This window comes from Aethalodelphis obliquidens, unplaced genomic scaffold (assembly GCF_003676395.1).
Source record: "Aethalodelphis obliquidens isolate GAN/ISIS:26980383/991018 unplaced genomic scaffold, ASM367639v1 scaffold17, whole genome shotgun sequence".
Taxonomy (NCBI): domain Eukaryota; kingdom Metazoa; phylum Chordata; class Mammalia; order Artiodactyla; family Delphinidae; genus Aethalodelphis; species Aethalodelphis obliquidens.
The window spans coordinates 30,968,849-31,242,481 of NW_020837961.1; the positions used below are offsets into that span (position 1 = coordinate 30,968,849).

Sequence of the window (273,633 nt, forward strand, 5' to 3'; positions counted from 1 at the left end):
CTAGAGCGCAGGCTCAGTAGTTGTGGCGCACGGACTTAGTTGCTCCGCAGCATGTGGGATCTTCCCGGATCAGGGCTCAAACCCATGTCCCCTGCATTAGCAGGCAGATTCTTTACCACTACACCAGCAGGGAAGTCCCTATTGTGGAACAATTTTAAATGCATATAAGCAAAACAAATGTATTTCATGTTTAAATCCTTTAGCTCTTTTTCTATAGATATTAGCTACCAGTATCACTTCTACTTCCACTTGCAGCACTAGCCATTCATGTCGTTATCCTGCCAACAGACTGTAGGTACAAACTCGGGTATGGAAAAATGGTAATTTGCTCTATTTTTCTATTATAGCATCAATTTCAAATTTCAGTTCTGGTCGTGGTAAACTGAATACAGTCACAGATACAACCCGTCATCTCTCTCCCTCCATCCTCCAGCTTTCTCTGAGATTGCCTTGGGAATGCCAGAGCTGGTAGGGAGGGCTGTCTCCTTCCTTGGGCCTTTAGAAGATCACAAGTGATTGACTCTTTATCTTTGCATTTTAGCTGAGTTCTCCTTTTCCTAGACCAAATAGTAGCCTAATTTGCTAGTTATGGGGTCCTTAGGCAGGTGTGTAAATGGAGTCCAGAGCCCCCCCCCGGTCCACATATTTTTTTAATTTAATCTAGTATCCTGCCACCATGTTCATGATAATTTCAATAACAGTGAAACTAACTCCCCTGGAGGAAGGATGGATGTGGTGGGACACTGGCTCCACTGGACTGAGAATCCCAAGTTCAAGGCCCCAGTCTTAGTTCTTTCATGAACTAGATTCTCTGGCCTCATTTGCTTTGTCTGTGAAAAGTGGGGTTGACTAGATGATTGCTAAAGCCCATATTCTATGAGTCTATGAGGTTCTTTTGAGAGCATGCTCATTTAAAAGTTCTTAGTGGAGGGCTTCCCTGGTGGCGCAGTGGTTGAGAGTCCGCCTGCCGATTCAGGAGACACAGGTCCGTGCCCCAGTCCGGGAAGATCCCACATGCCGCGGAGCGGATGGGCCCGTGAGCCATGGCCGCTGAGCCTGCGCGTCCGGAGCCTGTGCTCCCCAAAGGGAGAGGCCAAAAAAGAAAGAGGCCCCCGTACAAAAAAAAAAAAAAAAAAAAAAAAGGCTCCACCCTCATGACCTAATTACCTCCCAAAAGGTCCCATCTCCAAATAAAAATAAATAAATAAATAAATAAATAAATAAAAGTTCTTAGTGGAGAAGTAGACCTCAACTTCTAAAGACAGGACCTGCAACAAACAACCCAGCCCATTCTCAAGCCTGGCCTTCATCAGTGAGCTCCAGAAATGTAGGCAGGTATTTACAGCAACGTTGCAGCCCTGGGCTGAATGAGAGAGGAGGGCGGAGGACCTCCAGAATTGCCAGACAGCTGAGTAAGATGAAGTTGAAATGGAGCAGCTATTAACGTGGGGGTTGGAGCAGCATGACAACTGTGGATCTGGGGCAGGAGGAAGGAAATAAACAGGCAAGTAACACCGAAAAGAAAGATGATGTGTTTCCTTCACTGTTTGTGAAGCAGCAGGCGCAAAACTTATCTGAAAGCAGGGACAAACGTCTTCAAGTCTCTACAGTGATGATCATTTCAGCTACAACCACGCAGGGGCACTGGCACTGGTGTCTCAGCACCCACGGGTCCGCAACAACTCCACTACATGGAAAGAGGTCACTTCCTTCTAGATCTCACACTCGAGGAGAATGGCAATCCCTTATAGCTGATTAGATAGGAATGACAGGAATTTCATCCATGCCCTGTAACTCGGCAGTTTCTCCCACTCATGTAGGCAACATTTACTACCCCGCCTTCTCGATCTTGACCCAGGCCACGTATGACTTGCTCTGACCAAAAAAATACGGGTGGAAGAGACAGTGTGGGCTAAATTCTTTGAGAGCCATCACACAGTCTGGCTCGCCGTCTCGTGTTCCCGGGATCTTGCATTTCTGTGATCTGAGATCCTGAGCCCCGTAATGCAAAACAGACCTCAACAGGATCAGCAATGTGGAATCCGGTCCAGCTCAGCCCGGATCAGCCAGATCTCAACTGACTGACAGATCCATGAACATAAATGTTTACGGTTGTGAGCTATGGAGAGATTTAGGGTTGTTTTCACATAGCATCAGTGCAGCAATAACTGACTAATATAGCTCGTAAGATTCTTCATTCACAAGTTGCAGACCTGAATAGAAAATGTCAGAGAGGAAAATAAGAGCTGCTTTTGGAGAAGTCGTGAAAGCACTGAGAAATGTGGCTGTCACATCCTGTAAACAGTAAAGATAAGGCTTGTGGAGATACAGCTGTTTACACTTAACTCGCCACTGTCATCTTCCTGCCCGCCACCTGTGGGGGCCAGTGTTCAGTCCAGAGCCAGCAAATGTACATGGCTGAGTCCTGCTGTGCAATATACATGGCTGAGTCATGCTGTGCAATATACATGACTGAGTCACGCTGAGCTATCACCCATGGCCTTCCTGGATCTCTGGGTCCCTGGACAATTGTGCTGGAAACACTGTTCATGGCAGTATTTATTGGAGAGGAAGTATACTGATAGCATCCCCAGCATGTTAGCTGTACTCGTGACCTTTATCACATTATATTTGGATTATATAATTTTTTTTTTTTTTTTTTTTTCGGTACGTGGGCCTCTCACTGTTGTAGCCTCTCCCGTTGCGGAGCACAGGCTCCGGACGCGCAGGCTCAGCGGCCATGGCTCACGGGCCCATCCGCTCCGCGGCATGTGGGACCTTCCCGGACCGGGGCACGAACCCGAGTCCCCTGCATCGGCAGGCGGACTCTCAACCACTGCGCCACCAGGGAGGCCCTGGATTATATAATTTAGACAATCTCTTTCTGCCCTGATGGACCATGTGCTTCTGGAGAGCAGGATCCACGTCTGAATCAACTTGATGACTTCCGTCTCCTCAAAACTCTGCCCCACAAGACAGCCTAAAACTACTGCATACATGTTGAATGAACAGAGGAATTAGAGGAAGAATCTAAAAATGGCCCTTATTCAAATGGGATTTTTAAAACTCTCTTCTTTGCCCTTGGACACCTGCATTTGTAAACAGTCATGAGTTACTGAATCAGAAACATCTCCCAGCCAGGAATTTAATCCGAGAGGCTTTTCAAAGGAGCACAGTCCCTGGAATGAGCCCCAATAACACCCTGCCTAATTCTCCTCCTCTGGTGTAGCTATTTTTTGCCATTGCATAAACCTGTCTGTCCTCTCTCTTCAGGCTCCTTTGCAAAACGTGTTGCTTCTTTAAAAAAAAAAAAAAGAATCAAAGAGAATGGAATGGAGGTCTTCATGTGTGGGTTAGGGTGTGAATACCTGAAGGGGTTCGCCAGGCCTTGTTGGGCTACCCAGTGGTTCCGGCGCATGTGGCTGCTCCCGTGGGGCTTTGGCAGGAGTGGACTCTATTGTCGATACCTGCAGAGCACTAGTAAAAACCTCCTCTTTGACCATCTTTAGGGATGGAGAATTATTCTGGCCAGACACAGAATGAGAGAAAACTCATCGTCATCGTATACAAACATTAGCATGTTGAAAAAGCAGTGAGAAAAAAATATGTTTGCATCTGGATAGAAAACTGGAGGATAAGATCCGCCAGGAATTAACAGTTATCTCTGGAGAGGGACAGTGAAATCCGGGCGGGAGGGGGCAGGAGGAGGGGGAGGGGAAATCAAGGGGACAGATCTCCTTTAATACACTTTGGTACTATTGGAAACAATGTAATACATGTATTACCTTCTTAACATTAACAAACAGAGCAAAACAGATGTGTGAGGAGAAAAAGAGACCCACAATGATGGAATGACTTTTAGGCCTGCAGGTAGGTTGGAAAAAACTTGGATTTTTAAGAGAAATTGTGTGTCAAAAGTAGAATTGTCTAGTAAACAAAGATGGAAGGATGAGTTAGAAAAGAGGAAGTGTTTTTGAGTTCAGTGTCCAGAAAATGCAGTTTTCTTCTGGGAGATTCTGTGGACAGAATCCAGAGAAGCTACTAAGTCTGCACATGGATAACTGCAAAAACATCTTTATAAAAGGTTGGCAGAGAGTGGGAGAAGGCGTCGGACATGGAATTTTTAAAAGCCTTGTTTATCTGATGATGAGAAAAGACTGCGAATGGGGCTAGAGGGAACAGTTTAGGGGGAGACATGGAAGGGTGACCAGAATACAACTCTAAGGACTTCCCTGGTGGTCCAGTGGTTAAGATTCCATGCTTCCAATGCCGGGGGCATGGGTTCAATCCCTGGTCAGGGACGTTCCACATGCCATGTGGTATGGTAAAAACAAAAACAAAAACAAAACAAAACAAAAGAACACAACTCTAAAAATTCATACTATACCAGGGGTTCTCACCAGGGGCACTTTCTCCCCAGGGACAGTTGGAAATGTCTACAAACATTTTTTGGGATGCTACTGGCATCTAGTAAGGAGACATCCTGTAACACACAGGCCAGCACCACCACCAAAGGGACTGTCCAGCCACCCAAGATGTCAATAGCACTGAGGCTGAGAACCCCTGTACTAGACTAAAGTGAACATTGAGATTGAGACGTGAACACCTCACCCTGGGTGTGCTCTACAGCTTACAAGGTGTTTTCACACCCATTTACTCCTCATCTCAAACCCCGAGGGAAGCAGGACAGGCATTCTTATTTCCCTGAGGCAGCTGAGGAACGGAAAGTCTGGGACCGACCCAAGGTCACGGAGCTTGGAATCCAGGTACTGGGCCTGGGCTCCATACTCGTCCGACTTTCTCGTGGAACCCACATGACACACTGAAGTCCTCTTGGAACCAAATGGTTGAGTGAATATGTGCTATACTCCAGGAAAGGGGCTGCCATTGAAGCACAAAGTAGGAATGTCCCAATTCCAGGGTGTAGTGGTCAGAAGAAACTGATGGAAAATTATTCAAGTGTCAGTGAAACAGCTACAGAGTTTTCTCCTTAGTAGTATCTCTTAGTCACGTTTGTTGTACACCCGCAAAAGGAATTTTTGATATACAGAGATCTGAAAGTGCTCGGCTAGCTCAGGGAAGCGCAATCTCACATGGTCAGAAAGTGGGGTGTATCAGGAGGCGTGGTGGGCAATAAGGTTAGAGAGGAAGCTAGGATGAGGGCTGGAGACGGAGTGAGGAATGGAATTGGATTCTGTCGGTGACAAGTAACCCTGGACGTTGTTAAGGGCAGTGGTGACGCGACTTGACTGGTATTTAGTAAGCCTGCTCCATGAAGAACATTGTCTTTTAAAGAACATTTATTGTTCCTGCCCATATTACAAAACAGGTTGCTTTTGAAATCATTGCATTTGTTGTTGGTGGGTTTTCATTGAGGACTGGGTGCTTTGCTGCAATTTGGATGAAGCCACTTTCTGAGAGATTGGAGGCAGATGAAAATAGCATCTTGCACAGCTGTCCGTCTGGGTGCCTTTTTAAGTACATAGTAAGTGAAGTCATAGCACAAATACTCACATGACTAACCATCATCTGAACTAACCCAAATGGGTTTATTACTCCAATTCTAAATTCAAATGCACCAAAATAGGCTCCAGTGTGTTCCCAGGGTATGTAGTGTCATTTACACGTGCTAACTCTGGAATGGAGATCATCATACTCAAAGGCATTAGAAAAGAGAGCCCTTATTTACTAACTTATGGCACTATGCTGGCTACTACACCAAATAAATTGCTGTCTTTGCCTTTTAATTGCTTCCAATTCATATGTTAATACAACATTTATATATTTCTCAGGTGATACATTCTCACTGTAGAAACATTAGAAAATGCAGATAAGTAGATGGCAGAAAATGCATCACCCACTATTTCTTTCTAGAGTTTTTTTCAAATTAATAAAGATAAGTTATCATTTTTTTCAAAGAATAATTCTGAAATCACACTTGTGTTTTCCTGTTTAAAAATTAAATCTTGGGACTTCCCTGGTGTCCAGTGGTTAAGAATCCGCCTGCCAGTGCAGGGGACATGAGTTCGAGCCCTGGTCTGGGAAGATCCCACATGCCGCGGAGCAACTAAGCCCGTGTGCCACAACTACTGAGCCTGCGTGCCACAACTACTGGAGCCCGTGCGCCTAGAGCCCGTGCTCTGAAATAAGAAAAGCCACGGCAATGAGAAGCCTGCACACTGCAATGAAGACCCAGCAGCCATCAATAAATAAATAAACAAATTTATTTTTTTAAAAATTAAAATCTTCCATTTAAGTAAGTACATAAACCTAATCTATCCTCCAGGTAACTCTTTTTCTTCTTGGTGAGGTTTATGCCAATGTGATAACCTCTCTGGGAGTATAATTTCATGTACAAAAGTATTTGCCCTTAAAAAAACTACAACATTGCCTCATGAATTGTTTTTATTTTTAACTAGTTAATTTAACATTTCTAAATATTCTTAGTCTTTCAGAAATTATGACATTGTGGATTATTTGTTCCTATAGAGCACACTTTTGTTTCAGCCCTGATAATTCAATTTTCATTTCTTTTCCCCAAAACAGGTTAAAAATCATTGCTGATTCTAAAAGAGAGACTTTGATTCAATATTACTTCGTTCTTTAAACCTGCGGTGGGGGAATCAGTGTGTGTCACTCATTCACAGCTCTCCAAGACACGGAGGCACAGTTAGTACCGTGAGGGTATCACAGCAGTGACTGAAGATTCTAGTTCTAGAGTTGTTTTCTAAGTCATCCTTTTAAACATGCAAGGCATGGTGCCTTTCACTCCTAACTTCCTCTTACAGTTTCAGGGAAGATATTTTATTGTCTTGAGGTTGTCACTGTCATTGTCACTCTAGGGGGCCCTTGATCCAACGCTGTCCAGTGACCCATAAGGTAGTGGGCCTGAGGGCTTTTGCCCTGTAAAGGTGATCACAAGCTAATCAAACTTTGCTCCTCTGAAATGAGGACTAAATGATTTGTGGCCCTTTGGCCAGTAGGTAGTGAAAGGAGAAGGCAGAATTCACAAGCAGAGAAAGAGAGGCCTATGCAGGAGACCACGTGGGTCAGAGAAGCTGGAGGCAAGGAGAGGATGGAGGAGCTGTGAGTGGTCCATCCACAGGCATCCTTATAATAAACCACCTTTCTCTTTAAGGGGATCACATGCCTTGTTTTTGTTTTGAACAATCAAAAGTGCTCCATGCTTATTTTCATTCTAGAGTTCATGGTGATTAGCATAAGCTTTACACAAAGTGAGTCTTAATGTTTATGGAAATAAATAATTCATTTGTTCTCTCCAACAACATTGTATTCAAGACCTTAGAAAAACTCCACATAAAATGTCATGATTCTGAAAGACAATATGAAAAGAATTGGCAGACAAGACCCAGACTGGGAGAAAATACTTGCAAAAGACATCTCTGATAAAGGACTGTTATCCAAAATATACAAAGAACTCATGAAACTCAACAATAAGAAAACAAACAATTAAAAAGGACCAAAGACCTTAACAGACACCTTACCAAAGAAGATATACAAATGGCAAATATGCATATGGAATGATGCTCCACATGTGTCATCAGGGAAATGCAAATTAAAACAAAGAGATACCACTACACACCTATTAGAATGGTCCAAATCCAGAACACTGACAACCAAATACTGACAAGTATGTGCAACAACTGGAATTTTCATTTATTGCTGGTAGGAAAGCAAAATGGTCTAGCCACTTTGGAAGACAGTTTGCCAGTTTCTTACAAAATGAAACAAATTCTTGCCACATGATTCAGCAATCATGCTTCTTGGTATTTACCCAGAGGAGCTGAAAATTTTATGTCCACAAAACAACCTGCACATGGATGTTTCTAGCAGCTTTATTCATCATTGCCAAAACTTGAAAGCAACCAAGATGTCCTTCAGTCGGTGAATGGATAAACTGTGGTCCATCCAGACAATGGAATATTATTCAGCACTAAAAAGAAATGAGGTCTCAAGCCATGAAAAGACATGGAAGAATCTTAAATGCATATTACTAAGTAAAGGAAGCCAATCTGCAAAGGTATACATACTTTGTGATTCTAACTATATGCCATTCTGGAAAAGGCAAAACTATGGCGACAGTAAAAAGACTGGTAGTTGCCAACGTTTGGGTTGTGGGGGGATGAATAGGTAGAGCAGAGAGGAGTTTTTGGTTTTTTTGTTTGTTTGTTTTGTTTTTTTTTGCGGTACGCAGGCCTCTCACTGTTGTGGCCTCTCTCGTTGCGGAGCACAGGCTCCAGATGCGCAGGCTCAGCAGCCATGGCTCACGGGCCCAGCCGCTCCGCGGCACGTGGGATCTTCCCGGACCGGGGCACGAACCCGCGTGCCCTGCATCGGCAGGCGGACTCTCAACCACTGCGCCACCAGGGAAGCCCCAAAGAGGAGTTTTAAGTCAGTGAAACTACTCTGTATGATACTATCATTGTGGACTTATGTAATTTACATTTGTCTAAACCCATAAAATGTACAGCATCAAGAGTGAACCCTAATGTAAACTATGGTCTTTGGGTGATAATGATGTGTCAATGTGTGCTCCTCAACTGTAACAAATGTACCGCTCTGATGGGAGATCTTTTAACAGGGGTTGGGTGTGTTATACATGTGTGGGGCAGGGAGTATATGGGAAATCTCTGTACCTTCTTAATTTTGCTGTGAACCTAAAACTACTCTAAAAATATGAAGTATTTTCTAAAAATACAAAAAAAATCATCATTCCTGATCTCAAGGAATTTTTGAGATATACACACAAATATCTGCAGACAAATAAAAATATAGTAATTTTAAGATGGCTAAAATAACATATAACATTTAGGATGCTTTTGACCTCAGCAAACAGAAGACCTAACTTAAATAGCTTAAACAAAGAGAATCTCACATAACCAGAAGTCTGGAGACAAGGCACCTCCAGAGCTTGTTGGTTCAGTGGCCCAAGGACATCATCAAGGAAGGACGTGGGTTCCTCCCATCTTTGTGCTCTGCCATCTTCAAGGTGTTGACTTTGGTCCTGAGGCTTGTTCCCTCATAGATGTCAGATGGCTATTCCTCCTCCAAGTATCAAACCTCACATAACAGTCTGAAGACTGGCACAGAGAATGTTCCTGAGTCCTGTTCCAAGGGAAATTTTCCCAGAGACCTACCAGCTGACTTCCCTTCACATTTATTGCCATTTTTTTATACCAGTCACTGGCAGGGGAAATGGAATTACCCTTATTGGTTTAACCTAATCAAGAGTCCTACCTGATTATACTGTATTACAATAATTGAAATTTGCCAAGCAAAATGTTCTTCCTTTTTCCCTCTCTCCCTCTCCTTCTCTCTCTCTCTCTCTCTCTCTCTCTCTCTCTCACACACACACACACACACACACACACACACACACACACACAAGATAAGTATATAAGATGACGGATATGTTAATTAACTAGATGGGAATTCTTTCATAATGTATACATATATCAAATCATCACAATATACACGTTAAGTATCTTACAATTTTATTTGTCAATTACACCTCAATAAAGCTGAAAAAAAGACTTTAGAGGCGCTCAGGAAGTATATGACTATCCAATCCCTCAACCTAATAGGGGTCTAGTAAACAGGAGGTAGGCGGTATAAAATGACTCTTGAGTGGGCGAGAGCGTCTGTCACGTGGGTCAAAAAGGCAAGTTAAAAATACTGATAGAATAAAATAGAGGATAAATTAAAGGTAGTAAGGAAAATCTAGATAAAATATAAATTAAGAAAAAAGATTAAATACAGCATAGTTTAATGAGAAGAGGAAAATAAAAGCTGAGGAAAATTAAGATCTAACTGAAACAGTAAATCCAGAAAACTAAAAGACTGAAAGGATGATATGGTAAAACAGGTTAAGACCAGCAGTTCTCAAAGTATGGTTCTTGAACAGGCAGCAGCAGCGTTACCTGGGAACTTGTTAGAGGTGCAGATGATTGGAACCCACCCCAGGGTTACTGAATCAGAAACTCTGGGGGTAGCACCCAGCATCTGTTTTAACAGGTTCTCCTGGTGATTCTGATGCAGCCAAAATCTGAGGATCCAAAAGGGAAACAGACATTTTCCAACATTAAGAATGATAAAACCGAAAAGATCAATAGGCAAAAGGGCAAAATAAACACCAGCACCGGGACCAATTCCAGGGTTAACGGTCCTCTGATTCCCTCTAGCACAGCCGCCCTTTACCATCCCTTCCGGACCGACCACCCATTTGGTTGCCCAGCCAAATCAGAGGTTCTCCCCCACTACCCTTTAGAATCACCTGGAGAATATTTAAATGATGTTGTATCTCAGATTCCACCTCAAACCAACTAGCTTGGAATCCCTAGGGGTGGGGACCTGTCATCAGTATTCTTAAGAAATCCTTAGGTGATTCTATTGTACACCCATAGCTTTGAACCACTGGCTGAGAGCCTCCGGGCTGAGAGCTGAGGGTCAGAGAGGCTTCCTGCTCTCCGTGGCTCCCTTGGCCTCACGTTTGCTGCTCATATCCCCAACAACCTGACTAAGAACATTTGGGAAAAGATGAAGCAAGCATGCGTGCAGCTCATTTCTCCAGCAGGTCTACACATCCTGCCCTACCAAATAACTCCATTTGGATTCTGGGTTGCTCAGTGTGGGAAAGCACAGGCCGATGCTGGAGTCCTTTATGTCTCTTGTGTTTTCTAAACACCTGCTGTGAACACAGTGTCCTCCAGCTAGGCAGCATCCCATCAGTGCAGCTGCTTTGGATGGGCAGAGCTTGGCCCCCACGGAGGCTGGGCGTGGCAGTTAAAAGCAAACCACACTGGCCAACAACTCATCCAAGCACTCCCTCAAAGGGCGCCCCTCCCCAGGCTGATCTGGTGCTCTGCTCTCTCACCGAGAATGCGGCAACACTTTTATCTCAATCTTGGGCAGGGGTATTAGCCAGTTTTCCTTCCTGGCTCATTTTCGTCCCCTCTCTGACATGGATCGCTTGATCCTTCAGCCTAATGCAGTGGACTCTAGGGGCCCATGGCCCACACCACTGACCCCTCATTGAATCAGCAATGCCTACAAGGTAAGACACTTCCTGTTCACTTGGAGAAAGATTTCTGGAGTCCTGAACATTAAAGGACCACAGTGCAGGCCTCTGGTCCATTCTTGAATCATCTCCCTGAACTTCACATCTCTACAGACAGATCCCTTCTCCTCTGCACACCTTAGTGCCTGTCTGCCCTTATCCACTCTGCCGATAGGACCTGTTGACTTGTTTCCCCTATGTGTCCTTCAATCAGCAACATTGACCCCCACGGTCCCCTCATCATACATCTTAAATATCTGAATCAGTGATTCTCAGTCATGGCCAGACTCCCCTGAGAAGATCATATACATACATGGGACTTCCCTGGTGGTCCAGTGGTAAAGAATCCGCCTTCCAATGCAGGGGACATGGGTTCGATCCCTGGTCAGGGAACTAAGATCCCACATGCAACGGGGCAACTAAGCCCGCACACCACAACTACTGAGCTCACGTGCCTCAAAAAGAGAGACTGCATGCAGCAAAAACTACAGAGTCCACGCGCCCTGGAGCCCACGCGCCACAACTAGAGAGAGAAAAGCTGCATGCCACAACTAGAGAGAAGCCCGCGAGCTGCAACTAGAGAGAAGCCTGCACGCCACAATGAAAACCTGACACAGATAAAAAAAAAAAAAAAGAAAAGAAATAAATAAGATTATATATATACATATGGATAGTGCTTTGTGGGGGTGATGCTTCTCAAGAGGGTGAGTGCAGAGAGGAATCAAAGAAGGGTCTAAGGAAGGAGCCTAAGGGAACCTAAGGAATTTGTGTGTGTGTGTGTGTGTGTGTGTGTATATATATATATATATATATATATATATATATATATATAATTATAATATATAACATACATAATGTATAAAAGAATTAATACAATACGTATGTAATGTATGTATAAAGGAATTTATATATGTTATTATAACATATAATATGTAAGTTCATATATATAAAGGAATTTACATATATAATATAATCAAATACAATATATAATCATATATAATTAATATAGTATATATTATATTGATTACAATATTATATAAAAATTCCTTTATATTTATATACTGTATGTAATTATAGTACATATGTAATTATATATACATATATATGAATTTCTACAAAATTTTATTATATATATTTACATACAATATAATATCCTATTATATTATAATTAATATAATACATTATATATTATTTATATATATTAAATTACATGTTCCATGTAATTATATTATATTAAACCCCTTTATATATTATATGTAATTATTATGCATATACCTATATATAAATTCCTTAGGAATTCATATATATGTAAACTATTATAATTAATATGATATATAATATTGAAAGGAATTTATATATAATTAGTTAATATATTATATATTAATTACATATGATTACATATTATATGCAATTATATATAAATTCTTTATATAAGTTCATATATATAATAATATATATACATTCCTTTAGTTATATGTAATTATTTTATATTATATAGATATATAAATTCCCTATGTTCCCTTCTTAGAGATTCTGATTTATGTGGTCTAGGTCGGGGTCTGAGCATTTTAGAAGCTTGTCAGGTGATCTTCCTGCACAGCCAGGGTTGAGAACCACCAATTTAGAATGAAACCTTTGTAAACTCAGATTTCTAGGTAAGGTAAATATAACACATTTAAAGCAAAAGGGAGAAATACAGCTAACAAAAGTCCCCAAGCAATTCATGTCCAGGGGAAGAAGGCCTGACTGGTCACCTCCTCTGCCCTCAACCGCTTGAGAAGCATCACCACAAAGCACTATCAGTGGCCCCTGAAGCCACACGGACTCCTCCACTGAACCTTCATCTTCCATCCTGGCCCAAAGTCTTCGCTTGCACTCCCCCCACGCCCCGCCCACCGACCTCCACACCAGTAGGGAGCTCAGTTCAATCGCCTCTTCACACCTGCCTCTACTGCTAAGTCTCCTTGGAACCAACCACACAGGTGATGCTCTTGAGGCTTCTCCTCGTCTTCAAGACCGTCTTTGCTGAAACTCCCAGCAGTGGCAAAGCAAGACACATGAGAGGAATACCCCACAAGGGCCAGCAAGCGGCAGTTCAGCAGAAAAGAGGACTGCGAGGTAAGTGACCAGCTGTCCTGGCTTGCTTGTTTCAGTGCTAAAACTGGAACAGTATTAGACAAACCAGGTCAGTTGGTCACCCTACGGCTTTGTATCCTTCTGGAATGGAAACTCAGGTGGGGCAGTGAAGGTGGGGCACCTTCCTTAACACAAGCATCTTCTGTCTTCTTTGTTGCCCTGTACTCATGCAGGGAGTTATTTTTCCAATTTTATTTTTTGCTTTTTCAAAAAATTAAGCAATTGATGTGTCAATCATAGAAAAATTTAAATATCCAGAGAAGCAAGAAGAAAACAAATGAAATCGCTTGTAATCTCATTCCCCAAAGTAAACGACTTTTGAGATTTTAGCGTTTCTCCTCCCAATCTTTTCATGCATATATATTCTAAGTTTCTATGCATATATAAATATGTTAAATTTATTTTTCTATTAGAGAAATCAAAGATGTCGAGAGAGTAGAAAAGATCATTCAGCGCAAATGAAAGATGGCGCACCAAGGGAAATGAAGATGAAAACACGAATGACTCGGTAAGTTTAAGTGGAGAGCATTTGAGCTTTGCCAGAGCCATGGTTTTGTTCTGAGGCATCGGGATTGTGCTTTGTCTGTGAGGGAGGTGGTTAGAGCCATGAGGTCATGCTCCTGGCATCCCCTCTGATGGTGACCAAGGCTCTGTGTACATCCTAGGCTCCAGAACTCAAGGGGACTGTATAGCACTTTCACAAGAGGCAGTTGCTATAGCACATGGAAAGGGCTCAGAGAAGAGAAACAGGGATGGCTAAAGGGAGCACAATGAAGCCTGCGAACAGAGGTGAAAAAGCAGAGCTCTTCAGCCTGAAAAGAAAGAAAGTGAGGTGCAACTTAATAGCACCCTTCATGTAGATGAAGGGTTTGCCCCACAGGCTGACCTGTTGTTCTCCATCTTCACTAAGGACCAAAAAAGGAGAACAAATAACAAATGTTCCTCTCCTGTGTAAGGGCTTTTACTTTGACCAACGCCTTTCATTCCCATTGGTTGATATCATCCTCAGAACATCTCTGAGATGCTGAAAGAGCTCACACAAGGGATTTAGTTTACACAAGAGAAAATTATGTGAGGGTTGTTAGAGCACTCAATGAGATTTTCCATGGAGGTCACAGATTCTTCTTTTAAAGATCAATGAAAACAGAATCATTTTTCATCAAGTAGGGATGCTTTATACATCACCCTGCCTAAGGATAGGGAATAATAAGTATGCCTTCCATTTATATAATACATTTAAAAAATATCTTTCACCTTCCTAAACTCATTCTTTCTATGAAAGAATCATTTGAGGTCACAAGGAGATATTACTTTCCCATTTTCCAGATGAGAAAATGGAGGTTTAAAGAAATGAAGTGGCTTGCCCGAGGTCCCATAGTGAATTGGGGAGGTAGAGTATATTCTAGACCTAGTGGTTCTTGGTTTCCAGGTCTCTTGCCACACTAGTGGTCCTCAGCCTTTAACACACATCAGAATCTCCAGAAGGGCTTGTTAAAGCACAGGTCTCTGAGCCCCCACCTCCAAGTTTCTGATTCAGTAAGTCTGAGAATTTGCATTTCTAAGTTCCTGCTGGCCAATTAGATTAGTGATAGAAAAAAAATGTCAGTAAGGCCTTAGACCCATAGAAGCTGTGTTTAACTTCAGAAATTGTCTCCATGGAAACCATTACCTTCTGACTGCCTTTACAGCTGGCCCCTATGTCATCAGAGCAAAATAGCACATATGTCTGCTTACAGTGTAGGGGTCCAGCTCTCCTTCCCAAACAGTGTCTCAGAAGAATACAACCCAAAGGGTAGAAGTGGAGCAAGAAACTAAGACATTTTGGGCACCTATTCTTTTTTTTTTAATTATTTTTTATTTATTTTTAAATTAAAAAAAAATTTTTTTTTTTAATTTACACCTATTCTATTCTGTGACAAGCCCTCTTCAGGTCTTTTATAATAACTTACTTTACGTTTGCAGTTACTCTTTGATATAGAAACAATTATTCCCATTTTATAGATTAAGAAAGTAAGGCTCTGAAAAGCTATGCAACTTGCCTAAGAAAAGAATTAGAATTTTCAGCTTCGAAACTATATTTTTCTTTGACATCATAGATTTAATTATTTTAGATCCATTACCTGATTTCCATTACACTCAGCCTAATTTTTTTAGGTCCTCAGCATATTACACAATGGTTCTTTCCCCTACTCCACATGATTAGTTATTTTCCCCAGCCTATGGCATTATACTTAATTTCTTTTTAGTTCATAAAGTTCTTTCCTGGACCTTGGAGCCAGAATCATTTAGGATTTGTTAGTTGGCTGATTAGTTTGATGCAAAAGACATGCCTAGGAGGGAATTAGTTGGGATATTGTGGTACATCCATACGATGATGTTTTATTTAGTACATATGGACGTGAAGATTGTCATGATATTTTTTGATTTTTTCAAAAGCAAGTTATAAAACGTGCACAGAATGCTGTTTTTGTAAAAAAAAAATTGTATGTAAACACACACATGTGCATATGCAAATGCACATACTCACATTCCAACATATACACTCAGAGTGAACATCCAAACATTAACAGTGATTAACTCAGAATAAGGGGATGGGTGACTTTTTAACTTTCTCCAATTTGCTTTTCTGAATTTTATAATTTCTCTTCCATGCGTATATATTATTTTGTGTAAGAAAGTCCTCTTTGCCCATCCTTAAAATTTCCCTCTTCTCTCCCCACACTAAGTTCTTTATGTGTTCCGGGTGTTTATTCTCCTAATTAAATACTTAGCTCTATGTTATTCTCTATACCAGGAAATAATAGTTCTTTGGGAGCAGAAAGAAAAAAACCTAGCCTCCCACCCATGTCCCATTCAATGAGACGGAAGGCAGCTACTAAGTCTCCCCTTGGACTCCCCTTTTGTACGTGCAGTGAGAGTGCTACTCAAAGGCATCTAAGAAGAGAACGTGTGTAATAATGATTTCTTCAGGATTCCAGGGCTCTGGAGGGTATGCCTAAGAATTTATTAATTATTTATACTTACCAACTTGTAAATCTAAATGATTAATATCAACAGCAAATACACCATAATAAATACTTATAGGACTCAATGAACAAAACTTGCATGTTGCAGCAGTGCCTAAACAATTAATAGCTGATGTTTGAAGCCCTCTGTAAAGTAGTAAATTCTCTGGCATTTCTCTGCCCAAGTGACTCTGTTTGAGACCCTCGTACAATGGGGACCAAAGCTGTGCACGTTTGAAGAAGGAAGATTCTGCAGTGTGAAGCCACTTGAGGAACAAGCCTCGGGTCCAGGCCTCTTCCAGTGAAGGTCTTTCTCCAGTGAAACAGGGACCACAGGTGATGCCCTGGGTTGGGGAGTACTCACTCTGTCATACCCGATGCCCTGGGTCAATCCACCCACCCAGTTAAAGGGATCCTTAAGGACACAATCACCTTTGACCTCTAATGTCTCTGGAGCCGGAAAGGGAAGGAATGTGTCTTCTTTCATGTGAGCTTCTAGAAAGGACAGGATCAGCAAGTGGGGAGTGAGGGGACAGGAAATCATTCACTGCACAAAGACAAATATTTGAAACTAGGACATCTCTAAGCCTGCAAGTTAAAAAGAAATCTATAAATCTTCGGAATAGGATCATGAGAGTGAAAACATCCTCTGGTCCAGGTCCCAAACCACTCAGTGCTGCGTTGGGACAACCCTCCTAAGGAAAACAAAGGAGTGACCCATCAGGCCTGCTGGGCCCAGCTGGGGGGGCTGGTTACTTAAACAATGACCGTCTTCTAACGAACTCTCAGGGAGAGCAAAAGTCTCGCAAGCATCTCAAGTATTCTATCTGGGAGAGCCAGCCTCTGGCATGCTCCACACTCACCCTGCACCTTATCTGTCTTGTCACCATTAAACAGGTGATGTGGGCAAGGGGTATACAAAAACCAGAATGACTCACAGGCCCTGCCCTGCGGGTTAGGGATCCAGGCAACTCTTTGCACCTGGGTACCTGGTGGCCGAGAACGAGGTGCCCCGTCGCTGCATTTCCACTGGGCGCTGGCTGAACGATTCCTTCTGCCTTCTCTCCTGGCCCTGTTCCTGAACAAAAGTACCCCAGACTTGCTTCCTCTCCGGGGTGATCTTTGGGAACAGATGTGCACGGAAGGCGTCTGTTCCCGGCCTAGCCTGCCTGCCTACAGTGAATTAAATCTACGTTTCAGTCCACCCTCAGCGATGTCAGGGGCTATCCACAGCTTATTCCTTCCCCACCTCCCAGCACTCAGAGGGTCTGTGCAGACTGAGGCCCCAGAAAGGAGGGCCGAGCAGGACAGCAGGGAAACGGCCCAGCTGGCGGCCCCTCACACCCTGAGCCCTCTGCCCAAACAGCGCTGAGTATGTTTCTTGAGCAGCCTAAGTTAAGAGGTAAATACACAGTGGTCCTGGGAATGCCTCTGCTCCAGCAGAGAAGCAAAACCACCACCTTGTACGTGCAAAGGGGGAGAGAGCTCTTAGAAAGGTTCTTCAGGAACCTTGACAAGAAGCCATGAGGCACAGTCGTTTTCTAGCCGCAGTTTTTGCAGTTCTGTGCTGTGTGTTTATAACTCCCGGCCACGCGCTTTAACACTCTGCCTCCTTCCTCTCCTCCAGAAAGGCTCAGGGAAGCAGCATCTCTCCAAGTGCCTTCCAGAATAGCAGAATGTTTCTTGTCTCCCACAGGCTGACAGTACCTTTGCTCCTGTAACCGAACCAGGGCCCCTTCTCCCTTCCTGTCCTCCTCCGACTGGTAGAGTCACTGAGAACACATTCCCTCTGCCTTTCTACATTATAACTAAACACTATGACACTGATCTTTCCGATCTGCTTCCCCCTCCCCACCAATTTCTCAGGCACACTGTTTCACTTTGAGTTTCTAAAACAGCTTGTGTCGGCAGGTACAAGAACCCTATTGTGTAGACAGCCTCAAGCTCAGCTACTAAGAATGACGCTAGAGCAAGACATCTGAATGAGCCCCTGAAAAGCTAGGTGGATGGCAAACAAGCACATGAAAAGATGCTCAGTGTCACTTGTCCTTAGAGAAATGCAAATTACAACCACACTGAGATACCACCACCTATTTGAAGAGCTAAAACTAAACTAAACTAACCACACCAGGTGCTGGTGATTATGTGAAGCAACAAGAAGGTTCATACACTGCTGATGGGAATGTAAAATGGACAACCACTTTGGAAAACTTCAGAAGTTTTCCAGCTTCTTATAAGATGAAACACATACCTTACCATATGACCCAACAATCCCACTCCTAACAGAAATAAAAACCTATGTTTGGGCTTCCCTGGTGGTGCAGTGGTTAAGAGTCTGCCTGCCGATGCAGGGGACGCGGGTTCGTGCCCCGGTCCGGGAAGATCCCACATGCCGCAGAGTGGCTGGGCCCATGAGCCATGGCCGTTGAGCCTGTGCGTCCGGAGCCTGTGCTCCGCAACGGGAGAGGCCACAACAGTGAGAGGCCTGCGTACCACAAAAAACAAACAAACAAACAAACAAACAAACAAAACCTATGTTCACATAACAAACTTTATTCGAATGTCTACAGTAGCCTTATTAAAAATTGCCCAAAGCTGGAAACAACCTAATTGTCCTTCCACTGGGAACAGATAAACTATGCTTCATCCGTACAGTGAAATATTACTCTGCAATGAAAAGAAAGGAACTGCTAATATACATGCCGCAACATTGACGAACCTCAAAAACATTATGCTGAATGAAAGAAGCCAGGCCCAAAAATCCACATAATGGGGCTTCCCTGGTGGCGCAGTGGTTGAGAGTCCGCCTGCCGATGCAGGGGACGTGGGTTTGTGCCCCGGTCCGGGAGGATCCCACATGCTGCAGAGCGGCTGGGCCCGTGAGCCATGGCCGCTGAGCCTGTGTGTCCGGAGCCTGTGCTCCACAACGGGAGAGGCCACAACAGTGAGAGGCCCACGTACCGCAAAAAAAAAAAAAAAAAAAAAATCCACACAATGTATGTTTTCTCCATTATCATGATATGTTTGTGAGATTCTTGCAAAGGCAAAATTTTAGGGGCAGAAAACAGACCAGTGGTGGCCAGGGACTGGGGGTGTGGAGGGGTTAACTACAAAGGGGCGTGGGGGAATTCTGGGAGTGATGGAGTGTTCGAGATCTTAATTAGGGTGGTGGTTACACTACTGCACGCATTCATCAAAGCTCACAGAACTATACACTGAGGGTGAATTTTACCCTACATAAACTATACCTTAGCTTTTAAAATACAAAGCCAGAGTCTCCAGGAAGCCTGTGTAAATGCTTACGATGTCACCTTTCCAGTCAGCCTCCCATGAAGGGCCACGCCACTGCTTCTCTCCTCTCCGTCTGTATGAGAAATGTCACCTCAGAGCCGCTGAAAAGGAATGTAGCTTTGCCACAGGCTTTTCCATCTCTGGAGGAAATTGCTGTTGCTGCTTCGTTGACAGAGGTGATGCTGGTAATGAAAGTCAGCTTGTGGAGCTGGTTAAATCCTGCTGGGAGGGGCGCTGTCAGGTCTGCCCTTTATACACGTCAAGTCATCAGGGGTCATGTAGGACACGGCCACCACGAGCCACTGAGCACCCAGGATGACCTCTAGGGTGAACGTGACAGGAAGCAGCCCTGCCTACCCTGTGGTCAGCACACGACAATCTCAAGAAGGTCCCCAACCCAGGTTACCCCCCATGCCTCCCCTCCCCGACACAGTGCCCAGTGCCCGAGGTAGGTGCAGGGGCAGCTGTATTGGTGAGCAATGCCTCACTCTGCAAGCAGAAAGCTGCCTGGCTCTGGCTTAGAAAACCAGGTCCCCTGGTCGCTGGTTACCCTGATGAGCGAGGTCTAGCTCTGAGCCAGTTGGAGGCTGTGGGTTCCCTCCACACGGAAAGCACGTGTTCCTGGGAGCCAGCCAGCTGCTGCTCCTGGAAAGAATCCTTTGGGCCCGAGTTGAACTGGACCCTGGATGTTTCTCCCAGGTGAGTTCCTCTCCAGACTGCTGAGCCCGGGCGGGTCCCTAGAGAGGCAGGCCAGCCACGAAGCACGTGGAGGGCAGGATGAGGACTCACCTCGCCCCTGGTTTCTGCCTCGCCCTGGCCCCAGGCCTCTCTCCACTGGTCTTTCTCCTCAAGTTCTTTCCTGGCTCTCGGTTATTCTGGCCATCAGCTTCTCTCTCTCTAGCAGCTTCTTCGAGGTATAACTGATACACGATAAGCTGTACACTTTAAAGCTCACAGTTGGATACATTTTGCCATGTGCCTACATCCGGGAAACCCTCACCAGAATCAGGATAGAGAACCTACATACCACCCTCCAAAGCTTCCTTGTGCCCCTTGGTGATCCCTCCTCCTGCCGTTACTTGCCCCTCATTCCCAAGAACCACTAACCTGCTGTCACTATAGGTTAGTTGCATTTCTAGAGTTTTACATAAATGCAATCATACAGAATTCCTCTTTTTTGGAGGGTGGGGCTGGGGAGGGTCTGGCTACTTTCAGAAAAATTATTTTAAGATTTATCCATGTTGCCGCATGCATCAATAATTCATTCCTTTTTGTTGCTGAGTAGCATTCCACCATGTGGCTACACCACAATCCACTTATCCATCCGTCTCTTGATGAACGTTTCAATTGTTTCAAGGTTTGGGGCAGCCTTTTTCTTAAGCCAGTCAGGCTGGCAGTTCTCTAGGAAAAACCCAGAGCTCCTCACTCTGGCTTCTTGCTCTGACTCCTCCTGACCTGCCCAGTGGGAGTGGCAGGAAGTCATTCTGAGGTAGGAGGTAGATAGGCCTTGGGAAAACCTGCTGAAGCCAGTTTCATGCTGACCCTTTAAGATAAACTACCAACGGGAACAATGAGCCCCGACTGGCGGAAAGACAAAGCAGCCCACCGCAGCCTCCCCATTTTTGTGGTTGAGAGGATTTCCCAGTCCAACACATGCACAGAAGGGGTCTCAAGTCATCCTCTAGTAACCTTGGCTGCATTGTAATATCATTATAATATCATTAGCATTGTGGTTTTGACAGCCCCCCTCCCTGTGGGTTTTTCTTAGGTGCTCACTGGAAAGATTCAAAATGGCGCCTGGTGGAAGCCCAAATAAGGAATTATAGATGACATGATCATAGGGGAGGGAAAAAGGGAGTCATCCTCATCTAAACCCCTGAAGACTCACCCCATATTAACAAATTAAGCTACCCCTAAAGGGTGCAACTCACTCTGCAAGTTCTTGTGTGTGTTCTCCCACACTTACTGTGCTTCTAATAAACTCTGTGCCTGCTATGCAATCTTGGTCTCTTTGCTGAATTCTTTCTTCAAAGAAGACAAGGACCGGTCTTTCCTGGTGGCGCGGTGGTTGAGAGTCTGCCTGCTGATGCAGGGGACACAGGTTCGTGCCCCGGTCCAGGAAGATCCCACATGCCGTGGAGCGGCTGGGCCCGTGAGCCATGGCCACTGAGCCTGTGCGTCCGGAGCCTGTGCTCCGCAATGGGAGAGGCCACAACAGTGAGAGGCCCGTGAACCGCAAAATAAATAAATAAATAAATAAAAATAAATTAAAAAAAAAAAGAAGACAAGGAACTTCACTTGCTGAAAACAATTCCACAGAGCATGGGAATTATGGTGCAGAGCACTGACATCTCCTTATGGCCCTCCTCCTTCCCACCGCCCCATTCCAGTGGCCTCTCAAATCTCAACTGCCCCTTGATTTGAGCCAGAAAGAGAGGCGAGAACTGTGAGGAATGGGGCAGTTCAATACTGACACCTTCTCTCCGTTTGCCTTTGAGAAGAAGGCAAGTCTCCGCAGAGTAGTTGGTTGCTGACAGTTTTTATAATACTGGCTCTTGGAACATGTTTTGTTTTCTGTTTTTTGTTTTTTGCGGTACACGGGCCTCTCACTGTTGCGGGGCACAGGCTCCGGACGCGCAGGCTCAGCAGCCATGGCTCACGGGCCCAGCCGCTCCGCGGCATGTGGGATCTTCCCGGACCGGGGAACGAACCCGCGTCCCCTGCATCGGCAGGCAGACTCTCAACCACTGCGCCACCAGGGAAGCCCGGAACATGTTTTTAAGAGCCCAATATAGATATAGAATGTCAATGGCAGTGCTTCTTAAACTTCGATGTGGACACAAATCATTATAGGATCATGCTAAAAATACAGATTCTGGTTCAGTAGGCCTGGGATAGAGACCTCAGATTCTAGATTTCTAGCAAGGTCCTAGACAATTCGATACTGGTGGGCTTCAGACCACACTCTTGGGAGGGTCAGTCACAGGTGTTTAATTATTTAGTAATTGCTTTTAACAAGCATTTAATCACTACCTATAAAACTCCACTAACTACAGGCTGATTGCAGTCTGCCTCTCTCCTGGAGATCCTACAGCTCTTGTGATCCGGCCAGGGCCTACTGAACACCTCCATTGCTCCCTGAAGCCAGGAGGAAGAAGGACTAGATGGTGTCAGATTCTAGAGGGTCAAGAACAACATCTCTTATTAGCAAAATATCTACTGCTTCTCTTGTGTTCTGCCTTGTACATTAGTTCCTGGGAAATACTAAGTTCAGGAACTAAGACTGCAGAAATGGGTTATGGGACAGGCTGAAAGACTGGAAAAAAGGGGAAAGGAAACAAGGGTATTCAGAGGAATGCAAGGAGGAACTCCTAATTATGTTCCCCAGGCAGATCCAGCTTAAGGCCCAGGACCAAATGGGGAATCTGAGATGTGCTGTTAGTTTAAAACCTCGATCCCCAGGAAAACTTTCCAAAAGGGCTCAGCTGCTCCACTATCCCCATGAAATGCCCCTCCCCTTCCTTTCACTGGCCCTGAATAACCCCCATGTTTGAGAAACCGTTGCATTCATTTAGCTCATTCTTTAGTCTGTATACACTTGGCCCAGAGCCTAAACCTAATGGAATCTTTTTTCCGTAGGGACCAACTATCGCAGACCTATCTCGAGTGGAAATGAGCTGGTAATGGTAACTGTGGAGATCACAGATCTCTGGGTGAAAAGTTTCAATCAAGTGATTCACTCAATCATGCAAATGAATATCCATCTCCTATAATGTGCCAGACACTGTGGACACAGCCCCTTCCCTCAAGGGAGGACGAGATATATACTGATATATCTACACTCCTTCATGGGGGGAAGTACAAACAAGCTTCTTGGGAGATCAGAGAAGGTCACTTCTAACCATGGTATACAGGGAAGGCGGCCCCGGGCAGGTGGCACTTACCTGAATGATCACTAGGAGCTGGTCAGGGGAAAGCTGGGGAGAGGGTTTTCCAAGACAAAGTCACAAAGGTGAGAATGCCCGCTGTCTGTGGAGAAAGCAAGTCACCTGGTCTTTGTGTCGAGAGGAATGGAACGTGGAGATGTGCAGGGACGCCAGAGGCTCACCTGCCGTACTTGGTGGCTAACTGAAGATACAGAAGTGACAGAACAAAAACTGTTCTTTAATGTTGATTGGCCCCAACGTGCTTGGATCAGAGCGTGGGTGAGTCGGGAAGTGAGGAGAACCGTTAGGAGGCCACCTTGTCAGTCTAGGTGGGAGGGCCTCGGCCAGGATGGGGTTCTGGGAACAGAAATGTGGTTCAGACAAGCGGGTAGGGAAGGAGGACACCCCAGGATCAGGTGGCTGCATGTCAGAAGTGATGGAGAGCAGGTGCAATTCTGAGTCTTTCTGGGAGAATGACAGTTCCAAACCGTGGGTTTGGTTTTAGTTCAATTAAGACATGTATGTGAAAATGTCCAGCAATCTGCAGCTTTGAAAGCCAGGGCCTCCCAGAGACACGGGCTTAGGTTACTCACACTGAGGTCCTTTAACAGTCAAGCAAACAAAATCTCATGTTTGTAAAGGAAACAGGCCCTCCTGCAATCACAGAACCCAGGGCTGAGGGCCATCCGCAGCGGAGGTATGTGCAGAGCTGCGGGAACACAGCTGGCCAAGGGGTGTGAGGGAAGGACAGGCTCTTTTCTCTCAGGCCTACATTTTCCCAGTGTTTACAACGAGCCAGGCACTGGGCTGAGCACGGCAACGTGCAGACTCGTGCCCGCTGCACTATATTGTCCCACTAACTAACGTCTGCCTAGGCAGAGGAGAGAAACTAGTCAGAGAAGGAAATGGAAGGGAACAGTCCCAGGGGTAGGAAATCAAGATACTGAGATGCCCGGAAGCCAAAAAGGAAACAATTCCAAGTGATAGCCGTGCTCATCCGTGTCAAATACTACCAAAAAGTCAGGAAGGAGAAGAAGAACTGAACAGAGGTGACTGAATTGGGGACGTAGAGGTCACGGTGACCTTTGGTAGCAATTTCAGTTAAGACGCATCAGAGAAAGTCATATTCTAAGGGATTAAGGAAGGTGGAGGAAGACTGAGTGTAGATGCCTTTTTAGAAAATTTTGGTAATAAAAGGGAAAATGACTGCTCCTGGTTCAAGGTGAGAGCAATGTAGGATTCTTTTTTTTAAGATAAGAGAGCCTGGGGCAGGACTTCCCTGGTGGCGCAGTGGTTAAGAATCTGCCTGCCAATGCAGGGCACACGAGTTCGAGCCCTGGGCTGGGAAGATCCCACATGCCACGGAGCGGCTAAGCCCACACGCCACAACTACTGAGCCTGTGCTCTAGAGCCCATGAGCCACAACTACTGAGCCTGTGTGCCACACCTGCTAAGCCTGTGCTCTAGAGCCTGTGTGCCACAACCACTGAAGCCCGCACACCTGGAGCCCGTGATCCGCAACAAGAGAAGCCACCGCAATGAGAGGCCCGCGCGCGGCAGCAAAGAGTAGCCCCCGCTCACCGCAACTAGAGAAAGCCCACGTGCAGCAACGAAGACCCAATGCAGCCAAAAATAAATAAATAAAAATAAATAAATTTTAAAAAAAGATAAAGTACTTTCCCTTTAAAAAAAGAAAGAGAGAGCCTGGGCCAGGTTGGTATTCAGAGGAAGAAGGAACCAATGGGGTGGTAATGTTCAAAGATGAAGGAGATAATTAACGCAGTAGATTTGAGAGTGTAAAGGTCTGGGCTGCCCACATCTAGGGGCCCTGTCCTCCCCTCGGCAGCCACCAGGCCCTCACCTGTACCTGCAGCTCTCAGCAGGGAAACGGGGCCCCCGTCATCAGCATTCTGGTTGGACCCTGAGTCCTTCTGGAGCCGCCCTGCTCTGATCTGTGGTTTCTCTCTTCTGCTCCATTTCCCTGACAGTGAATCATTGGCCTAAAGCCCAGTTTCCTAGTGGCATTATTTCTCCGTGTTCTCACCTGTAAAAATAAAGTTCTGTCCAGACCCAAAGACCTCAAGAAACTGGTTTTCCTAGTCCTGGACACCAGAATCCCCTGATACCCAATGACAGCTCTGTTAAGTGCTGACCATTTGTCCACCTAGATTTCTATGAAGTCCAGCTATGTGAACTTTGACACTCAGGATTTAGGACTCGATTTGGAAATTTTGGTAGCTGTCCTTCTCCCAAGAGATGTCATGTGGGAAAATGCCTTTCTTAACCCATAGCTATCAAATTACTTGTTTTATTTGCACCAGATAACCAGTGTTCAGCTTTCTCCAGTTTAGGCAGCCTGCTGTTGCTTCAGCTTCAGGGTTGAGAACAGGAGAAACTGTGCTAACAGGCGTAGGTGTGGGGCATGGGGTGGGGGGCACGTCCTTCCCTCCAGGAAGTTTAAAATTAGAGGAGAAAGCTTGGGGAGTTCCAACAGGTCAGCCTGGAGCTCCCCAGTCTCCAGCCACAAAGCCATCCTCCTGTCCGTTCTTTTTTTTTTTTCTTTTTTTAACATCTTTATTGGGATATAATTGCTTTACAATGGTGTGTTAGCTTCTGCCTTATAACAAAGTGAATCAGCTATACATATACATGTGTTCCCATATCTCTTCCCTCTTGTGTCTTATTCCACCCCTCAGTCATCCACTTCCCTGTCTGCCGGTCAACAATGCTAGTGAAACACCCACAGCATGCCGGGCTCCAGAAACAAGAGACCGAGAAAGCCTCAGGAAAGACTGCAACTAGCCCATCAGTGACTCAGAGGCCTAGACACGCCCAAACCGCTCTGCTTTCTGCCAAGGAGAAAGGGGAAAACCTGTTTTATTTGCAGTCTCAGTGCCGGAGCTTCCCTTAACCAATTAGGACAGCAGGCCTCACACCCCACAGTCCTGCCTAGGAGGTGGAAGCAGACCCATCCTTTGGCAATGCTGGGTAGTGTGGCCCGCACGGGGTGCCAGGCATTTAAAGACCTCGCCCCATTGCCCAATCCGGAGGTGAGGATGAACGCTACCTGCCTGATAATTCTTGCTATTAATCATAGCGACAGGAACATGAGTATTTTTAGCATTTGAAACTCAAATCGAATACCAGGCCCTGCTCCAGCAGAAGCCCCATTACCAGCGGCTTCTCCTGTTCAGCAGTTAGGGACCAGCAGCGGCTCCCACAGCCCGGTCCTACCTGGAGACGCCTGCTTCTGCCTCCACTGCCTTCCCTAACAAGACGCATGGGACCCACAGTCCTTCCAGCTCCATCTGCTCCTCCAGGACCAGAGCAGAGCCCAGCCTAAGTCCAGGGAAAGGAAGATGCAGGGACATCAACTCAAGGGAGGAGTGAAAGAAAAGACTTTAACAAACCAGCAGGAAGCGTGGCCTACCTCACCCAGCCTCTGTCAGACGTGGGAATCAACAGACCTCTAGCTACGTGATGTTCGTTTCAAAATAGATTCGTATTTTTTACTTTTCTGATTAAAAGCAAAAATACTGTTATGGTGGAAATTTATCAAACATTAAAAAGGATTAAGAAGAAATCAGAGTCATCCAGAAATAAACACTGTTCACGTTCGGTCTGTTGCCAGCCTTGCTTTGTCTACGTATATGTTATATGTTCCCAAAGTTGTCTCCTTTGTAATCGGCTCTTTTTTTCACTTCATACATCATGTCCACTTCCTCACATTTTCAGATATTCTTCGACACCATATTTAATGGCCATGTTGAATCCATGGAAAGAATAATAATAATGAAAGCAGCTAACACTTAGAATAGAGCAGGCACTTTCCACAGAGTAACTCGTTTCATTCTCACAATAACTTAACGGGGCAGATGCTATAAAATTATCCTCATTTTACATATGAGGACACTGAAGCACAGAGAAGCCACACAGCTAGTAAGTGGAGAGGCAGAATTTGAACCCAGGCCATCTCAGTGTCCATGCTCTTAACCACTTAATCATACTGCAGCGAAATTTACTGAACCTAAATTCCCTCTTGATGGAGATCACTCCAGCTCAGGGGCTTTTTTACTGTCATGAACAATACTGAATTGAACATCCTTGAATACACAATTTTGTACACAATTATTTCTTTATGACAATTCCTAGGCCAAAGGGAAAAATCACTTTTAAGACTTTTGATACATATTGCTGAATTTCAGAAACATACCAAATTATATTCTGCATTTATGAAAGTATGACTTTTTAAAGAATGCTTACCAACGCTGGGTATTTTTTTTTCTTAGCAATTTATTTGGAGGAAATGGTTCCTTATGACTGTTTTAATGTGCATTTCCTTGTTTACTAGTTTTATAGAAATTTTTTTCATAAAAGTATTGGCTAGTTGCATTTTTTTCTTATAAATAACCATTTTGTTTGTTAACATATTTTTTCTATTAGGGTATTCTCTTTTATTTTAATTATAAGTGTTCTGAGTATATTAAGATTTTAAGTCTTATGTCAGGTACGTGTGTTGGAAACATCATTCAAGGTTGTCATTTGCCTTTTAATGTTGTTTACAGTAGTTTTTCAAAATATACAGACATTTTTAATTTTTAGTTTTTACTGTGTCCAATTCACTGATCTTTTCCCTTATGTTCTATTTTTAATGTTCTATTTTTAATGCCATGTTTAGAAAGGATTTCCCTACCTCAAGAGATTAATATTCACTTATATTTTCTTGCAGTTCTTTCCAAACAATATCATTTAATGGCTTTATGATCCAGTGAGGAAAACTGCAGAAAATCAGAACAACTTGTCCAATGACATGATTGTTTGCCCAGCTCAATACCTACTTTGCTGCCATTTAAAAAAATGTCCCTCTTGGGAAAGGACAGGACTCGGTGCCATTTTGTGGGTCTCCTGGAAGCTGCCTATCATTCCAACTCAGGGACTTTAGTTCCCCACGTACCCCAAGGCTTCACTTCCTATCTCAGAGGTTGCCTGCTTGAGTCAAGATGATTTCTTAGCTGCTGTTGATGGGAGCCGTGGGTTTACCATCTGTGTGCACTTGGACGACTTTCTTTCTTCTCCAGGCTTCTCCAAAGAATATGTTTAGGAAAAATAAACACCTAGAGCTCCCAAAGACATTGAGAAGTTGGTCCAAGGACTCCAACATTTCCTTTCTTAAAAAAAAAAAAAGATCATTGCCTTTGTAGATGCTCGCTAAACCTTCTCCCGGCAGGAATACCCCACCCAGGGGACCACTTCTATCTGGCTGTGACCCTTACTCAGTAAAGTTGTTTTTCAAGCTCCACTGAGCATTCTTGCTGAGTGACAAGAAGGCTTGGGGTATTCAGCTGCACTGCCTCAGCAGCCACCGGAAGTAAGAAAAAGATAATTTAAGCGCCCGAGAGTCACACACTGCTGGCACAGAGTGTCTTTCTAGACAAACTTTACCAGGTGGGGAATGACCAAGCTATATTCTAAATGCCTGAGCAAGAAGCTGACAGTCAAGGTGACAGTCATGCGAATAGACCCACTTGTGGACGAAGAGCCGCTGAATTCCCGATTCTTATAATATTTCTCCCCCGCATTGTAAGAAAAAGTAAAGAAAAATATTTTCTCTGCATAAGTTGTCTTCATCCCCTCATTTCGCCATCTTTTTTTTCCCCTTGTATTACAATTACTAAAGAAAAAATACTTTCTCTGCATAACTTACCTTTATCCCCTCATTTCACCATCTTTTTCTTCCCTGTATTACAATTAATACCAGGGTCTTTTAAGAGTTCTCACAGAGAAGTGTTTTGTCCCTACAGGGACAAAGGTAGAAATGAAAGGCACCTCAGCTGAGGCAGGGATGGAGGGACTTGGCCCAATCTGACCAGATTCTTAGAAAACAGCATCGTTGTGCTAATCACACAGTTCTCTCCCCACCGTCCCTGCACCAGAAGATACAGGTTTCCTGCAACCCTGAAGCAGAGACTAGCAGTGAGTCTGAAGTTAGCAGCAACCTGTTCCTTCTCTTGAAACAGTGGAGAGAAAAAAGTACCTATGAAATACCAAATTTCAGTCACTTTCAATTTCTTCTCTCAGAAACACTTAAACAGTCTTTACTGAGAAGTTCAGGCCTGCTGGGGGCAAAAGAACGTTACAAGTAGAAATGAGAAATTCTAAGAAACTCAGTTCAGCATACTATCACACTAAACCCAAAAACCAATAGTTTTGTTTTTCTAAATACACTTTCCTTCTTAGATTTACAGAATTTACAGTTTTAGATCTACAGAATTATTGTGAAGAGAGAGTTCCTATATACCTAGATTCTCCTATTATTAACTATTAACATCTTACATTAGTATGGTACATTTTTTACAGTTAAAGAACCGATATTGATACGTTATTATCAAAATCCATATATTATTCACGTTTTTTAGTTTTTACCTAATATCCTTTTTCTGTTCCAGGATCCCATCCAGGACCCCACGTTACATGAATTTGTCATGTCTCCTTAGGCTCCTCTTGACTGTGACAGTTTCTCAGACTTTCCTTGCTTTGTTACGAGGACTGGTCAGGTATTTCGTAGAACGGCCCTTCGTTTGGGTTTGTCTGCTATTTTTCTCAGGATTAGACTGGGTTACTACATTTTTAGGAGGCAGATGACAGAGGCAAAGGGTCATTCTCATCACATCAGGCCAGGGACACATACCATCAATATACTTCAGCACTGCTGACATTAACCTTGATCACTGGGCTTGAGGTGGTGTAGGGCAGGTTTCTTCACTGCACAATTGCTCTTTTTCACGCCCTTTCCATCATGCTCTCAGGAAGAAAGTTGTCATGCTGAGGCCACACTTCAGGATGGGGAGCTATGATCTGCTTCGTTGAGGGCAGGGTGTCCACATTAATGATTTGGAGTTCTTCTTCCACACTTATGTATTTATTTTATGTATATCACTATTGATTCATGGACATTTATATTATCGTATTATAATATGTAAGTTCTAGTTATATACATTATATATGTTATAATTATAGTATAACTTTAGGTTATAATTCCATATGACTTTAGCCAATAGTTCTTTTTTTCTTTTACTTTTTATTACAAAATATTTTGAATATATATAAAAGCAAACAAAATAGTGTAATGAGCCCTCATGTATCAGTCATCCAGCCCTAATACCCATTAAACCATGGGCAATTCTGCCCCCCAAACACCCTCAGGTATTTCTATATGTATCCCTAAAAGACAAGGATTTAAAAAAAATAACTATGATACAATGAGCACAGCTAAAACAATTAACAATAAATCCTGAAAAGCAAATCGTCAAGATTTAAATTTTGCATTGTTTCATAATTGTATATTTTACAGTTTTTCTTGTAAATCAAGATCCAAATCAGATCCACACATTGTGATTCATGTGTCCTTTAAGTCTTGTTTAATCTGTAAACTCCCTTTTTATCTCTCTCCTTTTTTTTTTTTTGTAAGCTTTGCAATTTATTTGATGAAGTGATCAATCGTACATCCTGAGAGTTTTCCAGGCTGGATTTTGCTGATGGTATTGCTGGGGAGAAGTTCGAGATTCCTCCGGCCTCTGTAGTTCTTTCACATTCTAGCACCACTGCTGGTTTTCAAAGCTTACATCAATCGTCAGTGAATAAGGAGACAGAAGTCATCTGTCCCTGCTAGTGTAACCAAGAACATGGAAGCTGGTCTGAGCGGGGCCACGTTCGAGCCTTGGATCAGTGTTACCTTGAGGTGGCTGCATGCTGTGCGCCTCCAGAACCCCGTCTTCACCTGAAGCTGCCTGAAGGATGCCCGCTGGCCGGCTGTGAAAATGACTGCATGCTAACTTGGCATGATCTGCAATGGAATCCCCACAGAATTCAGGTCCAAAGTGGCCTGTGCAGATCTCAATCTCCTGTTTCTATTAATTTTTAAAGGTTTTTGAGGTTCTTTATCAGCAGCTGCTGAGGCACTAAGTTTCTTATCTATTAAAATTCCTGAGCCCCGTGATCAGAAACAGCTACATAATAGGTAAGAAGCTGAGGTATGAAGAGGTGGAGTCCCTTGTTCCAAAGTGTTTAGAGGGACTTCCCTGGCGGCCCAGAGGTTAGGGCTCTGAGCTTCCACTGCAGGGGGCACAGGTTTCATCCCTGGTTGGGGACCTAGGATCCCGCATGCCCTGCAGCGCTCCCCCCCCACCAGAAAAAAAGACCAAAGTATTAAGAATTTCAAGACAGCAATAGCAGAGCATTAAACCAAGCACTGGGCCCTTCTAAGTGTAGGATCCTGTGTGACTGCAGGGCCTGGGAAGCCCGTCCTGGCTGTAACACTCATTAGGAGTTAAACGGGAAGATGGATACTTTTATCATCTCTGCCCCTTACACAGGCCGAAGGAAAGGCACCTCTACGGAACAGAGCACTTCCAACTAGAGCTCTCCAAGTGCTTTTTGTAATACCCTAGGACACCGACACACACATCCCTCCATGACAAATCCCTCCTCATCTAACTCAGGGACACCAGCAGCAAAGGCCTTGGCTCGACATCCAGGGCACGATGGGACAGTTTCATGGCAGGTTACACTGCCTGGCATCAGGGGAGTTCAGATTCCAAGAGCCCGATCTCCAGTATTGTGGTTATGTGGGAAATGTCTCTTATTCTTAAGAGATACATGCTTAAGTATTTTGGACCGAAGCATCAAAATGCCTGCAACTAATTTTCAGATGGTTCAGGATATACGTACACTACATATACACGTAGTGGTAAGGGAAGGCCACTCTAAGAGTGCGTCAAGTGGAAATCTAGGGAAAGAACGTTCCAGAACAGAGAAGCACAGGAGCAAAGGCTTGAACCAAGGTGCCCTTGAACCAGGCAACCAGCCTGGCAGAGCTAAAAGCTGAAATTTGGGGTTCCGAAAAGAAACACTATTCCATCTATCACTGTAGGAACTCATCCTGCTCTGTCATTTGTTTGTTTCTCTCTCCTCTCCCTGACCCATTAGAATGTGAGGCCGTGAAAGAAGGAAGCCTGTGCTCCTTATTCACCCTGTCCCACTGGACCCCAGCACCCAGAACAGGGCTGCAGCCCGAAAACTCGGGATTTGTTCACTGGGTGACAATGGATGAATAAGTGGTCGGAAGGCGCGTTTAACTCAAGACCGTCCCCGGGGGGCTTCCCTGGTGGCGCAGTGGTTGAGTCCGCCTGCCGATGCAGGGGACACAGGTTCGTGCCCCGGTCCGGGAAGATCCCACATGCCGCGGAGTGGCTGGGCCCATGAGCCATGGCCGCTGAGCCTGTGCGTCCGGAGCCTGTGCTCCACAACTGGAGAGGCCGCAACAGTGAGAGTCCCGCGTACCGCAAAAAAAAAAAAAAAAAAGACCGTCCCCGGGGCCCGTTTCTCCTTGTTCTCCCGCGCACTGTTGGCCCGACGGGAGGAAAGGATTCGTTGATGTCAATCACACTGATCCATCAGAGCTGCTGCAGCTTCTCGGGAGTATGAGACGTTTCACAGAAAGCCAAGGAGAGGAGAGTGCTTTTGCTAGAACGGCAAACATGTGTGGAAGAGATGGTGGGGTGGGCGGAAGAGGAGGATGAAAGGGGGAGCTTTCCTGTTGTTCAGATCATTCCACACAGAGTCTGGGCTCCACCCTCCCTTTCCCTTTGTGGACCCTCCTAAAATGTGTGTGCCTGGAGTTGCTGCCGGTGTATTTCATCTTTGCTCAGCAGCCCTCTCTTGTCAGAAACAGGATTTCAAAGGTCCAAGGGTTAAAATACCAGGAAGTCCCCTCACCAGGCTCCCCAGGGGGCTTCACAACCTCTTGGAATTAATCTCCTGAGGTTTAAGGCATAACCCACGGAGCGATGTGGTTATTATAATTTTTCAATCTGGCAAGACACAGGAGCAGACTGATTTAAAGGGAGATTTACATTCACCTGCCTAGAATGTTGATGATCTGGAAGAATTACAGTGGAATCCAGGGCCACATTTTCAAAATAATTTTTAGCAGACAGGCCTAGTCTGGTGCCAAGAAAAGACAAAAAAGAAAACAACTGTCTGGGAGATCAAATAAAATGATAATTCCGGACCTTGAGAACCAGAGTTGTTACATGCCACGGTGCTCAGCACTCTTGTCTAACATGTTTTAAGAACAGCAGTTTTCTTCAAAACAGCCCCATATGCGGTATTGAGCAACCTGTGAGGTTGCATCCTCACCTTGTGAAAATGTGTGCAGTTATTCATCCTAAAACTTCCTGAGATTGTGAAATACTGAAAAGTAAAAATAGGACTTGTTATGTCAGACAGACAGGATTTACGAACCAAATATGACTTGTATGTCAGAGAGTAAAAATTAGAAGCCTCTGAAGAGTTAGAAGTTTGAAAATATAAAGGTTTTTTTTTTTTCCTATCATTCCCCAAAGCCAAGAAAACAAAATACAAATGATGCCAAATGATTCCACTGTTTCTCTCTGTCAGTGAGTTTAAAATATTTTAGGGAACAGGCCATCTGTTTAGAGAAAAGAGCAACAGTCCCTTAGCCTTGACACAGGTCAAACTTCTTAAGAGACTTGGCCCTTTGCCTCGGATAAAAGCTAGACACGCCAAGTCCACAGACGTATCAGAAATGAAGGTGATTCCCTTCCAGGAACACTTATTTGTTCAGCCATTTGGCAAATGAATAGGTAAGCGCCTTGTTGGCAGATGGATAAAACTGAAGCAAACAGCGGCTTGAAAGTTTCTGTAGCTTCTCTCACAATCAAAGAAATATAAAGTCGGTGATATTACCCAGCCCATTATGGACTAGAAAAACTGGCATTAAGTATTCCATTGCAGCAGGGCTTGTATCATACAAATAACCAATCTAACGAATCAATGCTTCTAACAATAATTAGACAGCTCCTTTAGAAGAATTGTCATCTACGTCTTCGTCTTAGCCATCGTAAGTTTTAAGAACAAACTTAAAACTACTAGCAAAATCAAGCAAATCCCTTCAGATGGTAAGCAAGGGTCTGAAGACGACCTAGGAAATAAATGTAAGGAAAGGCCAAGTTCATTGTCTATTTTTCTTTGGGTCTTTACTTCTGCTTCTTTTGCTTTCAGGCTGGGGCAAGTCCTTTCTTAACAGTATCCAGCTAATGTCTGAGAAACTAAACCGGTAAGAACTGATACGGGGACATATGCTGTTGAGATAGCCTCTGAAACACACATTTTAAATGATAACAGTGTTTTTAAAAACAGTTTGGAACTTGAAACTATTTTCTAAGATCTATGTCTAAATATTAGTCAGAAAACTTTTTAAAAGCCCAGGCTTTCACGAATTCATTTGGAAAAAAATGTTTGTTATACATGTATGTTGGAACCAAAACAACACCTTTAATTTTTATTTCTTTTTCCTGCGGTACGCGGGCCTCTCACTGCTGTGGCCTCTCCCATTGCGGAGCACAGGCTCCGGACGCGCAGGCTCAGCGGCCATGGCTCATGGGCCCAGCCGCTCTGCAGCATGTGGGATCTTCCCGGCCCAGGGCACGAACCCGTGTCCCCTGCATCAGCAGGCGGACTCTCAACCACTGCGCCACCAGGGAAGCCCCACCTTTAATTTTTAAATCTCATTTTCTTTATTCATATAAATGAAGTAATCATTTCTATCTTATGATTGCTGCTAGATAGAAAAATGCCCTCACACTAAGATTCTCAGCAAAGAGGGCTGATCATGTGTTCAGCTTGGGTCTCTCTTGCCTATGATGATACACGCCACTCATCCTCTATTTACTGAGACCCACTAGGTGCAAAGAAATGCACTAAATGCTTTGGTGCATACAGAGATGGCTCAGGTGTAGCTCATTTTGCATTTTGCATGTTAGATAAGGGACACACAGGGTTAGAAATTGGGGGATTGAGTTCTAGTCCTGGGTCTGCCACTGACAGTGTGACTCTTGGCAAATCACTTAACCTCTGGAGGCCGCACTCTCTTCACCTATAAAAATAGGAAGAAACCAGATCAGTAGTTCTTAACCTGGGGTCTACGACCCCCAAGGTGTTCGAGGATGATATTCGGGTCAATAAACTTGTATGGGGAAAAACCGCATTGTATTTCCACTCGCCTCTAACTGAAAAAGTACATTTCCTCCCATTGTGAATGTAGGCAACAAACCACAGTTGTATTAGCTATGCATTAGCTGTGCTTTGCCACCAACAGAAACCAAAGATATCTTCATTTGGCAATTGCTGCAAATATGTTGAAATATTGTTTAGGCTCATTATTACTTTGAAGTTATGGTAATTATTAGACCAGCTGCTAGATTTTTTTTTAAATAACATGTTAATAAAAAGCATATATATCTATTACTACAAATTTGTTTTTAAAAATATGTTGAAAACTCCACCTTATACCCATTAGGATGGTTACTATTTAAAAACAAACAAAAATAACAAATGCTGGAGAGGGTGTGGAGAAAAAGGAACCCTCACACTGTTGGTGGGAATGTAAAATGATGCAGCCACTATGAAACACAGTGTGATAGGTCCTCAAAAAATTAAAGATAGAATTACCATATGATCCAGAAATTCCACTTCTGGGTATATACCCAAAAGAATTGAAAGAAAGAGCTCAAACAGGTATTTGTATACCCATATTCATGGAAGCATTATTTATAATAGCCAAGAAGTGGAACAACTCAAATGTCCATGAAGGGATGAATGAAATAAATAAAGTGTGGCTTACACTTACAATGAAATATTATTCGGCTGTGAAAAGCTACATCCATGCTACAACATGGATGAAGCTTGAGGACATGATGCTAAATGAAATAAGCCAGATACAAAAGGACAATACCATATGTTTCCCCTGTTTTCTGAGGTATTTAGAGTAGACAGATTTATAGAGACAGAAAGTAGAAGGGTGGTTGCCTGGGGCAGTGTTGGGATGGGGAGAGAACAGAGGGTGTTTGTTCAATCAGCACAGAGTTTCAGTTTTGAAGATGAAAAGAATTCTGGAGGTAGACGGTGGTGACAGCAGCACAGCAATGTGAATGTACCTAATGATACCGAACAGTACATTTTAAAATGGTTAAGATGGCAAATTTTATGTTATGTGTATTTTATCACAATTTTAAAATAATAATAATATATATTGATAACTATATTTCAACATGGTTGACATTTCTGGAATCTTATGCATTTTATTTTATGCATTTAAAAATATTATTCTGAAAGGGGACAGTGGGCTTCACAAGAATGCCAAAGGGGTCCATGACACAAAAAATAAAGAACTCCTTAAAACCTCCAAAGCGGTTGTCAGTTTGGAAACTCTAGAATTCTCTGAAATGGAAAAGGAAGCAAGAGAAAAAAAAATAGCTGTTTTATAAGATGGAAGAATGCAGCTCTACAGAGGAATATTGAAACCTTCACTATAAAGTATTTTTTGATAATAAAAATTTTAAACTAGATTCAGAAATATTTAAAATGTTCTTCAAATCCCAAGAAATAGCAACCATTCAACAAGCTTCCCTTTCTTCATAATGCTCACCTTGGGCATCTGATCAGGTGCTCTATGAATAATTTTAATTATTGATTACAACTAATCAAGCCATTTTTTTCTTCCAGCATTTACCAAGATACTGTAGCAGGCTAAGGCTTTTATATCATTTTGCATGTAGGAAGAAAACAGAAAAGACATCCTTTCACTTTTTTTTATATATTGACTTCAAACGGGAAGAGGGAAGTATCTCCAATCTTTAAGGCAGTTTATTTGCTCTGACGCTGCTGTACCAGCCTCCCCTTGTCTGCCCCAACTGGCCCCACTGCAGAAAGCAGGCCAGTCTGGGCAAAGGTCAAAAGGAAATTCCTTCCTCAAGGGGAAGCAAGGTCTATTTCCCTTACCTGATCCCCAAGGTTTTGTCTAATTACCTAAGTTGCAAGTATGTCATTTTCAGTTGTAAATGATTTTTGTATAAACTGCTAACTAAGGTGTCATTTGTACAAACTCCCTGCCCTGCAGAAGGTCTTCATGTTGCTTATATCACACGTTCCCGATTTTGTCCTCCAGGGACGTGTGGCCAGGTCTGGAGGCATCATTGGTCATCCGGACTGAGGGGTGGGATGGGCGGGGGCGTGTATTGGCATTTAGTGGAGAGGTCGGGGCCAGGGGTGCTGCTACACGTACTGCAATGCACAGGACAGACCCCTACCCCCCCAAAAAAAAAATTATCCCGCTCAAAATGCCCATAATGTTCAAGTTGAGAAACCCTGCTTTATCTGATTTTGTTTCAAAGAAAATGATTCTCAGATGTCTCTTGAGAGCCATCTTGGGGGGAGGGGCGGTGGGCAAGGGAGAAGAGCAGAAAGTCCTACTGAGCAGTTTAGGCTTTACTAACACCTGTCAAGCTCACTGCAACCGTGTATTTTAGTATTTTCTCCATTTGTACAAATGAAGAAGTAGGCTCTGTAAACAAGCCACTTGGGGTTGTAATGTGACAGGTCTAGAATGAACCTGAGACAGTCTGGCCCTAAAGCCTATGAGCTCTCTATTACTTGTGATCTAGGTACTAAAAATTCATCTGGAGTGTAATAGAATGAGCCTCAAAAACCCGGGTTCCTAGTCTTTATTAAGCCCTTACCATGCCACGGACAGAGACCTAGGATCTCATACGAGACCCTGTCTAGCCTAACCCTCTGTTGCTAAAGCGGCGTACCAAAGAAGTACTGGATTGGGCTTCCCTGATGGCGCAGTGGTTGAGAGTCCGCCTGCCGATGCAGGGGACATGGGTTCATGCCCCGGTCCAGGAAGATCCCACATGCCGCGGAGCAGCTGAGCCCATGAGCCACGGCCGCTGAGCCTGTGTGTCCGGAGCCTGTGCTCCGCAACGGGAGAGACCACAAGAGTGAGAGGCCCGCATACCACAAAAAAAAAAAGAAGTACTGGATTGTTCGAGGCGAGCAGAAACGAATTGAGAAGAAAAAATGAATCTGTATGAAGCTACTAAATAATAGCACAACCTATTGTAGCACAGTGTATTGAATTGAAATAATAGCACACATATGCAACAAGAGTTGAATTACTTGGCATCAGTAGTGAGTGCGATGGGAGTTGAGAAGGGGCCCCTCTCACGTGTGTTGGTGTAGACAGGACCGCTTCATAAAGGAAGTCGGAACTGCGCTTTCAGAGAGCATAGGCTTTGAAGACAGAGTTAAATTCAGGAGGTTAAGGCAACATGCTATTGTGGGGAGCATGAGGTGCTCAGACATCAGAGTCTCTAGGTTGAACTCCTTCCTCTAGCACTTAATAAGTGGTGTGGCCTTGGGCAAAGCATTAAACCTTTTGGTGTTTGTTTTTTTTCATGTGTAGAATCCAGTTACTACATTTGGGTTGTTATGAGAATTAAATAAGATAATGCATGGAAAGTCTCAGCCTAGCGCTCGCCCCATGGTAAATGCTCACTGACTGTTAGCTTAAAAAAAAAGTCAGGGTGTGTGTGTGTGTGTTTGTGTGTGCATGTGTGAGCACACAATGTCAGCAGGGGTTCTTATTTGGAAGCAACAGAAATCTAGTTAACTTAAGTAGGAAATAATTTTGCTGGAAGGCTACAGGTAGCTCCAAGAATTGACAGAAGACAGGAAACCTGGATCAAGAAGCCAAGGGCAGCTGGGTCACTGAAATTACAGCCCAAATCACGTGGTGACAGGCATGGTCCTGTCTCCCACCAACACTCACACGAGGAGGAGTTCCCCCAAGGAGGAAGGGGACGAAGAATTTGGGTAGCTTCTCAATTATGAAATATCTACTAATGTGGGTGTTATGTCTGGGGGGGAGTCAGAATGGATTTTAAGGATTCAATGGTGAGGGATAACAAGAGGAAAGCCTCTAATATTGAATGGACACAGGGTCGGAGGTGCAATGGAAACTTCCGACGGTGCCTATAAGAGCAAGTAAAATGAAGGGAGTGAGTGGAAGGGAAAGCGGCTTCACCAGCAGGCAGAGGAGAATGAGCTCTAACCTCTGACGGACCAGGAGGCACAGCTCAGAGGGACCCGCCACAAACTCAAAACTTCTTTTAAGTGTCCTGTTTAGAATTTAAAGTTGCTGTGAATTTAATATTCTTGGTCCTAATAGGTTCGTTTTACTATATAATATGATTTAGATGCCATACTAGTTAAAACTTTTTAATATTTTTCCCTCAAATCTTCCAGTAAAATGGGTATTACAGGAAAATATATTTTATCCATGTGACTTCACACATCCCTACCCAAACTGGCCTTGTACTCTCCAGGGGGATATGCATGGTTTCAAACATTCATTCATCAAACCTTGATTAAGCCCCTCCTATGAGCCAGATGCTAGGTATGCGAAGTGAGTAGTAACCAGTAAGGCCCCTTCCCACGTGGAGTGATGGTCTAGGTCATACTCCAATCTAAGAAGCGTGAATTCTAGACGGTTGTGAACAAATACAGATGGAGAAATATGGATGGGGCAGACCATGGAGTTGATCTCAGTTCAAGAAACACTGGGCCCTAAAGAGAAAAAAGAGTTTACAACAAGTAGGAGAGGTAGACAGGAAGAGGAGAAAATTAGACTCAGAAAGTGGGCAGAAAATATATAAAGACTTTCAATATGAATGATGTAATTCCTCATAGAAATACATATAAGAAAGATAGACAGCACAAATGAGGCAGAAATGAATGTTGCAGAGGAGGGGACATTGGCCTGAAGAGGGTTTTAAAAGATGACTACAAGCTGACCAGGCAGGCAAGGAGGGAAGGGCCTTCCAGGCAGGGAAGACACAGCCTTGTGACACAGTATGGGGTGTTGGGGAGTTTTAAGTGTAAGAGAGCGAGTGGAGGAGACTGGAGAGATGATCAGGGGCCAGACAGTTGTCCCTTTGTCTGTCTGTCACATAAGTGCTGGGACTTTATCTGAAAGCAGTGAAGAGTCACCAAAAATGTTGTAACATTTCTCAGGAATGAAAGGATCAAATTTGTTTTCAAGAAACATAACTATGGAAGCATTGTGTGGGTCTAAAGGAGACAAAACCATGGACTGGTTTGAGACTAGTGAGATAGTCTAGGCAATAGATAGTAAGAACCTGAAATGGGAAAACCACTGTTATGTACAAACTGGGAAGGAGAGGAGGGAATAAATCCAGTAGTGATGAAGAAGATGATAATTATAGCAATAAAAAATTCCAGTTAAGATTAATAAAACTGGGATTCCCTGGTGGCGCAGTGGTTGAGAGCCCGCCTGCCAATGCAGGGGACACGGGTTCGTGTCCCGGTCTGGGAAGATCCCATATGCCGCGGAGCGGCTGGGCCCGTGAGCCATAGCCGCTGAGCCTGCGCGTCCAGAGCCTGTGCTCCACAACGAGAGAGGCCACAACAGTGAGAGGCCCGCATACTGCAAAAAAAAAAATAAATAAATAAAGATTAATAAAACCATTACTATATGCTAGGCACTGTTCTATGGCCATTAAGTGAATTATTTCATTTTATGAATTCACTCAATAAATATTTATTGAGCACCTACTATATGCCAGATACAGAACCAGGCAATAGGATACAGCAGTGAATAAACTCAACAAAAAATCATTGCCTTCATAGGGCTTACATTCTCCTGGGGGAGACAGACAATAAACAAACAATAAATACAATTTAGTAGCATGTTAGATAGTGCTAAGAGCTAAGGAGAAAAAACTGATGCAGGAAAGGAGAAATAAAGTATTGTGGAGGGTGTAAAGATTTTAGAGAGCAGAGCCACGCAAGGCCTCGATATAAGGTGAGATGTGAATAGAAGATGTGAAGAAATGAGGGAACCAGCCACAGAGATATCTGGGGGAAGGGCGCTGCAGGCAGAGTGTGTGACACAGAGGCCGGAGCATCCCTGGTAAGTTCCAGTAACAGCAGGAAGGTCATTTGGTCTTAGCTAATGAGAGGAAGAGGAACTGGAGACATCCTAGGAGCAGTGATGGGGTCGTGATCTTGTTGGACCTTGAAAGTCACAATAAGGGCTTTGGCTTTTACTCTGAGTGATTCGGGAACTGGAGCACCTGGAGCAGAAGAGTGACGTGATGGGACTTGAATCTTAACAGGGTCACTCCTGGCGGATTTTTGAGAATGGATTGCAGAGACCAGGGCAGACTCGGAGAAACCGATATGGTACCGTCATCCAGGAGAGAAATGGTGGTGGCTCAGAACAAAATGGTCACAACAGGGATGTTGAAAAGTGATCCGTCTCTGATTAGAATTTGAAGGTTGAGTCAATAAAATTTGCTGATGGATCAGATATTGTGTGTGTGTGTGTGTGTGTGTGTGTGTGTGTGTGTGTGTGGCCGAGCAGATGGAAAAAATCGAATGACGCTTACGGGGTGGACTGCAGGGTGGTGGATTTAGCGGCTCAGCTTGGGACCTGACAAATTAGCGATGTCAAGTTAACAGCTGGATATATTGGTCTGGGCTTCAGGGGAGCGGTCTGTGCTGGAGATAAAAATGCTAGAATGATCAGCATATAGGTGACATTTAAAGCTAGGTGAGATCAACGAGGGAGTGAATAACTAGTAAAAAGGAGAGGTCCAAGGAGTAAGTCGCCACGCATTCTGACGGTCAGAGGTTGAGGAGTTGAGGAAGAAGAAGTTATTATAGGAGATGTAGACGGAGCAGTCAGAAGGGTGGGGGGAAAACCAGTAAGTATGCTGTCCTGGAAGCCAAGTGAAGAAAGCGTTTCAAGGAGGAAGGTGTCGGAAACATCATCTGTGTGTAACTTGAGACTGTGAAGACTTAAGCCAGGGGTAACACTGGAAGGAAGGTGAGACAGCTATTAAAATAAACAAAAAGTGATACGAATGACTGGAGACTAGGTGTTCCGGTCTGAGGACAAAATCATCAGAGTTGACGCGACAAGGAAGAGCCCCACCCCACCTCCAAGCTCTGTGAGTGGGGATCCGGCCCCCAGCAGAGGGCGCAGGGGAGGGAGTGTCCCTGAGGGACAGAGCCAAGTTTCAGTTTGGGAGGACAAGAGACTGCTCAGGAGAGGGAAGGGAAGGAGGATTTATGCTGATGACTGACCCGAGTTCCAGAGGGCAGGTGAAAGGGTTTCAGAGATGGGGAGAGGGGCCCAATGAGGTCAGAAAATAACGTGGTGGTTAGACTCCCAGGGACGAAAGATGACCCGTGAATGCTGAGTCTTGTGGGGATGGGCATCGGTGCGGATAAGGGACACGAGGGGTTAGTCTTGATGGTCACAAGGCAGGTAGCAAGGGATCTGGGGGACTTGATAGGAGTTGGACAGGTTCGGGGGCTGCCCCCTGATGGCTGTTGGGAGAGGTGTGGGGTCTGGCACAGGGGTGGTCTACCCTGAGCTGGTCCCTCTCTAGGGCCCTATTTAATCCACACAACACTGTGAAGTGAGTACTGTTATTATTCCAATTTTACAAAAGAAGATATATTCAAAAAGCAAGGAGGATGAAAAGCAACAGGACTTGGTGAACAAAGGCCTTAAATTGCAGGTTGAATCTGGTCTTAATCACCAGAAGGGAGTTGAGAAGGGAGGCTACTTGGGTGTGAAAGTGGAGGGCAGAATAGACTGGGAAGTTGATTCCTGTTTAACAGGTTTTGAGTTGAAGGTGCAGGCAGAGGGAATTGGAAATGAGTTGAAGATGACTGGAAACATAGAAGCAGGCTTGACTGATGTGTCAGAGCAGGCGAGGTTGATCTGGAAGTCAGCAGTCCAAGCCAGAGCACACCTTTCCATCCCAGATCTTCCCTGGGTAGGGGTCTTACGACCACAGGGGAAACATTTGTTTTCTAGGGGCGAGAAACAGGAGGAGATCAGAAGTGGATTTCGATTTAGGAACTTGATAAAATCCCAGCTGTTGCCCTCAAACTACCCTTGGTAGTTTGCTCTCAACTTCTTGCCCTCAACTTCTCATGCCAGCTTCTCACTTGGCGTGATCTGAAGGATCTTCTCTCAATTTTATTGCTGGTGTAAAGCCGATGCTTTTGAAATATTGCTTGAACAGTGACCTCTAGTGTTATAAAGAGATCTCTGCTAACCGATGAGGCAGTCTAAAAGTGAAAATTCCCTTAAGAGTCATTGCATAGATTCATATTGCCAGGATGTACCTTAATAAATTATTCAGTCCATCTCTCTCCCTTTAGGGAGGACATCACTTGAACAATTCCAGGTCACTTCCCTTCAAGGCAGATGTAATGGAGCTTGAGAAAGTTCAGAGAATGGCAACTAGAGTAAACAAGGAGAGAAATGTACTTTTCTGTGAGAATGGATTTTTTTTTAGAGATGAAGAAGAATATACTACAGACTAGAAAGTTGACACGTATGAAACACTGAACTAACAGAACAGATCTCCAAGTGTGAGATCTCTTTGAAACCATGAAGAGAGGACTTTAGTATAATACTGGCTACCACTTTTGAGTATTTGCTCTGTGCCAGGTATGCTTTCAACCACCCTTGAGGTAAGAACCATTATGATCTCCATTTTACAGGTAAGAAAACCAAGGTATAGAAAAATTGATTGCTATTGTAATGAACCAAGGTGACACAGCTGAAAGGGGGCAAAATCAGGATTGGAACCTAACCTGTAGACACAACAACCCTGGAATAAACAAGAACGCTAATTTAGATATAGGATGCACATGAATCAGTAAATTAGCAAAGGATAAAAATGTAAATTTGGGCTTCTCTGGTGGAGCAGTGGTTGAGAGTCCGCCTGCCAATGCAGGGGACAAGAGTTCGTTCCCCGGTCCGGGAGGATCCCACTTGCCGCGGAGCGGCTGGGCCCGTGAGCCATGGCCGCTGAGCCTGCGCGTCCGGAGCCTGTGCTCCGCAACGGGAGAGGCCGCAACAGTGAGAGGCCCGCGTACCGCAAAAAAAAAAAAAAATGTAAATTTGTTCAAGAAAAGTGTGGTTGTGGACATGGCAGTTTGGGAACGACTAGGATATTCTAAGCATGGGTGGTTCTCTTCCATTTCTCACCCAGCGCTCCTCAGTCCTAGCAAACCGTGGATCTGTGGCCCTTCAGAGAAGAAACCCCATGCAGACTGAGCCATGCATTTCAATTTTTTAAAACCCTCATTAGCAGAAAAATTCTTCGTGTCTGGTCTAAATCCCTCCTGTTGATGCCCATTTTCTTTTATTCTTTTTTTTTTTTAAAAGAATCAATTTATTTATTTAGTTTTGGCTGCGTTGGGTCTTCATTGCTGCACACATGCTTTCTCTAGTTGCGGCAAGCGGGGGCTACTCTTCATTGCAGTGTGTGGACTTCTCATTGCGGTGACCTCTCCTGTTGCAGAGCACGGGCTCCAGGCACACAGGCTTCAGTTGTGGCACACAGGCCCAGTAGTTGTGGCTCACGGGCTTAGTTGCTCCGTGGTATGTGGGAATCTTCCTGGACCAGGGCTCAAACCCATGTCCCCTGCATTGGCAAGCGGATTCTTAACCACTGTGCCACCAGGGAAGTCCTCATTTTCTTTTATTCTGTCATCAGTGAAGATGGAAAACAGGTGGACAGAATCCTCGCTGTTTTTCTGTATCTGAATACCATCCGTAAGTCCCTCTTCAGTCTTCTGGTCTACCCGCCTTCAAGCTATACCATCATCCCCCATCCTTTCCAGTATCTCCATAGGTCTTTTGTCTACCTTAAGGCTTTAATGCATCTTATGGGAACATTTTCAACCCTAAAAAGAAGTTTGTGCTTACAAAATAAATCATAAAAATGTCTTCCTTCATAATATTTACACAATGTTTCTCATTTTCAAAGGACTTCCATATACCTTATCTTGCTTGATTCCCATGTGCTTGTCCCTGTTTAACAGAAGAGAAAATGAGGCTCTGGGAAGTGAAATGATTTGCCTAAGGTCCCATAGGGAGTAGTAGAAAAATAATGAAGTTGATAAGAAAAGAGGCTGCATGGTATTTTATGACAGATTTTTTTAGAAGGCATGTAAGGGTTAGAAAATAATCCTTTTTATCTTTTCTGTTTGTTTTGGTAGCTATCAGCATCTGATGATAGAAATATCTAGCAAACAAAACAAAAGTACAGCTTCCCTTTTCAGTCATCCTTGGGGGTTTCATTTTCATAATTAGAGCCCAGAACCTCTCCTTCAATTTATGGGACTTAGGTAACTGCCAACTCAGTGCTACCTAATTATTGGGCTAGGCACTGTTCCAACCACCCGCCACGTACCAACTCATGTAATCTTCACAACAACCTTGTGTGGTGGGGACTATTTTCACCTCTCATTTTACAGATGAGGAAAGAAGCACAGACAGGGTAAATAATTTGCTCAAGATTTTGCAGGTAGTCCTGGCCAATATAAAGGTAAAGTTAAAGTAAAATCCGCCTAAATCCTGCTGTCAAACAGTAAGCATCCGTCACAGACTATGACCCATTATAATGCTGTGTAGGCCGACGAATATGCTTCCTTTGACACATGAGGAATTTGGGTTTTAGTGAGATTAAGTCACTTAGTGTTGGTCACACAGTGAGGCAGGGCTGGTACCCGCTGGCACCCTCCAACGGTCATACCAGTTGTTAAAACGGTAAATTTTTCTGTACGGGTTGACCGTGCTGTTGCCTCAGGCTCCCCAAGAATCCCCATCACCCCTGCTGCCCAGGCTTCTCCCCTACGAGCCCTCCAGATCTCCCTACAGCCCGGCGACTCCACGGGTCCCTGCTCCCATGATGCTTTCACCCGGCTCTGGCAGGCTCCCTTTGGGAACTGGCATCAGGGAGACAGGAGGGGGGTTTCAGGGAGAGGGGGTGTCCACAGGAGAGAGGGCAGCCCAGGACAGGAGGATCTGAGGGGTGTCTGCTGCATAGGTGGTTTCATTTCCCCTCTGCGTTATTACCTAACAGACAAAATAGGACTCAGGAACGGCAGAGGAGGTATTTCTCCTTTGTTTTCACATTTCCTGGAGAAACTCTAGGTGTCTGAGCAAGGAAACAAGCCTGTCTGTGCTGCTGGCGGACTTAGAGGAGAGAGGACCCCAGCATCTGGGGAGGGCCAGAGGGCTGGAAATGAAGACTAAGGGATCTCTCTCCTTCCTGATAGATGGATCCACGATGATACATACACGTGAAGCCCTCCTATACCGGGCCAGGCCCTTACCTGGGCCTCCGTAAGTACGTGTGTACTTTCTTAAATTACGATGTGAGTTGTTTAAAAAAGAGCCGTGAGTCTGCTTTCAGCCTTGCATTTAGTAGGGGATTACTGTAGCTCCAGAGCAGACAGGCGGCAGCCGGGAAGGGATTACCAAATAGGGAGACATTGTTTTGGTAAAAGAGAGAGTCTCTGAAATGGGCCAGTAGTTATAAATATCAGTGGGAAATGCCTGTATGCTGATGTCAGAAGATGAATAGTAAAAGCAAAAAAGTCTTAGAAAAGGCCTGTGAGCATAACTGATTCTTCCAAGTATAAATCCTCTCAGTTAGTTCCCAGTCTCCTCAGGCATTACATGGAAAAAGGAATAGCAGATGAGGCATCCATCTGTCTGTACAAGTACACTCTCAGAGCACAAGGAAGCAAACAGAAGCAAAAACAGGATAAATGGCACAGGGTGAGAAGTCAAGACAGAGGACCAAGAAATGGAGCCTGAAAACTGGCAAGGGTGTGTGAAGAAGTGTTCCTTAGTCAACAAAGAGATTCCACAAAGATTCACTTGTTGAGTTTAATAACCACATTCTTGCAAAGGGAATAGCAGAAAGAGAACTGAGTCATAAAAAGCAAAAGATGTTTGTATTACTTTCCTAGGGCCGCTAACTCGGTGACTTACAACAAAAATTTATTCTCTCACAGTTCCAGGGGCCGGAGTCCAAAATGGAGGTTGTGGGCAGGGTCATGCTCCGTCTGAAGGCTCCGAGAGACAAAACTTTTCTTGTGTCTTCCAACTTCTGGTGGCTCCTGGCATTCCGTGGCTTGTGGCAGCATCACCTCAATCTCTGCCTCTGTCTTGTGACCTCTCCTCTTTTCATTTTTATTATTTTAGGGGTGAATTTTTTTCTTCCAGTTTTGCTGAGATATAATTGACACTGTGTAAGTTACAGCACCCTGATTTGACTTACATGCATCGTGGAATGCTGACCACAATAAAGTCAGTGAACATGCATCATCTCGTACGGATACAAAATTAAGAAAAAGAAAAAAAAAACCTTTTTTCCTTGTGATAAGAACTCTTAAGGATTTATTCTTTTAACTTTCACATATAACATATAGCAGTGTTAGTTATATTTATCATGTTGCATTACATCCTTAGTATTTATTTACCTTATAACTGGAGGTTCACACCTTCTGACTGACTTCATCCAACTCTCCCTCCCCCTACTCCCCACCTCTGGTAAACACACATTTGATCTCTTTTTCTATGACTTTTTGTCTGTTTGTTTGTTGAGGTGTAATTGACCTACAGCACTGTGTCAGTTCCTGGCACAGTCTTTCCTCTTCTTATAAGAACACTGGTCACTGAATTCAGGGCCTGCCCTAAATCCAGCCTGATTTCATTTCAAGATCCTTAACTAATTACGTCTGCAAAGACCCTCTTTCCAAATAAGTCCACATTCTGAAGTTCTGGGTGGATATGAATTTTGGGGGGGGTCATTATTCGACCCACTACAATGTGTGACCTATTGCAGGAAATGGACAAAAGGGGGAGACTATGCATTTATAAGACAGGAAATTCTTTTACTCTTTGTGATTAACTTGTTATTCTTACTATAGCAAATTATCTCACGATTGTTGACAATTAAAAGCAAACTTGACCTTTACCTATATCGTGTAGGACAGTGGTTCCCAGATGCTGGATGATAGCACAGCTCTGGTCCAAGGGAAGTTTTCACAGGTCAAGGCATCTTTCCCTATAAACCCTGCAGGCCCTGAGTTGAGGCCCCGGGGCCTCCAGCTGCCCAGAATCACTGAGTAGGAGTTTCTTATAGGCACCTGGGTTCTTCAGGGCCCAGCAGAGAATGAGTGTGGCATCAGCGCCGTCAGTGAACTTGCTTCAGTTTGCACAGAATATTCCAAATTAAGGGAAATGCCATGAAGAGTGTCACTTCCGTTTTTGTTAACAAATCTATGAGAAACAAAGTTTAATAGTGAAAGATAAAGGCAAAATATGAGAATAAATTGAATATTTACGCTCTACTTCATGATATCTCATTGAATGTATAACCACAAGCTGATAAATGTGTATCAGACTAACAATTATGTAAATGTAACATTGTAAAACAAAATTTCATATTGCAATTCTTCTCAACTCAAACACTATGTGTATATTTGTAAAATTGTATTTCATCTGTGTTTGTTGTCAGGCTATACCAACTGACCTTTATGCTATGTCCTTTTTACTTTCTGTATGTCAAATTAGTATTTTTTTAATGAAATAATAGCAAAAATAGATTTCTACCTCACAAAATTTAAAGAGGGCAACTTTTTTTTTTTTTTTTTTTTGCGGTACGCGGGCCTCTCACTGTTGTGGCCTCTCCCGTCGTGGAGCACAGGCTCTGGACGCGCAGGCTCAGCGGCCAGGGCTCACGGGCCCAGCCGCTCCGCGGCATGTGGGATCTTCCTGGACCGGGACACGAACCCGTGTCCCCTGCATCGGCAGGCGGACTCTCAACCACTGCGCCACCAGGGAAGCCCGAAGTGCTCCTTTTTAAGAACTCAGCTTCTGAAGTGTAGATAAGCTTGAGAAAGACTGGAAGGGAATCCAAGCAGTGTTGTATTATTGGACTTGTAGGGGGCATACAAGTATCCTTGTCAGCTTCAGAAGGGTCAGTGAGTACACTGTTCACTGAAAAATTTCATACATTGCATGGAGATGAAATGGTATGGAGAATGAAATGAAATGTCACCCACAGTGAAATTAAATGTCTGGGGGAAGGAAAAGGAGGCTGACAAGGATGACATAGTTGACAGTCATGGGCAGACAGCGTTTAGCATAAGTTAATTTACCGGCCAGCTCAATCCAAAAGGATGCTTATATCTGCCTCACACTATGACTTATTAGACTCTAACATGATGGGAGGAGGGGGAGAAAATAAGGGCCATTTCCAAGGGCATAATGTATTTTATGTCTGAATTGCAGAAGCACAAGAGAGACCAAGAAGAAATTGTTTTTCATCTTTTTTAGACTCCTGCCATCCTCCTGTCTATGCCAGCTCCTTCTCTGGAATGCAAAGCCCAAGCAGTTTGAGGCATTAAGTTAAACTATGTATCTCCATGGAGGTGAATAAGAGATTTCACTGGGAATCAGCCAGAGATACGCACGTACCACGAGTTAGAATTTGAAAGCAAGTCAGCCATGTGACAGACATGTCTCTTAGAATATGACTTTGTACTGGAGATTGGTAAATAAACCTCTGGTTGTAATTCAAACTGGAGGTTCAAAGCTGGGATTTGAGCACAGGTGGGAGAAGTGCTCCTTTTAAAATGAATAAGACCTTGGTTTCTAAAAGCTTGAAATATTTGGAAAGACTAGATGACAACTTGATTTAGTGCTTTTCTAATTATCAATAGCTGACAAAAACAATTCCTAGTAAAGCATCTGAAAGTTTTGACTTTGCTCCCTAAGGGTACAGGGAAAGAAGCACAGAAGCAGTTACACAGACAAACACCAAAGAGGTAATGACAATAAAACACGATTAGGCGTGAGCCGCTCCCCTTGGAACACCTTGGACAGAGTAGGTGTTCAACTTCCTTTAGACGAGGCTGGGGTGAGGGTTTCCTTCTGAAGGAGGACTGAGGTCTTCTGCATTTGAAAGTGACTGGAGTGACGATCCGGGGACCCTGCCATCACTGTCAGTTGTTACGTGCTGGTCAATTACAGTAAAGGCCCAGGGAAAAGAAGAGCCAATGTCCTGGCCGGGATGACTATGCCCAGTCTGGGTGTGGCTCCCACCTCTGCAGCCCTTCTTCCTGCCTGATCTCAAGGTGCCAGGGGAGCGCTCAGGTGGGTGGGACAGGTGGGAGCTGCAACTAGAACACCGTGCCTACCGCTGGCTGTAATTTGATTTGCAAAGAGTCTATACTCTTTAAATTTTGGATTTAAATATAAAATGGAATCATATTATAAATGCACTTCAGAAGCTGATTGTGTAAAGGACCTCCATGGTGTACCTTCCCTCAAGTGCAAACTCTCTTACTGTAAAGCAAAACAGTACATATAGTAATATTTTAACCAATATAGCCTTTAAATCTGACTTTTAAATGGCAGGTTTTCTTTTCTTATGGTGAAATACTTTTATATTCTGAAATCTATTTCTGTAATCATTCTGTGTTCCAAAGCAATAGGTTAATAAGTCATTGAAATGTAAAACATATTCAGTAAATTTTTTTTAAGGTACAGAACAACAAAAAGTTGCCCTCTTGGGCTTTGCCCACTAGCCTATTAAAGACCTTCATGGGATAGATTATCCTTGATGGTGTGTGTCTGTAATGAAGGCTTAAGTCCAGTTTTGGGATTTGAGCACAGGTGGGAGAAGTGCTCCTTTTTAACTCTTTTTTTTTTTTTGCGGTACGCCGGCCTCTCACTGTTGTGGCCTGTAGGAATCAGAAATCAAGATATTTTCTAAGCACTTAAACAGTGCGACCTTGGATGTTGGCCTGGTCTCAGCGTCACATTAGGAGCACGTGATCCTCATGTGCTTTATGATAATAAGAGATTCCTAGCAGAGCAACTTTCTGGACGTCTCCTATAAATACACTGGGGACCTAAGTTCCCTGCACCTCTTCAGTCCAGATACAGAATCACTTTTTCACACAACTATTTACTGAGGTCCCACTATGTGCCAGGATTAGATATTGTTAAATGCTGAGAATGCAAGGCTGAAAAATATGTGTGTGGCTTAGTTCCTCACCAAGCTTACGGTCTGGCTGAGGAACTAGACAAGAAAACTATGAAGAAAAGAAGCTGGGAAGTATAGAACACTGTGGGAGCACACAGGAAAAAGTCCCTAACACAGGTCTTGGGAATCAGGAGGGCTTCCAAGAGGAAGCAATATTAAGCTGAGAATTGAAAGGTGAGTGGAAATTAGATAAGAGAATAGTGAGGGGACCAATCTCCTGTGGATTAAACACTGGCTAGGTTTATTATAGTAATCACTCACACACATGCACACACACCATTCTAGATTAACTTTAATGACCTCTTACTATTTCATGCTCTTCTGAAACCTGAGATGCAGTTTCTGGTTCTACTGCCCAGTCTCTACAGCTTGGGTTTGGCCAAGTCCTGGCTCAGGGTGGGTGTTCAATAAATGAATGAAATGAAATGACCACTATGAACCCAGCATCTGACTCATTGAAGATGCATTCTTTTTTTCCTGGGAAGATGAATCAACTGAATGGAGACAGAACGTTTTTGGAGAGGAAGTAGAATGAAATAGTAATTATAGATAACCCTTACATACTCCGTGCACCTGATACTATTCTACATGTTCACACATATTAATGCTTGTGCTCTTAGGACAGTTACTTAACCTCTCTCTGCCTTAATTTTCCCATCTGTAAAGTGGAAATAATAATAGCACTGACCTCATAGCCTTGTCGTGAGAGTTAAGTCGGTTAATCCATACATAATTCTTAGAACAATTCCTCATACATGGTAAGTCCTCAATACGTTTTAACTCTGATTAGGTTATGAAATCACCACCCCTCCACGTTTTACCAACGTGCTGTTCTGAGTTCAGTAAATAAGTGCTTTACAAGTTCTGAAAGGCCAATGTAGGCAGTAGGAGCATTTACCAGAGGACATAGGATTTAAGCTGGGCCTTCACTCAATTTGGGTGGGCAGAGTGGAGTGGGAAGGGCATTCCAGGAGGAGGGAGGGTGTAGGGGGGTGAGGTTACAGTCATCCTCTAACGTGCTTGGATTCCAGCTTGACCATTTACTTGTTTCCCCGTGTGTAAGATCAGGACAATATCTGCCTCACAGTGTTATTGCTATTTGGATGTTCTATGAAATAGCGAACATAAAATTCTTAGCACAGTGCCAAGCACATTGTAAGCATCCAATGTAGGTAGCTAGTGTTACTATCGTCATAGAATAGAAGGGCAGAAATAGAAGTTTGTGAGACTATGAGGAAACTAACCACTTCCATCTAGAACTGGCTCCCCTATTCTATCATTAACTTAGTGACGTTTTCACCTACATAAGACCTTATTAATAGCACAAACCTGGTTTAAGTGGAGCCTTAAGTTTTAATGGTTTGGAATTGGGGAATGGGGAGTGGGACCTGATTTTGAATAGACTACTTAGAATATCTTTCATTCTTAAACTGGTTAAGGTTAAAGTTACTGAGAAACTGAATCACTGGAAAGTAAACCAAATAGCAAGGTAGTGGGGAGGTGATTTGTTCTTTCTTCACACCCTTGCAAGCAGGCAGACTCGTGCTCCTTGTAAGTCACCTTGCTGCTGCTGGGGCAGGAAGAAGAAGTAACATGAGCCAGATGCCTTTCCAGCCACTCCTTCACATACTTGATATGAACTTCGAGCTCCCAGAATAATTTCCCTGACCTCAGCGGTCTTTTGGACTCGGGTTTTCCCTACTTGATCTTTCAGCCAACTCTACCCCAGATGTCCTACAGAAGCCCAAGCTTAGGCCCCTCTAACGTTTTCTTGCATATCTAGGGCAGGAATTGATTTAGTCAATTTTGGGTTTCCTGTGAAGATTCCGTGCACGTGTGGAACGCAAGGGCCTTTTCTCTCCAGAGCTTTATGTACTCAAGGGTGGCGCTGTGTAGATTTATCTGCAACATGTATGAAGCCCCAAGTGACTTCATGGACTTTTCTACAATCTACATTTGGAGATACTATAGATGTACACTCTTTCTTCCTTATATACAGCGCAGAAAATATCAAATGAAAAACCTCTGAATTCTTCCAACCTGGTTTTATTGTCCTGCACTTCACCTGTCCAGGCCTGGGACCCCCTGCAGGAAAGCTTCCTGAGCAGCTCATGCCAAGCTTTTCTCTATACTCTAGGAATTCCTTTACCACACTGATTTGAAACTTAGCATACGATGGCTTTTATTACCCCGTGTGTTTATTCTGTCTTCCCAACCAGATGGCAAAATCCAAGGTAGGGATGAGGTCTTTATCCCCTCTCACTACCTAACGCGATGCACTGGCAGAGAAAACTCTCGAAATAATATCTTACCCCTATGCGACAGTCCTCTTCCCATTTCAGAAATAGCTCAACTGATAGTGATCCTATGATTGAATCTTTATTTTCTTTGCTCTGAAAACAGAAAATACGTCATTCTGAAGAGGTTAGCTTGGGGTCTGTAGGGTTCACTTTTTAAACATTGTGTTTCAGATGCTTCACCAGATGATAATATCTCTGAATGTCAAAATGACCAAGTCCTGGTGGTGGAGATTCAGCTGGGGGCTAATTTCGGACTCTGTGTTCAGATTTTAGAGAGCCAAGCCCTCACACGGTTCCATTTATTAATTGGATTTGGCAAGGGGAGTTAATTCCTTGTGAAAGTACACAAGCAAGCTTTTAAAAGTAACAAAGAAGAAAGTTAAAAATAATGTGCAAAAGACCAAACTGCTTAACTCAAATACAAGTTTAGAAAAATAATTCTCTTACAATTTCTTTAAGTATTTATTGGTAACATTGAAGAGTTTGAAAAAGAAGAGGGAGAGGTGGGATGTTAGCTTAATATCCTCAGAGAGTGAGAGTTCTTTTTTAACAGTTTGTATAACTTTTAATACTGAATACTTTATATACGGTGGAAAGATGAAGTAGGGTTTCCTAATAGTGAAATCTTAAACAAATTTTATGTGCACGTCCTTTTTCTGGAGAAAAAAATCCAAAGCTTTATTTGAATTCTCAGAAGAGGCTGTTAATCAGAAGAGATTTAAAAACATAGGTAACCTTCCTCCATACTACTCTGAGTTTAGTAGGAGAGATGTAGACACTTCTAAATTACCTTTATTCCAAGTACATCTCAGATTTCAACGCGTTTTTCAGTTCTTTTAAAGTAAACAACAACCCAAAAAATCTTGTACCCTTAACAAATCTTAAAATTAAAAAGAAAAAAAAAAAACCGTACAGGTAGTATTTATTCAAAGGCTAAGCTTATACAATGATCCCATGGGCCCATGGAACTTGACAAGGATTTCTAGAGTTGCTCTCCAGAGCTTTGAACATCTGGAGTCCTCATAGCAGTGGGCTGCTAAGTCATTAAAAAGTGTTAGCTTTTTAGTTTGCCTGATTAAAAACATGTATCATCTCCCTCAGGCCCCACAAAAAGCACTATAAGTACTTAACGGATTTCCACACAGTGAAACCATTCTCTGGGCAGTTAATTAGGAACCAGGTCTTCCCTAGACTCGGATGTTTTTTGAACTGATCAGTACGATGTATCTATTCCACACATTATTGAAAGTAAAAAAAAAAAAAAAAAAATTGCCGAATTTGTGGAGAAGGTTTTTACAGAAACTAAAAATCCAAAGAAACTTCTTCTAACCAGGGGCATTATGTAAGATAGTTTTTTAGAAGTCTGGCTTCTCATTTTGAAATAGGGGGAGGTGGAGTAGTGTGAGAAGAAAAACGGATTGTCAGTGAATAATTTTAAAGACACCGTCTCCTGTTCATGTGCTCATCACAAAGCAGTGAATGATACTGGAGCTGAGCACGGTGGTCATTCAAGTGACAACAGAATTTGGAGAGGACAGCGAAGAGTTCTAAAAATATATATTCTATCTTTTATGCTAAGGATAGCTGCAGAACATGATTGACACACCAAAGAGCCAGAATTAAAAATTAGAGAACGAACCTTATCTGTTGTGCTTTCCGTCTCCTAAAATATACTTCTATTATTCCTTCTTGAGCTCCAGCCTGTTACACAGACCAACACATCTTGTTACTATACTAGATAAGAAAAAAAATAAAGGAGGGGGAAATCATTTATTAGAGAATCATTTGTTTTTAAACATTAATTTTGCCTTTTGTCGTGTTGTATTTTTCCCTCCTCAGGTGTTTTCAGATCCTCCTTTTGAGGCTTGAATCTTAAAAGACATAGCTTTCAGATGGATTATTTACTTTTTTTCCCAGTAGTATTGAGGATGTTTTATTCCAAGGAGGATGTTCATTCCCAATGAGACCACTTGAGCGCACTGGCCTAACATAATGCAAGCTGCCCCCGATAAACAGAGAATTAGGAGAACCCTGGTTATTATTTAACCTGTGGTTCCTAATTACACACAATAGTCATAATATTTATAGAGAAGTGGCAGAAAGGGAATCAAGAACGTTAATATGTGGGGTGGGGGAGGGACGGACTGGGAGTTTGGGGTGAGCAGATGCAAACTATTACATATAGGATGGATAAACAACAAGGCCCTACTGTACAGCTCAGGGAACTATATTCAATATCCTGTGATAAACCATCATGGAAAAGAATATTTTGAAATTGTATCTATATGTATAACTGAATCACTTTGCTGTACAGCAGAAATTGTAAATCACTACTTCAATTTTTAAAAAATGTTAATATGAGACTGTTCAAATCTATTTTATTGTCTTGTAAAGATGTATGTCTTACAGCATGACCTTATCTATTTGTTCCATAGACACATTCTTTCCTTCCAGGTTATAATTTATCTTAACATAAAGGAAATGGTTTCAGCACTGGGAGAGTATGTCAGGAGGAGGGGGGGACAGTTTACAGGGATCTTAAATGAGCTCCGTTTAGGTCTTATTTCAGGAATGGGAAGATTTCTCTTCCTCGTCCCCGCTGCCATCTCAGAGGCATCCAAAGTCCACCTGCCCTTCTCTTGGGCAGTTGAAAGGCAGGCTGCTCACATGGGGAAGTGGACAAGATCTGCCAAGGTCTTGGGGCTAAGATTGGAACCACCTCTGCAAGGTGGTCACCAAACAAAGTACTGGCTGCTGTGGAAGGAGGATTCCCCTGGATGCCATGAGGAGGGAGGGGCAACGGACACTGCCCATCCCAGGGGGCACTGGGCCATCTGCAGAGTCAACTCAGCTCCAGTAGTTATTTGACCTCCGAACAATGTCCATCTCAGTGACCCTGGCTATAATCTTCCTCATTCCTGTGTGGCTCCCACGGCCTTTCTTTTCTCCCCACACCTGGAGGAAATTTTTTTTCTTCTTGAGAGGAGCCTCCACTTTTCTCAAACTCTCCTTTCTAATGCTTTGCTTATGTTCCAAGTCAGGCTTTGGAAAACAAAGATGGGAGGACTTCTCCTTTTCCTCCTCCATTTTATTTTTGTTTTGGAAATAAGAGAGCGAATGCTTACCCCATCCTGACTATAGGCCAGTCCCTGCAGGCCTGGCTTCTACCTCCTCATCCCACTTTTCATCACTTGAGATGCTTTCTTCCAGTTCTTTAACCCATTCAGTCTCCTTCCCTCCGAGAAACTTTGCCTAGAACGTCTTCTCTTTTCATCTCCTTTGACTCGTTGACCCTTATTTATCAGTCAAATCTCAGATCTCAGCTCCCGACACTTCCTTCCTGACCTTGAGATTAGGTCAGGTTCCCATATCATATGGTTTTATAGAAGCAGGTACTATTCCTTCAGATATTTCAGCATGGTCGTAATTTTTTATTTCTTCATGTCATTATTGAGTACCGTCTGCCTCCGCCACTAGCCTGTCAATTCCATCACAGCGGGGACTTTTTTTTTCACTCTCACGTTCAACCCGCAGTCCCTCGCATAATGAGTGTGATAGGCTCTTATGGAATAACCAGCCATTTTTTTTCCTCACTATAATCTTCTGGAGTCACTAGGCTTGAATCAAGTCTATCTGGAAAATTCTCTGAGCAACAAAATCAATTAGGCAATATCAATCTGGACTTCCTAGGATTTTGTATTATTTCTCTAACAGAATAACTGAATATGGCAGATAATGATCAAATGTAGGGAAAGAAAAAAGATAAAGTTGAAATTCCACAGCCTAAGTGGATGTTGTAATAGGTTATTAGCCTTGTTGTAGACTTTAACTGTACAACTACAATTCAGGAATGCAAAAATATACTTTTTTTTTTTTTTTAAATTAAACTTTACGGGACTTCCCTGCTGGCGCAGTGGTTAAGAATCCACCTGTCAATGCAGGGGACACAGGTTCAAGCCCTGGTCCGGGAAGATCCCACATGCTGCAGAGCAAATAAGCCCGTGCGCCACAACTACTGAGCCTGTGCTCTAGAGCCTGTGACAAGAGAAGCCAACGCGATGAGAAGCCCACACACTGCAATGAAGAGTAGCCCCCGATTGCCACAACTAGAGAAAGCCTGTGTGCTGCAATGAAGACCCAACGCAGACAAAAATTAAAAAAATTAAACTTTACTTGTCCACAAGCCCCCATTTCCATTTAGCAGCAGAAAAACAACAATCTTTCCACTTAAATATCAATTGTCTTCTGGTTTAAAATTTAATTTCACTTTAGAAATTACTCAGACATTGTGGGATTTAAACTCTTCAGCATGACCTCTCAGTGCAGGTGCAGGAACTTGTTATAAATAGAAAAGACATTACAAAAGAGTAAACTAGTCAGATAGGGTGATAACTTTCCCTTTAGGAGAACAGGATTAGATCCTTGCCTCTACCACACAAAGGATAAATCCAAATATGAAAACAAAGCTTGTAAGCTACTAGAAGAAAATCCAGAGGACTATTTCACGGCCTTGAAGTAGCGACAAGAAAAATAAAATAATTAGTATAAATTAAAAAAACACAGAGATTAAGTGATCCCAATTTTAAATAATGAAATGATCTGACTAAAAACCATACTTGAATTAGTAAGAAACTTTGATGATGTGACTAGATATAAAATAGTCAAAAATCATTCACTATTCTCTATACTAGTAATAATCAGAAAATTAAAAATTAAAAAACTATTCCATTCACAGTTGCAACCGAACTATAAAATATTTAGGAATAAATTAATAAAATAAAGGATATATATGGTAACCTGAAGCAAACATCATATTATGTAAATTGGTAGATATTTTTATTGTATATACTTCCCCATATTTTTAAATTAAAAATTAGAGTATGTCAAATTAATGATTATTCTCTTGTGATATTGTATATCAGTCTTCTTTTACCGAGTTTATTGTTGGGTGACTTTACAACAATTAAAATGGTTGCAGTGCATAGGTGTGAGTTTTTTGGTGTTATTTGCTTTATTTTCTTTCTTACTTTTTTGGTAACTAATTTGTTTGGTTTAATTTTACTTGGGAATTAACTGTTCATTGCAATAAACAGTATGAAATTCTCGTAGATATTTAGAGTGTCGGGGTGGGGCAAATATCTCTCTGCAAACCACTCCAAGTGTTGAGAGATGCAATTCTGGATCTTTCTATGGGAGCAGTTGTGCTCAGTGGGGCAGGTAATAACATGAAAATGACTCTTATCTCCGTGCTGAGTTATCTATTTTGCGATATAGAAAATAACGCGTGGCACCAGCCAGCAATGCTGTTATGACTTTGCATTAACAACAGGAGAGTTTAGTGGCATACAAAGAGGAAGTTAGGGGAAAACAAAACAAAAAAAACGTGGTCTTTATTCCTAATACAGGAAACAAGACTATCTGTAACGTCATTGAGTTCCCCAATTGAGCAAATGTTTAATCATATCAACAAGCTGCCTATATTTAATAGGTACTATTGGAAGGATATAAAGGGATTATATGAGTCCACCTTTAAAAAGCAAAACATGATGTTGTTGGGATTTGATGACTCAGAAAAAAATAAGTAAAAGTGGAGTGAAATGGGGCTCCTATTCTTCTGACTTTTCTCCCTGACACATTGGCTAAGAGTTTTCCTATCAAAGAAGTCAGGAAGCTGACTTCTTTGGACTTGTATTGGACTAAGGAGCGAAGATGAACGTGTAATTTATAGTACCTTAAACCAGCAAGTCTAGTTTTTCACCAGTTCGATACTATGTATAGTTTCTGTTTCACTTGGCAAGGAGTTTCCTAGCCTTGTGGTAACAGTAAGATGTTCAAAAAGGAGAATCAGAGGAGATTTTAGTTCCAGAATTTGCAAGTTGAATTTAGAAAATATCCACTTCAGTTCAAGCAAGGAAATTTGCATATACACACAAGTAAAAGAAATTTTAAAGAAGTTTAGACCTTGATGTTTCATCAACGTAAACATATACGTAATCAATTTTCTTAAAAACCTTCAAATAGTTTTTGTTTTTTTGTTTTTGCTTTAAGCTATTACAGGACTGCAATCTGCTATCTGCATCCTGAAACATGAAAAGCTCTGAAAATCTTTTTGTAACCTGTGTGGTGGTAAAAGCTGGCCTGACGTGAACTTATTTGGCAGTAAAAACTAGGAAGCTACTAAGCTATTTATAATCTTTACATATCTGACTATGTGATATGTGACTATGATTCACCGCAAAATTATTGTTTGGGGATGCTGCCATAGTATTCCCAGGGGGTGTTATATAATATGAAGTATATGCATTATTATCTTTTTCAAATCTGAGAAATTCTTAATTCTGAAACATATATACCCCCAAGGCTTTGGATAAGGAACTATGGTCCTGTATACACTGCAACAAATATTCTTAATATCTTTGTTTTGTTAGGATGAATTTATATCATGTACAACATATTTCCAAGTCAGGTTTTCTGGGTTTAAATCCTTGTTTTGTTATTTATTAGCTGTAGCTGTACTTAAATTTTCTCAGTGGTAAAATGGAAATGATAATAATTGGAGGTATTCTGAGGATTAAGTGAGACAACATATGCAAAACACTTCGAACAGTTGGGTAATTAGTAAGCATTTAATACATGTCAGCTATAATTTTAACACAGTGTACCAAATTATATTCCCAACAACAGTGCACCCATTTTTCTGTGCTCTTGTCTACATTTGGTATTATCCTTCTTTATAACATTTTCTAATGTGCTATGCCCTCCCCCAAAAGATACCCCATTTTTTCTTGCATTTCTTTGATTTCTAGTTACGTTGAAAATATTTTCATACTTTATTAGTATTTTAATACTCAACTACTTTTCTTGAGTGTCATACTTTTTAAAAGATCTCTGTTGAAGTAATATTAAAATATATACATTTACCTATATTTTTCTTGGCGTTTGCAAGTTTCTTTCCTCTCTTCCTTTCTCTTTTTCTTTTTCCTTTCCTCTCCTCCTTCCTTTCTTCCTTTTTTGCTTTCTTTCCTTCCTTTTAAGAGTTTAATCCTTCTAGGATTCATTTTGAATATGACTTTAAAAAATCCTATATTGTTAACCAGTTGCCCCAGTGCCAGTTACTTAATAATCCATCTTTTTCACCACTGATTAAAAACTATTTTTATCATATGCAAATTCTTTGTCTTTTTCTAGACAGCATACATTATTCCTTTGATTGACCTATTAATTCCCTTGCCAACACTATACCGTTTAAACTTCTGCTATAGGTCAAATACTACCTATTTTTATTTTTCAAGAATTCCTTAGATATTGATACATTTTTATTCTTCCAGATAAAAATCAGAATTATTTTGCAAACTTTTCAGCAAACCTGCATTGGGATTTTGTTTTAAAATTAACTTGGAGAAAACGGACATATTTCAAAGTTGAGTCCATTTGTTCAAGGACATGAAATATGTTCCCATTTCTTTTTAAGGTTTCATAAACTTTAAAGTCTTTGCTAATAGCTACAGCTAATTAACAAGTTCTGAAATATGCATGCCTTTTTAGTTTATAGCAGATCGAAAACTAAATTAATATGTGAGAACAGTTAACCCTTGAACAACTTGTGGGTTAGGGGCACCGACCCTCCAGGAAGTTGAAAATATGCGTATAACTTTACAGTCTCCTCTCTGTATCCATGCATTCAACCAACTGGGGGCCAGTGTAGTCCTGTAGTATGTATTTAGTGAAAGAAATGCACATCTAAGTGGACCCTTGCAATTCAAAGCTGTGTTTTTCAAGGGTCAACTGTACCTTCTTCGGTACGAGGTAGTTGTTATGGACAGAACGAATGACTCAGAATTCATATGTTGAAGCCCTAACTCCCCAGGGTGATGGTACTTGGAGATGGAGCTTTAAGAAAGTAATTAGGGTTAGATGAGGTCATGAAGATGGGGTCCTCGCGACAGGATAGTGCTCTTATAAGGGACACCAGAGAGCTAGCACTTGCTCTCTCTCCCTGTGCTGGCACAAAGAAGAGGTCACATGAGTATCAGTAAGAAGACAACGGTCTGCAACCCAAGGCGAGAGCCCTCACCATAAACTGACCAGCTGGCACCCTGATTTCAAGACTTCCATCCTCTAGAATGGTAAGAAAATAAGTTTCTGTTGTTTAAGCCACCCAGTCAATGGTATTTTGTTATGGCAACCCAAGCAGATTACACTAGCAGTGTGTATATTAGTATTCCGCCCGACTCGGGGTTACCCTCAGCTACACAAGTTAATCACAGGCCAAGGAAATAGTACAATCAAATCAGCTAGCGTGGTGATGGAAGGGGCTACTTAGAAAGGGCTACTTCACAATGAGTACTTATTTTATTGAATTGCTTTCCGTGAGGATCCGTTTTTTTAAAAGTGAAGGTTTCAAAGTCTCCTTATTCCCTCATTCAAAAAGGAAATAATTTTTTTTATTTCTACAGATGAATTCTGTATTTCTAGAAGTGTTGGCTTTTCTGTTTTACTGCACAGAAGAATCTCAATGAGAAAACTGTCAATGGTGTTTAGCGACTACAATATTAATACTTGGGCATATCTGGGAGTAGCAACATAGAGGCACCTTTCTGGTCATTCTCTATCGTTCTGGAACACTTCAGAGTTTGCTAAAGGCATTCACATGCAAATTTTTCTTTCATCTTCAAAATAAATTCAAATGAAGTGTCAGTCTCATTTTATGGATGGAGGAAACTGAGATTCAGAGAAATGAAATGTCTTTCGCAAGGTAGCATAGAACTAGGGCCAGATTTAATATATTCCAGCGAATGAAATGTTTTCTGAGAACTTAATTGTATGCATATTGTGGCCCCTAACCTAGGCCTTTCTCTCATGGGATCTTCTCTCAGCAGCTAGGGTAGCTGTCTGGCTGCCTTATACCACTCTGTCCTTGGCCCAAGTAGCTTTTAGTGCCCCCAAAGATCCAGCCCACCACTGGACTCTGAACCTCTGGGCAGATGTGTGGTGTTGTCTTTCCTAGAGGCAAACCTCTATCTGCCTGTCTCTACCATGCCCCTGCTGGGCCAGTGATCGAGAGGGCTTCTCTTGACATCTGACATGTCTGCATGGCAAGCTCTCCTTCGACTCTTCCTCTCCTACTTTACTCCCCCTTCCAATTATACTGCTTTGTATACACTAAGAGGGAGGTTTAACATTTGATATTAGGTCCAAATAAGAAGCCAGGCAAGTAACATGAAACCCACAGGCCTTGATTTACTCATTGTCCTGCTTTATCCTCTTACTAGTGGAGTGAAACCATGTCCCAAATTCAACACAAGATTTGTTGCTTGATGAAGTAGAAACAGGCAAAAACACTGTTGAAACAGTAGGAATTTATAAGGAAGAATAATGAAAATAATGCCACATTTAATTGAAAAATGAGTGAATTGTAAATCCAGTTCTTTGAAAAGGCAAGTGACATTTAGTCCCAACTTTGTACTGACTGTGTATAGAGAAGATAAATCAGGAGTGAGGCAAGCAGTAGTGACTGTCTTAGGAAAAGTGACTTTTTAAAACTTTTGTTCTGAGAATGATTTAAATCTATATATCTTGTAAACTACACAGAAGCATGCACGTCATCAACAACTTACAAGTTATCTTTGAATTTAAATCTGCAGGCATCTTTTGCTTATTCTTTATAGGAGCCTTGTCTTATTTTATCACCTTTAGATTTATTATGCCCCAGAAGTAGAAAATGGATGATGTCATACAGAGGAAAAAAGAGTAGGTACTTTCAACACTTTGGGAATATTAAAGTTGTTCTAAATATTTTCATTAGAACTCCACTGGAACCTCTGTGTTAAAGTGGTACAGAATTACCAAATCAAAAGGTCCTGGTACTTCATTAGCAACAATGTTCTCAGGAGAGATGTTAATGAATACAGCTATCAGCAAAGATCCAGGCAGGGTATTTTCTGAAATACTTTGACCTCGGGGCCCTAAACTCAAGGGAAAAAAACAACAGAATTTTCTTTTATAGAGTATAGAAAATTAGTATTGTGGTATATAGTTAGAAGAACACAGGACGAGGTGATGGGGAACTACTGCATTTTAGTTTTGGTCCTGAGATTTTAACCAAGTCATCTTTCCAGGTTTTAATTTCCTCATCTGTAAAGATGGAGATAATAATTCTTATGTCATAAAATATCTGGAATGATTAAATAAAATATTTGATATCAAAATGGTATGAAGTAAAGAAAGAAAGAGAAAAAATTTATTGAGGGCTCAGTATACACCAAGTACTTTGGTTACAGGTGGGGCTCTTAAGAGAGATCAACGTCCATGATTTAAGTCCATGATTCCACCACTTTAAAATTTTAAATCAAATCATTAATAAAAGTGCTTTTAATTAAATTTAAATAATCCGTATTTCACTCTAAAAGAAACTTTCTTAACATTGATATATTTTTAAGGCCTACTGTAACTAAATCTCAAAAGCAAAGTAAATCAACAGTGGAAAATAAAAATACTTTCTATAAATATTTCCTTCTAAATGTGTCTTGTGTTGGCAGATTAATGATAATTCAGAATAAAAATCATCTGTATAATGTTTTATACTTTTTCAAAATACTTTTCAAAGGGAACACTAAATTAGATGTAATAAGTTAAATAAACGTAGTATTTAAAATTTAACAACAGAAAAGTCTGACACATTGTTATATTTTTCTGTTGGTTAAAGACTATTTTATGGATGGAATATAAATAATTTCATACAACATTTTAAAACATTCTGAAGACAAAACTTCCCCAAACAGAAAGCTAATCCAAAATGTTACCCACTGGATTTGAAAAAAAAAAACAAACATCAAAATATGCTGAAAGAACAGTTTTTTTCTGAAAATAAAATTAAGTAAAATCCAAAAAATTCAACATTACAGATTAAAAGTTTCAGCTCTTAAAATCGGAAAACTATCTAAGAACTACGTAAGACATTTTCTTTTTTAGTAACTGCATATGTATATTCATATTTACTTTTTAAGAGTAATCTTATTAAAATATAAATATTGTAAGAGTTTAATACATGTTTCAATAATGTACTTTTCTATTTAAACACACACATATACATACAAATATTTAGGAAGAACCCATATCACCTTCTGGTTAGAGATGATTAAAAAAAATCTGATAAGGTCATAGTCTTTTATTTGATCTTATATAGAAATAACTTGAAAGTTAGACACATTTTTAATCATATCGGTATATAATTGGGTCAGATTTTATTTTCAGTAATTTTTCATAGTTTTTATTAGGACGATTAGCTAGTTATGAGAAAAATAATTTAAAATTAACACTCAATATTTAAGTCTAGTTAGAATATATATGTTCATAAAACTAAATATCTAACCGATAGATATTTTGTTTCTTAGATGAGGTAGATAAATTAAAATATCCTAGAACATGACCTGAACTTAAAAAAACCCAGAAAATAGCAATCACCAGTTCAACCTGTATGAATCAAACAGCTGGAGAATTCTTTTTATTTTTGACATATATGCTGTATGTTTCAAGTACAAGGCCTCTGAAATTCATTTTCTGCTCCCCCAAACCTCACTAAATTGAAATTCATATTTTTCATTTACTTACTCATTATTTAATCTACCTAGGGAACTTTGCTCTTCAGACTAAAGACATTTGCAATTAAACCAAAGATTACTAGTTTTTCATTTTTTAGGTTTAAGTAGTATTTTCCCTTTACATACCTTAAATAGTAAAATGTATTACAAAAAGCTATTATCTTCAGATGGTGTACAATAAATAATCACTTACATGATAAAGAGTTAATAAAAATTTCAAGGTCTGCTAAAGAATTATGAAGCTCATCATTCATATCTTGACTTCTAAGAAAACTTTTCAGAGTATCTAAAGCGGTTATTGCCACATTTTTTGATGGTAAAGGGAGTTCGGTTCCCAGAGATCCACCATCATCCTCTTCATCAGAAGTATAAAATCCAGTTTCATCTGCTTTACTTTCTTTGGTCCATACAGCATCGTCACTTGGTGCTGCTTCACATGTCTCTAAATCATCATCCAGGGCAGCATACTCTTCTATGGATAAGCCTTCAGGAAATTCCACTCCTGCCGCCTGGGCATGGACAACCAAATCAAGACCAGTGTCCGTCTCTGCATTTGTCTTGTCACTTTCTCCCTTTTGAGATTTGAATCCTGCCTCTTCATAGCTCTTAACAATAGTCTCTGGGGTGACAGCCCTCCAACAGAGATGCAAGGTATCAACTGCATCTAGCAGGGAAAACATAAATTCTTTGCTGCCTTCAACAGAGCTTAAAAATTTCTTAATGAGACAATGTCGATATTTGATTTTAAGGCTTTTAATAACACCTTGTTTCATGGCTATAAGTTTGGAAGATAAACAAGACGGAAAGAACGCTAACTCAATGGATTTTAGGTTTTTTACCTCTGGATGTGCAGGAAACGATTCAACAAAAATCACCACTCTTCTTTGCTGGGCTTGAAATTTCTCATCAAGCTTCCGCATCCATTGTTCAAATACAACTGAGGTCATCCGTGCCATTTTGTTAGCTTCATAATACACAGGCAATGATTTTACGCCTTTGAAACAATGTGGATTTCTGTTCTTTCCAATGATAAGCAAAGGAAGCTTCTCAGAGCCGTCCATGTTTGTCCCAACCACCAGAGTTATTCTGTCTTTGCATAACTTGCCAATTGAGCATGTTTCTCCTTTAAATGCAAATGTATTTGTAGGCAACATTCGATAAAGCAGCCCAGTCTCTTTTACATTAAAAACATTTTTAGGATGATAATCATTTAAATAATAAGGAAGTATGTTTTGGTGCCAGACATCTGAAGGGTCTACTGATACACCTGTAGCTTCTACAGGTTGAGCTCTGAATACTAAACCATACCTGGATTTAAAGCGATCCAGCCAACCATTGCTGCACTTAAAATCATTATGTCCCAGTTTCTGGGCAAAATCATTAGCTTTTAGACGCAACATTGGACCATTAACTGGTACATTCAGACACTGGGCGATTCGATACCACCTCATTAGTGCCTCTTCCAGATCTGTGTAAAAAGCAGTTCTCAGTCTTTTTCTCTTTGGATCAAATCTCAGAGATTCAAAGGCTTCTAGAACCTTGTCTTTATTCTTCATAATAGAAGACAATGAATTTTTCTTTATTCCATATTCAGCTGCAATCTCTGCTTTTTTCTTACCACTTTCTACTGCATTTATGATGTCGATCTTTTCTTCAATGGATAGACTTTTCTTTTTCTTCACAGTTACGGGCAGAGTTGAGGCATCCACAGGAGCCTCTGCCATCTCACCCCGTGCTTATGTAGAGGTGTCTTCTCTTTCTGGGTCTGTTTCTTGATGAAAATTTATTTTCCAGTATGATACAAGTTGCTGCTTTCTATTCCACTTCATGTATTAAAAGTCGGTAAGTGTCTATTAGTCGTATTCCTCAGAAAATGGATGAGTAAATAATTTCCTCAAAGGATCTGAATAAGAAAAATGTTATCTGCAGCTAGAATATTTTAGAAGAGAAACTTCCTCCCCAGGACCTTGTGTAGCTCAGTTTATAGTTCATTCGGAGTTCCAGAAGTCAAGCTAAAATAGAAATCTCATTATGTCAAACCTGTCCAGTCCTGCTGATGTATTTTTGGAACGTCAATCCTTTAAGATGATCCATTTTATCCATGCGTGCATTCAACCTCCTCTTAATTCTCCACAGAAGGCCTCAGAGATAAGAAGAAAAGCATCCAGTAATTTCATGCAAAATGTTACCCATTAATTTCCAAGTCTCTTTAGGATGGAGAAGAAAATGGTAGAACCCTTCTAGGACTTGACGATATCCTCCATGTCTTGAAATATTAAAAAAAAAAAAACAATTTTAACAATGATATGTCAACTGAATATCAAAAGATATTTATACTAATTAGTTATGCTTTTGATAATAATGAAAAGAATGGGAACATATTTCTAAAAATACAATAACTAAAGCTTCCAGGAGAAATGCTTACCTCCTAAATGGTGTCTCTGTGAAAAGCTCTCTAGCTCTGCTCTGAGACTTTGAATTCTCACTTGCCGTTGAATGCTTTGTAATATATACTTCTGAAATAAATCGGACAAATTTAATCTGTTTTGAAAGTGTGAGCTTACCAAAATTAAAGAACTAAAAATGCTGCTGGATAGATCTTTGGTGGCTATTTTTTCCATGAAGTCACACACTGCCCCCTCTGACTTCTCTAAAAGAAAAAACACAGTCAGACAGTGGTCACAAGGTCCAACTTTTAATAGCACATGGGAGACAGTGTCTCTTTTATAGGAGTCTGGTACAAAATGCTTCACTAAAAATCAAACCAAGGGATTCCATTACAAATTTTAAAAATCGAAATCTTATTCTATCTAAATGCTTAAAAATCTAGTAACTTTAAATCAATTGGACACATTAGCTGGATGCACAAAGGCCAAAAATACTTGACAAAATGCATAGGAATAAACAAATTACTGAGAAGATATAATGCAGAAAAAGACCTAAACGAAGAGTTAGAATGAGAGTGACCATGGTCTTAACCTCTCAGGACTTCCACTTCTTTATCTGTAAAATAAAGGGCTTATCATAGTGTAAGGAGATGGGCTTTGGTGCCAGACACACCCGAATTGACAAGTGACTCTGCCATTTAGTACCGAATGTGATCCTGGGTAGTTTATTTAACCATCTGAAGCCTTGGCACCCTTATTTGTAAAATAAGGGTAACTACAGCACGTACCTCGTGGGGTAATTGAACATTCAGTGAGATGGTGTAAAGCACTTAGCACAGTATTTTGCACCTTACAGAGTGTTCAATAAATGTTTGATGATCTCAGCATCATTGTCTTCTCTCTAATGTTCCTTTCATCTGTGTCAATCTATAAAATTCAGAGATTTAATGAAATCGTACTTCGAATAGAAGCAAGAATCCCACCTAAAACATATACTGAAAGCAGAGCTCTTCTTAAGCCAAATAGTACTGTGAGAACAGTCACAGGGCCCCAGGTGGGCTCGCCTCTACCTTCCCAGGTAGCATCTCCCCTACCGGAAACCACAGTCTTTGGGCCTCCTGCAGGCCAAGGAAACAAGCTAATTTGATGAACCCGTGTTACTTCCCTGTGAGAGTGTGGGCACTCCATTCCTTTAATTTTTCTCTGTCCTCCGAGGTTTCAAGATGACACATGCATTTTTTTTTTTTTTTTGCACAAAACTTTGTTAAAATTCCTCTGCCTTTGTCATCAAAATCAAAGACGTAATTTTTATTATAGGAAACACAACCAGTAAAGGAGTTTTCGTTGTTGCTGTTATTGCAAAAAAAAAAGGTCTTAAAAATAATTATGAGAGCCTAGAGTGTTAGTTTCTAAACTGCTTTATTTCCTGTATTCCAAACAATGCGGGAGGGAGGTAAAAGTGGATTCAAAGCTCATACAGTTATAATGTGGTTGAATGCAGTCCAGAATCCAGGCTTTCTAATGTCAAGTCTACATTCTTTTCACTATATTACAGTGTCCTTGAATTACATGGTGTGGCTCCTCTAACAGGGGCACATTCTGTGCTCCCAGCACCAAGCCAACTCAGCATTTCCAATGCCTATCCAAACCTACCCCCCACCCCAAGAAGCAATATCAGGCCTCCATAGGAGAATAGCCATTATGAATTCTGTGGACACAAATAGCAACCACATTCCATATCCAACTGTTAGGGTGGTCTGACCTTTCTAAGTAAATAAGATTTGACCATTCAACTAAAAAAAAAAAATCTTACTCATATATGGGACCTCCCTGTATATTTTTCTGCAATTTCCTATAAATCTACCATTATTTCAAAATAAAAAATTAAAAATATCTTGCTCTCATTAGGAAGACACCAATCTTCAGAAATGTAGGTAGCAAGAACGAATTTCTTAAGAAAAATCAAGCAAAACTACTCTCCAAAAGAAAGAGGGAATCTCTTTCTTCTTTCTGTTCTTTCCTTTCTTCCTCTTTTCTTCTTTCCTTCCTTTTTTCCCTTCTGCCTTATTTCATTTGTCAGAAATAAACCCTATCATCTCAAATAACAAGGATTACAGAAAAGTGACTTGAATTTTCTCCCTTACCCCATCCCAAATAAAGCAATGTAATATACACATCAGAGATTACTGATTATCTTGATCAAATTGAAAATAGTGATATGTTTGTTTAGGAAGATAGTTTTTTTCTGAAGTTAACAGTATATTTTTCCTTCTTGAACAGTAGTCAGATCTACAATTTTCCATGGTAAGATGCAATATATCTTTATTCCTGAAACAACCACACTTCTAATGACAAACCAGACATGCTAAACTTTTTCCCCAGCAAAGAATAAGGCACCAATACTGCCTGATTAACGAAGCTGACATTTTCCATTCTCCCACAGTACAATGGCTGGGATATTTTTTTGCAGAGAGTGATGGCAGCAGCTAATATGTCTTAGAATATTCATTCTATCAATTAATTAATCATTCTCTCAATTAATCATTCTACCCCTTGAAAATATTACAAGAGAAATGCTGTACTACATGTTAGGAACAACCTTCTCTATGTCAACAGTAAAGCTAACTAATGACTAAGAACAGGCAATTCACTAAAAAAGACTTACCAACTGAATTCCAAATGAAGAAAACAATGTTCAGTAATAAGAGAAATGTAAATCTTCCTTCAAAACAGGAGATACCTTTTTGTTTTTGCTTTTATTTACCAGAACAGCAGTATCTAGTGTTTGCCAGGATGCAGTAACATAGGTTGCTAGGAACCTATGTTAAATAAATTGGTACAAAGCTTATGGAGGGCAAATTAGCAATACAGTACAAAAACCTTAAAAAAGGGGCTTCCCTGGGGGCGCAGTGGTTAAGAATCTGCCTGCCAATGCAGGAGACACGGGTTCAAGCCCCGGTCTGGGAAGATCCCACATTCTGCGGAGCAACTAAGTCCGTGCGCCACAACTACTGAGCCTGCACTCTAGAGCCTGTGAGCCACAACTACTGAAGTCTGCGTGCCTAGAGCCCGTGCTCCACAACAAGAGAAGCCACTGCAACGAGAAGCCCCTACACTGCAACGAGGAGTAGCCCCTGCTCGCCACAACTAGAGAAAGCCCACGCACAGCAACGAAGACCCAATGCAGCCAAAAATAAATAAATAAATAAAAAACAACCTTAAAAATGTGCATAGGTTTTATCCAGCAAGTCCATACTGAGGATTTTATCTCCTCCCCCAAAAATTGTAGATGTAAAAATAATCTAGCTTACAAAATATATTTATTTTCTATTGCTGTGTAACAAATTAACACATATTTAATGGCTTAAAACAACACCCATTTATTATCTTACAGTCTGTAGCCAGAAGTCCGGGTGGGCTTAACTAAGTCCGCTGCTTCAGGTCTTACAGGGCAGAAATCAAGATGTCAGTCAGACTGGGCTCTTATCTAGAGGCTGGAGGAGAATCTGTTTCCAAATTCATTCAGGTTATTTGCAGAATTCAACTTCTGTGGTTGTAGGGCTGAAGTCCCTGGGTTTTTTGTTGCCTGTGAGCAGAGACTGCTCTCACCTCTTGGAAGCCTCCCTCAGGTACTTGCCTGTGGACCTCTTTATTTCAGCAACAGAGAACCTTCCTCATGTCAAATCTCTTTCATGCTTCAAACCTCTCTAATTTCCTCTGCTGCCACCAGCAGGAGAAAACGCTCTGCTTTTAAGTTTCATGTAACCTAATTAAACTTAAAAGCTTTTGGACAGCAAAGGAAACCATACACAGAATGAAAAGACAACTTATTGAATGGGAGGAAATATTTGCAAATGATGTGACCAAGAAGAGGTTAACATCCAAAATACATAAACAGCCCATTAACTCAATATCAAAAAACAAACAACCCAATTAGAAATAGGCAGAAGACCTAATTAGACATTTTTCCAAAGAAGATACACAGATGGCCAACAGGCACATGAAAAGATGCTCAACATCACTAATATTCAGGGAAATGCAAATTAAAACCACAATGAGATACCACATCACACCTGTCAGAATGGCTATCATCAAAAATAATAAAAAATGTTGGCGAGGATATGGATAAAAGGGAAACTTTGTACACTGTTGGTGGGAATGTAAATTGATGCAACCAACGTGGAAAACAGTATTGAGGTTCCTCAGAAAACTAGAAACAGAGCTATCATATGACCCAGCAATTCCAGTGCTGGATATATATCTGAAGAAAACAAAAACATTCATATGAAAAGATACACACACCCCAATGTTGATAGCAGCATTATTTACAATAGCCAGGATACGGAAGCAACCTAAGTGTCCATCAACAGGTGAATGGATAAAGATGTGGTATAAATATACAATGGAATATTACTCAGCCCTAAAAAAGAATGAAACCCTGCCATTTGCAATAATGTGGATGGACCTAGAGGGTATTATGCTTTGTGAAATAAGTCAGACAGAGAAAGATAAATAATCTATGATATCACTTTTATGTGGAATCCAAAAAATAAAACAAAGGAATGTATATACAAAACAGAAACAGACTCACAGATATAGAGAACAAACTAGTAACTACCACTGAGAAGAGGGAAAGGAGGAGGGGCAAGATAGGGGTATGGGATTAAGAGATACAAACTACTATTTATAAAATAAATAATCAACAAGGATATATTGTACAGCACAGGGAAATGTAGCTATTATTTTGTAATAACTTTAAATGGAGTATAATCCATAGAAATATTGAATCACTATGTTGTACATATGAAACTAATATAATATTGTAAATCAACTATACTTCAATAAAATAAAATAAAATATAAGGCTCATGTAGTCAGTTTAGGACCACCCAGATTATCTTCCTTTTGAGTAACTCAAAGTCAACTGATTAGTAACCTAAATTACATCTGCAAGATTCGTTTTGTATGTAATATAATATAATCATAGGAATGATATCCTATCATGTGCACAGAGGAGGGAATTATACAAGGTGAACGTCATTGGAAGTCATCTAAGAATTCACACAAGACTGTTCCTCATGTTGTTGTTTTATAATTACAGACAAAACTAAAAATAATCCAAATGTGTAACAAAAAGGATTAGATAAATAAATTAAGGAATATCTATATGCTAAAATACTATTGTACACTGTTGATGGGAATGTAAATTGATGCAACCAATGTGGAAAACAGTATTGAGGTTCCTCAGAAAACTAGAAACAGAGCTATCATATGACCCAGCAATTCCAGTGCTGGATATATATCTGAAGAAAACAAAAACATTCATATGAAAAGATACACACACCCCAATGTTGATAGCAGCATTATTTACAATAGCCAGGATATGGAAGTCACTGAAGGAGAATATTTAATGGAATGGAATTTCCATTGGAAATTGGAATTTCCAAATGGAAATTCCATGATATATTAAGTGGAAAAAGCAACCACTGTATGCCAACAAATACAACATACACTGAAAGTTACATGAGGGCAAAGGCTCATGGCTATTCCTACAGTGCTTAGTGCCCAGGAAACAGTAAGTTCTTAAAAACGATCTGTTAAATAAATGAAGAAAAAAATACTCACAGAAATAAAAGATACTGACCAAAATGTTGAATGTTAACTCCAGAAAATGGAATTATGAATAGTTTCTTTTCTTTTAGTTAAAACAATTTCTACTCTGATGTTCTACTCATTCTACTATACATGGGTTTGTTTAAATGTTCCATTAATCAGTACCCCCTAATAAAGGGTTTATTTCCAGAGAATTACACTGTGCAATCAGTAACTAAATATCTCTTCATGAAAAGGAAGCTGTCAATAAACAGTGACAAAACTACTGTGACACTACCAGAATTCCCCTAGAAAAGAAAACTAGCACCTTCTTCTTCCAAGGAGATATTGATAAGCAGAATACAATATTCAACATCTAAAGCAAAGAGAAAAGGTTGCATGCACATTTAATTCACTCAGAAAGGAAAAGTAACAATATCCTTTAACCCGTTGCCTCCTTTCCTTCCCGATCAATAAATAAAAGATAGGCTGCCACAGTTTCCCACAGGCCAAGTGAATAAATGGTACCTGATTTTTCTAAAGCTGAATAATAGCCAATAGCAGTGCAAAGGTAAATGAGTAGATAAGCCCCATGTCATAAGCATATGTGACAGGCAGCTATTCCCTTTTTGTCTTACTTCTCCAAACACAATGGCAATTAAAAGAAAAGTAGTAATCTTCTGTTCTTCCTAAGGAGAATGGGCAGGCAGAATTCCCCAAGCTGTAGGGAGAGGGGGAGATAGAGATAGAGATAGAGAGAGAGAGAGAGAGAGAGAGATGAAAAAAGTCTCCATCTAAGCAAGGTTAGGTTTAAAATAGTCTTTGAGTTAGTATGAAAAATTTTCCCCAAACCCAAGAATAATGGCTACTACTTCCTTTTTCCCAAAGAAAGTGCATAGACTTTCACTGTTTTCCATCTACTACTAAGTTCCATTCTGTTCCTATATAATAAGAGCAGTAATTATCCTAGATTGGAATCCTTTTCTTATAATTGAGAAGCCTAACAGGATGGCTTTGAACAGGAAAATCCACAGTAAACTGTAGAACTTAAGTTAAATGAATCGGCATATATATTCACCCATTTAAGATAAGGGCCCTTTAACCACAGATTTATGTTTTGGGATTTCATTACGGTTTTTGTCAGAGAAGGTGTCCTGGAGATTTCAGACAATAAATATTGTTATTTACTTTTGAAATATTGGTGGTGTCACGGGTATCTACTCTTCACAGATATGGGAAAGATTATCTGTACAGGGATGTACAGTTCACTACGCTGAAACTCCCTACAAATTTGGAGAAGCAGAGTTCTGCCTTCGGGCACTTAGTCATTAAAAATGTCTTGTCAACTAATGTGACAAGGCAGGTGAGAATTATGGTCTAAAGAGGGGTAGGTCCCACGGAGTGCACTGTTGCCTTTGGCATTCCTGCAAGTGAAATGGTGGTGAAAATGAGCACCCAAGGCTGTCAAAGTAAAAGCGGAGTCCGAAACCTTGAAGGGAGATGCGCTCGGCTGGATCACCGGTAGGTACTGTATGCAACTGAGCTTCAGGTTTGTCTAGCACCACTGCAGAGCCATACGGTGCTGGGGACAGCGAGAATATCCGAAGTACAGATTGGGGCCTCCACTTAGGAAACTACAAAGGGATCTTAGAGAAGGACTGTTCGTCGGTTTCTGTAGACAGGGCAGTGATCTACTTAAGTAACGGGGCGAGCAAAGAAAGCAGAAATCAGTCCTCTGGATAAACAGTAACAGGAAAGAACAGTATCATGGACCCACTGTCTGCGAGCGAGCAGAGCAGAAGGTGATCATAAAGATAGAGCAAATCATAAGAACTCAGGGGTGCCGGGCGAGGAGGTCTGGTCTTCCTGAAGCGGGTGGGCGTGAGTGACGTGGCCAGAGGGTGGCTTTCCAGGCACTGGGGAAAGAGAGTGAGGCGCCCGCATCCCGTCTGCTCCCTAAACCCCGCATTCCCTCTACCCTCCCACCTCCCACGGGGCTTAAATAACCTTCTACGTGCTCTCTGGCAGCTGAGAAAGAAGCTTGGCTCTCCTGTGATTGCGAGGCGGTGAGCTACGTCCACCTCCACCCTCCCGCCACCGGCTCACCGTCTGTTGGGGGGACGCCTAATACGTGAGGCTGGGGTGTGTGGGTGAGAAAAGGATGCCGAGGGCTCCTGGACCTCCGACCACTCAAGACCAGGCCAGCGCGCCCTTCGGCAAGCCCCCAGCTCTGGCAGGTGCATCTGGACCCGCGCTCACAGCCCCCCCAGCAATCTAGCCGCAGCCAGAAAATTACCCGGGCAAAGGCGCCGGCTGAGTCCCGGATGTGGTTGCTAAGGGCCGCAGCGGGAGGGGCGGAGCCCGCCTCCTGGAGTGGGGCGGAGGGGGCCTCGGGGGAAGCGCGCTGGCACCATCGAGACGTGGCTGGGCCGGCCAGACTGAGGGAGAGAGAGGCCGTCCAGGGCTACGGACAACGCTACTTCCGGTCCCCTCACTTCCGGCTCCGCTGCTCTCGGTGTTGGAGCTGTAGGCCTGGTGGAGCTGCTGCCGGTCTGAGTGTCCTCGGCGGTTGGTCAGTGTGAGGCTGTGACAGCCGCTGTTGTTCCCCGCCCCCGAGGAGCCTAGGTGCGTGGGAGAAGGGGAAGAAGGAAAAGGCCCGGGTCGCGTTTCCGCTCACTTCTTGCCAGGGCTGAGGCGACTCCGGAGAGCAGAGGCAGGGATAATCCTCGACGTGCGAGCTGCCGGCTTCCCTGCAGACAGGTGAGGGCGGAGCTGGCCGGCTGGGAAAGAGGCGGGGGAATGCTTCTCGGAGGTGGTTGGCGGGGCTGGACACGTTGCCTCTGGAGCTCGCAGTTCCGGACTTCCACAGGGCACTTATGTCCTTAGTCTGTGTGTGCCATCTCTCTCTGTCCAGGCATTCGGCCTTGGGTTTCTGTCCCTTCGTTCCTCCTGTCCCCCCTGAGTGTACCCCCGAAACATCCGGGTGAAGAGGTAAGACTGGCCCTCCCAGGGCGGCACCCTCCCGGTTTTGCATGTATTGAGCGGAGAAAGGGGTTGAAGGATCCAGGTCTTTCTCGACTAAGCCTCGGAGCGGGCCACCTTCAGGTTTGGTGTCCAGCCTTCATTGCTCTCCTTTCCCTGCATCCCCTATTTCTCCTCTCCCGCAGTGAGAGGAAGGGAGATAGCGATAGTCCCTGCGAGAGGTTCCTCGGGCAGTGGTGCAGGGAGGAGCCTTGCCTGTGACATGTCCCAAGCCTGACTGCTTGCGAGGACGTCCAAGGAATGCTGGAGTTTGGGAAGGAAGTTGTGCCGTCGTCTCATCCGTTCCTCTTTGCCAAGTTACTACTGTTTACGTGTCTAGGAAACAGGAAAGAGGTTTTTGTTTTGTTTTAAGAACAGTTTCTAGACGCTTTTCCCTTTTACTTTATTTTATTATTACTTCCCTTGTTTTATTCTCATGTCCCTCTTGAGCCCTTTGATCTCAAAAGGTTTGTAGTTAACACTTCCTGCAGATCCTTTAGCCATCACGTTTGAGGATTTCTGGCCCCCTCCCTTCCTTTTTTCTCCTAGATTAAAGCATATAATTTCTCTCAGTCGGTTCTTAAGGAAAAAATGGAAGATTTGCAGGACTTTGGTTAAACTTGTGCTTTCACCTGCAAGTGTGGCAGGTGTGTGTTCACATTTGCCATTTAATTAACTTCACTGGCGTGGGAATGTGCACCAGAATTGGTCACCTTAAATCGTTCCTTGTTAAGGCAGCAGGAATTGGCCATTTTATTGCTGCTGTCTCAGAGTGAATGCAACAGACTACATGTCACTGTTTTAATTCCACTTTTCTTTTGTTAGTCCTGTGTTTTTTTGTTTTCCCCACTCAACATGGCCAACACCCTCTCCCAGCCACCACGTCTAACACTCATTAGCTGAGAAAACAAAATATTTCTAATCTTGTTTTATTTTCTGGATTAAAACCTCGGTCTCAGTTACTTTCATTCCGTTTCAAATTGATAAATTAGTTTGCCTTAATCCTGGGTCATGCCTTTGGGGACTGTGGTCTAGTGGTCAGTGACTTTCAGGGGACTTCCTCATCCCCACCCCTGAAATTAAGTGCACAGTTTTGTTTTCAGTGCATTTTCTCCTTTCTGGGGAGAATGTCCATTCTTTTTATCAGATTCTCAAAGGAGATATATAACCTCCAGGTAGATTAAAAGCTGCTCCTTAGACAGTGTCTTGAAGTTAATGAAAACTTTTTTTGTGGAGCTACTACTTTTTCAAACTGTACATAGCTAGTTTGGGCACCAAGGAGAGTAGAATGCAGAGATTCCAGCTTTATAGTGATGAAATCTCTAGCTACTTCAAAACTTCAGTGTTTCTAAATTTCTTCCTAGACCTAGAGAAGGAAGTAAGACCGCCTCTTTATTTAGTTCCTGATTTGTGGTTTCGAGGTTTCTCTTTAGGGATAAGTATTTGTGGCCAATGTTGTGGCGATCCAGTGGATTTATAAATTGATACATTTATTATTATTTTATACATATTTAATATCACCAACCTACTGGGTACAGTTCAGAGTAAAAGTTTAAATTTCTAGTGTACTTTGTTTTCATTTTCTTGTTTTTCACTTGAGGCATCTACTTTGGGCTTCGGCTTTGTTCAGAAGGGCAAATGATGCTTCAGTGGTGTGATCTGTAAGCCTTTGGCATGTTGCTGCTCATCTCGACATCTCCTTTCCCTCCATATTACCTCTATATTAGGAATTTAATGATCGTTCTCTTTTGTGACTAAGTTAGTATCCTTCCAAACTTAATGTAAGTTTAGAGCGCATATTTGAACTTACGGATTTGATGGTAAAGTGTTTGTTGATCAAGGGTTGACGTTCTAAAATGTTTGACACCTGTTTCATAGAATGTTAGAACTTGAAGAGACCTATACAGCTCATCATAGTCTATATGGAGTAACCAGTGTATTCTGCGCACAAAATAATTTTCCCTCTGTCTAGCATCCTCACTTTGGGGGGCAGAAAACATAAGTTTATAAAGAGTCAATTATGCTAAATTAGTTTCCTTCTAAGGTAATGACAAAGTCAGAAGATTGATTATATCTGACACCATAACAACAATTAACACTTGTTTGCTTACTGTGTGCCAGGCATTATGCTAAGTGCTTAATATGATTATGTCATCCAACCCTCACAGCAACCTTATAAAGTGGCTAAATTTTTCATTTTTGTAGATGAAGAAATTGAAACTAAATGATTAACTGAAGCTGAAGTAATCTGCTCAGAATTCACTGGTCAGGCCAAGATCGAACCTAGGTTATCTGAATCCAGACTGTGAGCTCTTAACTACTACTCTAGGCTGCTTCTACCATATTTTCTTTACATCTTTTATTGGCATGTGTTGGGGTATCTCACCTGATTTTCTATCAGACATTAAGTAAAGAAGGTCTTTTCCTTTATTAATCTTCAGTAGTTGAACACCTGGTTGAATATCACACCAAAAAGTATGACAAAAAGAAATGAATTCGGAGGAGGCCTATGGAGTGTTATTTGATAGTTTTCCCACAGAGCGGATATAAATCTGTGTATGTGTTTGTCGGGTGTGTGTGTGTGTGTGTGTGTGAGTGAGTGTGTGTGTGTGTGTGTGTTTGTGTGTATGTATGATGACATATGAGGAGTGGAAAATGTGAAAATAAAGGTTTTAAGTAATAGACTTGGCATTGTAAGAGTCTGGAGGTATAAATACATTCCAGAATGATAACCTTGGGATGGGGTAAGGAATAAATTCAGGATGGAGGAAGGAGTAAATTTAATAGGGAATTTAAGATAATATGGCTGTGGATGAGAAACTAACAATATATGTGCAGATTGGAAACAGCAGTCCCACAAAATATGGATGATGATGACGTAGGGACCATAACAGTCTAAAAGTCAGATATACACCAGCATTAGTTCTAGGATGTATGAAAAAGACTATAAAACAAAGGAACCTGAAAATAATCTTATTCTCTTTAGTCTCTAGATTAGCTTTAGGCAGTCATGGAAGCCAGTGATTAGCTCTTACGGATTCTCAGCTATTTTCTACAAGACAAAAGTCTACATTTTCTTTTTCTCTTTGTTTATTTTCTCTTTCATCTTCCCTCCATCCCTATTTCCCTCTCTTCCATTACTTCTAAACTTTTGTCTTAAGATGGTTCTAGGCAGATATTGCTGGAAGTTGCTCAAATCTTTTGTGAAAGTATGGTAACATCTTTGCCATATTGTCACCTGAGAGTTTTTATTTTGTTTCATTTTTTGTATATGCATGATGGCATTGGACTAGCAGCTCCTTGATGTTCGGGCTTGATCCTTTGGAGAACTGTGACATCACTGTCTTTGAAGCAGGATCATAAGAATAACAGAGTTGGTGGTGAGACCTAAATTATCCAGAGGAGGGAGTCATTTGGCCATCTCCAGTGTCTGCCGACATGAGATAGTGTGTTAGAGCAAAGTTTCCAAACTTCTGCATCATGGCACACATAAAAATGATTATTTGTATGGCAGATTCCCCAGCTCCCTGTAGGCCGAGGGGGCCAGGGAGAGGGGGTGTCAATATTTTCAGCACATCTGTAATCCATTCTTTTTTTAAAAATTTATTTATTTTTGGCTGCACTGGGTCTTTCATTGCTGCGCATGGACTTTCTCTAGTTTCAGTGAATGGGGACTACGCTTCATTGTGGTGCGCGGGCTTCTCATTGCGGTGTCTTCTCTTGTTGTAGAGCATGGGCTCTAGGCGCACAGGCTTCAGTAGTTGTGGCACATGAGCTCAGTAGTTGTGGCTAACGGTCTCTAGAGCGCAGGCTCAGTAGTTGTGGTGCATGGGCTTAGTTGCTGTGTGGCAACTAAGAGATCTTAGTTGCCACGGAGCAACAACTAAGATTGGGATTTTCCCGGACCAGGGCTCGAACCTGTGTCCCCTGCCTTCCCACCAGGGAAGTCCCTGTAATCCATTCTTGGCATATTGATTGGAAAGCTTTGTCCAAGAGAGGAGGAATATGTTACTCTTTAATACCTTCTTTTTATTTAGCATATAATAATTTACAAGGCATTTTCCCATATATTCTCATTTTATTTTTACTCCAGCCATCTCAAGTAGGTAAGAGCAGATAACATTACTGTGTTAGAAATGAAGAAATTTAGATTTTAGATGAAGTACTTTGCATAAGGTCACACATCTAATAAGGGATGGATCAGGAATTCACATCCCAGATGGAAAGAGTCCCTGGGGTTAAGCTAGTGTAACATAACCTCTAGGATGGCTGGGATTCTGTTTTGTTTCAGAGCTCTCCCCTTCAATATCTAGGGCAGCGCCAGGCACATAGAAGTCCGTAATAGTTGTCATTTATCGAGTGCTACTCTGGCTAGGCATTATGCTTTATAGATGCTATCTGTGTATTAGGTACTGTTATTTTCTATAAACAAATGAAGAAACAGGTATAGAAACCAGCAGAAGTAATTAGTCCAAGGTCATCCAAATAGTAAAAGGAGAACCACAGACTCATAAAGTTGCTTGACTCCAAAGCTTGTACTCTTTTTCACTATAGTGACTAATGATTCCATGATATTGTGGGGTAGAGATTGGGTTCCACTTAAAGTATATGACACTGGTGGCAGAGGGTGGTCGTGATGGTGGTGAAAGGGAGATAAGCAAGAGGACTATTGTTTATTTTTGGCAGCCTTGAGGTAGAGTTCTAGAGATGATAGCTTTCTAATAGGATTCTCAAGGTGTTTGGGATGGGGATGGGGTAGAAGAGAAATATGATAAAACTCATAGAGAGTAACTTGGGCCATTGGTGCGCCTTTTAACAAAAGGGTTAAAAATGTAGATCCTCTTCATATATGGCTAAATGTTAATTATAGATTATTTCTTAAAGGAGGTTTACAGATTATTTTCATTTTCCTCTTTCTGTATTTCCTAATTTTTCTGTGCAGCATTTAATTAATTTTAAAATTAAAAATATTTTAAATTTTACAAGTAAGATATATTCTTGAAATAAAAATTCAAATAATACAATAAGCAGGTTGAATGAAAGCTTCTACTTCTTTATTCCCTCTATCCCCCACACTGGCTCTCAATTAATTCATAAGGTGGTTGTTTGGGATTAGATGAAATATACAAGGAAGCTCTAAACTGCACCTGTCCAATAGAGTAGCCACTAGCCACATGTGACTATTTAAATTAGTTGAGATAAAATAGGATAAAAATTCAGTTCCTCAGTCAAACCAGTCACATATCAAGTGCTCAGTAGCCACATGTGGCTAGTGGCTACTTTACTGACTAGTGCAGGTATTGAATATTTCCAAGGACATTGGCCAGCCCTGCTAAAACTTAAAAATACTGTATGATTAGTGACATAATAAATATACTGTTGAAACAAGATTTTTAAAACTCTGTGTTCCGCATGGTGCCTAGCCGTTTTTGTTGTAGTTGATGAAATATTACTGCCATGTTTTGTCTCAGCTTTTTGTTTTAACTACATACAGATGGTCAAAGTCTAACGTTTTTCTTGGATATTTGGCAATTATAGTTAGCTGTTTTACTAGGATAAAGATGTCAGCTTTTCTAAGGACGTGAGTGTTTTCTATCTCGTCTGAGCTCTAGATCTATATATTTTGCTTTCCAGTTGGCACCTCTCTTGCATATATTAGAGATATCGCAAATACAAGGTCTAAAACTAAACTGATTTTTCCCTCACTCCCAAAACCCCCCAAAATGTTGGTCCTCTTTCTTTGCTTTTTATTTCAGTGAATGACTCCATTATTTTTCCAGTTGGAAAATACAGGACAGTAGGAGTGATCCTTAATATCTCCCTCTCCCTTATACGTCTAGTCTGTCAACAAGTTTTATTAATCTTACTTTCTAAATACCTCTTAAATCTGTCAACTAGTTCCCATTTCCACTACCACCACTTTAGTTTGTTACCATCATCTTGCCTGAAATTTCTACAGCAGCCTTCATTCTTGTCTACCCACTTCTGTTTCAACCCGTCTCTAATCCAGTATCCATCCTGAAGGCACAGTGATTTATTTTGAAACACACGTTTGATTGTCACTCTTCCCTCCTCTTCACCAGTCTTTTTATGGCTTCTCATTGCTTTTAGGATAAAAACAAAAATCCTTCACAATGGTCCAGCCTTATTTTTTATCATGTTCTGCTTAACTCTCCATTTCACCCATGCTGGCTTTCGTTTCTCCCTTTGTACTTGTCTTGCTCCTTGCATTACATGGCTTTTGCACATGCTTTTCTCCCTGTCTTTACCACTCTTTCTTTTCTTCCATTTCACTCGTTGGCTCTTAGCTATCCTTCACACCTCAACTGAAGTTTTGCTTCTTGAGGAAATATCCTGACCTCCCAGATGAGGTAGTGATGTCATACGTTTTCCACAGTTGCCGTTTACATTTATATGTGTGACTGTATGATTGTCTTTCTCTTCCGCTACCGTCATATCCATGCAGATAGGGACCACATCTTATTTTCTTTTTTGGCTCATTATTGACTCCCAAGGACCTAGGCCAGTGCCTGATACCTAAATATTGATTGAATTTCCAGGTTGATAGTATTAAAGATTTCAGTTCATGGAGTTTTGCCATATAGGATTTTAAATATAAATATTTATAAATATATTAGTTAAACTTCCAGTTACGCTGTTTTTTCCAAGTGCATGAAAATAAATTTTTTTCTTTTTTATTGGGGTATAGTTGCTTCACAATGTTGTGTCAGTTCCTGCTGTACAACAAAGTGAATCAGCTATATGTATACATATATCCCCTCCCTCTTGGACCTCCCTCCCCCCTCCATCCCGCCCATCTAAGTCACCACAGAGCACTGAACTGAGCTCCCTGCGCTATACAGCAGGTTCCCACTAGCCATCCGTTTTACACATGATAGTGTATATATATCAATCCCAATCTCCCAGTTCATCCCACACACCCCTTCCCCACCTCCATGTACACACATCCCTTCTCTACGTCTGCATCTCTATTCTTGCCATGCAGATAGGTTCATCTGTACCATTTTTCTAGACTCCACATACATGTGTTAATATACGATATTTGTTTTTCACTTTCTGACTTACTTCACTCTGTATGATAGACTCTAGGTCCATCCATGTCTCTACAAATGACCCGATTTCATTCCTTTTTATGGCTGAGTAATATTCCATTGTATATATGTACCACATCTTCTTTATCCATTCATCTGTTGATGGGCATTTAGGTTGCTTCCATGTCCTGGCTATTGTAAATAGTGCTGCAATGAACATTGGGATGCATACATGTAAAAGAATGAAATATTTTAATAATATAAATTTATATTATTAATATTAATTATTAAAAACAATAATTATAAAATAATATAGCAAAGTATTCTTAGATTATTTTATAATAAACTCTTATTTTAGAATCATTTTAGATTTACAGAATTACTGTAGAGATAGTATACAGATTCCTATATACACCATGTCCAGTTTCCCACATTATTAACATATTACATTAGTATGGTACATTTGTCACAGTTCATGAACCAGTATTTATACATTATTAGATAACATATGTTCAGATTGCCTCAGTTTTCTCCTAATGACCTTTTTCTATACCAGGATTCTATGCAGGAATAAATCCTGGTTATCATGTGTCCTCTTAGCTTTAACAGTTTCTCGGACTCCTCATTTTTAATGACAAGTTGATAGTTTTGAGGATTGCTGGTCAGGTGTTTGTAGAATGTCCCTCAGTTGGGATTTGGCTGATTCTTTTCTCATGGTTAGGCTGGGTAATGTGTTTTGGGGAGAAAGGAACAGAGGTAAAGTGCCATTCTTAATCGTATATCAAGAGTAAATGCTATCAATATGCCTTACCACTGTTGATGTTAACCTTGATCACCTGGCTTAAGACAGTGTTTGTCAAGTTTGTACCTTGTAAAGTTACTTTTCCTCTCCTCCCTTTTCATATTGTACTTTTTAGAAGAAAGTCATTATGTGAAGTGCACACTTAATGTGTGGGGAATTATGTTCTACCTCCGTAACAGTGGAGTGTGTACATAAATTTTTTGGAATTCTTCTGCAAGGGAGATTTGCCTCTTCTCTCCCATTTATTAATTTATTCAGTCATTTATTTATATCAGCATTGACTCATGGTTATTTATTTTATACTTTGCATTATAATCCAGTATTTATTTTATTGCTCAAATTGTTCCAGCTTTGGAAGCTCTTTCAGTTGGTTCCTATATTCTTTTGAGCTTTTGTTGTTCTGTTATGGTGGGTTTTTTTTACAGCATGTTCTTACTTTCCAGCACTACAAGATACTCCAGGCTCATCTTGTATGTAATCCTGCCTCAGTCCTAGAATCAGCCATTTCTCCAAGGAGCACTGGTTCCCTTTATTGGAGAATGGTATTAGAAACCAAGATCTGGGCACTATGTGTGCTCATTGTTGCTGGAGTTGCTTCTAGGAAACATACACTAACTCATGTATGTACACATATCTATAAATATTTCTGTGTGTAACTATCTATATTATTAAGCTGTCTTCTTAGATTATTTCCTCTGAGCTTTTTCCCATTGAAAAAATTACCTGAGAATATTGAGGGGTTTATTTTATATGGTTTTGGGAATTAATACAGAATTTTAAAGTAACTCTCCAGTTCTCTTGGTTGGCTTCATTGCTGATGTTCTGGACCTTAGCTAGCCGTTTGTGAAGAACGAGGCCACAGTACCCTGAATAATTTAGAGTTTATTTACAGCTAGTTTTCTTTTCAGGGAGTAATTTAGTTTTGAGAGTCTTATCATTTTACTTCTCATTAGTTTCTCTGTAACACAATCTGAATGGGGAAAATAAAAAGACTTCTCCAAACTGTTAATTTTGTCACTTGGTTAGAAGGTGGTATAATGGTGAGGATGAGAATAGTTGAATATCTCTTGATTTTTAAATTGTTTCTCATTACTGCATATAATTGAGAATTAACCTTTTTTTGTCAGAGCTTTCTACTTTTGAATTATCTAGGCTGATGTGTTTATCTTAATGAGCAACGTGAACTTAATTTATCACTGTCTAAAAGGATTTAGGAGTATCTAACAAAATAGCTTTTACAGATACCAGATAGTTGTTGACATAAAGACAGCAGTATAATGTGGATGATTCTTTATCTTACTCTTGATTATTCTACTTATGAAAGAAAATGTAATATACTTTGAACATATTGTGTGGTAAACCATTTTCAGTTTAGTATCATTTGCATTGACAATAGGGAAAAGGATCTTTCCTCCATGTTAAGGAAACTACCATCATAAAAAAACCCCACTATTTTAAATTGTTTTGACCAAAACAGAAAACTAATGTATTTTGGATACTACTTTTCACTCAGCATATATAGTTATTTAATGTAGTCACTATGTATTTTAACTCTAAATTTTTTACTGTAAACAAGTCAGTTCAACTTGAAAATTAATATTGAATTATGAAATTAAAACAAATCTTACCATTCTCTTCCTGTTTATCTATGAGCAAGAAAAGATAGACATATTTGAGTGAAAGAAATAGAGCCATTTTCTTTAATCTCTAACCAGTCTCTGAAATCAGTAATATACCCAGTCTAGAGAAGCTAAACAAGTTCAGACCAAAGCAAGCCCAAGTTTTGCTACTTTTTGCCCTCAGTTTTCTGTATTTACCTCCCTAGCATTGTCCTTGAGTTCCAGTCAGAGCTCCTTACTCCCATACATCAAAGTTATTTATAGTACTTCTCCAGCTTTTTTACTGAAGTACCCCTAGAAAGAATAACTCTTCAGATATTCCTGTGGAGATTCATATTTCATCATAAAAATTCAAGAAATTTCTTAGACGGCTTATGTGTCTTCTATTCAAGTGAATTTTGTTTTAGATTCCATAACAGCATACTTATTTTCATTTAGAAGTGTAAATTCTCATTCCACTATGATGTGCTCTGTTTATCCTGTTTGTATCTGCTCTCCTGTGCCTTGAGCATACCATTTCAGATCCCCTGTGATATGTGAGTACCTTAATTTGAAATGTGCTCATGTTATAATTTCTATTCAACGTTCATCCTTTAGTATTATAATTCTGAATCTTTAACTCATGGAGATTGTAAATGCAGTTTTTTCTTTTCTGGTATCCATGGAGTATTTTGTTTCTTCTTATCTTCTAGGATCCTGGCAAGTCTCTTACCTCCTGCCCTCTCTTTCCTGGGTCCTTGGAAAGACGTTAAATGCACTTAACAGTTGTAGGATATAAAATTCTCCCTCATTAAATTCTGGTTAAAGTTCTTATATAGTTTCCCTCTATAAACTGAATAGATCTAGTCTATTCAGTTTATAGAAAACAAAATGTGATTTTGATAATAAATCAAAAACAACTCCAAAAAGTTGGATAAATTATAAACCTCAGGTAATATTAGTTATACTTTTTTTTTTTACAAATGTTAATTAGTAATTCACTTTATTGGTCATTGGTTCTTACACTCATTAGTTAATGAATACCCCTGGCTGATTTATGGAAGTAGAGCCCCAGAGATGACTTGAGGCATATTTGGCCTCAAGTATAAACCAGTCTGTGAAGCCTCAACATTGATGGCAGTTTTGTAATAATGATTTATCATTTTATTTTGAAGACAAATTTAAAGATAACTTTAAATTCGTGTAAAGATCAGAACACATGTATCTTAAACAGCACATTCTGCAAGTCATTAACTTTTTTTTTTGGTTTCCCATAATTATAAGTTTTTCTTTTCTTCCAGTTTTATTGAGATATGATTGACATATAGCACATACAAATTTAAGGTGTACAGCATAATGATTTGATTTACATACGTCATGAAGTGATTATCACAGTAAGTTCAGTGAGTAAGTCATTAACTTTAAATCTTGTTGTCATTCCCTATGTGTGTCCATTATTAAAGTTATGAACAAATAAACTTTTAAAAAATGTGAAGGTAAGAGCATTTAAATAATATGAATAAAACACAGACTTAGTACCTGACTCCGTAATTCTCAGAAATTCGATTCCCTGTTTCCCAATCTGCTTGGAGTTATTTGGTCTTTTTTTTTTTTTTTAATACTTATCGGTTTATTATATAGTAAAGGATATGATAAAGGATACAGGATAGATAGCCAGATGGAAAAGACATTGGGCAAGATCTGGAAGCATTCTGAGTACAGGAGCTTCTGTCCCTGTGAGTTGGGGTGTTCCATGATCCCAGGACATGGATGTGTTCACCACAGAATTTCTCCAAACCCCATAGTTCGGGGATTTTTGTGAAGGCTTCCTCACTGACGCATTATCAGTTATTAACTCCTCTAGCCCCTTTCACCTCTGAAAGTTCCAAACTTCTAATCATGGCTTGGTCTTCCTGGTGACCAGCCCCATTCTAAAGCTATCATTTGGTCTTTTCTTGAGCTGGATGATAATGATATATTTTGCTAATTGGCGCTACTGATGAATACAGGGGAGCAGATGATAACTATTTCACAAGAAAGTAGAAGACAGCAAAAATGAACTGCCTTAACATTCTTCTGTTTTCCATTCCGTTCCTCACTATTTCCATGGGTTCCTTCCTTCTTTCACTCTTCCTTCTATCTAAGGAAGAGATTTCCTCCTTCTATCTAAGGGTAATTCCTCTACCTTTGCTCAGCATTCCTTACTGTTCTTTAAAAACTTTTATTTTGATCTAATTTTAGACTTGCAGAAATGGTACAGAGAGTTGCTTTATATTCCTTACCCTACTTCCCATAATGCTAACGTCCTACATAACCATAATATAATTATAAGAATAAGAAATTAGGGGCTTCCCTGGTGGTGCAGTGATTAAGAATCCGCCTGCCAACGCAGGGGATACGGGTTTGAGCCCTGGTCTGGGAAGGTCCCACATACAGAGCAATGAAGCCCGTGCGCCACAACTACTGAGCCTGCACACCACAACTACTAAAGCCCGCGCGCCTGAAGCCCATGATGCACAACAAGAGAAGCCACCACAGTGAAGAGTAGCCCCTGCTCACTGCAACTAGAGAAAGCCTGTGTGCACCAACAAAGACCCAACGCAGCCAAAAGTAAAAAAAAAAAAAAAAATTTATATTAAAAAAAAAGAATAGAAAATTAACATTGGTATAATATTATTAACTGAACTACAGACCTTATTGGAATTTCACCAAATTTTCAACTAACTGTCCTTTTTCTGCTGCAGGATTCTGACTAGGAACCCATATTGAGTTTGGTTATTTCTCCATAGTCTCTTTCAATCTGTACGTTTCTCACACTTTCCTGGTCTTCATGACCATGACACTTTGAAGAGAACTGGTCAGTTATTTTGTAGAATGTTCCTCAGTTTGGGTTTGTCCAGTGTTTTCTCATGATTGGACTGAGTTAATGCATTTGGGGGAAGAATACCACAAAAAACAATGTTGTCCTTTTCAGTGCAATGTATCAGGGATTATGCTCTTGATATGTCTTACTACTGGTGATTAATTAATCACTTAGTTAAGTTAGATCTGCTGAGTCTCTTCACTGTGAACTGTGAGTTTCTCCACTTAACTGTCTTTCTTTTTTCAGTTAAGTACCTTGTGGGAGATATTGGAGATTATGTAAATGCTGTTTCTCGTCAAACTTTTGCTCTCTAATTTTAGCATCCATCAGTGAATCTTTCTGCAACACTTTATTACTGTGATGTTTGCCTGGTGGAGAGTTCTGGTTTTCTCTTTCTTTTCTGTGTTTATTAATTGAGATTCTGTTGTGAGGAATTGTTACTTTACCCCCATTTACCTATTTATTTGATTATTTATTTCTATCAGTATGGATTCATTAATATTTGTTTTATTCTAGGAGTTTCAATTCAGTATTGTCATTATTTGTTGCTCAAGATGTCTCAGGATTGGCCATTAGGGGCCTTCAGGTTGGGTCCTTTTTTCTTTCGACAATCCCCTGTCCTCTTTTGAATTTTTTCTTGTTTTCTGACACCAGAAAAATGTCCCAGGCTCCTCTTGTATTTTCCTTGCCCCAGTATTAGAATCAACCACTTTTCCTTAAGAGTTGTGGTTCCTTTTATTGGAGAATGGTGTTTAGAGACCAAGATTTGAGCACCAAGTGTACTCATAGTTACTGGGTATCACTGCTTCTAGGTCCTCTCAGTGGACAAAGCTAGGAAACCTATACATACATGCATATGTATGTGTATAACAAATATATATACATGAATACGGACACACACATATTAAAAACCATGTGTTTATACTGATAACTCTGATTCCAGTCCAGTACCACAGGGTTTATTTAGCATTTCTCCTTTCTTTATTACTTTTTTCTCTAGCAGTGAGAAACCAAATTCTCAATATCTACATTCTATTTACGTATTTGTTCTGTTCTGTTACATACATAAAGTACTTTAAGAATTACTAACCTATACCCCGTGAGAAATACTTTTACTAACTATATTAACAGAATTTGTGTATAATTCTTTTTGTCTTTAGCCTCATGGTGTCCAGTCAAGATACTCTTTTCTCCTGCTCTTCCTTTCCCTCCCCTTCCCCTCTACTCCCCCTCCCCTTCTTCTCTCTCTCCGCCCCCATCTCCCTTTGCCCCACTTTCCCCTTTCCCCCTTCCCTGCTTCCCCCTTCCCTTTCCTGGGTTATTCATTTCTAATACAGTTGGTTTCATGTGTTAGTGATTTTTTACTGTTTGAATTCCTCTCAAATCCTGGTTGGTTTTATTTTTTTTTTATGAAGGGTATGTGAAAATTTCTATGGTTCTAAGAGTCAGAATTATTTAAAACTATATATTCAGAGAAGTGTCACTCCTTCCATATTCCTGCTACTTTGTTCCCATTTCCTACTTTTTTTTACACTCTTTTCCCACCTCTCCCTGTAGGTAACCTATCTCTTTAGTTCCTGGTTTATTCTTCTTGTATTTCTTTTGTTCCAATGAGCAGAAACATGTATTTTCATGTATCCTCTTTGTTTTTATATGGAGACAGCATACCCATAGGTATTTTTGGGCTTTGCTTTTTTCACTTATCACTATGTCCTGGAAATTACAGTATATCATAGAGATCTTCATTTTTTTCAACAGTTGCACAGTACTTCATTGTCTGGATGTGTCATAGTTTATTCAGCCATTTTCCTATGTAAAGACATTTAGGCTCTTCCCAAAATTTTACAATTATGCAGAATGCTGCAATGTGTAAGTATTTTTGTATTAATTGGAGATGTATTCCTGGGATGGATTCTAGACATGGGATTGCTGGTTTCAAAGGTGAGTACATGTGTGATTTTGTTAGGCATTACCAAAGTTCCTTCCAGAATGGATGTACAAATTTGTGTTCCTATCAGCAATGTATATGAGTGCCTGTTTCCTTACATCCTCAGTAACAGAATGTTTTGTTACATTAAAAAATTTTTTGCTAGTCTAATAGATGAGAAATGGTATCTCAGTGTTGTTTTAACTTGCATTTCTCTAATTATGAGTGAATTTGATCATTTTTTATATTTTGGAGACCATTTTAATCTTTTTTAGTCAATCGTCTGTTCATGTCTTTTTCCTGCTTTCTATCTGGTTTTGGTTTTTTCCCCTTTGTTTTTAAGACTTCTTTATATATTAGGGATATTAACCTATTGTGGCATATGTTGTAAATTTTTTTTTTTTTTTTGGCTGCACTGGGTCTTCATTGCTGAGCACCAGCTTTTTCTAGTTGCGGTGAGCGGGGGCTACTCTTCGTTGCGGTGCACAGGCTTCTCGTTGCGGTGCCTTCTCTTGTTGCAGGGCATGGGCTTCAGTAGTTGTGGCTCACAGGCTCTAGAGCGCAGGCTCAGTAGTTGTGGCACACGGATTAGTTGCTCTGCGCATGTGGGATCTTCCCGGACCAGAGCTCGAACCCGTGTCCCCTGCTTTGGCAGATGGATTCTTAACCACTGTGCCACCAGGGAAGCCCCTGTTGTAAATATTTTATCCTAGTTTTTCAGTTGTCTTTTTTCTTTGTTTATAGTGCTTATGTTATACAATTTTTAAAATATCTTTATTTAGTCAAATTAATCAATTTTTAAAATTATCTCTAGATTCTTAGAATTAGAAAGTTTAAAGAACAATTCATCTATGTTTTCTTTTAACAGTTCATCTATGGTTTCATTTTTTTACATCTAGATTCCTAATCTATTTGGAGTTTATTCTTGTGTGTGGTGGTCTAATTTTTTATTTTTCCAAATGGCTACCTAGTTTTCCTGGCATTATTTACTGAGAAGCCCATCTTTAATTAAGCAATTTGAAATGTCACCTTTGTTATATATTAAATGTTTGTATATATTTGGTCTAACTTTAGACTTTTTATTCTGGTCTCTTTGTTTATTCATGTGCTAGTACCATAGTGCTTTAAGTATAGATACTTTATGGTATGTTTTAACATCTGACAAAGTTAGTCCCCTTGTGAGTTTCCTTTTTCAGTGTTTTCCTGACTACTCTTGCATGTTTGATTTTTCCATATCAACTTTAGTATAACTTATCTAACTGTATAATTTAGCTTGTTATATTTTTCTCTATTGCACTGAATTTGTAAATTAACTAAGGGAGAAATGACTTCTTTATAATGTCATCATAGCCGATAACAGGATGTCTTTTCATTTGCTCAGTCTTTAGTGTCTCTCAGTTGTGTTTAAACATTTTTCTCATATAGGTTTTATACATTGTTTAATTTATTCCTAAGTGTTTAATCTTCTTTGTTGTAATTGTAAACGGGATTTTTCTCTGCCTTTATGTCCGCTGATTATTGTTTTTCAATAACAGTTCAAAAATTGTTGAGTTTTTTTTAATTGAAATATAGTTGATTTACAATGTTCTGTTAGTTTCAGGTGTACAGCAAAGTGATTCATATATATATTATATTATATATATTCTTTTTCAGATTCGTTCCCCTTATAGGTTATTACAAAATATTGAGTATAGTTACCTGTGCTATACAGTGGGTCCTTGTTGGTTATCTATTTTGTGTATAGTAGTGTGTATATGTTAATCCCAAACTCCTTTTGTATGTTAATTTTTTATCCTACTTTTTCACTGAATTCTTTTAATTTTTAGTTAGTTTTACCGTTGAGTCTTTGGAGTTTTTCAGGTGTACCATCATATCATCTGCAAAAAGAAATAGTTTTACTTCTTTACCTATTATTCTTCTAATTGGTTTGTCTACTTGGATTGGCTAATACCTCTAGTTCAGTGTTGAATAGTAGCAGAAATGGTGGGTTCCTTTGCATTGTTCCTGTTGTAGTGGAAATGCCTCTGTTATTTCTTTATTAAATAAAATAATGGTTGTAGGATTAAAGCGTGTATCATGTTGAAGACATCTCCCTTAATTCCTTTTTCCTTGAGTATTGAATTATGAATGGGTATTGAATTCTGTCAATAGATTTCTCAACATCTACATAGAAAACCATGTTTTTTCCCCTTATATTTATGAATATATTATATATTAATAGCTTTCCTAATTGAACAGCCTTGTATTCCTGGAATAAATCCCACTTGTTCATGTTGTATTATTTTCTTAATGGGGTATTGGATTTGATTTGTGAACAATAAAATTGTTCCCTCCATTGTATTTCATGAGTAAAACTTTGCTTCTGTACATTATAGTACCTAATATGGTGTTTTGTACTTATTTATCTGTCTCCTTGATTAGATTCAGAGTACAGTCGCCCTCTCTATATATGGGGTATGGGTTCTAGTACACCCACAGATAACAAAATCTGCAGATGCTCAAGTCCCTTATAAAATGGTATAGTACTTGCATATAACCTATGCACATCCTCCCATATACTTTAAATCCTCTCTACATTACTTATAATATAATGTAAGTGTTATATAAATAGTTACTGGTGCATGGCAAATTCAAGTTTTGCTCTTTGGGACTTTCTGGAATTCTTTTTTCAAATATTTTTGATCTTTATTGGAACCTGCAGATATGGAGGGCATTATGCTCTTATAACCTGAATTAGATTTTACTTTTCTTTCTCCTTAGTGCCTAGCAGAATTCTTCACATGTAGTTGGCATTCTCTAAATGTTGTTGAATAAGTTAGAAGCAGAAATAGCACATTAAAGTTTTATTGAATGAAATCTGAGTATAGTGTTTGACTTTAACAATGAGCAGTCACATCTGTTATCGGTACTAAAGAGCACTGGTCAGAGAGTTGGAAGATGTCTGAGTTCTGTTCTGAAACTTTGATTTTATATAGGCCATGAATAACTAATATTTTGGCTTTATCTTTGGATATTTTGACATTTTTGACCTCAGTTTTTTCATCTAGCAAATCAAGTTGACACTCTGATCTTTTAAATTGTTTCATATCTAAAATGATTTTATGAAATTATTTTTTAGTCACTGAGGTATGTGTTTTTACATTTTGCATAAAAATTTTTCCTGAATTTTTGTCTGTTCTTAGAATTGTTTATCTGTTATAATCAATAGATACTCATGTGGTTATAGATAGTTTTGCAAAACAAATTCTGACTGCAAATAAATGATTTATGTTGTGGAATATTTGTAAGAATATCGGTAAGGTGATATAGCTCTTTTAACTAAATTATTTAATGTGTGCTTAACACATTTTACTTTTAGGTATGTCTGACTGCAGCAATGATACTACAACTCTTGGTACATCTAAACCAGCCACAGAAGAAGTCAAGTCTAATTCTGAGGTGAATGGGTGGTATTTATATTGTTTTTTTTAAAGTCAACCCATATCAATCAAATTTAGACTATCCAAATTAACTTAGTCTGTCTAAATATGTGCCATTCTAAATAAACTCTTCTACACACATAGACACAGGAAAGGGGTGGGAGGAGAGAGAGCTATTTCTTCATAATTGGAAGTAAGTTAACATTTGCCTTTGGGCATATGAAATTTTAGAGTATACCTGTCCCATAAAAATCAACGTAAAAGTCTGGTCGAACTATAGTTTTAAGTTTAAATATGAAATGAAGTTTCTGTTGAAATAACAGTGGTAATTGGTTCACATTTGCGCTCACCTACTCCCATATTCTCTCTCTAGTTAATTATGCATCAGAATCCAAATGTAGTGTTTAAAAAAAATACTGAGTTCTGGACTTTACTTCAGACTCACTAAATCTGAGTCTGTAGTGATAGACACCAAGGTGTGTGTGTGTGTGTGTGTGTGTGTGTGTGTGTGTGTGTGTTCTTTTTGGAAATTCTACAGGTGATTCTAATATATACCACCTAAGAACCACTGTTCTAGCTCATTAGAGTAGAAAGATGTTAAGAAGTTAATTTTATATTGAATTCAAGTCATCAGATGCTTTTTTGAACACCTAATCCTAGTAACATCTCTCAAATTTATAGTGCTTAAAGATTTACAGAGTAGCACTTTCATAATTGTCCCGCCTTGATCCTTAGACTGATTTGATACAATTCAGTTAGGCAAGTAGAACAACCATTATCTCCCCCATTTATTTGTTGATCATATTTAACTTTCACAGAGGTAGTGCCTGAGTTAGAGTAGCCGGCAAGGCTGGAACACAACATGGGTTCTTCCAGCTCCAGTTGCAGTGTTTCTGAACCAGTTTGCCGACTGTGTATGTGGGCATAGTGCTAGCCACAGTGTTTCATCATCACTCCAAGATGCTGAGTCTGTGTGACAGACTTTAATGTAGGGTTTAGAGCTGGATAATTTATTTTTCGCCCAAAAGTCAAAGATGAGTTCTGGTTGGCAAAATATGTATTATCTGTGAAGGATTCAGGATTCTTTGTGATTTAAAATAGTTTAGCTGGGACTTCCCTGGTGGTGCAGTGGTTAAGAATCTGCCTGCCAGTATAGGGGACACGGGTTTGATCCCTGGTCCGGGAAGATCCCACATACCACAGAGCAACTAAGCCCGTGTGCCACAACTACTGAGCCTGTGCTCTAGAGCCCGCGAGCTGCAACTACTGAGCCCGCATGCCACAACCACTGAAGCCTGCGTGCCTAGAGCCCGTGCTCTGCAACAAGAGAAGCCACCGCAATGATAAGCCCACGCACCGCAAGAAAGAGTAGGCCCCGCTCACCGCAACTAGAGAAAGCCCGTGCACAGCAACAAAGACCCAACGCAGCCAAAAATAAATAAATAAATAAATAAATAAATAAATAAAATAAAAATAAAATAGTTTGGCTGTTTACCATTTGTCAAAGCAGTGTTGTAGTTATATTTAGTTCTGAGAACCTAGGGAATTATGTATACCGTATTTGTCTTAACTCATGGATTTGATTTTTTATGATCAGATCTCTGAATCTATACTGTTGAGAGATGGTCAGAGGAAGTTTAATGCTTGTGAACTACAGGAAGGATTGGCAGCCCTGTCAGTGATGGACTCATCATAATAAATGAAAGTATTCCCTTTGTGGTTTACCACTGTGAGTTTCTTCTATGTGAATGTCACACCAATAGATGCTAAACTAGAAATCTGCTCAGGAGAGTTAAGGCTGATGACAGTGATCTGAAGGAATCCACTGCCAAATAATTGTTCAAATTTGTCTGTAAATTAACCTTATAATTCATATTAGGCATTCCCTGTGTTTTTAGCCATGCCCAAATGTGCAGCATCCACAGGGAATATTGTAATAATAAAAAAAAAGGGCCAGGTGTATGAGTATAATCTGAATTTATACCCAAATTTAAAAGCATTGTATGAGTTTGCAGTTAACCAAAGTAGGATTTAGGAATATTCTGTAACTTAAAAATTCCCCATTTATCAGTATTATTATTCTACTAACTTAAATCTTCGTTTTTCAGTATCCTTGATGAAAACATTTTGGGGTCAGATTTGCTTATAAGAGTTCTTCTCTTAATATATGTGTATATATATTTATATTTTTAAATTTTTTATCTGCGTTGGGTCTTCATTGCTGCGTGCAGGCTTTCTCTAGTTGCTGCAAGCGGGGACTACTCTTCGTTGTGGTGCGTGGGCTTCTCTCATTTGCGGTGGCTTCTCTCGTTGCGGAGCACGGGCTCCAGGTGTGCGGGCTTCAGTAGTTGTGGCACGTGGGCTCAGTAGTTGTGGCTCCCAGGCTCTAGAGCGCAGGCTCAGTAGTTGTGGCATGTGGGCTTAGTTGCCCCGCGGCATGTGAGATATTCCTGGACCAGGGATCAAACCTGTGTCCCATGTATTGGCAGGCAGATTCTTAACCACTGTGCCACCAGGGAAGTCCCTTCTTTTAATCTATTATAACTCTCTATATATTATGGTCATTAACTCTTAATTAAATGTTCTATACATTGGACTTTTCAGTAATTCAGGCTAATCCTAGCAGAGGTTGGCACATCACTGATGGTCAGTTTGAAGAATGAATTAATCCTCACACCACTAGTATAAATGATATATGGATACTGGTTTCTTAGGAATAGAATATGATGACCTGGATGATAATTTTCATTTCTTTAAGAGCAAAACAAAACAACAACAACAAAAACTCCAGCATTTTGAACTGAGCCAAAAACAGTATCAACCCTGAACAAGAAGGGACTTAAGGTTCATTTTAGGTTCTGTCAGGTGAATTGCCTTTGTGCAGGATCACTCAGCTAGTTAATTGCAGAATCCAGGCGATTTCCTCTCAATCAAATGATGTTTTCATTAGGATATCCATCCTATCAGTGACTATAAAAACGCTTTCTTCTTCTCATTTTTTTTTATGACATCAGTTGTTTGGGTTTTGTTTTCTTTTTGAATTAAAAAGAAGAAAACGTGAGCTTGGCTTGCTTTGTACTCTATTCCAGTCTTGATTAGAGCAGAAAAAGGTGGATTTTGTTTTTTTAAATTTCAAACTTTACACCCTGAAATGTGTTTAAAATCTGCAGCTTCTATATCTGTAGAAGAAACAATAGCCAAATAGGCACCATTCACTGAGAGCCTGTTAGGTGCCAGGCACTATACTGGGTTTTATGAGATATATTATCTCATTTAATACTATAATAACCTGCTTGCAGCTGAGGTTTTCTCCCTCATTCTATAGATTAGGCAACAGAGACCTGGAAGGGTTAACATGGCTGATGAGGAAAAGAGCTATGATTTGAACCCAAAGAAAAGTGGGAAAGATGAGTAAATGTAAGAAACTTAATAAGAAAAAATTATGTAAAGATGGAAGCAAGGAAGTTGGGAAAACAAGTGTATTTTTAACAACAATAAAAAAGGAAAGAAAGCAAAGTAGTTGTGTTAGGTATTTATTAGTGTATCTTAGGATTATTGCATGAATTCTCCTTTTCTGTCTGCCCTTTGATACAGTAACACTAATACATATACTTACTTCTAATATCCAAGAAAAAAAATACAAATATTTCCATTCCTCTTTTATGTAAGTAACCCAGAGGTCTAAAAGTGAATTCATTTAGATCCTGCACTCAAGCTGCATGTTGATTATTAGAGGAAATTTTAAAGTAAATAAAATGTAGAATAATAATGCCTTTAGAGTGGTACCGATGAAGAACTGTGGCAGTTCAGAGGAGTATCAGCCAGGACTATCAGTAAAGGTGGTGTTTAAACTGTTTCTTACAGTGTGGGTAGAATTTGAGTATGTGGATGATGATGGTCACAGCTTGGGCTGAGTCGTAGAGAAAGGAAATTGAGAGACGTGTATGGGGAAGTGTGAGTAATTAAGTTTGATTTAATAGGGTATCTGAAGAAGCATAATAAGTGGGAAGAACATAGTTCAGGTCATGGAAGGATTGTGAGTGTCCGGAGGAGTTGGCTTTTATGTTGTAAACATATTGGGGAGGGGGACAGACATGTTAAATATATACATAACATATGCATAAATTATTTTATAATATAATGTAAAGTAGTCTTTACTGCCGTAAAGCAGGATAAGGGGCTAAAGAGTGATGAAGTGTGCTAATTTACATCAGTTGGTCAGGGAAGGCCCTTTCTGTTTGAGCAGAAACCTAAATGAAATGAGGAAGGGTCATGTGAAAATCTGGGAGTAAGAACCTTCCAGAGAGAGCAAAGGCAAGGGCAAAAATAAGATTGGTATGTTTGAGGAATAGCAGTGAGAACTCTGGCTGGAACTGAGGGTCAGTGAGGGAAGAGTGGGAGGAAATGCGGTTCAAGTGGTAGCTAGTGGCTAAGATTGGCTTGACCCAGAAATGAGAATGACAGGCAGAAGGTGAGAAACTTGGGAGACCTGAAATGCAGTATTCGAGTAGCAAGCGGTTGAAAATCTAAGACAAATAGGTGTTGATACTAGTAGATTAAAACATCAGTTAAGAAAAATTTGCAACGTATGAAATAAAGGTGAAGTGGTAAATGAATTACCATATATTAATCATCCAGATTCAGTAATTATTTGGACTTGACCACATTGCTTTATCCATCCTTATGTAGGATCATCTTCCTTTTAACATCATGAAATTGCCAAGAAGGGAAAAAAAAGAACTTGGCCAAAGATGATAACATTTGTAACCATATTTCAGCTCTGTCTTGATATTGTTCTGTTTTAGAGAAATGTATTTAGGGTACCCATAGTGACAGTTAGGAGGAGTAGCTATGCTGGTAAATGCTAGTGTTGATGGGACCACTCCAATATTTGTCCTTAGCCGAAATCAGTGTGCTATAATTATAACATCTTTATAACGTTTTCAGTTTGCCAAGCAGTTTCATATTTGATTCTTATAATAGCTGTATGATATATAGGTGAAGTTAAGAATCTCATTTTATAAATGAGGACATTGAAACTTAGGGAAGTACAGTGACTTCTGTAAACTTATAAAAAAGTGGCAGAGCTGGCCCTTAAATCTGTGTCTCCTGACACCTTGGTTAGTTATCTTGAGACCTCACGGGTAGGCTTATTCACCTAATACTTTTGAACCATGTTAAATTAACTTTGCTATAAATACATTAACCAGTTTTTAAAGGTCATATTTTTACTAATATAGGGGGAAATTTCAAAGACTGAATTATGAGTTTAATGGAATCGCTTTCTTTTTTTGTAGGCAAGCAAAAATCTAAATAATTTCATCTGACACAGAAGGCATTTGTGCTTTTTGGTTTTAGAACAAAATATGGTCTCTGTTGACATACATAATTAGTTCACTAAGCACTGCGACCTTCATTGTCTGAAACCATAACTAGAACAATTAGAGTTGAATATTTGTAGCTTCCCTTCTTTTCTTTTTTTTTCCCCACACTGTTTATTCACTGCTCTTTTGTCTAGATTTGACTGAAATTAAGAATTCAGTCCTTTAAATTAGAAGAACTACCTGATAGCAGAACAAAATACTTACTGAGCATTAGAAATATTTCATAGTGCTTTTCAATGAATTTTCAAATAACTTTTTTAAAAAAATGGTAGATGTAAGAAACAATTGGAAAAACTTTAAGCTTATTATTATACTACTTTATTTTTACCAGCTCAGTGGTAAATTGGATTAACGAACAATGTTAAATATGTGTGTTTTAGAAGATGTGATGCCTTGTATTGTTTCAGAAGTCTGATTAAGGCTAAGACAAGTTCTTTTACATCCTTTCTAGAAAGTTTTTATCTTTTTCTAATAAGCATTTTAGAAATTAGGTTTTACCATTCATAATGTAATATATTGATAACATCAAGAAACTTATTTCCAGTATCCTTCTCTTGCATTATTAAGATAGATTCTTAGTCTTTGGGCGAATTTTTGTTAATGTTGAATCTTTTATTTTCCATTAAGTGTTCACCCATAGACGCTGATTGTCAAATGTAAAGCCTTTTATAATGTTAATGTCAAGGTATATTTTCAGGATTTGAAAAACATAAGTAGTGCCAGGAAAAATTACGTGAGCTTTTTTCTTTTAGCTTTGGTCTTGGGCAGCTACAGAAAAGACCATAGACTAGGAGTTGAATTTACAGGGAGAAGGGTTACTGTGCACCATGAAGTGAGCAGACGTTTAGTTGGCCAGTACGGAGAAAGTTAGGGAAGAATATGGTGTGAGAAGTGGCTGGAGAAGTGGGTAGGGGTCAGACTATCAGCAGTGTTATGAGCCATGTTATAGCTATTGCAGTGTTGAGAAAGTTCTCTGGAGTGATGGATAGTGTTAAGTGGTGCACCCAAGGAGGGCATGGGGGAGTTATCCTCCCCCAGTGCAGTTGGTCTTGCTTTGAAATGGGTTACATTTATGACATTAAAGTAAGTTTTGTTTTTAATTGAAGTATAGTTGATTTACAATGTTATGTTAGTTTCTGGTGTACAGCAGAGTGACTCAGTTATACATATAGATACATATTCTTTTTCATATTCTTTTCCATTATGGTTTATTACAGGATATTATATGTAGTTCCCTGTGCTATACTGAGGACCTTGTTGTTTATTTTATATATAGTAGTTTGTATCTGTCAATCTCAAACTCCTAATTTATCCCTCCCCCACCCCCTTTCCCCTTTGGTAACCATAAGTTTGTTTTCTATGTCTCTGAGTTTGTTTCTTTTTCATAAATATGTTCATTTGTGTCATATTTTAGGTTCTGCTTATAAGTGATATCTTATGGTATTTGTGTTTCTCTTTCTGAGTTACATCAGTATGATAATCTCTAGGTCCATCCATGTTGCTGCAAATGGCATTATTTCATTCTTTTTTACGGCTAGTATTCCACTGTGTATATATACACCACATCTTCTTTATCCATTCATCTGTCGCTGGACATTTAGGTTGTTTCCATGTCCTGGCTATTGTAAATAGTGCTGCTGTGAACATTGGGGTGCATGTACCTTTTCAGATTATAGTTTTCTCTGGATATATACCCAGGAGTGGGGTTGCTGGATCATATGGCAACTCAATTTTTAGTTTTTTAAGGAACCTCCATACTGTTCTCCATAGTGGCTGTATCAATTTACATTCCCACCAACAGTGCAGGAGAGTTCCCTTTTCTCGACACGCTCTCCAGCGTTTGTTGTTTGTAGATTTTTTTGATGATGGCCATTCTGACTGGTGTGAGGTGGTACCACATTGTAGTTTTGATTTGCATTTCTCTAATGATTAGTGATGTTGAGCATCTTTTCATGTGCCTGTTGGCCATCTGTATATCTTCTTTGGAGAAATGTCTACTTAGGTCTTCTCCCCATTTTTTGATTGGGTTGTTTGTTTTTTTGTTACTGAGTTGTATGAGCTGTTTGTATAATTTGGAAATTAAGCCCTTATTGGTCACATCATTTTCAGATATTTTCTCCCAGTCCGTAGGTTGTCTTTTCATTTTGTTTATGGTTTCCTTTGCTGTGCAAAAGCTTATAAGTTTGATTAGGTCCCACTCGTTTATTTTTGCTCTCGTTTCTATTGCTTTGGGAGACTGAGCTAAGAAACCATTGGTACAATTTATGTCAGAATGTTTTGCCTGTGTTCTCTTCTAATTTTATGGTGTCATGTCTGATATTTAAGTCTTTAAGCCATTTTGAGTTTTTTTGTGTATGGTGTGAGGGTGTGTTCTAACTTCATTGATTTACATGAGGCTGTCCAGCTTTCCCAGTACCGTTTGCTGAAGAGACTGTCTTTTCTCCACTGTACATTCTTGCCTCCTTTGTTAAAGCTTAATTGACCATAGGTGTATGGGTTTGTTTCTGGGCTTTCTATTCTGTTTCATTGATCCATGTGTCTGTTTTTGTGCCAATACCACACTGTTTTGATTACTGTGGCTTTATAGTATTGTCTGAAGTCTGGGAGGGTTATGCCTTCAGCGTTGTTCTTTTTCCTTGGGATTGCTTTGGCAATTCTGGTTCTTTTGTGGTCCCATATAAATTTTAGGATTATTTGTTCTACTTCTGTGAAAAATGTCTTGGGTAATTTGATAAAATGAGTAAGTATTAAGACCCATTGGGCCTGCTATTATAAGAAGCAGTTTATAGCATCAGGCTATTTACAGAGTTTTTCAGCCTTGACTCTGTGGCATATTTGGCTATATGATTTTTTATTGTGGGGGATTATCCTGTGCATTGTAGGACCTCTAGCAACATTCCTGGCCTGTACCTTCAAGAAGCCAGTAGCACACCATCCCCAGCTATAACAACCAGAAATGTCCCTAGATGTTGTTTGGGGGGATGGGTACTAAAATTGACCCCAATTGCTAACCAAGGAGTTATCAGGATCAATAATAACATGCATATTTTCTGGCAGCTGATGCCATTTGCAGCATCAGGCTTAGTCCATATCCTGAAGCTCCTGATTCCCAGATGTCCTAGTTTAATTCTGCAACCTCCCACAGCTAGGAGTAGGAAGTTCCTGGTCACAGCTGTCTCTAGGGCTCTGTTATTAGCAAAAGGCAGCAATAATGATATAATTGGAGGCTGTTGCTTCCATCTTGAATTGTTGGAAGTGAAGGGTCAGATTAAGACAAGTAGCACAGTTAGAGTAGCGCAGGTTGATATGGAAACAGAAGGAACAACGGTACAAGTCAACATCAAGAAAGCAGTATGTTTGACTCATAAATATCTGAAGGCATATATATTGGTTGGCATGGCCCATTGATGTATTTCAGTCACCTTTAGGGAGGCAGTATAATGTCGAGGTTAAAAATAAGGTCTCTGAAGCCGGACTGCCAGATTTGAATCCCAGTTCATCACTTGCTAGCTGCATGTCATTAAGCACATTTCTTAATCTTTGTGTTCTCTTACCTGTAAAACAGGAATAACAATGGTATCTAGGTTTGCGAGTTGTGGTGGGTTTGAATGAGTTAATGCATAATTAGAATTAAATCAGTTAGTATGTGAAAAACGTATAGAACAGTGCCTGACACTTGGTATGTACTCATTGTTAGCTCTTACTATTCTGGTAGGGCTCCATTTGCAAGAGGATACATTATTTAAATTCTTTAACCTTCCTAGCCCTCAGTTTTCTCATCTGTAACATTGGGAAAATCTTATCCACCTTACAGGGCAGTTGTGAGGGTTAAATGAAATATTTCCTGTAATGTGCTTATTATTAGCACAGTGCCTGGCATGTACAAGGTAGTTAATTAAGGTCAGCTTTTTGGTTATTATTGGCATATTAGATTAGGGAATCATGAAGGTATCAAACAAGTGCCATAGCTAACTTGTTCACTAACATTCTCAAAAGTTTCTAGACCATTTCATAGTTATCACTTGGTATGCAGAAGCACTCATAAAGATAATATAAGACCTTTTCACATTTATCCACTTTTTGCAGGTCAGCTGTCAGGCTCTTATGTTGCAAGCAAATGAAACCAACTCCAGCTCACTTACATAGAAAAGACATTTGCTAAGAGGATCTGATGTAGCTTACTGGAAGGTTGGAAAACCAGTATGCATGCTCCTATCTGGGAGTATGCTCCAAATCACAGTTCAGCACGATTTCAGTGAGGGCACTGTCGCTGCCATTGCTTAGCACTGGCCCTAGCACCTCGCACTGCCAGGACTCTGGTGACTAGCTCTGGTGACTGGGTTCTGCCCCTGGTGCTGTGGCCACTGCTGAAGGCATTTGGTCTCACTACAGTTGTGGCTGCCCCAGAGTGAGTTCCTCATCATTCCTCTTTCTTGTTATCGCTAGTTTCTGATTCCAGGTCTGGGGCAAGTGCCTTTGATTTGGCAGAGCCAAGGTCATATGGCAGTGCCCCCAGAGCTTGGGAAACAAATAATTATAATGTAACCTATATACCACTTATTATATGCCAGATACTTTTCTAAGTACTTTATATTTTATTTTATCCTCACAACAACATCGTAAGGTAGGCACAATACTATTATCATTTTACTGATGAGGAAAGAGAATTTTAGGAAGTTTACATAGCTAGTATGTGGAGGAGCCAGGGATTGAACTCAAGTAATCTGGCTCCAGATAGTTGCTTGATTATATGGTGTTTTGAGCTTTTATATAGTAAGAAGCAGGCTCTGCCTTTCCCCAGACTTATGTGGAGGCTTTCCCCAACATTGTGGGGGACTGTGGCTGGGCAGCCAGGAGAATGAGATATACACAGTACTTGGCTAAAAGTCTGACTTGGCAAACCAGTCATTGCCTCTATGGCTGCCTTAAAAGATCTAGGATGAGGGACACTGGATCTGAGGAACAGAGGGATTTTTTTTAATGCTCTGCCATTTTTTAGATATTCTCTTAGAGGCGAGTGCTTGTGAATTTTCAGACTCTGGATCAAACAGAATATATGTCTGTAAATGACACTAAGGATTCTGCAGTAATTTTTATAGTGAGAGGGTATTGACCTAATTTATTTTTGTCATGAACACATATTTTGGAAGGTGACAAACTTTATTTGCTACTGGGTTGTAGAGCTGCAAGTCTGATCTTCTTGTAGGTGGGCAAGGAAGATCATGATCAGGGCCATATGCCTCCCCCCATCAGACTGGTATGGTCTTCCTGAGGGTGGATTTTGGGCTTTCAGGCAAAACAGATCCTCTGTCCTTAGAGATAGTAGAATGGAATTCACCCTTAAAAAAAATTGACAGTTTATTGAAGTAAATTTTGCATATGATAAAATGCATCCATTTAAAATATGCAGTTTGATGAGTTTTTTTTTTTACATCTTTATTGGAGTATAATTGCTTTACAATGGTGTGTTAGTTTCTGCTTTATAACAAGGTGAATCAGTTATACATATATTCCCATATCTCTTTCCTCTTGGATCTCCCTCCCTCCCACCTTCCCTATCCCACCCCTCTAGGTGGTCACAAAGCACTGAGCTGATCTCCCTGTGCTATGCGGCTGCTTCCCACGAGCTATCTATTTTACGTTTGGTAGTGTATATATGTCCATGCCTCTCTCTCACTTCATCCCAGCTTACCCTTCCCCGTCCCCATATCATCAAGTCCATTCTCTAGTACGTTTGTGTCTTTATTCCTGTCTTACCCCTAGGTTCTTCATGACATTTTTTTTTCTTAAATTCCATATATATGTGTTAGCATATGGTATTTGTCTTTCTCTTTCTGACTTACTTCACTTTGTATGACAGACTCTAGGTCCATCCACCTCATTACAAATAGCTCAATTTCGTTTCTTTTTATGGCTGAGTAATATTCCATTGTATATATGTGCCACATCTTCTTTATCCATTCATCCAATGATGGACACTTAGGTTGTTTCCATCTCTGGGCTATTGTAAATAGAGCTGCAATGAACACTTTGGTACATGACTCTTTTTGGTTTTTTTTTTTTTCTTTTTTTTGCGGTACGCAGCCCTGTCACTGTTGTGGCCTCTCCCGTTGCGGAGCACAGGCTCTGGATGCGCAGGCTCAGCGGCCATGGCTCACGGGCCCAGCCGCTCCACGGCATGTGGGATCTTCCTGGACCAGGGCACAAACCCGTGTCCCCTGCATCAGCAGGCGGACTCTCAACCACTGCGCCACCAGGGAAGCCCCATGACTCTTTTTGAATTATGGTTTTCTCAGGGTATATGCCCACTAGTGGGATTGTTGGGTCATATGGTAGTTCTATTTGTAGTTTTTTAAGGAACCTCCATACTGTTCTCCATAGTGGTTGTACCAATTCGCATTCCCACCAGCAGTGCAAGAGTGTTCCCTTTTCTCCACACCCTCTCCAGCATTTATTGTTTGTAGATTTTTTGATGATGGCCATTCTGATTGGTGTGAGATGATATCTCATTGTAGTTTTGACTTGCATTTCTCTAATGATTAATAATGTTGAGCATTCTTTCATGTGTTTGTTGGCAATCTGTATATCTTCTTTGGAGAAATGTCTATTTAGGTCTTCTGCCCATTTTTGGATTGGGTTGTTTGTTTTTTTGTTATTGAGCTGCATGAGCTGCTTATAAATTTTGGAGATTAATCCTTTGTCAGTTGCTTCATTTGCAAATATTTTCTCCCATTCTGAGGGTTGTCTTTTGGTCTTGTTTATGGTTTCCTTTGCTGTGCAAAAGCTTTGAAGTTTCATTAGGTCCCATTTGTTTATTTTTGTTTTTATTTCCATTTCTCTAGGAGGTGGGCCAAAAAGGATCTTGCTGTGATTTATGTCATACAGTGTTCTGCCTATGTTTTCCTCTAAGAGTTTGATAGTTTCTGGCCTTACATTTAGATCTTTAATCCGTTTTGAGCTTATTTTTGTGTATGGTGTTAGGGAGTGATCTAATCTCATACTTTTATATATACCTGTCCAGTTTTCCCAGCATCACTTATTGAAGAGGCTGTCCTTTCTCCACTGTACATTCCTGCCTCCTTTATCAAAGATAAGGTGACCATATGTACGTGGGTTTATCTCTGGGCTTTCTATCCTGTTCCATTGATCTATCCTTCTGTTTTTGTGCCAGTACCATACTGTCTTGATTACTGTAGCTTTGTAGTATAGTCTGAAGTCAGGGAGCCTGCTTTCTCCAGCTTCGTTTTTTGTTCTCAAGATTGCTTTGGCTATTCGGGGTCCTTTGTGTTTCCATACAAATTGTGAAATTTTTTGTTCTACTTCTGTGAAAAATGACAGTGGTAGTTTGATAGGGATTACATTGAATCTGTAAATTGCTTTACGTAGTAGAGTCATTTTCACAATGTTGATTCTTCCAATCCAAGAACATGGTATATCTCTCCATCTATTTGTATCATCTTGAATTTCTTTCATCAGTGTCTTATAATTTTCTGCATACAGGTCTTTTGTCTCCTTAGGTAGGTTTATTCCGAGATATTTTATTCTTTTTGTGAAATGGTAAATGGGAGTGTTTTCTTGATTTCACTTTCAGATTTTTCATCATTAGTGTATAGGAATGCCAGAGATTTCTGTGCATTAATTTTGATTAGCTCTAGTAGTTTTCTGGTAGCATCTTTGGGATTCTCTATGTATAGTATCATGTCATCTGCAAACAGTGACAGCTTTACTTCTTTTCCAATTTGGATTTCCTTTATTTCCTTTTCTTCTCTGATAGCTGTGGCTAAAACTTCCAAAACTATGTTGAATAAGAGTGGTGAGAGTGGGCAACCTTGTCTTGTTCCTGATCTTAGTGGAAATGGTTTCAGTTTTTCACCATTGAGGACAATGTTGGCTGTGGGTTTGTCATATATGGCCTTTATTATGTTGAGGAAAGTTCCCTCTATGCCTACTTTCTGCATGGTTTTTATCATAAATGGGTGTTGAACTTTGTGGAAAGCTTTCTCTGCATCTATTGAGATGACCATATGGTTTTTCTCCTTCAATTTGTTAATATGGTGTATCACGTTGATTGATTTGTGTATATTGAAGAATCCTTGCATTCCTGGAATAAACCCCACTTGATCATGGTGTATCATCCTTTTAATGTACTGTTGGATTCTGTTTGTTAGTATTTTGTTGAGGACTTTTGCATCTATGTTCATCAGTGATACTGGCCTGTAGTTTTCTTTTTTGTGACATACTTGTCTGGTTTTGGTATCAAGGTGATGGTGGCCTTGTAGAATGAGTTTGGGAGTGTTCCTCCCTCTGCTATATTTTGGAAGAGTTTGAGAAGGATAGGTGTTAGCTCCTCTCTAAATGTTTGATAGAATTTGCCTGTGAAGCCATCTGGTCCTGGGCTTTTGTTTGTTGGAAGATTTTTAATCACAGTTTCGATTTCAGTGCTTGTGATTCGTCTGTTCATATTTTCTATTTCTTCCTGGTTCAGTCTTGGCAGGTTCTGCATTTGTAAGAATTTGTCCATTTCTTCCAGGTTGTCCATTTTATTGGCATAGAGTTGCTTGTAGTAATCTCTCATGATCTTTTGTATTTCTGCAGTGTCAGTTGTTACTTCTCCTTTTTCATTTCTAATTCTATTGATTTGAGTCTTCTCCCTTCTTTTCTTGGAGTCTGGCTAATGGTTTATCAATTTTGTTTATCTTCTCAAAGAACCAGCTTTTAGTTTTATTGATCTTTGCTATCGTTTCCTTCATTTCTTTTTCATTTATTTCTGATCTGATCTTTATGATTTCTTTCCTTCTGCTAACTTCAGGGTTTTTGTGTTCTTCTTTCTCTAATTGCTTTAGGTGCAAGGTTAGGTTGTTTATTTGAGATGTATTTCTTAAGGTAGGGTTGTATTGCTATAAATTTCCTTCTTAGAACTGCTTTTGCTGCATCCCATAGGTTTTGGGTCATCGTGTCTCCATTGTCATTTGTTTCTAGGTATTTTTTTAATTTCCTCTTTCATTTCTTCAGTGATCACTTCGTTGTTAAGTAGTGTATTGTTTAGCCTCCGTGTGTTTGTATTTTTTACAGATCTTTTCCTGTAATTGATATCTAGTCTCATAGCGTTGTGGTCGGAAAAGATACTTGATACAATTTCAATTTTCTTAAATTTACCGAGGCTTGATTTGTGACCCAAGATATGATCTATTCTGGAGAATGTTCCATGAGCACTTGAGAGAAATATGTATTCTGTTGTTTTTGGATGGAATGTCCTATAAATATCAGTTAAGTCCATCTTGTTTAATGTATCATTTAAAGCTTGTGTTTCCTTATTTATTTTCATTTTGGATGATCTGTCCATTGGTGAAAGTGGGGTGTTAAAGTCCCCTACTATGAATGTGTTACTGTCGATTTCTCCTTTTATGGCTGTTAGTATTTGCCTTATGTATTGAGGTGCTCCTATGTTGGGAGCAACATACAATTGTTATACAATTGTAATTGTTATTACAATTGTTATATCTTCTTCTTGGATCGATCCCTAGATCATTATGTAGTGTCCTTCTTTGTAGCTTCTTTTTTTTTATTTTAACATCTTTATTGGCGTATAATTGCTTTACAATGGTGTGTTAGTTTCTGCTTTATAACAAAGTGAATCAGTTATACATATATATATGTTCCCATATCTCTTCCCTCTTGCGTCTCCCTCCCTCCCACCCTTCTGTAACTTCTAATAGTCTTTATTTTAAAGTCTGTTTTGTCTGATATGAGAATTGCTACTCCAGCTTTCTTTTGGTTTCCATTTGCATGGAATATCTTTTTCCATCCCCTCACTTTCAGTCTGTATGTGTCTCTAGGTCTGAAGTGGGTCAAGATCTTGTAGACAGCATATATATGGGTCTTGTTTTTGTATCCATTCAGCCAATCTGTGTCTTTTGGTGGGAGCATTTAGTCCATTTACATTTAAGGTAATTATCGATATGTATGGTCCTATTCCCATTTTCTTAATTGTTTTGGGTTCGTTATTGTAGGTCTTTTCCTTCTCTTGTGTTTCTTGCCTAGAGGAGATCCTTTAGCATTTGTTGTAAAGCTTGTTTGGTGGTGCTGAACTCTCTCAGCTTTTGCTTGTCTGTAAAGGTTTTAATTTCTCCATCAAATCTGAATGAGATCCTTGCTGGGTAGAGTAATCTTGGTTGCAGGTTTTTCTCCTTCATCACTTTAAATATGTCCTGCCAGTCCCTTCTGGCTTGCAGAGTTTCTGCTGAAAGTTCAGCTGTTAACCTTATGGAGATTCCCTTGTGTGTTATTTGTTGTTTCTCCCTTGCTGCTTTTAATATGTTTTCTTTGTATTTAATTTTTGACAGTTTGATTAATATGTGTGTTGGTGTGTTTCTCCTTGTATTTATCCTGTATGGGACTCTCTGTGCTTCCTGGACTTGATTAACTATTTCCTTTCCCATATTAGGGAAGTTTTCAACTATAATCTCTTCAAATATTTTCTCAGTCGCATTCTTTTTCTCTTCTTCTTCTGGAACCCCTATAATTCGAATGTTGGTGCGTTTAATGTTGTGCCAGAGGTCTCTGAGACTGTCCTCAGTTCTTTTCATTCTTTTGTCTTTATTCTGCTCTGCAGTAGTTATTTCCACTATTTTATCTTCCAGGTCACTTATCCGTTTTTCTTCCTCAGTTATTCTGCTATTGATCCCATGTAGGGTATTTTTAATTTCATTTATTGTGTTGTTCATTGTTGTTTGTTTCATCTTTAGTTCTTCTAGGTCCTTGTTAAATGTTTCTTGCATTTTGTCTATTCTATTTCCAAGATTTTGGATCATCTTTACTATCATTGTTCTGAATTCTTTTTCAGGTAGACTGCCTATTTCCTCCTCATTTGTTAGGTCTGGTGGGTTTTTATCTTGCTCCTTCATCTGCTGTTTGTTTTTCTGTCTTCTCATTTTGCTTATCTTACTGTGTTTGAGGTCTCCTCTTTGCAGGCTGCAGGTTCGTAGTTCCCGCTGTTCTTGGTGTCTGTCCCCAGTGGCTAAGGTTGGTTCAGTGGGTTGTGTAGGCTTCCTGGTGGAGGGGACTAGTGCCTGTGTTCTGGTGGATGAGGCTGGATCTTGTCTTTCTGGTGGGCAGGTCCGCGTCTGGTGGTGTGTTTTGGGGTGTCTGTGGACTTTTTATGATTTTAGGCAGCCTCTCTGCTAATGGGTGGGGTTGTGTTCCTGTCTTGCTAGTTGTTTGGCATAGGATGTCCAGCACTGTAGCTGCTGGTCGTTGAGTGAAGCTGGGTGTTGGTGTTGAGATGGAGATCTCTGGGAGATTTTCATTTGATATTATGTGGAGCTGGGAGGTCTCTTGTGGACCAGTGTCCTGAAGTTGGCTCTCCCACCTCAGAGGCACAGCACTGACTCCTGGCTGCAGCACCAAGAGCCTTTCATCGACATGGCTCAGAATAAAAGGAGATAAAGTAGAAAGAAAGAATTAGTAGAAGAGAAAGAAAGAAAGAGAGAGAAGAAAGGAAGGAAGGAAGGAAGGAGGAAGGATGGAAGGAAGGAAGGAAGGGGAAAGAAAGGAAGGAAGGAGGAAGGAGGGAAAGAAAGAAGGAAAGGAGGGAGGAAGGAAGGAAGGAAGGAGGGAAGAAGAAAAGAAAGAAAGAACATAAAGTAAAATAAAGTAAGATAAAATATAATAAAGTTATTAAAATAAAAAATAATTATTAAGAAAAAAATTAAAAAAAAAAATGGACGGAAAGAACTCTAGGACAAATGGTGGAAGCAAAGCTATACAGAGAAAGTCTCACACAGAAGCGTACACATACACACTCAAAAAAGAGGAAAAGGGGAAAAAAAATCGTAAATCTTGCTCTCAAAGTCCACCTCCTCAATTTGGGATGATTCGTTGTCTAAAGGAGGGAAGCAAGGAAAGAAGGAAAGAAAGAAGATAAAGTAAAATAAAATAAAGTTATTAAAATAAATAATTATTAAGAAAAATAATTATTAAAAATAAACGGACGGATAGAACCCTAGGACAAATTGTGGAAGCAAAGCTATACAGACAAAATCTCACACAGAAGCATACACATACACACTCACAAAAAGAGGAGAAGGAGAAAAAATCATAAATCTTGCTCTCAAAGTCCACCTCCTCAATTTGGAATGATTCGTTGTCTATTCATGTACTCCACAGACGCAGGGTACATCAAGTTGATTGTGGAGCTTTAATCCGCTGCTTCTGAGGCTGCTGGGAGAGATTTCCCTTTCTCTTCTTTGTTCTCACAGCTCCCGGGGCTCAGCTTTGGATTTGGCCCCGCCTCTGCGTGTAGGTCTCTGGAGGGCGTCTGTTCTTCACTCAGACAGGACGGGGTTAAAGGAGCAGCTGCTTCGGGGGCTCTGGCTCACGCAGGCCAGGGAGAGGGAGGGGCACGGAGTGCGGGGCGAGCCTGCGGTGGCAGAGGCCGGCGTGACGTTGCACCAGCCTGAGGCGCGCCGTGCGTTCTCCCGGGGAAGTTGTCCCTGGATCCCGGGACCCTGGCAGTGGCGGGCTGCACAGGCTCCCTGGAAGGGGGGTGTGAATAGTGACCTGTGCTCGCACACAGGCTTCTTGGCGGCAGCACCAGCCTTAGCGTCTCATGCCCATCTCTGGGGTCCGCGCTTTTAGCCGCGGCTCGCGCCCATCTCTGGAGCTCCTTTAAGCAGCGCTCTTAATCCCCTCTCCTCGCACCCCAGGAAACAAAGAGGGAAGAACAAGTCTCTTGCCTCTTTGGCAGATCCAGACTTTTCCCCGTACTCCCTCATAGCTAGCTGTGGTGCACTAACCCCCTTCAGGCTGTGTTCACACTGCCAACCCCAGTCCTCTCCCTGCACTCCGACCTCTCCCTAAAGCCTGAGCCTCAGCTCCCAGCTCCGCCCCTCCCCGGCGGGTGAACAGACAAGCCTCTCGGGCTGGTGAGTGCCGGTTGGCACCGATCCTCAATGCGGGAATCTCTCCGCTTTGCCCTCCGCACCCCTGTTGCTGTGCTCTCCTCCGCGGCTCCGAAGCTTCCCCCCTCTACCACCCGCAGTCTCCGCCTGCGAAGGGGCTCCTAGTGTGTGGAAACCTTTCCTCCACAGCTCCCTCCCACTGGTGCAGGTCCCGTCCCTATCCTTTTGTCTCTGTTTATTCGTTTTTCTTTTGCCCTACCCAGGTACGTGGGGAGTTTCTTACCTTTTGGGAGGTCTGAGGTGTTCTTCCAGCGTTCAGTAGGTGTTCTGTAGGAGTTATTCCACGTGTAGATGTATTTCTGGTGTATCAGTGGGGAGGAAGGTGATCTCCACGTCTTACTCTTCCGGCATCTTCCCCTCCTTGATGAGTTTTGACAAATGTATAAACTTGGGAAACCCATAATCACAATCGAGATACAGATAAAGTTTCTTGTGCCCCTGTGCCATCAGTCCTCCCCTATCCACCCCTCTCCCCAGGCAACAACTGATTCGTTGTGATAAATTAATTTTGTGTGTTCTAGAGTTCTGTATAAATGGAATCATATAGCATGTATTCTTTTTGTGTCTGGCTGTTTTTGGCTCAGCATAATATTATGAGATTAATCAACAGTTATTGCATGCATCAGTAATTCACTTGAGGAATATCCCATTATATGTATGTACTATAATTTGTTTATCCATTAACCTGTTAATGGGCTTTTTTTTTTTTTCTAGTTTTGGGCTCTTAAGAGTAAAGCTGCTATGAATACACATATACAAGTCTCTTTGGGACATTTGTTTTTATTTTTCTTGTGAATGCTTAGGTACAGAATGACTGAGTGATATGATCAAGTGTATGTTTACTTTTATAAGAAATTGCTAAACAGTTCTCCAAAGTGAAGTAGTTTTGTACATTTCCTCCAGCAGTGTATGCAAATTCCAGTTACTCTTTACCAACACTTGGTATTGTCAGTCTTTTTAAACTTTAGCCACTGTATTGGGTATATAGTTGTATCTTCTTGTAGCTTTAAATTGCATTTCCTTGATGATTAGTGATGTTGAACATCTTCTCATGCACTTACTTGCTATTCATTTGTTTTCTTTAGTGAAGCGTCTGTTAAAATTTTGGGCCATATTTTATTTGGGTTGTTTGTTGTCTTATTGAATTTTAAGACTTATTTATATATTTTGAATACCAGTCATTTGTCAGATACATATCTTACATCTGTCTTCTCCCTATCTGTGGCTTGCCTTTTCATTTTTTTAATGGTGTCTTTTTGAAAAGAAGTTTTTAATTTTGATGAAGTCCAGGTTATCAGTGTTTCTCTTATTGTTTATGTTTTTTGTTTCCTAAGAAATGTTTGCCTACCCCAAGGTCATTGTTCAGTCTGCTAATAAGCCCGTCAAAGGCATTCTTCATTTCTGTTATTAAGTGATTTTTATCTCTAGCATTTCTTTTTGGTTCTTTCTTAGGATTTCTACATCTCTGCTTATGTTGCTCGTCTGTTCATGCATGCTGTCTACTTTATCCATTACAGCCCTTAGCATATTAATCATAGTTGTTTTTAAATTCCTGGTCTGATAATTCCAACATCCCTGCCATTTCTGATTGTGATGCTTGCTCTGTGATCTCAAATTGTGTTTTTTTGCCTTTGGAAGCCTTGTAATTTTTTCCTTTATAGTCAGCCATGATGTATCAGGTAAAAGGAACTGCTGTAAATAGGCCTTTAGCAATATCTGGGTAAGGTGTGGGAGGAGGGAAGCACTGTATAGTCCTATGATTAGGTCTCAGTCTTTTAGTGAGCCTGTGCCTCTGGATTATGAACTTCACAAGCGTTTCTCAGTTTTTCTGTCCTCCCCTTAGGTGGGACAGGATAGTTAGAGTGTGCTGGGTTTGGGTATTTCCCTTCCTCATCTCTGTTAGGTGCTGGTTTTACCCAAGCAGGTTAGGTTCTGGTTTCTCCTGAGGGTAGGCTTTGTTAAGAACAGAGTGCTTGGTGTATTTCAAAATGGTTTCAATTCTCCACCACTTGCTGGAAGGATGAGGGGGTTTTTCTGCGGTATTTGCAGGGGTAACCTGGTCTGGCTCGTGGAAGCAAAACTCAATATTGTGGGACCCTGCTTATGACTGGGTCCCCCTGGAGTCTTTAGTTCTCACAGTTGTCCACACTGAGCCTCCAGCAGCTCATCGATTACAGTTCAGGTTTTCCTACCCCAGCACTGGTTTCTGAGGTGTTTTTTGCTGTGGTGAGCCATGGCTCCCTGCATTTGCCTGTCTCTCCAGTTTTGGGAGTAGCAGTGTGCCCTGTGTCTCCCCTTTTAAGAATCCAAGAAGAGTTGTTGACTTTTTAGTCTCTTCAGCTTCTTACTTGTTGTTAGAATGAATTGGTGACTCCCAAGCTCCTTCCATGCAGAAACGAAACCGGAAGTCAAGGTCATGACTGAGTACTTCCTCACACCAAGATTACCACTGTTCTGCCTACAGTCATCGTTCCTTATTGGTTTTCTTTTTGAATTGAGTCGTATGGTATGTACTCTTTGGGCCTGGCTTCATTGGCTCAACATTGTCTGTGAGATTTTTTGTTTTTAATAGCTGCAGTTCTTTTATTGCTGTGTAGTGCTCCTTTGTATGATTATGCTACAGCTTCTTTATCCATTCTACCGTTGATGGACATTTGGGTTGTTTCCAGTTTTTAGCTATTTTGGATAAAGCTGCTATGAATATTCTTGTATTTGTTTTATGATGGACACATGCACTATGTTTCTTGGGGATATTTCCTAGGAGTGGAGTTGCTGGGTCATAGGATAGGCATATGTTTAACTTTAATATAAAATACTGCCAAAAAGTTTTCCACAGTGCTTTTACCAATTTTTACTTGCACCAGCAGTGTATGAGAATCCACATACTTGCTAACGCTTGGTTTTGTCAGTCTTTCTAAATTTGGCCATTCTAATGGGTGTACCATAGTATCTGATTTGTGGTTTTAATCTGCGTGACAAGTTGAACTGAATGACTTGTAGATCCTCCCCGATACTAAAGTTTTATGTTTGTTTGTTTGTTTAAAGAGTCTAGTGCCTGCTTATAGCAGTGGTTCTCAATTAGCTACACGTTGGAATCACCTGGTGAACTTTTAAAACTTTAAGTTCCCTAGGTAGTTCTAAGATTCAGAGAGGGTTGAAAATCATTGGCATTTATGGATGAAACAGTCTGTGCCTCTCAGGACTTTGCTCTACCCTTTGGTGAGTGACATGTTCGTCTTCCTCCTTTCCCAAGCCAAAAATTGGGTAGGGGGCAGGGAGGGGGCATGGGTTATCCTACATTCCTCCCCCTTCTTGATCCCCCACAATCTAGTCACTCTGTCTCTTACTTTACCTCCTAAAGAACTCTTGAATTTACCTTTTTCCATTCCCACAACCTTAATTTAGATCTTTATTATTTCTTACTTGGACTGTAAAATACTTCCTAAATATTTCTTCTACTTCTAGTCTTTCCTTCTTTCCCTTCAGTCTAACCTCCTACCAGACTGTCCTCTAAAATAAATTGATCAGATTCTTCTGCTTCTTCCTCCCTTATCCCTTTTAGGAGAAGTCCACACTTCTTGGTCTGGCATTTATAAAGTCCATCATGATAGTCTCCTGCATACTTTTCTAGCCTCTTTTGTTATTTTTATTTTTCAAACTTTAAATTTTGATAAAATTTCATACAGAAAACTTAAACTCTTTACCCAGATTCACCAGTCATTGTTTTGTCCCATTTACTTTAATGTTTTCTCTTTATATATATATATATATATATATATATAGTTTCTTCTCTTTTCAACCATTTGAGAGTGATTTGCAGACATCGTGTCCCTTTATTCCTAAGAACAAGGACTTTTTCTTATATAATCTCAGTACTTTTATCAAAATTAGAAAATTATTTAGGAAATTGATACAGTACTATTATTCAATCCACAGTTGTTCCAGTAATATCCTTTATAGCTATTTTTTTCCTATTTTGTGATCCAGTCCATATTGTATATTGTATTTAGCTGGCATTTATCTTGTCTCCTTTTATCTGCAACAGTTCATCTACTTTTATTTTTCATGAGCTTAAGCTTTTTGAAGTATGCGAGCCAGTTTTTCTACTGCCTACCATCTATTTCCTTGATTTTTGGTCTTTATTATTATTTCCTTCCTACGTCTTACTTCTGGTTTAATTTGCTCTTTTTCTGTTTTCTTAAGGTACAATCTTAGATTGTTGGTTTAAGATCTTCCTTCTATTCAAATATAAGCATTTAAAGCTATAAATTTCTCTCTAAGCTTTGCTTTAGGTGCATCGCACAAATATTGCTATGTTGTGTTTTCATTATCATTCAGTTCAAAATATTTTCTTTCTCTTGTGGTTTCTTCCTTTTCACATTAATTTTTTAGATGTGTTATTTAATTTCCAAATTTTGGGGGTTTCCTGCATATCTCTATGGATTGATTGTAATTAAATTCCACTGTGGTCATAGAGCATTCTCTATATGATTTCACTCTTTTAAAATTTATTGAGTCTTGTTTTATGGCACCAAATATGACCTGTTTTGCTAAATACATCATGTTTGTGTGAAAATAATATGTATTCTGCCATTATTAAGTTTCCTATTCCATAAATATTAGTCAGGGTGGCTGATGGTGTTCAGATCTTCTATGTCTATGCCAGTTTTCTTTGTCTAGTTGTTCTTTCAGTTGCTGTAAGAGTGGTGGTAAAGTCTCCAAAGATGATTGTGGAGTTGTCTGTTTCTCCTTTTAATTCAGTCAATGTTTGTTTCATTTATTTTGAAGCTCTATTATTGGAACCAACATACACATTTATGATTGTTACATATTCCTGATGAATTGATTATTTTATCATTATGAAACATCTCTATCTTTGGTAATACTTAAAAAAAACCCTATTTTATCAGATAGTAGTAAAACCATGCCAACTTTCTTATGCCTACTCTTTGCGTGGTGTATCTTTCTCCATCCATTTATTTTCCATCTATTTATACCTTTGGCTTTAAAGTGCATCTCTCATAGATAGAAGATAGTAGTGTCATTTAAAAAAAATATCCAGGTAATTCCCTGATGGTCCAGCGGTTAGGACTTTGCACTTTCATTGCCGAGGGCCCAGGTTCAATCCCTGGTTGGGGAACTAAGATACCGCAAGATGTGTGGCATGGCCAAAAATAATAATAATAAAAAAATTCCACTCTGACAATCTCTGACTTTTAACTAAAATGTTTAGTCCAATAATATTTAATGCCATTATTGATGTGGTTGATTTTGTATCTACCCTCTTAGTTTCTTTGTTTTTTACTTCTTTCCTCTGTATTTTTTCTCTCCTCTTTTCCTGCCTTTTTATTTATTATCTGAATATTTTAAAGAATTTCACTTTTATTTTCCTGGTAATTTTTTAGTTACACTTCTTTGCATTATACCTCTAGTGGTTGCCATGATTATAGAATATATATTAAACTTTTCATATTTTACTTATAATTAATAATGTACTGCTTTTCTCCTAAAACATAGAAATTTTGTATCCTTTTAGGTCCATATTTCCCTTACCTCCCCCCTTGTTCTTTAATACAGTTGTTTTATATATATTACATCTAGATACATTGTAAACCACAGAAATGATGTTGTAACATTTGCTTTAAGCAGTTTTATGGTTTATAAAGGATTGAGATGAAAAGGCAAAAAGAAAAAAAAATGTTTTTTGCATTTACACAGGGAATTACCATTTCATTTCCTTCTCATTCTTTTCTGAACATCTATTTTTTCTGTCTGGTTTTATTTCCCTTCAGCCTGAGAACTTCCTTTAGCATTTCTTGTAGTTCAGGTCTGCTGGTGATGAATTTTCTTAGTTTTATCTGAAAATATCCTTAATATCCTCTCTAATTCTTAAAGGATATTTTCACTGGATATAGAATTCTAGGTGGACAGTTTTCTTCTTTTTACCACGGTGTCCCACTCTCTTCTGGCCTTTACAGTTTCTGATGAGAAATCAGACATTAGTTGGATTGTTGTTCTCTGATAGTAATATTTTTTTTCTCTCTTGCTGCTTTTGAGGTTACCCTTTTCTCTCTCCTTTTCTTCTGGTATTTTACTTACACATAAATTGGAATATTCAATATTTTCTTACAGGTCTGTGAAGCTCTTTTTCTTTAGTCTTTTTTTCTCTCTGTTCTTTACCTTGGATAGTTTATGTTGATTTAATTTAGTTTTATTTTACTCTTTCCTGTCATCTTCATTTGGCTAGGTCCATCTAGTGAATATTTTCTTTGAAAAATTGTAGTTTTCAATTCTAGAATCCATTTGCTTCATTTTTACTATGCTGAGATTTCCTGTTATTTTTCACTGATATTTTTGATTCACTGAAAATATTTTGTTTTACTTAATTGAAGGTATTATAATAGTGTCTTTTAAATCCTTATCTGTTAGTTCCAATCTCTTGTTCATCTCAGAGCCAGACTAAATTGATTTTCTTTTCCCTTGGGAATTCTGTTTCATTTTCTTGGTTCATTATATACCCGATAATTTTGGATTGTATCCTGAACGTTTTGAACATTGAGATGTGAAGATCCTGGATTCTGTTATTTTTCTCCAGTGAGTATTGCTTCCTTTGTTTTGGCCGATACTTTTCTTGGCTGGACTTGCATTACAAACTGTTTCTTGGGTGGCAGCTCTGGTCTCAATTCAGGTCTTTTGGCTTTAGGTGAGCTCAGTCGAGTCTGTTCTGTGCAGGTACCTTGAGGGGTTAGAGATGTGAGTAGACAGAGTTTGGGAATCCCCTTTCTGGATCTTTCCTTTTCAGGATTCCCCTATACCTTTTACTTTTGTGAGCTTAACTTTTCCCCGACTCAGAAGGACTAGTTTTCCCCTGGATGCTCTGGCAGCTTCCGGGTGCACAGCATAGATAGGATTTAGTTTTAGGCTAAAAGCCAAGGAGATGGAAACTTGCTTGCATAGCTCCCTATCTCCCCTCCTCCAAGCAAGCCTGTGCTCTCCACCAGAGTCTCTTTACTCTCCAGTGGTTTCAATTAATTGCTTTTTAAATTGTGTTCAGCTTTTACAGTTGTTTTCTGTGCAGGGTTGGGGAGGTTTAGTATAGGGGCTTAGTCCATTAGTTCCAGAAGCAGAAACCTGTCCTCGGAAGCCTCCTATTGTGGTTTTCCTCCTACCCTGCTTGCCATCCCTTATAAGTTTCCTTTGCTAGTTCCTCCCATGTCCAAATATTGGGGTGTCCTAGAGCTCAGTCTAAAAACCTCTCTTTTCTATCTACATCAACTTTCTAGATCAGAGGTCAAGCCAAATCCATGCCTAGTCATTTATGTATTGCCTGTGTCTGCTTTGGGGCTATAACAGCAGAGTTGAGTAGTTATAACAGAGACCTTACAGCTCACAGAGCCTAAAATGTTTGCTATTTGGCCCTTTATAGAAAATGTTTGTTGACCCCTGTTCTAGGTGACCTTATCCAATCCAAGGAATTTAAATGTCATCTACACACTGATGACTTCTAAATTTCTTATCCCCAGCTTCAAGCTTTCTTCTGGACTCAGGCTCATATATCCAAGAGCCTAGTAACCTTATCCACATAAACCTTAATATGTCCTACACTAAACTTTAGCTATTTTCTCTCTGTTGTGCTCCACCCCAAGTCTTGCCCAGATCTATTAACAGCAATTCCACCTTTCCAGCTGTTCGGGCCAAAAACCTCTGTAGTTGTCCTTCACCTCTCTTTTTCCCATCTTTCACGTCTGTCTGTAAGGAATTCCAATTGGTTCTACCTTCAGAATATGCCTAGAATCTAACCACTTCTTACCTCCTCAGCCACTGTCACCTTTCTCCAAGCTACCATTATCTCTTGCTTAGATTATTCCATTAAATTGTTCTTCTTGCTTCTGCCTTTGCTCACTTATAGTTTAATGCAACACAGCAGGAAAAAAGTGATTCTTTTTAAACATAAGTCAGGTCATTTCACTCTGCGTTCAAACCTTCAAGTGGCTTCTCATTTCACTAAGAATAAAATCCGAAGTTTTATTATGGTCTTTAAAGCTGCACATGTTCTTGCCCTTCGCTGCCTCTCTGACATTTCCTTCTGTTCTCCTCTGGCCCTCAAGCTGCATGGCCTTCTTCTTGTTCCTTGAAAAGCTGAGCATGTTCCCACCTCCTCGTCTTTGTATTTACTATTTCTTCTGCCTGGGATTCTGGACTCCCGGATATCTTTATGGCTCACTCCCTCACTTTATTCAGTTCTCACAAAAATATGATACCTCTCCTGAGGTTTTCCCTGACTACCTTATTTAAAGCAGCACATTCATGAACACATGCCCATTAGCATTTATGACTGTATAACATGTGTATTTATTTATTTGTTTTCCCCAACTAGGATATGAGCTCTTTGAGGGTAGGGAGTTTGGTCTGTTTTGTTCACCAGTCTACCCTGAGCATCTGGTTGTGCCTGGCACATGAGAGAGCTCAATAAATTAGTAGAGCCGATGAATGTATGCATGAATCATCACCATTCTACCCAAATGCTTTAGTGGCAGTTTCTAGAATATACTAGACTCTATTCTCCTGTTATTCCTTCTATTTAGAATCTCTCCTTTACTGTGTCCCCATCTGTCATCCTATAAGATTCAGCTTAAATATCACCTCTGATTAAGTCTTCCCTCTGAGTGCTCACCACACTGTACTGTAATTATTTTTTACCAATACTTCTAGTTCCTAGAAGCCTAAGATCTGATTTCTGTTTCTATTTCATCCCATGCATATTGCATAGAAGATAGTAAATACCTGTTGAATCACCAGCTATTTTTAGGAGGAAGAAAGTAAGAGCATATTTTACAATTTGGAAGAGTGATGATTATTTAGATAGCTAGATCTTAATCTTCCTATTGGATTAGAGACCTAGTGTCTGTACAACTCTTAACCACAAGGAGCAGAAACTTAACTCCAGTAGCCTCAGGTAAGCTGGGTATATTGTAAGGAGGCAGTGGCAGTGAGCAAAATAGGGATCTCAAAAGAAGCCAAGATGCTGAGACCCTTCAATGGAAAAAAGAAAGTCTCTCCAACAAATGGCGCTGGGAAAACTGGATATCAACATGCAAGTTGGACCCTGTCTTATACCATACACAAAACCAGCTCCAGAATGTATCTAAGACCTAAATGTAAGACCTATAACTATAAAACTCTTAGAAGAAAAGCTTATGATAGTGGATTTGGCAAAGATTTCCTGAATATGACATCAAAAGCACTGGCAACAAAAGTAAAAATAGACAAATTGGGGGCTTCCCTGGTGGCGCAGTGGTTGGGAGTCCGCCAGCCGATGCAGGGGACCCGGGTTCGTACCCCGGTCCGGGGAGGATCCCACATGCCGCGGAGCCGCTGGGCCCGCGAGCCATGGCCACTGGGCCTGCGCGTCCGGAGCCTGTGCTCCGCGGCGGGAGAGGCCACGGCAATGGGAGGCCCGCGTACCGCAAAAAAAAAAAAAAAAAAAAGAAAGGAAATTTTGACATATGTCCAACATGGATGAATCTTGAGGATATTATGTAAAGTGAGATAAGCCAGCCATAAAAAGTCAAATACTATATGATTCCATTGGTATGAGGTATTCAGAACAGTCAAATTCATAGAAATAGGAAGTAGAATGATGCTTGCCAAGGGCTCTGGGGGAGTGAGGGAGGGGAATGGAGAGTTGTTTAATGGGTGTAGAGTTTCAGTTTTGCAAGATGAAGAAGTTCTGGAGATTGCACAGCAATGAGAATACTATACATAACACTACTGAGCTATACATTTAGAAATGGTTAAGATGGTAAATTTTACGTTACACGTTTTTTACCATAATAAAAAAAAAGATTTTCATAAGGTCATAATTTAGAAACAGAGGAAGATCTAGATACAGATAACACTTTGTCAACAAACTTTGACGAGTTTGATAACACTTGTCAAGTAGAGTTTGTGAATTTTTAAGCTGTGACTTTTCATCAAAATAATTCTACTCTTTGCTCTTCTTGTGCTTTCATTTGTCATCCCAGTACCTTAGTTGACTGATTCGCTCAGCATCCCCAACTCAAACCTTCAGAAAGGGTCTGATTAGCTCAGGAAATTCCTCTTTCCTCTGTTGGGCAGTGGTTTTCTAACCCGGCCTTATCTTGAAACCTGCAGCTTGCGAGGCTTTGTGTCAGGGGTTCTTCTTTGGTTCAATCAGGGGCCACCCCTTAATTGGGGACTGTGAAAGAGACAGTTTGTCTTAGTAGAGATCAGTGAAAGTCTGTAAATATATGCATAAAAGTAGCCAGATATAATTTAAATAAGACATTTCAAATCCTTTTAAAGTAGATACTGCTTTAGAATAATAATAAGGAAGATATAGTGGATGCTATGGTGAGGGGCTCAGTTACCTCCTTTAGGACCAGGGCTGTCCTTCCAGGAGTGATGCCTGCTGAGGGCTCATAGCTGTGTCTCCCCAGGAATTGCCTCTGCCAAAGAGTACTGCCTTGTGCACGATTATATCCCTATCCAGGGGATAGCCTGAATCTAATAACCAGGGGTAGGGATGCGGGGGTACAAAGGCCTGGCCCCCTTCCCTTAATTTGGAACAACTTTAAAGAGCCATCTCAGCTTCAGTGCTCCATATACGATTGGCCAAGGCCTATGATGTAACAACAGCATTGCAGCTCTGTCCAGTCTTACTACCCTCACTCACTGCATTCAGAGACCCTTCCCCCAGAATCCAATCTAAAGCAGAGAAGTTTTTGTTTTCCCCTCTTGAACTTTTGAAATCTTCTCTCTGAAATTTTTTTTTTAATTTTCAAGTCTTACATGAGATGTTCAGTTTATTAATTCCCTCACTAGTTTCGAGCCTGTGGTAAGGTGAACTGTGAAATACGGCATTTTTAAACCAGTATTTTTTTAATAAGATATTTAGGAATGCAAGGAAATAACTGAGTTTTCTGGGAAATGTTTTAAGTGATATTAACAGGATTTTGCCTTATTATAAAAGTTCTCTTTTCATTGGCTTAACCAAGTTCAGTTTGATATTTTAGTCTTTTATTAAAACTGTCTCCATATAATTAAAGTACACTGATTTTGAGATACTTGGTAATTCACTTTTTTTGTTTTGCTATTTTGACATTTCCCCTTGGTTTGTTTTACTGCAGTGATATCCATGAGAAGTAACGCATGTGTGACTACATGCTCAATGGGTGGGACAAGGGAGAGAGTGAGGGTGGAACATAATGATCATTTTAACACCTTCATAACTACAAATCAGACTTTTGATGTAGCTCGTATCCTTTCCATTCAGTAAACATTTATTGAGAACCCTGGGCTAATCTCTAATGATACAGAGATGTCTATGACTGTCTCTGTCCTCAATATGACTGTCTCTGTCCTCAAGGACCTGACTTTGCTGAAAGGGAATGTATTCATTTATTTGCTTAGATTTGTCTTCTGTTGCCCTGGGAATACAAAGATGTAGAGGTAGTCTATGAAATGTTGTGTCAGACATTAGAAACATTACTATGTATAAAATTTGTCATGGTAAAGAAAAGAGGTTTGTATAAGGAGTAGAAGTGTAATATAAATGTGGATCTGTGGGAAGCAGAACATTTCTAGAGCTGCCAGGAAATAGAAATGTGGCATAGGAAGACCGTAGGATTTATGCAATCTATGACTATTCCAAAAGGCTTGGTTTTAGAGGATCCAAAAGGAAGAGGGGCAGATACTTACTGTTCTAGGTATTTACTGAAGAGTCCAGTCAGTCTCCCAAACTGAGGCAGTGGTACTTTCCCCCAGAGCAGTGCCTATCTTATCTTTTTTTTTTTTAATATTCTCTAGAATCTAGTAGAGTGCCTTGCACATAACAAGTTTCACTAAATGTTGGTTAAATTTGTCTATACCAGTGTTTTTCAAAGTGTGGTCTGTAGATCCAAGAATCTTTCAGGCAGCCTGTAAAGTCAAAACTATTTTCAATAATACTAAGACATTATTTGCATTTTTTGATTTTTGTGTCATTTGTACTATTTACAAGGTAAGGATATTGCCCCCTGGTACCTACAATACGATCAAGAAATCTAAGTTGAATGCAGTTTTAAAGGCCAGATGTGTTTTTTATTATATTAGTGTCATGTTTATTTCATAAGGATTAGGTAGGTTGTAATTATTTTTAAAAAGGGCTATAATGATGGCTTTTAAGTGCTATAAACATGAATATAGTCTTTTGAATGTTTGCCTTTTATGATTTGGTGTTATTTATGACTATTTCTTTCCTCCTTTTTTTAGGAGTCTACTATGGCTCAAGAATCTCCAAAAAATTCAGCAGCAGAAATTCCAGTGACTAGTAATGGGGAAGTTGATGACTCTCATGAACATGGCTTTAATAGGGTAAGAACACTTTTCTGTCTCTTAATACAGAGAATCATGATAAGCCCTTAAAGCTGAGACAAAAGTAATAGAGTTTAATATAGGAATATGTTCTTAGATAGGCTGAAATGCCAGGAATCCAATGTTATTATGGAGGGATGACTAGGTGGGTCGTGTTAGTGATTTGTCAAGAATAAGCTCCAGGCCAGTAAAGCATTTAGGCTTTGATGTTACTATCTGCAATTTTATTACATGACCAGAACAAGAGTATATCTGATGATTTTGGCATATAACTTTATAGAAAATGACTTCATTTTACTTGTGATAAGAAAAAATATTAACTATAGATCATCCTTTAAAAAACTGGTACTATCTTATCTCTTTTCTTAGTACATAATTCCTAAGTAGGCTTCTCTTGACTTTGCCGTTACTTTCTAAAATGGCATATTTGACTCAGTGGAAAATGAAACTTGGGGTGTGTTTAATTTTGATCTGCTGCGCATTTGAAATTGACATTTAATGCATTTTAATGGAAGCATCATGGGTTTAGAGATAATGTGGGTTCAAATTTCAGCTGTGCTATTCCTAGCAGTGTAACCTTGGGCAGATATTTACTTAATCTCTTCTAGTTGTTGTTTTCTAATCTCTCTAAATGAGATCTTATTTTCATGGGGATATTAATATTAAATGAGATTAAAATAAGTTATATGCCTAATATAGTCTTAGAAATGATAATGATGGTTATCATTTCTGGAGATACTTGAATTAAACATCCCATTTTATGACATTTGATACATGTGTACAACTTTAAATAACTTTAAAAATATAGTTTCATATTCTTGAAAAGGTATTGGTTGAAAGATACTTGAATTATTTTACAGCTTAAATAGGACTCTTTTTACTTCATATGTTTTAAGAATAAAATTCTTTAGTTTAACAGAAGGTGATATTTTAGATCAGGATTTCTCATTCTCAGCATTATCTGCATTTTGGGCCAGGTAAATTCCTCAGTGGAGGGTTGGCCTGTGCATGTAAGGTGGTTAGCTGGATCCCCGGCCTCCTCCTAGTAGATGCCGTAGCACCCTCCAGTTGTGACAAGCAAAAATGTTTCCAGTTGTTGCCAAATGTCGAGGGTAGGGAAAAACTTGCCTCTGGTTGAAAACTACTGTTTTGGATAGATCATTTTAATGGATTTTTAGAAAATTCCACTGAATTTCACTTATTTTTGGCTCAGCAGTCCTTTGGAAGAAACAAATGTGTTTTCAAGCTTGGGATATGTTTATTTTAATTGCAAGTGTTTTAACTTGGTTTCTAAGCATCCATGGCCCAATATACGGTGACTGACAGAAGAAAGACTTAAATTCTGAGCACTCAAAGGAAATTTTCACTTTCTGGTATTTGAAAACACTAAGACACACTTGGATATTAAGGAGACTCAAGTTACCATCATTAGACAGTCTACCAATTACTTTATAAACTTCTATTAATTCAAATAATTTTTTATACCAGGATTTTAGTTAATGATTGCTTCATCTTATTTTTGGTAACAGTTCCTTTTTGTGAATTTATTCTGCAAACATTTATTGAGTGTCTGTTGTATACCAGGCATTGGGGATATCATCACAACAAAAATGACAGAAATACCTACCACCAGGGAGTTGATACTCTAATAGACAGTGTAATGAAACCTTTGAGAAAAATGCAGCACATACAAAATGCTGCATTATTTTGGAGATTCACCTGCCATCTTCCATCTCAAGCCTTAAGCCTGTTCTTTTTTTTTTTTTTTTTTGAGCTATAGCTTATACATAGTAAAAAGCACAAATGTTAAGTGTAAAGCTTAACAGAACCACTACCCACATCAAGAAGTAGAACATTTCGAGGTCCTGCCTTACCTAGCTCCCTCTTGCCCTCTTCTAAGCAATATACCTCCCTCCCTTCCAGGATAATTACTGCTATAATTCTGTTGTCATTGATTGCTTTTGACTCTTCCTGAACTGCATATAAATGGAATCATACAGTGTGTACTCTTTTCTGACTGGCTTTCACTCAACATTATGTCTATAATATTGTTGTTGTTGCTTTGGCAGTATTTAATTCTTTTTCATTGTAATATAGTTTTCCATTGTGTCAATACACCACGATTTGTATATCCATTCTTCAGTTGATGGATACCTAGGTTGTTTCCAGCCTGTGCCTACTATGAATAAAGCTGCTGTGACCATTCTTATACAGGTCTTTTGGTGTACATAATCACCTATTTCTGTTGAGTATATACCCTGAGTGAAATTGCCAAGTCATGGTGATGTTTGGGTTTGGTAGATATTGTCACCTAGTTTGCCGAGTGGTCAAACCAGCTGATGATCCTGACAGCAGTGAATAAGTATTGTAGTTATTCCACATCATTACCAATTTTTGGTATTGTCATACTTTTAAATTTTAGCCATTCTGATGGAATCATAATGGTTATCTTATTGTGGTTTTAACATGCATCTCCCTGATGACTAATGATGTTGAGCATATTTTCAGATTATTATTGACTATTTGAATGTTATCTTTTATGAAGTATCTTTTCAAGTCCTTTGCCCATTTTTCTATTAAGTATATGCCTTTTTCTAATTCATTTGTAGGAGTTCTTTATATGTTCTGGGTATAAGTCATTTGTATGGATGTGTGTATTGCAGATGTTTACCTCCAGTCTGTAACTTGCTTTTGTACTCTATTAATGGTATCTTTAGATGAGCAATAGTTAATTTTAATGAAGTCCAATTTATTAGTGTTTCTTTCCCTTTAATGATTTTTGTGACCCTTCTAAGAAATCTTTGCCTATCCCAGTATCATGAAGATACTCTAGCTTCTTCTAAAAGTTTTACTGTTGTACTTCTTACACATAGGTCTGTGATTCATCTTGAATTTTGTGTATGGCATGATGTAGGGGTCAAGTTTCATTTTCTTTTCTCATATGCATGTGATTTTCATCATTTGTTGAAAAGACTATCCTTTCCCACATAGGGGCCGTTGCTGTTAATCAGGTGATCGTAGATGTGTGGCTCTGCTACTGGGCTGTTTTATTTCTTGGTCTTTTTGTCTATCCTTGCAATAATACCACACTATCTTACCTACTTACTTATTAGAGTAATTAAGTCTGGAGCAAATACTAGCTTCAGCCATGATACCTGGTAGTTAATTCCGCCAGCTTCATTCTTCTGCAGGGTTGCTTTGTACCTTAAACCTATTCATGAGTCTTTAGTTAAGAACCTTTATTGCCTTTGAGTAGTACTGAAAAGTTTTTTTTAATCCTTTCAAATTTTAACTTTAGAATAGAGTCTTATTAGAGTGAAGTGAATTAAATCATTATATATCTGTATAAGTTCTTTGCTTATGCAGTCAAAGCCAGTTAACTTGCTGCTTTGTAAGTTTACTTCTTATTTAATGTTTAATTCTCTTTTTGGAGATTCTCCTATAATGTTATTTCATTTTCTATTGGGGGGTAAAGAAGGAAAAAAGGAAATGTTGTTCTGGAGCTCTCCTCTTATTGGATGTGAACTTCACCAGTAGGCAAGACTCCTTAGAAGCAATAATCCACTTCAAACAGTACACCCCACTTTACCTCCCTAAAGAAATTCAACATCATAAAACTTGTTTCTCTTTGTAGCTGCTCTTATGAACAATATATATCATGAGAGTTTCTTACATATTTAATATTCTTTAAAATAAAACTTGGCTATGTGATCCCTTTTACTATGAGTGAAAACGGTATTTCAAAAGCATCTTTTGACTGTTTTAAATAAATTACACTCAAGATCTGTTAGGCATATACTTACCTACATTTTGGCATACTCCTTTATTTTCCTGAGCAATAAAATGGAAATTGTATTTAATGTCATATTCATATTGCTCTTTTAATATAGATAAAAGTTCATAAGGAAATTGTGAATAATGTACTGCTCTGCTTAGCATTATATAGACTAATAAAGAGATTTCATGAGAAACTAGCTCATAACTAAGGGTATTTTACTAATATACATCTTTTATACATATTTGATGTTTAAAATCATACAATACACAACATTGTAAATCAACTATACTTCAATAAAAAATATTGAAAAAATGAAATAAAATCATATAATGGCTTTTATTTAATGCATACTGCATAATGCATTTTAAAAAGTATAAAGTCTTGTATGAAATTAAGATGATGGCTTATTAAGTTGTCATAACTTGGCTGGCCAGTTGGCGTCACTGTGGCCCAGGCAGTGAAATTGTAAATGATTCTGTTCTCCTTTGTGTGTCTCACTGCCGATGTTTCATTTTTCATTTGATTTCCCTTCTTAGTCTCCTACTACAAGAGGCTCTGGTGGACTTTAACTCAACAGTCACATTGAAATAGAGAATGTAATGGGAGAATTTGTCCTAGAAATTCCCTGGCAGCAGCTTAACATGTGTTAATGTTTCAAGGTTTGTTACTTTTTTTATTAAGATGAGAGGCAACAGCTATACGTAGAGAGGATAGGATAATAATCTTAGTATTATCTCAGTTCTTTACAGCAAAAATATTTTTGCTTCTAAATAAAAAGTAATTGTTATTTTTTATAGAGTAGTAAAGTTTAATCTCTAAAGAATACAAATTACTCTTTTACTTATAAACTGCATATTATTTATAATTTATTCTGTTATAGTGCTGGCCAAAATATTAGGTTAGAAATGTGCAATTTGTACCATGAGTTAAAGAAGGGAATATTAGCTCCTTGTGAATTAAGTTGAAACTTCTTGTGAATTAAGTTATATTTGGCAGATTTAGAGAAATTACCTTAGTAAATATAGCTAAAATAAAACTTTTCCTGTGGTAGGCCCAAAACTAAAATTCATAATTTAGGTTTTTCCACCTATAGACCTTTTCTGTAGAAAAACCTATATATACAAAAGCTACCAAATCTTGTGTTCAATTTGAAGGAGTTTAGGATCCCTTGAACCTTGCAGGTGGATCCTTAGGTTCCCTGTGTTTTAAATACTCCTGATCTATAAGTTTTGAGTTAAATCACAGGATTTTAATCCAGTAGGAATACCTTGAAGATCCCTGTGTCTCACTACTTTATTTTACAACTGAGGAAAAGGGGCCCTGAGGTTGTGATGGAATTACCCATATTAACTCGCTGTACCAAAAGCTTATGTGATTGACTGTAAGTACAGTGTGGGCAAGAATGCTCATTCATTACCTTATCTCCAGGGCCTGGCAGCATTGCTGGCACATAATAGATAATCAGGCTTTCATTAAATGTTTAGTGAATGAATGAACAAATGTTAGAACCAGGACTAGAAACACGGTTTCTAGACTTCTATGGAACAACAGGAAGAGATATTATACTCTTAGACTTGACACATCTTTTGTCCGTAATTTTCCACATGCATCATGGTCATCATTGTTGTAGCTGTTGGAAGTTTTATTGTTTTGGACGTTTTTATTGTTATTTTTCTTTTACTCTTTAATTCTTTTGTTACACTAAGTAGTTTCTCCATTCCCCTGTACTTATTAGTCTGGATAACATACTTTAGCAGTCTAAAGAAGACTTGGGAAAGAATATAAGAGTAGAAATTATAAGAACCCTTTTTAGAACACATTTCCTCTCCTCACCTTAATGTTGTAACTGTCCATTTATTTATCTGCTTTTCCCAAGAGCTTGGAATCACTCTGTTTATGGCAGAGACGGTATGTGTGCACTGCACAGCTTATGGTTCACAGTAGTTCAGTGAAAGAATGAGTTTCAGTATGACTTAAATTTAACATAATTTCTACTTCAGCCATCCTATCCTAGAGTTTGAGTAGCATCTGATGACAGTTTTTCCCCATACTATATGGTGATACAATATAATGCTTCTGCATTGTCTGAAAAATTTAGTACTTCTGTCATTGGCAGCATTGATTTGATGAGGGCTTTTTCCTAAGGCCAGTTTTTTACCAGATGTATATCTTAGATCCCTTTAAAGGTATGGCAAATGTTTTTCAGGGGTTGTTTAATCCATGCAAATCTAAATTCATTTTAATATTTACTTTTTTTAAGTACAGAATATATTCTTAGTACTATTACCACAAATTAAGTTTTAAAATATATGTTTATTATATATACATCTATTAAATTAACTCTGGATTCATATTCCTGTTGAAAATTGTGAATAAGTATAATTTTTAATGAAAAGCTGAAGCCATATGTATCTTAATTATAATTTTTAGATTTGTACCTTTATAAACAAATGCTATCATGGATAAGTGTTTTACTATTTAGGAGAAATTGTTTTGAATGTAGTTATATACAAACATTTCCATAGTGATAGTCTTTGAATGAATTCAGCATTTCCTTGATGCAAATTGGTACATCTTAACTTCAGTACTACTTAGAATCTAGACTTTAGTCTAAGATGCAGGGGTTGGGGTGGAACCAAGAGAATAGACAGTAAACTGCCAGAAGATAGTGATGCTCTAAGTTCTTGTTAAATGTTTGTTGAGTGAATGAGAGGGAACTGGAGAGAGAGAGAGAGAGAGAGAAATGAGATTGAGATTTTGTGTGTGTGTGTGTGTGTGTGTGTGTGTGTTGATAAAATGAAGAAAGCAGGTAAGTCAGGAGATTTGCTGTCTTGATCAACTGGAGTAACAGATATGGGAGGAGATTGTGATCATAAAATAAGTTATTAGATTTAAGATTCCAGGAGTGTTGCTTCCTGAGCAGTGACAAGATCCAAAGAGTGGCCATGGGAGTTCCAGTTGCTTAAGTAGAATTGGGCGTGAAAGGTGAAAGGCATTAGAGATGAAGAAGTTAATGAAATCTGAGACTAAAGTGTAGGTTGGGATATACTGTATTAGTTGAATGTATCTTTTATCTGCCGTCACACTCTTGGCCTCTTGTCCAGCTACAGATCACCAAATCTGAATGAAACTACCAACCTTAGGCTTCCTACAAGCATACTGAGGGGGAAGAAATCATACATCTTTACAGATGGTTATTACTACAACCCATCATTCTGCATCAACATAGGTAGGCAGGCTCATGCAATAGATTTTATTTCATTTTAAGTATTTCACAGTTTGTATTAAAAAAAAATGAAGCAACAGACTACATACCATGCCATTAGTAGAGTATGTTTTTGATGAGCTGTAAAACTCAGCTTAGACACCTTACATATCACTTTGGAAGTAATTGCAAACTGAACATAGAGTCATTCCCTGAAAGCGTGCCCAAAACGTTGGGAACACCCAGGATAATGGTAAAAATTGGGGATAGAGCAGAAGACCTGGATATGCCAAAGCCCTCATTATTGAGGGGACTGACCGGAAAGAAGGTGGGTGATGGAGGGTCGGTAGGTGGGGCGGCCCGCAAGGGCAGTGAGGTGGGAGTCAGCACTGCACACTACAGCAGAGTTCCTCAGAGTGTAGACAGAGGGTTACCTACATCAGAGTCACCTCACTTACTTGTTTGAAATTCTGACTCCTGGGTTCCACACTTCAACTTAACCAGAATTACAACAGGCAGCTAAGAAGAACCTGCATTTTTAGTAGTTTTCTCAGGTGATTCTTACCCAAACCAAAGTTTGAGAACTGGTAGTTAGGAAGTGGAGAGCTGAGAAAATGCTGACCCTCCCTCTACCTGCTTGATAAACAATGTTGGAGAATAGGCCACTTTGACTGAAGATAATTGTAGAGTGTCAGAGAGGCCACCGTGAGGAGGTTAAGGATGTTGCAGTATGTTTACAGCAGAATTAGGAATGTGGAGGTCTGTTGAATAACAGCTTTGCTTCTGGCAGATACTCCTTATAAGCAGCTAACTGTTAAAACAACAAAAGGGGGTTTTAAATTACCAAAGTTTATAGAATATTTAACATAAAATTTTCAATTTGTTTCTTTTAAAATTATATTATGTATATGCTGTGGAAGGTTTTATCCATTTTGAAGAATGAGATAAGGTGTTTAAATTGAGAAAATTAAATGAAGTATTAGTATTATATCTGCTAAATACTAGGAGTACCAAAGAGGAACAAAATAGATGGTCTTAGGGAGCTTACCGTCTTCAGGAGAGAGAATGTAGACAAATAATGTCAGTGCTGTGTGAGAAGTGATATGCTAAGCCCAGTATAGCATGGGCTGATAATGGGTACGAACAAGTATGGGAAGATTACCTGAGGAAGTGCTATCCAAGCTGAATCTAAAGGATGAGCCAACCCGATGAAGAAGAGTAAAGAATGGTCCCATCAGAGGCAACTAGAAAGACCTGAAAAGGTTGCGAGACCGTAGAATTGAAAATTCGTTATTGTTGGAGTGGGGAACATGGGGGCAGATGTGTGAGAAATGAGGTTGGAGAGTAAGTAGGGATGAGGTCCTGTAAAACCTCAAAACCGTGTGGAGGAGTTTGGACTTTACCTAAAAAGCAATGGAGGACGACTAAAATGAGTAAAAACTGAAGTGCCTCATCACATTCGCATTTTAGAAAGTTGTCTCTGCCTACTGTACAAAGAATGAATTTCAGGGCTGACAAGACTAAAGACAAGGGAGACAGATTCTTCAGGTCACCATGGGAAGAAGGGAAGTGAGACTTCGGACTTTGCTCTTGGAGGGAAACTAGAGCCAGGAAAGAACACCAAGCCATTTTAAAAGATGCAGATAGGAGGAAAACTGGGGAAATATAGTGTAAGGAAACTAGGGAGAAGAGAGTTCGTGTAGTTTGTGGAATACTTGGAGAATCCTTACAGATTGTTGGTGGTTGCAATGCATGCTTTGCAAATTCCTCCTTTTTAAAAGATTTCTCCTCCTCTCTCTGAGTAAAAGGGGAGAATTCATTAATAAATCTCTAGTTCTTTTTTTTAACATCTTTATTGGAGTATAATTGCTTTACAGTGGTGTGTTAGTTTCTGCTTTATAACAAAGTGAATCAGCTATACATATATCCCCATATCTCCTCCCTCTTGTGTCTCCCTCCCACCCTCCCTATCCCACCCCTCTAGGTGGTCACAAAGCACCAAGCTTAAAATCTCTAGTTCTACTTATATACTGTAGTGTTCTGCATCTTACTGAGCATGTGTATTTTTTTAAATTAATTAATTTATTTTATTTTTGGCTGCGTTGGGTCCTCATTGCTGCGCACGGGCTTTCTTTTAGTTGCAGTGAGTGGGGGCTATTCTTCATTGCGGTGGGCGGGCTTCTCATTGCGGTGGTTCTCTTGTTGTGGAGCATGGGCTCTAGGCACACGGGCTTCAGTAGTTGTGACACGCGGGCTCTAGAGCGCAGGCTCAGTAGTTGTGGCGCACGGGCTTAGTTGCTCCGCGGCATGTGGGATCTTCCCGGACCAGGGCTCAAACCCGTGTCCCCTGCATTGACAGACGGGATTCTTAACCACTGCGCCACCAGGGAATCCCCAAAGCATGTGTATTTTAAAGCAAATTTGCTGAACATTTGGTGTTCTTTAATTGTTAATTTTGCTCTAACTTCAGTTCAAAAGTAGATTACTATGCTAAATTATAAAGTTACATTTTTAACCTCATTCTTATTCTTACCTCTGTTAAAATATGCAAATGGAAGCAAGTTATTTTGGTTGAAAATGAACATCCCTTCACAGCTTTATGGAAGCTGTAACTACAAGTATTATCTTGTATCCTCTGAAAAGAACTTAAATTATACATGAAACTTTTTTGCCAAAAGCATTATATTTTATTTTAATTGTTTGAAGATTTATTTTTAGAAACTGTTAAATACTCCAGTATTATCCTAGTAGCTTGAATAGAAAATTAACTTCAGGTTTATTCCATTTTATTGTGCAATTGTTAAGCATGACTTTGCAAAGTCTTAAACATTGAGTTGAATGTGAGCGACATAAAAATGCAAATTAGGGATTTTACATTGTTGGTTATAAATGGGCTCATTGTCTCTCAGATATATTCTGGAAACTATAGGAGTAAATGCAGTAACATATATTTTAAAAGTTACTAAGCTAGGCACAACATTACAACTGAGACACTAAAAGTTTAAGGGTTATGTAAAGATACATTTTAAAGTTTTTGTGAACTATGAGGCTAAATTATATTACTTAGAGAATGTGTATTTTACAGAAAGCAGTCAACAAGCTCATAAAATACTGAGTGTTTTCTTACAAGTCATGCATTCCACTCTCATAGCGCATATCATTTTGTGTTGCAGCAACTTAACTGCCAGACCGCTATCAAAATGATAATTCTGTTCACAACCTGAATGGATCTATTTGTACCACTTTTGGTTAGGCTCCTTCTGCTAGTAAGAGTTTAAGCAAAGGAAGGCCTTAGTGTTTTTCAAATTTTACAGCTGTTTTACATAAAGGACACGAGGTTTTTTTCTAGAAGAACTTTTGTTTGTTGAGTAAAGGACCCTTGGGAGACCATTGGGAGAGGTTTGAGTGAAATGTAATATCCTCAGACAGCTAGAAGTTGTTTCTTCCAGAGGCCATGCATGACAAGATGGAAGCATCCCTTAACTTCTTAAAAACTTAGGGAATGAGAGGTATCCATCAAATTCCCTATTTAACCTGTTACTCGCTCCCCTCTTCCCAACTACTACTACTATATCTCTTTTCTGGGAATTCACACAATATTTTGTGACAGGACAGATGATTCAAATGAATAATGTTCTTTCAGTTAAGTTCTAAGAATACAGCAAACACAACTCTCCTGGACCTCTGTGCCATTTGTATGTTGTTTATGGTTTTTCACCCTCATATTTTGAGAGCTGTCTTTGATACTTTTTTCCTTAAGGAGAGCTAAAAAGCTGTCAAGACTTGGAGCAAAGCAATATCCAGGGAAACCACTCTATAAATAATTGACCTTAATAACCAAACTCACAGAGTTTGAGAAATATCTTGGTGCTTTGACATTATTTATTTTGTAAGTGATGTATTTGTCTTTTAGAGAGAAAAAATTATCTGGTTTTTTGTAAATATGAATAAAAGTGTCAGTAATATTTAAAACTGGAAACCATCGATTTAGTACATTAGTATATTAAAAAATAAACTGGGAAGGTAAAGATCATTTATTTAGCAAAATGAACAGACTCAGAGATTTGGTTTAAAAATAAGAAGTAAATAAAACTGAGTGTAAAGAGTGTTTTCTTTTTAATTCTAAGTGCTCTCCAAAACAATACACAGATGAAAAGGATATTGTCCTGTGACAAGAGGTTTTACGTGACATTAGGAAATAAGTGAAATGGAATGAAAGTTGTTAATCTGTTTTGTACCAGTAGGAAATTACAAGTTGAGAATATATTTGCATTAGTGTGTTTAAACTAGTGAGCAGATTCTGCAATGATTTTTAAAAGATATTTTTTAAATAATTTTTTTAAGAAAACATACTAGCTAAAATAAATTGAGTCTCTAACAAATTGCTTGTGTCTGTTTACATTTACTATACATTACAGTTAATAGTGTGTCTTGAAGCTTAGTCCTATTTCTGTGTTCCTGTTTTCTCATCTGTAAAATAGTAGTGATAGTACTACTAAATGAGATATTAGGCAGTTCTTGCTTTGTATAGTTCCAAAATGCGTTAATTTTGGTTACCGTGGTTTAATTAAATAATATCTGTCCCGAACAACACAGCTCAGATTTCTGTCACCACAGTGTATTAACAGTAGTTGTATAAAGTATAAACTTCACTGCTAGCACTTAAGTTCAAAAATCACCATGTGAATGACGATGCATACATATCATGATTATTGAGTAATCACATCACTTTCAAAGTCTCTTGGTGATTGGTCACTGTATCTGTTATTCATTTCATACACAGACAGCAAATCATGTGGTTCTGTTATCACCTTGTCTCCTGGTCATAAACCCATGTGGCATTTTACAGAAGTGGATAATCAAAAGGGAGTGGGTAAACAAAGATAGAAGTGCAGCAAAGAAATGAAAAGTGATAACATAAATTCAGACCAAACCTAAACGGGGGTGGGGGGGCTTCCCTGGTGGTGCAGTGGTTAAGAATCCACCTGCCAATGCAGGGGACACGGGTTCGAACCCTGGTCTGGGAAGATCCCACATGCCGTGGAACAGCTAAGCCCGTGCACCCACAACTACTGAGCCTGTGCTCTAGAGCCCACGAGCCACAACTACTGAGCCTGTGCTCTAGAGCCAGCGAGCCACAACTACTGAAGCCCGTGCGCCTAGAGCCCATTATCTACAACAAGAGAAACCACCACAGTGAAAAGCCCGCGCACCTCAATGAAAAGTAGCCCCTGCTGACTGCAACTAGAGAAAGCCCGCATGCAGCAACGAAGACCAAACTCAGCGCCCCCCCCCCAAAAAAAAACCTAAATGGGGGACTTCCTTGGGGGCACAGTGGTTAAGAATCCGCTTGCCAAAGCAGGGGACACGGGTTTGAGCCTTGGTCCAGGAAGATCCCACATGCCGAGGAGCAACTAAACCCATGTGCTACAACTACTGAGCCTGTGCTCTAGAGCCCAGAAGCCACAACTACTGAGCCCATGTGCCGCAACTACCGAAGCCCATGCGCCTAGAGCCCGTGCTCTGTAACAAGAGAAGTGACCGCAGTGAGAAGCTCACGCTCGGCAACGAAGAGTAGCCCCTGCTCGCTGCAACTAGAGAAAGCCCGCACACAGCAGCGAAGACCCAACGAAGCCAAAAATAAATACATTTATTTAAAAAAAAAATACCCCAACAAAACCACTGGTGGTCCAGTGGTTAAGACTTCGAAATTCCACTGCAGGGGGCGTGGGTTTAATCCCTGGTAGGGGAACTAAGATCCATGTGCCCCACAGTGTGGCGAAAAGAAAAATAAACCTAAATGGAGTTGTGGAAGAAATAACTGACCCACAGGCATGTTGACACTGCCACTGTTTGAGAGACTCTAGATCTGAGCCAGAAGAACATAGTGAAGGCTAACTTAACAATATAAGCAAGGAAAGAGTTTTTTAAAGTTTTGACAAGAATTTTTGAAGGTAATGGAATAATCAGTTTTTCCCACTAACCACTTTGCATGGTTTCTACTTGCTTGGTCATTTTTATGATCTTGATCTTGCCCTGTCATGCAGAGTGAAGACTGCCTGTACATAAAGTGCTTAGAACAATCCCTGGCACATAGTAAGTGCTCAAGAAATGTTTGCTATTGTAATTATTATTGGTAGCACTAATTAGTTGTAAAGATGATTGTAGTAGGGGAGAGGGATGGCCAGCTTAACTGAGTGCCTAAAAATATGTACTGGGTATCTCGCCCATATTATCTCGTCTAATTGTAGTAGTACTGTGGGGTAATTTTGATCCTCTTTTTACAGCTGAGCTAACAGGAACTAAAACGTTTTTAAGTACTTACCCAGGATCACATAGCCACTAAATATTGATAGGAAAGTAATATTCAAATGAGGCCATCTGAATTATCTTTCCAGGTCTTTCATGTTTCTAGTAATAGTTGATACTTGATGAGACTATCACAAACTTTAAAAAGTGATTTTAGAGTCTTTGCTGTTGATAAACATTTTTAAGGTTTGCCATACAAAATTCAAAAGGTGATTTCACGGGGAGCTCTAATTAGGGTGAAGAAAGCAAGAATCAATCTTTCAGCTTACTTGTATTTACTATTATGTTATTGTGCTTTTATTTTATGTTTATTAGTTTTTGTTTGTCCTCATAATGATTAGCAGTGAGATCCTTAAATTTTTTAAAAAAATTATGTCATAGCTTTGCTTATAACAAATCATTGGAGTGGGTATTTTTTCTTTTTACAGGCCAATTCAAAGAAATGTCCCTGGTAAAACTAATGTTAATTAGTTTTCTCTTTTGGAGTAGACATATCATCTCCATTGGATTAAACAGAAAGTTTGCCTTTGATCTTTTTGGTCTTGCTAATGAAAAACTCTAGATGTTAAGTGTACATTGGTTTTACCACTTTTTTAATGTGTTTATCAAATATTGGATATAAAAGAGTGTTGATACAATATGTATAAGATATAAAGAATAACTATACACATAAAAGGCATACAGATTGGAAAGGAAGTGGTAAAACTATCTCTGTTTGCAGACAACATAACCTTGTATATAGAAAATCCTGAGGAATCCACACACACAAAAAACCTTTTAAAAATAATAAGTTCAGCATAGTTGAAGGATAGAAGAGCAATATGCAAAGCTCAATTTTATTTCTAAACTCTAGGAATAAATAATCCAAAAATAAATTTAAGAAAACAGTTGCATTTATAGTAGCATCAAAAATAAGAAAATACTCAGGAATGTGTGCAAAACTTGTACCCTAAAAACTATAGGACATTGAGGAAAGAAGTTAAAAAAGATCTAAATAAATGGAAGGACATCTCACGTTCATGGATCAGAAGACTTAATTTGTTAAGATGGGAGTCTCCCTAAATTGATCAGATTCAACACAGTCTCTATCAAGATCCCAGCTGGCTTTTTTTTGTAGAAATTGACAAACTGATCATATGTAAATGGCTCACTCGCTCATTTTGTTCAGAATTCTGCCCACATCTTACCTCTTCAGAGAGACCTTCCCTGAATATCCCATCTAAAGTAGCACCCTTTGCCTGTCACTCTGTATCCCTCTTATCCTGCCTTAAAAAAATAACAAACACACTTACAATTTATTACTGTTTACCCTTGAACAATGGGTTGGGTGCCCACCCTCCCCACAGGCAAATTTTTGTGTAACTTTTCCTTTGGCCCTCCTTATCCACGATTCAGCATCTGAGGAGTCAACCACCTCGGATCTTGTAGTACTGTAGTACAAGCATATTTATTGAAAAAAATCGGCATATAAGGGGATGCAGTTCAAACCTGTGTTTTTCAAGGATCAACTGTACTTACTACAGCACTTCTTATTACCTGAGATACATTTATTTAGTGTCCATCTCCTCCTTCCCCTATACCTCACATGAGTCTGATGGGCAGAGACCATCTGTTTCCTACAGTGCTTATCTGTAGTGTCTAGAGGACTGGCTGTCATAACTTGGTGCTCATTAAATGTTGATTCAGTAAATCCTTTATGTTCCAGAGCTCAAGCAGTACTTTCTCTTTTCCTATTTGATTTTCATGGACTTAGTCCCTATTGTGAATTCCTCTGATACTTATTGTCTTTACTTTGGCACCAAGTTCAACTTTTATATTAATGTTTGTGTATGTTGTCTCTCCGGTGAGGCAAGTACTGTACCTTATGTTATCTTTTTCTTTGCCCAGCAAGTCTAACATAGTAAGAATAAGCAGATACTCATTAAATTAAATTTTAAAATAAGCCTATTGCTGTATCAGCTTCTTAATCTATATGGTGTTGTCATAAGTCCTTTAGTTTATTCAACAAATTCATTTATTTATTCATCCAACAAATATTTATTGAATATAATAAATAAATTATATTTATTTATCACTAGCTACTTAATGATAACTGCTGTGAGAAAAATAAAACAGGGTAAGCAGAATAGGGAGTTCAGTGTGAAGGCTGCAGGAGTTTCAAATGATAACTGTACATTATATGTGGTGGAATAGAGTATTAAGAAAGGACTTCAAAGACGTTTATCTTTTAGTGCATCGCTAACTTGTCATTGTTGTGAAAAACCAGTAGGATCCATTCATAGACTCTGATTATGAAAATTGGGTAATTCCTCATATCCAAGTCAGAGGACAGAAAGGACTTCTAATTGGAAATCTGTGTTTCGTGGTTTTTTCTCTTTTCTTTTACTATAAGACTGAATGTCAAATATTATATTTATTACCATTAAAAGCTAAATTGCAGTTAGGTTGGCTAATATAATATAATTTATATTATAGGTTGGTTTAATATAAATCTAAATAACAAGAAATTTTCTTTACCTCAACCTTTATCTCACCCTGACTGAAGTGAGAGAAGCCCTGTTTACTTAGCTAACCTGGAAATCAAAGGGAAGTTTAATTTTGCAAATGAATGATTTGTTTATACTGAACATTAGCCAGGCTCATCATGATTATATTAGACATCAGTATTTTTTTAATGTTAGACTTGACTTTTTAATCTTAATTTCTACTCTTTAAAATGATTTTCCTGACGTATCAGTGGATTAGAAATTGAATTTTAATATCTGCCTGATGCTTAGTTCTAAAATGATGAAAGTATTTTGTATTTGATATACACTGTACCTCTTAATAGCAAATCTTTCTGGGTTTGCTGCTGATTATACATCATTACAGAACCCTGTGACAGCATAAGGGAATACTACATAGTAGAGAGAAAAAGCAGTTTAAGGTGGATTAAAAGGACATAGTTATGCTGAAATGTTATGTGATATGAGATTTTTTACAAGATTTTCTCTTTTATTTAAATGTTGCTAAGGATTTGAAGCGTTCATTACCAGCTGGACTTGGTCTCTCAGAAACCCAAATCACATCTCATGGCTTTGAAAGTACCAAAGAGGGGGTTATTGAAGCAGGAGCATTTCAAGGTAAGGAACCCATTATTTTTAAAGATGGCTGGGGTGGAGCCTTTATTAATAAAGCATGAGGGTTGAGCCCTTTAATTCCGTGATAAATCACTGATTATAAACATAATCCTTTTTCTCTTCAATTTAAATAATTTAAGAATTGTTTAGTAGTCATCTCTATATAAATAGATCAATGTGCATAACTGCACTGATTATTACTTAAGAATTGGTTTTAAAATACTGAAATAAAAACTCAAAAATTATGTCAAGAATGCATATTTAAATTATTTTAGGGGTAACCACAAAATTTATAGGTCAATATTGATTTGTATAAATACATATTTCCTGTTTCATAGCAATTAGGAAAATGAAACTTTTATTTTTCTTACTATACATGCTGTGTAGGAGGTCTCCAAGACCACCCTCAGATTCAGTAATTTCCTAAGAGGACTAACAGGACTCAGTCTGTAGTCATACTCTAGGCTATGATTATTACAGCAGAAGTATACCGAGCACAGTTAGCAAAGGCATAGGATGCCTGAGGCGAAGTCTAGGGAAACTGGGCATAAGCTTGCAAGGATCTTTTCCCGGTTTGGTCACACAGGACATGCTTAATTCCCCCAGCAGAGCTGTGACAACAAATGTGAAATGTTGCTAACGAGGGAAGGTAATTAGAGCCTCAATGCCCAGAGTTTTTACTGGAGATTGCTTGCTCACATAGGCGCCCTCTCTGAGCACGTGCCCAGATTCCAGACTCCCAGAAGAAAAGCATAAACCACATTGTTTGTATAAACAGTTTAGGCATAGTGAGCAAGTTTTACCATTTTGGGAATGGAGGGAATCACCCCAGAATTAAAGTTCTCAGATGCCAGCCAAGGGCCAATCTTCTATAAGCTGGTCTTTTTAAGGATAAGTAGTTAGACCTACTATGTTAGCTATTTTCTGCACACATCCCATGTATATATGTCTATTTTTAATATAAAGTAAAATGCTTCCTTTTTTAATGCTCTTGCCTATAATAACATTTTTTAGGTATTCTTTCATTTTCACACAAGTGAAAGAAAGTGAAATCATGTGGAAATTTGGACGTGAAAATGGATCGTTTTCTCGGACAGAGCTGTAGTTAAAGTAGTAATAGTTGATGTTCAATGAAGAATTTTAATTTTAATACTGCATTATAATTTCACAAAATAAAAAAGATATCTCCATGCCTTTGTAATCCTTAGCCCTCTTGCAGATAACAGTATTCTATATTCTTATTATACTAATGGCCAATACTTCAGTCAGAAACAACTTATATTTTGGGACTTCCCTGGTGGTCCAGTGGTTAAGACTCTGCAATCCCAATGCAGGGGGGCCTGGGTTTGATCCCTGGTCGGGGAACTAGATCCCACATGCTGCAACTAAAGATCCCACACACAGCAAAGAAGAGCCCATGTGCTGCAGCTAAGACCCGATGCAGCCAAATGAATAAATAAATTTTTTTTTTTAAAACCTGTATTTTGAAATATATTCTTTGTTAAATGGATCCTGGAAATAGGCATTTAGGATAACCCAGTATAATATCCTCTGCTCTAGGCTGTAAAATGAGTGGGCTACCTACTGACATTATTTTTTTTTCATTTTTCATTCTTGTGTTCAGAAAAATAAAGATATAGAAAGGGAGCATACATGTCAGTATCTCCATAGTCATTGCATAGCATTGTGGTGTTATTTTCTAGGGGATAACTTTGAATTTGAAAAGGTTAACTGATTGCCTAAAATTATGAGTGCTTAAAGATACAAGGCTGCATAATGTGACATCATTTTTGCACCAGTCACCAATTTCCAAATTTAGATGTCAACATAGAATAAAAAAAAAAAAACTTTTACAATTAAGATATTTTAAGTATTTTCAGTGAAATTATTTAGCTGGTGTTTGGTTTTATTCTTTCCCCCTTAATCAGAATAGTATTATACAATAATCGAAATCAGCTGGCCATTGCAGCCTGCTGTGCATGAGCATGAAAATGCCAGTCACTTTCACTTGCTTATAGATCCATCCTCGTCCTTCAAATTGGAATAAAAAATGTTTCATGATAATGGCGGTAATTTACGTCTCTTTGAATTGACCTTGTAAAACACTTTTTAACACAAACTGCGTTGTTTATCAGTATATGAAAAAGATAATCATTCTGCCATACTCAGATTAGTTGAGCATTTATTGGAAAGTTATAGTTGTTTTAAGTGCCCTTGTTTTTGTTCTGTTTTGTTTTTTATAAATTTATTTATTTTATTTATTTATTTTTGGCTACGTTGGGTCTTTGTTGCTGCGCGCGGGCTTTCTCTACTTGCGGCGAGCGGGGGCTACTCTTCATTGCGGTGTGCAGGCTTCTCATTGTGGTGGCTTCTCTTGTTGCAGAGCACGAGCTCTAGGCACACAGGCTCAGTAGTTGTGGCTCGCGGGCTCTAGAGCGCAGGCTCAGTAGTTGTGGCGCACGGGCTTAGTTGCTCCGCAGCATGTGGGATCTTCCCAGTGCAGGGCTCGAACCCGTGTCCCCTGCATTGGCAGGCGGATTCTTAACCACTGCACCACCAGGGAAGCCTTAAATGCCCTTATTTGAAGACATACGTAGATAAATTGGAATGAGCATGATTTTCTCATGTTTAAAATTTAGGAAATAGGTCTTACGAAAAAATGTTAGGAGTTGGGGCTATGTTAGCTCTCTGGAGAAATGACTGAATGATAACTTTAAATGACTCTATTACCATTGACTTTTCCACCTCTAGAGCAAATTTAGAAGAAATGATACTTAAATTCAGCCTAACAACAAGAAATACTGAAATCTGCCCAGCAAATACACTGTAGAATCAATAATAGTAGAAATCATGAATAAATCAACTCATAAGAGTGAGGTATACTTGGTATCTGAGTTTTGTTTTAATGGGATTTTGATCATTGCATACACATATTCATATTCCTAGATTTCTGCTGTTAAGAGAAAACAGAGCAAACTCCCCAAATTTAGTCAATTAGCAAAAACATAGAGTTTTAAGAATTATTTTTTGTTGGAATGATTTACTTATTTATTGTGAATGATTTTAGTAACTAATTGAGTCTAAATTAGTGGTTGAAAGGGTTGAAGATACAGAGAATAATTACCCTTGAGCAAACAGTTGAAGGTACACACTTACCTCAGCACCATGTCTTTTGCTACTTTAGTTTGGAAAGTTCTGTATCATTTGTTACATATATTATACATATCTCATGTTATGTCATGGGATTATCTCTTATGTAAGATTAATAAACAGTGATAACCAGAACAACAGAGCTCTGTTCCTGGGATCATCAAGAAATGGAACTACAGTAGTCCTCTTTTATTTAACACTTCCTTATATAATAGAAACCCTTGTGCCTTGGATAGTAGAGATAGTCTTTGTTTAAAATGGTGATTGAACTGGATAACATTAAATGCCTTCCAACTCAACAAGTAATTTATGGATTCGTGTTTTCTGTATTGAATTTAATAATGGAGACATTATGGTGTGGATTTGGAACATCTGAGTCTCTAATAAGAAGCTGTTTTAACCTCTCTGCACCTCATTTCTCCTGTAGTTTAATGTCAGACTAGTTGGTTTCCGTTGTCCCTTCCAATTCTCTTGTTTTGTTTTTTTGTTTGTTTGTTTTGGCTGAGCGGCATGTGGGATCTTAGTTCCCTGACCAGGGATTGAACCCGTGACCTCTGCATTGGGAGCACACAGTCTTAACCACTGGACCACCAAGGAAGTCCCCTTCCAGTTTTAAAGTTTATGGCTCAACAGATTTTTTTTTTTTAAAGACAGGTATCTCTCACTTTGAAAGGTAGCACCAGCCTATTTAGATCTATTGCATGTTTGGATTTTAACATTAGATCCAGTCCAGATTAAGGTTTTCATATTATTAAACCTGGTGGCTGTTTCTGATCAGAACTTAGTATATCTGGGATATGAGAAAGTTGACGATGATTCTTATTAGAAAATTTTAATTATAAATTTTGATACATTATGTGTTTTTTAGAGAACTGGGAAAGAGTATAGTTGAAATAAAATTATCTTATAAACATTAAAATGTACTCAGCTAAATGTGGAAGGATGTTAATAATTTTTTCAACTTCTTTTTAATTATCACTTCCCTAAAGATATATAGCCTTTAGAATTTAAAATAAAGAAATCAGTTGAAGCTAATTTTCTTTAGTTTAATGGCAGACAGTTTTCTTAGTTTAATGCTGGCCATTAGCAACAATGTTGGGTAGTCAGTTTTTCTTATTTTATAGGTAACTGAGGCTCAGGGACCTTAAGTAATTTGCCAGGGTGTCACTGGCAAATTACTGATACTAAAATATTGATACTACGTGGTTAAATAGAGCCAGAATTTCAAGCCCAGAGTTAGAATTTAAAACTCAGTTGTGTTCTTTCCTCTGGTTCTCAAGCTTAGTTGTGTTTGAGAATAGCCTAAGTAGCTTTTAAAAAACTACAGTTGCCTAATGTGCAGCATGGTGACTATAGTAAATAATAATGTATAGTTGAAATCTGCTTAGAGAATAGATCTCAAGTTTTTTCACCACACACACAAAAGAGGTAACTATGTGAGGTGATGGATGTAGTCATTTCACAATGTATACATATATCAAAACGTCACTTTGTACACGTTAAATATATACAATTTTTATTTACCTAATAAATAAATGAAAACTAAAAATCATCGAATAAAAAAGATAAACCTGGCAAAAAAGAAAAAAAAAAGCCCTACAGATACCTGTTTCACTGATAATCAGAAGATTTTATGGAGTGTCTCAGGTATGTTTTAAAAGCTTCAGAAGTAATGCTTATGATAATCGGAATAACACTCTATATTAGCACTTCTCGAGCTTAAAAAAAACCATGCAGATCACCTGAGGATCTTGTGAAAATGCAGATTCTGGTTCAGTAGATCTGTGGCAGGGCCTGAGTTTTGCATTTCTGGTGAGCTCCCAGGTGACATAATTGATGGAGACCCCTTGCATCCATACTATGAGTAGCAGTGACCTACACTATGTGATATTTGATATATGATATGAAAATGTTGGCTACAATTTCTGTGAAGGCTGTGATTCATTCACATTTCTATGAATTTTAATTTTAAATTTGATACAGTGTTATGTGCCTTTGGATTTCTACTTGAAGAGCTTTCCTCCCTATGTTAGAGTAGCAAGTGATAAAATATTTACTTAAGCTTTAAATCATTCAGCTGTGGGACTCTAATCACATTCTTTTAATTGATTTGGAAACTAAGAACTCAGTCTGGTAGCATCCATTTATTATTAGTCCATTTCTGCAAGAAAACAAGTATATTAATTCTAGCTTTTAATCCTAGTTTTTGAATATCTTAAAGAAAATGTCAGTACACCTATATTCAAAATGTAAGTATGTGGAGGAAGAAAAGGATTTTCACAGTGAAATGTCTGCCCTTTTCAGGTTCCCCAGCACCACCACTGCCATGTGTTATGTCTCCTAGCAGGGTGGCAGCTAGTCGACTGGCTCAACAAGGAAGTGATTTAATTGTTCCTGCAGGTATTCACTGCACTGATTGGATAAAGCCCTTCTTGCTACTGCTGAAACTAAACTAATTCACTCAGTTTCTTATCACTTGCTTTACATTCTTAGGTGTGTGTTATTCTGGCTGTTTTGGTGGCTGCTTTTTTTTTTTTTTTTAACAATAAGGGAAATAATCTTTCTAGCCATAGCTTATCTTTCTGGCTTTTCAAAGTTTATTAGGCTCTATTTCAAACCCGAAATTTAATTTACCTTACAATTAAAAAACACTGTAAAATTGATTCATTTTAAATCATCCTCTCTTCGCTCTGGAAAATGTTGGTTTACTTATTTGATCCTAAACTGCTCTGCACTTTAATATTGCTGGGCTATAAAAACAGGGAAAAAATAAACTTTGTATTTCTTTTTACATGAAATGTTAATATTTTGTTTCTGTGAGAATTTTGTAAATTCTTAAATGTGTTTAATTTTGTATGCTGTTCTCTTTCTTAGATTGTGGTAAAGGCTGGGCTGGCTAGAGGAGTGAGAAAAGAGATTTTTGCTGACTGTAACCTTTTACAGCCATTTTATAAGACATTTTCTCTTGTCTTCTTCTCATTGTTATTTTAAAATTATTATGAAGTTTCTATCCCAAGTCATTAGCATCACACATGTTTATTAAATATTTTCTTCTGGGCTTCCCTGGTGGCGCAGTGGTTGAGAGGCCGCCTGCTGATGCAGGGGACACGGGTTCGTGACCCAGTCTGGGAAGATCCCACATGCCGCGGAGCGGCTGGGCCCGTGAGCCATGGCTGCTAAGCCTGCGCGTCCGGAGCCTGTGCTCCGCAACGGGAGAGGCCACAACAGTGAGAGGCCCGCATAACGCAAAAAAAAAAAAAAAATTTGCTTCTACGAAAAATATTTTACTATTAGGAACTATATAGTTGTAGAGTTGCTTTTATGTCATAATTTCTTGATTGTTGGAGCAATGCATTATCAGGGCTTTATACTGCCTGTATTAATTATGGCTTTTTTGGGAAGTGGGGGGTTCTCTTGAGAAAAAACGAAGTACAGTGTAGGTCTTGTTATAACACAGCCTCTTATACTAGTGGTAAGATATTTTTAATGACTTTATAGTGTTTTTAAATCCTCCAAAATTACAGTAACATTCTATTGTTGCTCTCTTCTATGTAGTATAGTGAAAGGAGATCACTGTGAAGAGTGCGTGGCCTTTCAGATTTTCACTGACAGTTTTTTTTAGAATCATTAGGTTATAAGATTAATTGTGGAAATTTTATTTTTCTTGAAGTAAACAGCAACGTATTTAGAGAAGAAGGCCGGTTGCAGGATTTGTTTTTAAGAAGATGGACAAACCTCGGAAATATTTTTTTTTAAGTGTTAGGAAATTATCCTCAAAATGATTTCAGGAAGTTCTAGTCCTTCACCTTGTGGGAACTTTTTTATTTCTTTACACGCATAAGTAGTTTAATTTGAACAGCATCAGTGTTTTGTTTTCTTTCTACTTGTCTTTATCTGGTTTGCATTTTTATCTTTTGTTCTGATCTTATAGGCGGCCAGAGAACGCAGACAAAAAGTGGACCAGTTATTCTAGCAGATGAAACTAAAAATCCTGCAATGGAAAAGTTAGAACTTGTTAGAAAATGGAGTCTAAATACCTACAAGGTTTGTAATTTTTTTTTTTTAATGTTTCTACCCTATCTGGCTCTGAGAATTTTCATTTGTATGTTATTCAAATTATTATTTTGCAATTATATGAATATATAGGAGAGAATAATGCTATTTAAACATAAATATACAATTAGAAAATGAAGTATTTTGTCTTATTGATCTTGGCACAAATGTATTTTAAAAAGTCAGTAGCAAGAGTTTAAAAAAAAGCTACTAAAGTTCTTACTAATTGACAGATAACACATAGTTGAAGAAGAAATACAGTGCCTGGGAGGGAGCACATTTAGCTGTATACAGAGCTGCTCTAGATATGTTTGTCACAATCTGCAGGTTTTTGATACTTTATAGCAGCTGAATGTCAAAAGAGGTATATTAGTTTTCCAAAGTTTGGAATTCTCTGATTTATTGTAATAACTAAGCACTAACTGTACACACAGCAAATGAGTTGGATTTCAGAAGTTTATTGTTGTTAGTTGTATTGTTTCAGAGTAATTGTTGGTTATTTTTTTTATGTTCTCATAAAACAAATAAGCAAATTATTTAATCTATACTATATTTGATGTATTACAAATAGATAAGCCCCAAATCCACTTAGTACCTTCAAATCTTAACAGGGACAAGATGGTAGAATTCATAGAATAGTTAAGTGGGTGAAAGCCCTAACAGTTCAAGTTAGAGCATTAGCCTTAACACTGGCTGTATTTGTGAATTGGTAGTGGGCCCAGTGGTTTGTAAGTCAGGAATTGTCTGTATTTTTATACGGAGTCTCTTATGTGTCTTCTAAAGAGTAATACAAAAGCGAATTTATTCTTTCAGTTAGTATTCTTAAAGTATGATCTGCAGTTTTCTACAAAAGTACAGGTATTCTTAAGATGGTAAAAGTGCCCTGAAACTGCTACATTTGAATCTTTCCAAAAAAGTATTTAGTTCATGTCAGTGTAGAACTGAGAAATGCCAGTGGTAGCCGTCAAAAAGGCATCAGTGGATGCCTGCGAAACTGTTCCCACTCAGGACATTCTATTTACTCATTGCCCCTTTTGTTCTCAAGGACATGGATTCTCTCATTCCATGTATTGTTTTTCCCTTTGTATTCCCTCATATCACAACAGTTCAACCAAATATTCAAATGTCTACTTCATCATCTCGCTGATTCCACGTATCTAGTTAATTATTAAATGGATTCTGCCTCTTTAATATTCTTTGACTTTATCCCCTCGTCTCCATCTCACCCTTCACAGCCATATGATTACTCTCTCACTTTACTGTAGTAGCTTCTTGACAAATTCTCTTAGCCTACATATTCTGCTCTGCCTGACATGGTTCATTCTTGCTTAAAATCCTTCACTCGATCCCCATTGTCTTTAGAACAGCATGGATCTGACCCCATCTACCTTTCCAACTTCATCTCCTGCTGCTCTTCTCTTCACCCAGGGATCCAGTGATCCATACCAGATTATCCAGATATTTCCTAAACAAGCTGTGCTTTCTCACACCTTTACTACTTTGTTCACAGGGCTGTATTTGCCTGCTGCTTGGAATTCCCCTTCATGCTCCCTTTCATTCCACTTGTTTATCTTTCATACCAGACTGAGCTCCATTCATTTATTTATTAAATTCTGTTCAGCCATTCCTTTGTTCATTTATTCCTGAAATTTGACTCTAACCATTGGCATTCTCTATCCACACATTTGGAGCCTAAAGAATACAGACCTTATTTCTGAACTAAATCCTAGTAATTTTACAGATTACCAAATTAAATTTTTCTCATTTTAGCCTTCCTCTCTTATGTCATTTAATTTGTGTTTTCCTTGTTCTTTATCTTTTTTTTCCTATGTGTGTGTGTTTATCATGTATTCCTTTTCTTCTGTCTTTTACCTCTTCAATAATCTGAGTTGAATCATTAAGGTTCCAGTTATCTCTACATTAACATACCACATTCAGACTTTCTGTTAATAAAAATGACCAGTCTTCATAATGTGTACACATGGCATAGTACTATGTGAAAGAGTTATTCTCTTCAGAGTGATCACTTTATTTTTAGCTGAAACTTTTTTTCATTAGAAAAGTTTGAATATCTCAGTCTAAGTCAAAAGAGAGAAAGTCCTAGCTTACATGATTTTATGAAGTTTGTAGCCCAGTGTGTCTGGACTGACATATGACGCTCTATTCTTGTGGCTTTTTGACCTTTTTGGTCCAAATTGTGAGCTGATATAGGACATTCGTTGTCATTTGGATAATCCTTCAAGTATTGATTCTGATTTGGGTGAATTAGGACTTTGCTTGTTATCCATCATACTCTTGAGGACCTTGATTCTGGCTATGGCTTGATCCTTTCTTTCTTGGACTTCAGTTCCCACATGATTTCTAACTTTAATTTCTTCTGCCTGTTTCTGTTCTCTAGCAAACACTTTAAGGCTTTTCCTAAAAGAGAATATTAGCACCTCCTTTACTGGTTGTTAATTTTGGCTCCAAGAGCAGTCTGGTGATTAAAACCAAATATGTAATAGGAGTGATTTTAAGTTTAGGCCTTGAACCTATCTTCTTAAATATTATTATTATTAATTTATTTACTCATTTATAGCTGTGTTGGGTCTTCATGGCTGCGCGCAGGCTTTTTCTAGTTGCAGCGAGCAGGGGCTACACTTTGTGAGCATGCACGGGCTTCTCATTGTGGTGGCTTCTCTTGTTGTGGAGCCACAGGCTCTAGGTGCGCGGGCTTCAGTAGTTGTGGCACGCGGGTTTCAGCAGTTGTGGCTCGCGGGCTCTAGAGTGCAGGCTCAGTAGTTATGGAGCATGGACTTAGTTGCTCTGCAGCATGTGGGATCTTCCTGGACCAGGGCTCGAACCCATGTCCCCTGTATTGGCAGGAAGATTCTTAACGACTGCACCACCAGGGGAAGTCCCTTCAATATTATTTTAATCTACCTGATTTTATTCACATACTTTGAATACAAAATTTATTTATTTTCTTATTTATTCTCATCTGCAAGAACAGTTGTGAATAATGAACTCTGGTTTATCATTTTTGTTTTTTTTTGTATTTTCCTAGTGTAAAATAGTGTCCTTTTAGAAGTCCATCTTATTTTTTTAAGAATAATCTCAGTTTCAGCATTCAGACCTGTTTGGCATCTTTTCTAAACATTAAATGTTTCTTAAAAATGTTTTAAGAATGTGCCACCAGTATTCATACCTTTATCAAGTTAATATTTGTTGTCTTAAAGCATCTTTAAAACTTTCATTCCCGTTTTTCTTATCATATTACCTTCTTTATTTACTTCTTGATCTGTCTCCCCTGTTCAATTTCTAGTATTTCCTTTTATGCTCCCTTTTTCCCTATCCTTCACTCTTAATAACTCTTTTAATGTAATATCTATCAGTTGCTGCCATGAAATTATTCTTTTCCTTGTACTTAAATTGTTTTATTCCTTTTTTTTTTTTTTGCATTATACAAAAGCTCTGGTGCTATTTAAATACTAGTAGTACCCAGTGACTATCTTGTAAATTCATGACCTATATGGTGGTGATTTACAGTATTTTATACACTGTTTATCATTATATTACCTTCCCCCAAGTAGGAGATCTATGTAGAGCAATAATTTACTTTTGCTTCTTCCTGCCCCTTTAATTTTGTTCCATTTGTCCTATTATTTTCAAAATGAATTCGTTTTTTTCTTTTTTTTTTAAACATCTTTATTGGAGTATAATTGCTTTACATTGTTGTGTTAGTTTCTGCTGTATAATAAGTGAATCAGCGATACATGTACATATATCCCCATATCCCCTCCCTCTTGTGTCTCCCTCCCACCCCTCTAGGTGGTCACAAAGCAACGAGGTCATCTCTCTGTGCTATGCAGCTGCTTCCCACTAGCTATCTGTCTTACATTTGGTAGTGTATATATGTCAGTGCAGCTCTCTCACTTCTTCCCAGCTTACGCTTACCCCTCCCCATGTCCTCAAGTCCATTTTCTACGTCTGCGTCTTTATTCCTGTCCTGCCCCTAGGTTCTTCAGAAGCATTTTTTTTTTAGATTCCGTATATATGTGTTAGCATATGGTATTTGTTTTTCTCTTTCTGACTTACTTCACTCTGTATGACAGACTCTAGGTCCGTCCACCGCACTACAAATAACTCAATTTCCTTTCTTTTTATGGCTGAGTAATATTCCATTGTATATATGTGCCACATCTTCTTTATCCATTCATCTGTTGATGGACACTTAGGTTGCTTCTGTGTTCTGGCTATTGTAAATAGAGCTGCAATGAACATTGTGGTACATGACTCTTTTTGAATTATGTTTTTCTCAGGGTATATGCCCAGTAGTGGGATTGCTGGGTCATATGGTAGTTTTATTTTGAGTTTTTTAAGGAACCTCCATACTGTTCTGCATAGTGGCGGTATCAACTTACAGTCCCACCAGCAGTGCAAGAGGGTTCCCTTTTCTCCACACCCTCTCCAGCATTTATTGTTTGCAGATTTTTTGATGATGGCTATTCTGACTGGTGTGAGGTGATACCGCATTGTAGTTTTGATTTTCATTTCTCTAATGATTAGTGATGTTGAGCATCCTTTCATGTGTTTGTTGACAATCTGTATGTCTTCTTTGGAGAAATGTTTGTTTACATCTTCTGCCCATTTTTGGATTGGGTTGTTTGTTTTTTTGATATTGAGCTGCATGAGCTGCTTGTAAATTTTGGAGATTAATCCTTTGTCAGTTGCTTCATTTGCAAATATTTTCTCCCATTCTGAGGGTTGTCTTTTGGTCTTGTTTATGGTTTCCTTTGCTGTGCAAAAGCTTTGAAGTTTCATTGGATCCCATTTGTTTATTTTTGTTTTTATTTCCATTCCTCTAGGAGGTGGGTCAAAAAGAATCTTGCTGTGATTTATGTCAGAGTGTTCTGCCTATGTGTTCCTCTAAGAGTTTGATAGTTTCTGGCCTTACATTTAGGTCTTTAATGCATTTTGAGCTTATTTTTGTGTATGGTGTTAGGGAATGTTCTAATCTCATACTTTTACATGTACCTGTCCAGTTTTCCCAGCACCACTTACTGAAGAGGCTGTCTTTTCTCCACTGTATATTCTTGCCTCCTTTATCAAAAATAAGGTGACCATGTGTGCATGGGTTTATCTCTGGGCTTTCTATCCTCTTCCATTGATCTGTATTTCTGTTTTTGTGCCAGTACCATACTGTCTTGATTACTGTAGCTTTGTAGTATAGTCTGAAGTCAGGGAGCCTGATTCCTCCAGCTCCATTTTTCATTCTCAAGATTGCTTTGGCTGTTCGGGGTCTTTTGTGTTTCCATACAAATTGTGAAATTTTTTGTTCTACTTCTGTGAAAAATGACAGTGGTATTTTGATAGAGATTGCATTAAATCTGTAGATTGCTTTGGGTAGTAGAGTCATTTTCACAGTGTTGATTCTTGCAATCCAAGAACATGGTATATCTCTCCATCTATTTGTATCATCTTTAATTTCTTTCATCAGTGTCTTATAATTTTCTCCATACAGGTCGTTTGTCTCCTTACGTAGGTTTATTCCTAGATATTTTATTCTTTTTGTTGCAGTGGTAAATGGGAGTGTTTTCTTAATTTCATTTTCAGATTTTTCATTATTAATATGTAGGAATGCCAGAGATTTATGTGCATTAATTTTGTATCCTGCTACTTTACCAAATTCATTGATTAGCTCTAGTAGTTTTCTGGTAGCACCTTTAGGATTCTCTATGTATAGTATCATGTCATCTGCAAACAGTGACAGCTTTGCTTCTTCTTTTCCAATTTGCATTCCTTTTATTTCTTTGTCTTCTCTGATTGCTGTGGCTACAACTTCCAAAACTATGTTGAATAAGAGTGGTGAGTGTGGGCAGCCTTGTCTTGTTCCTGATCTTAATGGAAATGGTTTCAGTTTTTCACAATTGAGGACAATGTTGACTGTGGGTTTGTCATATACGGCCTTTATTATGTTGAGGAAAGTTCCCTCTATGCCTACTTTCTGCAGGGTTTTTATCATAAATGGGTGTTGAATTTTGTCGAAAACTTTCTCTGCATCTATTGAGATGATCATATGGTTTCTCTCCTTCAGTTTGTTAATATGGTGTATCACGTTGATTGATTTGCATATATTGAAGAATCCTTGTATTCCTGGAATAAACCCCACTTGATCATGGTGTATGATCCTTTTAATGTGCTATTGGATTCTGTTTGCTAGTATTTTGTTGAGGATTTTTGCATCTATGTTCATCAGTGATATTGGCCTGTAGTTTTCTTTCTTTGTGACATCTTTGTCTGGTTTTTGCATCAGGGTGACGGTGGCCTCGTAGAATGAGTTTGGGAGTGTTCTTCCCTCTGCTATATTTTGGAAGAGTTTGAGAAGGATAGGTGTTAGCTCTTCTCTAAATGTTTGATAGAACTTGCCTGTGAAGCCATGTGGTCCTGGGCTTTTGTTTGTTGGAAGATTTTTAATCATAGTTTCAATTTCAGTGCTAGTGATTGGTCTGTTCATATTTTCTATTTCTTCTTGATTGAGTCTTGGCATGTTGTGCATTTCTAAGAATTTGTCCATTTCTTCCAGGTTGTCCATTTTATTGACATAGAGTTGCTTGTAGTAATCTCTCATGATCTTTTGTATTTCTGCAGTGGCAGTTCTGCTTTTTCATTTCTAATCCTATTGATTTGAGTCTTCTCCCTTTTCTTCTTGATGAGTCTGGCTAATGGTTTATCAGTTTTGTTTATCTTCTCAAAGAACCAGCTTTTAGGTTTATTGATCTTTGCTATCATTTCCTTCTTTTCTTTTTCATTTATTTCTGATCTGATATTCATGATTTCCTTCCTTCTGCTAACTTTGGGGTTTTTTTGTTCTTCTTTCTCTAATTGCTTTAGATGCAAGGTTAGGTTGTTTATTTGAGATGTTTCCTGTTTCTTAAGCTATGATTGTATTGCTATAAACTTCCCTCTTGGAACTGCTTTTGCTGCATCCCATAGGTTTTGGGTCGTCGTGTCTCCATTGTCATTTGTTTCTAAGTATTTTTTGATTTCCTCTTTCATTTCTTCAGTGATCACTTCGTTATTAAGTAGTGTATTGTTTAGCCTCCATGTGTTTGTATTTTTTACAGATCTTTTCCTGTAATTGATATCTAGTCTCATAGCGTTGTGGTCGGAAAAGATACTTGATACAATTTCAATTTTCTTAAATTTATGAAGGCTTGATTTGAGACACAATATATGATCTATCCTGGAGAATGTTCCATGAGCACTTGAGAGAAATGTGTATTCTGTTGTTTTTGATTGGAATGTCCTATAAATATCAGTTAATTCCATCTTGTTTAATGTATCATTTAAAGCTTGTGTTTCCTTATTTATTTTCATTTTGGATGATCTGTCCATTGGTGAAAGTGGGGTGTTAACGTCACCTACTCTTTATGTGGTACTGTCGATTTCTCCTTTTATGGCTGTTAGTATTTGCCTTATGTATTGAGGTGCTCCTAAGTTGGGTGCATAAATATTTACAATTGTTATATCTTCTTCTTGGATCGATCCCTTGATCATTATGTAGTGTCCCACTTTGTCTCTTGTAATAGTCTGTATTTTAAAGTCTATTTTGTCTGATAACGAAAATTGCTACTCCAGCTTTCTTATGATTTCCATTTGCATGGAATAACTTTTTCCATCCCCTCACTTTCAGTCTGTATGTGTCCCTAGGTCTGAAGTGGGTCCCTTGTAGACAGCATATATATGGGTCTTATTTTTGTATCCATTCAGCCAGTCTGTGTCTTTTGGTCGGAGCATTTAATCCATTTACATTTAAGGTAATTATCGATATGTATGTTCCTATTCCCATTTTCTTAATTGTTTTGGGTTCGTTATTGTAGGTCTTTTCCTTCTCTTGTGTTTCTTGCCTAGAGGAGATCCTTTAGCATTTGCTGTAAAGTTGGCTTGGTGGTGCTGAACTCTCTCAGCTTTTGCTTGTCTCTAAAGCTTTTAATTTCTCCATCAAATCTGAATGAGATCTTTGCTGGGTAGAGTAATCTTGGTTGCAGGTTTTTCTCCTTCATCACTTTAAATATTTCCTGCCAGTCCCTTCTGGCTTGCAGTTTCTGCTGAAAGATCAGCTGTTAACCTTATGGGGATTCCCTTGTGTGTTATTTGTTGTTTTTCCCTTGCTGCTTTTAATATGTTTTCTTTGTATTTAATTTTTGACAGTTTGATTAATATGTATCTTGGTGTGTTTCTCCTTGGATTTATCCTGTATGGGACTCTCTGTGCTTCCTGGACTTGATTATTTCCTTTCCCATATTAGGGAAGTTTTCAACTATAATCTCTTCAAATATTTTCTCAGTCGCATTCTTTTTCTCTTCTTCTTCTGGGATCTGTATAATTCGAATGTTGGTGCGTTTAATGTGGTCCCAGAGGTCTCTGAGACTGTCCTCAGTTCTTTTCATTCTTTTGTCTTTATTCTGCTCTGCAGTAGTTATTTCCACTATTTTATCTTCCTGGTCACTTATCCGTTATTCTGGCTCAGTTATTCTGCTATTGATCCCTTCTAGAGTATTTTTTATTTCATTTTTTCTGCTGTTCATCGTTGCTTGTTTCCTCTTTAGTTCTTCTAGTTCCTTGTTAAATGTTTCTTGCATTTTCTCTATTCTATTTCCAAGATTTTGGATCATCTTTACTATCATTGTTCTGAATTCTTTTTCAGGTAGACTGCCTATTTCTTCCTCATTTGTTAGGTCTAGTGGGTTTTTATCTTGCTCCTTCATCTGCTGTGTGTTTTTCTTTCTTCTCATTTTGCTTATCTTACTGTGTTTGGGGTCTCCTTTTTGCAGGTTGCAGGTTTGTAGTTCCCTTTGTTTTTGGTGTCTGTCCTCAGTGGCTGAAGTTAGTTCAGTGGGTTGTGCAGACTTCCTGGTGGAGGGGACTAGTGCCTGTGTTCTGCTGGATGAGGCTGGATCTTGTCTCTCTGGTGGGCAGGTCCACGTCTGGTGGTGTGTTTTGGGGTGTCTATGGACTTATTATGATTTTAGGCAACCTCTCTGCTATTGGGTGGGGTTGTGTTCCTGTCTTGCTAGTTGTTTGGCATAGGGTGTCCAGCACTGTAGCTTACTTGTCATTGAGTGAAACTGGGTGTTGGTGTTGAGATAGAGATCTCTGGGAGATTTTCGCTGTTTGATATTACGTCGAGCTGGGAGGTCTCTTGCGGACCAGTGTCCTGAAGTTGGCTCTCCCACCTCAGAGGCACAGCACGGACTCCTGGCTGCAGCACCAAGAGCCTTTCATCCACACAGCTCAGAATAAAAGGGAGAAAAAGTAGAAAGAAAGATAGGAAGGGAGGGAGGGAGGGAGGGATGAAGGAAGGAAGGAGGGAGGAGAAAGAAAGAAAGAAAGAAAGGAAGGAAGGAAGAAAGAGAAATAAAATAAAATAAAGTTATTAAAATAAAAAATAATTATTAAAAAAAATTTTTTTAAACAACTGGACGGGTAAAACCCTAGGACAAATGGTGAAAGCAAAGCTATAGAGACAAAATCTCACACAGAAGCATACACATACACACTCACAAAAAGAGGAAAAGGGGAAAAAATAATAAATCTTGCTCTCAAAGTCCACCTCCACAATTTGGGATGATTCCTTGTCTATTCATGTATTCCACAGATGCAGGGTACATCAAATTGATTGTGGAGATTTAATCTGCTGCTCCTGAGGCTGCTGGAAGAGACTTCCCTTTCTCTTCTTTGTTCTCACAGCTCCCAGGGCTCAGCTTTGGATTTGGTCCCGCCTCTGCTTGTAGGTCGCAGGAGGGCGTCTGTTCTCCGCTCAGACAGGACAGGATTAAAGGAGCCGCTGATTCGGGGACTCTGGCTCACTCAGGCCAGGGGGAGGGAGGGGCACAGAGTGCAGGGCGAGCCTGCGGTGGCAGAGGCCAGCGTGACATTGCACCAGCCTGAGGCACGCCGTGCGTTCTCCCGGGGAAGTTGTCCCTGGATCCCGGGATCCTGGCAGTGGCGGGCTGCAGAGGCTCCCTGGAAGGGAGGTGTTGAGAGTGACCTGTGCTCGCACAGAGGCTGCTTGGTGGCGGCGGCAGCAGCCTTAGCGTCTCATGCCCGTCTCTGGGGTCCGCAATGTTAGCCACGGCTTGCTCCCATCTCTGGAGGTCCTTTAAGCAGTGCTCTTAATCCCCTCTCCTTGCGCACCAGGAAACAAAGAGGGAAGAAAAAGTCTCTTGCCTTTTCGGCAGGTCCAGACTTTTTCCCGGATTCCCTCCAGGCTAGCCGTGGTGCACTAGCCCCTTCAGGCTGTGTTCACGCCGCCAGTCTTCTCCCTGGGATATGACCAAAGCCCGAGCCTCAGCTCCCAGTCCCGCCCTACCTGGCGGGTGAACAGACAAGCCTCTCGGGCTGGTGAGTGCCGGTCGGTGCCGATCCTCTGTGTGGGAATCTCTCCGCCTTGCCCTCTGCACGCCTGTGGCTGCGCTCTCCTTCGCAGCTCTGAAGCTTCCCCTCCTCCGCCACCCGCAGTCTCCGCCCACGAAGGGGCTCCTAGTGTGTGGAAACCTTTCCTCCTTCACAGCTCCCTCCCACTTGTGCGGGTCTTGTCCCTATTCTTTTGTCTCTGTTTATTCTTTTTTCTTTTGCCCTACCCAGGTACGTGGGGAGTTTCTTGCCTTTTGGTAGGTGTGAGGTCTTCTGCCAGCGTTCTGTAGGTGTTCTGTAGGAGTTGTTCCACATGTAGATGTATTTCTGATGTATCTGTGGGGAGGAAGGTGATCGCCGTGTCTTACTCTTCCGCCATCTTCCCCCTCTCCTATTTTATTCTTTTTGTTGCAGTGCCAATGGGAGTGTTTCCATAATTTCTCTTTCAGATCTTTCATCATTAATGTATAGGAATGCAAGAGATTTCTGTGCATTTTGTATCCTGCAACTTTACCAAATTCATTGATTAGCTCTAGTAGTTTTCTGGTGCCATTTTTAGGGTTCTCTGTGTATAGTATAATGTCGTCTGCACACAATGACAGTTTTACTTCTTTCCCATTTGGATTCATTTTATTTCTTTTTCTTCTCTGATTGCTTTTGCTAGGACTTCCAAAACTATGTTGAATAATAGTGGTGAGAGTGGACATCCTTGTCTTATTCCTAATCTTAGAGGAAATGCTTTCAGTTTTTCACCATTGAGAATGATGTTTGCTGTGGGTTTGTCGTATATGGCCTTTATTATGTTGAGGTAGGTTCCCTCTATGCCCACTTTCTGGAGAGTTTTTATCATAAATGGGTGCTGAATTTTGTCAACAGCTTTTTCTGCATCTATTGAGATGATCATATGGTTTTTATTCTTCAATTTGTTAATGTAGTGTATCACATTGATTGATTTGCATATATTGAAGAATCCTTGCATCCCTGGGATAAATCTCACTTTAACGTGGTGTCTGATGTTTGTTTGTTTTTTTTGCCTACACGGGACTCTCACTGTTGTGGCCTCTCCCATTGTGGAACACAGGCTCCGGACGAGCAGGCTCAGCGGCCATGGCTTACGGGCCCAGCCGCTCCGCGGCATGTGGGATCTTCCCGGACTGGGGCACGAACCCGTGTTCCCTGCATCAGCAGGTGGACTCTCAACCACTGCGCCACCAGGGAATCCCAGCGTCCGATCTTTTTAATGTGGTGTTTAATTCTGTTTGCTAATATTTTGTTGAGGATTTTTTCATCTATATTCATGAGTGATACTGGTCTGTAATTTTCCTTTCTGTTTTGTATCTTTGTCTGATTTTGGTGTCAGGGTGATGGTGGCCTCATAGAATGAGTTTGGCAGTGTTCCTTCCTCTGCAGTTTTTTGCAAGAGTTTCAGAAGGATGGGTGTTAGCTCTTCTCCAAATGTTTGATAGAATTCACCTGTGAAGCCATCTGGTCCTGGACTTTTGTTTGTTGGAAGATTTTTCATCACAGTTTTAATTTCATTACTTGTGTTTGGTCTGTTCATATTTTCTATTTCCTCCTGGTTCAGTCTTTGGAAGGCTATACCTTTCCAAGAATTTGTCCATTTCTTCCAGGTTGTCCATTTTGTTGGCATAGAGTTGCTTGTAGTAGTCTCTTAGGATGCTTTGTATTTCTGTGGTGTCTGTTGTAACTTCTCCTTTTTGATTTCTAATTTTATTGATTTGAATCCTCTCCCTCTTTTTCTTGATGGTTTATCAATTTTGTTTATCTTCTCAAAGAACCAGCTTTTAGTTTTATTCATCTTTGCTATTGTTTTCTTTGTTTTTATTTCATTTATTTCTGCGCAGATATTTATGATTTCTTTCCTTCTGCTAACTTTGGGTTTTGTTTGTTCTTCTTTCTCTAGTTCCTTTAGGTATAAGGTTAGATTGTTTACTTGAGATTTTTCTTGTTTCTTGAGATAAGCTTGTATAGCTATAAACTTCCCTCTTAGAACTGCTTTTGCTGCATCCCGTAGGTTTTGGATTGTCGTGTTTTCATTGTCATTTGTCTCTAGGTATTTTTTGATTTCCTCTTTGATTTCTTCAGTGATCTCTTGCTTATTTAATAATGTATTGTTTAGCCTCCATGTGTTTGTGTTTTTTACGTTTTTTTCCCTGTAATTCATTTCTAATCTCATAGCGTTGTGGTCAGAAATGATGCATGACATGATTTCAGTTTTCTTAAATTTACTGAGGCTTGATTTGTGACCCAAGATGTGATCTATCCTGGAGAATGTTCCATGTGCACTTGAAAAGAAAGTGTAATCTGCTGTTTTTGGATGGAATGTCCTATAAATATCAATTAAATCTATCTGGTCTGTTGTGTCATTTAAAGCTTCTGTTTCTTTATTTATTTTCATTTTGGATGATCTGTCCATTGTTGTAAGTGAGGTGTTAAAGTCCCCCACTATTATTGTGTTACTGTCGATTTCCTCCTTTATACCTGTTAGCAGTTGCCTTATGTATTGAGGTGCTCCTGTGTTGGGGGCATATATATTTATAATTGTTATATCTTCTTCTTGGATTGGTTCCTTGATTATTATGTAGTGTCCTTCCTTGTCTCTTGTAACATACTTTTTTTTAAAGTCTATTTTATCTGATATGAATATAGCTACTCCAGCTTTGTTTTGATTTCCATTTGCATGGAATATCTTTTTCCATCTCCTTACTTTCAGTCTGTATGTGTCCCTAGGTCTGAAGTGGGTCTCTTGTAGACAGCATATATATGGATCTTGTTTTTGTATCCATTCAGTGAAGAATGTATCCATTCATTCTTTTGGTTGGAGCATTTAATCCATTCACGTTTAAGGTAATTATCAATATGTATGTTCCTATGACCATTTTCTTAATTGTTTTGGGTTTGTTTTTGTAGGTCCTTTCCTTCTCTTGTGTTTCCCACTTAGAGAAGTTCCTTTACCATTGCTTGTAGAGCTGGTTTGGTGGTGCTGAATTCTCTTAGCTTTTGCTTGTCTGTAAAGCTTTTGATTTCTCCATTGAATCTGAATGAGATCCTTGCTGGGTAGAGTAATCTTGGTTGTAGGTTCTTCTTTTCATCACTTTAAGTATATCATGTCACTCTCTTCTGGCTTGTGGAGTTTATGCTGAGAAATCAGCTCTTAACCTTATGGGAGTTCCCTTGTATGTTATTTTCGTTTTTCCCTTGCTTCTTTCAATAATTTTTCTTTGTCTTTAATTTTTGCCAATTTGATTACTATGTGTCTCAGCATGTTTCTCCTTGGGTTTATCCTGTATGGGACTCGCTGCACTTCCTGGACTTGGGTGGCTATTTCCTTTCCCATGTTAGGGAAGTTTTTGACTATAATCTCTTCAAATATTTTCTCTGGTCCTTTCTCTCTCTCTTCTCCTTCTTGGACACCTATATTGCAAATGTTCTTGTGTTTAATGTTGTCTCAGAGGTCTCTTAGGCTGTCTTCATTTCTTTTCATTCTTTTTTCTTTATTCTGTTCTGCAGCAGTGAATTCCACCATTCTGTCTTCCAGGTCACTTATCCATTCTTCTGCCTCAGTTATTCTGCTATTGATTCCTTCTAGTGTAGTTTTCATTTCATTTATTGTATTGTTCATCTCTGTTTGTTTGTTCTTTAATTCTTCTAGGTCTTTGTTAAACATTTCTTTCATCTTCTCGATCTTTGCCTCCATTCTTTTTCCGAGGTCCTGGATCATCTTCACTATCATTATTCTGAATTCTTTTTCTGGAAGGTTGCCTATCTCCACTTCATTTAGTTTTTTTTCTGGGGTTTTATCTTGTTCCTTCATCTGGTATATAGCCCTCTGCCTTTTCATCTTGTCTGTCTTTCTGTGAATGTGGTTTTTGTTCCACAGGCTGCAGGATTGTAGTTCTTCTTACTTCTGGTATATGAGGCTATCTAAGAGGCTTGATGGGAGGGACTGGTGGTGGGTAGAGCTGACTGTTGCTCTGGTGGGCAGAGCTCTGTAAAACTTTAATCCAGTTGACTGTTGATGGGTGGGGCTGGGTTCCCTCCCTGTTGGTTGTTTGGCCTGAGGCAACCCAACACTGGAGCCTACCTGGGCTCTCTGGTGGGGCTAATGACCGGCTCTGGCAGGGCTCATGCCAAGGAGTACTTCCCAGAACTTCTGCTGCCAGTGTCCTTGTCCCCCTGGTGAAACAGAGCCACCCCCCACCTCTGCAGGAGACCCTCCAACACTAGCAGGTAGGTCTGGTTCAGTCTCCCCCGGGGTCACTGCTCCTTCCTCTGGTTCCCAGTGCGCACACTACTTTTTGTGTGCCCTCCAAGTGTGTAGTCTCTGTTTCCCCCAGTCCTGTCAAAGTCCTGCAATCAATTCCCACTAGCCTTCAAAGTCTGATTCTCTAGGAATTCTTCCTCCCGTTGCCGGACCCCCAGGTTGGGAAGCCTGATGTGGGGCTCAGAACCTTCACTCCAGTGGGTGGACTTCTGTGGTATAAGTGTTTGCTAGTCTGTCAGTCACCCACCCACTAGTTATGGGGTTTGATTTTACTGTGATTGCGCCCCTCCTACCGTCTCATTGTGGCTTCTCCTTTATCTTTGGGTGTGGGGTATCTTTTTTGGTGAGTTCCAGTGTCTTCCTGTCAATGGTTGTCCAGCAGCTAGTTGTGATTCTGGTGTTCTCTCAAGAGAGAGTGAGAGCACGTCCTTCTACTCCGCCGTCTTGGTTCCTCCTCTCTCTGCTTTTTAAAAAAAGAACTCCTTTATAAAAAATGTTTATTCATAAAAATCCTTAGTTGATGATAAGAGAGAATGTGTCAGCGAATTCATTTCAATTTTAAAATAGAAAAATATGAGTAGCTAAATATAAATTTATGTGTATTGACAAGGAAAAGTCTCAAGATATTCGTTCTCAGAAAAGAAATGCTCAGGATATTATGTATAGCATAGCATGGGCTCATGTTTACTTTAAGAATATTATATATGTGATTATATAGGTTTAAAGGAGAGTCTCTACTACCCATCAAACTATTAATACTTTTCTACTATTTAGTCAAATTAAAGGACGGAAGGGGAATTTCATTTTTATTTCATTCATTATTTTAACTTTTACAACAAATACTAATTCTGTGACCAAAACTTTGAGAGACATGATAAAAGAACAAATTTGCAAATTTTCAAAATTGCAAAACTTATTTACTGCTTTTCAGAATATTTTTTTAGATTTAAATGATAAGGATTATATTAATGCCCTACATTGTTACTCTAAAAATGTATTGTTGAGTAGTGAATTTGCTTGTAATTTTTTATTTCTAGCAAAAACTACTAGAAAACTTATTTTCATGTGCTCTAAAGTTAGGTGCTTTAAAAAATTGTAAATTCCTATATCATTATTTCTGGGACAGAGATAGAATAACATAGAGTAGAGTAACATAATTTAATTTTATCTGGGCAAAAGTAGAAGAATTCAGGAATCTGTAATCTCTACCTCTTTCTCTTTCTCTGTTCCTCCCCCCTTCCCTCCCTCCCTACCTCCTCTTTCTTCTTTCTCCTTCCTTTCTTCCCCTCATTCTTCCTACTCACACACATATACACAGCTATTTAAGGGGAAAATTGAAGGAAAAAAAACATTTGAAACCAATAGGAGAGTAGAATTTTGGTATTCTTATTATTCCTATATTAATAGTCGAGTATTGTTCTTAAATCAATGCCAAGTATCTCAGTTGTTTTCAGTAATCTACCAAAGTGCACAAAACTTGAAATATGATTATGTGAGAGAGCTCATCTGGCAGTATATACACTAGCTAGATACGTCTTAAAACTTCCTCTGATAAGTAATAGTTAAAAAACATGTCTGATAAATTTACTTTCTGGGGCTTCCCTGGTGGCGCAGTGGTTGAGAGTCCGCCTGCCGATGCAGGGGACACGGGTTCATGCCCCGGTCCGGGAGTATCCCACGTGCCACGGAGCGGCTGGGCCCGTGGACCATGGCCGCTGGGCCTGGGCGTGTGGAGCGTGTGCTCCGCAACGGGAGGGGCCGCGACAGTGAGAGGCCCGCGTACCGCAAAAAAAAAAAAAAAAAATTTACTTTCTGAGTCCTGATGAACCTCTAAGGGGGCTGACAGTTTTCCGTTTGTTAGGCTAGCTTGTTTGAAGCCAAAAATGGTGCATGCCATATGCTCCAGCATTTGCACTTTGGATTGCTGTATTACTGTTTTTTTCTTTTGTTCTTTTTTTCTTCCTAAACAAAGTATATCTTTCCACTTCTAGTGCACTCGACAGATTATCTCTGAGAAGCTGGGCCGTGGATCAAGAACTGTGGACCTTGAACTTGAAGCTCAGATTGATATATTAAGAGATAACAAGAAAAAATATGAAAATATTCTAAAACTGGCTCAGACATTGTCAACCCAGCTTTTCCAGATGGTGCATACCCAAAGGCAACTCGGAGATGCATTTGCTGACCTGAGTTTGAAGTCACTAGAACTCCATGTAAGATGATTTGAAATAACTATTGGGGGGTGAGGGGGATGAAAATGGCAATAGGAGTATACTAAGAGGTAAGTTGTTACATTTCTGATTTGCTGAATTCTTAATAAAATTGTAATCTTGTGGTGTTCTTTAAGATATTTCATATAATTTTCAAGAAGGCCCAGCTGACTTCTATCAACATAGTGGTCCAGTTGTACCCTAAAGAAGATGTCATCTGGAGGTTTCAGGGCAAGGGAACTTGGTAGAGGAAAGGAAAAAGAGTACTCAGCCTGCTAGAGCCTAGAAAGAATCATAGCTATGTATATAGCTGGGTGTGGGTAGAAAGTAAATTCAGGCACCTATTGAAAATCTCCTGCGTAGTCTCTGAATGTCCTAAGCAAAGAGTAGTTTGCTTGACTGGATTTGTGATACACTTTTACTGAAATCATTAGTGTAAAATTGTGAATTTTAGAATGAAATTATTTTTCTGTATATATCTATATAAGTATTCAGCAAAGCATTATTAACAATTTCTAATAATATCTTAAGTGACTCCTTTTATGTCTTTTTTTTCCTCACGTGGAGCCAAAAGGTACAGAAATTCCTTGCCTACAGACTTCTAACTTGCACAGTTAGATAATTTAGAGCATTAAATCATTTGATAATATCTAGTATTTTGGACAAAGAAAGTTTGGCTACAGATGACAATGTTGAGAAAAACATTGAGATTCAATTCTAACTGAGTCATTAGACAGTCAAAAAGAAGAATGAAACTAATATTTAGGAAGCTGAGTTATCATAACAGCTGCAATTATTGAGTATCCACAATTTCAATATAATGGGCTAGGTGCTTTATAACCATTATATCATGTAATTTATCTAACGCTGCAAGAAATGTTATCCCCTGTTTATAGATGAGGAAGTTGAGGCCAAGAGAGTTTACGTAGTTTTTATAAACTCACAAAACAAATAAAAGATAGAATTGGAATTTATATCCAGGCCTTTTTGTTTCTCCATGATCTCTTTTTTTTTTAAATAAGAATTAATAGCATTTTTTAAAGTATTTATTTTTTGGCTGCGTCGGGTCTTAGTTGCAGCACACAGCGCACAGGCTCTTTGTTGAGGTGCGCAGGCTCCAGAGCAAGTGGGCTCAGTAGTTGTGGTGCATGGGCTCTCTAGTTGTGGCGTGCAGGCCCAGTTGCCCTGTGGCATGTGGGATCTTAGTTCCCCAACCAGGGATTGAACCAGTGTCCTCTGCATTGCAAGACAGATTCCTAACCACTGGATCACAAGGGAAGTCCCTTTCCATGATCTCTTGCTGTCTCTTTAAATGGAATCTTTAGATGGTCTGTGACCCAGAGAAAAATCCCCACAGTATGGAGAGAGGTAGCCAGAGTATAGGGTCTGGGGAAGTGCTGCAGTAATGTTATCACTGATGCTGTATTCAGTAGAACCTATTAATTATAATAGTTAACAGAGATTGGGGACTTACTATACACCAGATACAGTGGTTTATATGTGTATTAGCTCATCTAATGCTCAGTCTTAGCTAGTAGTACTTTTATTATCTTTCTTTTACAGATGTGAAGTCCTTTTTTTTTTTAAACAGAACTGAGAGGGTAATCCTCAGTATTCAAGTCCATTGGACCCAGTTTGAATTTTTGAGTTTTTTATTTGAGCATTTTTAACTCTTTGTAAGGATTGGTATTTCATGACTTTATTCTTTCTTGGAGGTCTTCCAATGAGAAAATTTACTTATGGTTTTAATAGAATAAAACTTGTTATCTTGCAACTACCATATGGGTCCATTGGAAATCAGACACGATATGGGATCTTAATGATCCTATTTTCCTGTATCTTAAAACATTTTGCTGTTTCACCATCTTAGGAATTATTTCGTTATTACTCATCAGTTTTTTCCTACCATGTTAAAAATGACTAAGACAATAAGAAAACTAAAGAATGACAGCATTGCCTAGAAGAATGATACAATAGTGAGATAAATACTTTTTGTTTGTTTGCATTGCCAAAAAGAAATCTGGAGAAACTGTTTATGTAGTTGTTTGTTTTTTTTTTTAATGTTCATGCAACACAATTAAGAATTTTGGAATTTTTCATTTTTGCACATAATGGAAAGAGACTACAATACCAGATTAATACATTTCACAATTATTACACAAATCAGAAGATGACTGCAAAGAGATAGCAGTATTGACTCTTACCAATGATGGCAAAATTGGATAATATCAGTGAAATTGCGGGCTATAAGTATTCCAATGATGATATCCTATGTGAATTTTCTTAAAGAGTCATTGAATAATAATGTATTTTTAAGGACAAAAGGAAATACGGTATTGTGTTAGTCAAGATTCTCCAGAGAAACAGAATCAACAGGATACATAGCTATATAGAGATTTATTTTAAGAAATTGGTTCACATGATTGGCAAGGCTGCTACATCCAAAATCTGTAGGGTAGGCTGGCAGGCTGGAGACCCAGGAAAGAGTAGCAGTACAAGTCCAAAGGCAGTCTGCTAGCAGAATTCTTTCTTGTCCAGGGGAGGTCAGTCGTTGTTCTATTAAGGTCTTCAGCTGATTGCATGACACCCGCTCACGTTATGGAGGGCAGTCTGCTTTACTGACAGTACACCAATTAAAATATAAGTCTCATTCGGAAACACCCTCACAGAAACATCAGAATAATGTTTGACCAAATATTTGGACACTGTGACCCAACCAAGTTGATGCACAAACTATCTCAGGTATTTTCATTTAGTTAGTTGTTCAACAGGAGCAACTCCAACAAGCCACATTTTTTTAAAGAATCTGGACCATCCTGTTTTGCTAAGAAGACATGATATTACTTCTTTTATGATGTTTATGCACCAAAATATACTTGATATATTTGTTAGTGAACAAATGCTGAAAGTAAATGTGTATACAAAAGTGATTTGAAGGAAATATATAATATAGAAATTTTTTAAAATTCATTGAATTGAACATTCTAATTGATATTTATAAATGTAAAATTAATGGTAAACTAGAACCTACTGGAGATGCATTTGAAATCTGGAATCAACATTTACAAGGAGGATATTTTTGTATCATTCAAGGTTTTCCAGAGAAAGAGCATCAGTAGGAGATACACACACACACACACCCCCCCAAAAGATTTATTTTAAGGAATTGGCTGACACTATTATAGGGATTGGCAAGTCTGTAATCCATAGGGTAGGCCAGAAGGCTGGAAACTTGGACAAGGTTTCTGTGTTACAGTGTTAAGACGGAATTCCTTCTTCTCCAAGAAACCTCAAACTTTTGCTCTTAAGACCTTCAGCTGATTGGATGAGGCCCATCATGTTATGGAGGATAATCTCCTAAAAGCCAACTTTAAACCACATCTTCAGTGTTTATCATCGTAAATGTTGATCACATCACAAAATCTGCACCTTTGTAGCAACATCTAGACTGATGTTTGACCAAACAGCTGGACACCATAGTCTTATCAAGTGGGCACATAAAATTAACCATCACAATCCACCCTTTGTCAACTTAGCAGCACTTATATGCATCTCTTTAAACCACACTTAATCTCCAAATCAAGACAATAAAGTCTTACTTCCACCTAATGTGATATAACTATCCTGTGTACTCTTAAAGACACAGCAACTCTTTGCCTAGAAGATGATGCAAAGTCCTTCCTTGGGTGAGGATCACTTTTTTCCTTGATCTCCTGAAACTTAAATACTATGGTGTTAAGTTAACAATAGCTATATGTCATGATATAAAGTTAATATATCTTATGTGATAAGGGAGGAAAGATAAGATAGGGAAGAAAACAAAGGTACTTGCTTTACACACACACACACACACACACAAACATTCATAACAAAGTAAGGAAGAAATAAGAATTATAGTCCTCATTTCTACAAATGGTCACATGGTTGTAGCTTCTTCCATTACCCATTCCATACTGCATTTGTTCTCAGGTAGCACTTCAATCTGTGGTGGTTCTTTGCCTGGTGAGGTGACCCAAACCATCATTCCTGAGAGGTCCAGACCATTAGCAGTCCTTCCTGAAAAGGGCTGTTGTAGTTTTCCATTGAAATTAATCACAGGACATGGTAGTAGTAAGGGATCGCCTGGGTTCCAGGCTTACTCTTCCTTACCTCCATTGTGGAGGGACAGTCCAAATTCTCCTTGGTAATCAGGATCAGTCACACCCGCCAACACAGTAACTCCCTTCTTTGCCTGTTGGTTCTTTTTGAGGAAAAGTTTATAGAGTACAGTAGTGAAGAGCTGAGGTCCACTTCCTTCCACCTTATGCCATATTAACTGAGATTTCTGGAAAATACATAGTGCAGGGGCTGGCACATAGCGGCACTAGATAAATTATGATGGTTATGATAGCTGTTGTTGAGATTGTGACATTTGGGGGTTGAGGAAGAATTTATAGATTAGTCCAGTTTCTTCATTTTCTAGAGAAACAACCAATATCCAGCAGTAAAAAAAGTCAAATCTCCTGAAGGAGATAGGAAATGATCTTTTTTTTTTTTTTTTTTTGCTGTACGCGGGCCTCTCACTGTTGTGGCCTCTCCCGTTGTGGAGCACAGGCTCCGGACACACAAGCTCAGCGGCCATGGCTCACGGGCCCAGCCGCTCTGCGGCATGTGGGATCTTCCCGGACCGGGGCACGAACCCGCAGCCCCTGCATCGGCAGGCGGACTCTCAACCACTGTGCCACCAGGGAAGCCCAAGAAATGATCTTTTAATGAATGCCTGTCATCTGTCAGAAACTTTATACAGGTTGCCTTGTTAGACTTCCTGTCAAGCTTGTAAGGGAATTATCTTCATTTTATTAGTAAGGAAATGGAGGCCCGAAGAATTTGAGTTATTCATGAGAGACACAAATCCATTGAGTGGCAGAATCAAGATATGAATTCCCAAACTGTTTGAATTTCCAAACTGTTTGAATTTCCAAACTAGACTTTTACCATTTTATCACATGCCTTCCTCCTAGTTCTGTTGTACCATGGCACCTTATTAAATTGCATTTTCTCAATTTAGAGGGTAACATCTACATTGAGATTAGGAAAGCTTCCACAGTCCAAATTACTATCAATTGTCAATGAGTTCTTGTGATTCTAGTTTTTTTGTATTATTGTTTAAAATAACTCATTTGTGATTAATTAGGTAATAATAACTATTACTAAAACTTGGTGTTTTAGGTCCAATCATATGCTTCTGTTATTTAGTCCTAATGTATAAGTTGAATGGGAAATGGTGGTCATTTATATTTGGTACATTTACATCTGATAAATATTGTAAATAATGTAGGAGCTGCTGAAGAGAAAAAAAGTTCAAGTGTTTTGAAACTTCATTCTCTATATATAAAGCAAGTAAATTTTTAGATCAAGGAATTGTGTTGGCCTTTCTTCTTCACTGACAGATTAGAACTACAGCCCTGTTCTTGATATGTATACCCTTTGACTATTAAAATAATGTGTAAAATACCCCTGTCCAACTGAGAATACTAAAATAACTTATCAACTAAATGAAGTTTGAGGCATGTTTTATTTTATTTTCATTGCCAAAAAAGCATATTTAATTATGTATTTATAATGCATATACATATGTATATTTATTTATTTCTAGTGTCCTAATTGTTTTGTAACATTTACTACTATATCTCTTGTACCTTACTATAAAAAAGCTTTTTTATTTTAGCCAATTAAGTTTACAAATTATGCAATAAAATCTGAAGTTTTATACACATTTTCATCACAGAATTATGGGCGAGATTTACACTCATGAAACAGAACAGCGTCCATTTACTCCTCCTGTCTGCTTTGAATTTAGGGCTGTTTTTCTCATCTGTAAATATAGGATTCCAAATTCTGCTGTATAACATATCAATCTGCAGTGATTTCATCTTACAATACTCTGTTTTTTTGTTGTTAGTAAAAGCACAGCTTTCTAGGTTATATAGATCTCCCTGTGGCTAAATTAGGACTTCTGGCATTTTCAAAGTTAATGTGGAATTGTGGATGTTAAGAACTTTTAGCAATGAACAGTGTTACAGGGATATGATACAATGACATATACTTTGTTGTACAGTGAACAGAAAAACTATGATATTTATATCCAGCTCAATTTCATATTTTTCTTCCTCTTATTTGGTGATTTTTTAATTTTGCCTTTTACCTCTTAATGAACACCAAAGAAAATAAGAACAATTGTGTGAACTCTTTCTAAGTTTTTTTTTAATGTTTTCTCCTATATTCTATTTCCAGTAACATTTATTTAGTCTTCAATATTGTAACTTATCTTGTACAAATGGTGCCAAAACTCTTCAGCTTTTCTGCCTTTTTAGTTTTTACATATATTGATTGATAGTCCTCTTATGTAATCCTTATCTGCCAATATTTGCAAATCAAGGGCTCTACAATTTTGAAGACTGAGTTCCAAGTAAAGAGTTACATGGACCTCTCTTAGATGGAAAATGCTTTCAGCATAATAAAGATAATTTTACTTTCTGTATTTATTAATTATTGAATATTCTATCACCTGGAAATTTAATTGTACCTATAGCACTAATGTTAAATTTGCATCTTCTAAAATTCTACTTAATTTAATATTACATTTTTTTCAGCTGAAATTTAAAAATGTTTTTAACAAACTCACAATTCTCAAATTGAATGATATATCTTATAATAAGATATGATCAAAGTTTTTATTTGGTCAGATGTGTTCCTGATAATCTGTTAACTAATCAAACTTAGACTGAAAGCTTTCTCTGCTCAAAATTTAGAGTTAGTCCTTGCCATTCATATGTTAAGGAGTCATGTGTAATGTTTGCTAAGCTAAGACTCAGTTTATTCAGAGAAAATGAACTAAAACTGGTGTTGAGTGATCCTTCCTCAGCTGTTTGTCCAGATAGATCTGAGCTTGGGAGTCAACTGGTTGCTAAGTTTACAAAGAAATGTGTATTGTTAATATTTATACTTTAAGGAGATTCAGTCAAAACACAAAAATTACAATCTATTTTATGTCTGAAAGTTTTAGCCAATTGTTACCTAATTTGGTTGTGAAAGTTAAAGTTTCTCTGATTAATAATCTGCTATAGTTTTCTTCTTAACAGCTGTGCTTACAGTGTAATAGAAACAAAATGTAGAAATGAAAGTAATTTTTCTAGTACAAAGTAGTTTCACTTTTTAAAATTATTTGATTTTAGCTATGCCTCAGAGCTGAACAATTTGGTTTATTCGACTTTTTCTGTAATTCTGTAGCTAGTTGTGATTTAGATTCCTATTTATTTATTTAAACATTGAAAGAGAAAACTTCTAAAGCTAGATTTCTAAATCAGATATTTTCCCAATAGTGATGTGTTTGAGATTTTCTTTAGTCACATTTACTAATTTGTAACTGGATAAATTAAGATGACTTTTTTGTTTTAGGAAGAATTTGGCTATAATGCAGATACACAGAAACTGCTGGCTAAAAATGGAGAAACTCTTCTAGGAGCCATTAATTTTTTCATTGCCAGTGTGAACACTTTGGTGAATAAAACAATTGAGGATACATTAATGACTGTGAAACAGTATGAAAGTGCCAGGTAGGTATAGATTTTCATTATATTGTCTGTTTTACCAGGTGGTGCATAATTTGGTTAAGGTTTTGGGTTGCAAATAAGAGAAACTGACTCTGGCCAATATGGGCAGAAAAAGAATTTATTAGGTTATAGGGTAGCCCACAGAGCTAACAGAAACGCAGGAGAACAGATTCTAGAAACAAGCAAGAACCAAAGCCAAGTTAATGCCTCAGAAGAATCTAATTAGGGTACTTGATGCTGCTACAGCTCCCATAAATAAAAATTTGTAAAAGCTCCTGAGTACTTTGCTTCATTGCGTTGAGAGTATCCGGTTGAGCATTGGCCATGTGCCCAAACCCTGCCTGCTAGGGAATAGGGAGGTGGAGGAGCTCCCGGCTACAGCTTCCTTGGAAGAGGACAGGGCCTTGTGTTCTGCCAGGTAGATACCAGATGCCCTTTCTAATCTGGCCTAAGCCTGCCTCTTCAATCATACTACCACTGCTTCCCTGTAAGCAGTTACACTGCTTCCGCAACAGCCAGACTCATAGTTTCAATTTCTCTTGAATATACTAGCTCATTTCTGCCTCCATGATTTTGTTTATGTTGGTTATTCAGATTATAACCAGGCTTCACAATCTTCCAAATTTTACCTTTTACATAAATTAAAGTATTTACCTTATATTTTCATAGTTGTTTATAATGCAGTGTTTTTTGTTTTTTTTTTTTGCGGTACGCGGGCCTCTCACTGTTGTGGCCTCTCGTGTTGCAGAGCACAGGCTCTGGACGCGCAGGCTCAGCAGCCATGGCTCACGGGCCCAGCCGCTCCGCGGCATGTGGGATCTTCCTGGACTGGGGCACGAACCCGTGTCCCCTGCATCAGCAGGCGGACTCTCAACCACTGCGCCACCAGGGGAGCCCTCATACATCTTTTTATACACACACACACACACACACACAATTTATCTCATAACCATCCTGTTAGGTAAACAAAATGCATATGAATAGGTACTTAGAAATGTCTAAAAAGTAGCAGATCTACGATAGCATTTTTCAACTTTGATTCCAGGCCCAATTTTTTTCCCCCACTCATTCCTGTCCCCTTTGAGTTTTTTTCCTCTGAACACTTGATTTCTTTATTTTCTCTTATACTTTTTAGAGCATAGTTGAAGATAGTGCAAACTTTACCTTTTGGATATATAACTTTACTTTTGGCCTCTTGATGTAGTTTAATGATGTGAGAAATGCCTATGAAAACTCTAAACTCATCTAGTCTTTTTGCTATTGAGTGCTTATTCTTAAGTATATATGTCCTTATGCTTTATATAGCTAAAAGCCCAAACCACTTGGAAAGTTAACTTTTTTTTTTCTTAAAATTTATTGGTGGTAGTTACTGAAAACAGTTTTGTACCTTGTAAACACTTATACAATTCCAATTCAAGCTATAAAATGTTACTACCATGTTCTGTCTGTAGCATACCTTTTTACACACACCCTCCTTACTCTCCTGAAACTCTTTTTTTTTTCTATTGAACTATAGTTGATTTACAGTATTGTGTTAGTTTCAGGTGTATAGCAAAATGATTCAGGTATGTATATATTCTTGTTCAGATTCTTTTCCTTTATAGGTTATTACAAGATACTGAATATAGTTCCCTGTGCTATACAGTAAATCCTTGTTGTTTATGTATTTTATATATAGTGGTATGTATCTGTTATCCCTCCCCCCTTTCCCCTTTGGTAACCAAAAGTTTGTTTTCTATGTGTATGAGTCTGTTTCTGAGTTGTAAATAAGTTCATTTGTATTATTTTTTAGATTCCACAAATAAGTGATATCATGTAGTATTTGTCTTTCTCTGTCTGACTTAGTTCACTTAGCATGGTAATCTCTAGATCCATCCATGTTCCTACAAATGGCAATATTTCATTCTTTTTTATGGCTGAGTAGTATTCCATTGTATATATGTACCACATCTTTATCCACTCATCTCTCAGTGAACACTTAGGTTGCTTCCATGTCTTGGCTATTGTAAGTAGTGTTGTTGTGAACATTGGGGTGCATGTATCTTTCTGAATTAGAGTTTTCATCTTTTCCAGATAAGAGCCCAGGAGTGGGATTGCTGGATCATATGGTAACTCTATTTTTAGTTTTTTAAGGTACCTCCATACTGTTTTCCATAGTGGCTGCACCAATTTACAGTCCCACCAACAGTGTAGGATGGTTCCCTTTTCTCCAGACCCCCTCTAGCATTTATTTATTATTTGTAGACTTTTTTTTGATGATGGTCACTCTAATAATTAGAGATGTTGAGCAACCTTTCATGTGCCTAGTGGCCGTCTGTATGTCTTCTCTGGAGAAATGTCTATTTAGGTTTTCTTGCCATTTTTTGATTGGGTTATTTTTTTGATATTGAGTTGTGTGAGCTGTTTGTATAGTTTGGAAATTAAATCCTTGTTGGTCACATCGTTAGCAAATATTTTCTCCCAGTCCATACATTGTCTTTTCGTTTTGTTTATGGTTTCCTTTGATGTGCAAAAGCTTATGTTTGATTAGGTCCCATTTGTTTATTTTTGCTTTTGTTTCTGTTGCCTTGGGAGACTGATCTAAGAAAATATTGCTATATTTGATGTCAGAGAATGTTTTACCTATGTTCTCTTCTAGGAGTTATAAGGTGTCATGTTTTATACTTAAGTCTTTAAGCCATTTTGAGTTTGTTTTTGTGTATGGTGTGAAGGTGTGTTGTAACTTCATTGATTTACATGCGGCTGTCCAGCTTTCCCAACACCACTTGCGGAAGAGACTGTCTTTTCTCCATTGTATATTCTTGCTTCTTTTGTCAAAGATTAATTGACCATAGGTGTATGCGTTTATTTCTGGGCTCTCTGTTCCATTGATCCATATGTCCATTTTTGTGCCAATACCACGCTGTTTTGATTACTGTAGCTTTGTAGTAGTATCTGAGGTCTGGGAGGGTTATGCCTCCTGTTTTGTTCCTTTTCCTCCAGATTGCTTTGGCAGTTCTGGGTCTTTTGTGGTTCCCTACAAATTTTAGGATTATTTGTTCTACTTCTGTGAAAAAAGTCATGGGTAATTTGAATAGCGATCTCATTAAATCTGTAGATTGCTTTAGGTAGTATGGCAATTTTAATAATATTAATTTTTTCCAATCCAAGAGTGTGAGATATCTTTCCATTTCTGTGAGTCACCTTCAATTTCCTTTATCAGTGTTTTATAGTTCTTAGCATATAGGTCTTTCACCTCCTTGGTTAGGTTTATTGCTAGGTTTGTTTTATTTTGTTTTGTTTGTTTTGTTTGATGTGATTTTAAATGGGATTTTTTTTTCTTTTATGGAAGGTTAACTTTTGATCTTTGCACAAGAAAAGATGCTTCTATCCTATGCTGTGTTTGTAATTTTCAGTTTAGTATTAACATACTAAATCAGATTCTTACCAGATCTCAATCAGATTCTTAATGACTTGGATAGGAAGGTCAAGACAAATAGCTGTGGTTGTCAGGTGGGAGAAAGACACAGATGGATCTGTGTGCCTTATTTAGGATTTGGGCTTGTTTTTTTATTTTTCTTTATTGTTTGAAGTATTTACTAACATTGTATTAAAATCAGAAGGTGGGAACAAAGAAACAGAAGAAATCTATCAATATGATTTCCCTCGATAACATTGCAGGAATGTCTCAATAAGGTATCTTCCAGTGGGACTTGCTTCAGCTCCCAGTAATTGGTTTTCCAGTCTCTGTTTAAATCCTTTCATGGGCATTGCCAGTATTTTTCGAAGTATATACATTATTTCAAAGTATATACATTTATTATGTAAATTTTTCACTTCTGTAAACTCTGGTTCTTTTCCAAATCTATCTATTCCTTACTCTTAGTATCCTAATTTGTTTTCCCTTTTACCTCTTTAATCATTTTCAGCATTCTTATTTTCTAGTCTAAAAAGATTTTAAATATGTGCTTTTGAAGATGAAAATTCTTTTGTTCCAAAAGTATCCCCTATCACTTCCCAGTTAAGAACTACATGAATCTAGTTTCTATAGACTTTGTAATTGTCCACCTGTCCTGAAATATATTTTAGCTACTATTTTTAGTTTTAGGTATTTTAAAATATAAAATATATTTCATTTGAAGTATGTCATATGTTTCTCTTCAGCCTTAATTTCTAACATGCTTTTAAAAATATTAACCCATATTAAAGAAAGACAAATATATTAGATGTCACTGTTTGTACAGAAAACATTTTATATTTACTTTGCAAAGGAGAAAAATAAGCCTCTAGAGGTTAAATGGTTTGTTCCCAGGAATCAATTTCAAAGCCAAAATGAAAACCCATGGACTCCTTACCATCTATTTTTGATCATTAGGCCTCAAGCCTGAACTGGACTAATCTCAAATTTTCACATCTAATTATAAAAAATAATTTTCATGTCTTATGATGAGGAATCTGACTTAATGTACAATGTGATATAAAATCTCAATTTATCCAATGTATAGGTTTGTTTAAAACTTTTGAGCAAAATTATAAACCAGGTTATATGTACTTGGTAGCTGGTTATCAGGAAACCTTTAGAATACCTCTGTGTGTACTTTAAAAACCAACAACAGTAATGACCTCATCCCATAATTTATTCTCTTTTATTGAAATTGCAATATATGATTTTATTCATTAAGCTTAGCTTGGTGGTTAACTTTTCTGTACATTTATGGAGTAGCTGAGGCATTGACTAGTTGTAACACTAAATCATTGTCTACTGTGGGATAACACTGAAAAAGAATCCCAGATTAAAAGTTTCTCAGTAGCTGAATTTTCTTCTCTGTCAAAACCAGAATTTATTGAGTTTTAGGGCAAGGGTCAGCTATTTGATCAGCACAAAAAGTGGCAGTTTAGGCAAATGTCCGGGTGGCCTTTTAATGCTCCCTATTATGTATTGTACAAGTATTTCCTAGCTGTCTGGTGCTTCGTGTATAGAAAATCTTATAACAGCCCATTCAACACTTCTCCATAGCAGCACCAACAAGGGAGCCTATTGTGGTCAAAACTTTTCAGATGTGGACACCTGTTCTCTAGAAGTTTTATAGAAGCCATAAAGTAACCAGCTATCACTAACTTTATTGGTATGGACTCAGGGCAGACTGGCAACCTTGAAGTGAAGAGTTGCATTTTGAAAACTTAGTATACTTCTCTTCCTAGTGTTAATGAACACTGTTAGATAAGCTCTTAGGGGAAGTTTTAGTTTGACACCATCTACAAACTGGATATAAATGAAAGGATATAAGGTCAGTATTATAACTTTGTGTTTAAATTAATTGCTGTTATTTAAAAGTATACCTGAGGCTATGAGGAATATTTGTCTTCACATTAAATCACCACACATTACTGTTTATTTTTGTCTACTTCTCTCTCATTTTTTACTGTTTTTAGTATGTTTGCTTCAGGCCATCCCTCTTCTAATTTGGCTGAAATAATAAGCACTCTAAACATATTAGTTATTAGCAGATGTCCCAAGTACTTTGTACATATATTTTTTTGTGGAGATTATTATTCCCATTTGTAGATGAAAAACTGAAGCAGAAAGAGAGAAAAAAAAACTAGCTCAAGACATTAGAGCCAGTGAAGGGCAGACTGGTCATGCAATTTGGCCATAGAACCCATGGAATTTAACTTGCTATTCCCATGTCAGTCTTGCCTCCCAAATTTTTAGTAACTGTCCCCTCCTCCTTAGCTTTACTGCCATTATCCTTCCTGATTTAGTGACTCATTTCTCTTTTGCCCAGTCTTCTAATTGGTTTCCTTGCTTCTGATTTCTTAATCTTCTACTCTGGTCCATCCTCCATGCCTTATATTACCACTAGAGTCACCTTTCTATCCTGAGCGAATAGAATGTGTCACTTTCTAGATCAAAGTTCTTCCATGGCTTTCCGTCACTTGTCCTACTGGAGTCAATCTGATCCCTTTAATATGGCCCTGCTTAATCTCAATCCTGCCTTCCTGTCTGATACTAATTCCTTTTGTTATCTTATTTCAACTTCAGGTTCTAAATTATTGAATTACTTCCCAAATGTGTCATGGTATCTTACAAATCTATGCCTTTGTTCATGCTGTTCTCTTCCTGAAATATTCTACCAATTTCCCGGCCCCAATCCACCTCATAAACTCTTACCATCCTTTGAAATTTAATTGTTTTAATTCTCTTCTGAGATGCCTTTTCAGATACCTGATTAAGTAATTCTTCCTCTTGATTTCCACCATACCTTATCTTCCTTCCCCCGTGGCAGTATCCATTATCTCATTTTGTTGTTGTGTTTAAGAGCTTCTCTCCCTCTAGGCTGTTAGCTTCTTGAAGATAAGCTATGAAGATAAGCAGATAGTTTTCCTTTCTAGCACAGTGCCTGGAACATAAAATGTTAATACTTAATGTTTGTTGAATGAATCATTGTATCAATGAATGAACAAATGATATGCTTTTGACGCTGAAAGATAAAGTTACTAAATTTAGTACGAGTTGAGAATAAATTAGGCTTGGTGTGAGGGACTGATGTGTTCTTTCTCAAGTCGTATATACATTCTAGAGTAAGTTGTTTATTAATTCCTGAAATAGATATGAATTGTACTACAGATATTTTAATAAAGAGCTTTAGTTTTAGGGCATAAGTTTGTGGTGCTGATTTTGACTAAATTAGAGATCGCTTTGCTTCTTCCTAGCTGAGTACTGAATAGTTGACACTGCTAGATAAGTCACTGTTTAATTAGCAAGGTAATGCTATACCTACACGGGTGCTTTGACAGAGGTATTGTAACGTGCTGTGGGATTGTGGTTTGTTGGTGGTGGGGTAATTATTTCAGTTAGTGGTGGGAGAGTATTAGGAGAGGCATCTCAGGGAGCACAAGGTGATGAGTGCTCTGTAGTAGATGCCACTGTCACATTCTAAATACTAATGTTACGGAAATCCATCTAGAGTTCCCATACGGTAGTCACTAGGCACATGTGTCTATGGATTATGAAATGTGGCTAGCCTGAATTGAGATGTGATGGAAGCTTAAAACACAATGGGGACTTCCCTGGTGGCACAGTGGTTAAGAATCCGCCTGCCAGTGCAGGGGACACAGGTTCGAGCCCTGGTCCAGGAAGATCCCACATGCCACGGAGCAACTAAGCCCATGCACCACAACTACTGAGCCTGAGCTCTAGAGCCCGCGAGCCACAATTACTGAGCCCGCACACCACAACTACTGAAGCCCTCGTGCCTAGAGCCTGTGCTCACAACAAGAGAAGCCACTGCAATGAGAAGCCCGTGCACCTCAACAAAGAGCAGCCCCCACTCGCCGCAACTAGAGAAAGCCCGCGTGCAGCAATGAAGACCCAATGCAGCCAAAAAATAAAATAAATTTAAAATTTTTAAATTAATTAATTTTTAAAAAAACAATGGATTTCAGAGACTCAGTCCCCCTCTCCCCCAAAAGTAAAATAGTTCATTAGCAATTTTTTTGTATTGATATATGTTGCAGAGATAATATTTTGGTTATATTGTGTAAAATTAAATATACTTTTAAACAGGTGAAGTTAACTTTTATTATTTTAACATGACTGCTAGAATATTTAAGTTACATATGTGGCTTGCATTATATTTCTGTTGTGCATTGCTGACCTAGACTATACTTTAAGAAGCGCCAGCCCACAGTTAACTCCCTTTTACCAGTTAGTTTATGTCATTCTAAAGTCTACTATCCCAACACAGCCAAAATTAAAAAAAAAAAAAAAGAAGTCTACTATCCTCACCTGCTTTGCCTTATCAATATTAACCAATTCACATGGGGGGCTGATCACTACCCTGATCTTGCTAGCATTACGTTTTAACATCTGTTTTTTAAACTGGTTTTTATTTATTTATTTTTTTTAGCCTCATGGCACGTGGCATCTTAGTTCCCCCACCAGGGATTTACCTGGCACCCCCTGCATTGGAAGCACAGAGTCTTAACCACTGGACCACCAGGGAGGTCCCTAAACTGGTTTTTTAAATTGTGGAGGGACTTCCCTGGTGGTCCCGTGGTTAAGAATCCACCTTCCAATGCAGGGGACCCGGGTTTGATCCCTCGTCGGGAAACTAAGATCGAATGTGCCGCGGGACAACTAAGCCCATGCACCGCAACTACTGAGCCTTTGTGCTCTGGAGCCTGTGTGCCACAACTAGAGAGAAGCCCACACTCCACAGCAAAGAGCCCGTGAGCCACAACAAAAGATCCCATGTGCCACAACTAAGACCCAATGCAGCCAAAAATAAATAAATAAATAAATATTTTAAAAATAAATAAACTGTGGAAATTTTACTCGTCAGTTAATACTGTTCTTGGAAAGAAATAGTTAATGAGATTAAGAAGCAGCCCCTCTCCTCCCCTCCCACCATGCTTATATGAATAGCTCTTTGTACTAAAGAAATACTTGATTTTTTTTTTTGCGGTACGCGGGCCTCTCGCTGCTGTGGCCTCTCCCATTGCGGAGCACAGGCTCCGCACGCGCAGGCTCAGCGGCCATGGCTCATGGGCCTAGCCGCTCCGCGGCATGTGGGATCCTCCCAGACCGGGGCACGAACCTGTGTCCCCTGCATCGGCAGGCGGACCCCCCAACCAGCACGCCACCAGGGAAGCCCAGAAATACTTGATTTTAAAGGTGTAAGGTGGGCTTCCCTGGTGGCGCATTGGTTAGGAATCTGCCTGCCGATGCAGGGGACACGGGTTCGAGCCCTGGTCCAGAAAGATCCCACATGCCACAGAGCGGCTAAGCCCATGCGCCACAACTACTGAGCCTGCTCACCTAGAGCCCGTGCTCCCCACAAGAGAAGCCACTGAAATGAGAAGCCTGCGCACCGCAACAAAGAGTAGCCCCTAGTCGCCGCAACTAGAGAAAGCCTGCGCATAGCAAGGAAGACCCAACGCAGCCAAAAATAAATTAATTAATTAAATTTTTTAAAAATAAAAAAAAGCATAAGGTATCAAATATGCATGAGAATTATCATATATTAATGTATAATATGGAACTATTACGTAGTTCCACTTCACGTCCTGAAGTTATTTCACACTGTCTTTGTAGTGTGCTTCACTTATTCTCTTCTTTCCAGAATTGAATATGATGCATATCGTACTGATTTGGAAGAACTGAATCTTGGACCACGTGATGCAAACACTCTGCCAAAGATTGAGCAATCACAGCATTTGTTCCAAGCACATAAGGAAAAATACGATAAAATGCGCAACGATGTTTCTATCAAGTTGAAATTTCTAGAAGAAAATAAGGTAAATTTATTCTTTACCTTCTGAGATCTTTCTGTGGACTTTAAAGTCACCCTAAAGAGAGATAAATAGAAAGTTTTTTGTTTCTGTTAACTGTCTTTCATTATAGAATTGACCCTTGAACAGCTTGGGGGTTAGGGGTGCCAACCCTCCATACAGTCAAAAATCCACATGTGACTCACAGTTGGTCCCCCCGAATCCAGGGTTCCCCGGAGTCTGCACTTCCACATCTGCAGGTTCAACCAACCACAGATCATGCAATTCTGTAATATTTACTGTTGAAAAAACTTCACATATATGTGGACCCATGCAGTTCAAACCTATGTTGTTCAAGGGTCAACTTTGGAATTGTTGGAAATGGGATTCCATTTATAATCAGCGTTTTAGTTTTTAGAAGTACATAAAATATATTTACCTTTCTGTCATAAAAGTCATCTTTCACAAGTAACAATTGGCAAAAAATACTTGATGTTGATCTTCAGATTGGTGTTGGTATCAAGTGCTTTAAAAAGTTACATAATGATAGATTCTGTTCTGAATATTTTGAAAAATTTTTATTAATGGTAGGTACAGATTTCAGGAAGGGAACATCATTCTTCCCAGTAATTAATAAATGAGGAATGACTGAAAGGTTCCATTGAGGGCTGCAGTTAGCATAACCTAGAATAAATAAGCCAGGAAACCAATTTTACACATTATTTTCATGTAACATGAATACATCCAAGGACTAGAACAGTAAGAGCTAAGATGGACCTGCTTTCCTTGGAGGTAGACTCAGGTAATAACAGGCTCCCGAGCTTTGCTTTAAGTGAAGGACAGGTTCCCATGTTTAACATTACATGCATATTCAGTTCGGGGAGGGGGATTACAGTTCTGAAAATGGAAGAGCCAGTAGTGAGCTAGGTACAGAGGAGGTGTAGATCAGTCCTCTGGAGATGGAGTCTCATCATTGCACATTGGTGGTCCCCTTTCTGTGCTTTTCACATCCTCTGAAGTCGTAATAGACCTTCAGCTCTGCTTTCTTCCAGGTATCGTCTTAATATTAATTTTCTTCAGTTCTAACTGTCTGTTGATATCTTCTTGTTTTCCTTAACATTTCCTTAGAAACTCTTCTGGCTACCATAAGAGCTGCATACATTTCCTTCAGGCCAGCAGTATCACGCACTTGTTTTTTTAGCTACAATGGGTGAAAAGTACTGATTTTCCATTACACTGAAACCATTATAGTGTCAGTAAAGGAAACCTCAGTGGAGTCATGAGACAGCTTGCCCAGCACCATTCAGACAAGAGCACAGTGAGCCTTTTAGCGTTCATTAGCTGAGCACGTGAGATGGCATTCATTTCAGTCATTTGGTTTAGTATTTTGAAGGATAGGAATATGTCAATACTTAGATATAGACATATATTTTAAATAAAAATATTTTTTACATACTCCCCTAGAATCAGCATGGTACAGTGTGGTGCTAAATGAAATATGCTAGCATTTTATGGGCTCTACCTAAAGCAAATTTGAATGGAAAGAAAGGAATTTGTCTAATTTGGGGGATCAGGACCTCTGCTAATAGAGAAAATTATTTTAGGAAATGTTTAAAATGGTAATTGTGGTCTATTGGAATCTATTGGTATTTATTGTGTGCTATTCTCTGGATAGTGAGATTATGGGTAATTTTTGTTTTCTATGTATTTTTCTGTATTTTAGACATTTTCAATGAAAAGTCACATTGCTTTTATAAAAAGGAGAGAAACTTTTGAAAGAATTAGTATCCCTAAACCATCTATGTTTATATGGTTCTTGCCAGAGTAAATAAAAATAAGCAAATTATACAAAGATAAATAATGTCTGTGTGACTGCTGCTTCTCTTACTATGTAACTGTTTTTGAAACTTGGCAGTAGATCTCCAGATTTAGACATGAATCAGTGAAGGCAGCTATTTGTCAGTTACTAGGCATTTTATTTATATTCTCTCACTTAATCCTCATAACAGCCTTCATACTCAGGAGACACACTGAGAAGTGAGGAAAGAAGAGACCGGCCAGGTCATCTCTGTAAATTGTACATGTCAGTCAGGTGGCTCTCATATCCAATTTTATCTTATTGGCATTGAAGAATTTTTAAAGTTGGGAGTAACAGAAAATTATGACTTAAAAACACTCTTCAGGCACCGTAGTGAGGGTCTGGACTAGGTTCACTGCATTAGCAGAGAAAGGAAAGAGCAGTGGTTTCAAGGCTGCATGACAGGAATTAGGAAATCAACATAGGAAGCTGGTTTGGCCTGAAGCTTAGGGATGAAGGTTGGGAACCTGTTCTATTTAACCCAGTATTTAGTTTGAAATGACAACAAGATATTCACATGGAAACAATTGGTAGGAAGTTTATGATGTGGATTTGCAGTTTGGATGAACAAAGTCAGGGTTCCAGAGATAAAGGTTTAGAAGTCATTACTTTGAGAATAGTGTTGTCATTGTCACAGCTTCTCTTCTTTCAACCTTCCTTACTATAAAATAAAAAAAAATTGCCTTTATTCTCAAGGATTTTATGTTCTTAGAGAGCCTAGAGATATTCTTTGGGGTTTTCCGCAGTTGTCATCAAGCTAAGTTTCAGTTTCAACTCAGTAATCATTAATCAGCTATGTCTAAACTAAAATCTAAAAGAAACTCTGATCTTTTTATCTTTTGTGTTTAATTCTTTAAAACTATAAAAAGATAATGTTTTTCATCTCTGTTATTTTAAGCAATAAACAACTATAATTTGGGTGAAGACTTAGATCCATGAGAAAATTTTTCTTTGTTTTTTATTATTGTTGTTGAGCAACTTTTACCCTTTTCTCTTCTTTTATAGCTCTAACAAAGGGAGGAAAAAGCAAGCCTTTAGGCCTAGGAATTGCCTGTCATTCCTGTTTGCTTTCTTGACAGTTTGAAATGCCTCAAATTGGGGGTTTTCTTCTCTTGTTGAACTACAACTGAATTTGTACCTTAGTATTTCCTTTATACACAATTGTCAGGTAATCTACTTAGCACTTGAATTTTATCAAAATATAATATACTCTTTCTGTTTCTTAAATATTGTATATTAAATGTTTTTAAATGTAAGTTATCTGAAACATCGATGAGTATGCTATTTTGTAATTTGATGATGTCCTGAAGGCTACTGTTTTTTTCTAAAGTTGTTTTTGCAGCTTTTTTTTGTGGGTGGAGGGGTGCCAGGGGAAGGGTTCTTTTGGTTCTCATATCCTGGCTTTTGGAGTGTCCTGCCATAGCGACACTTCTCTTGCAAAATGCGAGACCAGATAACCAAACAGCTAGAACAGTGCAGAAGTAAAATAGTCACTCAGACTGTGACTATCGTTATAAATTTTAGTGGCCAAACGTTGTGAGAATATTTTTGGTTTTTTTTTTTTGGAACTTTAAAAAAAAATTTGAGAGTGACTGGGAGATGGATTCTTTACTATTATCTTAGAAAATTGAGGTGTTTATATGTACTTAGTCTAACCTTCCTTCTCTCTGGCAAAACAAAGGGAATAGGTGTGTAAAATACCTATGTGCATACCGGGGTGTGTATGTGCATGCATTAATGCTGAGAGATGTGTGCACATATCCATGTTTGTCATTTCCCCTTAATGGAAAAACTTGAATTCTTCTACTGTTTACAGTCTATACTCTATCCAGCCCCCAGCCCTACCCCCTACCCTCCTGATATATTGTGTTTACCTTTAACCTAAACAACCCTCTGATATTCTCTTCCTTGTTTACTAAACAACACTGAGTTGCATAACAGTAAGGACACAGTTGATTAGGCTCTTCTAATGTTTCTCCTTTCATCAATATTTCTTTTCTTCTAGACCTTTAAATAATGTAACTTGAGCTATTTTCTGACTTAAGGCAGTTTATTTACCTTTTTATTGTACCTTTGAAGGTTCAAAACAAAACAGAAGCTAGAAAATAGAAAACATAGTCAAGAGAGAAAATAGTCATCTCTGGTGCTTTGTAGACTTTGTGGGAACACAAAACACATTGTAAATCAACTATACTTCAATTTAAAAAAAAAAACACAGAACAAAGTAAACATACTCACATAATGTGAGACAGCTATATATGTAGTTGTGGTTACCCAGTGACTTTATACAAATGTATACTGTAATAGGAAATACCCAAAGCCTAGTACATTTTTATAACAATATGCTGTAAATGTTTAGAAAAGCTTGGAGAGCAAAGGTATTCTTCTCCTTGAGAAGAAAAAATATAAGCCTCTGAATTTAAAAATGGATATCTGTTGCCAAATTTCAAGAAACATGTTAATCATTACTTAATATGTACAATCAGATACATTCTTGAAATCTCTTTTTCCCTATTGTCAAAAGAAAAGGACCCTAACTTTTTACTCTTGATATTTTTAAAATAGTCATGCCAGTGATGTACTGTCATCTTTATTTCTATAACTGTAGGCATAAACAGTATTCTTGGTATTTGCTCTTAAGTCAAGTGAAATTAATTTCTGTAGGTAAAAGCACCCGGTTCTAAATAAAAAATAAACATTTATGGATTGGGATGTGTAAATACAGTAAACAACCTCAACACCGTGCCAAATACGATTACCTACATTTGGATCCTGTGAAACAGTCCCTTAGTCCTGCAACTCTACTTCCACACTTAATTCCTCAGTGTATTTAATCATGTAATTTGATATAATCTCATGTTGTTATTGTTCTTTTTTTCATTCATTTAACAAACATTTATCAAGTATTATACTGTGTACCAGGAAGTGTTCTGGATATTGGTGATGCCCAGTGAGCAAAAGTTAAAAAAATTCAACCCTTAGAATTTATAGCCTAGTAAAAGAAACAACACTGATCAAATCACACCAAAATATAAATGTAAAATTTTGGCTGTGACCAGTGAGTGCTCAGGCTCAGGCTTCCATGTGATGTAGAACATTAACCAGGTAAAGTGAGAAGCAAAGAGTATTTCTGGCAGAAATGGCAGGGTGTGGGAGGTAAACGGCCAGACGATGCAGGCCTTATAGGCCATGTTAGGGAAAATTTATTTGAATATCAGTGGGAAGCCACTGAGAGAATTCTTGGCAAATGATGGGTCTGTTTTTGTTTTTGTTTTAATATTTATTTGGTTGCACTGGGTCTTAGTTGCGACAGATGGGCTCCTTAGTTGCAGCATGTGAACTCTTAGTTGCGGTATGCATGTGGGATCTAGTTCCCTGACAAGGGATCGATCCTGGGCCCCCTGCATTGGGAGCGTGGAATCTTAACCACTGCGCCACCAGGGAAGTCTCGGCAAATGACAGGTTTTAAAAATGGTGCATAGATTTTAGTAGAACCTAAGAGTGAATGTAGGAGTTTAGACAAGAGATAATGGGAGCTTGGATTAGTATTAGTGGAAGTGGAATGAACTGAAGGTTTCAAGAGATACTTACAAGGTAAAACAGAAATACATGTAAAATACTAAGAACAGATTGATGTAATTGGCACCTTTGACATTTTATTCCTTTATTCAGCAAATATTCATTAATTGTTTTTCACATGTCAGTCAGAGGGTTAAGTAATAGAAATATAATGACCTTGTTGTCATAGAGCTTTTGGTCAAGTAAGAGAAATAGACATTAAACAAATAATTACAGAGATACAAACCATGATCAGTGCTGTGAAGGGAAAATAGAGGGGTCTTGTGAATATACAAAGGGGACTTGGCTTGATGTGGTAGAGAAAGTGACATTGGAGCTGAGGATCCAAAGGGATGGAGAGGAGTTACCAAAGGTGTGTGGAGGAAGGAATAGAATATGCAAAAGCCAGCTGAAGGTCAGTGAGGCCAGAGTATGAGGAGAATGGGGGAGAGTAGCTCTGTATGAAGCTGGACCGGTAGGTCAGGCCTACACAAGGATGAAAAGACCTATGTACAAGGTTATTCATCGCAGTGTCACTTGTAATATCAAAAGATGAGAAACAACTGAAACAGTTCAGCAGTAAGGCCTAGTCGAATCAACTGTGGTTCATTTATGCAACAGAATACTTTTCAGCTGTTAAAAAAAAAAAGAATAGGGATGCAATTGATAGAAAGATCCTCAGAACATACTATTAAATGAAAAGAGCAAGGTGCAAAGCAGTGTATATGGTACAGAACCTTTTCTGTGAGAAAGGAAGGAAATAAGAATGTATAATCATATTTTCTTGTGTTTGCATAAAGAAAAACCAAAGGAATTAACTAATTAAAATTTTTTACCTATAAGGGGAACAGAGTATTTGGAGACAGGACTGAAAATGAGACTTCTCATTATATGCTTTTTGTGTCCTTTCAATTTTGATCCTACCTATTCAAAGAATAAAATTTGATTTTTAAAAGAAAGGAAAATAGGTATAGATAGAAAATGTTTGTTTTTAAAATAGTATACCTTCTGTTTTCAAAAAGACTCAACTGGATTTCTGTTTTTCTTTTTTTTTTTCAATATTTATTTATTTATTTGGTTGCACCAGGTCTTAGTTGCAGCAGGCAGGCTCCTTAGTTGTGGCTCACCAGCTCCTTTGTTGTGGCACATGGGCTCCTTAGTTGTGGCATGCAAACTCTTAGTTGCGGCATGCATGTGGGATCTAGTTCCCTGACCAGGAATTGATCCCATTCCCCCTGCACTGGAAGTGCAGAGTCTTATCTACTGCGCCACCAGGGAAGTCCCGATTTCTATTTTTCAGGCATAGCTTAATATACATATTTATATAACCTATAATTTTCCTCTTAGCTTAAAATCAAATGATTGATTCTGTGTTGGAAAGAATAAAAAAACAGTTTCATCTTAAGTGACAGATTAGAAATGATGTGATAGTGCCTTCCATTAATGCAGAAAATATTTTCTTGTACGCTGCCATGTTTGCTGTTCTTAGTGGTTTGACTTCCAGGTCCCTTTAAAACTTTCTGAACACACATGGAGCAGGAAAAATTTGACTGTGATTTGCATTGTCTCCTTTCTGTCTTTATGAAAGAGGCAGAAGTTAACTATCTTTATATGAATCATGCAACCAAAAAGAATTGTGAGTTGTGGGTTGATTTTGAAATTAACATCAACCAAGCCATATCTATCCATAGTCGGTTGGTAATTTGCAGTTCTCAACTGGTGAATGCAGGAGAGAGCACACACAGCTGACCAGTTCATACAGTCTCTCTGTCGGTTGTGCTACGATTTCCAGCATGCAGTTTTTGTGAAAGAAAGATGCTTTGTACAATAGATTTAAAAGCCTTCCAGAGGGATAGCTGTATAATCATGAGTTGCTGTTTTTATATGTTTGACTTGGTTCTGTTTCTTGGCAATTATATTTAAAGTACTTGTGTTTTCTGACCCCTTTTGGTCATAAGTGACCAACTCATTTGGAGGATAGGTTCATTTTTCTGTTGTTTATCTTATAGGGGAGAGGATTGTTCAGTCCTTTCACTTTGAGTGTATAGGATTCACTTATTAAAATTTACTTCTTGGGAATCCGCTGGTGGTCCAGTGGTTAGGACTCCATGCTTCCACTGCAGGGGGCCTGGATTCAATCCCTGGTTGGGGAACTAAGATCCCACAAGCTGCACGATGCAGCCCCCCCCCCCAAAAAAAATTAACTTCTTGACCATTACTACTGCAATGTCTCTATTCTGTTAGATGGTTGGTACTGTGTATGCCTCAGATCCACATTTCACTTATTTTGGCGGCCTTGGGTATCACCCAAGTCAGTTTGCCAGGTTTTGTGATAAAGGTGAGTTTTTAAGTAAGCAACCAGTGTGAGATTTGAACAGATCACTGATACTCCACATTGGTTTTGGTGGCGGTGGCATTACTGCACTTTTTTTAGCTCCTAGTAGTTACAGTCTCTGCAATTTACTTAAAAGTAAGCCCTTTAATTAGTATCTCTGAGTAAAACCTCAGACGATACCAGCAGTGTTTAAGAACTTGACTTTGCATCGTTCTTTTCCACCTTTCCTTGAAGTCCTTTCAGTAATGACTCAGTGCTTTCCTGTTGACTATATATATATATATATATATATGTGTAATTAGGCATTACAAATAGCTTGCTTTGGGCTATTTGTAATGCCTAATTCTGAAGAAATACTGTATAATGGTATTATGACAAGCTTGCTGACAAGCAACTTACAGTCTAATGGAGAACATTTAGTAAAATCTGTTCTATACAAAATGCTGAGTAAAGCATGAGGAAGAAGAAACCTAGAATTTGATGGAGAAAACCTTAGTGTGGGCTAGAAGTACTTGCTGGGCTGGGTGGCAGTGTGACTTGAGCAGGGCCACACAGAGTGAGGAACACGAGCACTGGCAGAAGGAGGTCAGAAAAAAAGTCTGCAAGAAATCCTGGATCATATGTTTCAATGATTTGTAAACTTTTGTTATATTTTCTGTTCTATTCTTAAAGCAGAACAGTATTGCTGCTTATAGATTTTTTAAGGAAAAATAATGGTTTTATAATAACATTTTAGTAAAGCTTTTCCATTAAGTTTATAAACAGCTGTTAGGTGCACGGGATGAGAATTTTGTAAGCTGTATAAGAGGGAAAAAAAGTTAGCTTTCCAAGATAAAATAACAGAACCATACTTCTGAAAGAAAACTGTTTTGTGAATGTAAAGATGAATTTGAATTGGCCATTGGTTTATCTGTAAGTTCCTGTTGCCCAGTGTCCAAAGGCCAGTGAGAACTGGGTCACCTCATTAATGAAAGGAAATACCTAGTTCCTTAGCTACTCTTCTGGACCTAAATTAATTTTAAACTAGGAGTTCAGATGCTAACTTGAATGATTTCTGCTACTTAATATTTCCTCGAGCAGAGTTTCATTCTTTCTTCCCCTGTGTATTACAGTAGTGCCCAGGGCTTTCTCCAATTAAAGCACAAATCATACTGTGCTATGAATGCCTGCTAGTCTGTTTCTTCTCCTAGAGGTAAGCCCCATGGATACATATTTAGGGCATTCCCTTCCTACAGTAAGTGAACTGATAGACACTGACCTTTAAGTAATCTGCATATAGAGGAAGCTTTCTGTAAGTATTTTATATAATATCTATATGTATATCTATAATCTGTGATCTAGATGATCATACTAGTGTACAGATGATGATGCTGAGGTCCAGAGAGGTTAAGTAACTTGCCCAAATTTCTCACAGCCAGACCAGGATTCAAATCTAGATCTGTTTGACTCCATAGCCCTGCTTTTAGTTAAGTAAATGATGTTATAATGCTGCTCCAAGAAAGGCTTGGAGGGAAAAGATTGGAGATAACGTTGGAAAACAGAAACCATATTGGTCACATCTAAACCTGGAACTCTTGGAGGGAAGGGTGAGGACAGAGAGTGAGCTAACATGGTAAAAGCCATAGAACAGAAGCGCCAACAGGCATTTTTGCTAGGGTGAGAAAACTTGTGCGTTGAGAATTTTAATGTACCGTTGGATAAAAAACGATAAGGCGTAGTGCTGTGACTCACTGTTACTGGAGTTTACAGATTGCGTTTCATCAGTTATCTTCTTTTCAAAACAAAACTGCCATTTTTAACTCATAGGATGCTTTTTTTAAAAAACCCACTTGTCAGTGATTTGTTGAAACCATCCCAGTGAGTCAGAAAAATAAAATCTATTCCACCTCCATGTTTGTCTTTCCTTTTTCTCACTCCCTTCCCAGTGCCCACTCCCATATTTCTGATAGTGCTTCTCTTTTTCAGCTGGTAGCTGCTTTCATGACAAGCATTTCCAAAGCTATTACAAAGTAATAAAATTATACTTCACAAACCTAATAAAAGGCCAAGACAGGTACACATTCCCGCTGTTACTCTTCTGGTTTCTTCCTTACTGGAAAAAGATCAATGATGGGCAGAGAAAGTATATCATCATACATTTTTAAATAGTTGGGAGTAAAGAAAGGAATTAATTCTTTACATATCAGTGGTTGGAGACTTCTTACTAAAGAATGATTTTGTGGGCTTCCCTGGTAGCGCAGTGGTTAAGAATCCGCCTTCCAATGCAAGGGACATGTGTTCGAGCCCTGACCTGGGAAGATCCCACATGCCGCGGAGCAACTAAGCCCCTGCACCACAACTACTGAGCCTGAGTTCTAGAGCCCGTGAGCCACAACTACTGAGCCCATGGGCCACAACTACTGAAGCCTGCGTACCTAGAGCCCGTGCTCCGCAACAAGAGAAGCCACGCCAATGAGAAGCCCGCACACTGTGAGGAAGACACAACACAGCCAAAAATAAATTAATTAATTAATTATTTTAAAAAAAGAAAGAATGATTTTGTTCCAGCTTTTCCTTTCATGTTTAAGCCAAGGTACTGCCCCAATATTGTTGTACACTTAATATAAAGCCCTATTTTATATAATTACTGGAAGAGCCAATAAGTACTTTGAAGAACTTAACAATTGTAAATATATTAAAAGTAATAGCTTTTTTAACTAGAAATTACCTCATTTAAAAAAATGACTTCAGTGTCTCTGATAAAAAGGTATGTAATCTAAATTTGATTTGGAAAAAAGTTCATTTGGTAGAAATAAAGTACTTTTTATGGTTTTGATGCCTATGAAATAACACTTTAAGATTTTTAGTCAATAACTTTTAAGTGGTATTTATCTTCTGTTGATACATGCTGTATCAGCAGGAGAAAGTTTTCAGTGTGATCCACTTGACATCATCTATCAGTTCTGCTCTTAAATTTCTCTTACCCAGTTTCTGTTTAAAACCTCAGCTTGTCTCTGTGTGTCAGTAGTCAGTGCTGAAGTTTGTTTTGCCCTTTAACAGTTAAAGTATTGTATGATATATTTTCGGTCATTCACCAGATGTTGCTATAGTGGTTTTGCTTGTGTCTGATCTGGGTTGCTCATTGTTTGGTAGGTCTTTATGAAAGTTCTTAGTAATTGAGTTCACAGTGATTTAGTATATTTCTAAATTACTCTGTTTCTGATGTTAGGTTTTCAAAGTTGGTCAAATCTGTCATCATCTCACCACAGGAAATATTACCTCTGTCTTCTCCTATTTTAAATCTGCTTTTCTGTCCTGTTTTATTTATCCTTATAACCACTTTAAACCTTTTTAAAGTTAGGAGATAACATACATAAATAGCTCAATATAGATTTTTTTTTCCTGCTCTGTAATTATGGAAAGATTATATGAAAGTTTTTTATTATATGAAAGTTTAATATTGCGTTATTCTTCATAATTTTAGAAAGAATTAACTTTTATCTGTTCCAACCCTTGCATTAGATCCTTGTCCTGAGGCTGTTTAAATGCAACTTCAGGACCAGAGACAAAATAGGAAGGAGGTTTAGGTATATCTTTTCTACATTTCTACCCTTCCTTTAACTGATCTGTTATACCTTCTTTTGTTTGTTTCAAACTTTGTTTAAAAGCTTTCTAAAATGTAGAATAGAGGCAGGTTAGAATAGGTGAAAGAACATGGACCAGTCTTGGAATAAACATTCCTGTTTCCCAAATCCAGCCTATCTGCTTCCTACCTGTCTAAAACTTAGGTGAGTTACTTAACTTTCTGAGTCTGTTTTTTTTTTTTTTAATGATAACATGGAGAGAATAGAAGATGTAAGATGTAAGGGTAACATATTACCTGTCACACAGAAAATGCTTCACAAAAGTTAGTGTCACCCACCATATCAAAGAATAGTCTACCAAAAATGCTTGGCTGTTTCTTTGATACTGTATGCTTATCACTTCTCATGATTTCATAGCATAAATATAGAAGTAAATTGAAAAAGTGTAATGACCCTAAAATATTTCCTCCAACTTTTCGGCTTTTTGCCCCTTCTCCTAAAAGCAGGGTTTGACCTTTTTCCCCCCACCTTATGTTCTTCATCTCTCTCCTCAAGCCAGTTCTAGTTGAGAAGCCAGAATCTTTCCCAGACTGATCTTTTTTCTTTTTTTTAATTTATTTTATTTACTTTTATTTTTGGCTGTGTTGGGTCTTCGTTGCTGTGTGCGGGCTTTCTCTAGTTGTGGCGAGCGGGAGCTACTCTTCATTGCAATGCACGGGCTTCTGATGGTGGTGGCTTCTCTTGTTGCGGAGCACGGGCTCAAGGCGCACAGGCTTCAGTAGTTGTGGGTCACGGGCTCTAGAGCGCAGGCTCAGTAGTTGTGGCGCACGGGCTTAGCTGCTCCGCGGCATGTGGGATCTTCCTGGACCAGGGCTCAAACCCATGTCCCCTGCATTAGCAGGCGGATTCTTAACCACTGCGCCACCAGGGAAGCCCTCCCAGACTGATCTTTATAAAAAAGCCAGATAGCCTAGTAAAGTGAACCTGATAGACAAGCCGTATACTTAAAATAATACTTTTAAGTCTTGTTAAAACTGCTTATTATATATAGTGACAACAGCACAGTATCATTACCAAGGTTGCAAAAATTATCTTTAAAATTGTATTGCAACTGCTTTTATAATGTTTCTTAATTTTTCCTCTATTGGTAATGATTTGTATTTACTTAATAACCAAAGCATTCTGAAGATTCTTTGTAGCCTGTCAGTCAGAGCTGCACTGAATACATTATATGAGTACAGACCCTAGTGCAAATTAAAATTAGTCAAAAATAAGTGGAGATTGGACTTCCCTGGTGGTCCAGTGGTTGAGACTCCGTGCTTCCAATGCAGGGGGTGTGGGTTTGATCCCTGGGCAGGGAAGTTCTGCATGCCGCGTGGCACGGCCAAAAGTAATAATAGAGTAAAAAAATAGAAAATAAAATTTTTAAGAGAAAAAAATAATTAGAAAAGCAAAATATTCTAAGTTTTTAATTCATTTAATTTAGAAAGTATACTCCTGTTGAGAACTGATTTATTAGTTTATTTTAATTTACCTTTATTTTTTATTTACTAATGGTTTGATTAGATAAAAGAGTCAACTTACCATTGTTATTTAAATTTGCATCTGATTTTGAAGACTACTACCAGAACTAAAACTCGTACTAGGATAACACTTACATAATCAGTGCTAATAGAAAAATGAGATAAGTTGTCTGTTTTGGTATGAAACAGCTTCTGAGATTAAAGTGACAATGAAATTTTATATTTTATTTCCATAATTATAATTGAAAAGCTGTGACTCCCCAGAGGCTCTCTTTATTCCAGGAACTTCTCTGAAGTGCTGATACTTTAAAAGGCTTTTACACATCAACCTTCTCACAGTTACCAAGCGAATGTTTTTGTGAAAATGGGTATTGTATTATTTTGTTGTGAAAACTAGAATTCAGTCCTAAAAAGCATCCTCTTTCCTTTATTTCCCATGGATTAAGTTTCACTGGGTAGTGGGGGACAATTTTAAATACAGCTAATGGCCCCGTTTTGAGGCTTGGGTGGTGGGCTCCCAAGCTTCCCTCAGCTACAAGAAGTGTGTCTCTGTGTTAGGTTTGTCGACTGTCAGGGGTTGGGGACTCTGACTTGTGTTGACAGCAGTAAGGTTAGCTAAAAATTGTCTGATTCCCTTCCCACTTTCTTTCTGATGCTCTAACTTTCTGGGCCATTATAACAGCTCTCTGCAGTTCAGTACATGAATCAAATCCTGTGCTCTTTTACTGTCTTCTCCAATTCTTTTTTTTTTTTTAATATTTTATTTATTTATTTGGTTGCATCGGGTCTTAGTTGTGGCAGGTGGGCTCCTTAGTTGCAGCTCATGGGCTCCTTAGTTGTGACATACGAACTCCTAGTTGCAGCATGCATGTGGGATCTAGTTTCCTGACCAGGGATTGAACCCGGGCCCCCTGCACTGGGAGTGTGGACTCTTAACCACTGCAACACCAGGGAGGTCCTTGTCTTCTCCAAGTTCTAAAACACTGGGAGTTAAAATTCAAGTCAAAAATTTTTTGTGGTCCGAAAAGGAGTAATTAGTTAGAACCTATTTCTAAAAATTATTAGAATTTCATACGAAAAATACAGAAGCCCTTTAGTTGCTCTGTTGCTCCAGGAGCCAAGGGTCATCTGAAATTGGAAAACAAGAAAGGCCAAATAATACTAGTAGGTGGAAAATTACTGTGTGACTCAAGTAGGTTACTACCATTGAAAACCTTAAAAAATAACTCAATAACAGGGAAGAGTGTTTATAAACTGGTACATAAACTTGCAGCTAAATTTAATACATCTCTAATAGAAGTGCCAGTTTCTGTCCTTAAAAATAAATAGAAATAATGTTTTTCTACTGAAAGAAAGCCTTTCAACAGAACGGCTTTTTGAGAGCCATTTGAGTTTCCAAATATATGTGTACCTCTATTTAGAAAGCAATTTTCTCAGAAAGTTTTAGTAGAAAGGAACCATAAAAATTATCTTACTCTCAGTTTCTTCATTATGCAAGTGAAGAGAGTTCATATGGTTAACTTGAGGCAGAAATGGGAGTTGAGCGCAGGTTTCCTGAATCATTCTCCTTCAACTATATCAGCCTCCTTCTGCGGTTAACAAGAAACAGGCAAAGAAAAAGGTTATCTACTTAATGGACACAGAAAATAGAAAATTAATAAATGGTTTATTTGTGGTAGATTTGCCTTGTTCCTAAGCAGGAAAATGGCATTTTAGGGAAGGACATTTTACTTAACGTGTGCTTTCCAAAGAATCAAAATGCATCACATACCAGTTTGTAAGGATTGTAACATCATATTTTAGGGCCAGATAGGAGTTTTCCTTGAACTCTCTGAGGTGTATTACTTGTAGAATCTACAAGCAAAGGTGAAAGTCTCAATTATAAACAGAACTGACTTATGGCTTTAGGGAGAATTAGAAACTAGAAAGATTATTTGAAACTTTCTGATTTAGTTTCTTTTTTAAATCTATCTACTCATTTATAGTCTTTATTTTTTATACTACATTTGAAACAAGTCATGAAGCTTCATTATTTTCCTTTTTTCTTTCTTTCTTTTTAAAAAAGTATTTGGTATACACACAAAACAATATATGTAATGCATTCCTCTCAGGTCAGTACCTAGCTGTGGAATAGCTGGGTTGTATGTATACATACACATGGGAATAGTAGGTGCATGTTTAACTTTTTAAGAAACTGGCAAACTTTTCCAAGATGGTTGTACCATTTGACATTTCCACCAATAGTATATGAGAGACCAATTTGTTCCACATCCTCACCAATACGGTATGGTTAACCTTTCATTTTAGCCATTCTGGTGGATGTGTAGTAGACCTCATTGTGGTTTAAATTGGAATTTCCCTAATAAATAAAGATGTTGGTCATTTCATGTGCTTATTTGCCATCTGTATATTTTCTTTGGTGAAATGCCTGTTCAAATTTTTTCCCCATTTTTTCTTTAGGTTTGTCATTTCCTTATTCATTTGTAAGAATTGTTTGTATATTCTAGCATCAGGTTCTTTGCCAGATATGTTTTGCACATATTTTCTCCCAATAGGAGAAACTAGATAACATGCCATGGGACCAAACACAGCCTATATATATATATATATATATATATATAATTTTTTACAAAGGAAAAACCAATAGGGATGATAAGCAAAACTCAGAATAGGGAGGAAACTTGCACAAGCCTCTTAGATAGCCGCAGACAGCAGAAGCAAGAAGACCTACAATCCTGCAGCCTATGGAACTAAAACCACATTCACAGAAAGACAGACAAGATGAAAAGGCAGAGGGCTACATACCAGATGAAGGAACAAGATAAAACCCCAGAAAAAAAAACTAAGTGAAGTGGAGATAGGCAACCTTCCAGGAAAAGAATTCAGAATAATGATAGTGAAGATGATCCAGGACCTCGGAAAAAGAATGGAGGCAAAGATCGAGGAGATGCAAGAAATGTTTAGCAAAGACCTAGAAGAATTAAAGAGCAAACAAACAGAGATGAGCAATACAATAACTGAAACGAAAAATAAACTAGAAGGAATCAGTAGCAGAATAACTGAAGCAGAAGAACGGATAAGTGACCTGGAAGACAGAATGGTAGAATTCACTGCTGCAGAAGAGAATAAACAACAAGAATGAACAGAAGTGAAGACAGCCTAAGAGACCTCTGGGACAACATTAAATGTAACAACACTCATATTATAGGGGTCCCAGAAGGAGAAGAGAGAGAGAAAGGACCTGGGAAAATATTTGAAGAGATTATAATTGAAAACTTCCCTAACATAGGAAAGGAAATAGCCCCCAAGTCCAGGAAGTGCAGAGAGTCCCAGGCAGGATAAGTCCAAAGAGAAACACACCAAGACACATAGTAATCCAATTGACAAAAATTAAAGACAAAGAAAAATTATTGAAAGCAACAAGGGAGAAATGACAAAAAACATACAGGGAACTCCCATAAGGTTAATGCTGATTTCTCAGCAGAAACTCTACAAGCCAGAAGGGAGTGGCATGATATATTTAAAGTGATGAAACAGAAGAACTTACAACCAAGATTACTCTCCCCGGCAAGGATCTCATTCAGATTAAACGGAGAAATCAAAAGCTTTACAAACAAGCAAAAGCTAAGAGAATTCCGCACCACCAAACCAGCTCTACAACAAATGCTAAAGGAACTTCTCTAAGTGGGAAGCACAAGAGAAGAAAATGACCTATAAAAATAAACCCAAAACAATTAAGAAAATGGTCATAGGAACATACATATCAATTATTACCTTAAACGTGAATGGATTAAATGCTCCAACCAAAAGACACAGACTCGCTGAATGGATACAAAAACAAGACCCATATATATGCTGTCTACAAGAGACCCACTTTGGACCTAGGGACACATACAGACTGAAAATGAGGAGATGGAAAAAGATATTCCATGCAAATGGAAATGAAAAGAAAGCTGGAGTAGCAATACTCATATCAGATAAAATAGACTTTAAGATAAAGAATGTTACAAGAGACAAGGAAGGACACCACCTAATGATCAAGGGATCAATCCAAGAAGAAGATACAACAATTATAAATATATATGCACCCAACATAGGAGCACCTCAATACGTAAGGCAACTGCTAACTGCTATAAAAGAGGAAATCAACAGCAACACAGTAATAGTGGGGGACTTGAACATCTCACTTACACCAATGGACAGATCATCCAAACAGAAAATTAGTAACGAAACACAAGCTTGAAATGACACAATAGACCAGATAGATTTAATTGATATTTATAGGACATTCCATCCCAAAACAGCAGATTACACTTTCTTCTCAAGTGCACATGGAACATTCTCCAGGATAGATCACATTTTGGGTCACAAATCAAGTCTCAGTAAATTCAAGAAAATTGACATCATGTCAAGCATCTTTTCTGACCACAACGCTATGAGATTAGAAATCAACTACAACGAAGAAAAACGTAAAAGCACAAACACATGGAGACTAAACAATACATTACTAAGTAACCAAGAGATCACTGAAGAAATCAAAGAGGAGATCAAAAACTACCTAGAGACGAATGACAACAAAAACACGATGACCCAAAACCTATGGGATGCAGCAAAACCAGTTCTCAGAGGGAAATTTATAGCAATACAAGCCTACCTCAAGAAACAAGAAAAATCTCAAACAATTTAACCTTACACTTAAAGGAACTAGAGAAAGAAGAACAGACAAAACCCAAAGTGAGCAGAAGAAAAGAAATCATAAAGATCAGAGCAGAAATAAAGGAAATAGAAGCAAGGAAAAAAATAGCAAAGATGAATAAAACTAAAAGCTGGTTCTTTGAGAAGATAAACAAAATTGATAAACCATTAGACAGACTCATCAAGAAAAAGAAGGAGAGGGTTCAAATCAAGAGAATTAGAAATGAAAAAGGAAAAGTTACAACAGACACTGCAGAAATACAAAGCATCCTAAGAGACTACCATAAGCAACTCTATGCCAATAAAATGGACAACGTGTAAGAAATGGACAAATTCTTAGAAAGGTATAGGCTTCCAAGACTGAACCAGGAAGAAATAGAAAATATGAACAGACCAATCACAAGTAATGAAATTGAAACTGTGATTAAAAGTCTTCCAACAAACAAAAGTCCAGGACCAGATGGCTTCACAGGTGAATTCTATCAAACATTTAGAGAAGAGCTAACACCCATCCTTCTCAAACTCTTCCAAAAAATTGCAGAGGAAGGAACACTCCCAAACTCATTCTATGAGGCTACCATCACCCTGATACCAAAACCAGACAAAGATACTACAAAAAAAGGAAATTACAGACCAAAATCACTGATGAATATAGATGCAAAAATCCTCAACAAAATACTAGCAAACAGAATCCAACAACACAGTAAAAAGATCGTACACCATGATAAAGTGAGATTTATCCCAGGGATGCAAGGCTTCTTCAGTATATGCAAATCAATCAGTGTGATACACCATATGAACAAATTGAAGAATAAAAACCATATGATCATCTCAATAGATGCAGAGAAAGCTGTTGACAAAATTCAGCACCCATTTATGATAAAAACTCTCCAGAAAGTGGGCACAGAGGGAACCTACCTCAACATAATAAAGGCCATATATGACAAACCCAGAGCAAACATCATTCTCAATGGTGAAAAACTGAAAACATTTCCTCTAAGATCAGGAACAAGATGAGGATGTCCACTCTCGCCACTATTATTCAACATAGTTTTGGATGTCCTAGCCATGGCAATCAGAGAAGAGAAAGAAAAGGAATACAAATTGGAAAAGAAGAAGTAAAACTGTCACTGTTTGCAGATGACATGATACTATACATAGAGAATCCTAAATATGCCACCGGAAAACCACTAGAGCTAATCAATGAATTTGGTAAAGTTGCAGTATACAAAATTAATCTGCACAGAAATCTCTTGCATTCCTATACACTAATGATGAAAAATCTGAAAGAGAAATTAAGGAAGCACTCCCATTTACCATTGCAACAAAAAGAATAAAATACCTAGGAATAAACCTACCTAATGAGACAAAAGACCTGCATGCAGAAAACTATGAGACACTAATGAAAGAAATTAAAGATGATACAAACAGATGGAGAGATATCCCATGTTCTTGGATTGGAAGAATCAATATTGTGAAAATGACTATACTACCCAAAGCAATCTACAGATTCAATGCAATCCCTATCAAATTACCAATGGCATTTTTTACAGAACTAGAACAAAAAATCTTAAAATTTTTATGGAGACACAAAAGACCCCGTATAGCCAAAGCAGTCTTAAGGGGAAAAAATGGAGCTGGAGGAATCAGACTCCCTGACTTCAGACTATACTACAAAGCTACAGTAATCAAAACAATGTGGTACTGGCACAAAAACAGAAATATAGATCAGTGGAACCAGATAGAAAGCCCAGAGATAAACCCATGCACCTATGGTCAACTAATCTATGACAAGGGAGGCAAGGATATACAATGGAGAAAACACAATCTCTTCAGTAAGTGGTGCTGGGGAAACTGGACAGCTACATGTAAAACAATGAAATTAGAACACTCCCTAACACAATACACAAAAATAGACTCAAAATGGATTAAAGACCTAAATATAAGCCCAGACACTGTAAAACTCTTAGAGGAAAACAAAGGATGAACAGTCTTTGACATAAATCACAGTAAGATCTTTTTTGATCCACCTCCCAGAGTAATGGAAATAAAAATAAACAAATGGGACCTAATGGAACTTAAAACCTTTTGCAAAGCACAGGAAACTACAAACAAGACGAAACAACAACCCTCAGAATAGGAGAAAATATTTGCCAATGAATCAACAGACAAATGATTAATCTCCAAAATATATAAACAGCTCATGCAGCTCAATATTTAAAAGACAAACAACCCAATCCAAAAATGGGCAGAAGACCTAAATAGACATTTCTCCAAAGAAGACATACAGATTACCAAGAAGCACATGAAAAGCTGCTCAACATCACTAATTATTAGAGAAATGCAAATCAAAACTACAATGAGGTATCAACCTCACACCAGTTAGAATGGGCATCATCAGAAAATCTACAAACAACAAATGCTGGAGAGCATGTGGAGAAAAGGGAGCGCTCTTGCACTGTTGGTGGGAACGTAAGTTGATACAGCCACTATGGAGCACAGTATGGAGGTTCCTTAAAAAACTAAAAATAGAATTACCATATGACCCAGCAATCCCACTACTTGGCATATACCCTGAGAAAACCATAATTCAAAAAGAGTCATGTATCACAATGTTCATTGCAGCACTGTTTACAATAGGCAGGTCATGGAAGCAACCTAAATGCCCATCGACAGACGAATGGATGAAGAAGATATGGTACGTATATGCAATGGAATATTACTCAGCCATGAAAAGGAACGAAATTGGGTCATTTGTAGAGACGTGGATGGATCTAGAGTCTGTCATACAGAGTGAATAAGTCACAAAGAGAAAAACAAATATCGTATATTAACGCATATATGTGGAACCTAAAAAAATGGTACAGATGAACTGGTTTGCAGGGCAGAAATAGAGACACAGAGGTAGAGAACAAACGGATGGATGCCAAGGGGGGATAGTGGTGGGGGATGGTGGTGGTGGGATGAATTGGGAGATTGGGATTGACGTGTATACACTAATATGTATAAAATGGATAACTAAGAAGAACCTGCTGTATAAAAAAATAAATAAATTCAAAAAAAGAAAACTCAGAATAGGGGTTATGGAGGGAGCAGGATGCTTATCTATTTTATATATAGATATATATATAAAGATACTATATATTCAGAGAAAAAAAATACCACACCTAAAATGTTACTTACATTCATTCACTCAATAAATATTACCATGGATCTGCTGTTGGGCATTACTCTAGGGGCTGGAATGACTTTATTTATATATATAGAGAGAGAGAAATAGATACAGATGTAGATATATCGATATATCTATATATATAAAGAGACATATATATCATTATATCTGTATCTTAATTTACTGTTCCATAGGAGATATTCATCTTTCATTTTACTAGTTAATGCCAAACTTTTCATAAGTAGTTGTACAAATTTATACACTGATCAGCAGTGTATAAGAGTTCTTATTTCTAATGAGACTGGAAGTCTTCAGATTTAATTGGCCACTCCTGTTTCCTCTGCTGTAAAATGGCGTTCATGTTATTTGCCCTTTTTTTTTTTTTTTTTTTTTTTTGCGGTAAGCGGGCCTCTCACTGTTGTGGCCTCTCCCGTTGTGGAGCCCAGGCTCCGGACGCGCAGGCTCAGGGGCCATGGCTCACGGGCCCAGCCGCTCCACAGCATGTGGGATCATCCCAGAACAGGGCACGAACCCGTGTCCCCTGCATCGGCAGGTGGACTCTCAACCACTGTTCCACCAGGAAAGCCCTATTTGCTCTTTTTATTTGGGTTCTCGGTGTATAGGAGGTCTTCACATTTTCTAGATGTGTACCCTTTGTCAGCCCCTGTAATGCAGATACCTCTCCCCAGTTTTTAACTTGTCTTTTCAATCTTTGGGTGAATAGAAATTCTAAATTTCAAAGTAATTTAATTTATCGATCTTTTCGTCATAATTTATGATTTTTTATCTTTAAGAAGTTATTTCATACCTAAGGTCATCTGGAAACTTTTCCACCCTTCTGTCAAAATGTACTGCCCTCAGAGCTCTCCTTTGACCAGTCTTTGACAGTCTGTTCTCCAGAAGAGACCTGAAACTCATTCACACTGGCAGAGGTTACTGAGAACAGGTCAGTTTTAGAAAACATTTTTATTTAAATAGGAATCAAATGCGAACTAGCCTGTAATAATTTACTTTACTTCTTTTTTCTAGCTGTAATTTTCATTGACTCTAGTGATTTACAGGAAAGAGATTTGGTCCTGAAATCAAATTCCATTCATGTAAGGTGAACACTGGTTATAATTTTAATTAGCATAATTTGACCTTTTCATAGTAGATACTTAACACAAATCAGTTTATCATTTTAAAGCTTGTTTTAAAAGTGATTGCAATGCAAAACTTTTCTGTCTAGATATAGAGAAAGAAGTCAATATGAATTAGTGGAAGTCTGTATTAAGAATGTTAACAAATTTTTAGTGTAATACTGTTAACTTGAATGGTGCTAACCAATGAATAATTTGGAAGAAATTAGGTGCCTCTTGTTGCTTGAAAAATTTGTTCATTTTAGAAGCACAGAATCATGGGGTTGTAAAAAGACCCTTGAAGTTTCTTCTGAGGTGATCCACTAGGCAGGGGAATTCCTTCTGCAGCATCTCTGCCCTTGGATTGAAGGCCTTGTCAAGGCAGGCAGTGTTGATAAACCGTGTTCATGCACTCTTGTCAACAAAATTTATTTGCTTAGCACACACCTGTTTTTCACTGTGCGAAGGTAGACTTCACATCAGCTTCTATCTTTGAAAAGGAAAAAACTCTGTTTCTTGTTTCACTCACAGCACTTCTCTGACATTAGATGTGTGTGATTTCTTTCCCCCACACAGACCAAGTCTCTGATCTTCTGGACCCTAGCTGGGTGTCCTACAATTCGGTTCACTTCTGACACTGTGGACCCCCCTCACCACCACCTTTAGACACCTTTCGGAAGTCCAGGTCATCACCTGTGCTTCTGACCAACCAGCTATAAGTCGAAGGTTCCCACAACCCCCTTCTCAGCTTCAGTCATTTCCTAGAGCAGCTCACAGAGCTCAGGAAACAGTTTACTTATTATGTTACCAGTTCATTACAAAAAATATTAAAGAATACAGACACAGAGGTCCATAGGGCAAGGTCTGGAAGGGTCCTCAGCACAAGAGCTTCTGTCCCCATTGGGCTTGGGGTTCACCACCCTCCTGGCTTGTGGATGGGTCAGCCAACCCAGAAGCTGTCCAAACCCCCCACTGTAGGGATTTTTACGGAGGCTTCATTGCATAGGCACAGCTGATTAAACCGTTGCCCCGAGGTTGGTGGGGGGTGAGGGTGAAAATTCCCACTCTCTAATCACAATTTAGTTCCCCTGGCAACCAGCCCCAAGCTGTGGTTATCTAGGGGCTTTCCAAAAATCTCCTCATTAACATAAAGGCAGGTGCGGTTGAAAAGAGCTTGTTGTGAATAACAGAGGACACTCTATTCACCTTTAAAAGCTCTGGGGCCATTTCAGGAACAGAACCAGAGACCATATATTACAATAGAAGATGCTTCCTAGGCTCTTATCACTTAGGAAATTAACAAGGGTTTTAGGAGCTCTGTGCCTGGAATGGGATGAAGACCAAGTATTTACTTCTCATTATAAACCACAGTATCACAATCTTACTTCTTATAAGTTCCAGATCAGGGGGTTCTAAATAAATGAAATTTTATTTTACTAAAAAAAGTCAATGTTGTTTGAAGGTTTAACCATCAACTAGGTAAACTTAAATTCCACTGAAATCGAATGAGTACTTATCCTGTGTCAGACAGTGTGCTAGGTAGTATCTCATTTCATTTAACCCTTACAACAGCACTACAAATGCAGTTTGGTAATGGCATCCCTGATAAACGGATAAAGACCTTGGCCAGTGAAGTTAGAAGTAACCCGTGCCTGGTGTCACAAAGAAAACTGGGAAATGGTACAACTGGGACTGGCACGCGTGCCCCCTGATTCCAGAGCTCTTTCTGGTAATTTCTATAAAAGAACAGTACTAGTAATGGGGATATTTTACTAATGACCTAGGTGAATAACAAATAAAAATTTGGGGAGGCTGTGACCAGTATTAACTATGCCTAATGCACCTCTTCCCAGAAAATTGGAAGTAAAAGTTCTCAAAGATACTGTATGTACTCCTAAACTGCACTTGGGTCTTGGGCCTGGTTAGTAGAAGTTTTGCGTCGCTTGTTTGTTTGAGTCTCTGTTCCCTAGCTGCTTTCTCAATTAATTTCTCTCCTGTATCACAGCCACGTTTTAGCCTTTCTTCATTCTAGGCCTATCCTCCTCCCTCTGATTTTCCTCCTTTTCACTGTTTTCTAGACCCTCATTCATTCCTAGGAAAGCACATTCTTAACCTTTTCCTTTTTTTTTAAAATAAATTTATTTATTTACTTATTTATTTTTGGCTGCATTGGGTCTTCATTGCTGCACGCAGGCTTTCTCTAGTTGTGGCAAGCCGGGGCTACTCTTCGTTGCGGTGCACGGGCTTCCCACTGTGGTGGCTTCTCTTTTTGCAGAGCACTGGCTCTAGGTGAGCGGGCTTCAGTAGTTGTGTCTCACGGGCTCTAGAGTGCAGGGTCAGTAGTTGTGGCGCACAGGCTTAGTTGCTCCGCAGCATGTGGTATCTTCCCACATCAGGGATCGAACCCATGTCCCCTGCATTGGCAGGCGGATTCTTAACCCCTGCGCCACCAGGGAGGTCCCTTTATTTTATCTTATTTTCTGTAATAAACATTTCTTTTTTAATATATTTATTTAGCTGCGGCATGTGCGCTCCTTAGTTGCGGCTCCCCAGCTCCTTAGTTGTGGCATGTGAACTCTTAATTGTGGCATGCATGTGGGATCTAGTTTCCTGACCAGGGATCAAACCCAGGCCCCCTGCATTGGGAGCACGGAGTCTTAACCACTGTGCCACCAGGGAAGTCCCTTTAACCTTTTTCAGGGATGCACCTCTTTTGCTGTATAATGAAACACCCACTACTCAGTGGCCTGTTACACCAGTGATTTATTATTTCCCACCATCACCTAGGTATGGGATAGGTGGATTCTTTCTGTTGCACTTTCAACCACAATGCCTGCTGGGTACTGGGAGCAGCTGGAATGACTGGGCCTCTGTCCCCATGGGCTTTCATCCCAAAGGGAGGCTACACAGGGTTTCCTCACAACGTGGCGTGGTGACACCAGTCCCAGAGCACCACCATTTGCTTATCAGGCCTCATTTTCTAAAGTTAGAGGCCAAGCTTATTTTCATTGTAGAAGCCTCCCCAAGAGTGTGGATTGAGAGGGGTGGTTGGGCCATTATTGTAACAGTCATTATAATAATATACTTTGCTCACCTCCTAATTGCCTTCTAGAAACCTGCTTTTCCTATTATTATCCTGTTTCCTTAATAATTGCCCCTGGGTGGAGGTTCATCATCCTTTGAAATATCCCCCCCTTATCTCAGCACCAGAGGGCAGGGGAGTTAAGAGTTCTCCCATCCCGATGTTCTCTTTCAACCTTTCTTGAAAAAACCCTCTTCTCCCCACAAGTGCCTTTTTTTTTTTTTAAGTTAACAAGATGTATTTTTACTACCCATTGATCATATTAACCATCATTTTTACTGCACTCTGCCTTAGCCTGTATCCTTGTATCCCTAGTGCTGTGCCTGATGCGTAGTGTTATGCATCAGGTTTTGTTGTCATCCTTGTACCTGGTACCAAAGGTTTTCATTTAGGAAGGTTGCAGGCCTTAAATTTCTGACCAGGTGAATTCAAGGTGTTTTTTTTAGTTTGTACAGACATTTTTAGTCTCTGGCCCTCTTCAACTATCTCCCTGCCAGAAACTTTCTTATCTTTGTCAGAGAAAGAGGAAAAAAATCCCTTTTATTTTTTAAACAACTTTAGTTGAATCAGCAGCTCCAGATGCCCTAAATGTTAACCCAGCTTCTTCGCAAGGCTTGAGATACTCATTCCCTGGGCTCAGTACTTATTTGGTTTCCTGCCTACCTCCTTTTTCCACCCCAAGCCTGTAAGCTCATGAGGGAAGGAATTTCTTTCTGTATCTCCTAGAACAGTGCCTGGCACTTAGAAGGTACTTAAGGTCTGTTGAATGAACAAATGAATGGAATTAAAAGTTATCTAAGATACTTTAAGTAAAAATCTGTTACTGAAAGTGTGCATGGTACAATGCGTTTATGTTTTTAAATATTGTACATAAGCCTAGAAAATTTCTCAAAGGATACACAATAAAATGTTAGCAGTGCTTCTCTCAGGTGAGGAGGAGAGAATAAATGCAGAGTGGATCAGGAGATTTTACTTTATAATCTTGAGCAATGCCATTTTTATAACATTTTAATTTTTAAAATAAAGGCTTTACAAATCAAAGATATCTACTATAAATATATTAGTGTTATTTCCTTTATAGAGGTACATGGACGAAGAAGTGGCTAGAGAGACAATGCATGTGTGTGTTAATAGTGAATACAGATGTCATATCATATATGTTATAATCCTAGTTTTTCACTTAGCATCATATATCAGATGTTTTTACATCATTAAAAATGATTAAAGCTCAGTTTTAATGAATATTGCATTGGATGGGTAAATTAGAGTGTATTTTATACTTTACTGTTGAACAATTTGCAGTTATAAATAAGACCTCAGGAAACACTTCATTCATAAACTCTTTTTGATGCTTTGCTGATTTCTTTAAAAGAGTCATAGAGATAATGTTACCTGATTAAAACATACTCTTGATATCATTAGAAGTAATAAGCAATTGAAAATAACTGAGAGGCATATGAACTTTAAGTAAATGGGCTTTCTGGGCAACTCTTGCCATCCTTCTTCAGTCTTTGCAGAGAAGTACGATATTTAAAAGTATCCAGCCTACTCAGTTTTACGTAAAGTGTGGCCTTAATGATGTCCATACTTGGTATAGAGCATGTATCATATAATAATTATTTATGTATAATTTTGCCTCTTCAAAATTTGATTTTGAATATACTTAGTTTGAAGGGGGATCTAATGATATGTTTAATTAAAGTAAGCTCAATAATGTTTGAAAATGGTTAAGAGAGTACATATTTAGCTGATCTGTTCCCTTCAGGGAAGTTAAGAACCTTCATCGAAGGTTCAGTGACTTTACAGAGCAATGTACAATCGGTGTGTGAGAAATACTTTGTCAAAAAAACTTTTTTGGAGGAGAGATATGCTCTTTCATTATGACATGTAATAAATCACCTTATATTTCATTGTCATTGGTGTTAATGCTTGGTCTTGTAACTCTGCCCTGTTCACAGGTTAAAGTATTACACAATCAGCTGGTCCTTTTCCACAATGCCATTGCCGCTTACTTTGCTGGGAATCAGAAGCAGCTTGAACAGACACTTAAACAGTTCCATATCAAATTGAAAAATCCTGGAGTGGACACCCCGTCTTGGCTTGAAGAACAGTAAAATCACACCTGGAAAAAAAGAGAAAGTCACATTGTTATATTTCTAAACAAACCTAATAAGAATTAAGCAGAGTTGGGGGAAGAGGGAAAGGGTGACAACCATTGTAGTGATTCTTGCACAAACAGCTTTAATTTTTCCCTTTTTTCATACTTTAACAATTGAACTGTTAAATTTGATGGGAAGGTGGGTGGTTTTAATGTAAACATAATTTCTATAACCTGAACACAATAGTTTTCCTTTTTCAGAAATCCTTTTGTATTGTGAGAGTTGATGGCTATTTCTGTAGTTTGAAAACACTTAATATAGATTTGCACTGACAAGATAAAAATTCAAGGTTTTTGGTCCTGCAAATGAGGACCAGTTGTACCTTTTCTGAAGGGAGGTTTACATGATTTGTATCAACATCAGATATTTTATATATGAATATATTAAATATCTTTAAGAGATTCATTTTCATGTATTGTCTTAAAGAAAAAAGAAACTATTTTGCAGAGTAAAATTATATGGTGTTCCTGCAACATCCACAGAGAGGTGGCAGCTCTAATGAATGACTGATTGGCTTGTGGAGTTGTGGCAGATACCTTTTTAAAAATGAATCTGTACCATTATAATTTTGTTTAAGACTTTTTCTTAAAGGCGCAGGAATCACACTGTCATTTCTGTGAGGCTTTTGAACTTATGAATTTGCGTCACCCCAAGTCATGGAGCGTTTATGTTAGCCATTTCTTTGATTCATAATGAAACCTGCTTAAGAGAATTTTTTTGACAGGTAGACTTGGGAATAGAAATTCTCCATGGTTTCTAGAGTAGAACTCTGTGCTTGGAAAGCTAGTTTTTGGGTAAGTTCCACTTTGACAGAAGTGAATTCCTAGACAGCTTTCATTGACTTCTATGTGTAACAATACCGGTTAAGCCTTAAATCACAGATATGTGCCTTCTCAGATACAGTAATTCTCATTCAACCAGTGTACATAAATCCATAAAGAAGCCCCTTTCAGATAATGTTTGATGTGTCTGTTACTTCCTTGCAAAGGAGCACTGTCTATAGATGTTGAGTTTCTTTGTATTTGTTAAGCCACATTGAAGGTTTATGGAGAAATCAACTCTAAAATTTGCTGTTTGGTTTTTCTTCATTCCTTTTGCAGAATGGGAAGACAGAGAACTTGTTTTCGTTTGAATAAAGGAAAGGGGGCGTGGGTCCGTGTGGTGTAGCCAGAAGAAGGGGGCTGGAAGGGCCAGTGCAGTTGCAGTTGCTCAGTGCCTTTGGTTTTGTGTTACGTGGTCGGCCTGTCTGCTGTGTGGTTTTATCAGTAATGTAATCCTTTTAAAATATAAGTTCTCTTGATTTTTGACATAGACATAAATTAATATTTTGAGAGGTATCTCCTCTTCTGTTCATTTCTTTTGTGTTGAAATGAAGTACTTAAAATTACTGTTATACATGAACTTTGTGGACTGTAAGATTTGTTATATATGTTCAAATGCCATTTAGCTGGCTTTTTAATTAATATGCCTGTTTTCAGTGCTTAACACAATGTAATGTGACTATAAATCATAAACCTATTTTAAATCATTCCCTCCTGTATATTTGTACTCTGAGAGAGCCTTATTTTATTCTTCCAGCAGAATTACTACTTGTGATAGTTCATTTACATTCCCCAGAATGTGCCTCTGGTGTGAATTTTGTATTCTTATTAAAAGTGTTTGCTTCAGTACCTCATTCCTCTGACTCTTCATAATTTAAAATAAGAAGCAACTATTTGGAAAAAAATGAGGACATGTGATTTGTCTTTAAAAACAGTGACAAAAACTGGTGCTTCTGTCACTTAAAATTGTTTTATTTCAGTAAGTTACTCTTTTCCCTCAATTGGAATCTCTTGGGAGCAGCAGATCATGTTCACCCTTACACACTTCAATAACAGTTGTAGCTAAGGAATTAAATTGTTTCATGGATTGATGATTTTTCAGAATAAACTAAAATTATCAGTGATTTTGAGTAGTGGGTACATGTGCAAAAGAAATAAGTAAATTAACATATTAGCCAGTGGTATATTTACTTTGTTAGGAAAATAACTCATATTCCTTGTAGAAAATAATTTGAAGATAATCTCAAAAATTGAGGATAAAATAAATAACTTCCCAAATCAATAAGTACTGCATGGGACCCCCTAAATCCCCCTGAAATTAGATACTTTAGTTACCAGTTATTTCTATTGTAAGCTCTAGTTTGAAACATCCTTTAAGGCGCACTCTTATCAGGTTATTCCCTTAGGTTAGATTCCAAAGGTGAAAATGAGCCCTCAAAGTATATACACATTTTTAGGACTTTACTATGCATTGCCAGTTGGCTTTCAAGAAAGATTTTGCCAATTTATATACGTGTGCCTGTTTAGCATATTTTTAAAGCCAGTATACATAAAAGGACACCATGCATATAGTCAGCAGAACATCCTTTTATAAATGTTTTAAGTGGATAGGGGAAAACCACCAAGAAGATAAAGGCTGAACCATGAGGATTTGGGGAGTTGTGGGGTGTGGGGCAGAGGATAGATAGAAATGGCTAACTTTTCTCTCATTAAAATAGAAATTTTTCAAGGAAAAAAAGCACTGAAGAGCAAGCCTGTGAAATTGAACTCTTCATCCTGTTAAAAGATAAACTGAGGCATATTAAAAATTTTGAGTTTATATTTAAAATCGATTTGAATCAGGTAGCACCAAACTGGAAGTGGTTAGCCCTCCACCAGCAGGAGCTGGGGTTGGGGGAGCCTTTTATAGAGAAGAGGTAGGTGCAAAGGAAGGAAAGCCTTTGATTGACTGTAGCTTAAGGGTTGATTATTTGGGAAAGCCTAGTTGGCTCTTCGTGATTAGTTGTCCTTAGGTTTTGATTTCTTAAGTTTGAGGCATTTGTGGCTTAAGTGTTGGTTTGCTTACGTAGGCTACTAAGGCATTAAAGCCACCTCAGTCTGTTGGCCTCCTTTTTTAATTAATAATCCCAAAGTTGCCAAAATCTTAGAGCCCAGGAGGGACGTGGGCTTCTAGAAGTAATTTAGCTGAAATCTAGACTTTAAGAAGCATCTTTTCCATATTCAGAGCACACTGATGATGTTACTGAAGTGTATCCCATAGAGTTGAAGCTAGAAGTTTCCTTAGAGATGATCTGTTTAAGGCCCTTTTTTTCACAAGGCCCCAAAACATTAAACTGACCTAGCCAACTCCCAACTCCAAATGTAATGCCAGGTGAGTATTTGCAACTAAATATATGAATTCCCCTTTAAATCCTTCCAATTTCAACTGCATAATTAAATCAATGTGTCAAAAGTATCATTTCTTCTACTAAAGCACTATGTGGATAAATGTCTTCTCAGTTGAAAAAAATAATCCACCCCCAAATGGATTCATATTAGATATATTTCAAAGTATTTACGATCCACTGATCTTAAAGTATTCTGAAATACTGTGAACCTCAAAAGGACTATATTAAGTAAAATTATGCATATTGAAAAAGCTAAAGTTAAATCTTGGGACTGTTAATTTGAAGAATAATATATCTACCTCATATGCCCAGTCTCCTTTACCCTTCACTAGAGATGACTGTAGGTGTGGAAAACAAAAGCAAAATACCTAAATTGCTAATTCAGTGTAACATCTGTATATAATTTGTACTGATTTTTGTGAAGCTTAAGAACGCCTATATTTTGTAGTAATATTCCTTAACATCTGCTCATTAGCTCTTTTCTTGAACCTTTCTGGGAGAGTTAAGACCATCTGAGATCCTTCATCACTCAATTCTAACCAAATTTAGGCACTTAAAAAAATTATTCCCCCTGTAAGACTGCATATTTTTATATTGGCTAAGACTATCCAGTTGTGAATAGGCTATTTTCTGACCAAAAGGCCAGTTATATTTTGCATTAGTTCAAAGCTTTTCCAAGGGCCACAGGTCCTTAACTATTTTTACAACATACCAAGACCTGTTAAAATAGAATGACAATGCAAACAACTTTCCTCTTTTAAGGACCTGCATTAAATTCTATTCTGTGTTCCCACTTGAAGGTTTCCTGCTCAACAGGTTTCCTGGCATAAATGAGCCTTTATAATAAATTGCCAAGTGGTTCTCCTAATGTACAGAAAACTATGAAGTTCAGCTTTGTTTTTGTCAAGTAAAGGCAAACTCATAGCAGTTTCAGTATATTAAGCGAGAACTATTTATTATTCTGGTTGTAACTCTGCTGTGGAAAGAGGAGACTCTCCATATGAGGAAGGGAAACAAGGCCCAGTCCGACAACCCTAACTCTGTCCCTGAGTAGTTAGTTGATTAATATGCTATCAGAGCTGGAAGGTCAATGACATTTTTACAAATGAAACTTCCATTAAAAACATAAAACCACAGTTTGTTTGGTTTGGGCCCAAGCTAGGCTTTGCCGTATGCATCCTCTGTCGAAGACTGAGAGCTTTCTGCAACTATGGTTTCTCATAAGATGTTGATTCGTAAGAAAAATCAAAGAACGAGCTACCACTTTGTTGAGCTTAGACACAAAAGTAACTTTCCATATCTTAGACTTTCCTGTTGTTTTGCTTTGGGTACAGGTGTATGTTGTGTAAATATCTTAGAAGTGAAATGTACATTGAGCTGGCATGGGGGCACGTAGGGAAGCAAAACGTAAACCGTATTAGTCTTCACTGTATCTCGGAGCTTTCACTATTGAAGTTCTATGGAAAAAGCAAAATCTCACGTAAAAAAAAAAGGAGTGGAAGGTATTATGGGGTGGGGAGAGGGAAGGTAACTTTAATCCTGTTGGCCTTGCTGCAAAGTTTTAAAATTATGAAGTTTTTAGAGTAATGAATTAAGTCCTCAAATTATTTTTATATTTGCGACTTGACTTTGATCCTCCCCCTAAATGATTTCTAATTCTGTATTAGGAAGCTTTTTATGAAAAACTACCTAAAGTTTTAGGCAGATAATTATACTTCTTTCCTTTGAGGAATATATATGTGCTTATTATTAAGGCTTGGCTCTAAGCTCTTGAGAAAGGCACAGGGTATTGCTTTTTATTCACCCTGCATCCCCAGCTCCTTGTATGGTTCTTAGCTCATGTAGTAAAAACGCATCTGGTTTGTGATACAAAATTCAAATATAGAAAAACATTTGGTGGGGACTTCCCTGGTGGTCCAGTGGGTAAGACGCCATGCTCCCAATGCAGGGGGCCCAGGTTTGATGCCTCTTCGGGGAACTAGATCCCACATGCTGCAACTGAGAGTTCACGTGCCATAACTAAGAAGCCCACATGCCGCAACGAAGATCCCACGTGCCGCAACTGAGACCCAGGTCAGCCAAAATAAATAAATAAATATTTAAATATTTTTTTTGAAAAAAGAAAAACTGTTGGTGGTTTGACTGCCATTTCATTTGAATGAATTATAAAGGAGACGGTACATTTATAACATTCTAAATCTGTCAGGGTGTTACCTAAGGTACTAGGAATGGCCAGTTTAAAAAAAAAAAAGTAGAGATATTGGCAGACTTAGAAAAATCACCATTTTGCAGCCCCTAGTGAAATATTGATTCACACAGGGATCACCAGTGGAATCTAAAATCATTAGAGATTGAAAGAAAACAGATTATGTCCATAATACGAAATATTACCTCACGTATTACTCAGTGTGAAAGGGGGGGAAAGTGCCATTTGTAAGAGTTTTATGCTTCGCATCTAACTCGAGTGATCAAAGTTAACATCACTAATAACATGATAATCATGTACCTCCAGATATGTTGCAGTATAAATTATGCAACATCACTTGTGAGATGAGATATTCCTGCCGGGGTTGTTTCTGGGTAAAGAACAAGTTAAATGATACCATGAGGAATTAATTGGACAAACCCAGAATCTGGGACTTTCTCCAAGATAATTGGTGTAGTTTCTTCAAAAAGTATGTTACAAAAGAAAAAATATTTTAGAAATTTGTTAGAAAATAAAAGAGACTTTAGATTACAGTTCAAGAAAATAGCTACATAAAACATTTGAGGAACCACTGAGTAATCTGAATGTGTATTTGATATGACTAGCGACTTTTTGTTAATTTGGGTCTGTGCTATTGTGGTTGGGGGAGATGCATATGCCCCAAAGCATTGAAAAGTGGGGTGGCATGATATCTGCAATATACTCTTAAGTGGTTCAGCAAAACTGCATACATTCATGCATACATACTTGCAGAAAGCTGGGGGAAAGAGAAAAGGAAGAAGAAAAAGACATCTTAAAATAAATACGGCCTTATGTTGGCGGGTGGATGTGTGGGGTTTCACTGTACTCATCTTTTAACTTTTCCTTTTTTGAAAATTTTCATAATAAAAATTAAAAATAAAATATGTAGGATATTTGGTCCAGAAATGCAGGTAGCCTCCTCCTAAGTCTTCCCTCTTGTACCGAGGTCGCAATCAGGGGCTTCGTTCGGTTACAGCAAATGACACCACTTGCTTCACTCCTGCAGATACCAGAACCCCTCTGCCAACGTGGAAAAGAAATTGGTTTGTACTTGGCAGCACAGAAATTCAAGAAAGTGTAAAGCTGAACAGTTTTCTGTTTGTCAGTAAAGATAACAGAAACTTAGGACAATCAAAGAAATAGAAATAACTTAGGATATGAGACTAGTTTTTAAAAAGTCATGTAGGAAAACATGCATTTACTAAACAAGACTTTTTTTCTTCTCCTCTTTCTCAACTTTCTAAATGGCTATTTGCAACTATAAGGGAAGTTAACCCCCAGAATAAAACACTAACTTGATGTTAGCTTAATACCAAGTTTTCTTCTGTCTCAATTTTTTCTCCTCGTAAGTAAGCATATATACTATTCTGTACTAATACTCTAGATTTCTTAAAGCTTAGGTGCTTATAGCTTCACTTACTATAACAACTTAGACTTCTTAAGGTAAATTGTATTTGTACATTGGTAATTTTTAATAACTTATTTTCAGTCTGAAAAGATATCTTAAGAGCTGGACAAATTGTCCTTAATTCACCCTTGTTAAATTAATAAAATAGCTTAAATCTTTAAAGAACTCCTCAAATAAATAACGGATGCTTACCTTGTTCTCAAATTCTCTGTTTCTCATTCCCTCACCCCTACCTTAGGTCAGAACAAGGAAAATCCTATGGATTAAAATTTTCTAACTAGTTTACATCAGTAATAGAAGCAGTAAAAAGCCCAGACGATGTTTTGAGAATTGGGTTTTTGCTATGGCAATGGTTACTATATAATCACTGGTACTATCAAGTGAGTTGGAAAAAAAAAAAATCTGTGTAGGTTTAAAAGTTCATGAGTATCTGCTGAACAAACCAGTCAGCGTGTCCATGTTGCCTTTCATCACCTGATTCCACTAACACTCTCAAGAGGGTCAGAGAGTTCCTGAAGTGGGTCTAACAATTCCTTCTTGGACGGGTGTTGGCCACTGGAGAAGGCCAGGCCTTTAATTTGTCATTCAGATTTCCCATGGTGTGCCTTTTAAAAAAATAATCTGTCTTCGTATTCTCTAAACTTTATCTAAAAAAGCTCCCTACATTTTCTTTGTGGAGTTCAGCATTTTCCTCCAATTAAGACAGTCATAAAATAAGAGAAATTAGTTAGAAATTGCAAATGAAGAGCTCTAAGTCTAAATATAAAACTTTTATATATATGTGTGTGTGTGTGTATATATATATATATGTAGGAGACCTTGTCTAAACTCACAAGGGAAGGGAAAGTAGCGTATTAAAGGTTCATAGCAGGCTCTAGTCCTAACATGCCTTTGTCCTTTAAAAAAAACCACAATGACATAATAAGAGGCTGTTGTGCTGTCTGCTTCGGAGTCACTATTTGTGCTCAAGGCTGGAGCAATGAAAACAAGTCTTTTTTCCCCAAGACACAGTAGCTTCAGTCCAAGCTACTCCAGACTTCCTTGCCAGTGACCCCAACACTGACCTTGACCTATTCTAGGAAGAACTCTGCCTGTTCAGTCCTTTTAGCTCATTTTTATGTGAATTTCTGTTCCCTAGTAGTGAACTGGAACCACCCAATTAATTGAGAAAAACCTCATTCATGATTAACTTCATTTCTAGTATGCTGACTTGTCATTATTCTAATATCATCTTTCCTCACGGTGGCCTGTTTGGGATCTTGTACACCTGGCCTGCGGAAGCAGTTTCCCCAAGCAGTGGCAGAGCCAGATGACTGTCTTTCCAAGGGCCTCTCTTCGTTTGAAATCAGGAATTCCCATCTCTTTTTGATTCTCAAGCCTCTGTATCAAATTTCAGAAGAGAGAACTCAATCCAATCACTCTTCTTCCCAAACCGTGTCAAAGCTGGAGGTGCTGTTTGGTGCATCGCCAGGCTGCACGGCTATACTCAGGACATCAGCGTGTCCTTAGAAATATTTCACACGACTGGCCTGTACACGCCTACATTTCTTCAGTTCACTGTGAAATGTTAGGATACCTGGCTGTTCTCGTCATGTGCCCTTACATCCTGTTCCAAAGAGCTTGAGTCTCGTCTGGTGGATTCCCTTCTGGATTATAGAAGCTTCTTGAGGGCAGATCTGTTTTGAACGTTTGTGTGGCCCTCCCTGTGCCTTGCACACAAAAGGCATTCGGTTTTGTTGATAATGATGAATATCATTGCTGGAGACTCCAGCTTGGAAGGACTGGAGGCCCATTGGCCTCATTCGCAGTGATGAGGACCAAGTTTAGTTGGCAGACACAGTGACAACAGACATTCATTGTCAGAGCCCTGGGGTTAGATACTACTGAGACATGAAGATAAGTAAGGTGGCCCTGCCCTCAAATTTTTTGGTTTAATAGGAATAAAGTCCGTGCAAATCCTCGGAAGGCATGGTGTGGGGAATACATGCTGTTTATTAGTGGTTGAGTGTGGAAGCAGCCAGCCTTCAGCTCCAAATTGGATTGTCTTGTGTGAGCGTGTGCACTGGGTGCAGAGGGGTGCATTTTCCCATCCTGACAGGGCAGCCCCGTCAGGGGAAACAGTCCTATCTGTGTTGTCCAACTAACCCTCACGTAAATCATATGTTAAATATAGTACAATGTTATTTATTTATAGGCTTTGAATCAACACTATTTTTTTCCTGGTACCAGTCCATCTATCAGAACGCTTGATTCCTTTTTTATCTAATAGCACTAGAGTGTATTTAGACAAAGAGGCAGAACTTGTCTATAACTTCTAGGTCATCAGAGGAGACTTATTGGTCAGAATATATGACTTAGTTTCCATCTGGAGGTCAACCTGAATACTCCCTTTTTTTTTGTACTCCCATTTTTGGAAAGGAAAAAAAATTAATAACTAGTTCCCTAGCTGCTCAAATGTGTGGATTATAACTAGATACACAAGGACTGGGGTGCATGCCTGTTTCAGGGTCCCCCGGGTAAGCCTTAGAATCTGCAAAAATGGCCTTCTGGAGTTTGAAAACAATTCTGGTAAAAGTCCTTTATTGTGGTTTCAATGATTGCAGCCTAATGAAGAAATCAGCTTACTTTAACATGGAAGACACACACATGCAAGAAATGTCACTGGTGGTTATCTCCAGAGCTCTGGCCCAAGTAGAAACACATGTGACTTTTGTTAACAATCTGATGGTAATAAGAATTTGGGGGTGAATCATCATCTCTATGGCTCCCCCTTCTCCTGCTATGCCTGCTCCAGCCTTCTCAGCCCCTCTGATTTCCTTATGGTGCCTCGAGCCAGCCTGTCACACAGGACAAAGGTCTTTAAACATCAGATGACTTCTGTAGACTCTGTACCGTGAGCATGGGATCACAAAGGGCCCCCTTTTTTATGAGCTCCTGTGCAGTGAAGCTGCCGGCTAGAATTTCTTCCTCTGCCCTCCCCTCCAGTAGACAAGGTTTAACCTGATTCTGCCCAGCAGGCAAGTAGGGCCCTTGGAAATTAGTCTCCTTATTGAGATCAGCTGTGCAAAGGGCATGCTTGGAAAGAATGCAAAGCTAGAAAATATGTTCAAATCTCTGATAATGGGGAGTATGAAGGAGGGGAACGAGATGCGTGAACAACTAGCATTTTCTCTGCTTTTCCTTATTTATACTCCTCTTAAAATGACAAGTGTGATGGCTCTTTGTGACCCCAAACTTGAATTATCAATAAATACGAATCCAGGGCTTCCCTGGTGGCGCAGTGGTTGGGAGTCCGCCTGCCGATGCAGGGGACAGGGGTTCGTGCCCCGGTCTGGGAAGATCCCACATGCCGCAGAGCAGCTGGGCCCGTGAGCCATGGCCGCTGAGCCTGCGCGTCCGGAGCCTGTGCTCCGCAACGGGAGAGGCCACAACAGTGAGAGGCCCGCGTACCGCAAAAAAAAGAAAAAAGTTACGAATCCAGAGTGAGAAGATACTCAATTTTCCTGGAAAGAGAAACACCCTCTTTTGTGTGTGTGAAGCCATTTCCAAATTTTAAAAATTCCATTGCATAGGTAAGTTAAAGTCCTGCGCTTAACTGTGTGCTTGCCCTGCATCCCCCAGCCCCCATCATAAACCAGACACCCAGAGCAACACTGCCCATTAATCATCCCACAGGAAACATGACAATTCAAAACTCAAAAATTCTGAAATTCATTCACCTGTGCCTTCAGCAAAGGGATACGGTGTGCAGTGAGTCCAGGGTTTTGCCTAGAAAACCAGCTACGTGTCAAGAAAAATTTTTTTTAAAGTCATTTGCTCTTTTCTCTAGCCTAGTCCTGAGAAATCACCACCAATAGAAAAATAACTTGTATAGGTAAATTTTACTCTTTAATACACAAAGTTGATCATATGCACAAAAACACTAGATAAAAGGAACTTAGAAATGTGAGGGGAAATTTATTCGTCAATTTTAAACTACAGATGGCTGAATGTGTAATACCACCTCTCCGAGTTAAGTATAGGAGTCTCTTTTTTCAGGAGGGAGCCAGCAAGTTAGGAGTAAAGATAAGTCCTGGGTTTAACCCCAATGCATCCCCTTTCAGTTTTAACCTGGTCAGCCCACAGAGGGATATAAATGTCAGCTAATTGTGATGCTGAGTATTTCGACAGGGATCCTCTTTGTGTCCAAGGCCAGTCAAAACTTGAATAACGGTATTTCCACCAAAAAGCTCACCCTCTTTAATTTCTCCAAAAATGGTCCGTTTTCATTATTTTTATAAATCTGACTTGAGAAATTTTAAGATGCTAATTGTTATGGGCTGGTTTTATTATTTGTTATCATACCCAGAGTATTTACCTTTTTATTAAAATGGAAGCTTAGTGCGAAGGGATTGTTCATAAACTAAGTACAAACTCAATTTCCCAGGAGAGTAAAAAAGGCTTTCCAAATTGCTAAGTCACCAACATGGCCTTTCTCCCACCTTCATATGCCGTACAAAGTCTTGTACAAGACATGAACTTAGTATTTTCCCAGGGACACACACACAGACACACACACACACACACATACACCATCACATCCCAGTATTGTTGGTTCACTGGGTTTCTGTTTGGGGACTGCCTATGCTGTGTGTGTTATGGTTTTAAATTACTGTTTGCTCTTCTAACTTCTTGGAAGGTAAACAACTTGGAAACAGAACCGGTAGTAAAAGAAATTGGCATCTGACATACTCTTTACCTTAATTCCTCTTATTGAGACTCACAATTTTTTCTTTCAAATATTTTATTTATTTATTTATTTGGTTGCACTGGGTCTTATTGAGGCTGGCGGGCTCCTTAGTTGCGGCATGCATGTGGGATCTATTTCCCTGACCTGGAATCGAACCCAGGTCCCCTGCATTGGGAGCGCGGAGTCTTAACCACTCCACCACCAGGGAAGTCCCTCACACTTGTTTTTGATGATGGGTAGTGGAAAGAAGTGATACGTTATCATGTTATATTTTAAAACTATTTTTCTCCTCAGAATTTGAATGTTATAACAGGCAGACATACATTTATAATTAATACCAACCAATTTCCTAAGCACTATACCAACTGTAAACTAAAAAAAGGCCTAGCTGAAAGTTTTCTGGGGGAAAACTCTGTGATACTTACAGCTTTTCTCTTACCTTAGTCTCCTCTTCCTTCCCTGTCTCCAAACACACACATAGACACACACACACACACACACACACTCACACACGTCTTAAAAAAAGAGAAAATGGACAATTTGCTCTAAGGAAATATAGACAGGTAAGGACAAGGGTCATGGGCTGTCTAATTACCTCAGTACTATACACTGGGTAAGGATTGTCTGTAATCTCTCCTACCCACAAACAACTCAGGCGCTGTTGTTGACAAAGTACCTGTATTTACTTCTGGCAAAGGAAAAGCCGTTAATGCTGCCATGGATATCAACACCACGTGTGGAAACATTTTCTATTTAAAACTTTCAGAAATCACTACTTAGCATCCAGAAGCAGTTTCTCCCTCTTAATGATCAAAGCCTAGTCATTATTTACTATGATTAAAGGCAGCTTACTATTTAAATTTCTCAGCCTGAAAATATAAAGCATCGCTTTGTCAGTTCAAAGTTGTTTGGAAAATTATAATAATAATACAGTGTCTGCAGTTTGCCAGTAATGTCACTATGGATGCAAACCTTCTCTGAAGGAAACAAGGTCTAGCAATTTCTCTTAGAAATGGCTGTTGCTAGAAGGGCTGGCATTTTTCTGCAAGTCTGTTTAACTACAGAGTTCATAGTATGTTTCTTTTGCAGTTTCCAGCTGTAAGAGCAGACACAGCCTATAATCTACTGAACAACTGGATCTCATCAGAGATGTTTTCAGAAGAGCAAAGATTAAGTAAATCTCAGTCTGTATCAGAGAGAAAGAAAGAGGGAGAGAAAAGTTTAAAAAGTCAGCTTGGGGAATTCCCTGGCGGTCCAGTGGTTAGGACTCCATGCTCTTACTAAGGAGGGCCCAGGTGGGGATCCCTTGGCAGGGAACTTAAACCCCACAAGCCACACGGTGAAGCAGACCAAAACAAAAACCAAAATAACTACATTTCAAAATGAGTTTGGGAGAGACCTTCAAGATGGCAGAGGAGTAAGACGTGGAGATCACCTACCTCCCCACAAATACATCAGAAATACATCTACTACATATGGAACAACTCCTACAGAACACATACTGAACGCTGGCAGAAGACCTCAGAATTCCCAAAATATATATATTTTTTCTTCCTTTTGCTCTTTTTGTGAGTGTATATGTGTATGCTTCTTTGCGTGATTTTGTCTGTATAGCTTTGCTTTTACCATTTGTCCTAGGTTTCTCTCTGCCCATTTTTGTGTTTGTTTGTTTGTATTTGTAGTTTTTAGCACTTGTTACCATTGGTGGATTTGGTTTTTGGTTTGGTTGCTCTCTCTTGCTATTTTTTTTATTACTTTTAAAGTTTTTTTAATAATTTTTTATTTTAATTATTTTATTTTATTTTATTTTTCTTTCTTTCATTTTTTCTCCCTTTTCTTCTGAGCCATGTAGCTGACAGGGTCTTGGTGCCCCAGCTGGGTGTCAGGCCTGTGCCTCTGAGGTGGGAGAGCCGAGTTCAGGACATTGATCCACCAGAGACCTCCCGGCTCCACGTAATATCAAATGGCGAAATCTCTCCCAGAGATCTCTATCACAACGCTAAGACCCAGCTCCACTCAACAACAAGCAAGCTACAGTGCTCGACACGCTACGCCAAACAACTAGCAAGACAGGAACACAACCCCACCCATTAGCAGAGAGGCTGCCTAAAATCACAATAAGGTCACAGACACCGCAAAACACGCCACCGGACGTGGTCCTGCCCACCAGAAAGACAAGATCCAGCTTCATCCACCAGAACACAGGCACCAGTCCCCTCCACCAGGAATCCTACACAGCCCAATGAACCAACCTTAGCCACTGGGGGCAGACACCAAAAACAACGGGAACTACGAATGTGCAGCCAGTGAAAAGGAGACCCCAAACACAGTAAGTTAAGCAAAATGAGAAGACAGAGAAACACACAGCAGATGAAGCAGCAAGATAAAAAACACCAGACCAAACAAACTGAGAGGAAGTAGGCAGTCCACCTGAAAAAGAATTCAGAGTAATGATAGTAAAGGTGATCCAAAATCTTGGAAATAGATTGGACAAGATACAAGAAACACTTAACAAGGACCTAGAAGAACTAAAGAGCAAACAAACAATGATGAACAACAATATAAATGAAACTAAGAATTCTCTGGAAGGAATCAATAGCAAACTAACTGAGGCAGAAGAACGGATAAGTGACCTGGAAGATAAAATAGTGCAAATAACTACTGAAGAGCAGAATAAAGAAAAAAGAATGAAAGGAATTGAGGACAGCCTCAGAGACTCTGGGACAAAATTAAATACACCAATATTTGAATTATAGGGGTCCCAGAGAAGAAGAGAATAAGAAAGGGACTGAGAAAATATTTGAAGAGATTACAGTTGAAAACTTCATTAGTATGGGAAACGAAATAGTCAATCAAGTCCAGGAGGCAAAGAGAGTACCATAAAGGATAAATCCAAGGAGAAACACGCCAAGACACATACTAATCAAACTAACAAAACTTAAATACAGACATTCACAGAAAGATAGACAAGATGGAAAGGCAGAGGGCTATGTACCAGATGAAGGAACAAGATAAAACCCCAGAAAAACAACTAAATGAAGTGGAGATAGGCAATCTTCCAGAAAAAGAATTCAAAATAATGATAGTGAAGATGATCCAGGACCTTGGGAAAAAAATGGAGGCAAAGATCGAGAAGATGCAAGAACTGTTTAACAAAGACCTAGAAGAATTAAAGAACAAACATCTAGAAGAATTAGAGAACAAACAAACAGAGATGAACAATACAATAACTGAAATGAAAAATACACTAGAAAGAATCGATAGCAGAATAACTGAAGCAGAAGAACAGAAAAGTGACCTGGAAGACAGAATAGTGGAATTTTCTGCCATGGAACAGAATAAAGAAAAAAGAATGAAAAGAAATGAAGACAGCCTAAGAGACCTCTGGGACAACATTAAATGCAACAACATTTGCATTATAGGGGTCCCAGAAGGAGAAGAGAGAGAGAAAGGACCAGAGAAAATATTTGAAGACTTTATAGTAGAAAACTTCCCTAAAATGGGAAAGGAAATAGTCAATCAAGTTCAGGAACCACAGAGAGTCCCATACAGGGTAAAACCAAGGAGAAACACACCAAGACACATAGTAATCAACCTGACAAAAATTAAACACAAAGAAAAATTATTGAAAGAGCAAGGGAAAAATGACAAAAAAAAATACAAGGGAACTACCATAAGGTTAACAGCTGATTTCTCAGCAGAAACTCTACAAGCCAGAAGGGAGTGGCATGATATATTTTAACTGATGAAACAAAAGAATCTACAACCAAGATTACTCCACCTGGCAAGGATCTCATTCAGATTTGACAGAGAAATCAAAAGCTTTACAGACAAGCAAAAGCTAAAAGAATTCAGCACCACCAAACCAGCTCTACAACAAATGCTAAAGGAACTTTTCTAAGTGGGAAACACAAGAGAAGAAAAGGACCTACAACAACAAACCCAAACAATTAAGAAAATGGTAATAGGAGCATACATATTGATAATTACATCAAATATGAATGGATTAAATGCTCCAACCAAATGACACAGGATAGCTGAATGGATACAAAAAGAAGACCCATATATATGCTGTCTACAAGAGACCCACTTCAGACCTAGGGACACATACAGACTGAAAGTGAGGGGATGGAAAAAGATATTCTGTGCAAATGGAAATCAAAAGAAAGCTGGAGTAGCAATACTCATATCAGATAAGATAGACTTTAAAATAAAGAATGTTACAAGAGACAAGGAAGGACACCACCTAATGATCAAGGGATCAATCCAAGAAGAAGATACAACAATTATAAATATATATGCACCCAACATAGGAGCACCTCAATACGTAAGGCAACTGCTAACCGCTATAAAAGAGGAAATCAACAGCAACACAGTAATAGTGGGGGACTTGAACACCTCACTTATACCAATGGACAGATCATCCAAACAGAAAATTAATAATGAAACACAAGCTTGAAATGACACAATAGACCAGACAGATTTAATTGATATTTATAGGACATTCCATCCAAAAGCAGCAGATTACACTTTCTTCTCAAGTGCACATGGAACATTCTCCAGGATAGATCACATTTTGGGTCACAAATCAAGCCTCAGTAAATTTAAGAAAAATGACACCATGTCAAGCATCTTTTCTGACCACAACGCTATGAGATTAGAAATCAATTACAACAAAAAAGAACGTAAAAACACAAACACATGGAGACTAAACAATACATTACTAAGTAACCAAGAGCTCACTGAAGAAATCAAAGAGGAGATCAAAAAATACCTAGAGACAAATGACGACAAAAACATGATGACCCAAAACCTATGGGATGCAGCAAAACCAGTTCTAAGAGGGAAATTTATAGCAATACAAGCCTACCTCAAAAAACAAGAAAAATCTCAAATAAACAATTTAACCTTACACTTAAAGGAATTAGAGAAAGAAGAACAGACAAAACCCAAAGTGAGCAGAAGAAAAGAAATCATAAAGGTCAGAGCAGAAATAAATGAAATAGAATCAAGGAAAACAATAGCAAAGATGAATAAAACTAAAAGCTGGTTCTTTGAGAAGATAAACAAAATTGATAAACCATTAGCCAGACTCATCAAGGAAAAAAGGGAGAAGACTCAAATCAACAGAATCAGAAATGAAAAAGGAGAAGTAACAACTGACTCTGCAGAAATACAAAGGATCATGAGAGATTACTACAAGCAGCTGTATGCCAATAAAATGGACAACCTGGAAGAAATGGACAAGTTCTTAGAAAGATATAACCTTCCAAGACTGAACCAGGAAGAAAGAGAAAATATAAACAGACCTATCACAAATAATGAAATTGAAACTGTGATGAAAAATCTTCCAGCAAACAAAAGCCCAGGACCAGATGACTTCACAGGTGAATTCTATCAAACATTTAGAGAAGAGCTAACACCTATCCTTTTCAAACTCTTCCAAAATATAGCAGAGGGAGGAACACTCCCAAACTCATTCTACGAGGCCACCATCACCCTGATACCAAAACCAGACAAAGATGTCTCAAAGAAAGAAAACTACAGGCCAATATCGCTGATGAGCATACATGAAAAAATCCTCAACAAAATACTAGCAAACAGAATCCAATAGCACATTAAAAGGATCATACACCATAATCAAGTGGGGTTTATCCCAGGAATGCAAGGATTCTTCAATATACACAAATCAATCACTGTGATAAACCATAATAACAAATTGAAGTATAAAAACCATATGATCATCTCAATAGATGCAGAAAAAGCTTTTGACAAAATTCAACACCCATTTATGATAAAAAAGTAGGCATAGAGGGAACTTTCCTCAACATAATAAAAGCCATATATGACAAACCCACAGCCAACATCGTTCTCAATGGTGAAAAATTGAAACCATTTCCTCTAAGATCAGGAACAAGACATGGATGTCCACTCTCAGCACTATTATTCAACATAGTTTTGGAAGTTTTAGACACAGCAATCAGAGAAGAAAAAGGAATCCATGTTGGAAAAGAAGAAGTAAAGCTGTCATTGTTTGCAGATGATATGATACTATACATAGAGAATCCTTAAGATGCTACCAGAAAACTACTAAAGCTAATTAGTGAATCTGGTAAAGTTTCAGGATACAAAATTAATGCACAGATATCTCTTGCATTCCTATACACTATTGATGAAAAATCTGAAAGAGAAATTAAGGAAGCACTCCCATTTACCATTGCAATGAAGAGAATAAAATACCTAGGAATAAACCTACCTAAGGAGACAAAAGACCTGTATGCAGAAAACAGTAAGACACTAATGAAAGAAATTAAAGATGATACAAACAGATGGAGAGATATCCCATGTTCTTGGATTGGAAGAATTAACATGTGAAAATGACTATACTACCCAATGCAATCTACAGATTCAGTGCAATCCCTATCAAACTACCAATGGAATTTTTCACAGAACTAGAACAAAAATCTTCACAATTTGTATGGAAACACAAAAGACCCCGAATAGCCAAAGCAATCATGAGAAAGAAAAACAGAGCTGGAGGAATCAGGCTCCCAAACTTCAGACACTACTGCAAAGCTACAGTAATCAAGACAGTATAGTACTGTCACAAAACAGAAATATAGATCAATGGAACAGCATAGAAAGCCCAGAGATAAACCCACGCACATATGGTCACCTCATTTTTGATAAAGGAGGCAAGAATATACAAGGGAGAAAAGACAGCCTCTTCAATAAGTGGTGCTGGGAAAACTAGACAGCTATGTGTATAAGAATGAAATTAGAACACTCCCTAACACCATACACACAAATAAACTGAAAATGGATTAGAGACCTAAATGTAAGGCCAGACACTATAAAACTCTTAGAGGAAAACACAGGCAGAACACTCTATGACATAAATCACAGCAGGATCCTTTTTGACCCACCTCCTAGAGAAATGGAAATAAAAACAAAAATAAACAAATGGGACTTAATGAAACTTCAAAGCTTTTGCACAGCAAAAGAAACCATAAACAAGATGCAAAGACAAAGAATGGGGAAAATATTTGCAAATGAAGCAACTGAGAAAGGATTAATCTCCTAAATTTACAAGCAGCTCATGCAGCTCAATATCAAAAAAACACCCAATCCAAAAATGGGCAGAAGACCTAGATAGACATTTCTCCAAAGATATGCAGATTGCGAACAAACACATGAAAGGATGCTCAACATCACTAATCATTAGAGAAATGCAAATCAAAACTACAGTGAGGTTATCACCTCACACCAGTCAGAATGGCCATCGTCAAAAAATCTACAAACAACAAATGCTGGAGAGGGTGTGGAGAAAAGGGAACCCTCTTACACTGTTGGTGGGAATGTGAATTGGTACAGCCACTATGGAGAACAGTATGGAGGTTCCTTAAAAAACTAAAAATAGGGCTTCCCTGGTGGCGCAGTGGTTGAGAGTCCACCTGCCGATGCAGGGGATGTGGGTTCATGCCCCAGTCCAGGAAGATCCCACATGCCGCGGAGTGGCTGGGACCATGAGCCATGGTCGCTGAGCCTGCGCGTCCGGAGCCTGTGCTCTGCAACGGGAGAGGCCACAAGAGTGAGAGCCCCGCGTACCACAAAAAACAAAAACTAAAACAAAAAAAACTAAAAGTAGAACTACCACATGACTCAGCAATCCCACTCCTGGGTATATACCCTGAGAAAACCATAATTCAAAGAGTCATGTACCACAATGTTCATTGCAGCTCTATTTACGATAGCCAGGACATGGAAGCAACCTAAGTGTCCATCGACAGACGAATGGATAAAGAAGATATGGCACATATATACAATGGAATATTACTCAACCATAAAAAGAAATGAAATTGAGTTATTTGTAGTTAGGTGGATAGACCTAGAGTCTGTCATACAGAGTGAAGTAAGTCAGAAAGAGAAAAACAAATACCATATTCTAACACATATATATGGAATCTAAAAAAAAAAAAAGGTTCTGAAGAACCTAGGGGCAGGACAGGAATAAAGACGCAGACCTAGAGAATGGACTTGAGGACACGGGGAGGGGGAAAGGTAAGCTGGGCCGAAGTGAGAGAGTGGCATGGACATATATACACTACCAAAGGTAAAATAGATAGCTTTGGAAAGCAGCCACATAGCACAGGGAGATGAGCTCGGTGCTTTGTGACCACCTAGAGGGGTGGGATAGGGAGGGTGGGAGGGAGACGCAAGAGGGAGGGGATACGGGGATATATGTATATGTATAGCTGATTCACTTTGTTGTACAGCAGAAACTAACACACCATTGTAAAGCAATTATACTCCAATAAGGATGTTTAAAAAATAGAATAAAATAAAAAAATAAAAATGAGTTTGATGCCTCAATCCTATGCCAGAGGGAACTCGTTTCAGTGTGTCCACTGTGGTCCCCAGTGGGCCCATGAAGCCAGCTCATGGATTAGACTTACTCTTTGAGCAAATAAGCCTGTCTTAGAACTGTGAGTTCTTCTTTAGAATGCATCCTGGCATTTGCTTCATTTTGGTTTAAAGTTTGTTTCATGGCTCCTAATGACAGATTCAAATCCAAAATGCTTGATGTAGGAGAAAATGAAAGCTTCTCAGGGCTGAGGAGGTGAAGCTGGAAGAAAGGAAATGAACTGGACAAAGGAAATGGAGCAATCTGGAAGGGACAGCCTGGGGAGAGGGAGGAGCAAGCTGCAAACAGAATTCTTCAGTAGGGCTTGCAGCAGGCACCCAGGAGGCCACTCTGAGCCACTGGCACACTCCCAGGAGGTGTGGCTTGCTTGCAGGAGTGTGGGCTGCCCACTGACCAAGGCTCAGGAGCCCAGGACGTAGCAGCAACAGCCAGCTCCAAGCCACAAGCTCCAGGGCTGCGCTGACTTTGGGCGGCTTGGCTTCAGGAGTCTCTCCAGCCTTCCTCGCAGACAGGGTGGCTGGCAGGTTGCTGGGATACAGATGAATGGCGGGTCCTTTTTTTTTTTTTTTTTAGCATCTTTATTGGAGTATAATTGCTTTACAATGGTGTGTCAGTTTCTGCTGTATAACAAAGTGAGTTCAGCTATATATAAACATATATCCCCGTATCTCCTCCCTCTTGCGTCTCCCTCCCACTCTCCCTGTCCCACCCCTCTAGGTGGTCACAAAGCACCGAGCTGATCTCCCTGTGCTATGCGGCTGCTTCCCACTAGCTCTCGATTTTACATTTGGTAGTGTATACTCCCAAGCACGATCTTAGGTGAGATGAAGGTGTGGCTCACAATTAATAAATGAAGAATAAATCGTCCTCTGGATTTGCAGCCTCCAATCCAATGCATCAGGATCTTGACTCTACATGAGAGCTGTGTTCTGCTCTATTCAAGTACTTCTTGGCCACCTCATATGCACAACACCGAAAAGAAGAATCAAAATAAGCATCTCACATTCAGAGGCAGCACACAATGCTGCTCGAGTGAAGTGGGAGGGAATCAGGATGGCAGAGTAAAAGGATGTGGATCTCACTTCCACCCGCAAATGCATCAAAAATACATCTACAGGGGCTTCCCTGGTGGCGCAGTGGTTGGGAGTCCGCTTGCCGATGCAGGGGACGCGGGTTCGTGCCCGGTCCGGGAGGATCCCACATGCCGCGGGGCGGATAGGCCCGTGAGCCGTGGCCGCTGAGCCTGGGCGTCCGGAGCCTGTGCTCCGCAACGGGAGAGGCCACAACAGTGAGAGGCCCGCGTACCGCAAAAAAACACACAAAAAACATCTACAAACAGAGTGAAATGGGGCGCTTCACATCGTGGAGATGGAGGCATGCTGCTAGAGGCAACCTTCCGCGTAGGCACCTACGTATTCTACAGAAGGTTTGAACAGGTGCGTAGTGTGATGAAATCAGACTTTTTTCTTTAAATTCATTTTATTTATTTTTGGCAGCTTTGGGTCTTCGTTGCTGCGTGCGGGCTTTCTCTAGTTTCGGCGAGCGGGGGCTACTCTTCGTTGTGCTGTGTGGGCTTCTCACTGCAGTGGCTTCTCTTGTTGCGGAGCACGGGCTCCAGGCGTGTGAGCTTTAGTAGTTGTGGCACGCAGGCTCAGTAGTTGTGGCACACGGGCTTAGTTGCTCCGAGGCATGTGGGATCTTCCCGGACCAGGGCTCGAACTCGTGTCCCCTGCATTGGCAGGCGGATCCTTAACCACTGCACCCCCAGGGAAGCCCGAAATCAGACTTTTAAAAACACTGACCTGACAGCAGAGTAGGCAGAAGAGGGGAGAGGCAGAAAGATGGCTGAGGCAGTGGATGCACCAGTCCGATTTCACTTGTCGAAGCCAGACAACACAGAAGGTAGGGTTTCTAGGATGGTTGTGAGACTCAGGTGTGAGGCCTGACACACAGCCAACAGCAAATGAACATCAGTTCCCCTTTCCTCTAATCAGGGCACGTGTAGTGGCAGTGTATGTAAAGTACAGATGGAAGAGATCTTACTGGGGAAAGAGCAACAAATTTGGCAAATACTTGGATATAAAAAATGTAAAAGAGGAAAAGAACCCAAGGGAACGCTGGGATTTCGAATTTTAAAAGTCAGATCTTTAAGTAAGGGGTGCAGGCCGGAAGAGTAGTAGTTTTGAGAGACAGAGGAGTTGACTTTTGGACCATGAATTTGGACTTGAATCATTACAGGGACAATATGGATTCAAGAATCCCTGACATAGAGGTGAAATCAGAAGTGGGTTTACCTCGGAGCTCAAGTTTTCGTGCCTCTAACTTTCCCCAGACACTTCCAAAAGGGCATAGCTGCTGTTGTGTTGGTATATAAGTTTTTATTGTTTTTCTTTTAAAAGCTCCCTCATGAGTTACACAAGCTTCAGGCCCCACAAAATCTGGGCGCCTTCAGGTTGAAGTCAGAAGGCAGTACCCATGGGATAATGGGAAATAAAGAGTTGGAAGAACCTGGTTACCGTCCTCAAAGGACAAGAAGGGTCAGCAGAGGAGGCAGAAGAGGCAGAGAGAAGGCCTGTAGGCCAGGATGCTGCAGGACATCAAAGGACTGAGGGGCTGAGGACGGGTCACTGGACTTGACCCTTCAAAAAAGTGACTGATTTTAGAATGCACACTCAGTACATTGTAGGGAAGCCCAGGTTGGAGGGGGGCTTGACAAGCAGGAAGTGTGCAGTGGCTCGACTCCTCATCTGGCAAGACTGACATAAAAGAAAAGGAGAGGATGCCGTTAGCCCCTCACTTTGATATTCTGTAATTTAACTTTTGCCTGTGCAGTCAGTATTCCTTTGGGGTTAATATTAAGTCCCCGAGCATGGGGCTTTCTCTTTTATTACACTTCCCACTCCTTGAGATTTTCTGTGGTCTTAGTCGGATCTCCTTCTCTTGACGGTTAGCGTCAGCCCGGTCCATGGCTAAAAAACGGGCTGTTGGTGGGCAGAATTTTGCTTTTTGCTTGTTTGTTTGTTTTCAGTTTTTACCCTAATAGCTCCTCTTTTTCTATTCCTGTGGAGGTTGAGAATTCTGTCCTGTGAGTTCAGGGGCTGTGGACCAGCGTGGAGAGGCGGAAGTCATCAGGCTCCAGAGGCTGGATAAGCCCTGGTCTGTTAACTGGGAGCACAGAGCCAAAGGCAGCAATGACTTCATCCCCGCAGAGGGCGCCTCCCCACCCCTGCAGCTGATTTCAGATCAGTCGGTTCTCCGGGGATAGGTTTTCTTTGATTACTCGGTTCTCACTGCCTGACATCATAAGTCACTTTGAAAAAAGATGCGATAAAACCATTCCCTGGTTTCCTCCTGTGAGGAGCCTTTCCCAGACAGCATCTGTTCATGTGATCAGTCCTGGAGTGGACTTTTTCTTTGATATATAACTGAAAGGTTTCTGTTACCATCATCATTGAGGAGATTAAAAAAAAAAGAAAAAGAAAGAAAGAAAGAAGGAAAGAAAGAAAGAAAAGAAAAGTAACAAACTTGCAGGATGGCAGGTCCCAGGGAGAAGCTGACCTTTGGGAAGCTCCGGCCCGGCTGGGACTCGGCCACGCGGGCTGGGACAGTTCACCCAGATGCTGCCTCCTGCTCCAAGGAAAAACGAGTGTGTTGGGCAGAGGGTGGCCTGTGTGCGCGCGGGGTTTGAGCTGAGCGTGAATGAGTGTGCGTGTGCGCACATGTGTGTGCGCGCGCGTGTGCGCAGGAGAGGGTGTCGGGGAGGCTGCTGCAGAGGCTCCTTTGTGGAGCCACTTGCCAGTTCAGAGCCAGCTTGCCGCCTCCCCTGGCTGGTTCCACGAGGACACCTAGCTCTTCTTCACAGTCCGTACATCTCTGTCCCCCGCCGCCGCCCCTACTGTCCTCGGTGGCCGCCCCGCTCCAGCCTTCAGGTGCTGGCAGCTGCCTGCCGGGTGGCGGCTCCCAGGCCTCCGAGGCCCCGCGCAGGTGAAGGTGAGCGCCGCAGCGCCGATGTTGGCGCTCAAGGGTGGGAGGGAGGAAGGGCTGAGCTGGAAAGGGCGTGCTGCCCTTTGCAGCTGGCGCTGGGAGCAGCCTGGTCTGCAGCATTGTTACCTGAGGCAGCGGCCGCGCCCCGCCCCGCGCCGCCCTGCCCCCTCGCGGCCCCGAGCAGCCCTGACTGCAGTGACCCAGGAGGAGGCGACGGCGCTGGGAGACCGCGGGCGGCGGGGAGAGAGGAGCGCGCGCTGGGAGCGCCGGCCGCGGGTGAGTGAGTCGCACGGCCCAGGCAGAGCGATCGCTGCTCAGGGGCACCCGGGGACCGAGCCTCCTCGGCTCCGGAGGGCCGGGGGCGGGGATCCGTCAGGACCGAGGCACTGAATCTCGGCTGCCTTCAAGCCTCACCGGGAAGGCTGGGGAGGTTTGAGCTCCCCCGACTTTGACGGCTGCACTCCCTGGGCCGCAGAGGACAGCCATCCGTCCTTTGAGGGGAAGACGCGCGCGTCTGGACCAGCTAGGTCCCGGGCCGCCTCCGGGTTAAACTTGGGCCGGCTGATTTAGCTTTAGCTGCCAGGACTTTTGGCTAAACTGAGCTCCCACTTGATCCCCGCCCGTCCAAGAGCGAGCAACTGGGGGCGCCCGCGCCGGGTCCCTGCCCAGCAGGGAAGCCACGACTTGCCCCTCCTGACTGTGGTGCGGGGCTGGCCACGACCGCGTCCGGGTGATACGGACCGAGGACAAGGCGGTACTCGCTCTGGCACGTTCGCTCTGCCCGTGCGAAGTTCAGCTTAGAAGTTGAGCCCTGCGCTTGTGGAAGTTTAGGGAGGAAGTGGGTGGGCTGGCGGGTCACCTCCAGCCTCTTTAGTGCCCCAGCTCGGGGACACCGGGCTCTCGGTTTAATCCTCCGACCAAACACCAGGAGTCTCCCCTCTGTGTTTTTCTCGCCGGCTCTTCCCCGCTCCTTTTGGCTGCTCCGCACTGCGGCCGTGAGGCTCTCTCCCCCCTGCGCTCGGGACCCGGACCCCAGACGTGGGGAGGTGTCGCCGCGGAGGTTCGAGGAGGGGGCGGAGCCCGCAAACTGGGAGATCCCCCTTTCGCTTCAAGCACACTGACACCTTCCCTAGTGAGCCCCCCACTCCGCTCGGAGGAGCCAGGTTCGGCGGCCCCCGTGAAGGGGGCGGGGCGTCGGGGATCCGCGGGGGAGGCGGGGGCCCTCGAGGCGAGGGGCGGGGCCGGCGATCCCTGCGGGGCTCCGGGAGGGGCGAGCTAGTGCGGCTGCCGCTCCACTAAGCTTCTGCCTGAGGACGCGCGCGCGCTCGGTGCCCGCGGGAGGTAGAGGGTTCCGCCGTGCCCCGGCGTCCGCCCAGTGGACCCGCGTGTCCTCGCGCGGCGGGCGGCGGCCCCTCCGCGGCGCGCGCCTCGGCCCCGCCGCAGAGCCTACGCGGCGCGTGTGGGCGTCTGTCTGGGCCGCGCACCGGCGCCCGCTCTTTCACTCCTTCCGCAGCCGCCCAGATAAGGACGCGCTGGGGCTGGCGGCCCGCGGACTCCCCGGGGACTCGGACGGACGCGGCGCCCTCCGAGCCTTTCGTGCGGCCGAGCCTGTGGCGCTTTGGTGAGTGGCTGGGGCGGGACGCGGGCCGAGGGTTGGGGGCGGAAGGACGCGGTGGACCACCCGCCACTTCAGAGACCTAGGGCGTCCAGACTCTGCGAAAGAAATCGGGCCCCCGGTGTCCCCCACGCCGAGTTTCTTCAGGACCCAGGAGTCCTTTTTCAAACAGCTGTTTGCACAGAAACTGCGCCTGCTGTTCGGCCGTCTGTGACCCCCCTCTCGTCTCCTGACCCACAGTTGTCTTCCTGGAATGAGTCGCGAGCGCTTCCTTTCCTCTCTAGAGCATCCTTTGGCACCCGTTTGCTTTGTTTGGGGACATTGAGAGAAGCTGAAAATGCACATTCAGAAACAGGCGTTTTTTCCTCTGCTCCCAGGGTGTTGCGCTGGGGGGCATCTGTGGATTGTTTATGTTGTGCGGCGGCAGATTAAACGCGCGGACTGGAAACATCTTGGGTCCTTCCACTGCTGGCGAGAGTGCCAAGGTGAAGAGCTGGATGTTGCCAGCTCTGGTTTGACTGTGGGGTTGACGTGCTGTGTTCAATAATCCAGAAAGATTTTGAAAGATAGGTGGTTGGGGAGGAGCCTGTTCCCAGTGAGTTGGTGGAGAGCAAAAACTCCATATTTAAAAATGGCCTGTCCCTTCCCCACCCTCTCTTCTCCCCCCAATAAAATAGGGCCGTGTGTTCCTCTGCCTCTCCTCCACACCCGGCTTGCTCTGCCCCCGTTTGTCATCAGAAGGGTGTGGGCCAGCCTTTCCTGATCCCACCTCATCTGTGACACATGTCAGGAATCAAGGGGAAAAGGTTTTTCTGGTGTGGCGTTTACTTCTGATTATTGCTGACCGGCTGAGCAACCGTTTTTCAGGAGAGCTCTGAGCCCTAAACGGGCTTTCAGAAACGTGTTTTCCTCCTAAATACACTGTGAAATTAAGCATACTTACTCTTTTCTTCCCTCCCACCCACTCCCTTGAAGAGAATAGAGCTTCAACGATGTTTCTGACACCACGAGCAAAGTAATCCTGGCTATTTAGGCAAGAGAGTTTAGGAGGGGCCCCAGGGCTTCTTTGACGACCCTTATTCTTCTCATTCTAAGACTTTTTGCTTGCTGATCAGCTAAAAGCTAGGTACATGGCCACAACATCCCCTTATTAAAAATCCACACAGTTGGGAGATGCTCAGCTGAGCTAGTAGCCTCCCCAGGAGGGGCCTTCACGGGGACTTACCCCAGTGGGTCATGATTAGCACCCAGGGGGCTCAAAGAGAAGTTCTCATCTTCAGAGACTTACTGTGACAGCTGTACAGTTTACTCAGGGCTGGTCATTTGTCAACCTTAGCAGCCATCCCCCCTGCTGCTGCTGAGGTCCCCAACCTGTAGGTGAGATGTTAAATACAAGCCTGTCTCTGTTTGCCCTGGGGAGATTGATGGGACACTTGACATTTTCCAGATACAGCCTAAGGCTAATTCCATTGTCCTTGCCGGCGGCTGCCCGCTGTGTGAAACAGCCGTCTTTGGGGCTGCTGCATCACCTATGTTCTCCTAGCATATTGGGAGAGTATGCGTTTGCATCTTTACTGCGGACAGTACCATAGTAAATCGAATATTCTTTGTGTATCCTCTGTTTTAATATCTCGTGAGACTGTGGAAAGGGTTAGAATGTGTGTCTGCACTCTCTTTTTCCTGCCATCTCTTTGACATTGGAAATCCTGGCCCAAGGGGGAAACCCTATCAAAGCCCTATTGAGGCTTGTAGTAAAAGCATTAGCATCTTAGCTAATCATTGCTGGAGAGCTCATTCATTAGAAGCTGTTGGGGGCCTAGGATCCTTGTATGTTACCCTGGGAAAAAATTAGCCAGACAACATACCAGGAACAATGTTGTAAATTTTCTTTTGTTCCTTTAACTTTCTAAAATAACATTCTTTCTTAAGACGTGACAGTGGTTAGAATCCTGCTGATGCATAGCTAACGTGTGTCACTTTTCACTTTGACAAGCTTTAATCTGGTACTTCCTCTGCAAAACAGACTATACTCAAAAGGACTCACATGCTTTGGGGCTTTGGTATTAGAAGATGGTGTTGCACGACCTCCGAGGGCATAGTCTCTTTCACTCTTTCTTAGTATCTCTACATTTGCTCTGTGAGGTTTAATGGCACAGCTGTGCATATACTAATGCAGCACTGAATGAGTTATTGCTCTCTAGGTTGGAGACTTTTTTAGCTTATCACCGTTCTTAACAGAGACAGTCTATAAACAAGTCAGCATATCTGGAACTGGAGGTGAATTGGAGGATTAGCAATTCTTCAATACATGAGATATTTCATGTACAGAAGTATTTTAAAATATGTAAGGATAAACTGCCAAGATTACCTGTACAGTCTTGAGAAAAGAAGAGTTCAGATCTAACTATAAACTGTAATTGACAGTGAGTCATGTGCTTTAGGGATGCCAACTATGAAAGCAGCCTAGTTGTGCCCCTAATGATAATTATGAAAACTCCTTTTAAAAGCTAGTTGCATCTCAAGTGAGCTGTAAGTTGACTTGGAGAAATATTTTCAGTTTTACTTTCTAAAACATTATCCCATGATAACACTGCACAGCACTGCGAATGTACTTAATGCCACTGATGTACACTTAAAAGCGGTTAAAATGCTAAAAAAAAAAATTATCCAGTAAATAGTTGGAAATGCTATTTTCTACCCATACGTAATTTCCAGAACTTAAATATTTAAATGTTTCATAAAAACATGTGTTCTTGTAATGTAGAGATAACAATATACTACCACTGAGTATTGAAAAGGGACCGAGCTCACAAACCTAGTAACTTAGAAAGCAGAGAATGGAAATATTAAAGGTATGATTCTAGTAGCCAAGGGTAACCTAGCGTTTTACCTATAAACCCAATACATATTTTAAAGCAAATGTAGTGCCTGTGAAAATAAAGAGAAATCGTATGTACCTGTGACACCAGTTGTTAATAATGGCTAACTATGTACCATCCTGGTAAGGGTGTACACATATGAGCTCATTTATTCTCATACAAACCAATGGAATGGTATATGCTTATAGGATAGAGGAGGATGCTGAAACATAGGTTAGATAAACTACCTCACCCCAGGTTGCACACCTAAAGAAGTAGCAGAACTGGGATCTGAGGAAAAGCAGTCTGTTCTTGGAGTCTCCCCTCTTACTCCCAAGGCAGTCCTGCCTTTTGTGTATGATTCTGTGTAAAAGATTTAATAATATTTGAATTAGTGATATCAGACCATTTACTCCTGTAGAATTCTGCATTGTGTGTTGAAGATGTGTAACTATGAGCTTTGAACAATAATGCTGTAGAAGGCTAATTCCTTTCAGAAGTCCAGTCTAAGAAGCCCCTCCACATGACCCGTTATGACCTAGATGAAACAGCCCCCTTTTCACACACCCGAATAGTTGGGGTGCTCATTCCACAAGCCTACACGGGGCCCCGTGTTCTACATCTCCACTTACCTGTCCTCACATCTGAAGACCTGTAGTTATTTTGACCCCTGTTTTCACTTCAGGTCCACAACAAATGAACAAAAACGAATATTTAAAGGTCAATAAAAACACAAGCCACCAAGATAAGTCAGTGACCGAGTGGATAAGGGGTAGCCGTGTGGCAGGAGTGATTCGGGCAGCATCCCCTTGTGTGTGTGTGTCTCCTCTGCTGGTAGCGTCACAGAAGAAGCAGAAGAGGCACTGAGAAGTTCTGGTGGTTTCCAGAGAGTTAAGCTCCAGAGAGCTTAACCAGAACCCAAAACGATCGCATCAGAAGTGACGGTGGAGGTCAGTGCCAACCTCCTGATTTGACAAGTGAGAAACTCCAAATCTAGTGAGGCCAAATGGCTTTTCTAAAATTGTAAGCAGGAAAGCTTGACTTAGAGCCGGAACCTTTTATCTTCGTGTCCGGCGTTCTTTTCTCTATTTGCGAGGGAGCAGCATCACCAAGTGTAGGGAGAAGACGATGGCACTGACTCCAGGGGAAGGAGTTTGGCAATTATTTTATCATCCCCGAATGCCCTGCCTATTATGTGCAAGGTGGAGGATGCCCTTTGACCCACTAATGGGTAGGGGACATGTCCGTACTGGAAAAAGACAGAGTCACTAGGGCTGCAGCCATTTGGGTAATTTCCCCAGGGGTTGGGGATCCACTGCCCAAAGAAAACGAGCCAGTTAATGAACAAGTAGCTTGTTCAGAAAGTGAGCAGCACTTGCTGAACCTATTGCGGGTTCTTGGTAAATATGTGCTTTATTGATGAATGGAAGGTTTCCAGGTTGGATTTATTGCCGCTGCTTTGGCAGCATTTCCAGGTAGTAAAATTTGGTCCCCATTTAGAAAAGTATTAGTCCCTTTTAGTTCTCTTTTGGATGTGTGGCCCCTCATTGATTTTAATATCCAACTACTCTGGGAGGACTGGCACTGGCCTCGGAAGGGAGTCGCTAGTATAGCAATGTTTTCCTGCACTGGTTTTAAAGTTGTTTTATCTTTGCAGGTTTGGAAGATGACACACAACGCAGTTGCCTTTGCTCTGGCGGCAGACTAGCGGGCGGAAAAGTATGACACAAATTTGATGTCGGTGTCTGCTTGTCTGCTTCCCCAAGGTCAAGAAATTATCTCCTTAGAAGGCAACAGTACTATGCACGTTATGAATTGTGTCTCCTTGGTCAGTGATAAAGGAAATGGGAATATTGCCACGACAGCTGGATTCATGATTGGGCAAACGCCGCCACCACCACCTCCTCCTCTACCCCCTCCACCTCCACCATGCCCATACTCAGGGAAAGGGTTTCCTCCCCCTCCCCCTCCCCCTCCACTGCCTGGGGGGCCTCCGGTCCCCCCTCCCCCCCCAGGACTACCCCCAACCTCTCACCTGAACGGCTACAGCCACCTCGGTAAGAAAAAGCGGATAAGGAGCTTTTTTTGGAAAACCATTCCAGAGGAGCAAGTTCGTGGCAAAACCAACATCTGGACCTTGGCAGCCAGGGAGCAGTGTCACTACCAGATTGATACAAAGAGCGTCGAGGAGCTGTTTGGGCAGCAAGAAAATACCACCAAGTCTTCCCCTTCTGGGCGAGGAGGGCCTTTAAATTCGTCCTTCAGGGAGGGCAGAGAAGAGGTAAGAATGGTCCACGGAGGGATGGTTCTCCCCACACTGCACTGTTTTGTGTTTGGGGACGTGTGTACATTTCAAAACCTGCTAGAATCACTGAGAAATAAGATAATGCAAGTGAACGTGCTTTGGAAATGATGAGCTTGAGCTGAGTAGCAAAAAAGTGTGAGAGGCATGCGAGCCATATCCTGGCAGACATCCCAGAGGATGGTGACCTCATGCGGGGAACATGCTATCTGGAGGCCTCGCTCCTGGCCTCCCGGCAGCACCTTGCCTCCAGCACATCTGCCTGGTTTCCGCTGGTGGAGCAATTCTGCTGAAGGCCAGTATTATGAGTCGCCATTGAAACAAAAACCTGAGCTCCTGAACTCAGTTACCTGAGATTAACTGGAGGTTTCTGAGACAAAGTGCCTTTTATTTAATAACATCATTAAATAGTGTACATCCTTAGACTTTTATCTTTATTTTTCCCTCCAGCTTTCGTTCCACAAGTGTTGTGAGGTGGCCTTCGTTCTTCGGATCTCTGAATTAAGTGTTGGCCATTGTGTAACAGATTCCAGAGAGCCAAAGCATAAAGCTATTTTCAGATAGACTTTCTGCAAAGCACATTTCCAGTGAACAGGAACTGTGTTACTTTGAGGAAAATATAAAGCTAGCAAGTTAGGACTTCCCTAGAGGTCCAGTGGTTAAGACTTCGCCTTCCAACGCAGGGGGTGCGGGTTCGATCCCTGGTCGGGGAGCTAAGATCCCACGTGCCTTGTGGCCAAAAAGCCAAAACAAAAAAAGAACAGAAGCAATATTGTAACAAACTCAATAAAGACTTTAAAAATGGTCCACATCGAAAAAATCTTTAAAAAAAATAAAATAAAGCTAGCAAGTTATAAGAAGGTAAGTGAAAGCCTGGCTTCAGAGCTACAGGTCACCGAACATCATAGAAACTGAGTAAAAAATTACATTTCTAAGTACTCTCTGGTTAGAAACATGAAAGTAAATTAAGAAACCTCTATTTGCTAGAAGAAATAATTAGGAAACCGGGGTTAAAAGAAAAGAAAGCTGTCCCCCCCACCACAAAAAAAAGGGGGTGGCAACAGAAATGCATCATTTTTTAATCTGTTGTAAAGGAGCAGAGAAAATAGGTCAAAGATAGAGCTGACTAGATAAGAGCGTGGGCAGGCAGGGCTCTGGAATGAAGTAGCAGCTCTCTGCATTATTGAATTCTTGAGCTGACAGTATTGACCTCTTTTCTCTGTCTGGCTCAGGAATTCACTTGGGGGCCCTTGAAGCTGGCGGGATGGTCCCCCGTTGAAATAGCCAAGAGTCTATTTATTATAAAATGTGGAGAATCCTAGGACTAGAATTAGGCGTAAGCTGTGAGATGATTTGTGAGGAAGTCTTCAGGACATCCTCAGTGCCCTCCTGTGCCGAACCTGGCCTTCCCTGCTCTTTCCTTTATGCAAAGGCCTTTGATTTCTCAGTGCATCCTTTCAGTATCAGAAGGAGCAAGAAGTCATTTCCTTAGTACACTGGCCTCTGCCCCAGCTTCCAGCAGAGGCTCCTTGCTGGGCAGTAGGTCATGCTCACCAGTGTTTCCTAGCTCTACTTACTGGCCTTGAAGCATTTTAAAGGAAAGAGTGGATGGGTGCGTGGAGACGGAGCTCATGTCTCAGGAAAGCCCCTGTCACACACAGAAGGGGGTCTGGCTTGATCACGCTCCTGGGGAGGCAGCTGACCAGGTTAGAATGGGCAGTGTCCTTTATAAACTGGGGACGTTTATTTGGCCGGTGATAGTTCAGGGGGCTGTGTGGAACTTGCTGCTTTATGTTAGTGACTTCAAGAGGGGTTAAGACCCACTGATGGAAGGAAGTGGCAGGGTGTGTGGCATCTTTTCCCACCTATGGCAGAAGCAGAGAAGTCCATTTCTTAGGCCAGATCTAAAATTCAGGTAAAAAGAATCTTTCTTTTTGCCTCTCTCCACCCTAGGTACATTTCTTTACTCTTTTTGTTTGTTTTTCTTTAACTTTAAAAAAAGAAAAAACCTGAAACTGAACAATTATTTTTTAAACGGTGGGAAAATATATGTAACATAACATTCACCCTCTTAACAATTTGTAAGCGTACAGTTCAGTGGCACAGAAACATCCACGTTGTTGGAAGGCTGCCATCACTATCCATCCACAGAATCCTCTGCATCTCGCAAACTGAAACGCTGTTCCCCATTCCCCCCCTCCCCCCAGCCCCTGGGAGCCACCCTTCTACTTTCTGTCTCTATGAACCTGAGTACTCTAGGTACCTCACACAGTATCTGTCTTTTTTTTTTTCTTTAAAGGAACCATTTAAGAGTTTCAGAAGAGTTGTTTTTTTTTTTTGGCCACGTGGCATGTGGAATCTTAGCTCCCTAACCAGGGATCGAACCCACACCCCCTGCATTGGAAGAGCGGAGTCTTAACCACTAGACCATCAGGGAAGTCCCAGTATTTGTCTTCTTGTGACTGGACTGTTTTACTCAGCATAATGTCCTAAAGGTTCATGCATGTTGTAGCATGTACCAGAATTTTAAGGCTGAATAATATTCCATTGTATGTATATACCACATCTTGTTTATCCAGTCATTTGTTGATGGACACTTGGGTTGCTTCCACCTTTTGGCTTTTGTGAATAATGCTGCTATGAATGGTGGGTGTGCAGATATCTTTAACACATGTAGGTTCTAATCTGCGAGATAGCAGTCTAGAAAGAAAAATTAAACTGCCATGACTGTGTATCATAAGATAATCTAACTCTTCAACTTCTCAGTACTCAGGTAGGATAAGTAGTGTAGGTGGATGGATTTAAGGGAAGATTAGATAATATTGTCACATCACAGAGGGTTACCCAGAATTAGTTTCCATTTTTCATGCTATCTCCAACATGGCTTGAAGTATTATATATACTTTTTTTTTTTTTGGTAAAAGACTATAGTACATGCTGTTTTCTTCCCTCATTAGATTTTCTTTAAAGAAGTTACAGTGCAGCAGAATGATAGTCTAACATGGACCAGTAATAAATCTTCCAATTCACTCTGTACAAAGTAGAGTCCAGGGTTGAAACTGTGTGGACTGGAGAATACATACACATAGCGTGTTTGGCCGAGGGACCCATCCTGAGCCTGGAAACGTGGCCTTCCCATCTGCTGCCACACAGCTCATAATTCTGAAGCCTCAGACATGCCACGGATCAGATTATGTTCCCTTGAAATGTAATAACCTCCTACAGAAATGGCCTGCCATTATGAGGTTGGCTCCGGCTTTAAAGGACCCGTAAAGCACTACAAATAAGTTCCGTTATGCTACGAAGGAAGAAGTTACTGGGAGACAGGGAAGAGCTGGGTTTGGGAATGGCTGAATTTAGGTAGAACAACATCTGAAATAGTAAGTTAGAACATGTAGTAAAGGGGGAAGTGGTTTTGTCTCTTTGCTAGACAAAAATTAACTTGAAGAAGCTACAGATGTTACAATAATAAACTTTAGTAATTAGAAATAACAAAGGGTATTACTGGGGATAATAATAAAGAGGTTCAACTCAAATTCCACCTTCTTTTCCGAGTTTGGTGATCTCACATTTGAGAAGCCCCCATCCATCTGTTAGCACTGCTCTTCAGCCCCTCAGAACTGGTTACTTGGGGCTACCCTTGTCTCCCTACAGAATCTGAAATGCTCTCAAGGCAAGGACAGCCCTAGCCATTTGGTATCCTCCAAAGAAAGTAAACTGAACTGACAGAACTGAACCAAGGGAGCAAAGAGGCTATCTTATAAGGTATCAGTATGATAAGTCAAAATAGGGGTTCACAGAGAAAACACAATAATATGAATAGGGTCTAAGGACGTAATGTGAAACCTGGTGACTATAGTTGATAACACTGTATTCTGTAATTGAAATTTGCTAAAAGAGTAGAACTTAATTGTTCTCACCAATAAATAAGTAAATATGTGAGGTGATGGAGGGAATGTATACAAGTATATAGTGTAAACATATATCAAATCACCGTGATGTGCACCTTGAATATCTTACAGTTTTATTTGTCAATTATACCTCCATAAAACTGAAATTTAAAAATGAAAAAGAAAATGCAAACATTGAAACACTTGAGGTCATTCACTATGGTATCTGTGGTAATATTACAATTAGTGTTAGTTAATTATCCCACATAAGAAATAATAAAAATTGCTTATTAGAAAAAGAGAGGACAGGAAAGAGAGAGGAAGGAAGGAAGATTGGTTTTTCTAAGTTTGTGAAAAGTAATGTTATTCTCCCACACAGTAATTCAGGTATCAGTCATTCTTTGTCAACTTTTGTTACGGTCCCAGAATGTTCTAGAATTCTGAGACATGCTCAGTTGAGAACTATAGAAGTAGGTAGAGTATTTGAAAGGGAAAAAAAAGCTTCAACTGGACTATCATTTTTTTCCTCAGAGCTGGGGGAGGGACATTACCCAAGGAAAGCCAACCAAAAATTTAAAAAGAATGAAAAACCATCAGAACCCAAAAGCTAAGTCTATATTAGTGGATACAGGAAGATTTTTTAAATATTGCTTTTCAGATCTGACAGAGGATTGAAATAACTACTATTTAGTGTTACTTAAGTAGGTAAGGAAGCCTCCTTTGACAAACTGAAGCTAAAGTGATTTAAGAATTTCTTCTTCCACCTTAAGGACATGACACTAAATGAAATAAACCAGTCACCAAAGGACAAATACTGTATGATTTCACTTATATGAAGTACCCAGAGTAGTCCGATTTACCGAGACAGAAAGTAGAATGGTGGCTGCCAGGGGGTGGGGAGGGGAGGTGGGGAGTTAGTGTTTAATGGGGACAGCGTTTCAGTTTTGCAAGATGAAGGGTTCTGGAGGCGGATGGTGGTGATGATTCCACAACAGTGTGAATGTACCTATTGCCACTGAACTGTACACTTAAAAACTGTTAAGATGGTAACTGTTATGTGTATTTTACCACAACTAAAAAAGAAAAGTTCCTTCTTCCTTTAACGAATATGGGAGGCAGATTTTGTGGTGGATGGATGAGAGTGCAAGAATTGCAGAAGAAGAAAAGGAGGAGAGCTTATATGGAGGTTTGAACAGGTGGGGCTGGGGGTATAGCCATTCACGTGCTTCCCTGAGCACGCAGCACTGCTGTTTCAGTGCCTCAGAGGGATCTGAACAGCCCCAACCTCTCACCTGAACGGCTGGCAGCCTGTGGGGAGACTGTTACGAGAGCGGGTGGGACGTCTTTGCCGTGGATGAGCTGAGCACATCTCCTGACGTCTTTGCTCCCCTGTTCACCAGGGATGGCGTAACTCTTGGGTGGGCCTTTAATGGGACAGGCCACGAGCTCTGTACGTGCTGAGTACACCTGCCTCAGCAGGCCTGCGGTGTCCAGAAGAGTAGGTACGGATGAATTGAACTGGTGGGGAGGGAGGGGCCAGGTCAGTTCACCCCTGTTCCCAGGGTTGTTTGTCTCCACCTATGCAGTCCGCGAGGAGTGCGCTCCTGGGAGTGACTCAAAAGCACCTCTAGCTGCACACGCTTGGGCGTCTGAACTGCCGGCCAGCCTTTGGGAAGTAAGATAAGCTAATTTACACATGTAGTGATAACCCTCTTTAAAGGACTGTGTAATAACACCGCTTTAGAGGGCTGAGTGTGATGCCCTCTGAGAGGAGACGGCCCGTGCACTGGGCAGAGCTGAGGATGCCCGGAGAGAAGGGCACTGTCCCTGCCCTTATCAACTGTCTCATTTTCCTGTGGTTTGGAGGAGGCGCTGGGCTTTGTTTTCCCCCTTACGCTGCTCAGCGATGGCCAGCCCAGGTTTTCCCTTAGGAGTATTGCTGGATTCCCTTAAATTAGTGACCAGTTTCCTCGCTGGTGACACAGCTGCTGCCCCAGGCGTGGCCCCCTGTGCTCCCCGCGGCCTGAGCTCCGCTCCCTGCCTGAGCTCCACTCCCGGCGGCCGTCTCAGCTGGTGAGAACGTGAGTCCTGGCCTTCGTCCCACAGATACAACTCTGGGGTCACCAGGGGCCTTGGCCAGGCCCCGTGGATGGCTCTCTGCAGGTCTGCCCCCATTCCCAGAGAAGCATCCCAATGTGTATACTGGGCTGGTGGGGAACCTTCCCTACTTCTCTGTTCTCCTATATCTGCAGCAATATTGAAAGTCACAGGAACTAGAGTGAACAGGAACCAGAGAGACCCTGGGGCATTTCAGTTCAGTATTGCTTTGGGGAAGGTATAAAATGACATCTCTGAGGCTCAGTTTCCTTATCTGTCAAATAGGAACAATAATAGTAATTTCTCCACCACTTTTCCAGCAATAATAGCTATGGATCTAGGCTGAGGATAGAGTCCCAGAGGGTTGAGGGGTGAAGAGGATGAGGGTGGGGCTTGGGTGTGGAGGCGGAGAGGGTGCTGCTGTCAATGGTTAAATGTAGCAGGAGGTGGTAATTTAATGAAAAAATATAAAAAGTTTTTCCCCCATTCTGGATAGAAGTGAGTGCAGGGCTTCCCTGGTGGCGCAGTGGTTGAGAGTCCGCCTGCCGATGCAGGGGACACGGGTTCGTGCCCCGGTCCGGGAAGATCCCACGTGCCACGAAGCGGCTGGGCCTGTGAGCCGTGGCCGCTGAGCCTGCGCGTCCGGAGCCTGTGCTCCGCAATGGGAGAGGCCACAACAGTGAGGGGCCCGCGTATCGCAAAAAAAAAAAAAAGGAGTGAGTGCAGAGAAAGCTCTTCGGATATATGTATATATATAGCCAGGTCAATGCACATGCTCCTAGTTTGTAATTTGTGAATTATAATAAGCACATAGTTTCTGTCTTAAATTTAGATTCCTCTCTTTGGTAAAAGCTTTCCTCTTAAAGGATGTTAAGTTTGACAGGTTTTATTCTCACCCTTTCTTTCCCCTCTCCTCTCCCCTCCCTTTACACTGAACTTGAACTGTAATCCGTGGGTAGGATTCCAACAAGGAGCCTGTCCTTTTAGCTTGGGAGTTTAGTTTATGGCTGGCAGGTGATTGTGTTAACATGAAATAAACCCCTAGGACAGTAAATAATGTGATTGTTTAAGATTAGTCTTCAAAAGAAGGCAACCACACTCTTGTAAAACTTTAACCTTCTAGCCAGGAAGTCCCATTAACTTTGGTTAACAGACTTGTTGCCTCTTATAAACTTAGAAGCAGGCCCGGCGATCAGGAATTTAATCTGAAACCTGATTCTTTTTTGTTCATAGTGTATCACATACTTTTGGAAAGAAAGAGCCTTATAACAAATTCCTATTTCGCTCATCTCCCTTTTCCAAAAAACAAATGGGGAAAATTGCGGACTTTTAAGGTTATCTTTCTTCCATGTATCCTGGATATTTACTTCCAAAGAAATGGCTTCTGTATTTAACAATACCCACCCCCTGAAAAAAGATTCTGTCTAAATTTTAGTCTGATAAAACCCTTCCAAATTATTACAGTAGTTCTCCCTTATCTGCGGGGGATACGTTCCAGGACCCCCAGAGGATGCCTGAAACCGTGGATAGTACCAAACCCTATATACACAGATGGTCCCATGATGGTTCAACTTAAGATTTTTCTCCTTTATGATGGTGTGAGAGCAATAGGCATACAGTAGAAGCCGTTCTTGGAATTTTGAGTTTTGATCTTTCCCCACTAGCCATTTGCGGTACAGCCCCTCTTGTGATGCTGGGGCAATGGTGGTGCAGCAGCTCCCATCAGCCATGCGATCACAAGGGCAAACAATCGATACACTGACAGACATTCTGTTTTCCACTTTCAGTACAGTATCCCATTAATTACATGAGATGTTCCACACTTCATTATAAAATAGGCTTTGTGTTAGATGATTTTGCCTAACTGTAGGCTAATGTAAAGGTTCTGAACACGTTTAAAGTAGGCTGGGCTAAGCTGTGATGTTCGGTAGATTAGGTGTATTAAATGCATTTTTCAGTATTTTCAATTTATGGTGGGTTTATCTGGACATAAGTCGAGGAAGATCTGTACTGTGTTTTTTCTACACATATGCAACTATGATAAAGTTTAATTTATCAGTTAGGCACCATAAGAGATTAACAACAATAAGGAATAACAAAATAGACCAACAATAATGTCAGCGAACAAAAATGGATCAGCTGATCTAAGAAAGACAGAACATTTTATTTGAGCCAAATTGAGGATTATAACCCGGGAGAGCCTCTCAGAAAGCTCTGAGAACTGTTCTGCCCATTAGAGGTCAAAGCACAGTTGTATAAATTTTTGAGACAGAGGACTGTGCATTAAATGACGTATTATTGACAGTTTACACAGTCCAGATCTACCCGTACAAAGCGAATAGTGGGTCATAGGTCATGGTGGCCCCTTACAAGATTAAGAAGGAAGGTTATCTCCTAAGGAGTTATCTTGTTGATGCCAGGAGAATGTTGCTCTTTATGGTTGAGCAGGTATTTCTGCTGATGGAGAGGTTTGGTCGATGCATAAGGCAGATACGCAATGCCTGTAGAGGGGAAAGAGGAGGCCAAAGGGCAGAGAAAAATTTTTATGTTTACATTTTCCTTGATTTGCCTTAGAATGCGAATTTTTATTTCATCAATAACAACGTACTATAATAAAAGTTACGTGAATGTGGTCTCTCTCTCAAAATATCTTGTACAAATTTAATGCCTTGTCCATTGTAACGAAGCACTCATCTCGCACTGTGGCTCTAACTTCTGCAGTTCAAGGTGCAACAGCAAAACTAGCAAGAATTTCTTTTTCCTTCTTCACAATTTCATGGATGGAAGATTAGTTCTTACCGTAGATCTTAGCAACCTTGGCATACAAGTTTTTTTCTTTCCTTATTGAGAACTTTCACCTTTTCCCTTAAAGGAAGCTCTCTACAGCCTCTTTTTGGCATATCTAAGTTGCCATCATCACTACTCCTGCACTTTGGGGTCATTACTGCGTAAAATAAGGGTCACTTGAGAACAAGCACTGTGGTACCGTGACAATAACCCCATAACCAAGGTGGCTACTAAGTGACTAACGGGCAGGATACGCTGGACAAAGGGATGATTCACGTCGCGAGACGTGAGATTTCAGATTTCATTACTCTGCTCAGAACAGCACACAGTTTAAAACTTACGAATTGTTTATTTCTGGAATTTTGCATTTAATATTTTCAGATTTCTGTTGACCTAGGGTGACTGAAACTGTGGGTAAGGGGAGACTACTGTAATTCTGAACAGCTTAAATCTATTGCAGCCAAAATCTGGGTTTGGATGGTCCATTAGAATGGCCACCATATTTTATTAAATCAAAGATGATCCATATATTATAAGACATATCCTGATTCCAGAGATATTCATATGCCAAAAAACAAAAACAACGCATCTTAGACTTGGTAAAATACAGCACAAAAGTTTTTCTTTTTAAATTCTGAGTAAATAAAGTGTAGGACGCTTTCTTACCTCCTCCTAAAAGGGCTGCTGGACATACATATTCTTTCCCAATGAAAATAAAATTTTCCTTTAGAAAAATATTAAGAATTTTATTATGTTTCTGAAAATAACAGTGTTGGTCCTTTTACATCCCTGATTCAGGGTTGGGACTCACTCTGCAATAGCTTCAGAGTTCAAATTTCATATGATTCTTGCTATGCTAAGACATCTATTTCCAAATTAGGGCTTTTAAATGTGGGCTCTACTATTCTAAGAGGAAATTGCAAAATTTAGAAAATGTTAATATAATTTATTTTAAATTATACAATATTAAAATAGATCTATATGGGAATTCCCTGTGGGCCAGTGGTTAAGACTCAGCGTTTTCACTGATGTAGGCCCAGATTCGATCCCTGGTCAGGGAACTAAGATCCTGCAAGCCACATGGTGCTGCCAAAAAAAACCCCAAAAGATATAATGTAATTATTATTTTTTTAATTAATTAATTAATTTTTTGCTGTGTTGGGTCGTCGTCTCTGGACGAGGGCTTTCTCTAGTGGCGGCAAGCTGGGGCCACTCTTCATCGCGGTGCACGGGCCCCTCACTATCGCGGCCTCTCTTGTGGCGGAGCACAGGCTCCAGACGCGCAGGCTCAGTAGTTGTGGCTCACGGGCCTAGTTGCTCCGCGGCACGTGGAATCTTCCCAGGCCAGGGCTCGAACCCGTGTCTCCTGCATTAACAGGCAGATTCTCAACCACTGCGCCACCAGGGAAGCCCAGATATATGTAATTATTACCATTAAGGAAATACATATTGCAGAAAGTAAATTTGGTGAGATAATAGTATTTTGATATTCATAAAACTATATTAGGTGCATCAGTTAATCACCAGATTTACATATTGGGAATTACTCTCTTATACATTGAAATTGGTGTTGTAGTTTGATAGGTTTTAATTCTCTTCTTTCCTCCAACTCTTCTTATTCATACTTTAATGATCTTACGTGTCTTTGTTTTTTTCCAGATTACTATCCTGGATGCAAAACGGAGCATGAACATTGGGATATTTCTAAAGCAGTTTAAGAAGTAAGATGTTTGCACACATTTGAAACTTTAGTCACATCCCTGCTCGTCAGCATCAGAGTCTGTGGGTGTGAGCCAAAACGCAGATTCTAACGAGGGAAAGCCATCCCTCATACTTTCAAATTGTTTTTAGACACGTGGCTTGAGGAGGCCCCAAGTGTGTGTCGCTTTCCGCTGTTTTCCTCCATAAAAACATAATCAGGTGGCTTGGAGTCCAGGCAGAATTACCTTGGGGCATCTGTCCATGCCTGACATGTCAGGGAATTTATAAATTCACCTGAGGTGTGGCTCCATGAGTGGAGGATGGATGGGTGAGTCAAACACTGTTAAATTCATGTGTCCTCAAGTGGAAAGGAGAGGGCTCTGGCTCCAGGAGTCCCACAGAACTGCTCTTCTTCTCCCAGAGAAGACTCCCAGTGGTTGTTGCTACCTTCGCCCTCTCTGGGATGCCCGAGGATGGTTTTCTGGGGAAAGGGGCCTCTGGTGTATCAGGATCCCTGCTTTCCCTGGCAGTGGGGCTCTTAGGATCGCTGACACAAAACCACCCATCAGACTGGGAAGGAGGTGGAATGGAAGGGAGGGTGGAGGGGGTTTGTTTTCATGTCCCCTGGCTTGTGTTTCTTTGGCACTGCAGCCAATGTGAAAGGGAATCTGATCATTGTCTTTTCAAGGTCTCCTCTGTCCATTGTGGAAGATATTCATCAAGGAAAGAGTGAGCATTATGGATCAGAGACATTACGTGAATTTCTTAAGCTTTTGCCAGAGTCAGAGGAGGTAAGGAATTTGGGGTGTGAGTTTTAAATGTTAGGAGTGATAATAAAAGCTTAATATTTTTAGGAATGTCAGAACTCACATGGGAAGGGCACTCTCCTACCCAGAGCCGGAGTTTTCTCACCTAACAATTAAAAGTTACCCAGTAGAAAGAGGATGGGTTAGCAAGTTGGAGAACCTAGGCTTAAATTGGCACTGGTCCCGTAATTGAGAAAGTTGGGCAAGTTTTCATAAGTCCTGTGAATTTTAGTTTCCTCACCTGTAAAATGAGGATAATGATGCTTACCTCACTGGACTGTTGATGATTAAGCCCTAGTTATGCATCTAACATGGTACGTGGCACATGGGAGCTCAGTAAATGTTAGTTCCCTTTTCTGTCATCTAAGGATGATCTTTGCCTAGGGTGTACCTGGGGTTGTTTCATAATACATATACTTTTTTTTAAAAAAAAAAGAAAAAAAAAACACTTTTGAATAAAGATGCTCTAAAAACTGGAGAGATAGGTAAATTGTTAATAAATGCTGTCTATATAATGGATTAAAAGGTGGGGATTGCTATGATAGCAATATAGTACCACAATATAAATAAAGTATTGATTTTTTTTGGAGTGAATTAACTGAATTTATGAATGATTAGGGGCTTGATAGGATAAAAAAGAAAAACAGTTTTGTAAAACCTTCCAAAATTGTGATATTGTCTATTTCTGAAGAAGTGACCCTTTAAAAGTTTCAGTAAGAAGTTACACGAATACATTTGCTTGTACACATTTAAATAATACAGAGCCTTATACAGTAGAAAGTGTAAGTTATCCTTTTACACATATTGCTGGCTCCTCCCTCCCCGATCTCTCTCCACTTCCTAGACATAATTTATGGAACATGACTTTAGTGCCATTAATAACAACAAGAGAAATGTATTTGTGCTTTTTCTTTTCCATCAGTGATAAACTCACAGTGCCAAACCGAGGGTCTTCGGGGGTAACTGGCTATTTATGTATTCTGAGCTGCTCTCTCCACCTCGGGTTTTCTGTTCGCAAATCAATTATAATTTACCAAAGCCAAGATTAATTAATGGCATTTGTTAATGTTAGTAAAGCGTCTTAAAGAGTTGAGGGAAATGTACATTAGATCAAAATTTACCCTGGATCCTGTAGACTGAACACTCCTTAATCTTTTATGTGAAGAATGGGCATTCCAAAATGTATTTTGTAAATTGAAGTGTAGTTGATTTACAGTATTGTGTTGGTTTCGGGTGTACTCAAGACCTTTTATTAGGATGGATAGTGTTTAATGAATTGAGTTTTCAAAAAGATTTAGTTGCTCTGGAAATCTTCTCCCCGCTTGGGCATTTTTCATGCTTCCTCCTTAGGACTGCTCTGATACCTAGTCCTAACGGAGCTCTAAATTTCCAACTAAGTGGGAGTTAGGCATGAGGGAGGCTGCCAGCTTCATACCATGAAGAGGCAGAAGGTTAAATGCGGTTTCCTTAATACCTGCCTTCCTAATTTAACAATCAGAGGCGATTAAAAACTTAAATTAAAAAAATTTAAAAATGCAAAGCCTGTGGAAGACGAAGCGATCTTTCAAAGAAGCAGCTTAGCTGTCGAACCTCACATGTTTTAAAGAACCCTGTTTCTTGCGTTGTCTGTGGGATATAATTCAGAGGAAAGAGGCTGTTAAGAGAGTGATGACTAAAACCCACCCCAGCGCTGCCCTGAGACTCCGAGGCACTCTCTCACCCCCAGATGATTAGCTGAGCCCGGAGACCAGACGCCCGGGGTCCTGCACTGCCTTCCCAGCCGCTGGGCTAGGCCCTCCCCCTCCCCCTGCAGGGTCACGGGAGCGACCGGGGTCTGAGTATCTGACTAGCTGTCACACTGCTGCTTGTTTACATTACCGGCTCAGCACACCCTCGGCTCCCCTGGGAGCTTCCTTCAGCAGGTGCGCCCTGACAGTCCTCAGGGCTGCTTGGCGCCCTCCCCAGACCCGCGGAGGGAGCCACCTCCTGACCGCTGCCACTGCAGGGACAGACTGGCAGTGCTGGGCGGCCCAGCCCCACTCGGACGCAGGACCTACTCTGCAGTCCTGGGTAGAGGGCAGAGGATGGAGAAGAGGCCAAGGAGGAGGCACGGCCAACTGAGAGAGGGTTAGGAATGTGGCAGAAAAATGCTAATAAACGCATCGCTGTGCGTCACTGTGCGTTGCTAGGTCTGTGGGGTAACGTCTTGTGCTCATTCTTAGCACGAGGATGGGCGACACGTTGATCGAGTGCCCCATGTTCCAGGCCCCGGACGGGGCCAGAGGCAATCGAGTGCTCAGCCCAGTGCCTGGCACACAGAAGGTCAATAAATCACACCCATGGGGTGTGTGTGTATGTGTGCGTGTGCGTGTGTGCGCGTGTGTGTGTGCGTGTTTCATTTAATCCTCACAGTGACATTGTAAGCTATTCGTCATTTAACAGATGAGAAAACTGGGGCCCACACAGGTTAGATAGAGCTTGTCTAGTGCCACGTGACTAATGGGCTGTCGAGGGCGGTGGGTTTGACCTGGTTTGTCTGATCCCAGAGCAGTTCCTTGGGCCGCACTCCACCACCGCCCTCTGAGGAAGGAAGGGCAAAGGTTTCCCAAACCCCACCTCACTTCAGGCCGGCCTTGCGTCACCTCCGCTCTCACGAAGTACTGGTGTGAGTGTCACTCATAATATGTCAACTTGTCAGCACACTGAACTGATGAACGGAAACGGCCCAGCTGCCAGGCTAACCCCAGGTTAATTTGTTTTCAGACGTTCTCTGCCCTTCACTGCAAAACTTTTATCTGGCACGTTTTTTGTCTTGCCTCAAATTCATGATTAAAACTCGCAGAGGGAGAAGGTAGACTCGGAAATAAAAGCATGCTCCCTGTCTGGGCCCTGAGAGGCGGCTTGAGAAGGAGCCCTTCTCTCTGTTGGCGCTGGTACCCTACCGCCACAGTCAGCATCAGGGATGCAGGGCTGGAGGTGGAACTGCTGTCTGTGGCAGCAAGTTGAGTCGCCTCCCCTGATATTTTTATCCCCTCATTCTTACCTTGTTCGTTTACTCTCTGTTCCTGGGAGGATGAAGCCCCAGTGTCTTCTGTTGGGTGGGTCTGCTGGTCGGAAACCCTGCTGTTTCAAGGCCATGTGAGTGGAATGAGAGGGGATGAAGGAGGCCTGCCCTTCGGAATGCGTGAGTCTCAAGGAGCGCGCTGTTTGCTGTTAGGGCAGAAACCAGGCACAGCCAAGAAAATGATGCCTAACCACGTTTGCTAAATGCTTTTTGACGATGATGAGAATGCAGAATAATTCTAGGGTCTGTCCACCCTCTTTTTTACCTTCCTCTCTGTGAAGGCACAGTAATCCCTCTTAATGAACATAAATCTCATTTTGAAATGGAATTAAGAACTGTATACGTGGCATTTCAATCAAATACTATCTTTAGTATCAGCATTCTCTTGAACTCCATAAGCATTTTTCACTCATTATGTAAGTGGAGGCGATGAATCATTGTTCATTTACAGTTCAGCACATGTTTAATAGAAAATATCTACCAAGTGTACTTAGCATGACCTGTTCTTGTGCTTCAGACAGGAAACCGTGCTGTGATTCTCAGAAGTTTTGCCCGTGCTACATATGTGGTCTTACATAAAGGCACAGCCCCGCTTTGCCCCTGCCCATATATGGTGAATCATTAGACTGTAGCTCAGGAGGGACCAGAATTCATCCTGTGGCTTTCCCAGTTCAGAAACTAGGCACTAGTTTGGGTTTAGCTAATGCAGAAGTTCCATCTGCCCTTAAATTTATTAAGGTTGAAAATGGAAAATTCAATTTGGGGCACTAAAGGTAGGGGAAATAATGCAATTCTATAAATGGCTATTTTCTGCCCACTGTGGGGAAAAATGTAGTCTTAAGGTCCAGACTTAATACCAGGGTGTCTGGGGTGTGCATCTGCACTGTTACATTTTGATGCAGATATTTCAGTTTGCGCATCTTTGCAAATACCCCTCCTCTGTGTTTTTGAACTGTTATTTCCTTTTTTTTTTTTTTTTTTGCGGTACACAGGCCTCTCACTGCTGTGGCCTCTCCTGTTGCGGAGCACAGGCTCCGGACGCGCAGGCTCAGCGGCCATGGCTCACGGGCCCAGCCGCTCCGTGGCACGTGGGATCCTCCCAGACCGGGGCACGAACCCGTGTCCCCTGCATCGGCAGGCAGACTCTCAACCACTGCGCCACTAGGGAAGCCCTATTTCCTATTTTTCAAGAGGTTTAAAAATTAGGTTATTTTTATGGGCACCTAACATAATCCAGGGGGTGGAAGAGAGAAAGCTTTATAAAACATAGCAAAGTGGTAAGTGCTTACTGGGAACAGTTAGCTTCAAAGACAGGCTATCAGCTTTACTCTAGAAGTCTTTTTTTTAAATTGAAGTGTAGTGTGTGTGTATTTATTTATTTATATTCAGATTCTTTTCTTTTATAGCTTACTACAAACTCTAGCAGTCTTAAGGTGCTCCTGACCACAAAGTGCTGTTGTTGGAAGACTCTCCATTACAGTAGACAGAGTTGTGTTTTTTGGGTTGGTCCTGTATTCTCTGAGGAGAAGGCATACCTTGCTCTCTGATGCAGTTTGAGAACTTTCTCTTTGCCTGCATCCCTACTTGCTTAGCTGTTTGGCTATATTCCTACGTTGGAACTCTTTTTGTTTTTTTCTTTACTACAGTTGAAGGAATATTTGTGTGTTTAATAACTTTTAGTATAACTTTTTACAGGAGTAGTACATGCTTACTGTGGACATTTTAGGAAATAAAAATGAGCAGCAGATGAAAATGATAATGACTGTGGTGATTGCCTCACCTAGCGTAGACGTCTGGTTTGTCTTGTTCCTGTGTTTGTAGTGTGTGCGTGGAGGGTTGGGGCATAGTAGACACTTCTTTTCTTAATTTACAGAAGTGGGATCCACTGTACACACTCTTTATGTTACCCGATTTTTTTTCACAGGGGGAAATCTTGGCACTGATCTTTCAATTGTTTAAGCCGTTTTCCTCTTTATCTTCCTGCTGGAGAGCCAGTGTGTACTCACCTCAACATCCAGTGATCCCTTCCTATAAAGCTACTAGATGTGAAGGAGGACTTGACCTCAGAAAGAAGATCTGTGTTAGACACCCTCCCCCAGTCTAAGTATCTTATATGCAAAATACTCAAAATAATAAGATTTTTTTCCTTTATGACTCAAAGGCTCTGCTATAGTGACTATCCAGTTTCTTCTTTCTTCTTCCAAACAGTGGTCTCCCTTCCAGATTATAACTTACAGAACGTTTTCATCCTTGGAACTGATCCTTTCCCTTTAGTAACCTCTCTGAGGATTCCGGTGGCTCCAGCTTTCTGGTTCATGTGGGATTGTTTATGCCCACATAAGTGACACAGCTGTCCTCTCCCTAATTTGCTCGTTTGCTCTTTTAAACAACAAAGTAGTAAGCGGTGATGATTCCCTTTTCTTAGGCTGACATTTTTATTAATTTGAATTTAGCACTGATATCCTTATTTTCCTAAAGGAATTCTAAGATGAAATTTAAAGTGATGTTCCATTTTAATCATTTGTCCTTTTTTTCTTGACCCCCTTTTCCATCTGTCTTTTAGATAAAGAAACTAAAGGCATTTAGTGGAGACGTGGCCAAGCTGTCCCTAGCAGACTCCTTTCTGCACTGCTTAATTCAGGTGCCAAAGTAAGGATCACCATCACTGTTCTTTGCAGAGTAAGGTTTTAAAATCAACAACGTCAAATTCTACACTGTAGCTGTACCTTTTGTCTTTCAGCTGTTCACTGCGGATTGAAGCCATGGTGCTAAAGAAAGAATTTTTGCCCTCTTGTTCTTCTCTATACACAGATATAACCATTCTAAGAACCGCTACAAAAGGTGAGTAAATACATGATGCTTTGTGTAATTTGATTTGATTAATTTTGGTAGCAGTTTATTTTTTAAAAACTGTTCAATTGAAAAATTAGATATGGAAAGTTCCATTTCTGATACGCTCTAGAAAGGGAAATGAGATGTTACCAGGGATGGTATTTAAAGTTTATTTCCATTTACTTTTCTGCCTCCCCCGGTTAATTAATTAACTGACCAATCAATCAATTAATTAGCATATTCTCCTCCTGTAAAAGAAGGTTGCTTTCATCCCAAGCTTAGGCGTAAACCTTGTTGGTTGCAGCTTGCTTTTGTTCCTCTCCTAGATTAGCTTCCTGTGTATGTGTGTGGTGTGTGTGTGGTATGTGTTTTGTGTGTGGTGTGTATAGTAGTGTGTGTATGGTATGTCCTTAGTGTGTGTATGGTGTGTGTGTATGGTGTGTGTTTTGTATAGTAGTGTGGGTATGGTATGTCCTTAGTGTGTGTGTGGTGTGTGTGTAGTTGTGTGTGTAGTATGTGGTGTGTGTGTAGTGTGTGTAGTATGTGGTGCGGGTGTAGTGTATGCTGTGTGTGTGTATGTGGTGTGTGTGTAGTTGTGTGTATGTGGTGTGTGTTAGGTGTGTGCAGTATGTGGTGCATGTGTAGTTGTGTGTAGTATGTGGTGTGTGTGTAGTTGTATGTGTCTGGCGTGTGTGTAGTATGTGGGTGTGTGTAGTATGTGGTGTGCGTGTAGTGTGTATGTGGTGTGTGTGTGGTGTGTGGGGTGTTGTATGTGTCTGGCGTGTGTGTAGTATGTGGGTGTCTGTGTGTGTAGTATGTGGTGTGTGTGTAGTTATGTGTCTGGTGTGTGTGGTGTGTATGTGGTGTGTGTGCTGTGTGTAGTTGTGTGTCTGGTGTGTGTAGTATGTGGTGTGCGTGTAGTGTGTATGTGGTGTGTGTGTAGTTGTGTGTGTCTGGTGTGTGTGTGCATGGTGGGGCGTGCTCACAGCCTGGGCCCCGGGGCCAGCTGCCTGTCTCCTCCAGCGCTCTGGCCTCTGTTGGCGGCTGGGACCCTGCTCTTCTGGAAGCATCCCTCCTTCCGTCCTGACTCCTCCCCAGGCATCTCCTGTTCTTCTTCTACCAGCTTTCCTGATGTTTCTGCTCCAGTGGTGTCTTCTCCCACCCGCGTCCCCTCCAGACTCTAACACCTGGTGGGCTCATTACATTTGAGAGTGAACAACTTGGTAATTTTTGCTCGCCCCTTGGATAGCCTCCTCAGGTTGCTCTAGTGTCTCATTCCATAGGGTTGGGAGCTTGCTTTCTGGCATGTACGGCACTGAGAATGCCGGCTCCAAGGCAAAGTCTCTGGTGCTCCCTGGCCCTCACAGTTCCCAGCATCCATCAGCTGGGATCTCCAGCCTGATTTCCTCCTGGTCACTTTCTGGGTTCCTAGTTATTGTGGTAGAATGTTTATTCCAATTTGGTTTTCTTGTTTAGTTGCTCTGACTTGTATTAAGTTTTTCTCTTCAGTTCATCATATTTTCTTCATTTTAGAGAAGAGACTAAGAATTTTCCTCTTTCAATATAGAGGCCTTTTAAAATTTCTTCCTGTGTCAAGCCTAAAGCAGCAATTTTGAAAGAATTGTCTCTCCTGTTCAAGTAGAGATGGGAAAATATGTTTCATATTGAGTGATGCAAATCTGTGGGCACGGTAGAAACGTTTCTTATCTGGTTACTCTTCAAAACCTGGCCTTCTTAGATAACACAGTATAGGCAGTGATCCAAGTGTAATTTTTTGAAAGTAATACCAGACTTAATGGAGAATATTAACTTAACAATATCATAGGTGACATTTTATTACCTATATATACAGTAATTTTAATAATTAAATTTTCTTTTTAGCTCTTCAGATACATTAGCAATTTTTAATATTGTTTATTTGCGTAGGTGTGTGTACAAAAGACTTCGTGTTTAACGAACTAGTTTACCAATATATGACAATGATAAGTTCCTTGTTAAACCTTTAAGCCAATCCAAATGAAATGTAGAGGTTTGAATAAAATGGAAGGATTCTCTGGGTACCTGCCGCTAAGGGTTGGAACTTTGCAAGTTATGTACCTGTCATTCCAGCCTGTTTATTTTTTATCTCCTCATAGCTCAGCAGCTAAGCAAAATGCTGCGCACTATTCGTTTTCATGGTCCGTAAATATAGTCTCAAAGGATATAAAGGAAACCATAAAGAAATAACTGCTGAGAGGAGATTATTCCTGTAACACAGTGTACTGCTTTTCCTAAGGCTTTTGTATTTTCCACTCCTTGAAAATTTTCATTATCAAAGTATGTGTGATACTTAAGTGTCATACATATTTGATTCCCAGTTGAACACTAGGATGTGCATCACCAGTAGCCAGGGGTACATTAGATATACCGTGCAGTGTGCTACTTTGTTTGTTTCAGTCTTTTATACAGTTTAGGGTCAGAGCTTACTTCAGACACACTTGAACTTGGATGTGGTAGCTGTCTCGTGTGTGTTTAAGCTGAAGCCTTTTCTAAGGTACCGCGGTGTGTTCTTTCTGACAGAGCTGATGTCATGTGAGGAACTACATTCGATATTACACTTGGTGCTGCAAGCAGGGAATATCATGAATGCAGTAAGTGAAGTTCAAAAACAAATTTTAATGTTGTATTTCCAACTTTATTTGTCTGTCTAAATGTGTATGTATATTTTTTCTTTTGATTTGTCTTCTTTAGGGAGGGTATGCTGGCAATGCAGTAGGATTTAAACTATCTTCTTTGCTCAAATTGGCAGACACAAAAGCAAATAAACCTGGGATGAATCTCCTGCACTTTGTTGCACAGGTATGTGGAAGTGATTGATACAGACAGAGAATGTACGTTACCCACCCCCGCCCCCAAGGCAGTGAAGTTTTTCAGAGGTGTAAGGTGGCATCAGAGTCAGGAAAGGGCACCGTAGGTGCCAGGAAGGTTCTATTTGCGGATTCCTGAGTTGGGCTGCACCTGGGGTTACAGGCCTGGAGGGAAGTGGAGGGGTCGGGGGTGAGGCAGAGTGGTTGCTGGGGAATCTGGACTTCATGCTTTAGCCATGGGGAGCCAACAGAAGTTTATACACAGCACCATGGCCTGACCAGGTATGTTTTTGTTGCTAGGGAAATGAGGCAACGTGGAGGGTGGGTTAGAGTGGAGAGAGAATAGAAATAGGGGTACCTCTTGGTGGAGGTTGGCGCTCATTGTTTGGCGAGAGTTGAGAATCAGAGTAATGGCCACAGGGATGGAGAGCAGGGCCCTGGGTGTTGAAACATTTCTGAGTTGACCTGACTAGATTTTTGACCCGTTGTGTGTAAAGAGTGGAAGAGTCAGAGCAACGAGGGGATCACTTGCATATTTTCTTTGTGAACTGGGGGTTACAGGGCCTTGCCATTCACACAGGGTTTGGGGTCTGAACCCTGTCCATCAATTGCATTTTTGACTGGGTCTATGTGACACCCAGTAACTAGTTATAAAGTCAGAGATGAGCCAAGGACAGTTCACTCTTTGTTGTTAAATTATCTCAAATAGCGAATTGTGCTGGTTTGTTTTTCCCGTTGAATCTCCTTGTTGTTTTGACAGCGATCACATAGATATAGCTTCACCTGGGAGGAAAGCTGTGTTGCAGCCTTGTTTCAAGCATGAGTTTCAGAATAGAACGGAGAGATTTTTTTTTTTCAATCTATTTACCCCATTCATTTCATCCTTGACTGCGTTGGGTCTTCACTGCTGCACGCAGGCCCTCTCCAGTTGCAGCGAGTGGGGGCCACTCCTCGCCGCCGTGTGCAGGCCTCCCACGGCAGCGGCCCCTCTCGCCGTGGAGCACGGGCTTTAGGCGCGTGGGCCTTAGCAGTCATGGCACGCGGGCTCAGCAGCCGTGGCCCTCAGGCTCCAGAGTGCAGGCTCATCAGTTGTGGCTCACGGGCCCAGTTGCTCCACGGCATGTGGGATCCTCCCGGACCAGGGCCTGAACCCACGTCCCCTGCATTGGCAGGCAGACTCTCAACCAGTGCGCCACCAGAGAAGCCCGAACGGGGAGACTTTGACTTGTCCTTTATTAGCTGTACTTCCTCAGACAAGTTACTTAAGCCTTAAGTTCCTCAATTTCTCCATCTAATGATGGGGGGTTGTGATACCTCAAAACTAGGTAATTGAGAAGGTGGAGGGAGATAATTCCAGAACGTGCTTATTAGCTCAGTGTTCCGAATATGGCAAGCTCTCCATAAACAATACACACTATTGTGACTGCATTCTTCAGAAGACAGAGGGCACATTGAACCTGGCACTAATTTGTGTCAATTTTCAGGGCATTGAAACCAGAAAATGTGTTCCACGTCCCATGTGGCTTGCAGCATCTCCTGGCTGCCCTTTTAGATCCCCATACCCAGGTGCTTTGTGTAGCTTGGTCCCTGCCCACGTGGGGAAGTTTCCTGAGGTGGTAACTGCCCTCTTCAGACCTGCCTTCTTTGTACCCTCTGAACAGATGAAGGATCCAGACACCCCCATGGCCTGTGCACCTTCTGATTAAACTCAGTTTGCAAACTGGTCTAAGAGCGGCAAGTAGCTCGGTCAAGTGGAGGCATACGCGTAGGTATGGGTGGTATTTCAGCAGGACATATTGGATTCTCTTAAGAACCATGAGCCCTGCTAAGCCGCCGCCTCCTTCCACTGAGTCTTCTTGCACATGAGTCGTGTTTCATGTCAGGATCAGTTGTTCTGGGAAGTTAAATGTTTCTTGAGAGTAGGAGAGTTCTGGTCAGTCTTACTAAGAATATCAGACTAAGAGTTCATGACTCAGTGAATTGCTTTGAATGTATCAAGCCTAAAAATGGGAACAGTGATTTTATGGTTCCTGTAAGCCCTGAAAAAATGTTCTCCGTATAGTGGACAAAATTCCAGTTTTATCCCTATATAGTGAGAGGAAATTCTGGTTTTGTTCCAGGAAGCCCAGAAGAAAGATGCCGTGCTTCTAAACTTTTCTGAAAAATTGCATCATGTTCAGGAGGCTGCTAGGTAAGCAAGGAAGAGGATTGTGAGAACAAGGTTTTTTGTTTTTTTTAACTACCTTCTGATGAAAACTGATGAATATTTTACAACTTCTGGATTCAGGTTTGAAATTTTAAAAGTTTTGTCTTGTTGAACTTTCAGACCTTCCTTTCATTTGGTTACAGAGGTATGTGTGCATATTTGGAATTTGGGGGTTTTGAAAAATTAATCTTTATTTTTAATCTAAAAAACTCCTATTGCAGTCTATTCTAATGAATCTCATCAGTGTAAAAAAAAAAATATATATATATATATATATATGGATTAAGAACTTCAGATACCTCCACACCCAAAAGATAGGGCTCAAAGAACACAGCCTGTTACCTTGGGAGTTGGTAAGCTTCCAGGGCCATACATCACTGATTCCTTTAGAATCTAACATGGTACGTTTATTTTCTATTGCATTAAAAGAAGTTGGAACCATACCAAGGGCTGTGAAAGGATTTTGTTTTAGTCACTCAACTTTGCAGAGGAAGTATCTACCAAACATAAAGCTGTATTTACATCACTGTTTAGGATCACTTGTGATCCTAATATAGATGTGTATTTTAACATAGCTGTAATCTGTGTATACATGCTATTTTGAATCCTGTGCTTTTAAATTTATAATACATATGCATGCATCAGTGGTAAATGTTCAACGACCAGCTTTTTAGGGAGAAAAGTCCTGATTTGTAGCAACTGCTGATTTCCATGGCGTAAATACTGCTGCCATGGCTGATCTCAAGCTCCCCATGGGGCACTACTGACTGTGGAGCTGGGGAGAGATACCCACAGCCACAGCTGCGTCCCATGAGCTGGCTCCAGCCCCTCACCTCACGTATCAACCCAGTGCATGTCATCTGCTTGTTATCTGAGGGACCCTATCCAGTTGGGACAGCTGTGAACCGTATGCATAAACACATGAACCACAGCTTTCTAAGCCCCACCCTGCCACTGGCCCGCAGCTCAGTGTTACTGACTGCAAACATCCAACCACAGATGACATGTCTTTCCCAAAGTGAGATTATCCGTCCAACGATGTAAACAGTTCATAGTTCGTATTTACAGATCACCAGAGTGTTCTCCCCAAAGAATGAGCATTTTCAAAGATGCAAACTGTTTTGGTTTCTGAATTACTAACAAATTTGTGTGGGAATATTTTTTCCACTTCCTAGTGTGGAAATGTTTCTAAGAGATACATAGAGAAATAACCGTTCCATTTCTGGTCAGAGTTAGATGGGGGAAGTTAGCTAGATCTTGTCTTAGAAAAAACTTATTTACTAAGGTTATTTATTTGAAATGGAAAGTGAAGTACAAACAGGTCATAGGTGGGTGCCAGTGACCAGTGAAGGTGGAAAACTTTTTTTTTTTGTGGTACGCGGGCCTCTCACTGTTGTGGCCTCTCCCATTGTGGAGCACAGGCTCCGGACGCGCAGGCTCAGCGGCCATGGCTCACGGGCCCAGCCACTCCGCGGCACGTGGGATCTTTCCAGACCGGGGCACGAACCCGTGTCCCCTGCATCAGCAGGCAGACTCTCAACCACTGCGCCACCAGGGAAGCCCTATTTTTTTTATATAAATTTATTTATTTATTTTCTCTTTGGCTGCGTTGGGTCTTAGTTGCTGTGTGCGCGCTTCCTCTAGTTGCGGCAAGCAGGGGCTACTCTTGGTTGTGGTGCATGGGCTTTTCCTAGTGGTGGCTTCTCTTGTTGCGGAGCACTAGCTGTAGGCACACGGGCTTCAGTAGTTGTGGCATGTGGGCCCTGTAGTTTTGGCTCACGGGCTCTAGAACACAGGCTCAGCAGTTGTGGTGCATGGGCTTAGATGCTCTACAGCACGTGGGATCTTCCCAGACCAGGGCTCGAACCCGTGTCCCCTGAGTTGGCAGGTGGATTCTTAACCACTGCACCACCAGGGAAGCCCCTGAAGGTGGAAAACTATTGCATAACAAAAAAGTTAGAATTGATCAATGGAAGCATGAAAGCATCTTGATTTATGAATTTGCTAATTGAATTCCACCTGGATTTAGGTTTCATCTATTCGCTTTACCAGGCGACAGAAACATCATTCGTGCTCTGTTAATCTGAGTGTGACATATGTAACAAAAGCCTTGCCATCAGTTCCACCATTTCTCCGCAGAACTGTTAGCTGTGTGTCAGTTCTCTCTAAGACACAGAGTGCTGACTCTGGTTGCCTGTGGCGAGCAACATGCAGTCTGTGTCGTGTCTCCGTATCACCCTTAATATCCTGTTTATCAGCATGCTCTGCCTCGCTTTTCATGGGTTAGAGCTTTTGTATTTGCGTTTCATGGCCAGAGGAAAGTCTAAGTATCTGAGTCCTGCCGAATTCTAATGCTGATGGCATAAAGATGTTCAGACCTAGTTTTTGAAAAGCTTCACAATTCCCATGCTTTCGGCTATCTCACCAGCAAGAACAAAGTTACAGCCTGGTCTTTGAACCAGTGTGTGTCTTTAGGAAGGAATCGATTCTTAAGGAAACATAGGAGGAAACTCTAGATACAGAGGTCGGTAGACAATCACGGTAGCTCTCCCTTCTGTTTCCAGGGTCTTGTTTGATGTACCTGTGTGACACCTGGCCTCCTGTGCCAGGTACCCACTCTCCCCTTTCTTCTTTCAGATTATCTCTGGATAACACAGAGGCAGAGCTGCACTCGCTCTTTGTCAGGACAAGATCTCTAAAGGAGAACGTCCAGCGGGATGGTGAGCTCTGTCAGCAGATGGAAGATTTCCTTCAGGTGTGTGTATGATTCGAGTCAGTCCCCCTGATCTCATCTTCAGCAGCCCCTCAAGGCTGGTTACCTTTGCAGGGCTGTTTGTGGAAGCAGCAGGTTCCCATGCATATTTTTTTCCCCCAAGTCGGTAAAAGGAAGTTTGTATTTCGGTGCCCAGCCTCTGCTGGGTTGGTTTTGTGGCAGAGGGTATTGAATATGGTCTAACCCTGAGGCTTTGGTTAGGGACAGGGTCTCTGTTTGTCTCTGCTCTGTCTGCATGATGGCATCGCCTGCGAGTGAACTGGGATCCCTTATGCTTACACTTGGCAGCAGTCTGGCAACTTTAGAAGGTTTTGCTTCTAAAGCACGGCTCAGGAGTTCCTGTCTCCCACTCGAACTTCTGGACACCAGCAGGAAGTTCCACGGAGATCGTTAAAGACACCTGAGCACTTGGGCTGTTGTTCCTTCAGTTGTTTGTGTGGCAGAAACAAGCTCCGTTTTGGCATGTTTTATAGGGAGGGCAGGAGAACACACCAGAGTCGGTGCCTCTCACCACCCCAACTGCACCAGCCCCACAGGGCGTGGCAGGAGCTGTTCGGAATAACATCAACAAAACCCAGCAGAGAGAACATGTTTGTGACAGCTCACTGTGACTCACTAATCACAGTCTGACATACTTCTTTTATCTTCCTTATTTTGTAAAAAAGAAAAAAATGGTGGCGCCTTTTCATGCTTTCAGTCTTCAGGGAAATGGTGTGCTGCCTTCAGTGTCAGGGCTTCGAGGCTCATGAGCTGGAATCAGTGAGGCAGGGCTGCCCTGGGCGGTGGAAAGGGACCAGTGCTTTTGAGGGTTGGACCAACCTCAGCCTCCCCTCACTTCCTTGTAACGAAGTCACATCAAATGCTGTGAGCTGCAGCTCCCGTCAGTGAACATTTGATTTTGTTTGGCTCTGCTGGGAGTTTGTTTTTATTATTAAACACATGTTCTGTATTTTCTTTCATATGTCACTAAACTCTAATTTTCCCTTAAAAGTGCACAGATTTTCTTCTCAAAGTGAGACAACAAAGCAAACACCACCACGGAATCATCTAACATTAGCTAGGAAAACACTCAGCAGTAAAGACAAATGGGACAAATCCAGAAATTCAAGGGGAAGGCCTGTCACACATTGGGAGAAGGATTCTGGAGGTCTCATTTCTCAGTTCTTATATTAAATGTTAATCTCTTATGCTAAATAGTAGCACAGAAAGGCTTATGATGCAAATCCACACCCCCGGACTGTTCTTCAGAAGCAACCTTGTTTTCACTCTAAACTCGTCCTCCTGGTAGTCATCTTTCTCTCTCTATGTAAACTGTTCCACACAGCTATTTATTTTTCTTTTTTAAGTTCACTTTCTTTTTAAATGGGGGAAATACAATTTTTTTTAATTTTTTTTTTTTTTTTTGCGGTACGTGGGCCTCTCACTGTTGTGGCCTCTCCCGTTGCGGAGCACAGGCTCCAGACGCGCAGGCTCAGAAGCCATGGCTCACGGGCCCAGCCGCTCTGCGGCATGTAGGATCCTCCCGGACCGGGGCACAAACCCGTGTCCCCTGCATTGGCAGGCGGACTCCCAACCACTGCGCCGCCAGGGAAGCCCGGAAAAATACAACTTTTTAAGTTAGGTTATGGTCCGGCCACGAAGGGGTCTGAATGCCAGTCTGAAAACTTTGCTCTCTAAGCTATGGTGAACCATTTTTGAGCAGAAAAATGACAGGAACATAGTTTTGCAGATCTGTTTCAGTGTTTCGACCCTTTGGGTGAGAGGTACCAAGTGTACTGGTGTGGAACTTTGGTCCACAGCAGACAAGTTTGAGCTGGAAAGTTGAGATTGCTGCGACAACTGCCAATCTGTCATTCATGCTTTGCCAGTGTTGCTTTGGACTTTCTCATCTGTGGCCTTAACCATGAGGAAAGGGTTCAGCAGCTAGCTCTTGGCAAACAACTCTGAGCGTGGTGGCTTTTCAGGTCCTATTCGGAATGTTTCACTTTCCCGAGTCCTAAGGGGACTGCGAGCGCTCAGGCACTCTCCCTGTCCGCCACAAGATCTGCGATGAGACATCTCAGGTGGAGTAAGCTCCCATGAAGATTCTTGTCAAAGTCCTGTTTTTCTGCAGTTGAGCTGTTCTTGGCTGGAATCCACCTTTCACCCTGTGTGAGAATGACAGGCAAAGATTTGGCCTTCCATTAATACCCTTCTCTCCTCGAAGAAAAATTCAGCGTGAACGCACACACTGCCTCAGGTTACTGACTCAGATGGTTACTTTCTCTGGCATTTGGTTTCCTAAATAGTTTTGGTTTCCTGCTACCTCTCGAATGTGCTTAGTGGAAGAAAAGGGTTTTGAAGGGGGTTAGTGTGTGGGTGGGTGGGAGGGGATGCGTCTTCTCGGAATTTCTCCTGAGACTGTCTTTAGCGTTCAAGCAGTGAGCCCATCCGCCAGGTGGGCAGCCCGCAACTTCACTATTTCCCACGCCCAGCCCTCCACCCAAGAATTTTCTCAAATAGAAGTGTGATTTCGTAAAGGAATATACCTTCTTCATATAAGCCTTGTTATCCAGTGAAAGAGAAAGCACCGTCAGGCTTCAGCGTGACCCCAAATGCCGTCTCCCCGGGGCTACATCTACCTGCTGCTTCCTCACCTCAGCTCAACAGGAGATGTCACTGAGCTGCCGTCGGGGACATTTGCTTGTGCCTTTGGCCCTGGGGATCCCCATCCGGAAGGGGCTGGGGCTCAGCAGAGGAGAGCGGGCTACCTTCGGCCGCACCGCATTGCTGCAGTACTTGAGTCTATATGGGCCTTGGAGACGTTGTCCTAGAAGAATTAGGAAAAAAACAAGGAGGCCAAGAGGACTGATTTGTATAGGGCAGTAGTTCCAAGCCACGGGTACCCATCAAAACCTCCTGGGAGTTTTAATAAAGTCATGGCAGGTCCACCCCAAATCTACTGAATGGCTTGGGGGTGAGGGGTGCAAGTGTGGGCCATAGACAGAGCTGACTCGGATAAGAAGCCCTGGCTGGGCATTTGTCCCTGCGGGGGTGACACTGACCCTGATAGAGCTCATTTGGGGGTACGTTTAAACTCCTCTCAATGGGGCAGACCTCTGGATAAGACAACTGGTCAATATAAGTGACTTTTGGGACCCTGAAGTAGACCCTTGGCCCAGTATAAGCCTCAGTCATGAGAGAAGGAAGAACAGATACAGACAGATGCAGGGTTTTCCTTAACAACACCAACTGCACTCCCGTGCCATGTGTCCAGTGACTTTACAGGGGAACATTTGGTCGGTGGCATCCTCCAGCTTAAAGCTCTTCAGTCTCCTGTGGCTCTCAGGCCTTGCGTAGGGGTTCCCCTCGCTTCCCCAAGGTGTTGTTTGGAGTGAATGACTCTCCTGTCAGCTCTGAGGGACGTGCAGTGAGACCTGAAACTGAACCCCAGGCACCAGGCAGCAGGCCGAGCGCTCACCTCGGCGTGTGCTGTTTGTCCCCTTCCCCGCAGTTTGCCCTGGGAAAGCTGGCAGAGCTGGAGCGCTGGAAGCAAAAGCTCCAGGACGAGGCCCACACCCTCATCGACTTCTTCTGTGAAGACAAAGACACCGTGAAACTGGACGAGTGCCTTCAGATATTCAGAGACTTCTGTGTCAAATTCAACAAAGCAGTGAAGGTACGGCTCTGTGTTTTCTGAGTTGTCAGGATTTTTCTTTTTCCTCTGCCTGTGGTGGAAAGGTGCTTCAGCAGCTCCGGGGCATCAGGAAGGTCTGGCCCAGGCGGTGTTGCCCGGCTGTCGCTTGTGATTCCGGGGAAGGGCTCTGCCGTCTCAGCCCCGAGCCTTTCCCTGTTGGCAGGAGTCTATCGTTTGGCTGCCTTTGCTACTTAGCTGCTCATTCCTACGCTCGCTCTGATGCCCTAAAAGCATTTTGTTAGGTTTTTTTAGGATGGCAGTCATGATATTAAGACGCCTCTTTGAAGATCCTCCCCCCTTCCCAGGAGACACTTTCCTCTTTCAGGGGGACCTTTGTCGCAGCGGGATGATGGGAAGGTCCTCACTCCCCTGTTTTAAGCTCCATAGCTATTGCCAGGGGTTGGCATCTGGGGAACCAGGCTGTCCTCGGCCAGAGTGGGCTTCAAAGTGCCCTGATAGTGAGGGAGTCTGCTGCTGTCTGAACATGACTGCTGCTTTCTTGCCCTTCAGCCTCCGGGTCCAATAATCTCTGAGTTCATGCAGAAGCCACAAAACTCTTTGGGTTGCTTGACTTTTCTTTTCTTTTTTTTTTGCGGTACGTGGGCCTCTCACTGCTGTGGCCTCTCCCGTTGTGGAGCACAGGCTCTGGACACGCAGGCTCAGCGGCCATGGCTCATGGGCCCAGCCGCTCCACGGCATGTGGGATCTTCCCAGACCGGGGCACGAACCCGTGTCCCCTGCATCGGCAGGCGGACTCTCAACCACTGCGCCACCAGGGAAGCCCGGGTTGCTTAGCTTTGCCAATAAAACTTTCATCTGTCAATTAAAAGCAAAATCACATCCCATCATTTCAGGTGCTGGTAAGGAACCAAGTACTCGTGGGTCACCTCTTTCCCTGTGTTTTAAGTACAGATGTGTCCTTAGCTGCATTTCTCTGAGGGCTTGCTCAGACATCTCCCCAGCCCTAAGTGAGTCGCTGGAGTTCTCAAGCTGCCTTTCTCTGTCCAGTGAAGAGGAGGCTGAGCCTGTGGCCACGACTCCTCTCCCCCGTCCAAGCAGTGAGGTCAGCAGGCGGAGGCGCTGGTGGGCGGTAGCCGCCAAATTGGCTCTTTCCGAGGCCCTCGCTCCCAGTCAGAATTCTCCAGGCCCATGAGGCCACCTGTATGATGCTCTCAGCCCCGCTGTCCTGAGAGCCAGGAGCTGGCCCCATGCCCTCCCACAGGCAGCCTTGAAAGGAGAAGACCCGGGACCTTGGGGAGCCCGAGGACAGAGCTGCAGGAGGAGCCCAGAATTTCCGGTCAGAGCCAGAGCCTCTCAGAAACTTGGAAGGGAAAGTCCACTGTCTGAGGAAATTGATTTTCAAGTAAAAAGCGCCAATGATAGCAGATTTGGGTGCGACATCTGCACGTTTATGTGACACGAGTATATTTAAGGACAGTAAAGCGTGCTTTGGTGTGTGCATTTGTTCCAGTTCGGTTTGTGGCGGGAGGGCTGGCTCCTTGGAGCAGGGAGAAAGGTAGAAAGATTTGTAAAGCAAATCCTCCTCTCCGATTGTGGGAAGTGGGTGGGGCACAAGGGACAGAGCCTCGGTGGCATTTCTGGTGTTTCTTTACCAGGGAGCATTCAGAGAACACAGATTGAAAGGCATCTCTTAATGTCCTGAGTCTACATTTATGCATCCAAATCACTGTTAAGTAGCATGTGTGCACATGAGTGTGTGTGTGTGTAGATGTTTCCATGCAACACAGATTCTTTTAACACCCGTTGTATTTTTCTCTCTGCTCTTGCCTAAATAGCACTTTCCTGGAAGTCCTTTCTCTCCTGCCCTGCTTAGAAACCAAGTTGGGTTTCCTCTGAGTTGAGGTCTCGGGCATGTGTGGAATCACAGCCCGCACTGAGGGCACGATGCCTTGACTGGAAGTTGGGCCCAGGGGATCTGATGACAACTTTAGGCAGATGGTTGGGGCCAGGCCTAGTGTGCACGCCTGGCCACGCCCACGTTGTTTGCAGAGAACAGAGGCCCCCAGCCCTCCGGGCACACAAGCACTGCAAACACACATTCACGTGCAAACACAGGCTGTCTCCCTTGGTGAAACAAATGACCCAGGTCTCTCCTCTAGCCTGTGTCTCTCAGTGGGGTCTTAGGGTAGCTGTCTCTGGAATTGCACTTGGGTCCCACGTGTCTCATGCATCTTCTGGCTTCTCTCCGTCCCTCCTTCAGGACAACCACGACCGCGAGGTGCAGGAGCTGAGGCGCCTGCAGCGGCTGAAGGAGCTGGAGCAGAAACGGCATTTCTGGCCGGCTGGGGAGCTTGGATTCGGCCGGAGCAGCAGTGAGAATGACGTGGAGCTGTTGACTAAGAGGGGCGTGGAGGACCTGCCGCCTTTCCTGCACTCCAGGCCCATCAGCCTCTCCTACCGGCCCCCCAACACCCGCCGCTCCCGCCTCTCCCTGAGCATCGTGGCCGACCGGGAGCTGCTGACCTTCCTGGAGAGCTCCACTGACAGCCCCGAGGAGCTCAAGTTCCACAGCTTGCCCCGGAGCTGCCCCTGGCAGGCCCCGGCCAGCGGAGCCCGGACGGAGCCTGGAGGACAGAGGTACCAGGGCTCCAGCCCAGCACACAGACCTCCAGTCTCGGAGGGCCAGGAGGAAACCCCCCACCCCACCTCCGCGTGGCCGAGGCAGCTCCCGGCGCCCCGACCTGAAGAACCCGCCCCCGCCTTACCCCGGGTTCGGCGCAATGGGGTCAGCATCCTCCGAAAGAGGAACAGCGAGCCCGTGGGCCTGGGTTCCGTGCGGTCCCCTCCACTTTCGCCGTTGGCTCTAGGGATTAGGGAGCATGAGCTGGTGACGGGTCTGGCCCAGTTCGACCTCCAGGCTGCCAAGGGCCCGGAGGAGCTGGCCCCGCTGACCGTAAATGACTTCAGCCCAATGGAGCTGGCGTCCGTGGGGGATGAGAACCCGCAGTCCCTGGGCGCCAGCAACGGCAGCCCGACGCCCGTGGGCAGAGGTGCCCAGGGGGGTCCCAGCCCGGCCGCGGGGGATGGCAGCGCTGCCCCGGATGAGCCCATCAGCGCGGCTCCAGTATCTGAGGGCAGCAGCAACCCCGAGAACCAAGATCCTGGGTCTCTGTTCTACATCTCGGACACCACCGACTGCTCGCTGACCCTGGACTGCTCGGAGGGAACCGACTCCAGACCCGAAGGGGGGGACCCGGGGGAGGGGGGCGACGGGGAGGGCTCTGTGTCCTCTAGGGCTGGGGAGACGGGCGGCAGCCAGGTCTCCTCAAACCTTGCGTGCCACCCACCTGCGGAGGCTCCCACTGCCGCCTCCGCCGGCTCCCTCTCAGGGAAGAGCGAGCCGGACTGCAAGGGGGGCCTGCCCAAGGACAGGCCGGCCAGAGGGAGGGAGGTGATGGCCCCGAAGAGGAGCCCCCTCAAAGAGGCGTCGACGGGGGCGTCCAGGGCTGGGCCTGCCCGGCGGGGCGCGGCAGCGGCGGGGCCGGTGCGGACGCTGACGGGCTGGGAGAGCGAGAGCATGCGCAAGGTCGTGCCCATCTCGCGCGCCGGCCGCGCCCCCCCACCCGGCAAGCGCGCCCCTCGCGAGGGCCCCGTCGGCGCTAACCCGCCGGCGCCGCTGTCGCGCCGCAGCTCGGTGCTGGGGACCCCGAACGCGTCGCCCGGGAGGTCTTCGACGGCGGTCCGGCCCGGGAGGGAGCCGCCAGCGCCAACCAGGAGCTCCTTCAGGAAGCCCAGCGCCAAGCCCCTGCGCAATGTTCCACGGCAGAAGCCCGAAGAGAACAAGATCTGCCGCTCCGGCTCCCAGGGCCCCGACAGCCCCGAGGAGCCGCCCCGCGCCCCGCCGGCCCCCAGCGCGCCCCGCGGCCCGGCCCCGGTCCCCAGCTTCGCCCGCAACACGGTCGCCTCCTCGTCTCGGTGCCAGAGGACCGACTCCCCGCCTGTGGCCAGATCCCCGGGCCTCACCCGGACCGTGTCGCAGCGGCAGCTGAAGGTGAAGGGTGGCCCCGAGGACGCCGCCCCCAAGGACAGCGGCGCCCTGCGGCGGGCCGGCAGCGTCCGCGCCCCCCGGAAGGGGCCCGAGTCAGCCGAGGGCCCCGGAGACAGCGCCCAGGCCCCGCCGAAGGGCCGCGGGGCCGGGGAAAGGGCCTCCTTCCGGCTGAAGGACGCCTGTCGGGGGGCGCTGGGGAAGGGGCTCCATCCCTTGTGGAAGTGAGAGGCGTCCGCGCTCCCCGCTCGCGTCCTGGGGTTCGGGTGGTGAGGACTGATTTCTGCGAAAGGCCGACCCCGAATGTCTATTCCACATAAAGTCCGCCGGGGCCACCTGCCAGTGCTCCTGTCACCGAAGGTGCAGCCGTGGGGCCCGCCCACCATGCCGCGCTGACTGGCTGGATGGACTGCCGGACGGACGTCCTGCCGCCACGGGTAGGCATCTCCACCCGCGCCCCGGAGGTGGACCAGGCGGACCCCGTCTCCCAAACAGACCACAGAGACCCGTGAACGACTCAGACGAGGAAAATGACTTTCCTATGTAACAAGTAAAAGAAGATTTGGGGCCAGTTTTTATGTATCAATGACTTATTTTTTAATATAAAAATTAAACGTTGTTTTAGTTGGTTCCTTTCACGGAGTGAAATGCGGCCCAGGGGGGAAACGGTGAAGATGTTTTTATCTTCCTGTGTTCCCTGGCCTCAGGGTTCCACCTGCCCACCCTGTGCATAGCTGGCAACTGGACTTCCGCAAGACCTTGGGTGTTCTGTGGTTGGCCCCGTCTTCCTGAAGACTTTCTTCTTTGCTCGCCTCACCCTGCTGACTTTGGTGAGGGTTTGGGTGTGGACAGGAGGGAAAGTGAGACTGGTGGACGGAAATCGGGTGCTCCTGTGTGTTGGGGCAGGCACCGTGGACAGTGGGGCAAGTCTCCCCTGCAGATGGGTGGCAGCCCCTGGGAGAATGCTGAAGCTTCCAGAGTTTAGAGCTGCCATATTTTGATGGAAGGTCATCAGGGACTGTTCAGCTGAGCACATCTTTCCCGTTGTGTTTTCTCATTTGAGTATCTGTTGTAAAACTGAGTGAAGGCTGCTATGACTTGTGTTCGCTCTAGTTACAGGGAAGAAAAAACCCTTCAGTCTCCCACTCTTTCCTTTGCTAATGTGACCTGGAGCCTGGAGAGAAGCTCTCTCCTCTCACCTCTCTCCCTTCCTCCCTCTCTCTCCTCTCCTCCCCTCCCCCC

At 40.4% G+C, this 273,633-nt stretch overlaps 4 protein-coding genes and 1 long non-coding RNA gene across 28 annotated transcripts; 3 read left to right on the top strand and 2 right to left on the bottom strand.

Moving 5' to 3' along the window:
- Window positions 1–42,412: 42,412 nt before the first annotated feature.
- Window positions 42,413–48,918, top strand: LOC113626091 (uncharacterized). 3 transcript variants are annotated; one of them, XR_003435036.1, is made up of 4 exons: window positions 42,413–42,485; window positions 43,560–43,874; window positions 46,473–46,543; window positions 47,217–48,916. It is a non-coding gene; the product is annotated as an uncharacterized LOC113626091 (long non-coding RNA). The 3 variants fall into 3 exon arrangements; XR_003435037.1 differs by having other exon boundaries at window positions 42,435–43,904; window positions 47,217–48,918; XR_003435035.1 differs by having other exon boundaries at window positions 42,435–43,874; window positions 47,217–48,917.
- Window positions 48,919–63,767: 14,849 nt separating this feature from the next.
- On the bottom strand, window positions 63,768–75,568 carry TIGD4 (tigger transposable element derived 4). Of its 6 annotated transcripts, none has more exons than XM_027117199.1 (3): window positions 75,434–75,568; window positions 67,585–67,675; window positions 63,768–67,425 (listed from the first exon to the last, which is right to left on the bottom strand). In XM_027117199.1, exon 3 carries the CDS (start codon window positions 66,881–66,883, stop codon window positions 65,345–65,347), a length of 1,539 nt encoding a protein of 512 aa, XP_026973000.1. In that variant the 5' UTR covers window positions 66,884–67,425; window positions 67,585–67,675; window positions 75,434–75,568; the 3' UTR covers window positions 63,768–65,344. The 6 variants fall into 6 exon arrangements, with proteins under 6 accessions (XP_026973000.1, XP_026972997.1, XP_026973001.1 ...); XM_027117196.1 differs by having other exon boundaries at window positions 67,585–68,473; XM_027117200.1 differs by lacking the exon at window positions 75,434–75,568 and adding an exon at window positions 75,244–75,422.
- A 44-nt stretch (window positions 75,569–75,612) lies between these two features.
- ARFIP1 (ARF interacting protein 1) lies at window positions 75,613–210,626 on the top strand. Of its 13 annotated transcripts, none has more exons than XR_003435038.1 (11): window positions 75,670–75,897; window positions 93,759–93,838; window positions 124,436–124,537; window positions 140,843–140,951; window positions 146,403–146,498; window positions 148,030–148,142; window positions 164,826–165,047; window positions 172,482–172,639; window positions 181,741–181,915; window positions 203,406–203,538; window positions 208,751–208,853. XR_003435038.1 is itself a non-coding variant. In XM_027117211.1 (10 exons), the coding sequence occupies exons 2-10, from the start codon at window positions 93,761–93,763 to the stop codon at window positions 203,402–203,404; spliced, it is 1,071 nt and encodes a 356-aa protein (XP_026973012.1). In that variant the 5' UTR covers window positions 75,672–75,897; window positions 93,759–93,760; the 3' UTR covers window positions 203,405–203,419. The 13 variants fall into 13 exon arrangements, 11 of the variants coding, with proteins under 11 accessions (XP_026973010.1, XP_026973014.1, XP_026973012.1 ...); XR_003435039.1 differs by lacking the exon at window positions 203,406–203,538 and adding an exon at window positions 184,752–184,914 and having other exon boundaries at window positions 75,673–75,897; window positions 208,751–208,855; XM_027117211.1 differs by lacking the exon at window positions 208,751–208,853 and having other exon boundaries at window positions 75,672–75,897; window positions 203,387–203,419.
- Window positions 210,627–230,454: 19,828 nt separating this feature from the next.
- LOC113626065 (translation initiation factor IF-2-like) lies at window positions 230,455–233,418 on the bottom strand (the record flags this gene model as incomplete). Its single annotated transcript, XM_027117121.1, has 3 exons — window positions 233,347–233,418; window positions 232,573–233,277; window positions 230,455–230,502 (listed from the first exon to the last, which is right to left on the bottom strand). Coding segments are annotated over exons 1-3 (825 nt in total), but the record flags the coding sequence as incomplete, so codon positions are not given.
- Window positions 233,118–273,021, top strand: FHDC1 (FH2 domain containing 1). Of its 5 annotated transcripts, none has more exons than XM_027117217.1 (13): window positions 233,380–234,553; window positions 238,091–238,382; window positions 239,063–239,686; window positions 250,141–250,202; window positions 250,871–250,973; window positions 256,616–256,701; window positions 256,793–256,893; window positions 259,444–259,514; window positions 259,615–259,722; window positions 261,851–261,921; window positions 264,574–264,691; window positions 268,203–268,367; window positions 270,607–273,021. In XM_027117217.1, exons 3-13 carry the CDS (start codon window positions 239,141–239,143, stop codon window positions 272,617–272,619), a joined length of 3,444 nt encoding a protein of 1,147 aa, XP_026973018.1. In that variant the 5' UTR covers window positions 233,380–234,553; window positions 238,091–238,382; window positions 239,063–239,140; the 3' UTR covers window positions 272,620–273,021. The 5 variants fall into 5 exon arrangements, with proteins under 5 accessions (XP_026973020.1, XP_026973018.1, XP_026973017.1 ...); XM_027117216.1 differs by having other exon boundaries at window positions 238,091–238,355; XM_027117219.1 differs by lacking the exons at window positions 233,380–234,553; window positions 238,091–238,382 and adding an exon at window positions 233,118–233,208.
- The last annotated feature ends 612 nt before the right edge of the window (window positions 273,022–273,633 follow it).

Excerpts from the sequence above, each read along its gene's own strand:
- TIGD4 (XM_027117201.1), bottom strand. The coding sequence starts at position 66,883 with ATGGCAGAGGCTCCTGTGGATGCCTCAACTCTGCCCGTAACTGTGAAG.
- ARFIP1 (XM_027117203.1), top strand. The coding sequence starts at position 93,761 with ATGTCTGACTGCAGCAATGATACTACAACTCTTGGTACATCTAAACCA. Across the intron at positions 93,839-124,435 it reads AAGTCAAGTCTAATTCTGAG|GAGTCTACTATGGCTCAAGA; the intron begins GTGAATGGGTGG and ends TCCTTTTTTTAG. Across the intron at positions 146,499-148,029 it reads TGATTTAATTGTTCCTGCAG|GCGGCCAGAGAACGCAGACA; the intron begins GTATTCACTGCA and ends CTGATCTTATAG.
- FHDC1 (XM_027117219.1), top strand. The coding sequence starts at position 239,141 with ATGTCGGTGTCTGCTTGTCTGCTTCCCCAAGGTCAAGAAATTATCTCC. Across the intron at positions 250,974-256,615 it reads TTTTGCCAGAGTCAGAGGAG|ATAAAGAAACTAAAGGCATT; the intron begins GTAAGGAATTTG and ends TCTGTCTTTTAG. Across the intron at positions 264,692-268,202 it reads AGATGGAAGATTTCCTTCAG|TTTGCCCTGGGAAAGCTGGC; the intron begins GTGTGTGTATGA and ends CCTTCCCCGCAG.